Here is a 270,875-nt window from a genome sequence, read left to right as displayed (position 1 = left end):
CTGTCAGAGACAGAACAAAAAAAGATGTCGAATGGTCATTTAATTCCCCTAGTTGGCTACTTTGGTTACAACTGTCAAGTTCTGGAATGATTTCCCCCTTTCGGGAGAGATTTTGCTATGATACTTTTCTAAGAAATCTTGGTCCGATAAATGAATAAGGGCATAAGAACAAAGGAGAAAAAGGATGGGTGTCTCTCAAGGGGCCTAGATAAAAGAAAATATGCTCAGAGGCAGGAAACTATTGAAGCTTATTAGACACCCCCAGTATTTGAGCTGTTTTAGTGCTCCAAGACAGGGACTGCTTTATATCAGGGGTGTTAAGCGCTGAGAGTGTAGGTCTGATATCAATAAGGACAGGGAGAGATTAATTACCAATCTGAAAAGTGTTTTTTCTGAGCTGATTAAGAAGAAGGATTGGGAAGAGCCCTTGTAGTTCCCTGGACCATGTCACTGGCAATTCAGAGGGCTTTGGAAAGACTGACCAGAGGGCTGAGGATGCATGGAACATTTAAATTTGTAACAATCTCTCTCTTTTTTTTAATTCAATAATAGAAGAAAGGCTATTTGGTTTTGTTCAAGGGTCTTCATTTTCTGGAGTTGAACATTGAGAATTTTAGCAATCTTTCTTCTAGTTGACTCATGTAGGGCGTGAGTTGGCTTGCCATATTAAGTATATTTGGAGTGGGTTACTTCCCATTCCATTCTGCTCCTCTTTAACTAAAAGAGAAAACCTTAACCCTCTGATAAACATAGAGTTAAATGCTACCTAGGTGGATTCAACATCTAAAAGAAGATCAGAATTTTACTTAAAGACAATTTGGAGTTGATTGTAATAATCATTAACACATTCATCCAGCTTTGGTGTGCAAGCCTGAATTTTGTTCTAATCAACAGGCTTAGGAAAAGTTATTGTTTTTTTTTTTTTAATATGAAATTTATTGTCAAATTGGTTTCCATACAACACCCAGTGCTCATCCCAACAGGTGCCCTCCCCAACACCCACTACCCACCCTCCCCCACCTCCCACCCCCCATCAACCCTCAGTTTGTTCCCAGTTTTTAAAAGTCTCTTATGTTTGGATCCTTCCCTCTCCAACCTTTCTTTTTTTGTTGTTCCTTCCCCTCCCTCATGGTCTTCTGGTAAGTTTCTCAGGATCCACATGAGAGTGAAAACATATGGTGTCTGTCTTTCTCTGTAGGACTTATTTCACTTAGCATAACACTCTCCAGTTCCATCCACGTTGCTACAAAGGGCCATATTTCATTCTTTCTCATTGCCACGTAGTATTCCATTGTGTATATAAACCACAATTTCTTTATCCATTCATCGGTTGATGGACATTTAGGCTCTTTCCATAATTTGGCTATTGTTGAGAGTGCTGCTATAAACATTGAGGTACAAGTGCTCCTATGCATCAGCACTCCTGTATCCCTTGGGTAAATTCCTAGCAGTGCTATTGCTGGGTCATAGGGTAGATCTATTGTTAATTTTTTGAGGAACCTCCACACTGTTTCCCAGAACGGCTGCACCAGTTTGCATTCCCACCAACAGTGCAAGAGGGTTCCCGTTTGTCCACATCCTCTCCAGCATCTATAGTCTCCTGATTTGTTCATTTTAGCCACTCTGACAGGCGTGAGATGGTATCTGAGTGTGGTTTTGATTTGTATTTCCCTGATGAGGAGCGACATTGAGCATCTTTTCATGTGCCTGTTGGCCATCTGGATATCTTCTTTAGAGAAGTGTCTATTCATCTTTTCTGCCCATTTTTTCACTGGATTATTTGTTTTTCGGGTGGAGAGTTTGGTGAGCTCTTTATATATTTTGGATACTAGCCCTTTGTCCGATATCTCATTTGCAAATATCTTTTCCCATTCCGTTGGTTGCCTTTTAGTTTTGTTGGTTGTTTCCTTTGCTGTGCAGAAGCTTTTTATCTTCATAAGGTCCGAGTAGTTCATTTTTGCTTTTAATTCCCTTGCCTTTGGGGATGTGTCGAGTAAGAGATTGCTACGGCTGAGGTCAGAGAGGTCTTTTCCTGCTTTTTCCTGTAGGGTTTTGATGGTTTCCTGTGTCACATTCAGGTCCTTTATCCATTTTGAGTGTATTTTTGTGAATGGTGTGAGAAAGTGGTCTAGTTTCAATCTTCTGCATGTTGCTGTCCAGTTCTCCCAGCACCATTTGTTAAAGACACTGTCTTTTTTCCATTGGATGTTCTTTCCTGCTTTGCTAAAGATTAGTTGGCCATACGTTTGTGGGTCTAGTTCTGGGGTTTCTATTCTATTCCATTGGTCTATGCGTCTGTTTTTGCGCCAATACCATGCTGTCTTGATGATTACAGCTTTGTAGTAGAGGCTAAAGTCTGGGATTGTGATGCCTCCTGCTTTGGTCTTCTTCCGAATTACCTTGGCTACTCGGGGTGTTTTGTGGTTCCATATAAATTTTAGGATTGCTTGTTCTAGCTTCGAGAAGAATGCTGGTGCAATTTTGATTGGGATTGCATTGAATGTGTAGATAGCTTTGGGTAGTATTGACATTTTGACAATATTTATTCTTCCAATCCATGAGCATGGAATGTTTTTCCATTTCTTTGTGTCTTCTTCAATTTCCTTCATAAGCTTTCTATAGTTTTCAGCATACAGATCTTTTACATCTTTGGTTAGATTTATTCCTAGGTATTTTATGCTTCTTGGTGCAGTTGTGAATGGGATCAGTTTCTTTATTTGTCTTTCTGTTGCTTCATTATTAGTGTATAAGAATGCAACTGATTTCTATACATTGATTTTGTATCCTGCGACTTTGCTAAATTCATGTATCAGTTCTAGTAGCCTTTTGGTGGCATCTGTTGGGTTTTCCATGTATACTATCATGTCATCTGCCAAAAGTGAAAGCTTGACTTCACCTTTGCCAATTTTGATGCCTTTGATTTCCCTTTGTGGTCTGATTGCTGATGCTAGAACTCCCAACACTATGTTAAACAACAGCAGTGAGAGTGGACATCCCTGTCGTGTTCCTGATCTCAGGGGAAAAGCTCTCAGTTTTTCCCCATTGAGGATGATGTTAGCTGTGGGCTTTTCATAAATGGCTTTTATGATGTTTACATATGTTCCTTCTATCCCGACTTTCTTATGGGTTTTTATTAAGAAAGTTGCTGGATTTTGTCAAAGGCCTTTTCTGCATCGATTGACAGGATCATATGGTTCTTCTCTTTTCTTTTATTAATGTGATGTATCACGTTGATTGATTTGCGAATGTTGAACCAGCCCTGCATCCCAGGAATGAATCCCACTTGGTCATGGTGAATAATTCTTTTTATATGCTGTTGAATTCGATTTGCTAGTATCTTATTGAGAATTTTTGCATCCATATTCATCAGGGATATTGGCCTGTAGTTCTCTTATTTTACTGGGTCTCTGTTTGGTTTAGGAATGAAAGTAATACTGGCTTCATAGAATGAGTCTGGACGTTTTCCTTCCCTTTCTATTTTTGGAATAGCTTGAGAAAGATAGGTATTATCTCTGCTTTAAACGTCTGGTAGAATTCCCCAGGGAAGCCATCTGGTCCTGGAGTCTTATTTGTTGGGAGAGTTTTGATGACTGATTCAATTTCTTCGCTGTTATGGGTCTGTTCAAGCTTTCTATTTCCTCCTGATTGAGTTTTGGAAGCGTGTGGGTGTTTAGGAATTTCTTCCAGTTGTCCAGTTTGTTGGCATATAATATTTCATAATATTCCCTGATAATTGCTTGTATTTCTGAGGGTTTGGTTGTAATAATTCCATTTTCATTCATGATATTATCTATTTGGGTCATCTCCCTTTTCTTTTTGAGAAGCCTGGCTAGAGGTTTGTCAATTTTGTTTATTTTTTCAAAAAACCAACTCTTGGTTTCGTTGATCTGCTCTACAGTTTTTTTAGATTCTATATTGTTTATTTCTGCTCTGATCTTTATTATTTCTCTTCTTCTGCTGGGTTTAGGCTGCCTTTGCTGTTCTGCTTCTATTTCCTTTAGGTGTGCTGTTAGATTTTGTATTTGGGATTTTTCTTGTTTCTTGAGATAGGCCTGGATTGCAATGTATTTTCCTCTCAGGACTGCCTTCACTGCATCCCGAAGTGTTTGGATTGTTGTATTTTCATTTTCATTTGTTTCCATATATTTTCTAGTGTCTTCTCTAATTGTCTGGTGACCCATTTCTTCTTTAGTAGGGTGTTCTTTAACCTCCATGCTTTTGGAGGTTTTCCAGACTTTTTCCTTTGGTTGATTTCAAGCTTCATAGCATTGTGATCTGAAAGTATGCATGGTATGATTTCAATTCTTGTATACTTATGAAGGGCTGTTTTGTAACCCAGTATTTGATCTCTCTTGGATAATGTTCCATGTGCACTCAAGAAGAAAGTATATTCTGTTGCTTTGGGATGCAGAGTTCTAAATATATCTATCAAGTCCATCTGATCCAATGTCTCATTCAGGGCCCTTGTTTCTTTATTGGCCATGTGTCTAGATGATCTATCCATTTCTGTAAGTGGAGTGTTAAAGTCCCCTGCAATTACCACATTGTTATCCATAAGGTTGCTTTTGTTTGTGAGTAATTGTTTTATATATTTGGGGGCTCTTGTATTCAGCGCATAGACATTTATAATTGTTAGCTCTTCCTGATGGATACACCCTGTGATTATTATATAATGCCCTTCTTCATCTCTTGTTACAGCCTTTAATTTAAAGTCTAGTTTGTCTGATATAAGTATGGCTACTCCAGCTTTCTTTTGACTTCCAGTGGCATGATAAATAGTTCTCCATCCCCTCACTCTCAATCTAAAGGTATCCTCAGGTCTAAAATGAGTCTCTTGTAGACAGCAAATGGATGGGTCTCGTTTTTTTATCCATTCTGATACCCTATGTCTTTTGGTTGGTGCATTTAGTCCATTTACATTCAGTGTTATTATAGAAAGATATGGGTTTAGAGTCATTGTGATGTCCATAGGTTTCATGCTTGTAGCGATGTCTCTGGTACTTTGTCTCACAGGATCCCCCTTAGGATCTCTTGTAGGGCTGGTTTAGTGGTGACGAATTCCTTCAGTTTTTGTTTGTTTGGGAAGACCTTTATCTATCCTTTTATTCTAAATGACAGACTTGCTGGATAAAAGATTCTTGGCTGCATATTTTTTCTGTTCATCACATTGAAGATCTCTTGCCATTCCTTTCTGGCCTGCCAAGTTTCAGTAGAGAGATCGGTCACGAGTCTTATAGGTCTCCCTTTATATGTTAGAGCACGTTTATCTTTAGCTGCTTTCACAATTTTCTCTTTATCCTTGTATTTTGCCAGTTTCATTATGATATGTTGTGCAGAAGATCGATTCAAATTACATCTGAAGGGAGTTCTCTGTGCCTCTTGGATTTCAATGCCTTTTTCCTTCCCCATATCAGGGAAGTTCTCAGCTATTATTTCTTCAAGTACACCTTCAGCACCTTTCCCTCTCTCTTCCTCCTCTGGAATACCAATTATGAGTATATTATTTCTCTTTGGTGAATCACTTAGTTCTCTAATTTTCTGCTCATGCTCCTGGATTTTTTTTTATCTCTCTTTTTCTCAGCTTCTTCTTTTTCCATAACTTTATCTTCTAGTTCACCTATTCTCCCTCTGCCTCTTCAATCCGAGCCGTAGTTATCTCCATTTTATTTTGCAGTTCAATGATAGCATTTTTTAGCTCCCCCTGGGTGTTCCTTAGTCCCTTGATCTCTGTAGCAAGAGATTCTCTGCTGTCCTTTATACTGTTTTCAAGCCCAGCGATTAATTTTATGACTATTATTCTAAATTCACTTTCTGTTATATTGTTTAAATCCTTTTGATCAGTTCGTTAGCTGTTGTTAGTTCCTGGACGTTTTTCTGAGGGGAATTCTTCCGTTTCGTCTTTTTGGATAGTCCCTGGAGTGGTGGGAGACTGCGGGGCACTTCCCTGTGCTGTCTTGAATAACTGGTCTTGGTGGGTGGGGCCGCAGTCAGACCTGATGTCTGCCCCCAGCCCACCGCTGGGGCCACAGTCAAACTGGTGTGTGCCTTCTCTTCCCCTCTCCTAGGGGCGGGATTCACTGTGGGGTGGCGTGGCCCATCTGGGCTACTTGCACACTGCCAGGCTTGTGGTGCTGGGGATCTGGCATATTAGCTGGGGTGGATCGGCAAGGTGCACAGGGGCGGGAGGGGCAGGCTCAGCTCGCTTTTCCTTCAGAGATCCGCTTCGGGAGGGGCCCTGCGGCACCGGGAGTGAGTCAGACCTGCCAGAGGGATGGATCCGCAGAAGCACAGCATTGGATGTTTGTGCGCTGCATGCAAGTTCCCTGGCAGGAACTGGTTCCCTTTGGGATTTTGGCTGGGGAATGGGCGAGGGAGATGGCGCTGGTGAGCGCCTTTGTTCCCCACCAAACTGAGCTCTGTTGTCCAGGGGCTCAGCAACTCTCCCTCCCGTTGTCCTCTAGCCTTCCCGCTCTCCCAGCAGAGCTGTTAACTTATAACCTTCCAGATAAGTCCCGCTTGCTGTCGGAACACACTCCGTCTGGCCCCTCTGCTTTTGCAAGCCAGACTCAGGGGCTTTGCTTGGCCGGCGGGCCACCCCTCTGCCCCAGCTCCCTCCAGCCAGTCCGTGTAGCGCGCACCACCTCGCCGCCCTTCCTACCCTCTTCCGTGGGCCTCTCGTCTGCGCTTGGCTCTAGAGACTCTGTTCTGCTAGTCTTCTGGTGGTTTTATCTGTTGTCAGTTTTTAAGAGTCTCTTATGCTTTGGTTCTCTTCCACTCTAACCTTTTTTTCCCCTTCCCTTCCCCTATGGGTTTCTGTTAAGTTTCTCAGGATCCACATAAGAGTGAAACCATACGGTATCTGTCTTTCTCTGTATGGCTTATTTCACTTAGCATAACACTCTCCAGTTCCATCCATGTTGCTACAAAGGGCCATATTTCATTCTTTCTCATTGCCAATTGGCACAGTTCTAACATGAACATCCTAGTGCCAAAAAGAAGCCAAACAGAAGGCTAGTACAGTTCTGGAAGGACCAGTCTGATTCCCTGCAGGAATTAGGCCGAAGGCTAGTACAATTCCATCAGGAACAGTCTGATTCTGGAAAGGAGTCCATCTAACCTCCAAACAAGCACTGTCAGAGATAACAACAACAACAACAACAACAACAACACAACCAAGGCCTTAAGATATGTCCTGAATAAAGCCTGGAGAGCTCAGAACAAGGCCTGAAACTTGAAATCCTGGAGAAAATTTACTATCAAACTCCAGGGTCAGTGAGAAAACCCATTCAGTTCTGTGGGTTCTGTACCTATTAGCTTACAAACCCTGCAGTTATTGGAGGGTCCTCTCTGGATGTTGGTTCTGATCATTAAGTAATGTTAATCTTAAAAAAAAATCCTGCCAGTTATTGTACCAGAAAAAAAAATAGGTTTATTTGGTAATAAAACAGAATTGCAATGTGGGACAAAGAGTTACAGCATAAATGTAGATGAGTTCAGAGAACAAAGGAGAGAGGCATCCTGTTTTTATGGAGAAAAAGGTTAGTTGGGAAGGCTGTTATAAACTAAAAGTCCATACTGTAGTGGCTCTTCATTGGCTGAGTTGCGACAGTCCCTCATTGGCTAAGCAGTTGCCAGGAATGGAGAAAATCTTTCTTTCTTCTGACTGGGGTAGTAAGGTATAGGCTTATTCCCATTGGGAATGCAAGGTAAATCTCTTCCTGTTCGTTCTTCAAAGGGCTGCAAGCGCTCTGGAAAGCAGTGTGGAGATTCCTCAAAAAATTAAAAATAGATCTACCCTATGACCCAGCAATAGCACTGCTAGGAATTTACCCAAGGGATACAGGAGTGCTGATGCATAGGGGGCACTTGTACTCCAATGTTTATAGCAGCATTTTCAACAAGAGCCAAATTATGGAAAGAGCCTAAATGTCCATCAACTGATGAATGGATAAAGACATTGTGGTTTATATACACAATGGAATACTATGTGGCAATGAGAAATAATGAAATATGACCTTTTGTAGCAACGTGGATGGAACTGGAGAATGTTATGCTAAGTGAAATAAGTCATACAGAGAAAGACAGATACCATATGTTTTCACTCTTATGTGGATCTTGAGAAACTTACCAGAAGACCATGGGGGAGGGGAAGGAAAAAAAAAGGTTAGAGAGGGAGGGAGGCAAAACATAAGAGACTCTTAAAAACTGAGAACAAACTGAGAGTTGATGGGGGGTGGGAGTGAGGTGGGGTGATGGGTATTGAGGAGGGCACCTGTTGGAATGAGCACTGGGTGTTGTATGGAAACCAAGTTGACAATAAATTTCATATTTAAAAAAATGTCAATACTACCCAAAGCAATCTACATATTCAATGCAATCCCTATCAAAATTGCATACATCATTCTTAACTTGCCAAAAGTTTTTAATCATAAAAAGATGTTGGATTTTTTACTTGAATATTGTTTAGTCTTCCATCTTGAATTACTTTTAGTGCTTCTGAGTATTTCTCTTTAGTTTTTTTAGTGTTGCTCTCAGCACTACTGTATATACATGTGATTTATAATAATTTGCTGGCATCAACATTTTTCTACTCTCAGTTAAGTGTGGACATCTCACTTCAATTCAAGTCCCTTTGCCTTCAATTGTCTTGTGTGTCAAATGGTGCTCTAATTTTGTTACAGTCTTTAAAACATGATTTATAAAACCCATGAGGAAAAGGATAGTCCACTATATGTACTCATACTTCTGATATTTCCATTGTTTCCTTTCTTTGTGCTTCCTGAGGCTCCAATGTTTTTTCTTTTACCAGTCCCTTTCCAAATATTCTCTAAGGTGCCTCTCATTCTAATATTCTACAAATTCAAAATCTTTCAAAGAAACAACGAGTTAAAAGTTAGGCACTCAGAGAAGTAAACATTTTTAGAAGTCTGAGAGAGGAAACCAAGCTGGTCTGAAGCTGAGGTCCTGACTAGAAAGACCATACTAGGAAGCTGAAGAAAACAGAGTATCAATGAAGAAAGAGTAATGGAGCAAATTTTATACCCTCCACAATTATGTTTTGGACAAAACAATTTAGTTTTGTTTAAATTTATAAAGAACTTTACCATTCAAATGAACTATCCTAGAAAGTCTTTTATTCAAACATTATAGGACACCTACAACGTGCCAGGAGCTGTGCTGGGTGGTGGAGATGCAGAGATAAGAAATACATGGTCCTTGTCCTAATTCATGATTGGCTTAGACAGGAGTACCTAGAAGCAGAGCCTAAGATGGGGATTCTGGTAATTATGTACTGTTAAAAGAATGTTCAAAGAGGAAAAATAGTGAGGGGAGTGGGAGGAAAGGTCAGAAGATGAAGTGAGACAAGATGTGGGCTCAGCTATAGCCTACATTAGTCTGATTGAAAGGAGACCAGAAAGAGCTATGCAATATGAATGACATCACAGAGCCCATCTTAAGGCAAAGATCAAACTTTCAAACCTCTGTAATAGCACAATTCTAGGGAGAAGGGCAATTGTGGGCCATTAGCAGCCAGCATTCTAGCAACTAGAAGATTGGCAAATTGTCTGGGAAGAAAGATCTGAGTGGGTACCAACAGCATCCACTGCAATGGTCTGGGATAGCAAGTAGATGGTAATCAACTTATAGTGGAATTTGGTATCATGGTTCAGACAGGTACCAAAATAAGCATAAGAACAAAGAGGAGGAGTGGTGTCCAGCTGGCTCAGTCAGAAGAGCATGTGACTCTTGATCTCAGGGTCATGAGTTTGAGCTCCACATGGGGTGTAGAGATTATTTAAATAAATAAAACCTGGGGTGCCTGCAGGCTCAGTCGGTTAAGCATCTGACTTTGACTCAGGTCATGATCTCACTGTTCGTGGGTTCAAGCTCTACATCCAGCTCTGTGCTGACAGCTCACTGACTGGCACTTGCCTCTGATTCTGTGTCTCCCTCTTTCTCTGTCCCTCCCCTACTCATCCTCTGTCTCTGTCTCTCAAAAATAAATCAACATTATAAATTAAATAAATAAATAAATAATCTTAAGGAAAAAAAAGAACAAAGAGGAGGAAAGAATAAATTCTGTCTGGGGCAGCTGAAAAAGGCTTCCCACATAGTTTCTGGGAACCAGTGGAAAATGAAAATGTGGGACACTTTATTCAAAATTATTAATCACTTCAAAATGATGACATGGCACTAAACCAAGAACAGAGCCCTTCTAAATGTGCGGCTCTGTGCAACTGCATAGTTCACTCACCCATGACTCTGACTCTGATGAGGAAGAATCTGTTAACACTGAGGAATCAACAGGGTTGTGAAGAGTTATAAGCTCCAATCTGTATTTTTCAAAGCAGTTTCTAGAAGCAGGGCAGAGGATGATTAGGGAATCAGCTTTGTGATGAATTTATGATGTTTTCTAGGCCATTTAAATGCCTCATCACTCGTCTCAATGAAACAAAATGTTCACTCTTCATCATGTATGGTGATTTTGTTGCTGTTTAGTTAATACTAACATCTGTAATAGTCAATTTTATGTGAAGAAATAATTATATATCCTTAATGAATAATGTTCTAATGAATAATGTTCTTCTAATTATTTATGACCTGATAAATTCTGTACCTAGAGACAAATTTTCAGAAATAGGCAACTTTGTAAGAGCACAATACAGAGTTCCAACATTCACACTCAGAGGTCAAGATTGAAGATATATCTAAGGAAAATTGTGAGTGTATGTAACAATCTATTTTTGACTATAAGCCACATTCACATGTCAAGAGAACAAAATTTTCTTTTTGTATTTTTTCAGCTTTTATTTCATTCTAAGTAAAAGCCTACTTCAGATAAAAGCAAATCCATTTTAAAACGTTATTTCCTCTGGGTGCAGAACACTGTTGTTAATAAACACATTTAATTCTGAAAAAAAAGGGGGGCTGCAAGGAGTGTTACAATGTGAGAGCTCCCCCTTCTGGTCTCTGAACTCCATTCAAGTATTAATTAATTTTAATTAATTAAACATATAGTGTTACATCAGTATCAGGTGTACAATACAGTGATTCAACAGTTCCATACATCATTCTGTGCTCATCATGACAAGTGCATTCTTTAGTCCCCACCCCCTATTTAACTCATCCTCCCACCCCTCTCCCTTCTGGTAAACCACCAGTTTGCTCTCTAAAATGAAGAGTCTGTTTCTTGAGGCGCCTGTGTGGCTCAGTCAGTTAAGTGTCTGACTCTTGATTTCAGCTCAGGTCATGATCTCACGGTTCATGAGATCGAGTCCCACATCTGTGTCAGTACAGAGCCTGCTTGGGATTCTCTCTCCCCCTCTCTATCTGCCCCTCCCTCTCTCTGTCTCAAAATAATCAACATTTAAAAAAGAGTCTGTTTCTTGATTTCTCTCTCTCTCTTATTGTTCTCTTTGCTTATTTGTTTTGTTTCTTAAATTCCACATATGAGTGAAATCATATGGTATTTGTCTTTCTCTGACTTATTTCACTTAGCATTATACTCTCTAGCTCCATCCATGTCAATGCAAATGACAAGATTTCATTCTTTTTTTATGGTTGAGTAATGTTCCATCACACACACACACACACACACACACACACACACACACACACACCTCTTTTTATCCATTCTTCAGTTGGTGGACACAGGCTGCTTCCATATCTTGGCTATTATTGTAAATAGTGCTGCCATAAACACAGGGGTGCATGTATCCCTTTGGTTTAGTGTTTCTGTATTCTTTGGGTAAATACCCAGTAGTAAAATTGCTGGAATGTAGGGTAGTTCTATTTTTAATTTCTTGAGGAAACACCATACTGTTTTCCACAGTGGCTTCACCAGTTTACATTCCTACCAACAGTACATGAGTGTTCCCTTTTTTCCACATCCTCACCATCAAATGTTGTTTCTTGTATTGTTCATTTTAGCCATTCTTACAGGTGTGAGGTGATATCTCATGTAGTTTTTTTTTTTTTTTTTAATTTCCCTGATGGTAAGTGATGATGTTTCTGCTGGCCATTTGGATGTCATCTTTGGAGAAATGACTGTTCATGTCTTCTGCCCATTATTAATTGGATTATTTGTTTTTTGAGTGTTGAGTTTTATAAATTCTTTATATATTTTTGATACTAACTCTTTATTAAGTGTGTAATTTGCATATTTTCTTCCATTCTATAGGTTGCCTTTTGTTTTGTTGATTGTTTCCTTCTCCGTGCAGAAGCTTTTCATTTTGATGTAGTCCCAGTAGTTTATTTTTATTTTGTTTCCTTTGCCTCAGGAGACATATCTAGAAGGAAGTTGTTATGGCCATTATCAAAGAAATTACTTCCTATGTTGTCTTCTAGGATTTTTATGGGTTCAGGTCTCACACTGAGGTCTTTGATCCATGTTGAATTTATTTTTGTGTATGATATAAGAAAGTGGTCTAGTTTCATTCTTTTTTGCGTGTTGCTGTCCCATTTTCCCAACACCATTTATCGAAGAGACTCTTTTTTTTTGCATTGGATATTCTTTCTGCTTTGGCAAAGATTTAATTAATCATATAATTGTGGGCTTATTTCTGGATTTTCTATTCTGTTCCATTGATGTTATGTGTCTATTTGTGTGCCAATACTATACTGTTTTTTAGTACTACAGCCTTATAATATAACTTGAAGTCCAGATTTGATGTCTTCAGCTTTGTTTTTCTTTTTCAAGATTGCTTTGGCTATTCAGGATCTTTCATGGTTCCAAACAAATTTTAGGATTGTTTCTTCTAGTTCTGTGAAAATGATCTTGGTATTTTGATAGGAATTGCATTAAATGTGTATATCACTTTGGGTAGTTATAAACATTTTAGCAATATTTGGTCTTCCCAAATATGAACTTGGAATATCTTCCCATTTCGTTGTGTCACTTTCAGTTTCTTTCATCACTGTTTTATGGTTTTCAGAGTATAGGTCTTTCGCCTCTTTAGGTAGATTTATTCCTAGGTATCTTATTATTTTTGGTGAAATTGCAAATGGGATTGTTTTTGTTATTGCTTTTTCTGTTTCTTCATTATTAGTGTATATAAATGCAACAGATTTTTGTATGTTGATTTTGTATTTTGCAACTTTACTGAATTCACTTATTAGTTCTAGTAGATTTTTGGCGGAATCTTTTGGGTTTTCTATATAGAATATCATGTCATCTACAAACAGTGAAAGTTTGACTTCTTCCTTGCCAAATTTTATTTCTTTTGTTGTCTGCTGTGGCTGGGACTTCCAGTACTATGTTGAATAAGAGTGGTGACAGTGAACATCCTTCTCTTGTTCCTGACCTTAGGGGTAAATCTCTCAGTTTTTTTTCCATTGAGTGTGATGTTTGCTGTGAGTTTTTAATATTAGGGCTTTATTATGTTCCCTCTAATCTACTTTGTTGAGGGCTTTTATTATGAATGGATGTTGTACTTTGTCACATGATTTTTCTGTACCTATTGAAATGATATATTCTACCCTTTCTCTTATTGATATGATGTATCATGTTGATTAATTTGCAAATATTGAATCATCCTTGCATACCAGAAATAAATTCCTTTTGATTGTGGTGTGTGATTTTTGAAAATGTCTTGTTGGATTCAGTTTGCCAGTATTTTTTTTTTTTTTTGAGAATTTTTGCATCTGTGTTCCTCAGGGAAATTGGCCTGTAGCTCTCTTTTTTTCGTGGTGCCTTTATCTGGTTTTAATATCAGGATAGTGCTGTTTTCATAGAATGAATTTGGAAATTTTCCTTCCCTTTCTATTTTTTTGAATAGTTTGGCAAGATCATGTATTTAAATGTTTGGTAGAATTTACCTGTGAAGCCCTCTTGTCCTAGACTTTTGTTCACTGGGGTTTTCTGATTAGAGATTCAATCTCCTTGATGGTAATCTGTTGATTCAAATTTTCTATTTTTTCCTGCTCCAGTTTTGATAGGTTATATATTTGTAGGACTTTATCAATTTCCTCTATGTTGCCAAATTTTTGGCATTTAATTTTGGTATATAATTTTTCACAATATTCCCTTAAAATTGTTTGTATTTCTGTGGTGTTCATTATTTCTCCTCTTTCATTAAATGATTTTGTTTGAATTCTCTATCTCTCTTTGATAAGTCTGGCTAAAGGTTTATCAATTTTGTTGATCTTTTTGAAGGACCAGCTCCTGGTTTTGTTGATCTGTTCTACTCAGTTTTGTTTGTTTCTGCTCTAATCTTTATTATTTCCTTTCTGCAGCTGTTTTTGGGTTTTGTTTTTCCTGTTCTGGCTCCTTTAGGTGTAAGATTAAGTTGTTTATTTTAGATTTTTCTTGCTTCCTGAAGCAGACCTGTATTGCTATAATCTTTCCTCTTAGAACCACTTTTTCTGTATCCCAAAGGTTTTGGACCATTGTGTTTTCACTTTCCATGTTATTTTATATTTTCTTCCTTTATGTCTCCATGTTATTTTTTATTTTTTATTCAACCCATGCACTGTTTAGTAGCATGTTATTTAACCTCCATGTATTTGTTGTTCTTTCCAGGTATTTTCTTGTAGATGATTTCTAGTTTCATAGCATTATGGTCCAAAAGATGTATGATATAGCTTTGATTTTTTTTAAGAAATAACTTTGATCTTTTTAAATTTGTTGAGATTTGTTTTGTGACTTAACATGTGACCTATTCTGGAGAATGATCTATGTGCCCTTGAAAAGAATGTGTTTTCTGTTGTTTTATGGTGGAATCTTCTGAATATGTCTGTTAAATCCATCTTGTCCAGTGGAGTGCCTGGGTGACTCAGTTGGTTGAGCATCTGTCCAACTCTTTTTTTTTTTTAATTTTTTTTTTTTTTTTTTTTTTTTTTTTTTTGTCCAACTCTTGATTTTGGCTCAGGTCATGATCTCATGGTTCATGAGTTCGAGCCCTGCATGGGACTATGTGCTGACAGCACAGGGCCTACTTGGGATTCTCTGTCTTCCTCTCTCTGCCCCTCTCCTGCTCACAATCTCTCACTCTGTCAGAAGTAAATGAATAAACATATAAAAAAATCCATCTTGTCCAGTGTTTCATTCAAAGCCACTATTTCCTTGTTGATTTTCTCTTTGGATGATCTTTCCAGTGATGTAAGTGGGGTTTTAAAGTCCCCTAGTATTATTGTATTACTATCAACTAGTTCCTTTATGTTTGCTATGAACTTTTTGTGTATGTGGGTGCTTCCATGTTGGGTTCATAAATATTTATAATTGTTATATCTTATTGTGGGATTGTCCCTTTTTATTATTATATAGTGTTCTTCTTTGTCTCTTGTTACAGTCTTTGTTTTAAAGTCTACTATGCCTGATGTAAGTATTGCTACCTTGGCTTTCTTTTCACTTCCATTTGTGTGATAAATGTTTCTCCATCTCCTCACTTTCAATCTACAGGTGTCTTTGGGTTTGAAATGGATCTCTTGTAGGCAGCATATAGATAAGTCTTATTTTTTAATCCACACTGTCACTCTATGTCTTCTGATTAGAGCTTTTAGTCCTTTTAATTCAAAGTAATTATTGATAGATATATGTTTATTGCCTTTTTGTGGTTGTTTTTATAGTTTTTCTCTGAGCTTTTCTTCTCTCTCTCTTTTTTATGGTTTTCTGGTTTTCTTCAGTGATTATACTTGCATTCCTGTCTCTTTATTCTTTGCATATCTATGACTGGTTTTTGATTTGTGGTTACCATAGATTTGTATAACATCTTCTGCATATATGAGTCTATATTAACTTGATGATCACTTAAATTTGAGCCCATTCTTTACTCCTCTTCCCCAAGTCCCTTGGTTTTAGGTATATGGTATCATATATCACATCCTCTTATTTTGTTAATCCCTTGACTGATTTTTATGGCTATATTTATTTTTCATACTCTCATTTTCCCTTCCACTCAAAGAATCCCCTTTAATATTTTTTGTAGGATTGGTTTAATGATCACGAACTCCTTTAGTTTTTGTCTGAGAGACTCTTTATATCTCCTTCTATTCTGAATGATAAGCTTGCTGGATAGAATATTTTTGGCTGCAGATTTTTTCTATTCAGTACTTTGAGTATATCACTCCCTTCTGGCTTGGGAAGTTTCTGATGAAAAATCTCCTGAGAGCCTTATGGAATTTCCCTTGTATGTAACTATCTTTTCTTCTGTTGCTGCTCAAAAAAAATTTTTTAAATCACTACCTTTTGCCATTTTAGTTACTATATGTCATTGTGTGCACCTCCTTGGGTGGATTTTTATTGGGGAGAGATCTCTGTGACTCCTGGATCTGGATATCTGTTTCCTTTCCCAGATTAGGGAAGTTTTCAGCTATTACTTCTTCAAATAAATGTTCTGCCCTCTTTTCTCTCTCCCTCTTCTTCTTCTTCTAGAATGCCCATAACGTGAATGTTATTACACTTGATTGAGTCACTGAGTTCCCCCAGTTTATTCTGGTTTACATATTTTTTCCCCTCATTTGCTCAGCTTGATTAACTTCCATTACTCTGCCTTGCAGGTCATTAATTCACTCCTCTGCTTCCTCTAGCCTGGTATTTATTTAATTGAGCATATTTTTATTTCATTTATTGTGTTCTCTATCTCAAGTTGGTCCTTTAAAAAACTCTTTGTTAAAGGTCTCACTGATGTCCTCCACTCTTTTCTCAAGGCCAGTGAGTACCTTTATAATCATTACTTTAAATTCTTTATCTGGAATATTACTTATATCTGTATTACCTAGGTCTCTTGCTGTTGTTTTGTCCTGTTCTTTCATTTGTGATATATTCTTTTGTCTCCTCATCTTACCTAACTCTTTGTGTCTGTTTCTCTGTGTTAGGAAAGTCAGCTATGTCTTCTGCTTTTGAAGGTAATGGCTTTATGAAGAATAAATCCTGTAGTGCCCTTTAGTGTAGTGCCCCCTGTTCCCCAGGGCTTTGTGCTTCAGTGAGTGTCTCCTATGTGTTGTGTGTGCTCTGCTATTGAGTCCTAGCCTTCCTTTTCCTTAGTCCAATTGTCTGCAGAAGCTCCCTTTGCCTGTTGTGGGAAGTGCTTGGCCCTGGGCCTAATAGGGTACATTTTAACAAGGTGTACAATGGCCTGCTTGTAAATTGAGAACTGCCGCCACTGCCACTGCTGGAACCAAGGTCCCACAAAATGTTCACATTTGTTAATGAGGTGTTGGTGGGTTTTGTGCTGGTCTTCTGGGGGAGGGGTCCTGCATTGCCAGGACTAAGGCAAGTATGATTGGAAAGGGTGGATCTGTTGAAGCATGGGAGGTGGTGGGCTTGGAGCAAGTAAGTTAGGAAGTGATTGTCAGCACTAAGCTGGTTTCTGAAGGTGGCTGTGTGTTTATGCTGGGATGTGGAGAGGGAAATGGCACCTACCAGCTCCTTTGGTCCTGGTAGGGTCTCTCCACAATCCTTGCCTCTCTAGGCCATGCTCTGAAATGAGTAAATAAGTCTCAAGTTAGTCCCAGGCAGCTTTCAAACTGCTGGTTCTATGCTGTATCTGCAGGAGCTATTTGTCATACTGTCTCTTTAAGGGCAGGGACTCACTCAGCTTCCTAATTCACTCAGGGCTCTCTCAGAGCCCAGCTCATGGGTTTTTAAAATCCCATGCTTTAAGTTATGCTGGTTGTAAGAACTTACAACAGCCCCTCTCACTTTTAAAGCCAAATGTTAAGGGGATTAATCTTATCCATATGGACTCTCCAATTTGATAGCCTATATCTCACCCTTCTCTGTGACCTCAGCTCCCTCTAACTGTGGGTGGCCATGGTCCATTTTGCCCCCAAACTGTGTCTCCATTCTTCCTAACTTCTTCTATGTGGCCTCTTCTCCACCTTTAGTTGTAGAGTTTGTTCTGTCAATTTTTAGGTCATTTTTCTGGGTTATTTATATTGATTTGAGTGTTATCTAATTGTATTCAGGAGAGGAGGAAAGCTTAGGGTCCTCCTACTCCACCATCTTCCCAGCCTCTCTCCTCTTCCCTTGTGATTTGATGACTTTTTTAAGTGTAACACTTGGATCCTTTCTCTTTATTTATGGTTTTGTATCAATTATAGGTTTTTGGTTAGTGGTTACCATGAGGTTCAGCTTAGTTTTAGTTTATGATGGCTTAAGTCATACACATTCTAAAATCACTACAATTTAGCTCTCTCCCCGGTATCTCACCACTGCGTCAGTGCAGGCATCAGCAAATTAATGAGAGGAGAGAGGAGGCCTCTGCTCTTGGGCACCCTCAGGAACTTACTCCAGCTCCAGACACACCGTAAACACTTTCATCTAATGGAAGATAAGCTGTGAAATCGGATTTTTGAACCACAAGACACTTGTGTAAAAACTGCATTCCATGCCAGGCCTGAAATGTTCCAAAGCTCAGTTCGGTAATATATATTTGCATGGCTCAGAATTCCAAAGCTATCAGCATCCCAGGTGGTGCAATTAATAAAGAGCTAGCGTGGGGCCACTGGCACAAACAAGGCAGCTCTTTAGAACATGAACTTCCTATTTGTTCCATTCCTTGGGTAGATAACGCCTGGAGAGCCTTAATTACTCTGGAGTATTTTCTTTTAGAAATTATTTTGGCGAGGAGAGAAGGAAGATGGCAGCGTAGGAGGACGCTGGGCTCACCGCGCGTCCTGCTGATCACTGAGATTCCACCTACACCTGCCTAAATAACCCAGAAAACTGCCAGAGGATTAGCAGAACAGAGTCTCCAGAGCCAAACGCAGACGAGAGGCCCACGGAAGAGGGTAGGAAGGACGGTGAGGTGGTGCCAACTCCACGGACTGGCGGGAGGGAGCCAGGGCAGAGGGGCGGCTCGCCAGCCAAGCAGAGCCCCCGAGTCTGGCTGGCAAAAGCAGAGGGGCCTGACAGACTGTGTTCTGACAGCAAGCGTGACTTAGTGTCTGGGAGGTCATAAGTTAACAGCTCTGCTCGGAAAGGGGGAAGGCTGGAGGACAAAGGGAGGGAGAGCTGCTGAGCCCCCGGACGACAGAGCTCAGTTTGGTGGGGAACAAAGGCGCTCGCCAGCGCCATCTCCCCCGCCCATCCCCCAGCCAAAATCCCAAAGGGAACCAGTTCCTGGCAGGGAACTTGCTCGCTCTGCACAAACACCCAACTCTGTGCTTCTGCGGAGCCAAACCTCCGGCAGCGGATCTGACTCCCTCCTGCTGCCACAGGGCCCCTCCCGAAGTGGATCACCTAAGGAGAAGCGAGCTAAGCCTGACCCTCCTGCCCCCGTGCACCTTGCCCACCCACCCCAGCTAAAACGCCAGATCCCCAGCATCACAAGCCTGGCAGTGTGCAAGTAGCCCACACGGGCCACGCCACCCCACAGTGAATCCCGCTCCTAGGAGAGGGGATCAGAAAGCACACACCAGTCTGACTGTGGCCCCAGCGGTGGGCTGGGGGCAGACATCAGGTCTGACTGCGGCCCCGCCCACCAACTCCAGTTATACACCACAGCACAGGGGAAGTGCCCTGCAGGTCCTCACCACTCCAGGGACTATCCAAAATGACCAAGCGGAAGAATTCCCCTCAGAAGAATCTCCAGGAAATAACAACAGCTAATTAACTGATCAAAAAGGATTTAAATAATATAACAGAAAGTGAATTTAGAATAATAGTCATAAAATTAATCACTGGGCTTGAACAGTATAGAGGACAGCAGAAAATCTCTTGCTACAGATCAAGGGACTAAGGAACAGTCACGAGGAGCTGAAAAGCGCTTTAAACGAAATGCAAAACAAAATGGAAACGACGACAGCTCGGATTGAAGAGGCAGAGGAGAGAACAGGTGAACTAGAAGATAAACTTATGGAAAAAGAAGAAGCTGAGAGAAAGAGAGATAAAAAATCCAGGAGTATGAGGGGAAAATTAGAGAATTAAGTGATTCACTAAAAAGAAATAATATACGCATAATTGGTATCCCAGAGGAGGAAGAGAGAGGGAAAGGTGCTGAAGGGATACTTGAAGAAATTATAGCTGAGAACTTCCCTGAACTGGAGAAGGAAAAAGGCAGTGAAATCCAAGAGGCACAGAGAACTCCCTTCAGACGTAACTTGAATCGATCTTCTGCATGACATATCATAGTGAAACTGGCAAAATACAAGGATAAAGAGAAAATTCTGAAAGCAGCAAGGGGTAAACGTGCCCTCACATATAAAGGGAGACCTATAAGACTCGTGACTGATCTCTCTTTTGAAACTTGGCAGGCCAGAAAGAATTGGCACGAGATCTTCAGTGTGCTAAACAGAAAAAATATGCAGCCGAGAATCCTTTATCCAGCAAGTCTGTCATTTAGAATAGAAGGAGAGATAAAGGTCTTCCCAAACAAACAAAAACTGAAGGAATTTGTCACCACTGAACCAGCCCTACAAGAGATCCTAAGGGGGACCCTGTGAGACAAAGTACCAGAGACATCACTACAAGCATAAAACATACAGACATCACAATGACTCTAAACCCGTATCTTTCTATAATAACACTGAATGTAAATGGATTAAATGCGCCAACCAAAAGACATAGGGTACCAGAATGGATAAAAAAACAAGACCCATCCATTTGCTGTCTACAAGAGACTCATTTTAGACCTGAGGACACCTTTAGCTTGAGAGTGAGGGGATGGAGGACTATTTATCATGCTACTGGAAGCCAAAAGAAAGCTGGAGTAGCCATACTTATATCAGACAAACTAGACTTTAAATTAAAGGCTGTAACAAGAGATGAAGAAGGACATTATATAATAATTACAGGGTCTATCCATCAGGAAGAGCTAACAATTATAAATGTCTATGCGCCGAATACCGGAGCGCCCAAATATATAAAACAATTACTCATAAACACAAGCAACCTTATTGATAAGAATGTGGTAATTGCAGGGGACTTTAACACCCCACTTACAGAAATGGATAGATCATCTAGACACACGGTCAATAAAGAAACAAGGGCCCTGAATGAGACATTGGATCAGATGGACTTGACAGATATATTTAGAACTCTGCATCCCAAAGCAACAGAATATACTTTCTTCTCGAGTGCACATGGAACATTCTCCAAGATAGATCATATACTGGGTCACAAAACAGCCCTTCATAAGTTTACAAGAATTGAAATTATACCATGCATACTTTCAGACCACAATGCTATGAAGCTTGAAATCAACCACAGGAAAAAGTCTGGAAAACCTCCAAAAGCATGGAGGTTAAAGAACACCCTACTAACGAATGAGTGGGTCAACCAGGCAATCAGAGAAGAAATTAAAAAATATATGGAAACAAACGAAAATGAAAATACAACAATCCAAACGCTTTGGGACACAGCGAAGGCAGTCCTGAGAGGAAAATACATTGCAATCCAGGCCTATCTCAAGAAACAAGAAAAATCCCAAATACAAAATCTAACAGCACACCTAAAGGAAATAGAAGCAGAACAGCAAAGGCAGCCTAAACCCAGTAGAAGAAGAGAAATAATAAAGATCAGAGCAGAAATAAACAATATAGAGTCTAAAAAAACTGTAGAGCAGATCAACGAAACCAAGAGTTGGTTTTTTGAAAAAATAAACAAAATTGACAAACCTCTAGCCAGGCTTCTCAAAAAGAAAAGGGAGATGACCCAATTAGATAAAATCATGAATGAAAATGGAATTATTACAACCAATCCCTCAGAGATACAAACAATTATCAGGGAATACTAGGTAAAATTATATGCCAACAAATTGGACCACCTGGAAGAAATGGACAAATTCCTAAGCACCCACACTCTTCCAAAACTCAATCAGGAGGAAATAGAAAGCTTGAACAGACCCATAACAGCGAAGAAATTGAATCAGTCATCAAAACTCTCCCAACAAATAAGAGTCCAGGACCAGATGGCTTCCCAGGGGAGTTCTACCAGACGTTTAAAGCAGAGATAATACCTATCCTTCTCAAGCTATTCCAAGAAATAGAAGGGGAAGGAAAACTTCCAGACTCATTCTATGAAGCCAGTATTACTTTGATTCCTAAACCAGACAGAGACCCAGTAAAAAAAGAGAACTACATACAGGCCAATATCCCTGATGAATATGGATGCAAAAATTCTCAATAAGATACTAGCAAATCGAATTCAACGGCATAGAAAAAGAATTATTCACCATGACCAAGTGGGATTCATTCCTGGGATGCAGGGCTGGTTCAACATTCACAAATCAATCAATGTGATACATCACATTAATAAAAGAAAAGAGAAGAACCATATGATCCTGTCAATCGATGCAGAAAAGGCCTTTGACAAAATCCAGCACCCTTTCTTAATAAAAACCCTTGAGAAAGTCGGGATAGAAGGAACATACTTAAAGATCATAGGGGCGCCTGGGTGGCGCAGTCGGTTAAGCATCTGACTTCAGCCAGGTCACGATCTCGCGGTCTGTGAGTTCGAGCCCCGCATCGGGCTCTGGGCTAATGGCTCGGAGCCTGGAGCCTGTTTCTGATTCTGTGTCTCCCTCTCTCTCTGCTCCTCCCCCGTTCGTGCTCTGTCTCTCTCTGTCCCAAAAATAAATAAAAAACGTTGAAAAAAAAATTGTTTAAAGATCATAAAAGCCATTTATGAAAAGCCCACAGCTAACATCATCCTCAACGGGGAAAAACTGAGAGCTTTTTCCCTGAGATCAGGAACACAACAGGGATGCCCACTCTCACCACTGTTGTTTAACATAGTGCTGGAAGTTCTAGCATCAGCAATCAGACAACAAAAGGAAATCAAAGGCATCAAAATTGGCAAAGATGAAGTCAAGCTTTCGCTCTTTGCAGATGACATGATATTATACACGGAAAATCCGATCGACTCCACCAAAAGTCTGCTAGAACTGATACATGAATTCAGCAAAGTTGCAGGATACAAAATCAATGTACAGAAATCAGTTGCATTCTTATACACTAACAATGAAGCAACAGAAAGACAAGTAAAGAAACTGATCCCATTCACAATTGCACCAAGAAGCATAAAATACCTAGGAATAAATCTAACCAAAGATGTAAAGGATCTGTATGCTGAAAACTATAGAAAGCTTATGAAGGTAATTGAAGAAGACTTAAAGAAATGGAAAGACATTCCCTGCTCATGGATTGGAAGAATAAATATTGTCAAAATGTCAATACTACCCAAAGCTATCTACACATTCAATGCAATCCCAATCAAAATTGCACCAGCATTCTTCTCGAAGCTAGAACAAGCAATCCTAAAATTCATATGGAACCACAAAAGGCCCCGTATAGCCAAAGTAATTTTGAAGAAGACCAAAGCAGGAGGCATCACAATCCCAGACTTTAGCCTCTACTACAAAGCTGTCATCATCAAGACAGCATGGTATTGGTACAAAAACAGACACATAGACCAATGGAATAGAATAGAAACCCCAGAACTAGACCCACAAACGTATGGCCAACTCATCTTTGACAAAGCAGGAAAGAACATCCAATGGAAAAAAGACAGTCTCTTTAACAAATGGTGCTGGGAGAACTGGACAGCAACATGCAGAAGGTTGAAACTAGACCACTTTCTCACACCATTCACAAAAATACACTCAAAATGGATAAAGGACCTGAATGTGAGACAGGAAACCATCAAAACCTTAGAGGAGAAAGCAGGAAAAGACCTCTCTGACCTCAGCCGTAGCAATCTCTTACTCGACACATCCCCAAGGGCAAGGGAATTAAAAGCAAAAATGAACTACTCGGACCTTATGAAGAGAAAAAGCTTCTGCACAGCAAAGGAAACAACCAACAAAACTAAAAGGCAACCAACGGAATGGGAAAAGATCTTTGCAAATGACATATCGGACAAAGGGCTAGTATCCAAAATCTATAAAGAGCTCACCAAACTCCACACCCGAAAAGCAAATAACCCAGTGAAGAAATGGGCAGAAAACATGAATGGACACTTCTCTAAAGAAGACATCCGGATGGCCAACAGGCACATGAAAAGATGTTCAGCGTCGCTCCTTATCAGGGAAATACAAATCAAAAGCACACTCAGGTATCACCTCACGCCAGTCAGAGTGGCCAAAATGAACAAATCAGGAGACTATAGATGCTGGAGAGGATGTGGACAAACGGGAACCCTCTTGCACTGTTGGTGGGAATGCAAATTGGTGCAGCCGCTCTGGAAAGCAGTGTGGAGGTTCCTCAGAAAATTAAAAATAGACCTACCCTATGACCCAGCAATAGCACTGCTAGGAATTTATCCAAGGGACACAGGAGTACTGATGCATAGGGGCACTTGTACCCCAATGTTCATAGCAGCACTCTCAACAATAGCCAAATTATGGAAAGAGCCTAAATATCCATCAACTGATGAATGGATAAAGAAATTGTGGTTTATATACACTATAGAATACTACGTGGCAATGAGAAAAAATGAAATATGGCCTTTTGTTGCAACGTGGATGGAACCGGAGAGTGTGATGCTAAGTGAAATAAGCCATACAGAGAAAGACAGATACCATATGGTTTCACTCTTATGTGGATCCTGAGAAACTTGACAGGAACCCATGGGGGAGGGGAAGGAAAAAAAAGAGGTTAGAGTGGGAGAGAGCCAAAGCATAAGAGACTGTTGAGAACTGAGAGCAAACTGAGGGTTGATGGGGGGTGGGAGGGAGGAGAGGGTGGGTGATGGGTATTGAGGAGGGCACCTTTTGGGATGAGCACTGGGTGTTGTATGGAAACCAATTTGACAATAAATTTCATATATAAATAAAAAAAGAAGAACTGATACATGAATTCAGCAAAGTTGCAGGATACAAAATCAATGTACAGAAATCAGTTGCATTCTTATACACTAACAATGAAGCAACAGAAAGACAAATAAAGAAACTGATCCCATTCACAATTGCACCAAGAAGCATAAAATACCTAGGAATAAATCTAACCAAAGATGTAAAAGATCTGTATGCTGAAAACTATAGAAAACTTGTGAAGGTAATTGAAGAAGATTTAAAGAAATGGAAAGACATTCCCTGCTCATGGATTGGAAGAATAAATATTGTCAAAATGTCAATACTACCCAAAGCTATCTACACATTCAATGCAATCCCAATCAAAATTGCACCAGCATTCTTCTCGAAGCTAGAACAAGCAATCCTAAAATTCATATGGAACCACAAAAGGCCCCGAATAGCCAAAGTAATTTTGAAGAAGACCAAAGCAGGAGGCATCACAATCCCAGACTTTAGCCTCTACTACAAAGCTGTCATCATCAAGACAACATGGTTTTGGCACAAAAACAGACACATAGACCAATGGAATAGAACAGAAACCCCAGAACTAGACCCACAAACGTATGGCCAACTCATCTTTGACAAAGCAGGAAAGAACATCCAATGGAAAAAAGACAGTCTCTTTAACAAATGGTGCTGGGAGAACTGGACAGCAACATGCAGAAGGTTGAAACTAGACCACTTTCTCACACCATTCACAAAAATACACTCAAAATGGATAAAGGACCTGAATGTGAGACAGGAAACCATCAAAACCTTAGAGAAGAAAGCAGGAAAAGACCTCTCTGACCTCAGCCGTAGCAATCTCTTACTCGACACATCCCCAAAGGCAAGGGAATTAAGAGCAAAAGTGAATTACTGGGACCTTATGAAGATAAAAAGCTTCTGCACAGCAAAGGAAACAACCAACAAAACTAAAAGGCAACCAACGGAATGGGAAAAGATCTTTGCAAATGACATATCGGACAAAGGGCTAGTATCCAAAATCTATAAAGAGCTCACCAAACTCCACACCCGAAAAGCAAATAACCCAGTGAAGAAATGGGCAGAAAACATGAATGGACACTTCTCTAAAGAAGACATCCGGATGGCCAACAGGCACATGAAAAGATGTTCAGCGTCGCTCCTTATCAGGGAAATACAAATCAAAAGCACACTCAGATACCATCTCACGCCTGTCAGAGTGGCCAAAATGAACAAATCAGGAGACTATAGATGCTGGAGAGGATGTGGACAAACGGGAACCCTCTTGCACTGTTGGTGGGAATGCAAATTGGTGCAGCCGCTCTGGAAAGCAGTGTGGAGGTTCCTCAGAAAATTAAAAATAGACCTACCTTATGACCCAGCAATAGCACTGCTAGGAATTTATCCAAGGGATACAGGAGTACTGATGCATATGGGCACTTGTACCCCCAATGTTTATAGCAGCACTCTCAACAATAGCCAAATTATGGAAAGAGCCTAAATGTCCACCAACCAATGAATGGGTAAAGAAATTGTGGTTTATATACACAATGGAATACTACGTGGCAATGAGAAAAAATGAAATATGGCCTTTTGTAGCAACGTGGATGGAACTGGAGAGTGTGATGCTAAGTGAAATAAGCCATACAGAGAAAGACAGATACCATATGGTTTCACTCTTATGTGGATCCTGAGAAACTTGACAGGAACCCATGGGGGAGGGGAAGGAAAAAAATAAAAAAAGAGGTTAGAGTGGGAGAGAGCCAAAGCATAAGAGACTGTTAAAAACTGAGAACAAACTGAGAGTTGATGGGGGGGTGGGAGGGAGGGGAAGGTGGGTGATGGGTATTGAGGAGGGCACCTTTTGGGATGAACACTGGGTATTGTATGGAAACCAATTTGACAATAAATTTCATATATTAAAATAAAATAAAATAAAATAACATTTTTATTTTAATTCCAGTATAGTTAACATACAGTGCTGTGTTAGTTTCATATGTACAACATAGTGTTTCAACACTTGCATACATCATCCTGTGCCCATCATGACAAGTGGACTCCTTAATCTGCATCATCTATTTCATCCCCTCCCTACCATCTCTCCTCCAGTAACCATAAGTTTGTTCTCTATAATTAAGAGTATGTTTCTTGATTTCTCTCTTTCTCTCTCTCTTTTATTTTTTTCTCTTGTTTGTGTTGTTTTTTAAATTCCATATATGAGTGAAATCATGATATTTGTCTTTCTCTGGCTATTTCACTTAGCGTTATACTCTCTAGCCCCATCCATATCATTTGTGTGTTAGCACCCAAATGGCTGAATAATATTCCATCGTGTGTGTGCATGTGTGTATGCATCCATCAATGGACACTTGGGCTCTGTCTTGAAGTGGCCCTCCTGGTATTCATTTTGTTTGGAGATGTCTGTGCTTCCTGGACGTGGATGTCTGTTTCCTACCCCATGTTAGGGAAGTTTTTAGCTATTAGGTTTTTTAGGTATTTAGCTATTTAGGTATTTAGCTATTTTAGTTTTTAGGATGACCTTTTAAATTTCTTCTGTTACTTCCACATGTAGCAGTAAGAGTTTCTGTCCCTTCTCAAATCATAGCCAATACCTTAATTTCATTATTTTATGAGTAGCTTCCCATGCTACTTTCCATCGAGATGTTTTGAGCGATGGCATCAGATAGACGGTATCTTACTGTCTCAGTTGTTGCTACCCAGTCAAACGAAAGTCATTGTAAATTAGTATTATTTTCTCAAAAGGCCTTAGATGTTGATTAAATTTAGCATCAGTGGTAATCGGTCTGGGTTGCACACCCTCTGTTCCTGTGAGGGTCAGAATATGCTCTCATTTGACACATAAATCTAATAGGTGCTGGGTCTCTGTGTCTAAATCAGTTTATTGGAATTACTATTTTTTTGTCATTTCTTATCTAGTATAAGATTTCTCCTCCGTGACTCTGACTGGTTCCATATTATCATTCGTTTTGGTTTTGTCTATTTTCATGGGTTTAACTTTTAGTAAGTTAAAGTTACCAGGGCTGAAAAGTTTAAAGTAATTATTGTTCTCAGGCTGTGGATTGGTACTTTTAGGAACAAAAGGATCTGGACTTCTTTTTCCTCTGGGGTCACTTTTTGTACTACTTTTATATCACTTTCCCCCCCCCCCCATCTATTGGTATCTATGTTATTTAATGTTCCTAAGAAGAGCATTGGGATGTCTTCCTTCTTTGGTCTTTTAAATATAAGATATAACTCACTGGGTTGGGAAATGAGGCCAACATCTGGAGTTTCTTTCCAGATTAAATCTTAAATAAGACTCTAGGGGTCCTCAGAAGTTAATATATAATCCAATCTACCCCTAAACCACCCCCTTGAGTAATTTGTGTATGGTTAATAGGTGAGAGATGTTTGGTATTGCCCTTTTGTCTTTCACAACAGTGTTCAAAGTTTTATTTTACCTTTTAAAAATGTTTATTTATTTTTGAGAGAGAGAGAGAGAGAGAGGCAGAGAGAAGTGGACAGAAGATCCAAAGCAGGCTCTGTGCTGACAGCAGAGAGCCTGATGTGGGGCTTGAACTCATGAACCATGAGATCATGACCTGAGCTGAAGTTTGATGCTTAAGCGACTGAGCCCTGCAGGTACCCTCTAAGTTTTATTTTAAAGGTGTTTAATAAAGCATGCCAAAATGTTCATAATGGTAAAGCAGTATTACGATAATTATTGTGGTCAATGTTAGCACCCAAACTATAATAGCTCTATAAATTTTGTCTATTCACAGGCTGTTTCTAATTTCCATAGAATGCCATAGATGGTAAATAGCATATTTAATTTAAACTTTGCCAGTTCAGTAATGGGCTTTATCAGGTTTTGGTCAATTATGAATTGAACATAAGTTGTCAATCTGTATTTCAAATTTGCAATGGGTATGATATAACCCACAGCACTGACTGCTTCAAATATTATTACTTAAGGTTGTATACTAATTATGCCAATTATTTTGTTTTGGGGGAGAATTAACCCTCAGAAACTAAGTTCATCTTTGCCGGCAATTTATTTAACTGTGGGAATTTCACAAGCCAATAACATGCAGGATAATGTCTCTTAATAAGTCATTAAAGAAATAACACACTGCAGGGGTGCCTTGGTGGCCCAGTCTGTTAAACACCCAACTCCTGATTTTAGCTCAGGTCATAATCTTAGTTTGGGGGATTGAGCCCCACACTGGGCTCTGTGCTGACAGCACAGAGCCTGCTTGGGATTCTCTCTCTCTCTTTCTTTCATTCCCTTCCCTGCTCATTCTCTCTCTCTCTCTCTCAAAATAAATAAACATTAAAAAAAAAAAAGAAATAACATACTCCAAACCAATGATGGATTTGTCACACTATTGTTCCAGGTGAGGGGAGATGAAAGGAATAGAATCCAAGTTTAGTTGTGGTGTGTCTTTATAGAGTTGATAATCAGTAGAGACAGTTTAGCCAACCAAGAACTGATGTCCAGCTGCCAGTGCGAAAGTAAAATTCCCTGGTTACTACAGCATGTTGATAGGAAAAGATGCCAAGGTGTAGGTGGGCAAGATGATCTTCTTCACAGAGTTGCTGCATGGCTTTCACCATTGCTAGTTTTACCATGGCAGGAGTTAATTTCCCCAAGGTCTTCAGAAGGCTATTCAGATCAGTAAATTGTAGCCTTGCTCAGACTAAATACTCATGGATATCCCTCACAAACTCTTGGTATTTGTAGTTTAAATGTCCCCTTCTGAGAGTTGCTTCTTCATATATATTTTTAAATATAATTTGTTGTCAAATTGGCTTCCACACAACACCCAGTGCTCATTCCAACAAATGCCCTCCTCAATGACCATCACCCACTTTCCCTTCTCCCCCACCCCATCAACCCTTAGTTTGTTCTCTGTATTTAAGAGTCTCTTTGGTTTGCCTCCCTCTCTCTGTTACTCTTTTTCCCCTTCCCTTCCCCCCATGGTCTACTGTTAAGTTTCTCAAGATCCACATGTGAGTGAAAACATATGGTATCTGTCTTTCTCTGACTGATTTATTTCACTTAGCATAACACCCTCCAGTTCCATCCACATTGTTGCAAATGGCATGATTTCATTCTTTCTCATTGACAAGTAGTATTCCATTGTATATATAAAGCACATCTTCTTTACCCATTGATCAGTTGATGGACATTTAGGTGCTTGTTGAAAGCACTGCTATAAACATTGGGGTACATGTGTCCCTATGCATCAGCACTCCTGTATCCCTTGGGTAAATTCCTAGCAGTGCTATTGCTGGGTCATAGGACAATTCTATTTTTAATTTTTTGAGTAACTTCCACACTGTTTTCCAGAGTGGCTGCACCAGTTTGCATTCCCACCAACAGTGCAAAAGTGTTCCCATACCACCTCACACCGGTCAGAATGGCTAAAATGAACAGCCCAGGAAGCTTCTTCACATATTTTGACTGGTAATCCTTCTTCAGCAGGGCCCTTCAGCAGCTTAGCTACTAAGTTCATATCAGTGAGAAGAGATGAGATAATGATATACTGACACAACTCCTTTATTTTTATATTAAAACAACTTTATTTCTTTTTTAATTTAAATTTTAGTTAGCCAGCATATAATGCAATATTGGTTTCAGGAGTAGAATTCAGTGATTTATCACTTACATTCAATACCCAGTGCTCATCACAACAAGTGCCCCCTGTAATACCAATCACCCATCTAGCCCATCTCTCACTCACCTCCCTCTGTCAACCCTCAGTTTGTTCTCTGTTGTTAAGAATCTCTCATGGTTTTTTTCTCCTCTCTCCACTTTCTTCCCCCTTTCCATATGTTCATCTGTTTTGTTTCTTAAATTCCACATATAAGTGAAGTCATATTGTATTTTCTTTCTCTGACTTATTTTGCTTAGCATAATACATTCCAATTCTATCCATGTCATTGCAGATGGCAAGATTTCATTCTTTTTGATGGGTGAGTAATATTCCATTGTATGTATATGGATAGATATATATCTTCTTTATCCATTCATCAGGTAATGGACATTTGGGCTCTCTCCATAGTTTGGCTATATTTGAAAATGCTGCTATAAACATTGAGGTGCACGTACCCTTTTGAATGTGTATTTTTTTTATCCTTTAGGTAAATACCTTATAGTGTGATTGCCGGGTTCTATTTTTAGGTTTTTTTTTTAAGTTTACTTATTTATTTTGAGAGAGAGAGAGAGAGAGAACGAGAGAACAAGCTGGGGAAAGGCAGAGAGAAGGAGAGACGGAATCCCAAGCAGGCTCTGCCATTAGCACAGAGCCTGATGTGGGACTTGAACCCACACACTGTGAGATCATGACCTGAACCGAGATCAAGAGTCACATGTGTAATCAGCTGCGCCACTCAGGCGCCCCTCTATTTTTAGTTTTTTGAGTAACCTCCATAGTGTTTTCCAGAGTGGCTGCACCAGTTTGCTTTCCCACCAACAGTGCAAAGAAGTTTCCCCTTTCTCCCAACACCTGTTGTTTCTTGTGTTTAATTTCAGCCATTCAGACAGGTGTGAGGTGTTATCTCATCATGGTTTTGATTTATATTTCCCTGATGATACATGATGTTGAGCATCTTTTCCTGTGTCCATTTACCATCTAGATGTCTTCTTTGGAAGTGTCCATTCATGTCTTCTGCCCATTTCTTAACTGGGTTGTTTTTTGGGTTTTGAGTTTGATAAGTTCTTTATAGATTTTGGGTGCTAACCCTTAATTAGATATGTCATTTGCCAATATCTTCTCCCATTCTCTAGGCTGCCTTTTAGTTTGGTTGAATGTTACCATGCTGTGCAGAAGCTTTTTATCTTGAAGTATCAATAGTTCATGTTTGCTTTTGTTTCCCTTGCCGTTGATGATGAAAACAACTTCACTTCTAAAAGCAATTTTATTTTGTCTTGGTTATAAACAAGGGGATTTGAAATCATATTAAACCAATATACAACACATGTGCTTCTCACCCATTTCTGATACATTGGAGGTCCCAACGACCCCTTTCTTGGGTTTAATTTCCTAGAGTAGCTCACAGAACTCGGCAAAACATTTTACTTACCAAATTACAGATTTATTATAAAAGGATATAACTCACATACAGTGAGATGGAAGAGATGCCTAGGGCAAGGTATAGGGAAAGGGCATGAAGCCTTCATGTCCTCTCCAATCATGGCATTCTCCCCAAATCTCCATGTTTTTGCCTACCAGAATTCCGTGCTTTTGGATTTTTATGAAGGCTTCATTACATAGGTGTGATTAATTAAATCATTCAGGGGCGCCTGGGTGGCGCAGTCGGTTAAGCGTCCGACTTCAGCCAGGTCACGATCTCGCGGTCCGTGAGTTTGAGCCCCGTGTCAGGCTCTGGGCTGATGGCTCAGAGCCTGGAGCCTGCTTCCAATTCTGTGTCTCCCTCTCTCTCTGCCCCTCCCCCGTTCATGCTCTGTCTCTCTCTGTCCCAAAAATAAATAAACGTTGGAAAAAAAAAATTTAAAAAAAAAAAGTTTTTAAATCATTCATTGCCCATTGATGATTGAACCCAATCTCCAGCCCCTCTCTCCTCTCAGGAAATTGGGGAGGTGGGACTGAAACTTCCAAACCTCTAATCCCATCATTGGCTCTACTGGCAGCCAGTCACATTTTTAAAATAAATATCTATTCATTTTTGAGAGAGAGAGACTGAGTGGGGCAGGGGCAGAGATAGAGGGGTACAGAGGATCTGAAGTGGGCTCTGCATTGACAGCAGTGAGCCCAATATGGGGTTTGAACTCATGAACCATGAGATCATGACGGAGCTGATGTTAGACATTCAACTAACTGAGCCACTCAGGCACTGTGACCAGTTCCCATTTTTAGTTGCTTCCCCAAGGTCCCCTTGTAACATGAGACACTTATATTGTTCTTATAACTTAGGAATTCTAAGAATTTTAGGAGCTCTGTGCCAGAGAAGACAAAGACCAAATATATGTTTATTATAAATTATCATATCAAAAGCTTTAAAAGTTTTACAAAGAGTTGGTGGTTCTGCTAAGTGTGGAACCCCTATTAAGTGCCCTGAAGATACTAGAGTTGAGGAACATCAACCTACAGCAACTGTTGAAGGAAAACTCATTAACAGGCCTAGAAGAAAGATACTTTTGTGGCACTGTGTGGTTTTCATAAGTATTTGAATATCTTTTTGCAATATGCCCTTATTATTGTTGTTGTTGTTTTTTAATGAGTGGAAACTAAACAGAAAAACTTTTGCTGAGACAAGTGATAATAAAATTGAGCAAAATTGGAAATCTTTACAGTTGCTGAAATCAGCGAAATATTAGTTACCCTCAAGCTTTGCTTGGGAAAGGAAGTCCCAAATTAAAGATTATGTATGAAATGTTAATTCATTTGAGATTGTGTCTAAAAGATGAGGTGTGCTATAGATGGAGGACACGAAGATATCTTTACATTTTGTGTTAAGGAAGACCACCAAAAATTATTTTGTGGTTCCAAACACAGAGAGAAGTTCACAGGTTCACAGAACTGATGGGGGATGCCGTTTGCTACAGACACCTTAGCACAAGAGGGAGAAGCTTGTTGCTCAACTTGACATTCTTTGCAGGAAGTAGGTAAATCAGCCTCAAAGCCAGCAATCATACATAATCTTTGGCCCCATTCCCTGCATCAGTGCCCTTCCCACCATCTACTTAATTTTTTTCTGTGTATTAAATATCAACGCAAGTAAATTGACCTAAAATTTTTGTTTAGAGATGATTTTATATTGTCTATAGTTGACATGTAAACTACATTTTTAGTATTTTAACTGTCACATATATACTTAAAATAACATGCCATAATTAGGGATTTTGTCATATATTTTAGCCTTCTAATTCTATTCCTGGTACTATACTCAGTACCTTTTTTTCATGTTTTTGAGAAACATTCATATATGCTTAATTATAGAATATTCAAAACACAAAGAATATTACAGATAATAAATAACAACCACACATTTATCTATCTTTTCCACATTTAAAAATGTTAAAATATTAAATTATTAAATATTAAAATATCAAGAGTTGAATGTTAAATTTAACAAATGTCAGAAGTTCCCTCTCCACCTCAAAACTGAGGCAATCACTGTTCTATATCTATCCTTAACAGGTTAGTTTTGCCTGTTCATGTGAAACGAATCAAACATTTTGCAGTCTGGTGTCTGATTTCTATTACTTATGACAAAGTTGAGATTCATCCATGTTCTTACACCTATCTGTAGTCTCTTCTCTTTTATTGTTGACTGGTAAGCCCTTTTATGGCTACTAAGCCCATTTACCAGTTTGATTATCCATTTTCCTCTCGATGGAGTCTGGTTTTATAAACAACACTGTAACCCCTGCTACACCCCCAACACTGCTATCTGAGGTGGAGGTCTGCCGTTCTCCAGGCTCACATCCGTGAAGTGGGGGCTCTGTAGCCATCTGTTTCACCCCCTTTGTCATATGCACTTTGGTTTCTGGGCCCCAGGGGGGTCCCAGAGTTCCCTGGGTATCAACTGGGCCTCAAGGCATGGGGAAGGGTGGACTTCTGGGAAAGCCAAGCCCTGGACAAGGAAGCCAGATCTCTAAAGGTGGTGGTGGTGGGAGAGTAAGGGCAATTTTCCCCAAGAGTGTCTTTGGCCTCCTATCCCTGCCTCTGTTCTATGATTAACCAAAGACTTCCTCACTATGCCCCTCCTTCTGTCACTTGAAGGCCTGAGTCATTATTTTAATTCTCCCCGAGGACGCTAAGTATCCTTCAGTGCTCTACTGCTCAGCTCTTCACGCCTCCTTCAATACGCTGCTCAATGATGGCTTTTGGAATTATGCTCCTCTTAGGTGGTAAGTGGGGCCTCAGAGCTGGAAGAGGTCTGGGCGGGGGCGTCTCTGTCTGATAGGGCATTCTGGGGCTGGTGGTCAACTCATATAGCTCTGTGGAGGAGGTGAGGCAAGGGAGTGCCTTAGTGTCTAGATTCTGGTGTGGAAAGAGGAATGGCCTGGAATCAGGGGAGGGTCATAACCTGAGCAAAGATGAGATAAGATGGACTCATAGGCTAAGTTTGGGTGGAGAATAAGCTACTTCTCCACATTCCCCAAGGCTTCCCCCCACCTTCTGTCAGGCCCCTGGTGTGTGTGTGTGTGTGTGTGTGTGTGTGTGTGTGTGTGTGGTGGTATGGTTGACAGGAGTCAGCCTCAGAGCCCCAGCGGGGAAGGCCATAGAAGTCACTAGGGAGGGGAAACTTTGGATATCTCATCCTTGGTCCTTGGTTTTGATTTCAGGTAGGTTGTTCCACGACTGCCAAGAGAATAGTCCAGAAATTGAACCTGTAACAGGATCACATTTCTGTGTCATTTGAAATCATTTGTGTGTCAGTCAAAAATCAGATTCCACACAAAAATCCAGACTTTCAGCTTCTCTTGAGAAATGGGAAGGTCTGGAGCTCTGGATTCTAGACCCTGGTAATGCTTACCTCCTTTTAAAAGGGCCACATGCTCTAAGTGCCCATAATTCCCTGGTACTCACACCACCCACTTCACTCACTGATGTCACCCTCTTGGCCTCTGAGACATTTCAGTCTGAGACTTTTGGCATCATCCTACTTGTCTGGTCATAGGTTCTTTTTTCAGACTCAGAAATAGAATCATCCTTTGAGGAGATTTGGGATGTGAAGCTCCCTTGCATGTGGCCATGGTAGGATTATGGCACCTTCAACATCTGGCCTTTTCCCAGAACCCCAAGATTCAGTTGTTTGGACCTTGCCTGTCACATCCTGGCCTAATGCTTTATATTCTTAGAGCTTCCCTACTTTGGGGTTGGAGTTGACTCCTCAATCCAGAGACAGCTGGGAATTCTAGTAGAAATGGAGAAGAAACCTGCTGTCTAGGAGTGAGAGTTGTGGGAAAAGCCCTTGAAATGTAGGGGGCCTTCCACTGAGGTTTTTGAGCTTAGTCACCAGAGAGGAGAATGTGAAGGATCAGGAGAGTGGGTTGGAATCCTGGCTATACCAGGGACGTCCTGTGCAGTTCTGGGTCAGCCAACAAATAGTAATTAGTCACCTGTTAAGGGCCAGGCACTGCCTCAGGCACCAACACAAGATGGTTGCAGTCCTTGTTGTCTTAGAGCCTAGCACCAAGGAAGGGGGTCATGGGAAACACATAAGAATAAATAATTAATCAAAAAATTCTAAGTCTGTTTCCCCATCTGGACCTTAGGGTGGACCATGATGTAATTGTTAATGGTGTCCCTTTCATTCTCAGAAGGTCTCAGTTTAGGAAATGAATTGTATTATCATAAGGGACATTCTTGAGCTAACATACCATGAGGTGACAGGCTCAATTTCAGGTTGTACATGTCCTTTGAAATATCCTTGAGGGGCATTTCTCTGGATTGTTGCCCTTTGTATTGTGGTTTGATTATTGTTGAGGAAGGGAGAGACAGGAGCCACACAGATGGCAAATCAGGAAACAAAAAGAACACCCTTCTCCTGGGAAGATGAGCTGGACTGGGGTGGGCATCAAGATCCCAAAAGTCAGGTATCCAGAGGAGATGAGGCTTCTCTGACTGTTCCTCCCACCCTCACTTCCCTCTCCATATTCCTCAGTCATTGCTTCTTATTATGGGTTCAACTTGGATGTGGAGGAGCCCATGGTCTTTCAAGAGGATGGAGTTAGCTTTGGACAGAGTGTGGCCCAGTTTGGCAGATCGAGGTAAGCCCTGCCCACTCTCCCCACCCTCACCCCTTCAGCCTTCAGGCAAATGGATGAACATGGGTTAGGAGGTATCTGGAGGAAGGGCAGCATGGGCAAAGTCTGACACCACTGACACCACTACTACCAACTATTCACGGTTCCAGGAAGGGCCACAAACTCTGAACAAGACACTCTTTCAGGAGGGAGATCTTGAATCTCCTCCAGACAGGTCTCGCTTTGTGGCATGTGACCAGTGTAAGTGACCAGTACAGTTACCCTTGCACTTGTAATAATGTTTTGCAGTCTTCTTCTTGAAATTATTAAGAATTGATCTTAGCATTTGTGTGTGGTCATTAAGATTGATGGGGAGGGGCGCCTGGGTGGCGCAGTCGGTTAAGCACCCGACTCCAGCCAGGTCACGATCTCGCGGCCCGTGAGTTCGAGCCCCGCGTCAGGCTCTGGGCTGATGGCTCAGAGCCTGGAGCCTGTTTCCGATTCTGTGTCTCCCTCTCTCTCTGCCCCTCCCCCGTTCATGCTCTGTCTCTCTCTGTCCCAAAAATAAATAAACGTTGAAAAAAAAATTAAAAAAAAAAAGATTGATGGGGAAGTGGAGATGTGCTGGAGGCTTGGAGCTTTGGCTCACATGCAGTCTAGCCTTCTGTGGAGTGGTTCTTAGCTTCCTGCTTCCCCACACCTATCCAGTGACCCCTGCTGCCCTCAGCCCCTGGTATGAGTTAGGCAAGGTCAAGGTTGGCTGTGCACAGTTTGCTCAGTCTGTGGGGTTTGCACTGGCCCTGGGAAAATCCCTGTGCCTTGGGGAATTCAACACTAAATAGCAAACAGGTAAAGACAGGACAGGTAAAGAGGAGGACCATGGGGAGGAAAAAAAAAAAAAAGGGAAAAAAACTTTTTTTCTCCCAGAACAAAAGGCCCACATTTTTATTTCACACTGGGACTGTCAATTATGTACCTCACCCTGCTTCCAGAAACTCACATTCTCAGGTCCCAGCAGCAGGGACCCAAGTTGTTAAAGTCCCAATGTGATGCAAGTATAACGGAAATCTGGAGGCATAAGAAGGAAGAGATCAAACCCAGGAGGGAATTCTAGGAAGGCTTCACAGAGGAGGTCAAGTTGGCAATGAGCCTGAGAATACAAGAAGATTTAATTGGCCAAGAAGTAGCATATTGAGGTCACTGAGTTCTAAAAGCACATCCATCCCCCTTCCTCACCCAGCTGGCAGGCTGGGGCATGAAAGAAAATGCCAGATGTCAGAGTTATGGGTTTTTTTTTTTTTTTGGTTTGTTTGTTTATTTTGAAATATACAGGGCAAAAACTGAAGTGCCCAATCTTGGAAGGTCCAACTCAATAAATTTTTCATATGTGTATACCCAGGTAGCTGCTGCCTGGATCCAGATACAGAACATCCTCAGGTCCACTCCCCTGGATTCCCTTAGGCCTTTTCTGATCACTCAAAATCCAACAAATTCAAAGATAGCCACTGTCCCACTTCCATCACCATCAGTTACACACACACACACACACACACACACACACACACACACACACACATCCATAAACTATTGATTGACTGCTGTTCACCAGTATTTACAAAAAAGTAAATATATAGACTGGATGACATGCTGATTGCTACAAAGCTATTGTTTTTCCTGTTGTCTGTTGAAACACAACCCAAACACTGAAAAGACCAAGCCTATGAATCAGGAATAGATAGGGTAAAGGAAAACATGTAGATGAAAAGTTTGCTCATCCATTTATGCCAGCAGGTCCCAAACTGCTACATCTCTAACCATCTATTTAGGTTTTCATCAGCAAGTGTTAGACCCACAAAGATCTCAGCTTTCCATAAAGGACTAGCTTTCTAGAAGGAAGATTTAAATGTTAACCTAATGTGGTTTGCCTGGCTAATTAGTTAAAAACACACAAATATTTGTCTAGTTTTCTCATCTGAGTGGAGAGATTGTTGGCAGAGATAACATTTTTTTAAAATTAAAAAATTCTCTCCTCTCAAAAGGTTTTATAAATAAATTTTTGCACTTATATGACTGTAGATATTGATATGGAGTCTGATGCTTTTGCTTTAAGTTGTCCAACTCAAATTGCTTATGTTATATTTAAATTATCCAATTAATTACAGAATAATCTTTTTGTTTTGATACCTTATGGCTTAAAATTTTTCCATGTAGGGGTGCCTGGCTGACTCAGTCAGCTAAGCATCCGAGTTTGGCTAAGGAGATGATCTCACAGTTTGTGGCTTAGAGCCACACATTCAGCTTTGTGCTGACAGCACGGAACATGCTTGGGATTCTGTCTCCCCTCCCCTCTGCCCCTCCCCAGCTCATTCATGCTCTCTCTCTTTCAAAAATAAATAACCTTTAATTTTTTTCCAGGGTACCTGTTGGATTGAGCACTGGGTGTTGTATGGAAACCAATTTGACAATAAGTTATATTTAATATAAAAAAATTCTTTTTTTTCCATGTAACTTGAGGTGATCTATTTCTTGGGTGGCTCAGAATGATGGTACCCCAGAAACAAAATGCACTTACTCATGGCTGGAAAATGTTTTTCTTTTGAATATATTTATTTTTGGTTAATGTTAAAAAAACAGCACTCAAACCATTTGTATATATAAATACAAATTTATTTATGTATCCTCACACATACACAAACAAAAAGTCCAGCATAGTCCTTCAGCACATGTGGGTTAAACTGAAGCTCTCCTTTTTGAATAGCCTCATGAGTGGCAAATGCCAAGAGCTTCCCTCTCAAACTCTCACTTCCTTGTTACATGGTGATACTTCCTCACCTGAAGCGCCCTGTGTTCTTACCCCTCATACAACTATATGTCATGCTTGTGCCTCCAGACTCGTGGTGGGAGCCCCCCTGGAGGTGGTGGCGGTCAACCGGACAGGACGGTTGTATGACTGTGCAGCTGCCACTGGCCTATGTCAACCTATAGCACTGCACAGTGAGTGACTCCACCTGGGAATTGGGGCCCTCAATCCTCCTGTACAAGAATGTCTCTCCTTGGCCTCTAGTCCTGATTCTCCCCCCAAATGAGGGTGTGCCCATGAGTATGATCATGTGTATCTGCCCTCAGCACCACCAGAGGCCGTGAACATGTCCCTGGGCCTGTCCCTGGCAGCCTCCACCAATCGCTCCTGGCTGCTGGTGAGTTTCTCTGGGTCATAGAAGGGTCACAAGGGCAGGATCAGGGGCCAGAGGAGGCTTGGGCTGGGGGAGAAGAATATGGAGAATTCTGGGGCCCCTTTGCTCACACAGGTCTCTGCCTCTAGGCCTGCGGCCCAACCATGCACAGAGCCTGTGGGGAGAATATGTATGCAGAAGGCTTTTGCTTCCTGTTGGGCTCCCACCTGCAGACCATTCGGACAGTGCCTGCTGCCCTGCCAAGTAGGTCCCTTTAGAGACAGCATTTCTGTTTTATACACATACTGGCACAGAGGAGTGGGCAGAGCCTGAGACTATGGTCTTGGCTTCCTGTGCTCATGGCCTCTTCCCAGAGGCCTCAGTGAGCCCAAGAAGGTCTGGGAACATGGTCTGGCCTCATAAGAAGGGCAGCTTACAACAGGTTCTCTAAGCTGGTCGAGGGGAAAAGGTTCGGATGAGGTAGAAGGGAGCTTCAGAGTGCTGGCAACAGGAGGCATGAGGATCTCACAGTTGCCAACAGGTGCAGAGATGCTTCTTGGGCTTTCAGAGGAAAGGTGAAAGGTGGATGGTGAAAATGTGGTGAGGATGATAGATCCAGGGATCCAAGTATGAGGCCATTCCTGATCACTCACTGATGAGTTTCTAAAGGGAGCAAACATTAGGGCCATGGAAAATGTGATGCACATTTTGTTGCTGATGTCTTCCACAGAGAGTGGTGCCAGGGACACTGAACATCATCTCTCTGAGAGTCATTCTGAATAAGTCTGTCTTCTGTGTCCTTGGGCAAGTGACCTAATTCCCTGGTTTTCATTTCCTCTTTGGTCAACTGGGTCTTAATAATCGAGGTGGTTATGAGGATTAAAAGATTATATATATATATATATATATATATATATATATATATATATATACTTAGACCTCTGCCTGGCACATAATATGTGACTACTGTTATGACTGATATTCTAGCTAGCTAGAACCATGTGCTTAGACTAGGAGGAAGATACAGGTAAACTCTTTTCTCTGTGGCATCAGAAGAGATACTGGGCTCCAAGTGAGAGCCAGGGGCACTCGAGGTGCTGACTGAGAGCAATGCTTTGGACTAGAGAAGCCATGATACCAGGCATGGTGGGATTTTAGGCAAAGGTGAAATAGCAGCAGAAACACCTCTCAATCAAACTGTGAGTGCAGAGTCTACAGAGGGGACAGAGAGAGTGGAGGAGGGGTGTCCAGGAGTCTTGGGGATGCCATGAACTGCCTTGGATGTCTGTGCAGTCAAAATAGAGGATGTGGCATTTCAGCACTAGGACATAACTCCTTTATTCTAGATGTCTCCATGGCTCATGAGATGGGATGCTTGTTGAAAATGGAACTTAGGCACATAAGCCTGGTGTAAGCAAGGCAAGTTTGAGTAGAGGATGAAGGGACTGCATGCCAGACAGTGCTGGATGTGTGGTGTGCATTTTTATTGCATCCTCATAGTTTCTGGTTGGTAGACAGGATGATCCCTGTCTCACAAGCAAGAAAACTGAGTCTTAGAGAGCTGAGTTCCCACTGTTTGGAAGTAACAAAGCTCAGAGTTGAAACCAACCTTTCCTGATGTTAACCTGTCTTTTCTCAGGCAGTGCTCAGCTATAGCCTGGTGCCTGCTGTTGGGAGCCCAGTGGATATAACAAAAGGAACAAAGAACATAAGTGATATTGTGAGGGAACTTGCCACTGGGCTGGCCTGAGAGAGGATATGGTGGGTGGTTTTGTGGTCCAGCTAACAAGTGCACACAAGTGAAAGATGTGGAGACAGGGAACTTCAGCTACCCAGCTGTTGGGAGATAACAGGTGAGAAGAGAAGCACCTTAGGGCTTCTTGGCCAGCCATGTGGAGGGCTGAATTTTCTGGTCAAGGAAGCAGAGAGGAAAGTGATCTTCCATTTCTTTTCAGCATGGGTGAAGCACCAGCTGGTTGAATAGGCGAGATGGGGGAGGTGTGGGGAGTGAGGAGAAAGTATTTTTGTTTCAGTGGCAGGAGGCCAGCTGCCACAGTTCAGCATCATGCCTCATTGCTGTCTGTGGTGGCCTGATCTCTTACCACACTGAGAGCAACACAGGATGTGGGGTACTGGTGGAGGCACCAACTGTGTCCTTTACACAAGCCACACACTTTATGTGAGTTTGGGGTTGGTCTGAAATGTCTTATTTGTTCATGGGTATAAGGTGTGTCTTTACCCTGTGTGGACTCCATGAAGACAGGGATGGTATCTTTTCTAAAACTATGGACTTAGACCAGATTTCCTGAGAAATGAACTCTGTGTCTCATTTGGGAATATTCTCAGCAGCAATACTTCTGAGAGCATGAAGGAAGCAGGACTCATTAGAGAAAGAGGGTGGACTGTGATGGATCAGAACAGAGGCTTCAGCCAACTCAGAGAAGCTTGGAACATGACTGCATGCAGGTTGCCCCCAGGAGCAGGAGGTGTAACTGTGGGCAACTCCTGATGCTTAGTTATCAGCTGGGAGCCATCAACAGCCAACTACCTGCAGCTGATAATAAGCACCTCCATCCTGATAGGGGGTGTGTCTTGGTGGCACAACTTAGCATCCATGCAGGTGTGTTTTTGGGCCTGAAACAATGCCTGGCACATGGTGATGATGGTGATAGGAGCTAACCTTTATGGGGGGCCAGGCCCAATCTTAAGCATTTTATACACATATTACTTTTTATCCTAGTCCATGTGTTAGGCACTATTATTATCTCCATTTTACAGATGGGGAAAACTGAAGCCCAGTGAAGTTACATAACTTGCTTGAATTGACCACTAGTAGATGCAAGAGCTGGGATTTGAGCCCAGGCATGCTCAGAATACACACTCTGAATCACTTTCATAAATTGCTTTCCCCTGTGCTCTACAACATTCCTAGAGTGTGTATTCAATAAATATTTGTTGACTAAGCGAATGAGGAGCCCACCTTGTCTCTGTCCTTTCCTTCCTCCTCCATGTTCTAGGCCTTGTGGAAGGTGGGAAGCAATAGGGACCCTGATGAGGGGGAAGGGGCTTGGGCAACAGATTTTTCTTTTGTGGTTAGAATGCTTTTTAAAATAAAGTTTTAATTTTAATTACAGTATAGTTAGCATACAGTGTTATATTAGTTTCAGATGTACAAAATAGTGATTCAACAATTCCATGTATCACCTGGTGCTCATCATGACAAGTGTGCTCCTTAATCCCCATCACTTATTTCACCCATCCACCACTCACCTCCCTCCTGGTAACCAAGAGTTTGTCCTCTATAGTTAAAAGTCTGTTTCTTGTTTGCCTCTCTCTTTGTGTTTCTCTCTCTCTCTCTCTCTTTCTCTCTCTCTCTCTCTCTCTCTGTCTCTCTCTCTTTGTTTGGTTGGTTTCTTAAATTTTGGGCAGTGGAGGGTGCTGGAAACTTGGTGGGAATTGATTCCTAATCCAGGAATGACACTGTAAGTCTGTGGAGCAGGAAGGGTTTCTGGGTCCTGGGAGATGGCTGGGCCCCACACTAGCATCTCTGATTCCTTCCTCCTTCTCTACAGAGTGTCCAAGTCAAGAGATGGACATTGTCTTCCTGATTGATGGCTCTGGAAGTATTGACCAAAGGGACTTTAAGCAGATGAAGGACTTTGTCATAGCTGTGATGGGGCAGTTTGAGGGCACCAACACACTGGTGAAGTTTGGGTCCCTGAGACCTGGGGAGTGCTGGGGTGGTGGTGGCTGCCTTTGGGAAAGGCCAACCTAGGAGGAGGCCTGGCATTGCTGGGGGTGGGCTCAGTGGACCTATGCCATGATAAGGCTAAGGTCTCAGTGCAGGGCTGATTTGTGCCCTTACCTGAGGGAATTCCCCTGTGACATTTAATATGTCTTTATATGGCCCAGGAAATATGTTTTTTTTTACTGTTAAAAAGCATTGAAAGGATTGCAAAAATAGTTTTGCTATGAAATTAGACTGAAGATACCTTGGCCAAATACTTAATGATTTCTTTGTTGTGTTTTCCATGCAACTCATGATTTCTCTTATTTTATTTCTCACTAATTAGTGTACATGTGTGTATGAATTCTTGAGAAGTGAGGAAATATAGCCTACAAGTTTATTTCATATGTTATGAAAGTTTAAAAACGTCTTATTTTAACAAATATTGCAGTATTTCCAAAGTATGAAAGAAGCATTATTTGGTTTTGATTTCCTAATTTTCTTTTTGGGCCAATTTCCTCCTGGGTTTTAGCATCAAAAAACACATGGAAATTGTAAATCCAAAATTATTCCAAAATAAAAGTTAATTTAAAAATAACTCCTGAGACCCAGGGCCTTCCTCTTGGTCTTTGCAGTTCTCACTCATGCAGTACTCCAACCATCTGGAGATCCACTTCACCTTCACTAAATTCCAGAGAAGCTCAAGCCCTCAGAGCCTCGTGGATCCCATCAGACAACTGAAAGGCCTGACTTTTACAGCCACAGGCATCCTGAAAGTAGTGTAAGTTCTCCCTTCTGCCTCATTTGGACACACTGCCACACCACTTCCTCATGCTGGTCTGCACAGCTCTAGGAAGTTCTGGAGAAAGGGGCTCTAAAGGGGAGTGGAGGGGCTGTCCTCCCTGGAGTGTTTCCCCCGATATAGTGTGGGATTCTTCTGCAGTGTGTTTCCTCTCTGCCGGCCTTGGATTGGCTAGATTCTGACTCCACCTGGGGCAGCAGAGACATAAGCTTTGGTTCAGACAATCAGAGTTCTCATTCTGGCTCCCTGCTGATAACCTGGGCAACACTGGAAGTTACTGAATCTAAGTCTCAGTAAACTGTCAAATGAGGATAAACGTACATCTTGGTTGTAAGGACTACATGAGATCTGATGCATGAGGTGCTTCTGAACATGAAGTGCTGGACAAGTGGTTAGAGTTTTATCCAGAAAATGGTGCACCCCTTTTTGACATCCCTGGCAGAGAGTCAGGAATTGTTGCCAAGTGTGTTCTGCCTGTCTCCTCACTCACATCCCTCTACCCCCACATCCTCATTTATGTGAGTTCTCTGCATTAACTGGGTGCTTACCATGTGCCTGTCCAGCATTGGGTGCTAGGCAGACCATGAAGAAATGGCTTAGGTGGTGGGGCCAGAACAGAAGATGTGGTTCTTCTGGGAAAGAACTGGGTGAATGTCTGGGATCTTTGACTTGTGCACCCCAGGGTACCACTCTAGGGGTGGTGCTGGAGAAACACTGAACAAGGCATTCCCCTACCAACTTTGCTCCCCAAAGTGCAAGAGCTACCAAGGCTTTTTAAGCCCATAACTAGAATAGTGTCATTTCCATTTCATACTACTGATTAAAACAAGTCACAGGTCAGATTCAATATGGGAAGGGAATCAGATGTGGCACACTGGGGCCAACATTGAAGATGAGCTATGGCACAATTCTTATTCTCATATTCCACGAAGACAAGCAGAGGTTCAGGGAGGTAAAGCAATTGACCAAGTGTCTGAATCCAAAGCTCCTACTCTGAACCACACTGTCTCCTGGAAATGAGGTTCCATAATGGCAGGATTTTTAGAACAAGACATAGGAGTACATTTATTATTGTTCTTAATAATCATTGTATGGCTTTCAGAAAGGGCTGAGACTATTTATTTTCTTTAAGTTTTCATTTATTTTTGAGAGAGAGAAAGAGAGAGATTGGGGGAGGGGCAGAGAGAAGGAGACAGAGAATCCAAGCAGGCTCCAGGCTGTTAGTGCAGAGTTCCATGTGGGGCTCCAACTCATGAGATGTGAGATCATGACCTCAGCCAAAGTCTGACACCAAACAAACTGAGCCACCGAGGCACCCGTAGCTGAGGCATTTTCTTAACATTTTTCCTGGTAAAGTCAAAGGGTACCAGAACACCAAAGTCTCCCCAGATGACCTTCTAGAGCTGCAAATGATTTCTTTTCAAAATCAGTTTCATCTCAGGAGACCCAACTCCCTTTCTTCCTTGACAGGAAAGAACTGTTTCATAGTAGGAATGGTGCCCGTGAAAGTGCCAAGAAGATTCTCATTGTCATCACAGATGGGCAGAAATACAAAGACCCCCTGGAATACAGTGATGTCATGCCCCTGGCAGAGAAAGCTGGCATCATTCGCTATGCCATTGGGGTACGTCCTCTTTCTCGTGGCTCTCTCAGACTGAGACTGCATCTCACTCATGCAGAAAGGCTGGTGGGCTCCTCCTCAGCTGCCTCTCTGCCACAGGTGGGAGATGCTTTCCAGGAACCCACTGCCAGGGAGGAGCTGAACACCATTGGCTCAGTGCCCTCTCAGGATCACGTGTTCAAGGTGGACAACTTTGCAGCACTCAGCAGCATCCAGAAGCAGCTGCAGGAGAAGATCTTTGCAGTGGAGGGTAAATACAGGGCGAGCTTGGGTCTTGGAATCCAAAGGTTCCCAACCCGATTGTTCCCTACAGTTCTGAGGGTCCATCCCTATTCACATGTCACCCAAAATTGTGCCCCAGAACCTGAGACCCAGACTCATTCTTCTCCTTCTAAGTCCTTGTGGTCTCATGGTCCCCAGAGCCTAAGTGACCTGTTTTCCCACAGGAACCCAGTCGAGGACAAGTAGCTCCTTCCAGCATGAGATGTCACAAGAAGGCTTCAGTTCAGTGCTCACCATGGTAGGTGGAGCATATGCTTGATAAACAGGTCTCAGGCACCAATCCTGGGCCAGCCCTGTGCTGGGTCCTGGGACCCAGAAGTAAATAAGAAGGAGATCCTGTCCTCAAGGTCACTGTCCGTTTAGAGAGAGACATATAGGCAGTGTATGTAGGTGCTAGGAGCACGGCAGAGAACAGGATAGCCAAGGTTCCTGCTCTCACACAGAGCACATATACAGTGGGAGGAGACAATAAACACAAACAAAAGATCTTCAGATTATGCTCAGTGTTAGAAGAGAGCAAGAGAGATGATCAGAGGAGGCCTGAGGAATAACAACTGAGGGTGAATGATGAGAAAGGGATAGGTGTGGGAAAATCTGGGGAGAGATTGCTCCAGGGAGGGGAAAAGGCAAGTGCAAAGGTCCTGAAGCATGAACAAGGTTACTGCACTAGAGAGATAAAAGGGACAGCACAGCTGGAGCAGGTTGAGTGAGGGGCAGCATGGAAGGAGTGGGTGGAGAGATGGGAAAGACCAGATCATGCAGACCAAAGAAATGGCAAAATAGCATGACTTATGTGAAAGTAGATGTGTGTTAAAAATATCCAGAGGGATTTTCTTCAAAAGAGTTTTGGGGGTGAGTTGGAGGGACATAGAAATGAATCGAGGTTGGTAATGAATTGATCATTGAACCTGGGTACTTATGAGTTCATTGTGCATTTCTTTCTACTTTTGTATATGTTCTAAATTATCTATAGTCAAAAGTTTAGAAAGGCAATAAGCAAGTTATGCAGAGTAGGAAACACCTATCACTCCCCGAGGGAGCCAAGGAAGACCTCACAGAGAAGGTGGCTTTGAGGATGACTCTTCCCAAGAGAGCAGTTGCATCTCAGAAAGAGAGGAGAGGTGTCCAGGTCAAACACTTGGTGTGTTCAAAGCATAGAGCAACTCCACAGGTTTGTCTGGGGAGGACCTGAGATACCATCCTCAGGGTCTTGGTGACAGGGAGCCATCTTGGGTTGCCAGCTGGGTGATGGCTATATATTTGGTCTGAGGAAACCTAACACTGAGGAGGGTGGAGCAGAGAAGAACACAATAGGAGGCAGAAAGGGCAGTGGGTGAGAAGAGCTGGGACTTACTGGAGCAGCGGCACTGGGGATGGACTGAGAGAGACATTAGGAGTCAGGGATTGAAGCTGCTGGACAGGACTGGGGAAGGAAAAGAGAATTCCAAATAATGAGTGGAGTTGGTAGCAGGCATTGCTTTGGAATAGGCTGCCTTGTTTTGACTCAAAAGTGCTTAGCCCTGGAATCCTTTCCTCCCAGGATGGACCAGTTCTGGGGGCTGTGGGGAGCTTCAGCTGGTCTGGAGGTGCCTTCATATACCCCCAAAATATGAGCCCCACTTTCATCAGTGTGTCTCAAGAGAACGTGGACATGAGGGACTCTTACCTGGGTGAGAAAAAGCTGTGGTTGGGGGCACAGGCGGGAGGAGATGAGCTGCCTGGAAAGGGCAGGAGCTTAAGGGATGGGGAGGAAGATTTTGTGCTGAGGCCTGCCCCCCCCAGGTTACTCCACCGAGCTGGCCTTTTGGAAGGGGGTGAAGAGCCTGATCCTGGGGGCTCCCCGCCATCAGCATACTGGGAAGGTTGTCCTCTTCACCCGGGAGTCCGGACAATGGAAGCCAAAGGCTGAAGTTGCAGGGACCCAGGTTGGGTGTAGAGGAATCCAGAGTGGACCATGAGGGTGGCAGGGTGTCCAAGGATGGAGAGGGAGGAGATGAAGGGGTTTGGGGGACCACGGGGTAAGGTTCTGGTGGCAGGGGGCAGGCAGGCAGGGTGACTTCACGCTCTGCCCTCCAGATTGGCTCCTACTTTGGGGCCTCCCTCTGTACTGTGGATGTGGATAGAGATGGTAGCTCTGACCTTGTCCTCATTGGGGCTCCACACTACTACAAGCCGGCGTGGGGGGGCCAGGTGTCCGTGTGCCACTTGCCCCAGGGGGTGAGTGTCTGATGAGACCTGGGCTGGGTGGGGCCTGGGAGTGGGGTGGAGGGGTTGTCTGGGTTGGGGCATGACACTGGTTTTGTTCTGCAGAGGGCTAGGTGGCAGTGTGAGGTCATTCTCTGTGGGGAGCAGGGCCACCCCTGGGGCCGCTTTGGGGCAGCCTTGACAGTGCTGGGGGATGCGAATGGGGACAAACTGACAGACGTCGCCATCGGTGCCCCAGGAGAGCAAGAAAACCGGGGTGCTGTCTACCTATTTCATGGAACCTCAGAACTGGGCATCAGGCCCTCCTACAGCCAGGTGAGGCCCCTCTCTGAAGCCTCTTCCAGTTCCACCTCCTTTCCCATGTCTTAGATGTGCCTGATGGCCCTGTGCCTCTTGTCATGGACCTTAGTAGTAGCTATTCTCCTTTTAGGGGTTTATTGCCATGAATTTCACCAGGCCCAGCTAAGTGCAAATTATCTCTCTTTTGTCCTTTGGCTCCAAACAGACTCCAATCTGTTGTGGGCAGTTTAGTGGGTAAGAGATTGCAGGCCCTGGTCAAATGCCTGGCCAGTCATGTCAGCTGTGTTGCCTTAGGCAGTGACTGATTTAACCTCTGTGAGCCTCAGTTCCCCTCTATGAAACATTAAATGATAAACTCCATAGGCTTCTTGTAAAGATGACTCAATGGAGTACTAAGAACTCTGTTCATCAAATATTTATGAAGGAAGATACACGTGATGAGTAAATTAACCTATTATATTTCTATTGTTATGCTTTAATTTTGTCATTAGCCTGTACCCTCACATGAATTGGACCAAAGGAGCTTGCCTCTCTCTGTCTGAGATCCCTGGGGTCTCACTACACTTGCTTTCCATTCCTACCCCTTCATTTCTCCTTTTCAATTTTTCCATTCAGTTCTACTTTCATTCACTGTATTCTCCTTTCCAAATCTTTATTCTCAAACCTTTCAAATGACCTTCCCTTGACTTCCACTTCTCCTTTCCCTCTTTGGCCAGCGGATTGCAAGCTCCCAGCTCTCTCCCACACTCCAGTATTTCGGACAGTCGCTGAGTGGGGGTCAAGACCTCACCCAGGATGGACTAGTGGACCTGGCTGTGGGGGCCCAGGGACAGGTGCTGCTGCTCAGGTGATAACTCCCCACATCCCACCCTTTCCCTCTGTTCCAGTTCAAAAGCTTCCCCCTCCCTTGTTCTCCTCCCCAAGGTCAGAGTCAGGTCCTCAGCCCCTCTTTGCACCCTCAGGAGTCAGCCAGTGCTGAATGTGGGGGTGACTATGAGATTCATGCCCTCGGAGGTGGCAAAGGCTGTGTACCAGTGCTGGGAAGAGGTGCCCACCACTCTGGAAGCTGGAAATGCCACAGTCTGTCTCACTATCCACAAAATTTCACTGGACCAGTTAGGTGAGTTTCTTCCTAGTGAATCTAGTCCCTTACCCCATAAAGGTTCCCACCCTATCGTCAGGAGAGAATGGGCCCAGGAATCCAAATACCACCTCCACATCCACCCAGCTGCCAGTGTTGGAAACCTGGGTCCCTTTTCTCCCCCTCTCCCCACACCCAGGCCATAGGTTCTATCTCCAGGATACATCTGCCCATTTCTCCCCACTGGCCCCAGCCACCTCCTACCTTTCCTACCTATACTTTGAGCTGTTCCCATGTCTGTTTTTTGCAGCTCCCACCCTATCTCCATAGAGAAACTATAGGGATTGTTCCTAAAATGCAAATCTAGTTTCCTTACTTTCCTGCTTAACACCCTTCAACCACTTTCTTCTTGCATTTAGAGACCAAAATCCTTCCCTACAATGTCCTTGCTGACTTTGCTCCTCTCTGCCCTTCCAAACTCACCTCATCCCACTCTCCCTTTTTGTAAATGTGCCATCCTCTCTCTCCCTTCTGGTCTTAGCCACCGTTCTCATGGTCTGGGATTTTCTCTTCCCCATTCTTCACCAAGCCCTGCTCATCCTCCAGGTCAGAGATCAGACAAGGCCCACCCAGGGAGGCACCTCTGACGTCCAGCAAGCCCTCCTTGGTACAACTGAGGATCCCACTGTTGAGTTGATCATGGTGTGACATTAAGTCCTACATGCTCATCTCTTTTCCTAGACTGTGAGCTTGGGGCTATATTTCTCTATCTCCTTCTCTACCTATATCCCCAGCACCTGTTACATCTCATGACCCATAGAAAGTGCGCAGCAAATATTTATTGCACGAATAATAAAAAAAAAAAAAAAACATAGAACTTCAGAGGTTCTCTTTGACTTTTTGTCTTCTGTTTCCCATTCTGCTCCAGGTGATGTCCAAAGCTCTGTCAGGTATGATCTGGCATTAGACCCAAGCCGCCTGATTTCTCGTGCCATTTTTGATGAGACCAAGAACAGGACTTTGTCTCGAAGAAAAACCCTGGGGCTAGGGGATTACTGTGAAACCATTAAGCTGCTTTTACCAGTAAGTACTTTGGGTTCAGGGAAAGGTGGGGGGAGAAGGAGCCCAAGGATAATCTCTGGCATCTCTGCTGCCTGTCGGTTGAGGTGGAAAGGGTGGGGAGAGTGGGGCCTGAGAGAGGAAAGTTGAGGCCAGAGTACCTGGCTGAACAGCTTGCACAGAATTCTGACTGGACAGCAGGAAATGGATGCAGTTGAGAAGGGCCAGTGGTGGAAAGTAAGGAGAAGGATAGTGGGGCTTTGAAAGCCTATTCTCCCTCAGGACTGTGTGGAGGACGTGTTGAGTCCCATCATCCTACACTTCAACTTCTCCCTGGCTGGGGAGCCCATCCCCTCATCTCAGAACCTTCGCCCTGTGCTGGCTGTGGGCTCACAGGACCTCTTCACTGCTTCTGTGAGTCTTCTGACGAAATCCCAGGGATGTACTGATTTTCACTGTATCTCTGTGTGCTTCAAAACCTATTTTGGTTCCCAACCACATCAAGTCCAAATTGCCTCCACCCAGTTACCAAGGCCCCGCCTAGCTAAGACCCTTACACGTGTCCCAGCTGGTGCCCACTTTATCTCAATATAAACTCTCTGGTTCTCATTTTTCAAATCCTTCCCAACTTTTCTCATTCCTACTTCTGTTCCTTTTTCCATGTGGTATCTCCTACTTGGAAAACATTTCCTTCTCTCCACCCCAAAGATCTTCTCTAGTCCCCAAAGCTCCAGTCTTATCTTCCACTCTTTTGGAAACCACATTCAGCATCTATCACTTCCCTGGCTTCCTATTACTTCATGGTGATACCAACGTTACATGACTGGAATCATAGCAATCTGCATCTACTTTTGTGGGTCCTTTAGAATTGTGGGTTCCATAAGTACAAGAACCATGTCTAATTCACCTGTAGTTTCCAGTTTTTCTAACTCCCTACCCACCCCCTTATTGTTACTTAACAGTGTTGAATAATTGTTCCAATGTGAGTTGGATTTAACTCCTCAACTAAATTCTGTGCCCCTTGAAACCAAAGTTCTTATCATTCTTTTATATTCTAACTGCCCCTTCCCTACTGCCCCACTTCTTGTCAGTGTCTAGCACACTGTTGGGTGCAGAGTGGGTGTTCAGTAATACTCAATAATGAGTATTACTCATTATTAGGAGGAGTGCTCCTAATGAGGGGAATAAAGAAAGGTTGAGACATGGATGGGAAGAGATATTCTGTTTTGCTGCAGCTCCCCTTTGAGAAGAACTGTGGACAAGATCACCTCTGTGAAGGAGACCTGAGTGTCAGTCTCATCTCCTCAGGGTGAGCTCTATCTGCTTTCATTTCTAGACACTTAAGCTTTTGGGTCTCCCATCCTCATAGGATGAGATGTACTTTTGTTTCCCTTTGGCTCTCCTTCTAACAAAGAAATTTTGATCGGAGTGTTCTCAGCCAATAGTTCATGAGTTCCCACAGTCCCACCCCTACCCCCTATCCAATTCCAACTCATTTCCAATGGAGCCTCTTTTTCAGTTTTGTCCTTCCTCCTCCAGCCTGCAGACCCTGGTGGTAGGGAGCTCCTTGGAGCTTAATGTGACAGTGACTCTGTGGAATGAAGGTGAGGATTCCTATGGAACTGTGATCAACTTCTACTATCCAGCAGGGCTGTCCTATCGACGAGTGTTAGGAACCCAGGTAAATAGCTCCCTTGGGCTCCAGTTGCTGGGATCTCTTCCCTGCTCTGGGTTATAGTAGTTTTCTTTTAATTCTTCTCTGGTGAAATATAAACACACACACACACACACACACACACACACACAGAGTTCCAGAGTCAGAGAGGGATGGAGGGAGGGAGGAAGGGAGATAGAGTGAGAAGTGCATAAAGCTTATGTATAATGAATAATATTAATGAAATGTCTGTGTAATTAGCATCAGGTCAAGAAATAATACACTGCTGGCACCCCCAGATGTCCTCCCTGTGCCTTTCCTTATAACCTCACTCTCTCCCCGAAGGTAATCACTAAAGTATATTAAGAACTGATGATCACAGTAAGAATAGTGATTGCCGTTTCTTAGATAAAACCAGTGAGTTTTTGCCAATATTTGAAATTTATATGAATGGAAACATGTTATATGTTCTCTTGTATATTTATTCATTTCTTCAACATATGTTTGTGAAATTCATCCATGTTGTTCCTTGTGGCTGTAAAACACTTTTATTGCTATTTGGAATCCCTTTGTATGACTGTACCACAACTTATTTACCCATTTCACAATTGATGGTCATTTGAGTTGTTCTCTGATATTGGCCATGACTGTTCTTGAGCATGTACCTTGGTACACATATGCATAATATTTGGAAGATGTATGTCAGTTATGGAATTTCTGAATCATTGAGTATGCATATTTTCAATTATAATAAGTAAAGTCAAACCATTTCCACCTATTTGCACTTCCATCACCTGTGGCTTTCCATCCACTCCAACACTTGGCATTGTCAGACTTTAAAATTTTTGTCTACCTGTTGATACCTCCTTGAAGTTTTAATTTACATTTATTTAATGAAGTTGAGCAAATTGTAATCATTTCCTGGTCATTTTGATTTCTTCTTTTAGGAAGTGCTTGTCCAAGTCTTTTCCTTATTCTTCTACTGAGTTGTCCATAGTTTTCTAGTTGTTAAGAGCTCTTTAATATTCTTGTTACTAATACTTTTCCAGTTATATGTATTAAGTATATTTTACAGTCCTGTTCCCAGTCTTTTCAGTCTCTGTATAGTGTCTCTTGATGAGCCAAATGTCTTAATTTGATTGTGGTTGAATTTTATCAAATATTTTCCTTTGTCTTTTTTTTTTTTTTTTTTTAATGTGTGGATCTTGTCTGAAATGCTTCCCTACTCCAAGGTTATGAAGATAATCCCCTGTATTATCTTTTAAAAGCTTTATAATTGTGCCTTTTCACATTAGGAATTTTTATCTAGCTGGAATATTTTAATGTATGGAGTGAGGTAGGGATCCAATGTGTTTTGCTCTTTTGTTTGTTTTATTTTGTTTTGAATAGGCCGATTTTCCTAAGACCATTTTTTGAAAAGTCTGTCCTTTTCCCTACTGTTCTGCAATGCCCCACTGTTATATATCTAGCCCACATATGCACATGGGTAACATATTTGAATTTCTTTTCCTCCTCTGGAAGCAACCACACCAGCGCCCACTGCGACTGGAATGTGAGGCAGCGCCCACAGGGAATGAGAGCCTGAGGAGCAGCAACTGTAGCATCAACCATCCCATCTTCCACGAGGGCACTAAGGTGAATGCTTCCCCCCAAATCCTCATCACTCTGCTCCTTTGTCCTTACCCATTTTCTTCCCCACTCCCCCATGACTTTCCTTATCCCCATTCTTTCATTCTTTTCCTCTCAGGGCACCTTCCTAATCACATTTGATGTCTCCTACAAGGCCACCCTAGGAGACAAGTTGTTTCTGAGGGCCAATGTAAGCAGGTGAGTCCAGGTGTATCCCTCACTCTTCCATCTCATGCCCCAGTCAGAGATTTCTCTCTTGGATTCCTTCCCAACTGGGCTCCCCCCGCCTCTCTCTCCAGTGAGAATAATAAGCCTACATCCAGCAAGACCACCTTCCAGCTGGAGCTCCCTGTGAAATATGCTGTCTACATGGTGATCAGCAGGTATTTAATACCTGCCCTCCCTTGACCTCTGACCTTCCTCTAAGCCTAGTACCTCCCATGGTTGCCCAGCCTGCTCTTGAAAGGATGGGTATCTAAACTATCCCTTCTGATTCCTCACATGGAAATACTTGTGACCAGCCCTACATTTATCTATAATACCATCTACCATACAGTTCTTGCTTCTTCTCTGATGAATTGGCCTACTATTTGGATGCACATTTGCCACCATTGTGCACTCCTCTCTCTTTCTCTAAGATGGAAGCTTCCTTTAACATGAAGCCAATTCTGGTTTTGGTGCTAGATATGAATGTGCAGAGGTGAAACTAACTAGGTTAAGATTGAGGCTTTTTTAGCACTCTGAAGTGGGGAATATGGTTTGTCACCACACAGAGGAAATAAAAGGTCAGGTTTTCACCAAACCAGAAGGAGAGCAGAGGTGTGAGAAACTGCTGGGAAAGTCTCTAAGAGGCCAAGGCTGCAGCAGGCCACAGGAGAGGCAAGTGCAGGGCTGTTGCTCTCAGTTTTCAAGGTGGGTGGAGGAGCAGGGGCAGGTCAGGCTGGAAGCAGAGCAAAGAGCCCTGAATACCTCACCAAACTCCAGAGGTTTAGTGAGTTGGTCAGAAGCTTATAATATTGCCATGGGACAGAGTTTGCTACTGTTGTTGTTGCTGCTGCTGCTGCTGCTGCTGCTGACACATGAAATTTTAGGGGAACTGGGTTGGGGGTGCTGATCAAACAGTGTGTCATTGCCCTTCCAAACTCCGTGTCCTAATTTCCCCTTCTAACCAAGGGAGAACAGTGAAACTTATAATTTAAGAGCTTCCAGTTATATATACTTATGATATGACAAGCATTTTAAATGTACTTGACACGTATCTACATTCCTTTAATCCTTCGAATAACTCTATGACATAGTTATTGTTAACCACCCTTTTTTAGCAACAAAGAAATCAAGAGGTTAAATAACTTGCCCCTGTCAGTCAGCTGGGAAGTGATAGCACCACGAATCACTCAGATGGTCTGGCTCCAGAGCTTGTGCTCATGCCCATATACTATTGTGCCTCTCCAAGGATTGGGGAAACTGAGTGATTTACTCAAATTTGAAAAGAGAGTTAGAACTGAAGTTTTAAGGTGAAAAAACTGAAGCACAGAGAGAAACATTTGGGATCAGGAGCATAGAGGAGGGCAAACACACTGAGGGAAAAAATAAATTCTAACATTTATGTCATTGCTGCAAACTGCCTCACAACTCTATTACAGGCACTATTATTAGCATCCTCATTCTAAAGAGGAAGAAACTACAGGGCTCCAGAGAGGTTTAGTAGCTTGCCTTAAATTAGTTGGGTAGGAAGTGGTAGACTGAAATGTGAACCCAGATGGCTTGGCTCCAAAACCTGTGTTCTTAATCATCAAACTGACAGTCACATCTGTGGGAAAACTGGGGGGGGGGGGGCGTGGAGTTTCTGTATGGCTGGCCTGGCTTCTGTACACTAGCTGCTGGTGAAATGTGCAGGTCCCGTTGCTTGTTTGCTTGATTCCACTGAGACCTTAGATGATAGCTCTGGAAAGACAGGGATTATGGCTTGTTAACTGTTGTATCTCCAGAGTCAAGCACACAGCCAGTCACAGGGTAAATGTTTACTGAAGAAGGCCATGGATGCATGGATAGATGGATGGAAACCCACCTGCAGCCTGGGACATTTATGTCCGCTCCAGGGTCTTGTGTTCATGCACCATCCTTTTTCACATTTACTTAGCTGCCCCAGGATAGCCACATTTATTTTATTCTTTCCATCTGGAGGGGCTTGCACTGCATTTTTTCCTGAGTGATCCAACCAAGATTCCCTTGAGTCCCCTTAGGCTTTTTTGTTCTGGCAGTGGCCTCTGCAAGCATTACCTAAGGCCAACCACGTACCTACTAGAGGAGAAAGCCATGTGAATGCCTTCTTCTCGTGGGAAAGTGTTTAAATGTTATAATAAGTAATGTTTAAGTTGGGCCTTTAAGTGACATTTTCCAGAAGGGGAGTGGTAATTACATTCCAAGCAAAAGAAAGAACTTGAACAAAGTTATGGGAACTTGAAAGAGCCAGGGTATCAGAGGGCAACCTAGCAGTTCTGGGTGACTGGGGCAAAAGTCATGGGAGAAGGGCTGAAGCTGAGTCTGCAGAGGCATGTGGGGACTGTAATTATATCTCTGGGCATTCTTCTGGGCCCACAGAGCCTTTGGAAGACGACTGGGGCAAAAGTGAGGATGGCTCCGTAGCTGTTTCTCACCAACAAGCCCTCTCTCTCCAGGCAGGAAGAATCTACCAAGTACTTCAACTTTTCAACTTCTGGTGAGAAGAGCAAGAAAGAAGCTGAGCATCGTTATCGTGTGAGAAGCCAGGGAGCGTCCATATATCTTCCCTCCCATGGTGCTGCTAATGTTTGGAGCTTGTGGAAAAGAGACAGGCAGTGTACCTGAGGGCTAGATCCAGGAAAGGAGTAGGATTGGGGATGCTCTAGGACCACAATAACGTTGTGTCTCAATTTTCTGCAGGTGAATAACCTGAGTCAGCGAGATCTGGCCATCAGCATTCATTTCTGGGTTCCTATCCTGCTGAATGGTGTGGCTGTGTGGGATGTGGCTGTTGTGGCCCCTTCACAGGTGCCTGCTTGCCTTTCCTAATGCTCCGGAGTCTGACCCCACAGTGCCCCACACCGTCTTACTAGTGAAATGTTGGTCATTTTGTGGCTATTTTCTCTCTCTCACTAGAGTCTCCCCTGTGTGTCAGAGAGGGAACCTCCCCAGCATCCTGAATTCCTGACCCAGATTCCAGGGAGTGTTGTACTGGTGAGAAAGACCCTGGATTCGCATTGCAGGACCAGCTGCATATTGGGGTATATGGGAAATGCACTTGCTGGGTTGCAGATGTATACATATGTCCTATAATTGTTCATCTGTTCTCGACCCCAAGCCTGACAGAGTTTATTTTCTGCTGTCGTTCTTGCCTAAATTAAGACCCTCCTCAACTTCATTCCTCTCCTGTCCCTAGAACTGCTCCATTGCTGATTGCCTGAGGTTCCGCTGTGACCTGCCCTCCTTTGGCATCCAGGAGGAAGTTGAATTCATCCTGAAGGGCAACCTCAGCTTTGACTGGGTCAGCCAGGTGTGTAGGTCCAACAGGAGAGCCCCCCCTTCCCCCCAGGATTCAGGTGCCACCAGATGACGTCTGTGTCCATCCTCCAGCCAGGACATTTCTTGAACTCTGTGCCTTTCCCAGTGCTAGTTCCTCATCTGTGCCCCCTCTGTTTTGTAGACATTGCAGAAGAAGGTATTGATTGTAAGTGTGGCTGAAATCACGTTCAACAGGTCCATGTATTCCCAGCTTCCAGGACAAGAGGCATTCTTGAGTGCTCAGGTAGTGACTGTGTGGTAGGCAGTGGCCAGGCTGGTAAGAGGGCTCCTAATGCAAAATCTGTGGTGCCTTGTGGGAGACTCACAAGCCTGAGGGAGGAAGGATGAAGGTCTCTCAGCAGGAGGGTTGTCCCTACGCCCATGAGTTTTTCTGTATGTCACCCCTTGGAGTAAAGGAAGGAGGGGAGAGAGCTAAAGGTTGGGGAACCTGGGAAGAGTCTGGGACAGTAAGAGTTCTGATACTTTCTGATGAGGTCACCTCCACTCCAGATGGAGATGGTACTAGAGAAGTATGAGGTCTACAACTCCATCCCCCTTATTATGGGCAGCTCTTTGGGAGGACTGCTGCTGCTGGCTCTCATCACAGCCATCCTCTACAAGGTGAGTGTTTTCATCCTGCTTTTGATACCACCAGTTTTTGATCCCATTCTTTCTGCATTGTGGGGAAGAGCTCACCTTGGATATAGATACACATTCTTTATTTTTTGTTATTATCAAAATTTTTATTAATTTTTTAAATCTAATTCACATCCAGTGCAATATTGGTTTTAGGAGTAGAATTCGGTATTTCATAACTTACATACAACACCCACGGTTCATAACAACATGTGCCCTCCTTAATACCCATCACCCATCTAGCCCACTCCCACCCACCTCCCTCCATCAACCTGCAGTTTGTTCTATATCACTTAGAGTCTCTTGTGGTTTGTTTCCCTCTCTCTTCTTTCCCCTCTTGCCATATGTTAATCAGTTTTCTTTCTTAAAATCCCCATATGAGTGATTTCATATGGTATTTGTCTTTCTCTGATCGACTTATTTCACTTAGCATAATACATTCTAGCTCATCCACATCATTGCAAATACCAAGATTTCATTCTTTTTGATGGCTGAGTAATATTCCATCATATATATATACACACACACACACGTACACACACACACACACACACACACACACACACACACACACACACACTACATCATTATCCATTCATCAGTTCAATGGAAATTTGTTCTCTCTCCATAGTTTGTCTTTTGTTGATAATGCTGCTATAAACATGCAGTGCATGTACCCTTTCGAATCTGTCTTTTTTTTATCTTTGGGTGAATATATATTTTTTTATTTATATATGAAATTTATTGTCAAATTGGTTTCCATACAACACCCAGTGCTCATCCCAAAAGGTGCCCTCCTCAATACCCATCACCCACCCTCTTCTCCCACCCACCCCCCATCAACCCTTAGTTTGTTCTCAGTTCTCAACAGTCTCTTAGGCTTTGGCTCTCTCCCACTCTAACCTCTTTTTTTTTTTTCCTTCCCCTCCCCCATGGGTTCCTGTTAAGTTTCTCAGGATCCACATAAGAGTGAAACCATATGGTATCTGTCTTTCTCTGTATGGCTTATTTCACTTAGCATCACACTCTCCAGTTCCATCCACGTTGCTACAAAGGGCCATATTTCATTCTTTCTCATTGCCACGTAGTATTCCATTGTGTATATAAACCACAATTTCTTTATCCATTCATCAGTTGATGGACATTTAGGCTCTTTCCATAATTTGGCTATAGTTGAGAGTGCTGCTATGAACATTGGGGTACAAGTGCCCCTATGCATCAGTACTCCTGTGTCCCTTGGATAAATTCCTAGCAGTGCTATTGCTGGGTCATAGGGTAGGTCTATTTTTAATTTTCTGAGGAACCTCCACACTGCTTTCCAGAGCGGCTGCACCAATTTGCATTCCCACCAACAGTGCAAGAGGGTTCCCGTTTGTCCACATCCTCTCCAGCATCTATAGTCTCCTGATTTGTTCATTTTGGCCACTCTGACTAGCGTGAGGTGATATCTGAGTGTGGTTTTGATTTGTATTTCCCTGATAAGGAGCGACGCTGAACATCTTTTCATGTGCCTGTTGGCCATCCGGATGTCTTCTTTAGAGAAGTGTCTATTCATGTTTTCTGCCCATTTCTTCACTGGGTTATTTGCTTTTCGGGTGTGGAGTTTGGTGAGCTCTTTATAGATTTTGGATACTAGCCCTTTGTCCGATATGTCATTTGCAAAGATCTTTTCCCATTCCGTTGGTTGCCTTTTAGTTTTGTTGGTTGTTTCCTTTGCTGTGCAGAAGCTTTTTCTCTTCATAAGGTCCGAGTAGTTCATTTTTGCTTTTAATTCCCTTGCCCTTGGGGATGTGTCGAGTAAGAGATTGCTACGGCTGAGGTCAGAGAGGTCTTTTCCTGCTTTCTCCTCTAAGGTTTTGATGGTTTCCTGTCTCACATTCAGGTCCTTTATCCATTTTGAGTGTATTTTTGTGAATGGTGTGAGAAAGTGGTCTAGTTTCAACCTTCTGCATGTTGCTGTCCAGTTCTCCCAGCACCATTTGTTAAAGAGACTGTCTTTTTTCCATTGGATGTTCTTTCCTGCTTTGTCAAAGATGAGTTGGCCATACGTTTGTGGGTCTAGTTCTGGGGTTTCTATTCTATTCCATTGGTCTATGTGTCTGTTTTTGTACCAATACCATGCTGTCTTGATGATGACAGCTTTGTAGTAGAGGCTAAAGCCTGGGATTGTGATGCCTCCTGCTTTGGTCTTCTTCAAAATTACTTTGGCTATTCGGGGCCTTTTGTGGTTCCATATGAATTTTAGGATTGCTTGTTCTGGTTTCGAGAAGAATGCTGGTGCAATTTTGATTGGGATTGCATTGAATGTGTAGATACCTTTGGGTAGTATTGACATTTTGACAATATTTATTCTTCCAATCCATGAGCAGGGAATGTCTTTCCATTTCTTTAAATCTTCTTCAATTACCTTCATAAGCTTTCTATAGTTTTCAGTATACAGATCCTTGACATCTTTGGTTAGATTTATTCCTAGGTATTTTATGCTTCTTGGTGCAATTGTGAATGGGATCAGTTTCTTTATTTGTCTTTCTGTTGCTTCATTGTTAGTGTATAAGAATGCAACTGATTTCTGTACATTGATTTTGTATCCTGCAACTTTGCTGAATTCATGTATCAGTTCTAGCAGACTTTTGGTGGAGTCTATCGGATTTTCCATGTATAATATCATGTCATCTGCAAAAAGCGAAAGCTTGACTTCATCTTTGCCAATTTTGATGCCTTTGATTTCCTTTTGTTGTCTGATTGCTGATGCTAGAACTTCCAGCACTATGTTAAACAACAGCGGTGAGAGTGGGCATCCCTGTCGTGTTCCTGATCTCAGGGAAAAAGCTCTCAGTTTTTCCCCATTGAGGATGATGTTAGCTGTGGGCTTTTCATAAATGGCTTTTATGATCTTTAAGTATGTTCCTTCTATCCCGACTTTCTCAAGGGTTTTTATTAAGAAAGGGTGCTGGATTTTGTCAAAGGCCTTTTCTGCATCGATTGACAGGATCATATGGTTTTCTCTTTTTTTTTTGTTAATATGATGTATCACGTTGATTGATTTGCGAATGTTGAACCAGCCCTGCATCCCAGGAATGAATCCCACTTGATCATGGTGAATAATTCTTTTTCTATGCCGTTGAATTCGATTTGCTAGTATCTTATTGAGAATTTTTGCATCCTTATTCATCAGGGATATTGGCCTGTAGTTCTCTTATTTTACTGGGTCTCTGTCTGGTTTAGGAATCAAAGTAATACTGGCTTCATAGAATGAGTCTGGAAGTTTTCCTTCCCTTTCTATTTCTTGGAATAGCTTGAGAAGGATAGGTACTATCTCTGCTTTAAATGTCTGGTAGAACTCCCCTGGGAAGCCATCTGGTCCTGGACTCTTATTTGTTGGGAGATTTTTGATAACTGATTCAATTTCTTTGCTGGTTATGGGTCTGTTCAAGCTTTCTATTTCCTCCTGATTGATTTTTGGAAGAGTGTGGGTGTTCAGGAATTTGTCCATTTCTTCCAGGTTGTCCAATTTGTTGGCATATAATTTTTCCTAGTATTCCCTGATAATTGTTTGTATCTCTGAAGGATTGGTTGTAATAATTCCATTTTCATTCATGATTTTATCTATTTGGGTCATCTCCCTTTTCTTTTTGAGAAGCCTGGCTAGAGGTTTGTCAATTTTGTTTATTTTTTCAAAAAACCAACTCTTGGGGCGCCTGGGTGGCGCAGTCGGTTAAGCGTCCGACTTCAGCCAGGTCACGATCTCGCCGTCCGTGAGTTCGAGCCCCGCGTCGGGCTCTGGGCTGATGGCTCAGAGCCTGGAGCCTGTTTCCGATTCTGTGTCTCCCTCTCTCTCTGCCCCTCCCCCGTTCATGCTCTGTCTCTCTCTGTCGCAAAAATAAACGTTGAAAAAAAAAAATTAAAAAACAAAAAAAAAAAACAAACAAAAAAAAAACAAACCAACTCTTGGTTTCGTTGATCTGCTCTACAGTTTTTTTAGATTCTATATTGTTTATTTCTGCTCTGATCTTTATTATTTCTCTTCTTCTGCTGGGTTTAGGCTGCCTTTGCTGTTCTGCTTCTAGTTCCTTTAGGTGTGCTGTTGGATTTTGTATTTGGGATTTTTCTTGTTTCTTGAGATAGGCCTGGATTGCAATGTATTTTCCTCTCAGGACTGCCTTCGCTGCGTCCCAAAGCGTTTGGATTGTTGTATTTTCATTTTCGTTTGTTTCCATATATTTTTAAATTTCTTCTCTGATTGCCTGGTTGACCCACTCATTCGTTAGTAGGGTGTTCTTTAACCTCCATGCTTTTGGAGGTTTTCCAGACTTTTTTCTGTGGTTGATTTCAAGCTTCATAGCATTGTGGTCTGAAAGTATGCATGGTATGATTTCAATTCTTGTAAACTTATGAAGGGCTGTTTTGTGACCCAGTATATGATCTATCTTGGAGAATGTTCCATGTGCACTCGAGAAGAAAGTATATTCTGTTGCTTTGGGATGCAGAGTTCTAAATATATCTGTCAAGTCCATCTGATCCAATGTCTCATTCAGGGCCCTTGTTTCTTTATTGACCGTGTGTCTAGATGATCTATCCATTTCTGTAAGTGGGGTGTTAAAGTCCCCTGCAATTACCACATTCTTATCAATAAGGTTGCTTGTGTTTATGAGTAATTGTTTTATATATTTGGGCGCTCCGGTATTCGGCGCATAGACATTTATAATTGTTAGCTCTTCCTGATGGATAGACCCTGTCACTATTATATAATGTCCTTCTTCATCTCTTGTTACAGCCTTTAATTTAAAGTCTAGTTTGTCTGATATAAGTATGGCTACTCCAGCTTTCTTTTGGCTTCCAGTAGCATGATAAATAGTTCTCCATCCCCTCACTCTCAATCTAAAGGTGTCCTCAGGTCTAAAATGAGTCTCTTGTAGACAGCAAATAGATGGGTCTTGTGTTTTTATCCATTCTGATACCCTATGTCTTTTGGTTGGCGCATTTAATCCATTTACATTCAGTGTTATTATAGAAAGATATGGGTTTAGAGTCATTGTGATGTCTGTATGTTTTATGCTTGTAGTGATGTCTCTGGTACTTTGTCTCACAGGGTCCCCCTTAGGATCTCTTGGAGGGCTGGTTTAGTGGTGACAAATTCCTTCAGTTTTTGTTTGTTTGGGAAGACCTTTATCTCTCCTTCTATTCTAAATGACAGACTTGCTGGATAAAGGATTCTCGGCTGCATATTTTTTCTGTCTAGCACACTGAAAATCTCGTGCCAATTCTTTCTGGCCTGCCAAGTTTCAAAAGAGAGATCAGTCACGAGTCTTATAGGTCTCCCTTTATATGTGAGGGCACGTTTACCCCTTGCTGCTTTCAGAATTTTCTCTTTATCCTTGTATTTTGCGAGTTTCACTATGATATGTCGTGCAGAAGATCGATTCAAGTTACGTCTGAAGGGGGTTCTCTGTGCCTCTTGGATTTCAATGCCTTTTTCCTTCCCCAGTTCAGGGAAGTTCTCAGCTATTATTTCTTCAAGTACCCCTTCAGCACCTTTCCCTCTCTCTTCCTCCTCTGGGATACCAATTATGCGTGTATTATTTCTTTTTAGTGTATCACTTAGTTCTCTAATTTTCCCCTCATACTCCTGGATTTTTTTATCTTTTTCTCAGCTTCCTCTTTTTCCATAACTTTATCTTCTAGTTCGCCTATTCTCTCCTCTGCCTCTTCAATCCGAGCCATGGTGGTTTCCATTTTGTTATGCATTTCGTTTAAAGCGTTTTTCAGCTCCTCGTGACTGTTCCTTAGTCCCTTGATCTCTGTAGCAAGAGATTCTCTGCTGTCAGCTATACTGTTTTCAAGCCCAGCGATTAATTTTATGACTATTATTCTAAATTCACTTTCTGTTATATTATTTAAATCCTTTTTGATCAGCTCATTAGCTGTTGTTATTTCCTGGAGATTCTTCTGAGGGGAATTCTTCCGCTTGGTCATTTTGGATAGTCCCCAGCGTGGTGAGGACCTGCAGGGCACTTCCCCTGTGCTGTGGTGTATAACTGGAGTTGGTGGGCGGAGCCGCAGTCAGACCTGATGTCTGCCCCCAGCCCACCGCTGTGTCCACAATCAGACTGGTGTGTGCCTTCTCTTCCCCTCTCCTAGGGGCGGGATTCACTGTGGGGTGGGGTGGCCCGTGTGGGCTACTTGCACACTGCCAGGCTTGTGATGCTGGGGATCTGGTGTCTTAGCTGGGGTGGGTAGGCAAGGTGCACAGGGGCAGGAGGGGCAGGCTTAGCTTGCTTCTCCTTAGGTGATCCACTTCAGGAGGGGCCCTGTGGCAGCAGGAGGGAGTCAGATCCGCTGCCGGAGGTTTGGCTCCGCAGAAGCGCAGAGTTGGGTGTTTGCGCGGAGCGAGCAAGTTCCCTGGCAGGAACTGGTTCTCTTTGGGATTTTGGCTGGGGGATGGGCGGGGGAGATGGCGCTGGCGAGCGCCTTTGTTCCCCACCAAACTGAGCTCTGTCGTCAGGGGGCTCAGCAGCTCTCCTTCCCTTTGTCCTCCAGCCTTCCCGCTTTCTGAGCAGAGCTGTTAACTTATGACCTCCCAGATGCTAAGTCGCGCTTGCTGTCGGAACACAGTCCGTCAGGCCCCTCCACTTTTTGCAAGCCAGACTCGGGGGTTCTGCTTGGCCGGCGAGCCGCCCCTCTGCCCCGGCTCCCTCCCGCCAGTCCGTGGAGCGCGCACCGCCTCGCCGCCCTTCCTACCCTCTTCCGTGGGCCTCGCGTCTGCGCTTGGCTCTGGCGACTCCGTTCTGCTAATCCTCTGGCGGTTTTCTGGGTTATTTAGGCAGGTGTAGGTGGAATCTAAGTGATCAGCAGGACGCGCGGTGAGCCCAGCGTCCTCCTACGCCGCCATCTTCCCTCTCCTCTCCTTTGGGTGAATTTTTTTTTTTTTTTTAACGTTTATTTATTTTTGAGACAGAGAGAGACAGAGCATGAACAGGGGAGGGTCAGAGAGAGAGGGAGACACAGACTCGGAAGCAGGCTCCAGGCTCTGAGCCATCAGCCCAGAGCCCGACGCAGGGCTCGAACTCACGGACCGCGAGATCGTGACCTGAGCTGAAGTCGGACGCTTAACCGACTGAGCCACCCAGGCGCCCCCTTTGGGTGAATATTTAATAGGGCATTTGTGGATCTAGGGTAGTTCTATTTTTAGTTTTTTGAGGAACCTCCATATTGTTGTCCACTTTGCATTCCCTCCAACAGTGCAAGAGGTCCCCTTTCTCCCAATCCTTGCCAACACCTGTTGTTTCTTGTGTCGCTAATATTAGCCATTCTGACAGATGTGAGGTGGTATCTCATTGTGGTTTTGATTTGTATTTCTTTGATGATGAGTGATATTGAACATATTCATGTTAGCAATCTGGATGTGTTCTTTGGAGGTATTTATTCATGTCTTCTGCACATTTCTTAACAGGGTTGTGTGTTTTTTGGCTACTGAGTTTTATAAATTCTTTATCAGATATGTTGTTTGCAGATATCTTCTGCCAATCCACAGGGTGCCTTTTAGTTTCGTTCTTATTTCCTTCACTGTGCAGAAACTTTTTATCTTGATTAAGTCCCAGTAATTCAGGTTTGCTTTGTTTCCCTTGCCTTTAGCAACGTGTGTAGTAATAAGTTGCTACACCAAAGTGAAAGAGGTTGCTGCCTTTGTTCTCTTCTAGGATTTTGATGGTCTCCTGTTTCACATTTAGGTCTTTCATCCATTTTGAATTTGTTATTGTGTATGGCATAGGATAGAGGTGCAATTTCATTGTTTTGCATGTCACTCCCCAGTTTTCCAAACACCCGTTGTTGAAGACACTGTCTTTTTTCCATTGAATATTCTTTCTTGCTTTGTTGAAGATGAGTAAACCATATAGTTGTGGGTCCATTTCTTGGTTTTATATTTTGTTCCATTGACCTATGTGTCTATTTTTGTGCCCACACTGTCTTGATGACTACAGACTTGCAGTATAGCATGAAATCTGGAATCATGATGCCTCCAGTTTTGTTTTGCTTTATCAGGATTGCTTTGGCTATTTAGGGTCTTTGGTGGTTGCATACAAATTTTAAGATTGTTCTAGCTCTGCAAAAAATGCTGGTGGTATTTATTTATTTACTTACTTTTTTTAATTTAAATTTTAGTTAGTTAACATACAGTCAATATTAGTTTCAGGAGTGGAATCCAATGATTCATTACTTATATACAACACCCACTGCTCATCACAACAGGTGTCTTGGTGGTATTTTGATAAGGATTGCATTAAATGTGTAGATTGCTTAGGGTAGTACAGACATTTTCACAATGTTTTTTTCTTCTAATTCATGAGCATACGGGCTTTTCCTTTTGTTTGTGTCCTCTTCAATATCTTTCATATAGTTTCACTATAGTTCATATAGTCGATGATTTCAGGAGTAGATTCCTTAATGCCCCTTACCCATTTAGCCGATCCCCCCTCCCACAACCCCTCCAGTAACCCTCTGTTTGTTCTCCATATTTAAGAGTCTCTTATGTTTTGTCCCCCGCCCTGTTTTTATATTATTTTTGCTTCCTTTCCCTTATGTTCATCTCTTCTGTTTGACTCTTCTTTATTTATTTTTTTTTTAATTTTTTTTTCAACTTTTATTTATTTTTTTTGGGACAGAGAGAGACAGAGCATGAATGGGGGAGGGGCAGAGAGAGAGGGAGACACAGAATCGGAAACAGGCTCCAGGCTCTGAGCCATCAGCCCAGAGCCTGACGCGGGGCTCGAACTCACGGACCGCGAGATCGTGACCTGGCTGAAGTCGGACGCTTAACCGACTGCGCCACCCAGGCGCCCCTGTTTGACTCTTCTTTAAATGTCTGGTAGAAATCCCCTGGGAAACCATTGGCCCAGGACTCTTGTTTTTTGAGGAGATTTTTGATAACTGATATAACTGATTCAATTTCTTTGCTCGTTATGGATCTCTTTAAATTTTATGTATCTTTCTCTTTAAGTTTTTGTAGTTTGTGAGTTCCTAGGAATTTTCCCATTTCTTCCAGATGGTCCAGTTTGCTGGCATATAATTTTTAACAGTATTCTTTTATAATTGTTGTATTTCTGTGGTGTTGGTTGTGATCTCTCTTTTTCATTTGTGATTTTATCCATTTGAATCCTTTCTCTTTTTTTCTTAATAACTCTTTTTTACGGGGTTATCAATTTTATTAATCTTCCAGAGAACCAGCTCTTAGTTTCATTGATCTGTTCTACTGTTTTTGTTTGTTTCTATATCATTTACTTCTGCTCTAATCTTTATTATTTCAGTACTTCTACTGGCTTCTACTGTTGCTTTTCTGCCTCTTTTAGGTGTAAGGTTAGGTTGTGTATTTGGGACCTTTCTTGCTTCCTGAGACAGGCCTGAACTGCAATATATTTTCCTCTTAAGACTGCCTTTTCTGCATTGTGTTTTCATTTTCACTGGCTTCCATGTATTTTTAAATTTCTTCTTTAATTTCCTGGTTAACTCATTAATTCTTTAGTTAGGATGTTCTTTAACCTTCATGTATTTGAGGGTTTTCAAAATTTTTTGTGTGCTTGATTTCAAGTTTCATAGCATTGTGATCTGAAAATATACATAATATTATCTCAATTTTTTTGTACTTGTTTAGGGCTGATTTGTGACCCAGTATGTGATCTATTCTGGAGAATGTTCCATGTGCACTTGAGAATAATGTGTATTCTGCTGCTTTAGGATGAAATATCCTGAATATATCTATTAAGTTCATCCGGTCCAGTGTGTCATTCAAAGTCATTGTTTCCTTGGGGGTGTTAAAGTCCTCTACTCTTATTGTATTATTATCAATGAATTTCTTTATGTTTGTTATTAATTGAATTATGTATTTGGGTGCTTCCAATTTGGGGCCTAAGTATTTACTATTGTTAGATCTTCCTGATGGATAGATGCCTTAATTATGATCTAATGCCCTTCTTTATCTCTTGTTACACTCTTTGTTTTAAAGTCTGATGTGTCTGATAGAAATATAGGTACCCCAGCGTGGTTTTTTTTTTTACATCCATTAGCATGATAGATAGTTTTCCATCCTTTTATCTTCGATCTGCCAGTGCCTTTAGGTCTAAAATGAGTCTTTTGTAGGCAGGATATAGATATACCTTTTAAAAAAAAAAATTCTATTCTGACACTTTATGTGTTTTGATTGGAGCACTTAGTCTATTTACATTCAGAGTAATTATTGAAAGATATGAATTTGTGCCATTTTGTTGACTGTACAGTGGTGTTTCTGGTGATGTTCTCTGGTCCATTGTAGTCTGTTGTTTGGTCTTTCTGTTTTTCCTCTTCACTCAGAGTCTCCCTTAAAATTTTCTGCCAGGCTGGTTTAATGGTCATGAGCTCCTTTAGTTTTTGTTTGTTTGGAAAGTCCTTATTTCTCCTCCTATACTGAATGACAGCCTTGCTGGATGAGGATCCTCTTGGCTGCATATTTTTTGCATTCAGCATGTTGAATATTTCCTGGCACATTTCCTGCCACTCTTTTCTGGCCTGCCATGTTTCTGTGGACAGATGTGATGCGAACCTAATAGATTCCTGCCTTCCTTGTAGATTAAGGACTTTTCCCTCCTTTCTGCTTTCAGAATTCTTTCCTTATCTGTGTATTTTGTAAATTTGACTATGACATGCCTTGGTGATGACCTGCTTTTGTTGAATTTAATGGGAGTTCTCTGTGCTTCTTGGATTTTGATATCTGTGTCTTTCCCTAGATTAAGAGGTTTTTCAGCTATAATTTGTTCTGATAAACCTTCTGCCCTGTTTTCTTTCTCTTCATCTTCTGGGACTCCCAAGACATAGATGTTATTACATTTTAATAAGCGACCTAGTTCCCTAAGTCTGTCATTGTCATCCATGACCTTTCTTTCCTTCATCTTTTCATTTTCATTATTTTCCATAATTTTATCTTCTATATCACTGATTTCCTCCTCTACTTCACCCATCTTTGTTTTTATAGCTTCGATTTGGGATTGCATCTCAGTTTATACCATTTTAAACTTTGGCTCAAGTAGATTTTAGTTCTTTTATCTCTGCAGTAAGGGATTCTTTAGTGTCTCCTATGCTTTTTTCAGGCACAGCCAACACCCTTAATTGTTTTAAATTATAGTTCAGACATCTTACTTATATCTGTATTGACTAAATATCTCTGACTGTCATTTCTTCCTGTTCTTTCTTTTGGGGTGAATTCCTCCATCTTGTGATTTTGGAGAGAAAGAAAGAAAGAAAAATCAAAATACAACCAAATAAATTTTTAAAAAATTGGAGAAAGAAAAAGAAATTAAATAAATAAAATAAAATACATAAAGGAAGCTAGATCCTAGGTGTGTTTTGGTCTGCTTTTTACAAGAAGCTTGGTAGAAAAATGTAGAAGGAAAGAAAAGAAAAAGAAAAGAAAAATATATACATATAATTTAAAAATGATAGAAATTTTTAAAATGAAATAATAAAAATTGCTCTTTCTGTATCTAACAAAAATAAAGACAAAAATAAAAGAACAAAAAGAAAGGACAAAAGAGAGAAAGAAAGAAAGAAAGAAAGAAAGAAAGAAAGAAAGAAAGAAAGGCCCCCATGGGGCACTAGGCACTTTTTCCCTTAGAGCTGAAACTTTGCAGCCCTCAATGATCCATAGACTTAGTGTGTGAAGGGATTTGTGCTGGTCCTCTGGGAGTGGGGCCTGCCTCTCTGATTCTCTGGTACAATTGCTGTAACGGAGATATGCCTGCAGGGCACAGTGTCACCAGGCTTGGTGTAGTGGCTCCATTCTCCACTTGGTGGCTCACTGAGTGGTTCAATTTGATGGGTTCAGTCACTGAAGTGTTTCAATCTGATGGGTGTCACAAGAAAATGGTTTGGCCCTGTTCTCTCTTCTTTGGAGTGGGAAATGCATGCCACCCCTCCTCAGCAAGCCCTCACAGATGTGCAGTGACACTGCCTGTGTCCCTGGTTTCTATCACCCTGTCTGTGCCTGAGCCTTCACCTTGTCTGTGCCTGAGCTGTCTGCCTGCCAAACGGTGCAGCACTCTGTGATTTAACTCAGGCACAACTGTGTTTCAAAACCTTCCACTTCACAGACGCCCGCCCCCCCCCCCCCCAGCCCCGCAGTTCCTTGGATGACCTGATCCCATGGAGGGTCTCCTCTTGGATGCCCATGGAGGGATGGAGGGTCTTCATGTTTTGTGGCTGGTGCTGGCTTGTTGCAGAAGACAGCTGCCTGACCACACAGCAGATCAGAGTTTATGGTAAATCGCAACACACAACCAGTACCAGGGTTTGTAGACCTCCCCTGGCCTACGTGCACATTCTTGCTAGGTCGCTGTGTGTGAGAGATCCCTTCCCACGTATGACATCACCAGTCCTCATTAGTCCCTATAAATGTGCCTTCCTATCTGATTCTCAGGACGCTGTTAATTGCTCTCCCTGTCTTTTCCACTCTCCTCTTCTTCACTACATGTTTCCCTTCATAGCAAATTGTAACATAAAAGCAAAGACCTGGATTTGGTGTGGATACCAGCGCTGATTCCTTCCATGACTATAGGCAGTGCCTGGCCCATGCTGGGTCTTGATTTCTCATTCTGAAGGTGATTGCACCCCACTCACAGAATTTTGGTAAAGGCTAAATGACATAGCATGTCTAACGTTTCTAGTGCAGTGCTGGAACATAGTAGGGGCTCTTCCAATGGTGATCCCTCTCCCTCCCCAGTTGTCTCATTTCCTCTCTTCCACCGGATTTCCTAATTCCATTTTCCTTCCTCTCCACAGGTTGGCTTCTTCAAACGTCAGTATAAGGAAATGATAGAGGAAGCAAATGGACAGACTATCTCAGAAAATGGGACCTCAGACCATCAAGTTGCCCAATAATAAACTACCTCCTATTCTCCCTTGGACCTGTTCTCCTGTGAGAGGTTTCTTGGCCCTCTTACTCTAACCTAAGTTAGGCCAGCAGGGAGAGAAATGCTCCGTGTGAGGGACACCAGGATCAGGTTGCTTTCTCCCTTTGGGAGATGCATTGTGTTCACCCAAAGTGCTTGCCTGGGAAGAGCTATTTGTTTTGTCAAGGCTGCAACTGGAAACCCCAGAACAGGATCTTCACCATTGCCCCTGGGTGGGCTTGATTTTGATTTTTACCTAGAAATACATGAACAATAGCCTCAGGCTCCAGTGTCTCTTTCTTCACTAGCCACCAATGATCTTTCTAAAGTACAGTACCAAGCAATCCACAATCCTCATATATCTTTGGTGGATCCCTAATTTTCATAGAATGGCAATTGAACTCTCCAATTGATATTAGGAATCCAGCTCCATTTCCAGAAGGTGGGCTTTGATACACACGTCATGAGTTGCTCTGTGTCTCACTATTGTCCTAATTCCTAGTAAAATACTATCAATATCAGCTCTTTGTCTCAGGAATCTCAGTCCAGATTTTGAAACTGAATTGGGAATAAAATGTCTACACATTGGAATTTGTAAACATGGCTTCCAGCCTTTGTCAGCATTGCTAGCTGGGAGGGAGAAGTAGTACCCCAGCAGGGGTATTGCCCCAATGTCACTTTGGCTCAGCTAGCTCCAGCATCTCTCAAGTGATCAAGATGCCCAGGATACTTCCATTTTTTTGAGGTTCCAAATATATTGAATGAAGAAATGCTAAAGCATTATCCTAAAAATTGTGTATTTTAAATGTTTGCTTTAACAATTTAACACATTGCACAAAACAATGCATGTACATTTTTTGGTTACTATGTCAAAGGTCTAAAACTGTAGGAATGGGAGTCCTATATAGTGATGCCTATAGTGTCCACTAACCATGGTGGATGCTGGCCTGCTGTGAAGCCTGGGGCCAGGACAAGAAAGTTAAATACAATGGAGGTTATTAATGTCCCTATGTTAGGGTAACCTGACTTCTTAATCTACTCACTCTATTCTCCAGTCTGTCACCGATAGGAAGCTGATGGGGCTGTGGTGGGGGCAAGGAGAAGGGGCTCAGTTGGAAAGGTCATTAAAGTGGACTAATACACAGATATTTCTTACAAATCCTAGGATGTAATGAAGGGGTCATTATTTGCATATGGCTAGTGATTAGAAGGCACTTTGAAGCCCTATATCAGAGACCTGCCGCCCCAAATAAGCATTATTACTCTTATGCCACCCATCTTAGCATAAAGGCCAAACCAGTGCCCAGTATTGAGTTGTGAGTCAACACATAGCAGGCCTTTCCATGCCCTAGAGGGATCCCACTGCTGCTGCCACCTCCCACGAGTTTGGGCCATTTGGATGTTTGAATTAAAACTACAGAAGGGTGAGACAGTTGATGAGTGATTTTAGGGGAAGCTGGAAAATGACCCTTTACTGCCAACCAAAAATATCTCCTGCATTCACTATTATAGGGCCCAAAATCCCTTTGGAGTTTCCAGAAGGACCAAATACTATGCAATAACTATGAGTGGGCCTTAAGATTAGAGTATATGAAAATCAAGCTTGAGAATGTTGTTTCTCAAAATGTGTTCCATGAATCACAGTGGTGTCTGGTGGTCTCCTAAGTGCTAAGTTTTAGAAAAAAAAAAAAAAAAACAGCAAGGAACAGTTTTGAACCCATACATTTCACACATTTGAAACTGGTGACTTTCATAGAAATACTGCTATATCCTTAATAATTGTGTTTCTAAAGGTTGTCCATGGTCTCTAAGGACTGCAGTGGGCTCTTGCCTAAAATGAAGGCAACAGGTGTTATTTTCACCTGTTTGCATATTTGCATATTATTACTTATATTAATTTTATTTGCATTTTTCACAGGTGCTCTTGTGTTATGCTATATCTCCAAATCACAAAAATGGGTCAATGGCTCAAAATTTTTTCACTGAAACATAAAAGTCGTGATTTAAAAAAAAGTAAATTGCTTAGGATAATATCATCAAAATCAATATTGAATGAGATTCCAGTGCACATTTAGTATAGGGATATGAATGGTGGGATGAGTTATTCTGAGCCCAAAATTAAAATATATCTAGAAAATATTATACCATTGAAATTGGATTTTATTGGGTTACATATCTATTTTCTCCTAGGCCATTATCCATTATGAAACTTTGTCAAATGATGGCATGAAGTTATCAAAGCTTTTGTGTCATTTTCTCACATGATATAATGACCTCTCAGATAAGGCAACAAAGGTTTCTCAGAACAACTGAAGCATGTTTCTCAAAACATCCCAAAGCAACAATTTTATCATTAAATACAGAGAAGACAACAAAACTACAGTAGCATAAATTAAAGTTGCTCTTATATCAAAAGTATGTAATAGTCACACAATTTCCAAGAAGCCTATAAAAGCAGCAACGAGGTTAATATCTATACTGGAAAGTTGGTTTTGGCTGTAAGTAACAGGGAACATCAAAATACATAAGGGTATATAAAAAGCCTTCTCACAAGGGGTCCAGATATAGTCATTAATTCAGTCACTCAATAATGACATTAAGATGCGGCTATCTTGTGATGCTTTTGTCTTAGACCATCCCCCTCATCATTGCAAGATGGCTGCCATAGCTACAGGCATTTTGTCCTTGGATAATAGTGCCCAAAGGCAAGAAGAGCACTTTGGTGGAGAAGGTCATTGAAAGGAGGTGACCATTGGTTGACCCAGGTAATTCGAGTCTTCTAATCCCCTGCCCTGTCCTTGGAATATATACTCTGCCCACCATTCCCACTGTGGGAGCCACTTTCAAGGACACAGCCTTAGAAAGCAATATGTACTGAGTCTATCTGGGTGGTACATGTGCCTCAATCTAGTTAAGTCCTCTATATAAACTTAAGATTCTGGTGGGCATGTGCAAAGATCTACTATTCTTGCAGCTGCCCAAGACAAGCCTCATATTTCCCTTGCTTATTAACTCTGCTACCTACCAATCTGGAGTGGCCTGACTCTTTATTCAGGCTCTGTCTGCCTTCAATATTGGGACTGGTTTCAAATTTCATCCTGGGAATTCCTGAAGTGCAAACCAACAACTTTCTAGCTAGCCAGGAGACTGAAAAATGGGTCTTGGGAGTTGGCCATGGGATAGATATCACTGCATCCTGGGTTTTCCTCGGGCATGGGAGAGTTGGAGAGTTTACCCCACAGTAACAAAAATTGCTATCCCCCCTCTCCTCAAGGCCAGATGGGAAAGGTGTTTTGCAGTGATAAGATCATTTGGCTGCTGTCTTTGTTCTCTTAATTGGTCTGGAGGACATAATAGCACACACAGAAGCCCTTACTAAATTCATCCACCAAGACTTAAATTATAGCTGACAAAGCCTGTATTTACTGAATACTGAAATATCTCTAATGAGAAAAGATGTCTTCCAAAGTAGGATCACTTTGTATATTATTGCTATCTCATAAGGAGACAACCTGTGCTATAACCCAAAAAGAGTGTTGTGTGTTCATATCTGATGAGTCTGTTAATGTATCATCTTTATTAAATCCCATGAGGACACAAGTGAATGCCCTGAATGATCTGACCCCAAAACTAGGGGACTTAATAAATAAATGGTTTGGATTATGGGGCTCTTGGTGGAAAAAAAGGTTACTTATTTTAGGAATCATTATCTTCATCTGTGTTTTCTCTTGCACGTGCCTCTACTGCTACTGTGGTATCTGCCTGCAGTGCATGCAAATAGCTGCTAAAGGAGTCGCCGCTATCCTAGTGAAACTCATTGCTGACCAGTCAGGGCACATTGCAGCAGAGAGGTGTGTGTAACATTCTAATAGCCAGTCACAAGGGGTAGAATGTTGGAGGAGGTCACTGACAGGTTGTGGCCACCAATTGACTCTTGAGCTGGACCTGGGCAATGGGACGCTCCTTACTCTCTCCCCTGTACTTGGCATGTACACTACCCACAATTTCCACAGTAGAAGCCTCAAAAGAGCAATGTGTTGTTGAGACTATCTGGATGGTATAGATGACAGCATGGTTAATACTGTATATAACTTAAACATTTTTTTGGATATATGTATGTATGTATGTATATACATATGCATTCACACACAATTTGCAGCATTTAATCCTGCAAATGTGAGCTGATGCTAAACATACTGCTTTGTAACCTGTTATGTTTTACTTCACAAAAGAGAATGAATATATTTTCATGCATATATGTGAAGCTTTCCAATTGAAAAACAGACCTGGAGAATGGGTCAAAATACAAAGTCCAGTGAGATGTTGGTAACAAGGAAACTTTGTTCTTTTACAAAATTCCATCAGATGATTAAAAGTACAAGGGAGTCAAAGATACATCAGAAAATGCTGGCAGTAAGAAAGCAGAGGCCAGAATTTAATATCAGTCAAGAACAGAATTCAAGCCTAAAGCATACAGAATAAGGATGGCTCTATGAATGCCTTTGCTTCCAATGCATCACCACAAACTTGTTTCTTGTTCTTCTCTTCCTATCTCTTCCCTAAGAATTTCCACCTCATCTACACCTCTTATCATTTCTTCAGGCTCCAAATGCTTCACAGGCATGTCCTCTTTAAACCCATCGCCAGGGGCGCCTGGGTGGCTCAGTCGGTTGAGCATCCGGCTTCAGCTCAGGTCATGATCTCATAGTCCGTGAGTTTGAGCCCCGCGTTGGGCTCTCTGCTGATGGCTCAGAGCCTGGAGTCTGTTTCAGATTCTGTGTCTCCCTCTCTCTGCCCCTTCCCTGCTCGTGTTCTGTCTCTCTCTGTCTCTCAAAAATGAATAAACATTAAAAAAAATTGTTTAAACCCATGGCCAGGCCAACTTCTCTGACCTCAGCCATAGCAACTTCTTACTATACACGTCGTCGAAGGCAAGGGAAACAAAAGCAAAAATTATTGGGATTTCATCAAGATAAAATGCTTTTGCACAGTGAAGGAAACAATCAACAAACTATAGCAGCCTATGGAATGGGAGAAGATACTTTCAAACAACATATCTGAAAAGTGTTAGTATCCAAAATCCATAAAGAACTTCTTAAACTCAACACCTAAAAGCAAATAACCCAGTTAATAAATGGGCAGAAGACATGAATAGGAGACATCCAGATGGCTAACAGAAACATGAGAAGATGCTCAACATCATTCAACATCAGGGAAATACAAATCAAAACCATGATGAGACACCACCTCACACCTGTCAGAATGACTAAAATTAACAACTCAGGAACAAATAGATATTGGTGAAGATTTGGAGAAAGGGAACCCTCTTGTGCTGTTGGTGGGAATGCAAACTGATGCAGCCACTCTGGAAAACAGTATGGAGATTCCTCAACAAGCTAAAAATAGAACTACCCTGTGACCCAGCAATTGCACTACTAGAAAGTTACCTAAGGGCTGCAAAAATACAGATGAAGGGTTACATGCACCCTGATGTTTATAGCATCATTATCAACAATAGCCAAACTATAGAAAGAGCCCAAATGTCCATCGACTGATAAATAGTAAAGAAGGTGTATAATGGAATATTAGTCATCAAAAGGAATAAAATCTTGCCATTTGCAACAACATGGATGGAGCTAAAGTGTATTATGCTAAGCACAATAAATCAGTTAGAGAAAGAAAATACCATAATGATTTCACTCATATGTGGAATTTAAGAAACAAAACAGATGGACATAAGGGGAAAGAAAAAAGAGAGAGGGAAACAAATCATAAGAGACTCTAGCAGAGAACAAACTGAGGGTTGGTGGAGGGAGGTGACTTGGGTGGGGCTAAATGCATGATGCATATTAAGGAGGGCACTTGTCATGTTGAGTACTGGGTGTTATATGTAAGTAATGAATCACTAAATTCTACTCCTGCAAACAAAGACTATGTGTGAACTAAGCAAAATTTAAATAAAAATTTGAACAAATAATGCAAAATTGAAAAACCAAAACAAACAAACAAAAAACCCTAGTCAGGTGGGTCAGCCCTCCTCTAATGTTTCCTTAGGCTTCCTGGCTTGAACCTTCTTTGGAAATGTGAGGATTTCCTTCCACCTCCTGTGGTACATCTTCTGAAGAGTGATCTGTCACAGGCTTTGGCATGTTCTGTGGTTTTCCTTCCTTTTCTTCACAAGGCTTTGGCATGTTGAGTATCTTTCTGTTATTTTTTTTAAATAAATTAATCCTGCGGGGATCCAGGGGATTTTCCTCCCACTTCTCTCACACATTTTGTATTGTGCCCCAAAGACCAAGAGTCCTGAAAGGATCTGGGATACTTTCCTCCTTCTCTGGTAATGAGGAGCTGCTGCAGGGAAACAGGCCTTTGATTATAAGGGCTTCTGCACAGGTTGACTCCATTTCATTAATGACTGCTGGATGACTTCCATTCGGTTTTCTAACAGGCCTCAGACAGACCTCATGTCCTCTAGGATCTCATGCCTTGTTAATCAGATGAGTCCATAGAAAAGCCTGCTTTCCTCAGAGTGACCTTTATTTTGGAACTCAAATAAATATTTTGAAAAATAACTTTCATAAACTCACAAAACACTCAGAAAGTATAGAGTTCCCTGTATCTCACCATTTTGTGTGAGACTTATTAGCAGGTAGAATATTCATTAATACATGGCACTCTTGGGATTTTTTTTAATTCAAGTTAGTTAACATACACTGTAGTCTTGGCTTCAGGAGTAGAACCCAGTGATTCATCTCTTATATATGACACCTAGTGCTCATCCTAAAAAGTGTCCTCTTTAATGCCCATCACCCATTTAACCCACCCCCATCCACCCACAAGCCAGCAACCTTCAGTTTGTTCTCTGTATTTAACAGTCTCTTATGGTTTGCCTCCCTTTCTTTTTTTATCTTAATTTTCCTTCCCTTCCCCTATGCTCATCCATTGAATTTCTCAAATTCCAAGTATGACTGAAATCATATGATAGCTGTCTTTCTCTGACTGACTCATTTCACTTAGCCTAAGACCCTCCAGTTCCATCATGTTGTTGCAAATGTCAAGAATTATTTTTCATCATATATATACCACATCTTCTTCATCCATTCATCAGTTGATGGACATTTGGGCTCTTTCCATAATTTAACTATTGTTGATAGTGCTGCTATAAACATTGGGATACATCTGCCCCTTTGAATCAGCGTTGTTTAAAGTCCTTTAAGTTCCTAGTAATCTACATAATTTTACAGAGTGGTTACACAAGTTTGCTTTCCCACTACAGTGCAAAAAATGTTCCTCTTTCTCCACATCCTCGCCAACATCTATTGGTTCCTGAGTTGTTAATTTTAGCCATTCTGACAAGTGTGAGGTGGTATCTCATTGTGGTTTTGATTTGTATTTCCCTGGTGATGAGTGGTGTTGAGCATCTTTTCATGTGTCTGTTTCCCATCTGGAAGTCTTCTTTGGAAAAGTGTCTATTCATGTGCTCTGCCCATTTCTTCACTGGTTATTTGTTTTTTGGGGGGGATGTTGGGTTTAGTAATTTCTTTATAGATTTTTGATGTTAACCCTTTATCCAATATGTCATTTGCAAATATCTGCTCCCATTCCGTTGGTTACCTTTTAGTTTTGTTGATTGTTTCCTTTGCTGTGCGGAAGATTTTTATCTTTATAAGTTCCCAATAGTTCATTTTTGCTTTTATTTCCCTTGCCTCTGGAGACATGTCAAATATGAAGTTGCTGCAGCCTAGGTCAAAGAGGTTGTTGTCTGTTATCCCCTGTAGGATTTTGATGGTTTCCTGTCTCACATTTAGGTGTTTCATCATTTTGAATTTATTTTTGTGTATGGTATAAGAAAGTGGTCCAATTTAATTCTTCTGCATGTTGATTTCCAGTTCTCCCAGCACCATTTACTAAAGAGACTTTTTTCCATTGGATATTCTTTCATGCTTTATCGAAGATTAGTTGGCCATGTATTAGTGGGTCCACTTTTGGGTTCTTGATTCTGCTCCATTGATATGTGTGTCTGTTTTGGGGCCAATACCATACTGTCTTGATGATTATAACTTTGTAATACAGGTTAAAGTCTGGGATTGTGATGCCTCCAGCTTTTTTTTTTTTTTTTAACATTACTTTGGCTATTTATGCTTCCATATAAATTTTAAGATTGTTTGTTCTAACTCTGTGAAGAATGCTGGTGTTATTTTGATAGGGATTTATTGAATATGTATATTGCTTTGGGTAAGTATCAACATTTTAATAATATTTGTTTTTCCAATCCATGAGCATGGAACGTTTTTTTCCATTTCTTTGTGGCTTCTTCAATTTCTCTCATAAGCTTTCTAAAGTTTTCAGCATACAGATCTTTTACCTCTTTAGTTAGGTGTATTCCTAGGTATTATGGGTTTGGGAGCAATTGTGAATGGGATCGATTCCTTGATATCATTTTCTGTTGCTTAATTTTTGGTTTATAGAAATGCAACTGATTTTTCTACATTGATTTTGTATCCTAGGACTTTGCTGAATTCATGCATCAAATCTAGCAGTTTTTTGGTAGAGTCTTTCAAGTTTTCCAGGTATAATGTCACCTACACAGAGTGGAAGTTTTACTTCTTTGCTAATTTGGATGCCTTTTATTTCTTTTTGTTGTCTGCTGAGGCTAGGACTTCCAATACTATGTTGAACAACAGTGGAAAGAATGGACGTCCCTGTTGCATTTCTGATCTTAGGGGGAAAGATCTCAGTTTTACCCCATTGAGGATGATATTAGCTGTGGACCTTTCATATATTACTTTTATGATGTTAAGGTATGTTTCTTCCATCCCTACTTTCTTGAACATTTTTATCAAGAAAGGATACTGTAATTTGTCAAATGCTTTTTCTGCATCTATTGACAGAGTCATATGGTTCTTGTCCTTTCTTTTATAAATATGGTGTATCACACTGATTGATATGCTAATATTGAACCAGCCCTGCAGCCCAGGAATAAATCCCACTTGGTCATGGTGGATAATTCTTTTAATGTCCTCAATTTGCTAGTATCTTGTTGAGAATTTTTGCATCCAGTTTCTTCAGGGATATTGGCCTGTAATTCTCCTTTTTAGTGCAGTCTTTGTCTGGTTTTGGAATCAAGGTAATGCTGGCTTTGTAGAATGAGTTTGCAAGCTTTCTTTCCATTTCTTTCTTTTTTTTTTTTAAGAGTTTGAGAAGAATAGGTATTAACTCTTCTTTAAATGTCTGGCAGAAATCCCCTGGGAAGCCATTTGCCTAGAACTCTTGTTTGTTGGGAGATTCTTGATAACTGATTCAATTTCTTTGTTGGTTATAGATCTCTTTAAATTTTCCATCTCTTTATGTTTAAGTGTTTGTAGTCTGTGAGTTCCTAGGAATTTTTTCATTTCTCCCAGATGGCCCAATTTGTATTGTATTTCTGTGGTGTTGGTTGTGATCTCTCTTTTTCATTTGTGATTTTATCCATTTGAATCCTTTCTCTTTTTTTCTTAATAACTCTTTTTACGGGGTTATCAATTTTATTTATTCTTCCAGAGAACCAGCTCTTAGTTTCATTGATCTGTTCTACTGTTTTTGTTTGTTTCTATATCATTTATTTCTGCTCTAATCTTTATTATTTCCCTATTTCTACTGGCTTTAGGCTTTATTTGCTGCTGCTCTTCTACCTCCTTTAGGTGTAAGGTTAGGTTGTGTATTTGGGACCTTTATTGCTTCTTGAGACAGGCCTGAATTGCAATGTATTTTCTTCTTAGGACTGCCTTTGCTGTATCCCAAAGGGTTTGGACTGTCATGTTTTCATTTTCACTGGCTTCCATGTATTTTTAAATTTCTTCTTTAATTTCCTGGTTAACTCATTAATTCTTTAGTAGGATGTTCTTTAACCTCCATGTATTTGGGGGATTTCCAAATTTTTTGTGTGCTTGACTTCAAGTTTCATTGCGTTGTGATCTGAAAATGTGCATGGTATGATCTTGGTCTTTTTGTACCTGTTGAGGATTGTTTTGTGACCCAAAATGTGAGCTATCCAAAATGTGATCTGGTCCAATGTGTCATTCAGAATTGTTATTTCCTTATTGATTTTCTGCCTGGATTATCTATCCGTTGTTGTAAGTGGAGTATTAAAGTCTCCTACAATTACCATATTATTATCCAAAAATTTGCTTATGTATGTGATTAATTGATTTATATATTTGGGTGTTTCATGTGGAGGCATAAATATTTACAATTTTTAGCTCTTCTTGATGGATATATTTATTAATTATGATATAATGCCATGATACAATGCCCTTTTTCATCTCTTGGTACAGTCTTTGCTTTAAAATCTAGTTTGTCTGATATAAGCGTGGCTACTCCGGCTTTCTTTTGATGTCTGTTAGTGTGATAGATGGTTCTCTATCCCCTCACTGTCAATCTGCAGGTGTCCTCTGGTCTAAAGTGAGTCTTTTGTAGGCATCATATAGATAGATATGTTTTTTTTAAATCCATTGTGATACCCTATGTCTTTTGATTGGGGCATTTAGTCCATTTATATTCAGAATAATTACTGAAAGGTATGAATTTAGTGGCATTGTGTTATTTGTAGATTTCATGTTTGTTGTGATGTCTCTGGTGCTTTGTAGTTTTTGCTCCTTTCCACTCACAGAGTCCGCCTCAGGATCTCTTGTAGTGCTGGTTTACTGGTGATGAATTCCTTCAGTTTTTGTTTGTCTGGAAAACTCTTTATCTCTCCTTCTATTCTGAACGATAGCCTTGCTGGATAAAGGATTCTTGGCTGCAAATTTTTCCTATTCTTCACATTGAATATTTCCTACTACTCTCTTATGGCTTGCCAAGTTTCAGTGGACAGGTCTGCTACTAACCATATATGTCTACCCTTGTAGTTTAAGAATCATTTGGCCCTAGCTACTTTCAGAATTCTCTCTTTATCTTTGTGTTTTTCTAGTTTTGCTATGATATGTCATCGTGTTGACCTGTTTTTTGTTGCTTTTACAAGGAGTTCTCTGTGCCTCTTGGACTTGGATGCCTGTTTTCTTCCCCAGATTAGGGAAGTTCTCAGCTATAATTTGTTCAAATAAACCTGTCCCTTTCCATTGCTCTTCTTCTGGAACTCCTATGATATGGATATTGTTTCATTTCATGGAATGACTTAATTCTCTAGTTCTCCCCTCATGATCTAGTAATTTCTTGTCCTTTTTTTTCAGCTTCATTATTTTCCATTACTTTATATTCTATTTCAACTATTCTCTCCTCTGCTTGTTACACCCTTGCTATCACTGTATTTATTTTATTTTGCATCTCAATTATAGCATTTTAAAATTCATGGTGACTAATTCTTGTTTTTTTTTTTTTATCTCTGCAGCAAGAGATTCTTCTATGCTTTTTTCTAGTCCAGCTATTAGTCTTATGGCTGTCATTCTAAATTCTTGTTCGTATATATTGTTTATATCTCTTTGAGAAATTTTCTGGCTGTGATTTCTTCCTGAATTTTCTTTTGGGGAGAATTTCTCTGTTTTGTCATTTTGACTAAATTTCTGTCTTTTGCATGTTTTAAAAGCTTGTTATGTTTCCTGCAACTGAGAGTACTGCTATTTTAAAAGGGGGCCATACACTGTCCAGGGTCTGGCACTTCAGATAGCGTTTTTGGTGTATCTTGCATGCACTCTGTTGTTTCATTTTGGCTGCTCTATCCCACTGGTCAGTGGTCCCATAAAAAGAGAAAAATGAAAAGGGAGAAAAGAAGACCAAACAGAGAATCAAAAAACCATACGGCTGGTATAAGGAAGGTTCAGAAGATGGTGGCGTAGGAGGACACTGGGCTCACCTCATCCTGCTGATAACTTAGATTCCACCCACATCTGCCTAAATAACTCAAAAAACTGCCAGAAGACTAGCAGAATGGACTCTCTGGAGCCAAGGGTAGACAAGAGCCTCATGGAAGAGATGAGGGAGGGGGAGAGGCAGTGCGTGCTACGTGGACTGGCGTGAGGGAGCTAGGGTGGTGGCGGGGCAGCCCACCTGGGAAGGCAAAGCCCCTGAAGTCTGGCTTGCAAAAGGGGAGGGGCTGGCCTCTATGAGTTCTGACAGCCAGCGGGACTTAACATCTAGAATGTTAAAAGTCAGCTCTGTTCAGAGGGCGGGAAGGTGAGAGGACACCAGGAGGGAGAGTTGTAGAGCCCTGGAAGACAGCTCAGCTCTGTGGGGAACAAAGGTGCTGACAGGCACCATCTCCCTCTCCCATTCCCCAGCCAAAATCCCAAAGGGAACCAGTTCCCATCACTGAACTTGCTTGCACTGCACAAACACCCAAGAATGTGCTTCTGTGGATCCATCGCTCTGACAAGTCTGCCTCCCTCCCAGTGCTGTGGGACCCATCCTGCAGGGGACCACAGATGGCAAAGTGAGCTAAGCCTGCCCCTTCTGCCCCTGTGCACCTTGTGGATCCACCCAAGCTAATATGCCAGATCCCATCAAAGCAGCACCACAAGCCTGGCAGTGTGCAAGTAGCCCAGACAGGAGCCATGCCACTCCACAGTGAGTCTGGCCGCTGGGAGAGTAGAAGATAAGGTACACACCAGTCTGACTGTGGCCCCAGCGGTGGGCTGGGGACAGATGTCGAGTCTGACTGTGGCACCGCTTACCAACACAGGTTAACTCCACACAGCACAGGGAAATGCCCTGCAGTTCAATGCCACCCAAGGGACTATCCAAAATGACAAAACGGAAGAATTCTCCTCAAAAGAAACTCCAGGAAGTAGTGACAGCTAACGAATTGATCAAAAACGATTTAAGCAATGTAAGGAAACAAGAATTTAGAATAATAGTCATAAAATTAATCGCTGGGCTTGAAAAAATATATAGACTGCAGAGAATCTATTGCTACAGAGATCAAGGGACTAAGAAATAGTCATGAGAGCTTAAAAATGCTATAAATGAGGTGCAAAATAAAATGGAGGCGACCACAGTTCGGATTAAAGAGGCAGAGGAGAGAATAGGAGAATTAGAAGATAAAATTATGGAAAAAGAGGAAGCTGAGAAAAAGAGAGATAAAAAAAAATTCAGGACTATAAGGTCAAAATTAGAGAACTAAGTGATGCATTGAAATGGAACAATATCTGTATAATAAATCCCAAAAGAGGAAGAGAGAGAGAAAGGGGCTGAAGGTGTACTTGAACAAACATAGCTGGGAACTTCCCTGATCTGGGGAAGGAAAAAGACATTGAAATCCAAGAGGCACAGAGAACTCCCTTCAGACATAACTTGATCCATTTTCTGCATGATATATCAAAGTGAAACTGGCAAAATACAAGGATAAAGAGAAAATTCTGAAAGCAGCTAGTGCTAAATAGGCTATAACTGACAAAGGTAGACACATGAGAATAGTAGCAGACCTATCTGCTGAAACGTGGCAGGCCAGAAATGAATGGTAGGAAATCTTCAATGTGATGAACAGAAAAAATATGCAGCCAAGAATCCTTTATCCAGCAAGTCTGTCATTCAGGATAGAAGGAGAGATAGAGGTCTTCCCAAACAAAAACTGAAGGAATTCACCACTAAACCAGCCCTACAAGAAATCCTAAGGGAGATTCTGAGTGAAATGTTGCAAGGACCACAAAGTACCAGAGATATCACTACAAGCATGAAATCTACAGACATCACAATGACTCTAAACCCATATCTTTCAATAATAACACTGAATGTAAATGGACTAAATGCTCCAAACAAAAAACATAGCGTATCAGAATGGATAAAAAAAAACAAGACCCATCTATTTGCTGTATATAAGACACTCATTTTAGACCTGAGGACAACTTCAGATTGAAAGTGAGGGGATGGAGAACTTTCTATCATGCTACTGGAAGTCAAAAGAAAGCTAGAGTAGACATACTCATATCAGACAAACTAGAATTAAATTAAAGGCTTTAACAAGAGATGAAGAAATGCATTAGATAATAATTACAGGGTCTATCCATCAGGAAGAGCTAACAATTATAAATGTCTATGCGCCAAATACAGGAGCCCCTAAATATATAAAACAATCACAAACATAAGCAAACTTATTGATATGTGGTAATTGCAGGGGACTTTAATACTCCACTTACAACAATGGACAGATCATCTAGACACAGGTTCAATAAGGAAACAAGGGCCCTGAATGATACATTGGATCAGATGGACTTGACAGATATATTTAGAACTCTGCATCCCAAAGCAACAGAATATACTTTCTTCTCGAGTGCACATGGAACATTCTCCGAGAGAGATCACATACTGGGTCACAAAACAGCCCCTCATGAGTATACAAGAATTGAGATCATACCATGCACACTTTCAGACCACAATGCTATGAAACTTGAAATCAACCACAGGAAAAAGTCTGGAAAATCTCCAAACCATGGACGTTAAAGAACACCCTACTAAAGAAGAAATGGGTCAACCAGACAATTAGAGAAGACACTAAAAAATATATGGAAACAAATGAAAATGAAAACACGACATTCCAAACACTTTGGGATGCAGCGAAGGCAGTCCGGAGAGGAAAATGCATTGCAATCAAGGCCTATCTCCAGAAACAAGAAAAATCCCAAATACAAAATCTAACAGCACACATAAAGGAACTAGAAGCAGAACAGCAAAGACACCCCAAAACCAGCAGAAGAAGAGAAATAATAAAGATCAGAGCAGAAATAAACAATACAGAATCTAAAAAAACTATACAGCAGATCAATGAAACCAAGAGTTGGTTTTTGAAAAAATAAACAAAATTGATAAATCTCTAGCCAGGCTTCTCAAAAAGAAAAGGGAGATGTCCCAAATAGATAAAATAACGAATGGATATGGAATTATTACAACCAATCTCTCAGAGATACAAACAATTATCAGGGAATACTATGAAAAATTATATGCCAGTTTCACTCTTAAGTGGATCCTGAGAAACTTAACAGAAACCCATGGGGGAGGGGAAGGAAAAAGAAAAGAGGTTAGAGTGGAAGAGAGCCAAAAAATAAGAGACTCTTAAAAACTGAGAACAAACTGAGGGTTGATGGGGGGTGGGAGGGAGGGGAGGGTGGGTAATGGGTATTGAGGAGGGCACCTGTTGGGATGAGCACTGGGTGTTGTATGGAAACCAATTTGACAATAAACTTCATATGTTGAAAAAAAAAAAAGAAAAAGAAAAAAGAAAAAAATTAAGGAATGAAAAAAAAAAAAAGAAAAATTATATGCCAACAATTGGAAAACCTGGAAGAAATGGACAAATTCCTAAGCAAACACACACTTCCAAAACTCAAACAGGAAGAAATAGAAAACTTGAACAGACCCATAACCAGCGAAGAAATTGAATCAGTTATCAAAAATCTCCCAACAAATAAGAGTCCAGGACCAGATGGCTTCCCTGGGGAATTCTACCACACATTTAAAGCAGAGATAATACCTATCCTTCTCAAGCTGTTCCAAAAAAATAGAAAGGGAAGGAAAACTAGGAGACTCATTCTATGAACCAGCATTACTTTGATAAGATAAGAACAATATGATCCTGTCAATCGATGCAGAAAAAGCATTTGACAAAATTCAGCATCCTTTCTTAATAAAAACCCTTCAGAAAGTTGGGAAAGAAGGAACTTACGTAAACATCATAAAAGCCATTTATGAAAAGCCCACAGCTAACATCATCCTCAATGCAGAAAAACTGAGAGCTTTCCCCATGAGATCAGGAACATGACAGGGATGTCCACTCTCACCGCTGCTGTTTAACACAGTGTTGGGAGTGCTAGCATCAGCAATCAGACCACAAAAGGAAAACAAAGGCATCAAAATTGGCAAAGGTGAAGTCAAGCTTTCACTTTTGGCAGATGACATGATAGTATACATGGAAAACCCAACAGATGCCACCAAAAGGCTACTAGAACTGATACATGAATTTAGCAAAGTCGCAGGATACAAAATCAATGTATAGAAATCAGTTGCATTCTTATACACTAATAATGAAGCAACAGAAAGACAAATAAAGAAACTGATCCCATTCACAACTGCACCAAGAAGCATAAAATACCTAGGAATAAATCTAACCAAAGATGTAAAAGATCTGTATGCTGAAAACTATAGAAAGCTTATGAAGGAAATTGAAGAAGACACAAAGAAATGGAAAAACATTCCATGCTCATGGATTGGAAGAATAAATATTGTCAAAATGTCAATACTACCCAAAGCTATCTACACATTCAATGCAATCCCAATCAAAATTGCACCAGCATTCTTCTCGAAGCTAGAACAAGCAATCCTAAAATTTATATGGAACCACAAAACACCCCGAGTAGCCAAGGTAATTCGGAAGAAGACCAAAGCAGGAGGCATCACAATCCCAGACTTTAGCCTCTACTACAAAGCTGTAATCATCAAGACAGCATGGTATTGGCGCAAAAACAGACGCATAGACCAATGGAATAGAATAGAAACCCCAGAACTAGACCCACAAACGTATGGCCAACTAATCTTTAGCAAAGCAGGAAAGAACATCCAATGGAAAAAAGACAGTGTCTTTAACAAATGGTGCTGGGAGAACTGGACAGCAACATGCAGAAGATTGAAACTAGACCACTTTCTCACACCATTCACAAAAATACACTCAAAATGGATAAAGGACCTGAATGTGACACAGGAAACCATCAAAACCCTACAGGAAAAAGCAGGAAAAGACCTCTCTGACCTCAGCCGTAGCAATCTCTTACTCGACACATCCCCAAAGGCAAGGGAATTAAAAGCAAAAATGAACTACTCGGACCTTATGAAGATAAAAAGCTTCTGCACAGCAAAGGAAACAACCAACAAAACTAAAAGGCAACCAACGGAATGGGAAAAGATATTTGCAAATGAGATATCGGACAAAGGGCTAGTATCCAAAATATATAAAGAGCTCACCAAACTCTCCACCCGAAAAACAAATAATCCAGTGAAGAAATGGGCAGAAAAGATGAATAGACACTTCTCTAAAGAAGATATCCAGATGGCCAACAGGCACATGAAAAGATGCTCAATGTCGCTCCTCATCAGGGAAATACAAATCAAAACCACACTCAGATACCATCTCACGCCTGTCAGAGTGGCTAAAATGAACAAATCAGGAGACTATAGATGCTGGAGAGGATGTGGACAAACGGGAACCCTCTTGCACTGTTGGTGGGAATGCAAACTGGTGCAGCCGTTCTGGGAAACAGTGTGGAGGTTCCTCAAAAAATTAACAATAGATCTACCCTATGACCCAGCAATAGCACTGCTAGGAATTTACCCAAGGGATACAGGAGTGCTGATGCATAGGAGCACTTGTACCTCAATGTTTATAGCAGCACTCTCAACAATAGCCAAATTATGGAAAGAGCCTAAATGTCCATCAACCGATGAATGGATAAAGAAATTGTGGTTTATATACACAATGGAATACTACGTGGCAATGAAAAAGAATGAAATATGGCCCTTTGTAGCAACGTGGATGGAACTGGAGAGTGTTATGCTAAGTGAAATAAGTCCTACAGAGAAAGACAGACACCATATGTTTTCACTCTCATGTGGATCCTGAGAAACTTACCAGAAGACCATGAGGGAGGGGAAGGAACAACAAAAAAAGAAAGGTTGGAGAGGGAAGGATCCAAACATAAGAGACTTTTAAAAACTGGGAACAAACTGAGGGTTGATGGGGGGTGGGAGGTGGGGGAGGGTGGGTAGTGGGTGTTGGGGAGGGCACCTGTTGGGATGAGCACTGGGTGTTGTATGGAAACCAATTTGACAATAAATTTCATATTAAAAAAAAAAAAACAATAACTTTTCCTAAGCCTGTTGATTAGAACAAAATTCAGGCTTGCACACCAAAGCTGGATGAATGTGTTAATGATTATTACAATCAACTCCAAATTGTCTTTAAGTAAAATTCTGATCTTCTTTTAGATGTTGAATCCACCTAGGTAGCATTTAACTCTATGTTTATCAGAGGGTTAAGGTTTTCTCTTTTAGTTAAAGAGGAGCAGAATGGAATGGGAAGTAACCCACTCCAAATATACTTAATATGGCAAGCCAACTCACGCCCTACATGAGTCAACTAGAAGAAAGATTGCTAAAATTCTCAATGTTCAACTCCAGAAAATGAAGACCCTTGAACAAAACCAAATAGCCTTTCTTCTATTATTGAATTAAAAAAAAGAGAGAGATTGTTACAAATTTAAATGTTCCATGCATCCTCAGCCCTCTGGTCAGTCTTTCCAAAGCCCTCTGAATTGCCAGTGACATGGTCCAGGGAACTACAAGGGCTCTTCCCAATCCTTCTTCTTAATCAGCTCAGAAAAAACACTTTTCAGATTGGTAATTAATCTCTCCCTGTCCTTATTGATATCAGACCTACACTCTCAGCGCTTAACACCCCTGATATAAAGCAGTCCCTGTCTTGGAGCACTAAAACAGCTCAAATACTGGGGGTGTCTAATAAGCTTCAATAGTTTCCTGCCTCTGAGCATATTTTCTTTTATCTAGGCCCCTTGAGAGACACCCATCCTTTTTCTCCTTTGTTCTTATGCCCTTATTCATTTATCGGACCAAGATTTCTTAGAAAAGTATCATAGCAAAATCTCTCCCGAAAGGGGGAAATCATTCCAGAACTTGACAGTTGTAACCAAAGTAGCCAACTAGGGGAATTAAATGACCATTCGACATCTTTTTTTGTTCTGTCTCTGACAGCACTATTGCTGAGTCTGCGGACACTGATTATTTATTCTTATTAGATCTGATACCATCCTCTTTATGCAAGAAAATCCTCAACTTATATGGGCAGAATCTACACTGCATCTCCCATCAGGATTTAAATAGATCCTTTAAAGCCTCCTCCCATAATAATCAATACCTTATAAAGAAGTCCTTCAAGGCATCAAGCCCATTATAAAAGATTATAAAGCTCAGGGTCTAATTACCCCTTCCAATGGTCCCTGCAACACCTCTGTTTTACCTGTGAGAAAACCCAATGGCCACGGATGGAGGTTTCTCCAAGACCTCTGAGCAATAAATACAAATAACCACAGTTATCCCCCAGTACCCTAAAGTTCATAACCCCCATGTGCTAACATCCATTCCCACTGAGAGCAAACTCTTCACTATAATTGTTTTATGCAGTGCATTTTTAGTATTCCAGTTGATAAAGATAACCAATATATTTTTTGTCTTTTACAGGAAAAAACAGAAACACACCTGGACAATAATGCCCCGGGGATTCACAGAGAGTCCTTCCCACCTTTACAAATCTTAAAAGCTGATTTAGATGATATAAAGTCTTCTACAGGCTCTAATTTATTACGGTATACAGATGATTTGCTTCTCCCTTCCCCTTCCTCAAACCTCTTCACAGAAAATTTCTTGGCCTTAAAGGACACAAAGTCTCCAAAGAAAGATTACAGTTTACTCAGGCTCAGGTTAGATACTTAGGGAATTGGATCTCAAAACAAGGACTGCATTTGATCCAGAAGAAACTCCTCACAACTGCTTAATACCGGCAGGTTACCTTTTCAATCCCAGTGAAAATTTACAGATAACTCCTCTAACCAATACACGTTGTTCATAGTTTCCTGATGGTTCTTATTTAAAGGATAAAAATGGTAAATATTGTCCTGGGTATGCTATTGCAACTCTCTTTGAAGTCATTGCAGTCATTGCAGCACTTTTACCTTTGGCTATTACAGCTGAATTATACACCCTTACTCAAGCTTATACTTTAGCCAAGGATAAAACCACAAATATTTATACTGATAGTCAGTATGCCTCTGGAGTAGCTCATGATTTTCAAATATTATAGAAACAATGAGGTTTCCTTACCCCCAATGGGGATAAGATTTAAAATGGCTCCTATGTACAACATTTATTAGATGTCATACTTTTGCATGTGGCTCTAGCTGTTATTAAGGTTCTGGGGTATTCCAGACTCAACTCCATAGATGCCAACAGAAGCCACCTCACTGATATATGTACCAAAAATGCTGCTTATAATGAGACCAATAGCCAAATCTCTGTCATGTTCCAAAGGGATGTTCTCCCAAATGATAAGTTTTGGGAAAATTGACCAGAAAAAAATTGGGGAAACATGACCACAGAAAAGGAGAAGCAATATTGGAAATTTATTAATTATTGGTTTGATAAAAAGAGAGAGAGAGAGAGAACTCTGGTTTTGGCCAAATAACAATCTGGTTATTCCAGTAATTCTAAAATTCTCAATACTTGTAATTGTAACATGCATTAAGCCATTGGTGTACTGACAAAATGACAGCATTCGTGGACCCATATTGGTGGAGAACAGTTAATAAGACCATAAGAAGGGCCTACCTTACTTGTCCCACTTGTCCAAAGTATAATCCAGGAAAAGCTGTTCATATGGATGGATTTCATACAACTTCTCCATCTCGTAGCTTGTATGTTTTCTCACTGGACCAAATCTTTTCCTTCGTGGATAGGCTTGCATCTCTTCCGTGGCTAAAATTCTGTTAGAAAAGATTATCCCTACCTGGGGAACCCCTCTAAAACTTCATGGTGATCAGGGAACCCATTTTACCTGTCAGGGGGTTTGACAAGTTTGTGCTGTTTGGCCAGTTTTACAACACTTTCACTGTGCAGTGATAAAGGTATCTTCTGTTACATTGCTGAGGTGACTTTGAAAATCACCTAAGGGTAGGGGCTAGTTGCCAGTAGGTACAACAATGTGTTCGGAACCTTCAGGTCCACCCTGAAATAACAACATCCCGGGAAGGAAGAGGGGCTAGGGTTAAACCAATCACCAACAGCCAATGATTTGATCATGCCTATGTAACAATGCCTCCAGAAAAACCCAAAGGGATGGGTTTGGAGAGCTCCTGGTTGGTAAACACACAGAAATTTAGGGAGAGTGATGAAGTTGGAGGTGGCACAGAAGCTCTCACCTTTTCCCAAACCTTACCACATGTATTTCTCCTGTCTCACTATTCTTCTTTATATCTTTTATAATAAATTGGTTACCTGGAAAGTAAAATGTTTTTATGAGTTTTGTGATCTGCTCTAGCAAATTAACCCAATGGGGGCGGGTTGCTGAAACCTCCAGTCTATAGTCTGTTGGTCAGAAGCACAAATGACAAACCGGACCTACAGTTGGCATCTGAAATGGCAGTAGAGGGCAGTCTTGTAGGACTGAATCCTTAATCTGTGGAATCTCCAGGTAGATAGTGTCAAATTGAGTTGAATTGTAGGACACACAGTTGGTGTTGAAGAATTGCTCATTTGTGGGAAAACATCACACACAAACTTCATTGGGATTGGGATGCTCAGAACCATTATAGCTATACTTAAAAAAAAATTAAGCAACACATTTAATAATTTTTTCAAATCAGTGTGAAGGACGATGTGTTTCCCATCTTTCACCAGTATGACTTCTGCCTGCCTCAGTAATGGAAATCATGACCACAGGTCCACACAGCCTAATCTCCACATTTAGTGAGTGAGTGTGTGTGTGGGTGGGTGGGTGGGGGGGGGGGTTGGTCCCTACTTTTTATTTGATTAAACAAGAAAATCCTGATGAAAATTATAAGTCAACAGGATAGTAGCATGTGTTGACAGCTGTGTATATTTCTATATTTTCAGATAAAATGTAAACCCTAAGTTATGGAGAAGTCTCTCCTATCACTTTCAGAATTTTCTTAGGCTTTAAGTCAATGAGAATTCCAAAGAGAGAAGTTTGGGTGCTGAGATTCAAGGATAGTAGCAAATGGACTCCTAGCCCTGTCTTTGATTGCATTTGATCAAAGATTCTATGCTGTGCTGCACCATTTGGATGTGTGTTAAAATATGTCTAACAATGCATCACTTGTTTCTTTGTCTTTCTTTGATGAGTAAAGAACATCTTAAAGTCTGGGGGAAAGTTTGTAACACAATTTGGTCTTAAGAAATTCCCAAAGCCTGTCCTTAATATTTAAAATTGTGCTATTTTGGTCCTAGCGGGACAGGTTTAGTCTCTTTAATATGTGGAACAATATATTGCTAAGATGTGAAGCTTGAAAAAACTACTTGAAATTTTAAAACTGGACCTACAAGTTATCTTCTGACTCTGATAAAATGCTTTAAACCGCGTTAATTTTTAAATCCCATATGATTACAATGGAATACTACTCAGCAATAAAAAGGAAAGAAGTATTGATACCGACAACAATATGGACGAATCTCAAAATAAAATCTTGCCTTTTGCAACAACGTGGATGGAACTAGAGTGTATTGTGCTAAGCAAAGTAAGTCAGTCAGAGAAAGACAAATACCATGGGATTTCACTCATATGTGGAATTTAAGAAGCAAAACAGATCAACATAAGGGAAGGAAGAAAAAATAAGATGAAACAGAGAAGGAGGCAAACTGTAAGAGACTCTTAAATACAGGGAACAAACTCAGGGTTGCTGGAGAGAAGGCGGGGAGGGGGGTATCTGCTAAATGGGTGACAGCATTAAGGAGGGAAGTTGTTGGGATGAGCACTAGGTGTTATATGAGCGATGAATCACTGGGTTTTACTCCTAAAACCAATACTACACTGTACGTTAACTGACTTGAATATAAATAAATAAACAAATAAATAAAGGTAATTATCTTGAGTGAAAGAAGCCTAATGAAAAATAACAAATTCTATGTGATACGATGTATATAAAATCTTTTTAAAATGCAAACTAACATATAGTAACAGAAATAAGATCAGTGGTTGCCTGAGGATGGAAGAGAGAGGATTAAAAAGAGGCACAAGGTGGCAAAACTGGATACCCACATCTAAAAGCTTGAAGCTGGCCCCTTACCATTGCCTGAGTGGCCTTAAAAGGGGTGAACTTGATGGGGAGTGTGCTCTCAGAGCCAAAGATTGGCTGGAATAAATGAAGACCATGGTGCAAGGTCTTTTCCCCTTCTGACATACTATCATCCTTGGATTGTATTATATACTCAAATTTTGTCTGTCTATTGCTTTACAAACTAACCCTACTCAAGAATATTTCTTTAGCTAGCCTTAAGAAGAAAAAATATTTTATTTAATAAACAAACATGTGCCCAGATGCAATGCCGAGGAGACAATTATTGTATATCTTTATAATTAGCTCAAAATGGCTCAAACATGTACAAAAAATAACTCAACTGGCTCAAAGACCTAAGTGAGTTAGTTAACCTACAACACCCTTTGAAAATAGGAGAAGCTGGATTCCTGAAAAATTCATTACATTGGATTTGGCAATCATTTCATGGATATGACACCAAAAGAACAGACAACAACAACAACAACAAAAAATAGATAAATTGAACTTCATCAAAATTAATTCTGTGCATTGAAGGACACCATCAACAGAGTGAAAAGATGGAACAGGAGAAAATATTTGCAAATCATATATCTGATAAGAGGTTAATATCCAGAATATCTAAAGAACTCTTACAGCTCAACAGCAATAGCCACAGTTTTTTAATGGGCAAAAGACATTAAATAAATATACATATATAATATATTTATAATGTATATATTTAATATAATATATAATATAAATATATTTAAATATATTTAGTATTTATAATATATAAATATATATTATATATTTAATAAATTTAAATATGTTTAAATATATTAAATTTTATATTATATAATTTATATATAATATATATATATTCCAAAGATATACAGATGGCTATAATATGTATATTATATTATATTATATTATATTATATTATATTATATTATATATATTCCAAAGATATACAGATGGCTAACAAACACATGAAAAGATGTTCAACATCACTAATCATTAGGGAAATGCAAATCAAAGCCACAATGAAAAACCACCTCACAACCATTAGGATGAACATTGTCTTTTTTAAAATATAAAATAACAAGTTTGGGGAAGGATATGGAAAAGTTACAGCCCATGGGCACTATTAATGAAAATGTAAAGTGCTGTGGCTTCTATGGAAAGCGGTTTGGTGGTTCCTCAAATAATTAAAAATAGAATTGCCATATGACCTAGGAATTCTACTTCTGCTATGTACCCAGAAGGTACTGAAAGCAGAATCTTGAAGAGATATTTGTACACTCATGTTCATAGAGATATTATTCACAATAGCCAAAGGATAGAAGCAATCCAAGTGTCCATCAATGGATAAATAAAATGCTAATGAAATAGTGCTTATTCAGCCTGAAAAAGAAAGAAATTCTGACATATGCTATAATGTGGATGAAACTTGAGGACGCTATGCTAAGTGAAATAAGCCAGGTACAGAAAGACAAACACTCTTTGATTCCACTTAGGTGAGGTACCTAAAATAGTCAAATTTATAGCGACACAAAGTAAGATGGTGGTTACTAAGAGCTGGGAGTTGATGGGAATAGGGAGTCATTGTTTGATGGATATAGAGGTTCAGTTTTGCAAGACAAAAAGAGTTCTGCAGAAGGATGGGAGGAATGGTTGCACAAAAATGGGAATGTGCTTGATACTACTGAACTATACACGTAAACATGATTAAGATGACACATTTCATCTTATGTGTACTTTACCACAATTTAAAATAAAAATAAAAATTCATGGGACTGGGGGCGCCTGGGTGGCTCCATCGGTTGAGTGTCCGACTTCAGCTCAGGTCATGATCTCACGGTCTGTGAGTTCGAGCCCCGCGTCGGGCTCTGTGCTGACAGCTCAGAGCCTGGAGTCTGCTTCACTTTCTGTGTCTCCCTCTCTCTCTGCCCCTCCCCCATTCATGCTCTGTCTCTCTCTGTCTCAAAAGTAAATAAACATTAAAAAAAAATTCAAAGGACTGATTTCTCCCTAACATTACTTTAGTGTGAAAGGAGTCTCCTACTAACGTATATTTCCATACAGCACTGCAAAGATGAACACCAAGAGGCCATGATTTTGTCAGATTTAAAATTTTCTCTCTCTCCTTCAGCACTTAATCAAGGTTAAAAGGTATATTGTTACAAACTGCAGCATCCGCAACAAATAAAGTATATGTAGACCAACCTCTTTAGGGAAATGCTCCATCAGCAGCGATCCCACCCAGTTTTCTGCCACTCACAGGGTGAGCATTAATTGCAAACAAACAACCAAACCTCATTTTCTGTTACTTGGGGTTTCAGCAATAAACAAAAATCCATCAAGCACGTCTCCCTCATATATGCACTGCAAAGAGCCTAGGGCTGATTCAGACTTTCAACATCATTGATTTAATCCAAGTATAAAGTGGTGTGTTTATTCTGCCACACATGATTTAGTCATTGATATTCCACCATATACTTCTGAGACTATACAATGTCCAAGCTGTTCCTTGGTAAAGGGATTTTGGCCTTACCTTATTCTTCAGGCATAACATTTGCCAAAAGCTCAGGGTAGCCTATTCAATAGCCATCAGTCCTGCTATTTCTTCCTGGCTAGCACAATTACTTCTGTTATTAGGCTTCTAAAAGGCAGGTGACTACTCTCTCAGCACTCATGTAACCTAGGGATGGAACTTACTTGAATCAAGGTCCACAGGACCTAAGGGGGAATCTGAGGATCTACGGAAAAGATTTATTTCCCTAATAATAAAGATGAGAGGAGAAACTGCATGGGTTTTCAAACTTGGGAATCGCCAGGATGAACTCTGAAAATTGCCCCTGTGCACAGAGGGTCAGGAGAGACTGAAGAAAGAGGTAGGCTGCTCCAGACTGGTAGGTGGCAGGGTTAATAAGCAAGAGATTGTTTTGGCAGCCACAGGACAAGTATATCTCCACACCCACCTGCCATGATTTAAGAGTTTGTGTACAGAGGAGGGAGTTAAGATGGAGGAGTTGTACGGGGACTCTGAGTTTGTCTTGTCCCTGAAACATGGCTGGATCAGCATCAAACCATTTTGAACACTTAGGAAACTTATCCGAGGATTAACACAACAATCTTGCATAATTTGAGTCACAGAACTTGACAGGTATGTGGTGTGAAGGGTGAGTTGGGGGAGAGAAATGCCACAAAGATGCGGAGGGTAGGGAGCTGTTTTTTCAGAGAGAGGACGAGACAGAAAGAGAAAGAGGGGGAATGCAGTGTATCGGGATCGTGCAAGAAAATCACTCCACCCAATAGTACCTGGAGAGAAAGTGAGAAAGGAAGAGTGAAAGCACTTGCAGGGGACTGGACAAGAAGTATCCAGTGATGGGGATATAGGAGAGGGTTTCAATACCACCAGGTTTTGTTCTATTATCTATTATTGTTCTATAAGCAGTGGAGTGCAGAGTCTTCAGGTTCAGAGCTTAGTGCCTGCCAGTGGTCTGGTAAGGAAATAGGTTGAATCCCCAGGAGCAGGCAGTGTAGTCTGAGGGGTCCAAGTGCCACATGGGAAGTGATTAGAGTGCATTTGGTAGAGGCCATACATCCTCCCCTTGGGCAAAGATCCTGGCGGACTCCTGAGAACGACCACGTTTGCTGATATTGGGACAAAGACGTCAGAGTGTGGCAAAACTTGGTGCCAGCTGTGTGTTGCGATTTGCCATGAACTCTGAACCTCTGTCACTGCACGATCATGCAAATATTTTCTGGGACAAGCTGGCACCTGGCCATTGCTCCACAAGACCCTCCCCCAGAGAATCAGCACGGGTCTAAGATGCGGGTGGCTCTAAAGTGTGGGGTTTTGAAACACAGCCCCATCTGAGATAAAAGTCTGGAGGGAGGTGCCACTTGGCAGGGAGACAGCTTGGACATGGAGAAGGTAGATGTGGGGAGTGGGTGGCGGTCTGAGACAAGCGAGGGGTGCTTGATCACAGATCAGTGAGAGCACAAAGTTCCTGTACCAGAGACTAGGGGCCTGAGTGAATCAAATTTCACCCTGAGCGCATGTGGGCACATGTGCACCCACATGTGTACTAGCACACACAGATGCACCACAGTAGCTAAGCAGTGCCACCAAGTGGAAGATGGAGCTGTTACACCAAGTCCTTCCCAACTTCACCCTCTGAGCACATCCTCAGAAAACCAGCACAAATCCCTCCCACCTGCTTAGTCTAAGAACTATAGTGTGCTTCAAAGTTTCAGTCCTAGGGGAAATTGGATGTAACTTCATTCAGGTCTCATTCTGTTTTTTTTTTTTTTAATAAAATTTATTGTGAAATTGGTTTCCATACAATACCCAGTGCTCATCCCAACAAGTGACCTCCTCAATGCCCGTCACCCACTTTCCCTCTCCCCCACACCCCCATCAACCCTCAGTTTGTTTTCTGTATTTAAGAGTCTCTTATGGTTTGTAAATTCTGTTTGCTGGTTCATTTATTTGTTCATTTTCTTTATTTCTGTTTTTGCTTAAATTGTTTTCTTTTTTCTTTCTCTTCTTTCTTTCTTGGATATGGAAAGAGCAAATTCTTTTTTATTTTTATAAAATTTTTAAAATTTTTAAATTTTATTTTATTTCCTTTATTTTATTTTATTCTTTTCTTTTTTTTCTTTTCTTTTTCAATATATGAAATTTATTGTCAAATTGGTTTCCATACAACACCCAGTGCTCATCCCAACAGGTGCCCTCCTCAATACCCATCACGCACCCACCCCTCCCTCCTACCCCCATCAACCCTCAGTTTGTTCTCAGTTTTTAGGAGTCTCTTATGGTTTGGCTCCTTCCCTCTCTCTCTTTTTTCTTTTTCATTCACCTCTCCCATGGTCTTCGGTTAAGTTTCGCAGGATCCACATAAGAGTGAAGACATATGGTATCTGTCTTTCTCTGTATGACTTGTTTCACTTAGCATAACACTCTCCAGTTCCATCAACGTTGCTATAAAAGACCATATTTCATTCTTTCTCATGGCCACGTAGTATTCCATTGTGTATATAAACCACAATGTCTTTATCCATTCACCAGTTGATGGACATTTAGGCTCTTTCCATAATTTGGCTATTGTTGAAAGTACTGCTATAAACATTGGGGTACAAGTGTCCCCTATGCATCAGCACTCCTGTATCCCTTGGGTAAATTCCTAGCAGTGCAATTGCTGGGTCATAGGGTAGATCTATTTTTAATTTTTTGAGGAACCTCCACACTGTTTTCCAGAGTGGAAACAGTTCCCATTTGTCCACATCTTCGCCAGTATCTGTATTCTCCCGATTTGTTCATTTTAGCCACTTTGGCGTGAGATGGTATCTGAGTGTGGTTTTGATTTGTATTTCCCTGATGAGGAGTGACGTTGAGCACCTTTTCATGTGCCTTTTGGCCATCTGGATGTCTTCTTTAGAGAAGTGTCTATTCATGTTTTTTGCCCATTTCTTCACTGGATTCTTTGTTTTTTGGGTGGGGAGTTTGGTGAGCTCTTTATAGATTTTGTATACTAGCCCATTATCCGATATGTCGTTTGCAAATATCTTTTCCCATTCCGTTGGTTGCCTTTTAGTTTTGTTCATTGTTTCCTTTGCAGTGCAGAAGCTTTTTATCTTCATGAGGTCCCAATTTTCATTTTTGCTTTTAACTCCCTTGCCTTTGGGGATGTGTCAAGTAAGAAATTGCTGCAGCTGAGGTCAGAGAGGTTTTTTTCCTGCTTTCTCTTCTGGGTTTTGATGGTTTCCTATCTCACATTTTAGGTGCTTTGTCCATTTTGAGTTTATTTTTGTGAATGGTGTAAGAAAGTGGTCTAGTTTCATTTTTCTGCATGTTGGTCTCTAGTTCTCCCAGCAGCACCACTTGCTGAAGAGACTGTCTTTATTCCATTGACTCTACTTTCCTGCTTTGTCAAAGATTAGTTGGCCATACTTTTGTAGGTCCAATTCTGGAGTCTCTATTCGATTCCATTGGTCTATGTGTCTGTTGTGCCAATACCACGCTATCTTGATGATTACAGCTTTGTAGTAGAGGATAAAGTCTGGGATTCTGATGCCTCCCGCTTTAGTCTTTTTCTTCAAAATTACTTTGGCTACTCTGGGTGTTTTGTGGTTCCATACAAATTTTAGGATTGCTTATTCTAGCTTCGAGAAGAATGGTGGTGCAATTTTGATAGGGACTGCATTGAATGTGTAGATAGCTTTGGGTAGTATTGACATTTTAACAATATTTATTCTTCCAATCCATGAGCATGGAATGTTTTTCCATTTCTTTGTGTCTTCTTCAATTTCCTTCATAAGCTTTCTATAGTTTTCAGCATAAATATCTTTTACATCTTTGGTTAGGTTTATTCCTAGGTATTTTATGCTTCTTGGTGCAGTTGTGAATGGGATCAGTTTCTTTATTTGTCTTTCTGTTGCTTCATTATTAGTGTATAAGAATGCAACTGATTTCTGTACATTGATTTTGTATCCTGCGACTTTGCTCAATTCATGTATCAGTTCTAGCAGACTTTTAGTGGAGTCTATCGGATTTTCCATGTATAATATCATGTCATCTGCAAAAAGTGAAAGCTTGACTTCATCTTTGCCAATTTTGATGCCTTTGATTTCCCTTTGTTTTCTGATTGCTGATGCTAACACTCCTAACACTATGTTAAACAACAGCGGTGAGAGTGGACATCCCCGTCGTGTTCTTTTTTTTTTTTATTTTTTTTCTTTTTTTTATTTATATATGAAATTTATTGTCAAATTGGTTTCCATACAACACCCAGTGCTCATCCCAAAAGGTGCCCTCCTCAATACCCATCACCCACCCTCTCCTCCCTCCCACCCTCCATCAACCCTTAGTTTGTTCTCAGTTCTCAACAGTCTCTTATGCTTTGGCTCTCTCCCACTCTAACCTCTTTTTTTTTTTTCCTTCCCCTCCCCCATGGGTTCCTGTTAAGTTTCTCAGAATCCACATAAGAGTGAAACCATATGGTATCTGTCTTTCTCTGTATGGCTTATTTCACTTAGCATCACACTCTCCAGTTCCATCCACGTTGCTACAAAAGGCCATATTTCATTTTTTCTCATTGCCACGTAGTATTCCATTGTGTATATAAACCACAATTTCTTTATCCATTCATCAGTTGATGGACATTTAGGCTCTTTCCATCATTTGGCTATTGTTGAGAGTGCTGCTATGAACATTGGGGTACAAGTGCCCCTATGCATCAGTACTCCTGTGTCCCTTGGATAAATTCCTAGCAGTGCTATTGCTGGGTCATAGGGTAGGTCTATTTTTAATTTTCTGAGGAACCTCCACACTGCTTCCAGAGCGGCTGCACCAATTTGCATTCCCACCAACAGTGCAAGAGGGTTCCCGTTTCTCCACATCCTCTCCAGCATCTATAGTCTCCTGATTTGTTCATTTTGGCCACTCTGACTGGCGTGAGGTGATATCTGAGTGTGCTTTTGATTTGTATTTCCCTGATAAGGAGCGACGCTGAACATCTTTTCATGTGCCTGTTGGCCATCCGGATGTCTTCTTTAGAGAAGTGTCCATTCATGTTTTCTGCCCATTTCTTCACTGGGTTATTTGTTTTTCGGGTGTGGAGTTTGGTGAGCTCTTTATAGATTTTGGATACTAGCCCTTTGTCCGATATGTCATTTGCAAAGATCTTTTCCCATTCTGTTGGTTGCCTTTTAGTTTTGTTGGTTGTTTCCATTGCAGTGCAGAAGCTTTTTATCTTCATGAAGTCCCAATAGTTCATTTTTGCTTTGAATTCCCTTGCCTTTGGAGTTGTTTCAAGTAAGAAATTGCTGCAGCTGAGGCCAGAGAGGTTTTTTTCCTGCTTTCTCCTCTAGGGTTTTGATGGTTTCCTGTCTCACATCCAGGTCCTTCATCCATATTCAGTTTATTTTTGTGAATGGTTTAAGAAAGTGGTCTAGTTTCATGCTTCTGCAGGTTGCTGTCCAGTTCTCCCAGCACCATTTGTTAAAGAGACTGTCTTTTTTCCATTGGATATTCTTTCCTGCTTTGTCAAAGATTAGTTGGCCATACGTTTGTGGGTCTAGTTCTGGGGTTTCTATTCTATTCCATTGGTCTATGTGTCTGTTTTTGTGCCAATACCATGCTGTCTTGATGATGACAGCTTTGTAGTAGAGGCTAAAGTCTGGGATTGTGATGCCTCCTGCTTTGGTCTTCTTCTTCAAAATTACTTTGGCTATTCGGGGCCTTTGGTGGTTCCATTTGAATTTTAGGATGGCTTGTTCTAGTTTCGAGAAGAATGCTGGTGCAATTTTGATTGGGATTGCATTGAATGTGTAGATAGCTTTGGGTAGTATTGACATTTTGACAATATTTATTCTTCCAATCCATGAGCAGGGAATGTCTTTCCATTTCTTTAAATCTTCTTCAATTACCTTCATAAGCTTTCTATAGTTTTCAGCATACAGATCCTTGACATCTTTGGTTAGATTTATTCCTATATTTTATGCTTCTTGGTGCAATTGTGAATTCGATCAGTTTCTTTATTTGTCTTTCTGTTGCTTCATTGTTAGTGTATAAGAATGCAACTGATTTCTGTACATTGATTTTGTATCCTGCAACTTTGCTGAATTCATGTATCAGTTCTAGCAGACTTTTAGTGGAGTCTATCGGATTTTCCATGTATAATATCATGTCATCTGCAAAAAGCGAAAGCTTGACTTCATCTTTGCCAATTTTGATGCCTTTGATTTCCTTTTGTTGTCTGATTGCTGATGCTAGAACTTCCAGCACTATGTTAAACAACAGCGGTGAGAGTGGGCATCCCTGTCGTGTTCCTGATCTCAGGGAAAAAGCTCTCAGTTTTTCCCCATTGAGGATGATGTTAGCTGTGGGCTTTTCAAAGATGGCTTTTATGATGTTTACGTATGTTCCTTCTATCCCGACTTTCTCCCTATCCTTTCTCTTATGAAGAAAGGATGCTGAATTTTGTCAAATGCTTTTTCTGCATCGATTGACAGGATCATATGGTTCTTATCTTTTTTTTACTAATGTGATGTATCACCTTGATTGATTTGCGAATGTTGAACCAGCCCTGCAGCCCAGGAGTGAATCCCACTTGATCATGGTGAATAATTCTTTTTATATGCTGTTGAATTCGATTTGCTAGTATCTTGTTGGGAATTACATCCATATTCATCAGGGATATTGGCCTGTAGTTCTCTTTTTTTTTCTGGGTCTCTGTCTGGTTTAGGAATCAAAGTAATGCTGGCTTCATAGAATGAGTCTGGAAGTTTTCCTTCCCTTTCTATTTTTTGGAACAGCTTGAGAAGGATAGGTATTATCTCTGCTTTAAACGTCTGGTAGAATTCCCCAGGGAATTCTGGACTCTTATTTGTTGGGAGATTTTTGATAACTGATTCAATGTCTTCGCTGGTTATGGGTCTGTTCAAGTTTTCTATTTCTTTCTGTTTGAGTTTTGAAAGTGTGTGGGTGCTTAGGAATTTGTCCATTTCTTCCAGGTTGTCCAATTGTTTGCATATAATTTTTCATAGTATTCCCTGATAATTGCTTGTATTTCTGAGAGATTGGTTGTAATAATTCCATTTTCATTTGTGATTTTATCTATTTGGGACATCTCCCTTTTCTTTTTGAGAAGCCTGGCTACAGATTTATCAATTTTGTTTATTTTTTTCAAAAACCAACTCTTGGTTTCATTGATCTGCTCTACAGTTTTTTTAGAGTCTATATTGTTTATTTCTGCTCTGATCTTTATTATTTCTCTTCTTCTGCTGGGTTTGGGGTGTCTTTGCTGTTCTGCTTCTAGTTCCTTTAGGTGTGCTGTTTATTTTGTATTTGGGATTTTTCCTGTCTCTGGAGATAAGCCTTGATTGCGATGCATTTTCCTCTCTGGACTGCCTTTGCTGCATCCCAAAGCATTTGGATTGTTGTGTTTTCATTTTCATTTGTTTGCATATATTTTTAAATTTCGTCTCTAATTGTCTGGTTGACCCATTCCTTCTTTAGTAGGGTGTTCTTTAACCTCCATGTTTTGGAGATTTTCCAGACTTTTTCCTGTGGTTGATTTCAAGTTTCATAGCATTGTGGTCTTAAAGTGTGCATGGTATGATCTCAATTCTTGTATACTTATGAAGGGCTGTTTTGTGACCCAGTATGTGATCTCTCTTGGAGAATGTTCCATGTGCACTCAAGAAGAATGTTCCATGTGCATTCTATGCGATGCAGAGTTCTAAATATATCTGTCAAGTCCATCTGATCCAATGTATCATTCAGGGCCCTTGTTTCCTTATTGATCCTGTGTCTAGATGATCTATCCATTGTTGTAAGTGGAGTATTAAAGTCCCCTGCAATTACCGCATTCTTATCAAAAAGGTTGCTTATGTTTGTGATTAATTGTTTTATATATTTGGGGGCTTCTGTATTCAATGCATAGATATTTATAATTGATAGCTCTTCCTGATGGATAGACCCTGTAATTATTATATAATGCCCTTCTTCATCTCTTGTTACAGACTTTAATTTAAGTCTAGTTTGTCTGATATAAGTATGCCTACTCCAGCTTTCTTTTGACTTCCAGTAGCATGATAGAAAGTTCTCCATCCCCTCACTTTCAATCTGAAGGTGTCCTCAGGTCTAAAATGAGTGTCTTGGGGCGCCTGGGTGGGGCAGTCGGTTAAGCGTCGGACTTCAGCCAGGTCACGATCTCGCGGTCCGTGAGTTCGAGCCCCGCATCAGGCTCTGGGCTGATGGCTCAGAGCCTGGAGCCTGTTTCTGATTCTGTGTCTCCCTCTCTCTCTGCTCCTCCCCCGTTCATGCTCTGTCTCTCTCTGTCCCAAAAATAAATAAACGTTGAAAAAAAAAAATTTAAAATGAGTGTCTTGTATACAGCTAATAGATGGGTCTTGTTTTTTATCCATTCTGATACCCTATGTCTTTTGGTTGGCGCATTTAATCCATTTACATTCAGTGTTATTATTGAAAGATATGGGTTTAGAGTCATTGTGATGTCTGTAGATTCCATACTTGTAGTGATGTCTCTGGTACTTTGCGGTCCTTGCAACATTTAATTCACAGAATCTCCCTTAGGATCTCTTGTAGAGCTGGTTTAGTAGTGAAGAATTCCTTCAGTTTTTGTTTGTTTGGGAAGACCTTTATCTCTCCTTCTATTCTGAATGACAGACTTGCTGGATAAAGGATTCTTGGCTGCACATTTTTTTCTGTTCATCACATTGAAGATTTCCTGCCATTCCTTTCTGGCCTGCCACGTTTCAGTAGATAGGTCTGTCACTAGTCTTATCAGTCTCCCTTTATATTTTAGGGCGTGTATATCCCTAGCTGCTTTCAGAATTCTGTCTTTATTCTTGTATTTTGCCAGTTTCACTATGATATGTCGTGCAGATCGATTCAAGTTACATCTGAAATGAGTTCTCTGTGCCTCTTGGATTTCAATGCCTTTCTCCTTCCCCAGATCAGGAAACTTCTCAGCTATGATTTGTTCAAGTACACCTTCAGCCCTTTTCTCTCTCTCTTTCTCTTCTGGAATTCCTATTATATGAATATTGTTCCGTTTCTAATTTTCCCCTCATAGTCCTGGATTTTTTTTTATCTCTCTTTTTCTCAGCTTCCTCTTTTTCCATAATTTTATCTTCTAATTCACTTATTCTCTCCTCTGCCTCTTCAATCCAAGCTGTGGTCGCCTCTATTTTATTTTGCACCTCATTTATAACATTTTTTAGCTCCTCACGACTATTTCTTAGTCCCTTGATCTCTGTAGCAATAGATTCTCTGCTGTCCTCTACGCTTTTTTCAAGCCCAGTGATTAATTTTATGACTATTATTCTAAATTCTTGTTCCATTATATTGGTTAAATCGTTTTTGATCAATTCGTTAGCTGTCACTACTTCATGGAGTTTCTTTTAAGGAGAGTTCTTCCGTTTCATCATTTTGGATAGTCCCTGCGGTGGCTCCAAACTGCAGGGCTCTTCCCCTGTGCTGTCTTGAGTAGCTTGTGTTGGTCAGCGGGGCTGCAGTCTGACCCAATGTCTGTCTCTAGCCCACCACTGGGACCACAGTCAGACTGGTTGTACCTTATCTTCCCCTCTCCCAGGGGCCAGACTCATTGTGGAGTGGTGTGGCCCCTGTCTGGACTACTTGCACACTGCCAGGCATGTAGGGCTGCTTCATTGGGATCTGGTGTATTAGCTGCGGTGGATCCGCAAGATGTACAGGGGCGGGAGGTGAAGTCTTAGCTCGATTTGCCTTCAATGGGCCCCTGCGGGAGGGGCCCCGCAGCACAGGAGGGAGGCAGACCCGTCAGAGAGATGGGTCCACAGAAGCACAGCATTGGGTGTTTGGGTGGTGCCAGCAAGTTCAGTGATGGGAACTAGTTCCCTTTGTGGTTTTGGCTGGGGGATGGGAGAGGGATATGGTGCTTGCCGGCGCCTTTATTCCCGCTGAGCTGAGCTCTGTCTTCTGGGGCTCAGCAACTCTCCCTCCCGGTGTCCTCTTGCCCTCCCTGCTCTCTAAGAGCAGAATTGTTGACTTTTAACATTCCAGATGTTAAGTCCTGCTGGCTGTCAGAACTCACGCAGTCCAACCCCTCTGCTTTTGCAAAGGGCTTTGCCTTGCCAGGCGGGCTGCCCCTTCACCACCCGGCTCCCTCCTGCCAGTCCATGTAGCACGCACTGCCTCTCTGCCCTTCCTACCCTGTTGTGGGCCTGTTGTCTATGCTTGTCTCCTGAGAGTACGTTCTGCTAGTCTTCTGGTGGTTTTCTGGGTTATTTAGGCAGATGTTGGTGGAATCTAAGTGATCAGCAGGATGAGGTGAGCCCAGAGTCCTCCTATGCAACCATCTTCACTCCAAAATGAAGACATCAGGGTTTAAATCCCAGCCAAGCAACAGGGAGGCGCGGGAGTTGGCAGAACAGGACAAACTGCCTCATTTTCTCCATTGCACTGTGAAGACAACCTGAACAGAGTGGTTTGGGACACCCACTCTGTGGAAGAGAGACTGGGATGTTGCCATTTTTCTCACCATCACCAACAAGGTGGGGACTCAGGGAACAGACAGCAAGCCCACATTGGAGGTGGGACCTAACTACACCAAACCACTCCCCTTCATGTTTGATAACTGCATATCTACTGGAACAGGACTGATGCTGTAGAACCAGACAGCACTTCCTCCAGACCAGCACTGCCACTGGTCCCAAGGCACCCAGTGGTTGTGCAGTTTCTGATTTAATTTTGGACAATTTTGGACAAATATATATATATATATATATATATATATATATATATATATATATATATTTGTATATACATATATACATATATATATTTGTATATACATATATATTTGTATATACATATATACATATATATATATATATATTTGTATATATTTATTTTTTCCTTCCCCCCCTTCCTTTTCTCCTTCTTATTTCTTCCTTCCTCTAGTCTAGTTATTCTCATTGTTGGTTTGTTTAAGCAGACATATTCAATCTATTCTCTTTATACCTGTTCTATATCTCCTTCTTTATTTTTCCCTCTCTCTCTGTGGATTAAGCCATAGAGTTTCTCTGCCTGGTCAATTTTCTTTTCTTTTCTTTCTCCCTGCCCCTGTCACATCTCTCTTTGTATGGGATAAGGCTTCCTCAATCAACAATGCCACCAGCCCATTATATTGATGTAGCTGGTGTTTTTTTTTCTGTTTTTGTTTGTTTTCTTTTCTAGTGCTACTTCAGTGAACAAATCAAAGCATCCCTGGTGTGTGCACACCTGGTGCTCACTATGAGTAAGGTGACAAAACAACTAGAGTCACAACAACAGAGAGCAAGTAACACTCTCCAAAAAAACACCTCTGAATATAGTAGTGCTCACAGGCACAGGGCACATAAAATGCTTTAAAACATATAAGGGATAGAAAACTAGCCAAGATGATTAATTCTCCTCAAAAGAAATTCCAGGAAGTAATGACAGCTAAAGAATTGATCAAAACAGATATAAACAGTATAACTGAACAAGAATGTATATTGATAGTCATAAAATTAATCACTGGGCTTTAAAAAAGCATAGAAGACAGCAGAGAACCTATTGCAGCAGATAAAGGAACTAAAAAATAGTCATGATGAATTAAAAATGCTGTAATTGAGGTGCAAAATAAACTGGACTCAGTGACAGTGAGGATTGAAGAGGCAGAGGGGAGATCAGCAAAATAGAGGATAAAATTACTGAAAAAGATGAAGCTGAGAAAAAGAGAGATAAAAAAATTCTGGACCATGAAGGAAGAATTGGAGAACTAAGTGCTTCAATGAAATGGAATAATATCCATATCATAGGAGTTCCAGAAGAAGGGAGAGAGAAAGGGGTGGAAGGTGTACTTGAACAAATCATAGTTGAGAACTTCCCCAATCTAGGGATGGAAACAGACATTGAAATCTATGAGGCACAGAGAACTCCCTTCAGCCATAACTTGAATCGATCTGCACAACATACTATAGTGAAACTAGTAAAATAGAAAGAAAAGACAATTCTGAAAGCAGCTAGAACAAATGGGCCTTAACCTACAAGGGTAGACACATAAGGGGAGTAGCAGACCGATCTACTAAAACTTGGCAAGCCAGAAAGGAGTGGCAGGAAATCTTCAATGTGATGAACAGAAAAAATATGCAGCCGAGAATCCTTTATCCAGCAAGTCTGTCATTCAGAATAGAAGGAGAGATAAAGGTCTTCCCAAACAAAAACTGAAGGAATTCATCATCTCTAAACCAGCCCTACAAGAGATCCTAAGGGGACTCTGTGAGTGTAATGTTGCAAAGACCACAAAGGACCAGAGAAATCACTACAAACATGAAACCTACAGATAACACAATGACATTGAATCCGTAACTTTCAGTAATAACACTGAATGTAAATGGACCAAATGCTCCAATCAAAAGACATAGGGTATCAGAATGGATAAAAAACAAGATCTATCTATTTGCTGTGTACAAAAGACACATTTAAACTTGAGGACGCCTTCAGATTGAAAGTGAGGGGATGGGAAAGCATCTATCATGCTATTGGAAGTCAAAAGAAAGCTGGAGTAGCCATACTTATATCATACAAACTAGATTTTAAACTAAAGGCTGTAACAAGAGATGAAGAAGGGCATTGTATCATAATTATGGGTCTGTCCATCAAGAAGAGATAACAATTATAAATATTTATGCACTGAATATGGAAGCATCCAAATATATAAAACATTCACAAATGTAAGCAATCTTATTGGTAAGAATGTGGTAATTTCAGGGGACTTTAATTCTCCACTTACAACAATGGACAGATCATCTAGACAGAAAATCAGTAAAGAAACAATGGCCCTGAATGATACACTGGACCAGATGGACTTGACAGATATATTCAGAACTTTTCATCCAAAAGCAACAGAATACACATTCTTCTTGAGTGCACATGGAACATTCTCCAAGATAGATCACATGCTGGGTCACAAAACAGCCCTCAATAAATATAAAAGAATTGACATCATATCATGCCCCTTTTCAGATCATAATGCTATGAAACTTGAAATCAACCACAGGAAACAGTTTGGAAAACCTCCAAATGCAGGGAGTTAAAGAACATCCTACTAAAGAATGAATAGGTGACCAGGAAATTAAAGAAGAAATTTAAAAATATATGGAAAGAAATGAAAATGAAAACAAGACAGTCAAAGCCCTGTGGGATGCAGCAAAGGCTGTCCTAAGGGGAAAATACATTGCAATCCAGGCCTATCTCAAGAAACAAGAAAAAACCCAAATACAAAATGGAACATCAAACCTAAAGGAATTAGAAGCAGAACAACAAAGAAACCCCAAGGCCAGCAGTAGAAGAGAAATAATAAAGATCAGAGCATAAACAATCTAGAATCCAAAAACACATTAGAATAGGTCAATGAAACTAAGAGCTGGTTTTTTGAAAAAATAAACAAAATTCATAAACCCCTAACCAGATTTCTCAAAAGGAAAAGAGAGAGGACCTAAATAGATACAATCACGAATGAAAATGGATTTATGACAACAAATCCTCAGAAATACAAGCAATTATTACAGAATACTAAGAAAAATTATATGCCAACAAATAAGACAACCTGGAAGAAATGGACAAATTCCTAGACACCCACACCCTACCAAAACTCAAACGGGAAGAAATAGAAAATTTGAACAGACCCATAACCAGTGAAGAAATTGAATCAGTTATCAAAAATGCCCCAACAAACAAGAGTCCTGGGCCAGATGGTTCCCAGGGGAATTCTACCACACATTTAAAGCAGAGATAATATCTATCCTTCTAAAGCTGTTCCAAAATAGAAACAGAAGGAAAAATTCAGGACTCATTCTATGAAGCCAGCATTACTTTGATTCCCAAACCAGACAGAGACCCCACAAAAAAAGGAGAATTACAGGCCAATATCCCTGATGAATATGGATGCAAAAATTCTCAACAAGGTCCTAGCAAATTGAATTCAGCAGCATATAAAAAGAATTATTCACCATGATCATTCCTGGGCTTCAGGGCCCAGGGATCATTCCTGGGATTCATTCCTGGGCTTCAGGGCAGGTTCAATATTTGCAAATCAATGTGATACATCACGTTAATAAAAGAAAGGATAAGAACCATGTGATCCTGTCAATAGATGCAGAAAAAGGATTGGACAGAATACAGCATCGTTTCTTAATAAAAATTCTCAGGAATGTTGGGATAGAAGGAACATACTTAAACATCATAAAAGCCATTTATGAAAATCCCACAGCTAATATTATCCTCAATGGGGAAAAACTGAGATCTTTCCCCTGAGACCAGGAACACGACACGGATGTCCACTCTCACAACTGTTGTTTAACATAGTGTTGGAAGTCCTAAAATCACCAATCAGATGACAAAATGAAATAAAAAACATCAAAATTGGCAAAGAAGTTGAGCTTCCACTTTTCGCAGATGACTTGATATTCCACATGGAAAACCAGAAAGACTCCACCAAAACACTGCTAGAACTGATAGATCAATTCAGCAAAGTCACAGGGTACAAAATCAATGTACAGAAATCTGTTGCATTTCTATACACCAATAATGAAGAAAAAGAAAGAGAAATCAAGTCTTCGATCCCACTTACAGTTGCACCAAGAGCCATAAAATACCTAGGAATAAATGTAACCAAAGATGTAAAAGATCTGTATGCTGAAAACTATAGAAAGCTTATGAAGGAAATTGAAGAAGATACAAAGAAATGGAAAAACCTTCCATGCTCATGGATTGGAAGAATATTGTTAAAATGTCAATACTACCCAAAGCTATCTACACATTTGATGTAATCCCAATCAAAATTGCACCAGCATTCTTCTTAAAGCTAGAACAAGCAATCCTAAAATTTGTATGGAACCACAAAAGACCCCAAATAGCCAAAGTAATTTTGAAGAAGAAGACCAAGGTGGGAGGCATCAGAATCTCAGACTTTAGCCTCTACTACAAAGCTGTAATCATCAAGACAGCATGGTATTGGCACAAAAACAGACACATAGACCAATGGAATCAAATAGAGACTCTAGAATTGGACCCACAAAAGTATGGCCAACTAATCTTTGACAAAGCAGGAAAGGATAGTCAATGGAATAAAAACAGTCTCTTCAGCAAGTGGTGCTGCTGGGAGAACTGGACAGCAACATGCAGAAGAATGAACCTGCACCACTTCCTTACACCATACACAAAAATAAACTCAAAATGGATGAAAGACCTAAATGTGAGACATGAAACTATCAAAACCCTAGAGGAGAAAGCAGACAACAACTTCTTTGACCTCACCTGAAGCAATTTCTTGCTCAACACATTTCCAAAGGCAAGGGAGTTAAAAGCAAAAATGAACCATTGGGACCTCATGAAGATAAAAAGTTTCTGCACTGCAAAGGAATAATCAACAAAACTAAAAGGCAAACAATGGAATGGGAAAAGATATTTGCAAATGACATATCAGATAAAGGGTTAGTATCCAAAATCTATAAAGAACTTACCAAACTCCACACCTGAAAAACAAATAATCCAGTGAAGAAATGGGCAGAAAACATGAATAGACAATTTTCCATAGAAGACATCCAGGGGACCAACAGACACATGAAACAATGCTCAACATCACTAATCATCAGAGAGATGCAAATCACAACCACACTGAGATACCACTTCACACCAGTCAGAGTGGCTAAAATTAACAACTCAGGAAACAACAGATGTTGGTGAGGATGTGGAGAAAAGGGAACCCTCTTGCACTGTTGGTGGAAATGCACACTGGTGCAGCTGCTCTGGAAAACAGTATGGAGGTTCCTCAAAAAACAAAACAAAACAAAACAACGACCAAGCAATAGCACTAGTAGGAATTTTCAAAGGATACAGAAGTGCTGATCCACAGGGGCACATGTACCCCAATGTTTATAGCAGCGCTTTCAACAATAGCCAAATTATGGAAAGAGCCTAAATATCCATCAACTGATGAATGTATAAAGAAGATGTGGTTATGTATAGACAATGGAATAGTACTTGGCAATGAGAAAGAAAGAAATCATACCATTTGCAGCAACATGGATGGAACTGGAAGGTATTATGCTAAGTGAAATAAGTCAGTCAAAGGAAGACATATCATAGATTTCAGTCATATGTGGATCTTAACAGAGACCATGGGGGAAGGGAAGGGGGAAAATAGTTAAAAACAGAGAGGGAGGCTCTCTCTCTGCCCCTCCCCCGTTCATGCTCTGTCTCTCTCTGTCCCAAAAATAAATAAACAAAACAAAACAAAACAAAACAAAACAGAGAGGGAGGAAGGCAAACCATAACAGACTCTTAAATACAGAGAACAATCTGTGGGTTGATGTGGTGGTGGGGGAGAGGAGAAAATGGGTGATAACATTGAGGACTTAGGGCACTTGTCGGGATGAGCACTGGGTGTTGTATGTAAGCAATGAACCACAGGGATCTACTTGTGTAAGTACAACTTACACACTGTATGTTAGCTAATTTGACAATAAATTATATTAAAAAATAAAATAAAATCTGTCTTAAATGAAGAAAAAATAAAAATATTATCAAAGAAAAAAGTTTCCCCAAAACAAAATAATTGACATAGTTGGTACCCACACCAAAATAGTAATAATTAAACTTGGTCAGTGCTGTGGGTTATATCATACTCCATGCCAAATTTGAAATTCAAGTTGGTAACTTATGTTAAGTTCATAATTGACCAAAACCTGATAAAGCCAATTATTGGACAGGCAAACTTTACATTTAATATTCTATTTACCATTTATGGCATTATACCAAAATTATAAACAGACTGTGAATAGACAAAATTTATAGAGCCATGATAGATTGGATGCTAACACTGACCACAATAATTATCTTAATACTGCTTTACCATAATATGAACATTTTGGAATGCTCTATTAAACGTCTTTAAAACAAAACTTTGAACACTGTTGTGAAAGGCAGAAGGGCAATCCCTCATTCATTAACCATATCCAAATTACTCAAGGGGTGGTTTAGTGGTAGATTGGATTATATAATAACTTCTGAGGGCACTTGGAATCTTACTGAAGATATAATCCAGAAAAAAGAAACTCCAGATGTTGGCCTCATTTCCCAAGCCAGTGAGTTATAGCATATATTTGAAAGACCGAATAAGGAGGTCTTCCCAATGTTCTTCTTAGGAGCATTAAGTAACATAGATGTCAATAGGTAGAAAAAGAACAGTACAAAAGTAGTACAAAAAGTAATCTCCAGAATAAAAACACCCCTGACCTTTTTGTTCCTAAAAGCCCTGAAAATAATAATTGTTTTAACCTTTTTGATCCTGGTAACTTTAACTTACTAGTAGTTAAGCCCATGAAAATAGACAAAACCACAACAAATGATAATATGAAACTAGTCAGAGTCACTGAAGGAAAGCTTATACTAGATAACTGAAAAAAAAAAGATAGAATTGAGTCCCAACAACTGATTTAGACACAGAAACCCAGCAGCTATTAGAATTATGCTGCAAATGAGAGCAGAGTCTGATCCTTATAGGAACAGAGGATGTGCAACCCAGACCTCTTACCACCAATACTGAATTTAGTCAACATCTTAGAGTATTTGGAGAAAATAATATTAATTTACAAAGATCTTTGATTGGATAGCATAGGCCTAGACAGTAAGATGGCCTATATCTAATGCCATCCCTGAAAAACATCTCAGTGGAAAATATCAGGGAAGCTACTCATACAATAATTAAATTAAGACTGTTGGCTATGTTTGAGAAGGGACAGACACTCTCATGCTACATGTGGAAGCAACAGAAGAAATTTAAAATGTCATCCTAAAAACTGCTCTCATTGGAGAGAACAGTACTATTTACAGTATTTTCAGGCACCAGAAACACAGAAGAGCTGATTGATTTTATAAGAAGAGCAGAGCAACTTAGTCAAGAAAAAGCTATTGATAGCTTTGAGAAAGTGGGAGAAAATGGCAGAATAGGAGAATCCTGAGCTCACCTTCTTCCATGGACATTCTGAGGCAACATGTAATGCAACTCACCCTGACAGCAACCTGAAGACTGTCAGAAGAGACCTTCTGCATCTAAAAACATAAAGAGAAGGTCACATCAAGAAGGGTAGGAGGGGCAGAGACATGGTCAGGCACCAAACCCCCATCACAATGACCCATAAGTCATAAGGATATCACAGGCACAGAGGACTGAGAGGATCAAGCTCCACACCAGACACCCATGGCTCTGGGGACCTGCACGGGGAAGAAGAGGCCCCATGATGTCTGGCTTTGAAAATGAGCAGGAATTCCCTCTGGGAGCTTTGAAAATCAGCAAGGCTTAATTAACTCTGGGATACCTGAGGGCTATAGGAAATGAAGTCTTTGCTATCAAGGGGCCAGCACACTGTATCACTTTGTCAGAGCCCCAAACAGAAGCATCCATATGAAAGCACCTGGTAATAAATGAAGGAGATTTATTGACTAATTTTAGGGTGTGTGCTGTAGGGGCAAGTTTCTGCAGGAGGTTTCTCCTAAAACAGAAGTGCTGATAAGCACCATTTTTCTTGCCTTTTTTCAGCCTATCTGGCCAGAGGCGTTCAGAAGCCAGTTCTCATGCCATCCATGTTCTCATTCTAGCACTGCTTGCCTCACCCTGACATTCCCCTTTGGACCTACCCCACTCAACCCATCTGCCCTAACAGGCACTTTTCCAAAGATTCTCCTACTGCACCACACCCGACAGGCAGCATTGGTCAGGACCAGTCTCCCTCTAAAGTGACTGCTAGGGCACAGCAGGTAGTCCTGGTTGGGACCAGAAACCCTTCCAGAGTGGCTCCTGCCCCAAGCTAGCCCCAGCCACCAGCACACATGAAGTAGCTACTCAGCCAGCAGCACAGGATGCAATCCCTAACTACAAGTTCACACACAGTAGTCATGGCCAGTCATTGCTGACAACTGGGCTGAGGGTCTGCCTCACTGACCAGCATGTCTGCAGTAGTGACAGATCAGTCACAACAGGAGGACACAAGCAACCCACATAAAGCACACTTCTGGAGCACCTGGTTCTGGTAACCAGGAGATTGTGCTACTGGATACCACAGGATGTCTTGTACATAAGGCCACCAATTTTAAGACTAGGAGACATAGCTGATGGACCTAGTACACAGAAACAAACACAGAGGATTAGACAAAAGGAGGAGACAGAGAAATATGTTCCAAATGAAAAAACAAGACAAAGCTCCCAAGAAATAGTAAAAGGAAACACTGATAAGCAATTTGCCTAATAAAGAGTTCAAAGTAATTAAATAGTCGCCAAACTTGGGAGAAGAGTAGATCAATTCAGAGAGAACTTCATCAAAGAAACAGAAAACATAAAAAGAACCAGTCAGAGATAAAAAATACATTAACTGAAATGAAAAATACACTAGAGGGAATCACTACAGATTAGAGGATGCAGAAGAATGGATCAGCAATCTGGAAGAAAGGGTAGTGGAAAGCATCCAAGCTGAACAGCAAAAAGAAGAATTTGTTAAGTGAGGATAAGTTAAAGGATCTCTACAATAACACCAAGCATAGTAACATTATCATTATATGGGTTGTTGGAGGAGAGGAAAAAGAGAAAGGAGCAGAAAAATTATTTAAGAAGAAATAAGTAAAAACTTCCTTAATCTGGGAGAGGAAATGGATATTCAGGTCCAGGAAGCATGGACAACTCCAACCAAATGAATGCCAGGAGGACCAAGTGTCCATCAATGGATGAATGGATAAAGAGGATGTATGTGTATGGGGTGTGTGTGTGTGTGTGTGTGTGTGTGTGTGTGTGTGTGATGGAATATTATTCAGCCATAAAAAAGAATGAAATCTTGCCATTTTCTATGACATGGATGGAGCTAAAGAGCATAATGTTAAGCAAAGTAAGCCAGTAAGAGAAAGACAAATACCATATTATTTCACTCATATGTGGAATTTAAGAAACAAAACATACAAGCAAAGGGGAAAAATGAGAAACAGACAAATAGAAAAACAGACTCTTAATTATAAACAGCAAACTGATGGTTAGCAGAGGGGTGAAAGGTGAGGGGTGATGGGGATTAAGCAGTTCACTTGTCACAATGAGCACACAGTGATGTATGGAATTGTTGAGTCACTATATTGTACACTTGAAACTAACATAGCACTGTATGTTAACTATACTAGAAATAAAATAAAATTTTAAAATTAAAAACGTTAAAGAGGGTGACTAGGTGGCTCAGCTGGTTAAGCATCTGACTCAATTTTGGCTCAGGTCATGATCTCACAATTTGTTAGATCAAGCCCTGTGTCAGGCACTTGGGGCCTACTGGGAATTCTCCTTCTTCTTTCTCTGCCCCCTATCTCTCTCTCTCTCCCTAAAAACAAATAAATAAAACTTTTTTTTAAAAAAGCAAAAGATCTGTATGTCGAAAACTATAGACAGCTTATGAAGGAAATTGAAGAAGATATAAAGGAATGGAAAAACATTCCGTGCTCATGGATTGGAAGAATAAATATTGTTAAAATGTCAATACTACCCAAAGCTATCTACACATTCAATGCAATCCCAATCAAAATTGCACCAGCATTCTTCTCAAAGCTAGAAAAAGCAACCCTAAAATTTGTATGGAACCACAAAAGGCCCTGAATAGCCAAAGTAATTTTGAATAAGAAGACCAAAGCAGGAGGCAACAGAATCCCAGACTTTAGCCTCTACTACAAAGCTGTAATCATCAAGACAGCATGGTACTGGCACAAAAATAGACACATAGACCAATGGAATAGAATAGAAACCCCAGAACTAGACCCACAAAAGTATGGCCAACTAATCTTTGACAAAGCAGGAAAGAATATCCAATGGAAAAAAGACAGTTTCTTTAACAAATGGTGCTGGGAGAACTGGACAGCAACATGCAGAAGGATGAAACTAGACCACTTTCTTACTCCATCCACAAAAATAAACTCAAAATGGATAAAGGACCTAAATGTGAGACAGGAAACCGTCAAAACCCTAGAGGAGAAAGCAGGGAAAAACCTCTCTGACCTCAGCTGCAGCAATTTCTTACTTGACACATCCCCAAAGGCAAGGGAATTAAAAGCAGAAATGAACTATTGGGACCTCGTGAAGATAAAAAGCTTCTGCACAGGAAAGGAAACAATGAACAAAACTAAAAGGCAACCAACGGAATGGGAAAAGATATTTGCAAATGACATATCAGACAAAGGGCTAGTATCCAAAATCTATGAAGAGCTCACCAAACTCCCCACCTGAAAAACAAATAATCCAGTGAAGAAATGAGCAGAAAACATGAATAGACGATTCTCTAAAGAAGATATCCAGATGGCCAACAGGCACATGAAAAGATGCTCAACGTCGCTCCTCATGAGGGAAATACAAATCAAAACCACACTGAGATATCACCTCATGCCAGTCAGAGTGGCTGAAATGAACAAAACAGGAGACTATAGATGCTGGAGAGGATGTGGACAAATGGGAACCCTCTTGCACTGTTGGTGGGAATGCAAATTGGTGCAGCCACTCTGGAAAGCAGTGTGGAGGTTCCTCAAAAAATTAAAAATAGATCTACCCTATGACCCAGCAATAGCACTGCTAGGAATTTACCCAAGGGATACAGGAGTGCTGATGCATAGGGGCACTTGTACCTCAATGTTTATAGCAGTACTTTCAACAATAGCCAAATTATGGAAAGAGCTTAAATGTCCACAAACTGATTAATGGATAAAGAAATTGTGGTTTATATACATAATGGAATACTACGTGGCAATGAGAAAGAATGAAATATGGCCTTTTGTAGCAACATGGATGGAACCGGAGAGTGTTATGCTAAGTGAAATAAGTCATACAGAGAAGTACAGATTCCATATGTTTTCACTCCTATGTGGATCCTGAGAAACTTCACAGAAGACCATGAGGGAGGGTAAGAAAAAAATGGTTACAGAGGGAGGGAGCCAAAATATAAGAGACTCCTAAAAACTGAGAACAAACTGAGGGTTGATGGGGGGTGGGAGGGAGGGGTGGGTGGGTGATGGGTATTGAGGGCACCTGTTGAGATGAGCACTGGGTGTTGTATGGAAACCAACTTGACAACAAATTTCATAATAAAAAAAAGAAAAAAGAAAAAAAAAGACACATAATAATTAAAATGGCAAAAAATAAAGAGAGAACCTTGAAAGCAGCAAGAGAAAACCAAACAAGAATATTTTATCCAGCAATGTTAACATTCAGAATTGAAGAAGAAATAGTTTCCCAGGCAAAATTTAATGGCCCTACCTATGGCATATCATTTTAAGTATACATGTGACAGTTATTTAAAATAGTGGAAATGTCAAATACATGTTATCATTATAAAATCATTTCTAAACAAAAGTTTTTAGCTCAATTTACTTGAGCTGATATTTAATGAATAGAAAAAATTAATTAGAAGCTGGGAAGGGCACTGATGCAGGGAACGGGGCCAAAGATTATGATTGCTGGCTTTGAGGCTGACTTACCTACTTTCTGCAAAGAATGTCAAGGACAAGTTGAACAATACCCTTCTTCCTCTTGTATTAAGGGGTCCGTAGCAAACAGCACCCTCCATCAGTTCTGTGAATCTGTGAACTTCTCTCTGTGTTTAGAACCACAAAATGATTTTTGATTATTTTCCTTAACACAAAATGTAAAGATATCTTCGTTTCCTCCATCTACAGTACACCTCATCTTTTAGACACAATCTTGAATGAATTAACATTTCATACATAATTTTTAATTTGGGACTTCCCTTCCCAAGCAAAGCTTGAGGGTAACTAATATTTCGCTGATTTCAGCAACTGTAAAGATTTCCAACTGCCTCAATTGTATTATCATTTGTCTCAGCAAAATTTTTGCTTGTTTTGCACTCATTAAAAAAAAAAACAATAAGGGCATATTGCAAAAAGATATTAAAATATTTATAAAAACCACACAGTGTCATAAAAGTATCTTTCTCCTAGGCCTGGTGATGAATGTTCCAAGGTTCTGATTCCTCCAACTTGCTGCAGGTGATATTCCTCAACTCTAGGTATCTTCAGGGCACTTAATGGGGGTTCTATACTTGGCAGAACCACCAACTCTCTGTAATTTTTTTAAAGTTTTTAATATGGTAATTTATAATAAATACATATTTGGTCTTTGTCTTTTTTCTGGCACAGAGCTCCTAAAATTCTTGGAATTCCCAAGTGATAAGAACAATATAGGTGTCTCATGTTACAAGGTGAGGTTTGGAAAGCACCTAAAAGTGGGAACTGGTTGCCAGTAGAGCCAAACATGGAATTAGAAGGTTAGAAGTTTCAGTCTCAACCCCCCCTCCCCAATTTCCTGGGAGGAGAGAGGGGTTCTAGATTGAGTTCAACCACCAAAGAGCAATGACTTTATAAATCATGCCTATGTAATGAAGCTTTCATAAAAATCCAAAAGCAGAGTTCTGGTAGCTTCTAGGTAGGTGAACAAGTAAAGATTTGGGCAGATTGCCATGATTGCCATGAAGCCTTCATGCCCTTTCCCCATACCTTGTCCTATGCATCTCTTGCATTTGGCTATTCCTGAGTTACAACCTTTTTAATGAATCAGTAGTTTGGTAAGTAAAGGGTTTTACTGAGTTTTGTAGTTGCTCTAGGAAATTACTCAAATCCAAGGATTTGTTGTTGTTGTTGTTGTTGCAGACCTTCAAGCTATAGCCAGTGGGTCAGAAGCACAGGTTTTATGTATTGGTTTAATATGATTTTAGATCCACTAGCAAGACAAAATAAAACTTGCCTTCATAAGTAAAGCTGTTTTGATATAAAAATAAAAGAAAATAAAAAAGTTGTTTCAGGATGTCATTATCTCATCTTTTCTCACTAATAAAAACTCAGTAGCTCAGCTGCTGAGGGCCCTGCTGGAGGCTTATCAGTAAAAATATGTGAAGAAGCAACCCTGAAAAGGGGACATTAATACTACAAATACCAAGAGTTTGTGAGGACTATCCAAGAGTGTTTAGTATGGTCAAGGCTACAATTGGCTGATCTAAATAGCCTTCTGAAGACCTTGGGGGAAGTTAGCTCCTGCCATGGTAAAACCAGCAGTGATGAAAGCCATGCAGCAACCTAATGTAGAAGATCATCTTGCCCACTTACACCTTGCCATTGTTCTCTATCACATGCTGTAGCACAGGGGAATTTTACCTTTGCACTGGTAGCTGGACATCAGTTCTTGGTTGGCTAAACTATCTCTGCTGAGTATCATTTTGCCCTGTATTTTAACCTTATAAATCTATTCCTGGACTTTGATACTTTGGACCTTTTTTCATGTTTTTGAGAAACATTTGTGTATGCTTAATTATAGAATATTCAAAACACAAAGGAAATTACAAAGAATAAATACCCTTATCTACCCTTATCCCATTTAACAAATGTTAAAATATTAAAGTATTAGATATCAAAATATCAGGAGTTGAATGTTAAGTTTAACAAATTTAGAAGTTCCCTTTCCACCTCATCTGAGGTAAACATTGTTCCATATTCTATCCTCATAGATTAGTTTTGCCTGTTCATACAAAATGAATCAAACATTTTGCAGTCTGGTGTTTGACTTCTTTTCCTAATGACAAAGTTGAGATTCATCCATATTGTTACATCAATCTGTAGTCTGTTCTCTTATTATGGACTAGTAAACCCCTTGTATGACTACTAAGCCTATTTGCCAGTTTGATTATACATTTTCCTCTTGATGGAATCTGGTTTTTAATTTACATTAATTTTTTAAATTTAAATTCAAGTTAGTTAACATATAGTTTATTATTGGTTTCAGTACAATTTAGGGATTCATCACTTACATATAACATACAATAGTGCTCATCCCAACAAGTGCCCTCCTTAATGCCCATCACCCATTTAGCTCACCCCCACCTACCTCCCCTCTAGCAACCCTCAGTTTCTATTCTGTATTTAAGAGCCTGACACAGGGCTTAAACTCATGGACCATGAGATCATGACCTGAGTTGTAGTCAGTCACGTAACCGACTGACCCACCCAGATGCACCGAGTCTGGTTTTTTAAACAACAGCCTCCTAACTCATGCTCAATCCCCAACACTGCTATCTGAGGGGGAGGTCTGTCTTTCTCCAGACTCACATCCATGTGGTGGGGCATCTGCAGCCATCTGTTTTACCCCTTAAAGTCATATGCACTTTGGTTTCTGGGCCCCAGGGGGGTCCCAGGATTCCCTGGGTATCAACTGGATCTCAAGGGATGGGGGAGGGTGGACTTCTGGGAAAGCCAGGCCCTGGACAAGGAAGCCAGATCTCTAGAGGTGGTGGCAGTGGGAGAGTATGGGCGATTTTCTCCAAGGGTGTCTTTGGCCTCCTGTCCCTGCCTCTGTTCTATGATTAACCAAAGACTTCCTCACTGTGCCCCTCCTTCTGTTACTTGAAGGCCTGAGTCATTATTTTAATTCTCCCCGGGACACTGAGCATCCTTCAGTGCTCTATTGCTCAGCTCTTCACTTCTCCTTCGATACCCTGCTCAATGATGGCTTTTGGAATTATGCTCCTCTTAGGTGGTAAGTGGGGCCTCAGAGCTGGAAGAGGTCTGGGCGGGGGCGTCTCTGTCTGATAGGGCATTCTGGGGCTGGTGGTCAACTCATATAGCTCTGTGGAGGAGGTGAGGCAAGGGAGTGCCTTAGTGTCTAGATTCTGGTGTGGAAAGAGGAATGGCCTGGAATCAGGGGAGGGTCATAACCTGAGCAAAGATGAGATAAGATGGACTCATAGGCTAAGTTTGGGTGGAGAATAAGCTACTTCTCCACATTCCCCAAGGCTTCCCCCCACCTTCTGTCAGGCCCCTGGTGTGTGTGTGTGTGTGTGTGTGTGTGTGTGGTGGTATGGTTGACAGGAGTCAGCCTCAGAGCCCCAGCGGGGAAGGCCATAGAAGTCACTAGGGAGGGGAAACTTTTGATATCTCATCCTTGGTCCTTGGTTTTGATTTCAGGTAGGTTGTTCCACGACTGCCAAGAGAATAGTCCAGAAATTGAACCTGTAACAGGATCACATTTCTGTGTCATTTGAAATCATTTGTGTGTCAGTCAAAAATCAGATTCCACACAAAAATCCAGACTTTCAGCTTCTCTTGAGAAATGGGAAGGTCTGGAGCTCTGGATTCTAGACCCTGGTAATGCTTACCTCCTTTTAAAAGGGCCACATGCTCTAAGTGCCCATAATTCCCTGGTACTCACACCACCCACTTCACTCACTGATGTCACCCTCTTGGCCTCTGAGACATTTCAGTCTGAGACTTTTGGCATCATCCTACTTGTCTGGTCATAGGTTCTTTTTTCAGACTCAGAAATAGAATCATCCTTTGAGGAGATTTGGGATGTGAAGCTCCCTTGCATGTGGCCATGGTAGGATTATGGCACCTTCAACATCTGGCCTTTTCCCAGAACCCCAAGATTCAGTTGTTTGGACCTTGCCTGTCACATCCTGGCCTAATGCTTTATATTCTTAGAGCTTCCCTACTTTGGGGTTGGAGTTGACTCCTCAATCCAGAGACAGCTGGGAATTCTAGTAGAAATGGAGAAGAAACCTGCTGTCTAGGAGTGAGAGTTGTGGGAAAAGCCCTTGAAATGTAGGGGGCCTTCCACTGAGGTTTTTGAGCTTAGTCACCAGAGAGGAGAATGTGAAGGATCAGGAGAGTGGGTTGGAATCCTGGCTATACCAGGGACGTCCTGTGCAGTTCTGGGTCAGCCAACAAATAGTAATTAGTCACCTGTTAAGGGCCAGGCACTGCCTCAGGCACCAACACAAGATGGTTGCAGTCCTTGTTGTCTTAGAGCCTAGCACCAAGGAAGGGGGTCATGGGAAACACATAAGAATAAATAATTAATCAAAAAATTCTAAGTCTGTTTCCCCATCTGGACCTTAGGGTGGACCATGATGTAATTGTTAATGGTGTCCCTTTCATTCTCAGAAGGTCTCAGTTTAGGAAATGAATTGTATTATCATAAGGGACATTCTTGAGCTAACATACCATGAGGTGACAGGCTCAATTTCAGGTTGTACATGTCCTTTGAAATATCCTTGAGGGGCATTTCTCTGGATTGTTGCCCTTTGTATTGTGGTTTGATTATTGTTGAGGAAGGGAGAGACAGGAGCCACACAGATGGCAAATCAGGAAACAAAAAGAACACCCTTCTCCTGGGAAGATGAGCTGGACTGGGGTGGGCATCAAGATCCCAAAAGTCAGGTATCCAGAGGAGATGAGGCTTCTCTGACTGTTCCTCCCACCCTCACTTCCCTCTCCATATTCCTCAGTCATTGCTTCTTATTATGGGTTCAACTTGGATGTGGAGGAGCCCATGGTCTTTCAAGAGGATGGAGTTAGCTTTGGACAGAGTGTGGCCCAGTTTGGCAGATCGAGGTAAGCCCTGCCCACTCTCCCCACCCTCACCCCTTCAGCCTTCAGGCAAATGGATGAACATGGGTTAGGAGGTATCTGGAGGAAGGGCAGCATGGGCAAAGTCTGACACCACTGACACCACTACTACCAACTATTCACGGTTCCAGGAAGGGCCACAAACTCTGAACAAGACACTCTTTCAGGAGGGAGATCTTGAATCTCCTCCAGACAGGTCTCGCTTTGTGGCATGTGACCAGTGTAAGTGACCAGTACAGTTACCCTTGCACTTGTAATAATGTTTTGCAGTCTTCTTCTTGAAATTATTAAGAATTGATCTTAGCATTTGTGTGTGGTCATTAAGATTGATGGGGAGGGGCGCCTGGGTGGCGCAGTCGGTTAAGCACCCGACTCCAGCCAGGTCACGATCTCGCGGCCCGTGAGTTCGAGCCCCGCGTCAGGCTCTGGGCTGATGGCTCAGAGCCTGGAGCCTGTTTCCGATTCTGTGTCTCCCTCTCTCTCTGCCCCTCCCCCGTTCATGCTCTGTCTCTCTCTGTCCCAAAAATAAATAAACGTTGAAAAAAAAATTAAAAAAAAAAAGATTGATGGGGAAGTGGAGATGTGCTGGAGGCTTGGAGCTTTGGCTCACATGCAGTCTAGCCTTCTGTGGAGTGGTTCTTAGCTTCCTGCTTCCCCACACCTATCCAGTGACCCCTGCTGCCCTCAGCCCCTGGTATGAGTTAGGCAAGGTCAAGGTTGGCTGTGCACAGTTTGCTCAGTCTGTGGGGTTTGCACTGGCCCTGGGAAAATCCCTGTGCCTTGGGGAATTCAACACTAAATAGCAAACAGGTAAAGACAGGACAGGTAAAGAGGAGGACCATGGGGAGGAAAAAAAAAAAAAAGGGAAAAAAACTTTTTTTCTCCCAGAACAAAAGGCCCACATTTTTATTTCACACTGGGACTGTCAATTATGTACCTCACCCTGCTTCCAGAAACTCACATTCTCAGGTCCCAGCAGCAGGGACCCAAGTTGTTAAAGTCCCAATGTGATGCAAGTATAACGGAAATCTGGAGGCATAAGAAGGAAGAGATCAAACCCAGGAGGGAATTCTAGGAAGGCTTCACAGAGGAGGTCAAGTTGGCAATGAGCCTGAGAATACAAGAAGATTTAATTGGCCAAGAAGTAGCATATTGAGGTCACTGAGTTCTAAAAGCACATCCATCCCCCTTCCTCACCCAGCTGGCAGGCTGGGGCATGAAAGAAAATGCCAGATGTCAGAGTTATGGGTTTTTTTTTTTTTTGGTTTGTTTGTTTATTTTGAAATATACAGGGCAAAAACTGAAGTGCCCAATCTTGGAAGGTCCAACTCAATAAATTTTTCATATGTGTATACCCAGGTAGCTGCTGCCTGGATCCAGATACAGAACATCCTCAGGTCCACTCCCCTGGATTCCCTTAGGCCTTTTCTGATCACTCAAAATCCAACAAATTCAAAGATAGCCACTGTCCCACTTCCATCACCATCAGTTACACACACACACACACACACACACACACACACACACACATCCATAAACTATTGATTGACTGCTGTTCACCAGTATTTACAAAAAAGTAAATATATAGACTGGATGACATGCTGATTGCTACAAAGCTATTGTTTTTCCTGTTGTCTGTTGAAACACAACCCAAACACTGAAAAGACCAAGCCTATGAATCAGGAATAGATAGGGTAAAGGAAAACATGTAGATGAAAAGTTTGCTCATCCATTTATGCCAGCAGGTCCCAAACTGCTACATCTCTAACCATCTATTTAGGTTTTCATCAGCAAGTGTTAGACCCACAAAGATCTCAGCTTTCCATAAAGGACTAGCTTTCTAGAAGGAAGATTTAAATGTTAACCTAATGTGGTTTGCCTGGCTAATTAGTTAAAAACACACAAATATTTGTCTAGTTTTCTCATCTGAGTGGAGAGATTGTTGGCAGAGATAACATTTTTTTAAAATTAAAAAATTCTCTCCTCTCAAAAGGTTTTATAAATAAATTTTTGCACTTATATGACTGTAGATATTGATATGGAGTCTGATGCTTTTGCTTTAAGTTGTCCAACTCAAATTGCTTATGTTATATTTAAATTATCCAATTAATTACAGAATAATCTTTTTGTTTTGATACCTTATGGCTTAAAATTTTTCCATGTAGGGGTGCCTGGCTGACTCAGTCAGCTAAGCATCCGAGTTTGGCTAAGGAGATGATCTCACAGTTTGTGGCTTAGAGCCACACATTCAGCTTTGTGCTGACAGCACGGAACATGCTTGGGATTCTGTCTCCCCTCCCCTCTGCCCCTCCCCAGCTCATTCATGCTCTCTCTCTTTCAAAAATAAATAACCTTTAATTTTTTTCCAGGGTACCTGTTGGATTGAGCACTGGGTGTTGTATGGAAACCAATTTGACAATAAGTTATATTTAATATAAAAAAATTCTTTTTTTTCCATGTAACTTGAGGTGATCTATTTCTTGGGTGGCTCAGAATGATGGTACCCCAGAAACAAAATGCACTTACTCATGGCTGGAAAATGTTTTTCTTTTGAATATATTTATTTTTGGTTAATGTTAAAAAAACAGCACTCAAACCATTTGTATATATAAATACAAATTTATTTATGTATCCTCACACATACACAAACAAAAAGTCCAGCATAGTCCTTCAGCACATGTGGGTTAAACTGAAGCTCTCCTTTTTGAATAGCCTCATGAGTGGCAAATGCCAAGAGCTTCCCTCTCAAACTCTCACTTCCTTGTTACATGGTGATACTTCCTCACCTGAAGCGCCCTGTGTTCTTACCCCTCATACAACTATATGTCATGCTTGTGCCTCCAGACTCGTGGTGGGAGCCCCCCTGGAGGTGGTGGCGGTCAACCGGACAGGACGGTTGTATGACTGTGCAGCTGCCACTGGCCTATGTCAACCTATAGCACTGCACAGTGAGTGACTCCACCTGGGAATTGGGGCCCTCAATCCTCCTGTACAAGAATGTCTCTCCTTGGCCTCTAGTCCTGATTCTCCCCCCAAATGAGGGTGTGCCCATGAGTATGATCATGTGTATCTGCCCTCAGCACCACCAGAGGCCGTGAACATGTCCCTGGGCCTGTCCCTGGCAGCCTCCACCAATCGCTCCTGGCTGCTGGTGAGTTTCTCTGGGTCATAGAAGGGTCACAAGGGCAGGATCAGGGGCCAGAGGAGGCTTGGGCTGGGGGAGAAGAATATGGAGAATTCTGGGGCCCCTTTGCTCACACAGGTCTCTGCCTCTAGGCCTGCGGCCCAACCATGCACAGAGCCTGTGGGGAGAATATGTATGCAGAAGGCTTTTGCTTCCTGTTGGGCTCCCACCTGCAGACCATTCGGACAGTGCCTGCTGCCCTGCCAAGTAGGTCCCTTTAGAGACAGCATTTCTGTTTTATACACATACTGGCACAGAGGAGTGGGCAGAGCCTGAGACTATGGTCTTGGCTTCCTGTGCTCATGGCCTCTTCCCAGAGGCCTCAGTGAGCCCAAGAAGGTCTGGGAACATGGTCTGGCCTCATAAGAAGGGCAGCTTACAACAGGTTCTCTAAGCTGGTCGAGGGGAAAAGGTTCGGATGAGGTAGAAGGGAGCTTCAGAGTGCTGGCAACAGGAGGCATGAGGATCTCACAGTTGCCAACAGGTGCAGAGATGCTTCTTGGGCTTTCAGAGGAAAGGTGAAAGGTGGATGGTGAAAATGTGGTGAGGATGATAGATCCAGGGATCCAAGTATGAGGCCATTCCTGATCACTCACTGATGAGTTTCTAAAGGGAGCAAACATTAGGGCCATGGAAAATGTGATGCACATTTTGTTGCTGATGTCTTCCACAGAGAGTGGTGCCAGGGACACTGAACATCATCTCTCTGAGAGTCATTCTGAATAAGTCTGTCTTCTGTGTCCTTGGGCAAGTGACCTAATTCCCTGGTTTTCATTTCCTCTTTGGTCAACTGGGTCTTAATAATCGAGGTGGTTATGAGGATTAAAAGATTATATATATATATATATATATATATATATATATATATATATATATACTTAGACCTCTGCCTGGCACATAATATGTGACTACTGTTATGACTGATATTCTAGCTAGCTAGAACCATGTGCTTAGACTAGGAGGAAGATACAGGTAAACTCTTTTCTCTGTGGCATCAGAAGAGATACTGGGCTCCAAGTGAGAGCCAGGGGCACTCGAGGTGCTGACTGAGAGCAATGCTTTGGACTAGAGAAGCCATGATACCAGGCATGGTGGGATTTTAGGCAAAGGTGAAATAGCAGCAGAAACACCTCTCAATCAAACTGTGAGTGCAGAGTCTACAGAGGGGACAGAGAGAGTGGAGGAGGGGTGTCCAGGAGTCTTGGGGATGCCATGAACTGCCTTGGATGTCTGTGCAGTCAAAATAGAGGATGTGGCATTTCAGCACTAGGACATAACTCCTTTATTCTAGATGTCTCCATGGCTCATGAGATGGGATGCTTGTTGAAAATGGAACTTAGGCACATAAGCCTGGTGTAAGCAAGGCAAGTTTGAGTAGAGGATGAAGGGACTGCATGCCAGACAGTGCTGGATGTGTGGTGTGCATTTTTATTGCATCCTCATAGTTTCTGGTTGGTAGACAGGATGATCCCTGTCTCACAAGCAAGAAAACTGAGTCTTAGAGAGCTGAGTTCCCACTGTTTGGAAGTAACAAAGCTCAGAGTTGAAACCAACCTTTCCTGATGTTAACCTGTCTTTTCTCAGGCAGTGCTCAGCTATAGCCTGGTGCCTGCTGTTGGGAGCCCAGTGGATATAACAAAAGGAACAAAGAACATAAGTGATATTGTGAGGGAACTTGCCACTGGGCTGGCCTGAGAGAGGATATGGTGGGTGGTTTTGTGGTCCAGCTAACAAGTGCACACAAGTGAAAGATGTGGAGACAGGGAACTTCAGCTACCCAGCTGTTGGGAGATAACAGGTGAGAAGAGAAGCACCTTAGGGCTTCTTGGCCAGCCATGTGGAGGGCTGAATTTTCTGGTCAAGGAAGCAGAGAGGAAAGTGATCTTCCATTTCTTTTCAGCATGGGTGAAGCACCAGCTGGTTGAATAGGCGAGATGGGGGAGGTGTGGGGAGTGAGGAGAAAGTATTTTTGTTTCAGTGGCAGGAGGCCAGCTGCCACAGTTCAGCATCATGCCTCATTGCTGTCTGTGGTGGCCTGATCTCTTACCACACTGAGAGCAACACAGGATGTGGGGTACTGGTGGAGGCACCAACTGTGTCCTTTACACAAGCCACACACTTTATGTGAGTTTGGGGTTGGTCTGAAATGTCTTATTTGTTCATGGGTATAAGGTGTGTCTTTACCCTGTGTGGACTCCATGAAGACAGGGATGGTATCTTTTCTAAAACTATGGACTTAGACCAGATTTCCTGAGAAATGAACTCTGTGTCTCATTTGGGAATATTCTCAGCAGCAATACTTCTGAGAGCATGAAGGAAGCAGGACTCATTAGAGAAAGAGGGTGGACTGTGATGGATCAGAACAGAGGCTTCAGCCAACTCAGAGAAGCTTGGAACATGACTGCATGCAGGTTGCCCCCAGGAGCAGGAGGTGTAACTGTGGGCAACTCCTGATGCTTAGTTATCAGCTGGGAGCCATCAACAGCCAACTACCTGCAGCTGATAATAAGCACCTCCATCCTGATAGGGGGTGTGTCTTGGTGGCACAACTTAGCATCCATGCAGGTGTGTTTTTGGGCCTGAAACAATGCCTGGCACATGGTGATGATGGTGATAGGAGCTAACCTTTATGGGGGGCCAGGCCCAATCTTAAGCATTTTATACACATATTACTTTTTATCCTAGTCCATGTGTTAGGCACTATTATTATCTCCATTTTACAGATGGGGAAAACTGAAGCCCAGTGAAGTTACATAACTTGCTTGAATTGACCACTAGTAGATGCAAGAGCTGGGATTTGAGCCCAGGCATGCTCAGAATACACACTCTGAATCACTTTCATAAATTGCTTTCCCCTGTGCTCTACAACATTCCTAGAGTGTGTATTCAATAAATATTTGTTGACTAAGCGAATGAGGAGCCCACCTTGTCTCTGTCCTTTCCTTCCTCCTCCATGTTCTAGGCCTTGTGGAAGGTGGGAAGCAATAGGGACCCTGATGAGGGGGAAGGGGCTTGGGCAACAGATTTTTCTTTTGTGGTTAGAATGCTTTTTAAAATAAAGTTTTAATTTTAATTACAGTATAGTTAGCATACAGTGTTATATTAGTTTCAGATGTACAAAATAGTGATTCAACAATTCCATGTATCACCTGGTGCTCATCATGACAAGTGTGCTCCTTAATCCCCATCACTTATTTCACCCATCCACCACTCACCTCCCTCCTGGTAACCAAGAGTTTGTCCTCTATAGTTAAAAGTCTGTTTCTTGTTTGCCTCTCTCTTTGTGTTTCTCTCTCTCTCTCTCTCTTTCTCTCTCTCTCTCTCTCTCTCTCTCTGTCTCTCTCTCTTTGTTTGGTTGGTTTCTTAAATTTTGGGCAGTGGAGGGTGCTGGAAACTTGGTGGGAATTGATTCCTAATCCAGGAATGACACTGTAAGTCTGTGGAGCAGGAAGGGTTTCTGGGTCCTGGGAGATGGCTGGGCCCCACACTAGCATCTCTGATTCCTTCCTCCTTCTCTACAGAGTGTCCAAGTCAAGAGATGGACATTGTCTTCCTGATTGATGGCTCTGGAAGTATTGACCAAAGGGACTTTAAGCAGATGAAGGACTTTGTCATAGCTGTGATGGGGCAGTTTGAGGGCACCAACACACTGGTGAAGTTTGGGTCCCTGAGACCTGGGGAGTGCTGGGGTGGTGGTGGCTGCCTTTGGGAAAGGCCAACCTAGGAGGAGGCCTGGCATTGCTGGGGGTGGGCTCAGTGGACCTATGCCATGATAAGGCTAAGGTCTCAGTGCAGGGCTGATTTGTGCCCTTACCTGAGGGAATTCCCCTGTGACATTTAATATGTCTTTATATGGCCCAGGAAATATGTTTTTTTTTACTGTTAAAAAGCATTGAAAGGATTGCAAAAATAGTTTTGCTATGAAATTAGACTGAAGATACCTTGGCCAAATACTTAATGATTTCTTTGTTGTGTTTTCCATGCAACTCATGATTTCTCTTATTTTATTTCTCACTAATTAGTGTACATGTGTGTATGAATTCTTGAGAAGTGAGGAAATATAGCCTACAAGTTTATTTCATATGTTATGAAAGTTTAAAAACGTCTTATTTTAACAAATATTGCAGTATTTCCAAAGTATGAAAGAAGCATTATTTGGTTTTGATTTCCTAATTTTCTTTTTGGGCCAATTTCCTCCTGGGTTTTAGCATCAAAAAACACATGGAAATTGTAAATCCAAAATTATTCCAAAATAAAAGTTAATTTAAAAATAACTCCTGAGACCCAGGGCCTTCCTCTTGGTCTTTGCAGTTCTCACTCATGCAGTACTCCAACCATCTGGAGATCCACTTCACCTTCACTAAATTCCAGAGAAGCTCAAGCCCTCAGAGCCTCGTGGATCCCATCAGACAACTGAAAGGCCTGACTTTTACAGCCACAGGCATCCTGAAAGTAGTGTAAGTTCTCCCTTCTGCCTCATTTGGACACACTGCCACACCACTTCCTCATGCTGGTCTGCACAGCTCTAGGAAGTTCTGGAGAAAGGGGCTCTAAAGGGGAGTGGAGGGGCTGTCCTCCCTGGAGTGTTTCCCCCGATATAGTGTGGGATTCTTCTGCAGTGTGTTTCCTCTCTGCCGGCCTTGGATTGGCTAGATTCTGACTCCACCTGGGGCAGCAGAGACATAAGCTTTGGTTCAGACAATCAGAGTTCTCATTCTGGCTCCCTGCTGATAACCTGGGCAACACTGGAAGTTACTGAATCTAAGTCTCAGTAAACTGTCAAATGAGGATAAACGTACATCTTGGTTGTAAGGACTACATGAGATCTGATGCATGAGGTGCTTCTGAACATGAAGTGCTGGACAAGTGGTTAGAGTTTTATCCAGAAAATGGTGCACCCCTTTTTGACATCCCTGGCAGAGAGTCAGGAATTGTTGCCAAGTGTGTTCTGCCTGTCTCCTCACTCACATCCCTCTACCCCCACATCCTCATTTATGTGAGTTCTCTGCATTAACTGGGTGCTTACCATGTGCCTGTCCAGCATTGGGTGCTAGGCAGACCATGAAGAAATGGCTTAGGTGGTGGGGCCAGAACAGAAGATGTGGTTCTTCTGGGAAAGAACTGGGTGAATGTCTGGGATCTTTGACTTGTGCACCCCAGGGTACCACTCTAGGGGTGGTGCTGGAGAAACACTGAACAAGGCATTCCCCTACCAACTTTGCTCCCCAAAGTGCAAGAGCTACCAAGGCTTTTTAAGCCCATAACTAGAATAGTGTCATTTCCATTTCATACTACTGATTAAAACAAGTCACAGGTCAGATTCAATATGGGAAGGGAATCAGATGTGGCACACTGGGGCCAACATTGAAGATGAGCTATGGCACAATTCTTATTCTCATATTCCACGAAGACAAGCAGAGGTTCAGGGAGGTAAAGCAATTGACCAAGTGTCTGAATCCAAAGCTCCTACTCTGAACCACACTGTCTCCTGGAAATGAGGTTCCATAATGGCAGGATTTTTAGAACAAGACATAGGAGTACATTTATTATTGTTCTTAATAATCATTGTATGGCTTTCAGAAAGGGCTGAGACTATTTATTTTCTTTAAGTTTTCATTTATTTTTGAGAGAGAGAAAGAGAGAGATTGGGGGAGGGGCAGAGAGAAGGAGACAGAGAATCCAAGCAGGCTCCAGGCTGTTAGTGCAGAGTTCCATGTGGGGCTCCAACTCATGAGATGTGAGATCATGACCTCAGCCAAAGTCTGACACCAAACAAACTGAGCCACCGAGGCACCCGTAGCTGAGGCATTTTCTTAACATTTTTCCTGGTAAAGTCAAAGGGTACCAGAACACCAAAGTCTCCCCAGATGACCTTCTAGAGCTGCAAATGATTTCTTTTCAAAATCAGTTTCATCTCAGGAGACCCAACTCCCTTTCTTCCTTGACAGGAAAGAACTGTTTCATAGTAGGAATGGTGCCCGTGAAAGTGCCAAGAAGATTCTCATTGTCATCACAGATGGGCAGAAATACAAAGACCCCCTGGAATACAGTGATGTCATGCCCCTGGCAGAGAAAGCTGGCATCATTCGCTATGCCATTGGGGTACGTCCTCTTTCTCGTGGCTCTCTCAGACTGAGACTGCATCTCACTCATGCAGAAAGGCTGGTGGGCTCCTCCTCAGCTGCCTCTCTGCCACAGGTGGGAGATGCTTTCCAGGAACCCACTGCCAGGGAGGAGCTGAACACCATTGGCTCAGTGCCCTCTCAGGATCACGTGTTCAAGGTGGACAACTTTGCAGCACTCAGCAGCATCCAGAAGCAGCTGCAGGAGAAGATCTTTGCAGTGGAGGGTAAATACAGGGCGAGCTTGGGTCTTGGAATCCAAAGGTTCCCAACCCGATTGTTCCCTACAGTTCTGAGGGTCCATCCCTATTCACATGTCACCCAAAATTGTGCCCCAGAACCTGAGACCCAGACTCATTCTTCTCCTTCTAAGTCCTTGTGGTCTCATGGTCCCCAGAGCCTAAGTGACCTGTTTTCCCACAGGAACCCAGTCGAGGACAAGTAGCTCCTTCCAGCATGAGATGTCACAAGAAGGCTTCAGTTCAGTGCTCACCATGGTAGGTGGAGCATATGCTTGATAAACAGGTCTCAGGCACCAATCCTGGGCCAGCCCTGTGCTGGGTCCTGGGACCCAGAAGTAAATAAGAAGGAGATCCTGTCCTCAAGGTCACTGTCCGTTTAGAGAGAGACATATAGGCAGTGTATGTAGGTGCTAGGAGCACGGCAGAGAACAGGATAGCCAAGGTTCCTGCTCTCACACAGAGCACATATACAGTGGGAGGAGACAATAAACACAAACAAAAGATCTTCAGATTATGCTCAGTGTTAGAAGAGAGCAAGAGAGATGATCAGAGGAGGCCTGAGGAATAACAACTGAGGGTGAATGATGAGAAAGGGATAGGTGTGGGAAAATCTGGGGAGAGATTGCTCCAGGGAGGGGAAAAGGCAAGTGCAAAGGTCCTGAAGCATGAACAAGGTTACTGCACTAGAGAGATAAAAGGGACAGCACAGCTGGAGCAGGTTGAGTGAGGGGCAGCATGGAAGGAGTGGGTGGAGAGATGGGAAAGACCAGATCATGCAGACCAAAGAAATGGCAAAATAGCATGACTTATGTGAAAGTAGATGTGTGTTAAAAATATCCAGAGGGATTTTCTTCAAAAGAGTTTTGGGGGTGAGTTGGAGGGACATAGAAATGAATCGAGGTTGGTAATGAATTGATCATTGAACCTGGGTACTTATGAGTTCATTGTGCATTTCTTTCTACTTTTGTATATGTTCTAAATTATCTATAGTCAAAAGTTTAGAAAGGCAATAAGCAAGTTATGCAGAGTAGGAAACACCTATCACTCCCCGAGGGAGCCAAGGAAGACCTCACAGAGAAGGTGGCTTTGAGGATGACTCTTCCCAAGAGAGCAGTTGCATCTCAGAAAGAGAGGAGAGGTGTCCAGGTCAAACACTTGGTGTGTTCAAAGCATAGAGCAACTCCACAGGTTTGTCTGGGGAGGACCTGAGATACCATCCTCAGGGTCTTGGTGACAGGGAGCCATCTTGGGTTGCCAGCTGGGTGATGGCTATATATTTGGTCTGAGGAAACCTAACACTGAGGAGGGTGGAGCAGAGAAGAACACAATAGGAGGCAGAAAGGGCAGTGGGTGAGAAGAGCTGGGACTTACTGGAGCAGCGGCACTGGGGATGGACTGAGAGAGACATTAGGAGTCAGGGATTGAAGCTGCTGGACAGGACTGGGGAAGGAAAAGAGAATTCCAAATAATGAGTGGAGTTGGTAGCAGGCATTGCTTTGGAATAGGCTGCCTTGTTTTGACTCAAAAGTGCTTAGCCCTGGAATCCTTTCCTCCCAGGATGGACCAGTTCTGGGGGCTGTGGGGAGCTTCAGCTGGTCTGGAGGTGCCTTCATATACCCCCAAAATATGAGCCCCACTTTCATCAGTGTGTCTCAAGAGAACGTGGACATGAGGGACTCTTACCTGGGTGAGAAAAAGCTGTGGTTGGGGGCACAGGCGGGAGGAGATGAGCTGCCTGGAAAGGGCAGGAGCTTAAGGGATGGGGAGGAAGATTTTGTGCTGAGGCCTGCCCCCCCCAGGTTACTCCACCGAGCTGGCCTTTTGGAAGGGGGTGAAGAGCCTGATCCTGGGGGCTCCCCGCCATCAGCATACTGGGAAGGTTGTCCTCTTCACCCGGGAGTCCGGACAATGGAAGCCAAAGGCTGAAGTTGCAGGGACCCAGGTTGGGTGTAGAGGAATCCAGAGTGGACCATGAGGGTGGCAGGGTGTCCAAGGATGGAGAGGGAGGAGATGAAGGGGTTTGGGGGACCACGGGGTAAGGTTCTGGTGGCAGGGGGCAGGCAGGCAGGGTGACTTCACGCTCTGCCCTCCAGATTGGCTCCTACTTTGGGGCCTCCCTCTGTACTGTGGATGTGGATAGAGATGGTAGCTCTGACCTTGTCCTCATTGGGGCTCCACACTACTACAAGCCGGCGTGGGGGGGCCAGGTGTCCGTGTGCCACTTGCCCCAGGGGGTGAGTGTCTGATGAGACCTGGGCTGGGTGGGGCCTGGGAGTGGGGTGGAGGGGTTGTCTGGGTTGGGGCATGACACTGGTTTTGTTCTGCAGAGGGCTAGGTGGCAGTGTGAGGTCATTCTCTGTGGGGAGCAGGGCCACCCCTGGGGCCGCTTTGGGGCAGCCTTGACAGTGCTGGGGGATGCGAATGGGGACAAACTGACAGACGTCGCCATCGGTGCCCCAGGAGAGCAAGAAAACCGGGGTGCTGTCTACCTATTTCATGGAACCTCAGAACTGGGCATCAGGCCCTCCTACAGCCAGGTGAGGCCCCTCTCTGAAGCCTCTTCCAGTTCCACCTCCTTTCCCATGTCTTAGATGTGCCTGATGGCCCTGTGCCTCTTGTCATGGACCTTAGTAGTAGCTATTCTCCTTTTAGGGGTTTATTGCCATGAATTTCACCAGGCCCAGCTAAGTGCAAATTATCTCTCTTTTGTCCTTTGGCTCCAAACAGACTCCAATCTGTTGTGGGCAGTTTAGTGGGTAAGAGATTGCAGGCCCTGGTCAAATGCCTGGCCAGTCATGTCAGCTGTGTTGCCTTAGGCAGTGACTGATTTAACCTCTGTGAGCCTCAGTTCCCCTCTATGAAACATTAAATGATAAACTCCATAGGCTTCTTGTAAAGATGACTCAGTGGAGTACTAAGAACTCTGTTCATCAAATATTTATGAAGGAAGATACACGTGATGAGTAAATTAACCTATTATATTTCTATTGTTATGCTTTAATTTTGTCATTAGCCTGTACCCTCACATGAATTGGACCAAAGGAGCTTGCCTCTCTCTGTCTGAGATCCCTGGGGTCTCACTACACTTGCTTTCCATTCCTACCCCTTCATTTCTCCTTTTCAATTTTTCCATTCAGTTCTACTTTCATTCACTGTATTCTCCTTTCCAAATCTTTATTCTCAAACCTTTCAAATGACCTTCCCTTGACTTCCACTTCTCCTTTCCCTCTTTGGCCAGCGGATTGCAAGCTCCCAGCTCTCTCCCACACTCCAGTATTTCGGACAGTCGCTGAGTGGGGGTCAAGACCTCACCCAGGATGGACTAGTGGACCTGGCTGTGGGGGCCCAGGGACAGGTGCTGCTGCTCAGGTGATAACTCCCCACATCCCACCCTTTCCCTCTGTTCCAGTTCAAAAGCTTCCCCCTCCCTTGTTCTCCTCCCCAAGGTCAGAGTCAGGTCCTCAGCCCCTCTTTGCACCCTCAGGAGTCAGCCAGTGCTGAATGTGGGGGTGACTATGAGATTCATGCCCTCGGAGGTGGCAAAGGCTGTGTACCAGTGCTGGGAAGAGGTGCCCACCACTCTGGAAGCTGGAAATGCCACAGTCTGTCTCACTATCCACAAAATTTCACTGGACCAGTTAGGTGAGTTTCTTCCTAGTGAATCTAGTCCCTTACCCCATAAAGGTTCCCACCCTATCGTCAGGAGAGAATGGGCCCAGGAATCCAAATACCACCTCCACATCCACCCAGCTGCCAGTGTTGGAAACCTGGGTCCCTTTTCTCCCCCTCTCCCCACACCCAGGCCATAGGTTCTATCTCCAGGATACATCTGCCCATTTCTCCCCACTGGCCCCAGCCACCTCCTACCTTTCCTACCTATACTTTGAGCTGTTCCCATGTCTGTTTTTTGCAGCTCCCACCCTATCTCCATAGAGAAACTATAGGGATTGTTCCTAAAATGCAAATCTAGTTTCCTTACTTTCCTGCTTAACACCCTTCAACCACTTTCTTCTTGCATTTAGAGACCAAAATCCTTCCCTACAATGTCCTTGCTGACTTTGCTCCTCTCTGCCCTTCCAAACTCACCTCATCCCACTCTCCCTTTTTGTAAATGTGCCATCCTCTCTCTCCCTTCTGGTCTTAGCCACCGTTCTCATGGTCTGGGATTTTCTCTTCCCCATTCTTCACCAAGCCCTGCTCATCCTCCAGGTCAGAGATCAGACAAGGCCCACCCAGGGAGGCACCTCTGACGTCCAGCAAGCCCTCCTTGGTACAACTGAGGATCCCACTGTTGAGTTGATCATGGTGTGACATTAAGTCCTACATGCTCATCTCTTTTCCTAGACTGTGAGCTTGGGGCTATATTTCTCTATCTCCTTCTCTACCTATATCCCCAGCACCTGTTACATCTCATGACCCATAGAAAGTGCGCAGCAAATATTTATTGCACGAATAATAAAAAAAAAAAAAAAACATAGAACTTCAGAGGTTCTCTTTGACTTTTTGTCTTCTGTTTCCCATTCTGCTCCAGGTGATGTCCAAAGCTCTGTCAGGTATGATCTGGCATTAGACCCAAGCCGCCTGATTTCTCGTGCCATTTTTGATGAGACCAAGAACAGGACTTTGTCTCGAAGAAAAACCCTGGGGCTAGGGGATTACTGTGAAACCATTAAGCTGCTTTTACCAGCTTTTACTTTGGGTTCAGGGAAAGGTGGGGGGAGAAGGAGCCCAAGGATAATCTCTGGCATCTCTGCTGCCTGTCGGTTGAGGTGGAAAGGGTGGGGAGAGTGGGGCCTGAGAGAGGAAAGTTGAGGCCAGAGTACCTGGCTGAACAGCTTGCACAGAATTCTGACTGGACAGCAGGAAATGGATGCAGTTGAGAAGGGCCAGTGGTGGAAAGTAAGGAGAAGGATAGTGGGGCTTTGAAAGCCTATTCTCCCTCAGGACTGTGTGGAGGACGTGTTGAGTCCCATCATCCTACACTTCAACTTCTCCCTGGCTGGGGAGCCCATCCCCTCATCTCAGAACCTTCGCCCTGTGCTGGCTGTGGGCTCACAGGACCTCTTCACTGCTTCTGTGAGTCTTCTGACGAAATCCCAGGGATGTACTGATTTTCACTGTATCTCTGTGTGCTTCAAAACCTATTTTGGTTCCCAACCACATCAAGTCCAAATTGCCTCCACCCAGTTACCAAGGCCCCGCCTAGCTAAGACCCTTACACGTGTCCCAGCTGGTGCCCACTTTATCTCAATATAAACTCTCTGGTTCTCATTTTTCAAATCCTTCCCAACTTTTCTCATTCCTACTTCTGTTCCTTTTTCCATGTGGTATCTCCTACTTGGAAAACATTTCCTTCTCTCCACCCCAAAGATCTTCTCTAGTCCCCAAAGCTCCAGTCTTATCTTCCACTCTTTTGGAAACCACATTCAGCATCTATCACTTCCCTGGCTTCCTATTACTTCATGGTGATACCAACGTTACATGACTGGAATCATAGCAATCTGCATCTACTTTTGTGGGTCCTTTAGAATTGTGGGTTCCATAAGTACAAGAACCATGTCTAATTCACCTGTAGTTTCCAGTTTTTCTAACTCCCTACCCACCCCCTTATTGTTACTTAACAGTGTTGAATAATTGTTCCAATGTGAGTTGGATTTAACTCCTCAACTAAATTCTGTGCCCCTTGAAACCAAAGTTCTTATCATTCTTTTATATTCTAACTGCCCCTTCCCTACTGCCCCACTTCTTGTCAGTGTCTAGCACACTGTTGGGTGCAGAGTGGGTGTTCAGTAATACTCAATAATGAGTATTACTCATTATTAGGAGGAGTGCTCCTAATGAGGGGAATAAAGAAAGGTTGAGACATGGATGGGAAGAGATATTCTGTTTTGCTGCAGCTCCCCTTTGAGAAGAACTGTGGACAAGATCACCTCTGTGAAGGAGACCTGAGTGTCAGTCTCATCTCCTCAGGGTGAGCTCTATCTGCTTTCATTTCTAGACACTTAAGCTTTTGGGTCTCCCATCCTCATAGGATGAGATGTACTTTTGTTTCCCTTTGGCTCTCCTTCTAACAAAGAAATTTTGATCGGAGTGTTCTCAGCCAATAGTTCATGAGTTCCCACAGTCCCACCCCTACCCCCTATCCAATTCCAACTCATTTCCAATGGAGCCTCTTTTTCAGTTTTGTCCTTCCTCCTCCAGCCTGCAGACCCTGGTGGTAGGGAGCTCCTTGGAGCTTAATGTGACAGTGACTCTGTGGAATGAAGGTGAGGATTCCTATGGAACTGTGATCAACTTCTACTATCCAGCAGGGCTGTCCTATCGACGAGTGTTAGGAACCCAGGTAAATAGCTCCCTTGGGCTCCAGTTGCTGGGATCTCTTCCCTGCTCTGGGTTATAGTAGTTTTCTTTTAATTCTTCTCTGGTGAAATATAAACACACACACACACACACACACACACACACACAGAGTTCCAGAGTCAGAGAGGGATGGAGGGAGGGAGGAAGGGAGATAGAGTGAGAAGTGCATAAAGCTTATGTATAATGAATAATATTAATGAAATGTCTGTGTAATTAGCATCAGGTCAAGAAATAATACACTGCTGGCACCCCCAGATGTCCTCCCTGTGCCTTTCCTTATAACCTCACTCTCTCCCCGAAGGTAATCACTAAAGTATATTAAGAACTGATGATCACAGTAAGAATAGTGATTGCCGTTTCTTAGATAAAACCAGTGAGTTTTTGCCAATATTTGAAATTTATATGAATGGAAACATGTTATATGTTCTCTTGTATATTTATTCATTTCTTCAACATATGTTTGTGAAATTCATCCATGTTGTTCCTTGTGGCTGTAAAACACTTTTATTGCTATTTGGAATCCCTTTGTATGACTGTACCACAACTTATTTACCCATTTCACAATTGATGGTCATTTGAGTTGTTCTCTGATATTGGCCATGACTGTTCTTGAGCATGTACCTTGGTACACATATGCATAATATTTGGAAGATGTATGTCAGTTATGGAATTTCTGAATCATTGAGTATGCATATTTTCAATTATAATAAGTAAAGTCAAACCATTTCCACCTATTTGCACTTCCATCACCTGTGGCTTTCCATCCACTCCAACACTTGGCATTGTCAGACTTTAAAATTTTTGTCTACCTGTTGATACCTCCTTGAAGTTTTAATTTACATTTATTTAATGAAGTTGAGCAAATTGTAATCATTTCCTGGTCATTTTGATTTCTTCTTTTAGGAAGTGCTTGTCCAAGTCTTTTCCTTATTCTTCTACTGAGTTGTCCATAGTTTTCTAGTTGTTAAGAGCTCTTTAATATTCTTGTTACTAATACTTTTCCAGTTATATGTATTAAGTATATTTTACAGTCCTGTTCCCAGTCTTTTCAGTCTCTGTATAGTGTCTCTTGATGAGCCAAATGTCTTAATTTGATTGTGGTTGAATTTTATCAAATATTTTCCTTTGTCTTTTTTTTTTTTTTTTTTTAATGTGTGGATCTTGTCTGAAATGCTTCCCTACTCCAAGGTTATGAAGATAATCCCCTGTATTATCTTTTAAAAGCTTTATAATTGTGCCTTTTCACATTAGGAATTTTTATCTAGCTGGAATATTTTAATGTATGGAGTGAGGTAGGGATCCAATGTGTTTTGCTCTTTTGTTTGTTTTATTTTGTTTTGAATAGGCCGATTTTCCTAAGACCATTTTTTGAAAAGTCTGTCCTTTTCCCTACTGTTCTGCAATGCCCCACTGTTATATATCTAGCCCACATATGCACATGGGTAACATATTTGAATTTCTTTTCCTCCTCTGGAAGCAACCACACCAGCGCCCACTGCGACTGGAATGTGAGGCAGCGCCCACAGGGAATGAGAGCCTGAGGAGCAGCAACTGTAGCATCAACCATCCCATCTTCCACGAGGGCACTAAGGTGAATGCTTCCCCCCAAATCCTCATCACTCTGCTCCTTTGTCCTTACCCATTTTCTTCCCCACTCCCCCATGACTTTCCTTATCCCCATTCTTTCATTCTTTTCCTCTCAGGGCACCTTCCTAATCACATTTGATGTCTCCTACAAGGCCACCCTAGGAGACAAGTTGTTTCTGAGGGCCAATGTAAGCAGGTGAGTCCAGGTGTATCCCTCACTCTTCCATCTCATGCCCCAGTCAGAGATTTCTCTCTTGGATTCCTTCCCAACTGGGCTCCCCCCGCCTCTCTCTCCAGTGAGAATAATAAGCCTACATCCAGCAAGACCACCTTCCAGCTGGAGCTCCCTGTGAAATATGCTGTCTACATGGTGATCAGCAGGTATTTAATACCTGCCCTCCCTTGACCTCTGACCTTCCTCTAAGCCTAGTACCTCCCATGGTTGCCCAGCCTGCTCTTGAAAGGATGGGTATCTAAACTATCCCTTCTGATTCCTCACATGGAAATACTTGTGACCAGCCCTACATTTATCTATAATACCATCTACCATACAGTTCTTGCTTCTTCTCTGATGAATTGGCCTACTATTTGGATGCACATTTGCCACCATTGTGCACTCCTCTCTCTTTCTCTAAGATGGAAGCTTCCTTTAACATGAAGCCAATTCTGGTTTTGGTGCTAGATATGAATGTGCAGAGGTGAAACTAACTAGGTTAAGATTGAGGCTTTTTTAGCACTCTGAAGTGGGGAATATGGTTTGTCACCACACAGAGGAAATAAAAGGTCAGGTTTTCACCAAACCAGAAGGAGAGCAGAGGTGTGAGAAACTGCTGGGAAAGTCTCTAAGAGGCCAAGGCTGCAGCAGGCCACAGGAGAGGCAAGTGCAGGGCTGTTGCTCTCAGTTTTCAAGGTGGGTGGAGGAGCAGGGGCAGGTCAGGCTGGAAGCAGAGCAAAGAGCCCTGAATACCTCACCAAACTCCAGAGGTTTAGTGAGTTGGTCAGAAGCTTATAATATTGCCATGGGACAGAGTTTGCTACTGTTGTTGCTGCTGCTGCTGCTGCTGCTGCTGCTGCTGCTGACACATGAAATTTTAGGGGAACTGGGTTGGGGGTGCTGATCAAACAGTGTGTCATTGCCCTTCCAAACTCCGTGTCCTAATTTCCCCTTCTAACCAAGGGAGAACAGTGAAACTTATAATTTAAGAGCTTCCAGTTATATATACTTATGATATGACAAGCATTTTAAATGTACTTGACACGTATCTACATTCCTTTAATCCTTCGAATAACTCTATGACATAGTTATTGTTAACCACCCTTTTTTAGCAACAAAGAAATCAAGAGGTTAAATAACTTGCCCCTGTCAGTCAGCTGGGAAGTGATAGCACCACGAATCACTCAGATGGTCTGGCTCCAGAGCTTGTGCTCATGCCCATATACTATTGTGCCTCTCCAAGGATTGGGGAAACTGAGTGATTTACTCAAATTTGAAAAGAGAGTTAGAACTGAAGTTTTAAGGTGAAAAAACTGAAGCACAGAGAGAAACATTTGGGATCAGGAGCATAGAGGAGGGCAAACACACTGAGGGAAAAAATAAATTCTAACATTTATGTCATTGCTGCAAACTGCCTCACAACTCTATTACAGGCACTATTATTAGCATCCTCATTCTAAAGAGGAAGAAACTACAGGGCTCCAGAGAGGTTTAGTAGCTTGCCTTAAATTAGTTGGGTAGGAAGTGGTAGACTGAAATGTGAACCCAGATGGCTTGGCTCCAAAACCTGTGTTCTTAATCATCAAACTGACAGTCACATCTGTGGGAAAACTGGGGGGGGGGGGGCGTGGAGTTTCTGTATGGCTGGCCTGGCTTCTGTACACTAGCTGCTGGTGAAATGTGCAGGTCCCGTTGCTTGTTTGCTTGATTCCACTGAGACCTTAGATGATAGCTCTGGAAAGACAGGGATTATGGCTTGTTAACTGTTGTATCTCCAGAGTCAAGCACACAGCCAGTCACAGGGTAAATGTTTACTGAAGAAGGCCATGGATGCATGGATAGATGGATGGAAACCCACCTGCAGCCTGGGACATTTATGTCCGCTCCAGGGTCTTGTGTTCATGCACCATCCTTTTTCACATTTACTTAGCTGCCCCAGGATAGCCACATTTATTTTATTCTTTCCATCTGGAGGGGCTTGCACTGCATTTTTTCCTGAGTGATCCAACCAAGATTCCCTTGAGTCCCCTTAGGCTTTTTTGTTCTGGCAGTGGCCTCTGCAAGCATTACCTAAGGCCAACCACGTACCTACTAGAGGAGAAAGCCATGTGAATGCCTTCTTCTCGTGGGAAAGTGTTTAAATGTTATAATAAGTAATGTTTAAGTTGGGCCTTTAAGTGACATTTTCCAGAAGGGGAGTGGTAATTACATTCCAAGCAAAAGAAAGAACTTGAACAAAGTTATGGGAACTTGAAAGAGCCAGGGTATCAGAGGGCAACCTAGCAGTTCTGGGTGACTGGGGCAAAAGTCATGGGAGAAGGGCTGAAGCTGAGTCTGCAGAGGCATGTGGGGACTGTAATTATATCTCTGGGCATTCTTCTGGGCCCACAGAGCCTTTGGAAGACGACTGGGGCAAAAGTGAGGATGGCTCCGTAGCTGTTTCTCACCAACAAGCCCTCTCTCTCCAGGCAGGAAGAATCTACCAAGTACTTCAACTTTTCAACTTCTGGTGAGAAGAGCAAGAAAGAAGCTGAGCATCGTTATCGTGTGAGAAGCCAGGGAGCGTCCATATATCTTCCCTCCCATGGTGCTGCTAATGTTTGGAGCTTGTGGAAAAGAGACAGGCAGTGTACCTGAGGGCTAGATCCAGGAAAGGAGTAGGATTGGGGATGCTCTAGGACCACAATAACGTTGTGTCTCAATTTTCTGCAGGTGAATAACCTGAGTCAGCGAGATCTGGCCATCAGCATTCATTTCTGGGTTCCTATCCTGCTGAATGGTGTGGCTGTGTGGGATGTGGCTGTTGTGGCCCCTTCACAGGTGCCTGCTTGCCTTTCCTAATGCTCCGGAGTCTGACCCCACAGTGCCCCACACCGTCTTACTAGTGAAATGTTGGTCATTTTGTGGCTATTTTCTCTCTCTCACTAGAGTCTCCCCTGTGTGTCAGAGAGGGAACCTCCCCAGCATCCTGAATTCCTGACCCAGATTCCAGGGAGTGTTGTACTGGTGAGAAAGACCCTGGATTCGCATTGCAGGACCAGCTGCATATTGGGGTATATGGGAAATGCACTTGCTGGGTTGCAGATGTATACATATGTCCTATAATTGTTCATCTGTTCTCGACCCCAAGCCTGACAGAGTTTATTTTCTGCTGTCGTTCTTGCCTAAATTAAGACCCTCCTCAACTTCATTCCTCTCCTGTCCCTAGAACTGCTCCATTGCTGATTGCCTGAGGTTCCGCTGTGACCTGCCCTCCTTTGGCATCCAGGAGGAAGTTGAATTCATCCTGAAGGGCAACCTCAGCTTTGACTGGGTCAGCCAGGTGTGTAGGTCCAACAGGAGAGCCCCCCCTTCCCCCCAGGATTCAGGTGCCACCAGATGACGTCTGTGTCCATCCTCCAGCCAGGACATTTCTTGAACTCTGTGCCTTTCCCAGTGCTAGTTCCTCATCTGTGCCCCCTCTGTTTTGTAGACATTGCAGAAGAAGGTATTGATTGTAAGTGTGGCTGAAATCACGTTCAACAGGTCCATGTATTCCCAGCTTCCAGGACAAGAGGCATTCTTGAGTGCTCAGGTAGTGACTGTGTGGTAGGCAGTGGCCAGGCTGGTAAGAGGGCTCCTAATGCAAAATCTGTGGTGCCTTGTGGGAGACTCACAAGCCTGAGGGAGGAAGGATGAAGGTCTCTCAGCAGGAGGGTTGTCCCTACGCCCATGAGTTTTTCTGTATGTCACCCCTTGGAGTAAAGGAAGGAGGGGAGAGAGCTAAAGGTTGGGGAACCTGGGAAGAGTCTGGGACAGTAAGAGTTCTGATACTTTCTGATGAGGTCACCTCCACTCCAGATGGAGATGGTACTAGAGAAGTATGAGGTCTACAACTCCATCCCCCTTATTATGGGCAGCTCTTTGGGAGGACTGCTGCTGCTGGCTCTCATCACAGCCATCCTCTACAAGGTGAGTGTTTTCATCCTGCTTTTGATACCACCAGTTTTTGATCCCATTCTTTCTGCATTGTGGGGAAGAGCTCACCTTGGATATAGATACACATTCTTTATTTTTTGTTATTATCAAAATTTTTATTAATTTTTTAAATCTAATTCACATCCAGTGCAATATTGGTTTTAGGAGTAGAATTCGGTATTTCATAACTTACATACAACACCCACGGTTCATAACAACATGTGCCCTCCTTAATACCCATCACCCATCTAGCCCACTCCCACCCACCTCCCTCCATCAACCTGCAGTTTGTTCTATATCACTTAGAGTCTCTTGTGGTTTGTTTCCCTCTCTCTTCTTTCCCCTCTTGCCATATGTTAATCAGTTTTCTTTCTTAAAATCCCCATATGAGTGATTTCATATGGTATTTGTCTTTCTCTGATCGACTTATTTCACTTAGCATAATACATTCTAGCTCATCCACATCATTGCAAATACCAAGATTTCATTCTTTTTGATGGCTGAGTAATATTCCATCATATATATATACACACACACACACGTACACACACACACACACACACACACACACACACACACACACACACACTACATCATTATCCATTCATCAGTTCAATGGAAATTTGTTCTCTCTCCATAGTTTGTCTTTTGTTGATAATGCTGCTATAAACATGCAGTGCATGTACCCTTTCGAATCTGTCTTTTTTTTATCTTTGGGTGAATATATATTTTTTTATTTATATATGAAATTTATTGTCAAATTGGTTTCCATACAACACCCAGTGCTCATCCCAAAAGGTGCCCTCCTCAATACCCATCACCCACCCTCTTCTCCCACCCACCCCCCATCAACCCTTAGTTTGTTCTCAGTTCTCAACAGTCTCTTAGGCTTTGGCTCTCTCCCACTCTAACCTCTTTTTTTTTTTTCCTTCCCCTCCCCCATGGGTTCCTGTTAAGTTTCTCAGGATCCACATAAGAGTGAAACCATATGGTATCTGTCTTTCTCTGTATGGCTTATTTCACTTAGCATCACACTCTCCAGTTCCATCCACGTTGCTACAAAGGGCCATATTTCATTCTTTCTCATTGCCACGTAGTATTCCATTGTGTATATAAACCACAATTTCTTTATCCATTCATCAGTTGATGGACATTTAGGCTCTTTCCATAATTTGGCTATAGTTGAGAGTGCTGCTATGAACATTGGGGTACAAGTGCCCCTATGCATCAGTACTCCTGTGTCCCTTGGATAAATTCCTAGCAGTGCTATTGCTGGGTCATAGGGTAGGTCTATTTTTAATTTTCTGAGGAACCTCCACACTGCTTTCCAGAGCGGCTGCACCAATTTGCATTCCCACCAACAGTGCAAGAGGGTTCCCGTTTGTCCACATCCTCTCCAGCATCTATAGTCTCCTGATTTGTTCATTTTGGCCACTCTGACTAGCGTGAGGTGATATCTGAGTGTGGTTTTGATTTGTATTTCCCTGATAAGGAGCGACGCTGAACATCTTTTCATGTGCCTGTTGGCCATCCGGATGTCTTCTTTAGAGAAGTGTCTATTCATGTTTTCTGCCCATTTCTTCACTGGGTTATTTGCTTTTCGGGTGTGGAGTTTGGTGAGCTCTTTATAGATTTTGGATACTAGCCCTTTGTCCGATATGTCATTTGCAAAGATCTTTTCCCATTCCGTTGGTTGCCTTTTAGTTTTGTTGGTTGTTTCCTTTGCTGTGCAGAAGCTTTTTCTCTTCATAAGGTCCGAGTAGTTCATTTTTGCTTTTAATTCCCTTGCCCTTGGGGATGTGTCGAGTAAGAGATTGCTACGGCTGAGGTCAGAGAGGTCTTTTCCTGCTTTCTCCTCTAAGGTTTTGATGGTTTCCTGTCTCACATTCAGGTCCTTTATCCATTTTGAGTGTATTTTTGTGAATGGTGTGAGAAAGTGGTCTAGTTTCAACCTTCTGCATGTTGCTGTCCAGTTCTCCCAGCACCATTTGTTAAAGAGACTGTCTTTTTTCCATTGGATGTTCTTTCCTGCTTTGTCAAAGATGAGTTGGCCATACGTTTGTGGGTCTAGTTCTGGGGTTTCTATTCTATTCCATTGGTCTATGTGTCTGTTTTTGTACCAATACCATGCTGTCTTGATGATGACAGCTTTGTAGTAGAGGCTAAAGCCTGGGATTGTGATGCCTCCTGCTTTGGTCTTCTTCAAAATTACTTTGGCTATTCGGGGCCTTTTGTGGTTCCATATGAATTTTAGGATTGCTTGTTCTGGTTTCGAGAAGAATGCTGGTGCAATTTTGATTGGGATTGCATTGAATGTGTAGATACCTTTGGGTAGTATTGACATTTTGACAATATTTATTCTTCCAATCCATGAGCAGGGAATGTCTTTCCATTTCTTTAAATCTTCTTCAATTACCTTCATAAGCTTTCTATAGTTTTCAGTATACAGATCCTTGACATCTTTGGTTAGATTTATTCCTAGGTATTTTATGCTTCTTGGTGCAATTGTGAATGGGATCAGTTTCTTTATTTGTCTTTCTGTTGCTTCATTGTTAGTGTATAAGAATGCAACTGATTTCTGTACATTGATTTTGTATCCTGCAACTTTGCTGAATTCATGTATCAGTTCTAGCAGACTTTTGGTGGAGTCTATCGGATTTTCCATGTATAATATCATGTCATCTGCAAAAAGCGAAAGCTTGACTTCATCTTTGCCAATTTTGATGCCTTTGATTTCCTTTTGTTGTCTGATTGCTGATGCTAGAACTTCCAGCACTATGTTAAACAACAGCGGTGAGAGTGGGCATCCCTGTCGTGTTCCTGATCTCAGGGAAAAAGCTCTCAGTTTTTCCCCATTGAGGATGATGTTAGCTGTGGGCTTTTCATAAATGGCTTTTATGATCTTTAAGTATGTTCCTTCTATCCCGACTTTCTCAAGGGTTTTTATTAAGAAAGGGTGCTGGATTTTGTCAAAGGCCTTTTCTGCATCGATTGACAGGATCATATGGTTTTCTCTTTTTTTTTTGTTAATATGATGTATCACGTTGATTGATTTGCGAATGTTGAACCAGCCCTGCATCCCAGGAATGAATCCCACTTGATCATGGTGAATAATTCTTTTTCTATGCCGTTGAATTCGATTTGCTAGTATCTTATTGAGAATTTTTGCATCCTTATTCATCAGGGATATTGGCCTGTAGTTCTCTTATTTTACTGGGTCTCTGTCTGGTTTAGGAATCAAAGTAATACTGGCTTCATAGAATGAGTCTGGAAGTTTTCCTTCCCTTTCTATTTCTTGGAATAGCTTGAGAAGGATAGGTACTATCTCTGCTTTAAATGTCTGGTAGAACTCCCCTGGGAAGCCATCTGGTCCTGGACTCTTATTTGTTGGGAGATTTTTGATAACTGATTCAATTTCTTTGCTGGTTATGGGTCTGTTCAAGCTTTCTATTTCCTCCTGATTGATTTTTGGAAGAGTGTGGGTGTTCAGGAATTTGTCCATTTCTTCCAGGTTGTCCAATTTGTTGGCATATAATTTTTCCTAGTATTCCCTGATAATTGTTTGTATCTCTGAAGGATTGGTTGTAATAATTCCATTTTCATTCATGATTTTATCTATTTGGGTCATCTCCCTTTTCTTTTTGAGAAGCCTGGCTAGAGGTTTGTCAATTTTGTTTATTTTTTCAAAAAACCAACTCTTGGGGCGCCTGGGTGGCGCAGTCGGTTAAGCGTCCGACTTCAGCCAGGTCACGATCTCGCCGTCCGTGAGTTCGAGCCCCGCGTCGGGCTCTGGGCTGATGGCTCAGAGCCTGGAGCCTGTTTCCGATTCTGTGTCTCCCTCTCTCTCTGCCCCTCCCCCGTTCATGCTCTGTCTCTCTCTGTCGCAAAAATAAACGTTGAAAAAAAAAAATTAAAAAACAAAAAAAAAAAACAAACAAAAAAAAAACAAACCAACTCTTGGTTTCGTTGATCTGCTCTACAGTTTTTTTAGATTCTATATTGTTTATTTCTGCTCTGATCTTTATTATTTCTCTTCTTCTGCTGGGTTTAGGCTGCCTTTGCTGTTCTGCTTCTAGTTCCTTTAGGTGTGCTGTTGGATTTTGTATTTGGGATTTTTCTTGTTTCTTGAGATAGGCCTGGATTGCAATGTATTTTCCTCTCAGGACTGCCTTCGCTGCGTCCCAAAGCGTTTGGATTGTTGTATTTTCATTTTCGTTTGTTTCCATATATTTTTAAATTTCTTCTCTGATTGCCTGGTTGACCCACTCATTCGTTAGTAGGGTGTTCTTTAACCTCCATGCTTTTGGAGGTTTTCCAGACTTTTTTCTGTGGTTGATTTCAAGCTTCATAGCATTGTGGTCTGAAAGTATGCATGGTATGATTTCAATTCTTGTAAACTTATGAAGGGCTGTTTTGTGACCCAGTATATGATCTATCTTGGAGAATGTTCCATGTGCACTCGAGAAGAAAGTATATTCTGTTGCTTTGGGATGCAGAGTTCTAAATATATCTGTCAAGTCCATCTGATCCAATGTCTCATTCAGGGCCCTTGTTTCTTTATTGACCGTGTGTCTAGATGATCTATCCATTTCTGTAAGTGGGGTGTTAAAGTCCCCTGCAATTACCACATTCTTATCAATAAGGTTGCTTGTGTTTATGAGTAATTGTTTTATATATTTGGGCGCTCCGGTATTCGGCGCATAGACATTTATAATTGTTAGCTCTTCCTGATGGATAGACCCTGTCACTATTATATAATGTCCTTCTTCATCTCTTGTTACAGCCTTTAATTTAAAGTCTAGTTTGTCTGATATAAGTATGGCTACTCCAGCTTTCTTTTGGCTTCCAGTAGCATGATAAATAGTTCTCCATCCCCTCACTCTCAATCTAAAGGTGTCCTCAGGTCTAAAATGAGTCTCTTGTAGACAGCAAATAGATGGGTCTTGTGTTTTTATCCATTCTGATACCCTATGTCTTTTGGTTGGCGCATTTAATCCATTTACATTCAGTGTTATTATAGAAAGATATGGGTTTAGAGTCATTGTGATGTCTGTATGTTTTATGCTTGTAGTGATGTCTCTGGTACTTTGTCTCACAGGGTCCCCCTTAGGATCTCTTGGAGGGCTGGTTTAGTGGTGACAAATTCCTTCAGTTTTTGTTTGTTTGGGAAGACCTTTATCTCTCCTTCTATTCTAAATGACAGACTTGCTGGATAAAGGATTCTCGGCTGCATATTTTTTCTGTCTAGCACACTGAAAATCTCGTGCCAATTCTTTCTGGCCTGCCAAGTTTCAAAAGAGAGATCAGTCACGAGTCTTATAGGTCTCCCTTTATATGTGAGGGCACGTTTACCCCTTGCTGCTTTCAGAATTTTCTCTTTATCCTTGTATTTTGCGAGTTTCACTATGATATGTCGTGCAGAAGATCGATTCAAGTTACGTCTGAAGGGGGTTCTCTGTGCCTCTTGGATTTCAATGCCTTTTTCCTTCCCCAGTTCAGGGAAGTTCTCAGCTATTATTTCTTCAAGTACCCCTTCAGCACCTTTCCCTCTCTCTTCCTCCTCTGGGATACCAATTATGCGTGTATTATTTCTTTTTAGTGTATCACTTAGTTCTCTAATTTTCCCCTCATACTCCTGGATTTTTTTATCTTTTTCTCAGCTTCCTCTTTTTCCATAACTTTATCTTCTAGTTCGCCTATTCTCTCCTCTGCCTCTTCAATCCGAGCCATGGTGGTTTCCATTTTGTTATGCATTTCGTTTAAAGCGTTTTTCAGCTCCTCGTGACTGTTCCTTAGTCCCTTGATCTCTGTAGCAAGAGATTCTCTGCTGTCAGCTATACTGTTTTCAAGCCCAGCGATTAATTTTATGACTATTATTCTAAATTCACTTTCTGTTATATTATTTAAATCCTTTTTGATCAGCTCATTAGCTGTTGTTATTTCCTGGAGATTCTTCTGAGGGGAATTCTTCCGCTTGGTCATTTTGGATAGTCCCCAGCGTGGTGAGGACCTGCAGGGCACTTCCCCTGTGCTGTGGTGTATAACTGGAGTTGGTGGGCGGAGCCGCAGTCAGACCTGATGTCTGCCCCCAGCCCACCGCTGTGTCCACAATCAGACTGGTGTGTGCCTTCTCTTCCCCTCTCCTAGGGGCGGGATTCACTGTGGGGTGGGGTGGCCCGTGTGGGCTACTTGCACACTGCCAGGCTTGTGATGCTGGGGATCTGGTGTCTTAGCTGGGGTGGGTAGGCAAGGTGCACAGGGGCAGGAGGGGCAGGCTTAGCTTGCTTCTCCTTAGGTGATCCACTTCAGGAGGGGCCCTGTGGCAGCAGGAGGGAGTCAGATCCGCTGCCGGAGGTTTGGCTCCGCAGAAGCGCAGAGTTGGGTGTTTGCGCGGAGCGAGCAAGTTCCCTGGCAGGAACTGGTTCTCTTTGGGATTTTGGCTGGGGGATGGGCGGGGGAGATGGCGCTGGCGAGCGCCTTTGTTCCCCACCAAACTGAGCTCTGTCGTCAGGGGGCTCAGCAGCTCTCCTTCCCTTTGTCCTCCAGCCTTCCCGCTTTCTGAGCAGAGCTGTTAACTTATGACCTCCCAGATGCTAAGTCGCGCTTGCTGTCGGAACACAGTCCGTCAGGCCCCTCCACTTTTTGCAAGCCAGACTCGGGGGTTCTGCTTGGCCGGCGAGCCGCCCCTCTGCCCCGGCTCCCTCCCGCCAGTCCGTGGAGCGCGCACCGCCTCGCCGCCCTTCCTACCCTCTTCCGTGGGCCTCGCGTCTGCGCTTGGCTCTGGCGACTCCGTTCTGCTAATCCTCTGGCGGTTTTCTGGGTTATTTAGGCAGGTGTAGGTGGAATCTAAGTGATCAGCAGGACCCGCGGTGAGCCCAGCGTCCTCCTACGCCGCCATCTTCCCTCTCCTCTCCTTTGGGTGAATTTTTTTTTTTTTTTAACGTTTATTTATTTTTGAGACAGAGAGAGACAGAGCATGAACAGGGGAGGGTCAGAGAGAGAGGGAGACACAGACTCGGAAGCAGGCTCCAGGCTCTGAGCCATCAGCCCAGAGCCCGACGCAGGGCTCGAACTCACGGACCGCGAGATCGTGACCTGAGCTGAAGTCGGACGCTTAACCGACTGAGCCACCCAGGCGCCCCCTTTGGGTGAATATTTAATAGGGCATTTGTGGATCTAGGGTAGTTCTATTTTTAGTTTTTTGAGGAACCTCCATATTGTTGTCCACTTTGCATTCCCTCCAACAGTGCAAGAGGTCCCCTTTCTCCCAATCCTTGCCAACACCTGTTGTTTCTTGTGTCGCTAATATTAGCCATTCTGACAGATGTGAGGTGGTATCTCATTGTGGTTTTGATTTGTATTTCTTTGATGATGAGTGATATTGAACATATTCATGTTAGCAATCTGGATGTGTTCTTTGGAGGTATTTATTCATGTCTTCTGCACATTTCTTAACAGGGTTGTGTGTTTTTTGGCTACTGAGTTTTATAAATTCTTTATCAGATATGTTGTTTGCAGATATCTTCTGCCAATCCACAGGGTGCCTTTTAGTTTCGTTCTTATTTCCTTCACTGTGCAGAAACTTTTTATCTTGATTAAGTCCCAGTAATTCAGGTTTGCTTTGTTTCCCTTGCCTTTAGCAACGTGTGTAGTAATAAGTTGCTACACCAAAGTGAAAGAGGTTGCTGCCTTTGTTCTCTTCTAGGATTTTGATGGTCTCCTGTTTCACATTTAGGTCTTTCATCCATTTTGAATTTGTTATTGTGTATGGCATAGGATAGAGGTGCAATTTCATTGTTTTGCATGTCACTCCCCAGTTTTCCAAACACCCGTTGTTGAAGACACTGTCTTTTTTCCATTGAATATTCTTTCTTGCTTTGTTGAAGATGAGTAAACCATATAGTTGTGGGTCCATTTCTTGGTTTTATATTTTGTTCCATTGACCTATGTGTCTATTTTTGTGCCCACACTGTCTTGATGACTACAGACTTGCAGTATAGCATGAAATCTGGAATCATGATGCCTCCAGTTTTGTTTTGCTTTATCAGGATTGCTTTGGCTATTTAGGGTCTTTGGTGGTTGCATACAAATTTTAAGATTGTTCTAGCTCTGCAAAAAATGCTGGTGGTATTTATTTATTTACTTACTTTTTTTAATTTAAATTTTAGTTAGTTAACATACAGTCAATATTAGTTTCAGGAGTGGAATCCAATGATTCATTACTTATATACAACACCCACTGCTCATCACAACAGGTGTCTTGGTGGTATTTTGATAAGGATTGCATTAAATGTGTAGATTGCTTAGGGTAGTACAGACATTTTCACAATGTTTTTTTCTTCTAATTCATGAGCATACGGGCTTTTCCTTTTGTTTGTGTCCTCTTCAATATCTTTCATATAGTTTCACTATAGTTCATATAGTCGATGATTTCAGGAGTAGATTCCTTAATGCCCCTTACCCATTTAGCCGATCCCCCCTCCCACAACCCCTCCAGTAACCCTCTGTTTGTTCTCCATATTTAAGAGTCTCTTATGTTTTGTCCCCCGCCCTGTTTTTATATTATTTTTGCTTCCTTTCCCTTATGTTCATCTCTTCTGTTTGACTCTTCTTTATTTATTTTTTTTTTAATTTTTTTTTCAACTTTTATTTATTTTTTTTGGGACAGAGAGAGACAGAGCATGAATGGGGGAGGGGCAGAGAGAGAGGGAGACACAGAATCGGAAACAGGCTCCAGGCTCTGAGCCATCAGCCCAGAGCCTGACGCGGGGCTCGAACTCACGGACCGCGAGATCGTGACCTGGCTGAAGTCGGACGCTTAACCGACTGCGCCACCCAGGCGCCCCTGTTTGACTCTTCTTTAAATGTCTGGTAGAAATCCCCTGGGAAACCATTGGCCCAGGACTCTTGTTTTTTGAGGAGATTTTTGATAACTGATATAACTGATTCAATTTCTTTGCTCGTTATGGATCTCTTTAAATTTTATGTATCTTTCTCTTTAAGTTTTTGTAGTTTGTGAGTTCCTAGGAATTTTCCCATTTCTTCCAGATGGTCCAGTTTGCTGGCATATAATTTTTAACAGTATTCTTTTATAATTGTTGTATTTCTGTGGTGTTGGTTGTGATCTCTCTTTTTCATTTGTGATTTTATCCATTTGAATCCTTTCTCTTTTTTTCTTAATAACTCTTTTTTACGGGGTTATCAATTTTATTAATCTTCCAGAGAACCAGCTCTTAGTTTCATTGATCTGTTCTACTGTTTTTGTTTGTTTCTATATCATTTACTTCTGCTCTAATCTTTATTATTTCAGTACTTCTACTGGCTTCTACTGTTGCTTTTCTGCCTCTTTTAGGTGTAAGGTTAGGTTGTGTATTTGGGACCTTTCTTGCTTCCTGAGACAGGCCTGAACTGCAATATATTTTCCTCTTAAGACTGCCTTTTCTGCATTGTGTTTTCATTTTCACTGGCTTCCATGTATTTTTAAATTTCTTCTTTAATTTCCTGGTTAACTCATTAATTCTTTAGTTAGGATGTTCTTTAACCTTCATGTATTTGAGGGTTTTCAAAATTTTTTGTGTGCTTGATTTCAAGTTTCATAGCATTGTGATCTGAAAATATACATAATATTATCTCAATTTTTTTGTACTTGTTTAGGGCTGATTTGTGACCCAGTATGTGATCTATTCTGGAGAATGTTCCATGTGCACTTGAGAATAATGTGTATTCTGCTGCTTTAGGATGAAATATCCTGAATATATCTATTAAGTTCATCCGGTCCAGTGTGTCATTCAAAGTCATTGTTTCCTTGGGGGTGTTAAAGTCCTCTACTCTTATTGTATTATTATCAATGAATTTCTTTATGTTTGTTATTAATTGAATTATGTATTTGGGTGCTTCCAATTTGGGGCCTAAGTATTTACTATTGTTAGATCTTCCTGATGGATAGATGCCTTAATTATGATCTAATGCCCTTCTTTATCTCTTGTTACACTCTTTGTTTTAAAGTCTGATGTGTCTGATAGAAATATAGGTACCCCAGCGTGGTTTTTTTTTTTACATCCATTAGCATGATAGATAGTTTTCCATCCTTTTATCTTCGATCTGCCAGTGCCTTTAGGTCTAAAATGAGTCTTTTGTAGGCAGGATATAGATATACCTTTTAAAAAAAAAAATTCTATTCTGACACTTTATGTGTTTTGATTGGAGCACTTAGTCTATTTACATTCAGAGTAATTATTGAAAGATATGAATTTGTGCCATTTTGTTGACTGTACAGTGGTGTTTCTGGTGATGTTCTCTGGTCCATTGTAGTCTGTTGTTTGGTCTTTCTGTTTTTCCTCTTCACTCAGAGTCTCCCTTAAAATTTTCTGCCAGGCTGGTTTAATGGTCATGAGCTCCTTTAGTTTTTGTTTGTTTGGAAAGTCCTTATTTCTCCTCCTATACTGAATGACAGCCTTGCTGGATGAGGATCCTCTTGGCTGCATATTTTTTGCATTCAGCATGTTGAATATTTCCTGGCACATTTCCTGCCACTCTTTTCTGGCCTGCCATGTTTCTGTGGACAGATGTGATGCGAACCTAATAGATTCCTGCCTTCCTTGTAGATTAAGGACTTTTCCCTCCTTTCTGCTTTCAGAATTCTTTCCTTATCTGTGTATTTTGTAAATTTGACTATGACATGCCTTGGTGATGACCTGCTTTTGTTGAATTTAATGGGAGTTCTCTGTGCTTCTTGGATTTTGATATCTGTGTCTTTCCCTAGATTAAGAGGTTTTTCAGCTATAATTTGTTCTGATAAACCTTCTGCCCTGTTTTCTTTCTCTTCATCTTCTGGGACTCCCAAGACATAGATGTTATTACATTTTAATAAGCGACCTAGTTCCCTAAGTCTGTCATTGTCATCCATGACCTTTCTTTCCTTCATCTTTTCATTTTCATTATTTTCCATAATTTTATCTTCTATATCACTGATTTCCTCCTCTACTTCACCCATCTTTGTTTTTATAGCTTCGATTTGGGATTGCATCTCAGTTTATACCATTTTAAACTTTGGCTCAAGTAGATTTTAGTTCTTTTATCTCTGCAGTAAGGGATTCTTTAGTGTCTCCTATGCTTTTTTCAGGCACAGCCAACACCCTTAATTGTTTTAAATTATAGTTCAGACATCTTACTTATATCTGTATTGACTAAATATCTCTGACTGTCATTTCTTCCTGTTCTTTCTTTTGGGGTGAATTCCTCCATCTTGTGATTTTGGAGAGAAAGAAAGAAAGAAAAATCAAAATACAACCAAATAAATTTTTAAAAAATTGGAGAAAGAAAAAGAAATTAAATAAATAAAATAAAATACATAAAGGAAGCTAGATCCTAGGTGTGTTTTGGTCTGCTTTTTACAAGAAGCTTGGTAGAAAAATGTAGAAGGAAAGAAAAGAAAAAGAAAAGAAAAATATATACATATAATTTAAAAATGATAGAAATTTTTAAAATGAAATAATAAAAATTGCTCTTTCTGTATCTAACAAAAATAAAGACAAAAATAAAAGAACAAAAAGAAAGGACAAAAGAGAGAAAGAAAGAAAGAAAGAAAGAAAGAAAGAAAGAAAGAAAGGCCCCCATGGGGCACTAGGCACTTTTTCCCTTAGAGCTGAAACTTTGCAGCCCTCAATGATCCATAGACTTAGTGTGTGAAGGGATTTGTGCTGGTCCTCTGGGAGTGGGGCCTGCCTCTCTGATTCTCTGGTACAATTGCTGTAACGGAGATATGCCTGCAGGGCACAGTGTCACCAGGCTTGGTGTAGTGGCTCCATTCTCCACTTGGTGGCTCACTGAGTGGTTCAATTTGATGGGTTCAGTCACTGAAGTGTTTCAATCTGATGGGTGTCACAAGAAAATGGTTTGGCCCTGTTCTCTCTTCTTTGGAGTGGGAAATGCATGCCACCCCTCCTCAGCAAGCCCTCACAGATGTGCAGTGACACTGCCTGTGTCCCTGGTTTCTATCACCCTGTCTGTGCCTGAGCCTTCACCTTGTCTGTGCCTGAGCTGTCTGCCTGCCAAACGGTGCAGCACTCTGTGATTTAACTCAGGCACAACTGTGTTTCAAAACCTTCCACTTCACAGACGCCCGCCCCCCCCCCCCCCAGCCCCGCAGTTCCTTGGATGACCTGATCCCATGGAGGGTCTCCTCTTGGATGCCCATGGAGGGATGGAGGGTCTTCATGTTTTGTGGCTGGTGCTGGCTTGTTGCAGAAGACAGCTGCCTGACCACACAGCAGATCAGAGTTTATGGTAAATCGCAACACACAACCAGTACCAGGGTTTGTAGACCTCCCCTGGCCTACGTGCACATTCTTGCTAGGTCGCTGTGTGTGAGAGATCCCTTCCCACGTATGACATCACCAGTCCTCATTAGTCCCTATAAATGTGCCTTCCTATCTGATTCTCAGGACGCTGTTAATTGCTCTCCCTGTCTTTTCCACTCTCCTCTTCTTCACTACATGTTTCCCTTCATAGCAAATTGTAACATAAAAGCAAAGACCTGGATTTGGTGTGGATACCAGCGCTGATTCCTTCCATGACTATAGGCAGTGCCTGGCCCATGCTGGGTCTTGATTTCTCATTCTGAAGGTGATTGCACCCCACTCACAGAATTTTGGTAAAGGCTAAATGACATAGCATGTCTAACGTTTCTAGTGCAGTGCTGGAACATAGTAGGGGCTCTTCCAATGGTGATCCCTCTCCCTCCCCAGTTGTCTCATTTCCTCTCTTCCACCGGATTTCCTAATTCCATTTTCCTTCCTCTCCACAGGTTGGCTTCTTCAAACGTCAGTATAAGGAAATGATAGAGGAAGCAAATGGACAGACTATCTCAGAAAATGGGACCTCAGACCATCAAGTTGCCCAATAATAAACTACCTCCTATTCTCCCTTGGACCTGTTCTCCTGTGAGAGGTTTCTTGGCCCTCTTACTCTAACCTAAGTTAGGCCAGCAGGGAGAGAAATGCTCCGTGTGAGGGACACCAGGATCAGGTTGCTTTCTCCCTTTGGGAGATGCATTGTGTTCACCCAAAGTGCTTGCCTGGGAAGAGCTATTTGTTTTGTCAAGGCTGCAACTGGAAACCCCAGAACAGGATCTTCACCATTGCCCCTGGGTGGGCTTGATTTTGATTTTTACCTAGAAATACATGAACAATAGCCTCAGGCTCCAGTGTCTCTTTCTTCACTAGCCACCAATGATCTTTCTAAAGTACAGTACCAAGCAATCCACAATCCTCATATATCTTTGGTGGATCCCTAATTTTCATAGAATGGCAATTGAACTCTCCAATTGATATTAGGAATCCAGCTCCATTTCCAGAAGGTGGGCTTTGATACACACGTCATGAGTTGCTCTGTGTCTCACTATTGTCCTAATTCCTAGTAAAATACTATCAATATCAGCTCTTTGTCTCAGGAATCTCAGTCCAGATTTTGAAACTGAATTGGGAATAAAATGTCTACACATTGGAATTTGTAAACATGGCTTCCAGCCTTTGTCAGCATTGCTAGCTGGGAGGGAGAAGTAGTACCCCAGCAGGGGTATTGCCCCAATGTCACTTTGGCTCAGCTAGCTCCAGCATCTCTCAAGTGATCAAGATGCCCAGGATACTTCCATTTTTTTGAGGTTCCAAATATATTGAATGAAGAAATGCTAAAGCATTATCCTAAAAATTGTGTATTTTAAATGTTTGCTTTAACAATTTAACACATTGCACAAAACAATGCATGTACATTTTTTGGTTACTATGTCAAAGGTCTAAAACTGTAGGAATGGGAGTCCTATATAGTGATGCCTATAGTGTCCACTAACCATGGTGGATGCTGGCCTGCTGTGAAGCCTGGGGCCAGGACAAGAAAGTTAAATACAATGGAGGTTATTAATGTCCCTATGTTAGGGTAACCTGACTTCTTAATCTACTCACTCTATTCTCCAGTCTGTCACCGATAGGAAGCTGATGGGGCTGTGGTGGGGGCAAGGAGAAGGGGCTCAGTTGGAAAGGTCATTAAAGTGGACTAATACACAGATATTTCTTACAAATCCTAGGATGTAATGAAGGGGTCATTATTTGCATATGGCTAGTGATTAGAAGGCACTTTGAAGCCCTATATCAGAGACCTGCCGCCCCAAATAAGCATTATTACTCTTATGCCACCCATCTTAGCATAAAGGCCAAACCAGTGCCCAGTATTGAGTTGTGAGTCAACACATAGCAGGCCTTTCCATGCCCTAGAGGGATCCCACTGCTGCTGCCACCTCCCACGAGTTTGGGCCATTTGGATGTTTGAATTAAAACTACAGAAGGGTGAGACAGTTGATGAGTGATTTTAGGGGAAGCTGGAAAATGACCCTTTACTGCCAACCAAAAATATCTCCTGCATTCACTATTATAGGGCCCAAAATCCCTTTGGAGTTTCCAGAAGGACCAAATACTATGCAATAACTATGAGTGGGCCTTAAGATTAGAGTATATGAAAATCAAGCTTGAGAATGTTGTTTCTCAAAATGTGTTCCATGAATCACAGTGGTGTCTGGTGGTCTCCTAAGTGCTAAGTTTTAGAAAAAAAAAAAAAAAAACAGCAAGGAACAGTTTTGAACCCATACATTTCACACATTTGAAACTGGTGACTTTCATAGAAATACTGCTATATCCTTAATAATTGTGTTTCTAAAGGTTGTCCATGGTCTCTAAGGACTGCAGTGGGCTCTTGCCTAAAATGAAGGCAACAGGTGTTATTTTCACCTGTTTGCATATTTGCATATTATTACTTATATTAATTTTATTTGCATTTTTCACAGGTGCTCTTGTGTTATGCTATATCTCCAAATCACAAAAATGGGTCAATGGCTCAAAATTTTTTCACTGAAACATAAAAGTCGTGATTTAAAAAAAAGTAAATTGCTTAGGATAATATCATCAAAATCAATATTGAATGAGATTCCAGTGCACATTTAGTATAGGGATATGAATGGTGGGATGAGTTATTCTGAGCCCAAAATTAAAATATATCTAGAAAATATTATACCATTGAAATTGGATTTTATTGGGTTACATATCTATTTTCTCCTAGGCCATTATCCATTATGAAACTTTGTCAAATGATGGCATGAAGTTATCAAAGCTTTTGTGTCATTTTCTCACATGATATAATGACCTCTCAGATAAGGCAACAAAGGTTTCTCAGAACAACTGAAGCATGTTTCTCAAAACATCCCAAAGCAACAATTTTATCATTAAATACAGAGAAGACAACAAAACTACAGTAGCATAAATTAAAGTTGCTCTTATATCAAAAGTATGTAATAGTCACACAATTTCCAAGAAGCCTATAAAAGCAGCAACGAGGTTAATATCTATACTGGAAAGTTGGTTTTGGCTGTAAGTAACAGGGAACATCAAAATACATAAGGGTATATAAAAAGCCTTCTCACAAGGGGTCCAGATATAGTCATTAATTCAGTCACTCAATAATGACATTAAGATGCGGCTATCTTGTGATGCTTTTGTCTTAGACCATCCCCCTCATCATTGCAAGATGGCTGCCATAGCTACAGGCATTTTGTCCTTGGATAATAGTGCCCAAAGGCAAGAAGAGCACTTTGGTGGAGAAGGTCATTGAAAGGAGGTGACCATTGGTTGACCCAGGTAATTCGAGTCTTCTAATCCCCTGCCCTGTCCTTGGAATATATACTCTGCCCACCATTCCCACTGTGGGAGCCACTTTCAAGGACACAGCCTTAGAAAGCAATATGTACTGAGTCTATCTGGGTGGTACATGTGCCTCAATCTAGTTAAGTCCTCTATATAAACTTAAGATTCTGGTGGGCATGTGCAAAGATCTACTATTCTTGCAGCTGCCCAAGACAAGCCTCATATTTCCCTTGCTTATTAACTCTGCTACCTACCAATCTGGAGTGGCCTGACTCTTTATTCAGGCTCTGTCTGCCTTCAATATTGGGACTGGTTTCAAATTTCATCCTGGGAATTCCTGAAGTGCAAACCAACAACTTTCTAGCTAGCCAGGAGACTGAAAAATGGGTCTTGGGAGTTGGCCATGGGATAGATATCACTGCATCCTGGGTTTTCCTCGGGCATGGGAGAGTTGGAGAGTTTACCCCACAGTAACAAAAATTGCTATCCCCCCTCTCCTCAAGGCCAGATGGGAAAGGTGTTTTGCAGTGATAAGATCATTTGGCTGCTGTCTTTGTTCTCTTAATTGGTCTGGAGGACATAATAGCACACACAGAAGCCCTTACTAAATTCATCCACCAAGACTTAAATTATAGCTGACAAAGCCTGTATTTACTGAATACTGAAATATCTCTAATGAGAAAAGATGTCTTCCAAAGTAGGATCACTTTGTATATTATTGCTATCTCATAAGGAGACAACCTGTGCTATAACCCAAAAAGAGTGTTGTGTGTTCATATCTGATGAGTCTGTTAATGTATCATCTTTATTAAATCCCATGAGGACACAAGTGAATGCCCTGAATGATCTGACCCCAAAACTAGGGGACTTAATAAATAAATGGTTTGGATTATGGGGCTCTTGGTGGAAAAAAAGGTTACTTATTTTAGGAATCATTATCTTCATCTGTGTTTTCTCTTGCACGTGCCTCTACTGCTACTGTGGTATCTGCCTGCAGTGCATGCAAATAGCTGCTAAAGGAGTCGCCGCTATCCTAGTGAAACTCATTGCTGACCAGTCAGGGCACATTGCAGCAGAGAGGTGTGTGTAACATTCTAATAGCCAGTCACAAGGGGTAGAATGTTGGAGGAGGTCACTGACAGGTTGTGGCCACCAATTGACTCTTGAGCTGGACCTGGGCAATGGGACGCTCCTTACTCTCTCCCCTGTACTTGGCATGTACACTACCCACAATTTCCACAGTAGAAGCCTCAAAAGAGCAATGTGTTGTTGAGACTATCTGGATGGTATAGATGACAGCATGGTTAATACTGTATATAACTTAAACATTTTTTTGGATATATGTATGTATGTATGTATATACATATGCATTCACACACAATTTGCAGCATTTAATCCTGCAAATGTGAGCTGATGCTAAACATACTGCTTTGTAACCTGTTATGTTTTACTTCACAAAAGAGAATGAATATATTTTCATGCATATATGTGAAGCTTTCCAATTGAAAAACAGACCTGGAGAATGGGTCAAAATACAAAGTCCAGTGAGATGTTGGTAACAAGGAAACTTTGTTCTTTTACAAAATTCCATCAGATGATTAAAAGTACAAGGGAGTCAAAGATACATCAGAAAATGCTGGCAGTAAGAAAGCAGAGGCCAGAATTTAATATCAGTCAAGAACAGAATTCAAGCCTAAAGCATACAGAATAAGGATGGCTCTATGAATGCCTTTGCTTCCAATGCATCACCACAAACTTGTTTCTTGTTCTTCTCTTCCTATCTCTTCCCTAAGAATTTCCACCTCATCTACACCTCTTATCATTTCTTCAGGCTCCAAATGCTTCACAGGCATGTCCTCTTTAAACCCATCGCCAGGGGCGCCTGGGTGGCTCAGTCGGTTGAGCATCCGGCTTCAGCTCAGGTCATGATCTCATAGTCCGTGAGTTTGAGCCCCGCGTTGGGCTCTCTGCTGATGGCTCAGAGCCTGGAGTCTGTTTCAGATTCTGTGTCTCCCTCTCTCTGCCCCTTCCCTGCTCGTGTTCTGTCTCTCTCTGTCTCTCAAAAATGAATAAACATTAAAAAAAATTGTTTAAACCCATGGCCAGGCCAACTTCTCTGACCTCAGCCATAGCAACTTCTTACTATACACGTCGTCGAAGGCAAGGGAAACAAAAGCAAAAATTATTGGGATTTCATCAAGATAAAATGCTTTTGCACAGTGAAGGAAACAATCAACAAACTATAGCAGCCTATGGAATGGGAGAAGATACTTTCAAACAACATATCTGAAAAGTGTTAGTATCCAAAATCCATAAAGAACTTCTTAAACTCAACACCTAAAAGCAAATAACCCAGTTAATAAATGGGCAGAAGACATGAATAGGAGACATCCAGATGGCTAACAGAAACATGAGAAGATGCTCAACATCATTCAACATCAGGGAAATACAAATCAAAACCATGATGAGACACCACCTCACACCTGTCAGAATGACTAAAATTAACAACTCAGGAACAAATAGATATTGGTGAAGATTTGGAGAAAGGGAACCCTCTTGTGCTGTTGGTGGGAATGCAAACTGATGCAGCCACTCTGGAAAACAGTATGGAGATTCCTCAACAAGCTAAAAATAGAACTACCCTGTGACCCAGCAATTGCACTACTAGAAAGTTACCTAAGGGCTGCAAAAATACAGATGAAGGGTTACATGCACCCTGATGTTTATAGCATCATTATCAACAATAGCCAAACTATAGAAAGAGCCCAAATGTCCATCGACTGATAAATAGTAAAGAAGGTGTATAATGGAATATTAGTCATCAAAAGGAATAAAATCTTGCCATTTGCAACAACATGGATGGAGCTAAAGTGTATTATGCTAAGCACAATAAATCAGTTAGAGAAAGAAAATACCATAATGATTTCACTCATATGTGGAATTTAAGAAACAAAACAGATGGACATAAGGGGAAAGAAAAAAGAGAGAGGGAAACAAATCATAAGAGACTCTAGCAGAGAACAAACTGAGGGTTGGTGGAGGGAGGTGACTTGGGTGGGGCTAAATGCATGATGCATATTAAGGAGGGCACTTGTCATGTTGAGTACTGGGTGTTATATGTAAGTAATGAATCACTAAATTCTACTCCTGCAAACAAAGACTATGTGTGAACTAAGCAAAATTTAAATAAAAATTTGAACAAATAATGCAAAATTGAAAAACCAAAACAAACAAACAAAAAACCCTAGTCAGGTGGGTCAGCCCTCCTCTAATGTTTCCTTAGGCTTCCTGGCTTGAACCTTCTTTGGAAATGTGAGGATTTCCTTCCACCTCCTGTGGTACATCTTCTGAAGAGTGATCTGTCACAGGCTTTGGCATGTTCTGTGGTTTTCCTTCCTTTTCTTCACAAGGCTTTGGCATGTTGAGTATCTTTCTGTTATTTTTTTTAAATAAATTAATCCTGCGGGGATCCAGGGGATTTTCCTCCCACTTCTCTCACACATTTTGTATTGTGCCCCAAAGACCAAGAGTCCTGAAAGGATCTGGGATACTTTCCTCCTTCTCTGGTAATGAGGAGCTGCTGCAGGGAAACAGGCCTTTGATTATAAGGGCTTCTGCACAGGTTGACTCCATTTCATTAATGACTGCTGGATGACTTCCATTCGGTTTTCTAACAGGCCTCAGACAGACCTCATGTCCTCTAGGATCTCATGCCTTGTTAATCAGATGAGTCCATAGAAAAGCCTGCTTTCCTCAGAGTGACCTTTATTTTGGAACTCAAATAAATATTTTGAAAAATAACTTTCATAAACTCACAAAACACTCAGAAAGTATAGAGTTCCCTGTATCTCACCATTTTGTGTGAGACTTATTAGCAGGTAGAATATTCATTAATACATGGCACTCTTGGGATTTTTTTTAATTCAAGTTAGTTAACATACACTGTAGTCTTGGCTTCAGGAGTAGAACCCAGTGATTCATCTCTTATATATGACACCTAGTGCTCATCCTAAAAAGTGTCCTCTTTAATGCCCATCACCCATTTAACCCACCCCCATCCACCCACAAGCCAGCAACCTTCAGTTTGTTCTCTGTATTTAACAGTCTCTTATGGTTTGCCTCCCTTTCTTTTTTTATCTTAATTTTCCTTCCCTTCCCCTATGCTCATCCATTGAATTTCTCAAATTCCAAGTATGACTGAAATCATATGATAGCTGTCTTTCTCTGACTGACTCATTTCACTTAGCCTAAGACCCTCCAGTTCCATCATGTTGTTGCAAATGTCAAGAATTATTTTTCATCATATATATACCACATCTTCTTCATCCATTCATCAGTTGATGGACATTTGGGCTCTTTCCATAATTTAACTATTGTTGATAGTGCTGCTATAAACATTGGGATACATCTGCCCCTTTGAATCAGCGTTGTTTAAAGTCCTTTAAGTTCCTAGTAATCTACATAATTTTACAGAGTGGTTACACAAGTTTGCTTTCCCACTACAGTGCAAAAAATGTTCCTCTTTCTCCACATCCTCGCCAACATCTATTGGTTCCTGAGTTGTTAATTTTAGCCATTCTGACAAGTGTGAGGTGGTATCTCATTGTGGTTTTGATTTGTATTTCCCTGGTGATGAGTGGTGTTGAGCATCTTTTCATGTGTCTGTTTCCCATCTGGAAGTCTTCTTTGGAAAAGTGTCTATTCATGTGCTCTGCCCATTTCTTCACTGGTTATTTGTTTTTTGGGGGGGATGTTGGGTTTAGTAATTTCTTTATAGATTTTTGATGTTAACCCTTTATCCAATATGTCATTTGCAAATATCTGCTCCCATTCCGTTGGTTACCTTTTAGTTTTGTTGATTGTTTCCTTTGCTGTGCGGAAGATTTTTATCTTTATAAGTTCCCAATAGTTCATTTTTGCTTTTATTTCCCTTGCCTCTGGAGACATGTCAAATATGAAGTTGCTGCAGCCTAGGTCAAAGAGGTTGTTGTCTGTTATCCCCTGTAGGATTTTGATGGTTTCCTGTCTCACATTTAGGTGTTTCATCATTTTGAATTTATTTTTGTGTATGGTATAAGAAAGTGGTCCAATTTAATTCTTCTGCATGTTGATTTCCAGTTCTCCCAGCACCATTTACTAAAGAGACTTTTTTCCATTGGATATTCTTTCATGCTTTATCGAAGATTAGTTGGCCATGTATTAGTGGGTCCACTTTTGGGTTCTTGATTCTGCTCCATTGATATGTGTGTCTGTTTTGGGGCCAATACCATACTGTCTTGATGATTATAACTTTGTAATACAGGTTAAAGTCTGGGATTGTGATGCCTCCAGCTTTTTTTTTTTTTTTTAACATTACTTTGGCTATTTATGCTTCCATATAAATTTTAAGATTGTTTGTTCTAACTCTGTGAAGAATGCTGGTGTTATTTTGATAGGGATTTATTGAATATGTATATTGCTTTGGGTAAGTATCAACATTTTAATAATATTTGTTTTTCCAATCCATGAGCATGGAACGTTTTTTTCCATTTCTTTGTGGCTTCTTCAATTTCTCTCATAAGCTTTCTAAAGTTTTCAGCATACAGATCTTTTACCTCTTTAGTTAGGTGTATTCCTAGGTATTATGGGTTTGGGAGCAATTGTGAATGGGATCGATTCCTTGATATCATTTTCTGTTGCTTAATTTTTGGTTTATAGAAATGCAACTGATTTTTCTACATTGATTTTGTATCCTAGGACTTTGCTGAATTCATGCATCAAATCTAGCAGTTTTTTGGTAGAGTCTTTCAAGTTTTCCAGGTATAATGTCACCTACACAGAGTGGAAGTTTTACTTCTTTGCTAATTTGGATGCCTTTTATTTCTTTTTGTTGTCTGCTGAGGCTAGGACTTCCAATACTATGTTGAACAACAGTGGAAAGAATGGACGTCCCTGTTGCATTTCTGATCTTAGGGGGAAAGATCTCAGTTTTACCCCATTGAGGATGATATTAGCTGTGGACCTTTCATATATTACTTTTATGATGTTAAGGTATGTTTCTTCCATCCCTACTTTCTTGAACATTTTTATCAAGAAAGGATACTGTAATTTGTCAAATGCTTTTTCTGCATCTATTGACAGAGTCATATGGTTCTTGTCCTTTCTTTTATAAATATGGTGTATCACACTGATTGATATGCTAATATTGAACCAGCCCTGCAGCCCAGGAATAAATCCCACTTGGTCATGGTGGATAATTCTTTTAATGTCCTCAATTTGCTAGTATCTTGTTGAGAATTTTTGCATCCAGTTTCTTCAGGGATATTGGCCTGTAATTCTCCTTTTTAGTGCAGTCTTTGTCTGGTTTTGGAATCAAGGTAATGCTGGCTTTGTAGAATGAGTTTGCAAGCTTTCTTTCCATTTCTTTCTTTTTTTTTTTTAAGAGTTTGAGAAGAATAGGTATTAACTCTTCTTTAAATGTCTGGCAGAAATCCCCTGGGAAGCCATTTGCCTAGAACTCTTGTTTGTTGGGAGATTCTTGATAACTGATTCAATTTCTTTGTTGGTTATAGATCTCTTTAAATTTTCCATCTCTTTATGTTTAAGTGTTTGTAGTCTGTGAGTTCCTAGGAATTTTTTCATTTCTCCCAGATGGCCCAATTTGTATTGTATTTCTGTGGTGTTGGTTGTGATCTCTCTTTTTCATTTGTGATTTTATCCATTTGAATCCTTTCTCTTTTTTTCTTAATAACTCTTTTTACGGGGTTATCAATTTTATTTATTCTTCCAGAGAACCAGCTCTTAGTTTCATTGATCTGTTCTACTGTTTTTGTTTGTTTCTATATCATTTATTTCTGCTCTAATCTTTATTATTTCCCTATTTCTACTGGCTTTAGGCTTTATTTGCTGCTGCTCTTCTACCTCCTTTAGGTGTAAGGTTAGGTTGTGTATTTGGGACCTTTATTGCTTCTTGAGACAGGCCTGAATTGCAATGTATTTTCTTCTTAGGACTGCCTTTGCTGTATCCCAAAGGGTTTGGACTGTCATGTTTTCATTTTCACTGGCTTCCATGTATTTTTAAATTTCTTCTTTAATTTCCTGGTTAACTCATTAATTCTTTAGTAGGATGTTCTTTAACCTCCATGTATTTGGGGGATTTCCAAATTTTTTGTGTGCTTGACTTCAAGTTTCATTGCGTTGTGATCTGAAAATGTGCATGGTATGATCTTGGTCTTTTTGTACCTGTTGAGGATTGTTTTGTGACCCAAAATGTGAGCTATCCAAAATGTGATCTGGTCCAATGTGTCATTCAGAATTGTTATTTCCTTATTGATTTTCTGCCTGGATTATCTATCCGTTGTTGTAAGTGGAGTATTAAAGTCTCCTACAATTACCATATTATTATCCAAAAATTTGCTTATGTATGTGATTAATTGATTTATATATTTGGGTGTTTCATGTGGAGGCATAAATATTTACAATTTTTAGCTCTTCTTGATGGATATATTTATTAATTATGATATAATGCCATGATACAATGCCCTTTTTCATCTCTTGGTACAGTCTTTGCTTTAAAATCTAGTTTGTCTGATATAAGCGTGGCTACTCCGGCTTTCTTTTGATGTCTGTTAGTGTGATAGATGGTTCTCTATCCCCTCACTGTCAATCTGCAGGTGTCCTCTGGTCTAAAGTGAGTCTTTTGTAGGCATCATATAGATAGATATGTTTTTTTTAAATCCATTGTGATACCCTATGTCTTTTGATTGGGGCATTTAGTCCATTTATATTCAGAATAATTACTGAAAGGTATGAATTTAGTGGCATTGTGTTATTTGTAGATTTCATGTTTGTTGTGATGTCTCTGGTGCTTTGTAGTTTTTGCTCCTTTCCACTCACAGAGTCCGCCTCAGGATCTCTTGTAGTGCTGGTTTACTGGTGATGAATTCCTTCAGTTTTTGTTTGTCTGGAAAACTCTTTATCTCTCCTTCTATTCTGAACGATAGCCTTGCTGGATAAAGGATTCTTGGCTGCAAATTTTTCCTATTCTTCACATTGAATATTTCCTACTACTCTCTTATGGCTTGCCAAGTTTCAGTGGACAGGTCTGCTACTAACCATATATGTCTACCCTTGTAGTTTAAGAATCATTTGGCCCTAGCTACTTTCAGAATTCTCTCTTTATCTTTGTGTTTTTCTAGTTTTGCTATGATATGTCATCGTGTTGACCTGTTTTTTGTTGCTTTTACAAGGAGTTCTCTGTGCCTCTTGGACTTGGATGCCTGTTTTCTTCCCCAGATTAGGGAAGTTCTCAGCTATAATTTGTTCAAATAAACCTGTCCCTTTCCATTGCTCTTCTTCTGGAACTCCTATGATATGGATATTGTTTCATTTCATGGAATGACTTAATTCTCTAGTTCTCCCCTCATGATCTAGTAATTTCTTGTCCTTTTTTTTCAGCTTCATTATTTTCCATTACTTTATATTCTATTTCAACTATTCTCTCCTCTGCTTGTTACACCCTTGCTATCACTGTATTTATTTTATTTTGCATCTCAATTATAGCATTTTAAAATTCATGGTGACTAATTCTTGTTTTTTTTTTTTTATCTCTGCAGCAAGAGATTCTTCTATGCTTTTTTCTAGTCCAGCTATTAGTCTTATGGCTGTCATTCTAAATTCTTGTTCGTATATATTGTTTATATCTCTTTGAGAAATTTTCTGGCTGTGATTTCTTCCTGAATTTTCTTTTGGGGAGAATTTCTCTGTTTTGTCATTTTGACTAAATTTCTGTCTTTTGCATGTTTTAAAAGCTTGTTATGTTTCCTGCAACTGAGAGTACTGCTATTTTAAAAGGGGGCCATACACTGTCCAGGGTCTGGCACTTCAGATAGCGTTTTTGGTGTATCTTGCATGCACTCTGTTGTTTCATTTTGGCTGCTCTATCCCACTGGTCAGTGGTCCCATAAAAAGAGAAAAATGAAAAGGGAGAAAAGAAGACCAAACAGAGAATCAAAAAACCATACGGCTGGTATAAGGAAGGTTCAGAAGATGGTGGCGTAGGAGGACACTGGGCTCACCTCATCCTGCTGATAACTTAGATTCCACCCACATCTGCCTAAATAACTCAAAAAACTGCCAGAAGACTAGCAGAATGGACTCTCTGGAGCCAAGGGTAGACAAGAGCCTCATGGAAGAGATGAGGGAGGGGGAGAGGCAGTGCGTGCTACGTGGACTGGCGTGAGGGAGCTAGGGTGGTGGCGGGGCAGCCCACCTGGGAAGGCAAAGCCCCTGAAGTCTGGCTTGCAAAAGGGGAGGGGCTGGCCTCTATGAGTTCTGACAGCCAGCGGGACTTAACATCTAGAATGTTAAAAGTCAGCTCTGTTCAGAGGGCGGGAAGGTGAGAGGACACCAGGAGGGAGAGTTGTAGAGCCCTGGAAGACAGCTCAGCTCTGTGGGGAACAAAGGTGCTGACAGGCACCATCTCCCTCTCCCATTCCCCAGCCAAAATCCCAAAGGGAACCAGTTCCCATCACTGAACTTGCTTGCACTGCACAAACACCCAAGAATGTGCTTCTGTGGATCCATCGCTCTGACAAGTCTGCCTCCCTCCCAGTGCTGTGGGACCCATCCTGCAGGGGACCACAGATGGCAAAGTGAGCTAAGCCTGCCCCTTCTGCCCCTGTGCACCTTGTGGATCCACCCAAGCTAATATGCCAGATCCCATCAAAGCAGCACCACAAGCCTGGCAGTGTGCAAGTAGCCCAGACAGGAGCCATGCCACTCCACAGTGAGTCTGGCCGCTGGGAGAGTAGAAGATAAGGTACACACCAGTCTGACTGTGGCCCCAGCGGTGGGCTGGGGACAGATGTCGAGTCTGACTGTGGCACCGCTTACCAACACAGGTTAACTCCACACAGCACAGGGAAATGCCCTGCAGTTCAATGCCACCCAAGGGACTATCCAAAATGACAAAACGGAAGAATTCTCCTCAAAAGAAACTCCAGGAAGTAGTGACAGCTAACGAATTGATCAAAAACGATTTAAGCAATGTAAGGAAACAAGAATTTAGAATAATAGTCATAAAATTAATCGCTGGGCTTGAAAAAATATATAGACTGCAGAGAATCTATTGCTACAGAGATCAAGGGACTAAGAAATAGTCATGAGAGCTTAAAAATGCTATAAATGAGGTGCAAAATAAAATGGAGGCGACCACAGTTCGGATTAAAGAGGCAGAGGAGAGAATAGGAGAATTAGAAGATAAAATTATGGAAAAAGAGGAAGCTGAGAAAAAGAGAGATAAAAAAAAATTCAGGACTATAAGGTCAAAATTAGAGAACTAAGTGATGCATTGAAATGGAACAATATCTGTATAATAAATCCCAAAAGAGGAAGAGAGAGAGAAAGGGGCTGAAGGTGTACTTGAACAAACATAGCTGGGAACTTCCCTGATCTGGGGAAGGAAAAAGACATTGAAATCCAAGAGGCACAGAGAACTCCCTTCAGACATAACTTGATCCATTTTCTGCATGATATATCAAAGTGAAACTGGCAAAATACAAGGATAAAGAGAAAATTCTGAAAGCAGCTAGTGCTAAATAGGCTATAACTGACAAAGGTAGACACATGAGAATAGTAGCAGACCTATCTGCTGAAACGTGGCAGGCCAGAAATGAATGGTAGGAAATCTTCAATGTGATGAACAGAAAAAATATGCAGCCAAGAATCCTTTATCCAGCAAGTCTGTCATTCAGGATAGAAGGAGAGATAGAGGTCTTCCCAAACAAAAACTGAAGGAATTCACCACTAAACCAGCCCTACAAGAAATCCTAAGGGAGATTCTGAGTGAAATGTTGCAAGGACCACAAAGTACCAGAGATATCACTACAAGCATGAAATCTACAGACATCACAATGACTCTAAACCCATATCTTTCAATAATAACACTGAATGTAAATGGACTAAATGCTCCAAACAAAAAACATAGCGTATCAGAATGGATAAAAAAAAACAAGACCCATCTATTTGCTGTATATAAGACACTCATTTTAGACCTGAGGACAACTTCAGATTGAAAGTGAGGGGATGGAGAACTTTCTATCATGCTACTGGAAGTCAAAAGAAAGCTAGAGTAGACATACTCATATCAGACAAACTAGAATTAAATTAAAGGCTTTAACAAGAGATGAAGAAATGCATTAGATAATAATTACAGGGTCTATCCATCAGGAAGAGCTAACAATTATAAATGTCTATGCGCCAAATACAGGAGCCCCTAAATATATAAAACAATCACAAACATAAGCAAACTTATTGATATGTGGTAATTGCAGGGGACTTTAATACTCCACTTACAACAATGGACAGATCATCTAGACACAGGTTCAATAAGGAAACAAGGGCCCTGAATGATACATTGGATCAGATGGACTTGACAGATATATTTAGAACTCTGCATCCCAAAGCAACAGAATATACTTTCTTCTCGAGTGCACATGGAACATTCTCCGAGAGAGATCACATACTGGGTCACAAAACAGCCCCTCATGAGTATACAAGAATTGAGATCATACCATGCACACTTTCAGACCACAATGCTATGAAACTTGAAATCAACCACAGGAAAAAGTCTGGAAAATCTCCAAACCATGGACGTTAAAGAACACCCTACTAAAGAAGAAATGGGTCAACCAGACAATTAGAGAAGACACTAAAAAATATATGGAAACAAATGAAAATGAAAACACGACATTCCAAACACTTTGGGATGCAGCGAAGGCAGTCCGGAGAGGAAAATGCATTGCAATCAAGGCCTATCTCCAGAAACAAGAAAAATCCCAAATACAAAATCTAACAGCACACATAAAGGAACTAGAAGCAGAACAGCAAAGACACCCCAAAACCAGCAGAAGAAGAGAAATAATAAAGATCAGAGCAGAAATAAACAATACAGAATCTAAAAAAACTATACAGCAGATCAATGAAACCAAGAGTTGGTTTTTGAAAAAATAAACAAAATTGATAAATCTCTAGCCAGGCTTCTCAAAAAGAAAAGGGAGATGTCCCAAATAGATAAAATAACGAATGGATATGGAATTATTACAACCAATCTCTCAGAGATACAAACAATTATCAGGGAATACTATGAAAAATTATATGCCAGTTTCACTCTTAAGTGGATCCTGAGAAACTTAACAGAAACCCATGGGGGAGGGGAAGGAAAAAGAAAAGAGGTTAGAGTGGAAGAGAGCCAAAAAATAAGAGACTCTTAAAAACTGAGAACAAACTGAGGGTTGATGGGGGGTGGGAGGGAGGGGAGGGTGGGTAATGGGTATTGAGGAGGGCACCTGTTGGGATGAGCACTGGGTGTTGTATGGAAACCAATTTGACAATAAACTTCATATGTTGAAAAAAAAAAAAGAAAAAGAAAAAAGAAAAAAATTAAGGAATGAAAAAAAAAAAAAGAAAAATTATATGCCAACAATTGGAAAACCTGGAAGAAATGGACAAATTCCTAAGCAAACACACACTTCCAAAACTCAAACAGGAAGAAATAGAAAACTTGAACAGACCCATAACCAGCGAAGAAATTGAATCAGTTATCAAAAATCTCCCAACAAATAAGAGTCCAGGACCAGATGGCTTCCCTGGGGAATTCTACCACACATTTAAAGCAGAGATAATACCTATCCTTCTCAAGCTGTTCCAAAAAAATAGAAAGGGAAGGAAAACTAGGAGACTCATTCTATGAACCAGCATTACTTTGATAAGATAAGAACAATATGATCCTGTCAATCGATGCAGAAAAAGCATTTGACAAAATTCAGCATCCTTTCTTAATAAAAACCCTTCAGAAAGTTGGGAAAGAAGGAACTTACGTAAACATCATAAAAGCCATTTATGAAAAGCCCACAGCTAACATCATCCTCAATGCAGAAAAACTGAGAGCTTTCCCCATGAGATCAGGAACATGACAGGGATGTCCACTCTCACCGCTGCTGTTTAACACAGTGTTGGGAGTGCTAGCATCAGCAATCAGACCACAAAAGGAAAACAAAGGCATCAAAATTGGCAAAGGTGAAGTCAAGCTTTCACTTTTGGCAGATGACATGATAGTATACATGGAAAACCCAACAGATGCCACCAAAAGGCTACTAGAACTGATACATGAATTTAGCAAAGTCGCAGGATACAAAATCAATGTATAGAAATCAGTTGCATTCTTATACACTAATAATGAAGCAACAGAAAGACAAATAAAGAAACTGATCCCATTCACAACTGCACCAAGAAGCATAAAATACCTAGGAATAAATCTAACCAAAGATGTAAAAGATCTGTATGCTGAAAACTATAGAAAGCTTATGAAGGAAATTGAAGAAGACACAAAGAAATGGAAAAACATTCCATGCTCATGGATTGGAAGAATAAATATTGTCAAAATGTCAATACTACCCAAAGCTATCTACACATTCAATGCAATCCCAATCAAAATTGCACCAGCATTCTTCTCGAAGCTAGAACAAGCAATCCTAAAATTTATATGGAACCACAAAACACCCCGAGTAGCCAAGGTAATTCGGAAGAAGACCAAAGCAGGAGGCATCACAATCCCAGACTTTAGCCTCTACTACAAAGCTGTAATCATCAAGACAGCATGGTATTGGCGCAAAAACAGACGCATAGACCAATGGAATAGAATAGAAACCCCAGAACTAGACCCACAAACGTATGGCCAACTAATCTTTAGCAAAGCAGGAAAGAACATCCAATGGAAAAAAGACAGTGTCTTTAACAAATGGTGCTGGGAGAACTGGACAGCAACATGCAGAAGATTGAAACTAGACCACTTTCTCACACCATTCACAAAAATACACTCAAAATGGATAAAGGACCTGAATGTGACACAGGAAACCATCAAAACCCTACAGGAAAAAGCAGGAAAAGACCTCTCTGACCTCAGCCGTAGCAATCTCTTACTCGACACATCCCCAAAGGCAAGGGAATTAAAAGCAAAAATGAACTACTCGGACCTTATGAAGATAAAAAGCTTCTGCACAGCAAAGGAAACAACCAACAAAACTAAAAGGCAACCAACGGAATGGGAAAAGATATTTGCAAATGAGATATCGGACAAAGGGCTAGTATCCAAAATATATAAAGAGCTCACCAAACTCTCCACCCGAAAAACAAATAATCCAGTGAAGAAATGGGCAGAAAAGATGAATAGACACTTCTCTAAAGAAGATATCCAGATGGCCAACAGGCACATGAAAAGATGCTCAATGTCGCTCCTCATCAGGGAAATACAAATCAAAACCACACTCAGATACCATCTCACGCCTGTCAGAGTGGCTAAAATGAACAAATCAGGAGACTATAGATGCTGGAGAGGATGTGGACAAACGGGAACCCTCTTGCACTGTTGGTGGGAATGCAAACTGGTGCAGCCGTTCTGGGAAACAGTGTGGAGGTTCCTCAAAAAATTAACAATAGATCTACCCTATGACCCAGCAATAGCACTGCTAGGAATTTACCCAAGGGATACAGGAGTGCTGATGCATAGGAGCACTTGTACCTCAATGTTTATAGCAGCACTCTCAACAATAGCCAAATTATGGAAAGAGCCTAAATGTCCATCAACCGATGAATGGATAAAGAAATTGTGGTTTATATACACAATGGAATACTACGTGGCAATGAAAAAGAATGAAATATGGCCCTTTGTAGCAACGTGGATGGAACTGGAGAGTGTTATGCTAAGTGAAATAAGTCCTACAGAGAAAGACAGACACCATATGTTTTCACTCTCATGTGGATCCTGAGAAACTTACCAGAAGACCATGAGGGAGGGGAAGGAACAACAAAAAAAGAAAGGTTGGAGAGGGAAGGATCCAAACATAAGAGACTTTTAAAAACTGGGAACAAACTGAGGGTTGATGGGGGGTGGGAGGTGGGGGAGGGTGGGTAGTGGGTGTTGGGGAGGGCACCTGTTGGGATGAGCACTGGGTGTTGTATGGAAACCAATTTGACAATAAATTTCATATTAAAAAAAAAAAAACAATAACTTTTCCTAAGCCTGTTGATTAGAACAAAATTCAGGCTTGCACACCAAAGCTGGATGAATGTGTTAATGATTATTACAATCAACTCCAAATTGTCTTTAAGTAAAATTCTGATCTTCTTTTAGATGTTGAATCCACCTAGGTAGCATTTAACTCTATGTTTATCAGAGGGTTAAGGTTTTCTCTTTTAGTTAAAGAGGAGCAGAATGGAATGGGAAGTAACCCACTCCAAATATACTTAATATGGCAAGCCAACTCACGCCCTACATGAGTCAACTAGAAGAAAGATTGCTAAAATTCTCAATGTTCAACTCCAGAAAATGAAGACCCTTGAACAAAACCAAATAGCCTTTCTTCTATTATTGAATTAAAAAAAAGAGAGAGATTGTTACAAATTTAAATGTTCCATGCATCCTCAGCCCTCTGGTCAGTCTTTCCAAAGCCCTCTGAATTGCCAGTGACATGGTCCAGGGAACTACAAGGGCTCTTCCCAATCCTTCTTCTTAATCAGCTCAGAAAAAACACTTTTCAGATTGGTAATTAATCTCTCCCTGTCCTTATTGATATCAGACCTACACTCTCAGCGCTTAACACCCCTGATATAAAGCAGTCCCTGTCTTGGAGCACTAAAACAGCTCAAATACTGGGGGTGTCTAATAAGCTTCAATAGTTTCCTGCCTCTGAGCATATTTTCTTTTATCTAGGCCCCTTGAGAGACACCCATCCTTTTTCTCCTTTGTTCTTATGCCCTTATTCATTTATCGGACCAAGATTTCTTAGAAAAGTATCATAGCAAAATCTCTCCCGAAAGGGGGAAATCATTCCAGAACTTGACAGTTGTAACCAAAGTAGCCAACTAGGGGAATTAAATGACCATTCGACATCTTTTTTTGTTCTGTCTCTGACAGCACTATTGCTGAGTCTGCGGACACTGATTATTTATTCTTATTAGATCTGATACCATCCTCTTTATGCAAGAAAATCCTCAACTTATATGGGCAGAATCTACACTGCATCTCCCATCAGGATTTAAATAGATCCTTTAAAGCCTCCTCCCATAATAATCAATACCTTATAAAGAAGTCCTTCAAGGCATCAAGCCCATTATAAAAGATTATAAAGCTCAGGGTCTAATTACCCCTTCCAATGGTCCCTGCAACACCTCTGTTTTACCTGTGAGAAAACCCAATGGCCACGGATGGAGGTTTCTCCAAGACCTCTGAGCAATAAATACAAATAACCACAGTTATCCCCCAGTACCCTAAAGTTCATAACCCCCATGTGCTAACATCCATTCCCACTGAGAGCAAACTCTTCACTATAATTGTTTTATGCAGTGCATTTTTAGTATTCCAGTTGATAAAGATAACCAATATATTTTTTGTCTTTTACAGGAAAAAACAGAAACACACCTGGACAATAATGCCCCGGGGATTCACAGAGAGTCCTTCCCACCTTTACAAATCTTAAAAGCTGATTTAGATGATATAAAGTCTTCTACAGGCTCTAATTTATTACGGTATACAGATGATTTGCTTCTCCCTTCCCCTTCCTCAAACCTCTTCACAGAAAATTTCTTGGCCTTAAAGGACACAAAGTCTCCAAAGAAAGATTACAGTTTACTCAGGCTCAGGTTAGATACTTAGGGAATTGGATCTCAAAACAAGGACTGCATTTGATCCAGAAGAAACTCCTCACAACTGCTTAATACCGGCAGGTTACCTTTTCAATCCCAGTGAAAATTTACAGATAACTCCTCTAACCAATACACGTTGTTCATAGTTTCCTGATGGTTCTTATTTAAAGGATAAAAATGGTAAATATTGTCCTGGGTATGCTATTGCAACTCTCTTTGAAGTCATTGCAGTCATTGCAGCACTTTTACCTTTGGCTATTACAGCTGAATTATACACCCTTACTCAAGCTTATACTTTAGCCAAGGATAAAACCACAAATATTTATACTGATAGTCAGTATGCCTCTGGAGTAGCTCATGATTTTCAAATATTATAGAAACAATGAGGTTTCCTTACCCCCAATGGGGATAAGATTTAAAATGGCTCCTATGTACAACATTTATTAGATGTCATACTTTTGCATGTGGCTCTAGCTGTTATTAAGGTTCTGGGGTATTCCAGACTCAACTCCATAGATGCCAACAGAAGCCACCTCACTGATATATGTACCAAAAATGCTGCTTATAATGAGACCAATAGCCAAATCTCTGTCATGTTCCAAAGGGATGTTCTCCCAAATGATAAGTTTTGGGAAAATTGACCAGAAAAAAATTGGGGAAACATGACCACAGAAAAGGAGAAGCAATATTGGAAATTTATTAATTATTGGTTTGATAAAAAGAGAGAGAGAGAGAGAACTCTGGTTTTGGCCAAATAACAATCTGGTTATTCCAGTAATTCTAAAATTCTCAATACTTGTAATTGTAACATGCATTAAGCCATTGGTGTACTGACAAAATGACAGCATTCGTGGACCCATATTGGTGGAGAACAGTTAATAAGACCATAAGAAGGGCCTACCTTACTTGTCCCACTTGTCCAAAGTATAATCCAGGAAAAGCTGTTCATATGGATGGATTTCATACAACTTCTCCATCTCGTAGCTTGTATGTTTTCTCACTGGACCAAATCTTTTCCTTCGTGGATAGGCTTGCATCTCTTCCGTGGCTAAAATTCTGTTAGAAAAGATTATCCCTACCTGGGGAACCCCTCTAAAACTTCATGGTGATCAGGGAACCCATTTTACCTGTCAGGGGGTTTGACAAGTTTGTGCTGTTTGGCCAGTTTTACAACACTTTCACTGTGCAGTGATAAAGGTATCTTCTGTTACATTGCTGAGGTGACTTTGAAAATCACCTAAGGGTAGGGGCTAGTTGCCAGTAGGTACAACAATGTGTTCGGAACCTTCAGGTCCACCCTGAAATAACAACATCCCGGGAAGGAAGAGGGGCTAGGGTTAAACCAATCACCAACAGCCAATGATTTGATCATGCCTATGTAACAATGCCTCCAGAAAAACCCAAAGGGATGGGTTTGGAGAGCTCCTGGTTGGTAAACACACAGAAATTTAGGGAGAGTGATGAAGTTGGAGGTGGCACAGAAGCTCTCACCTTTTCCCAAACCTTACCACATGTATTTCTCCTGTCTCACTATTCTTCTTTATATCTTTTATAATAAATTGGTTACCTGGAAAGTAAAATGTTTTTATGAGTTTTGTGATCTGCTCTAGCAAATTAACCCAATGGGGGCGGGTTGCTGAAACCTCCAGTCTATAGTCTGTTGGTCAGAAGCACAAATGACAAACCGGACCTACAGTTGGCATCTGAAATGGCAGTAGAGGGCAGTCTTGTAGGACTGAATCCTTAATCTGTGGAATCTCCAGGTAGATAGTGTCAAATTGAGTTGAATTGTAGGACACACAGTTGGTGTTGAAGAATTGCTCATTTGTGGGAAAACATCACACACAAACTTCATTGGGATTGGGATGCTCAGAACCATTATAGCTATACTTAAAAAAAAATTAAGCAACACATTTAATAATTTTTTCAAATCAGTGTGAAGGACGATGTGTTTCCCATCTTTCACCAGTATGACTTCTGCCTGCCTCAGTAATGGAAATCATGACCACAGGTCCACACAGCCTAATCTCCACATTTAGTGAGTGAGTGTGTGTGTGGGTGGGTGGGTGGGGGGGGGGGTTGGTCCCTACTTTTTATTTGATTAAACAAGAAAATCCTGATGAAAATTATAAGTCAACAGGATAGTAGCATGTGTTGACAGCTGTGTATATTTCTATATTTTCAGATAAAATGTAAACCCTAAGTTATGGAGAAGTCTCTCCTATCACTTTCAGAATTTTCTTAGGCTTTAAGTCAATGAGAATTCCAAAGAGAGAAGTTTGGGTGCTGAGATTCAAGGATAGTAGCAAATGGACTCCTAGCCCTGTCTTTGATTGCATTTGATCAAAGATTCTATGCTGTGCTGCACCATTTGGATGTGTGTTAAAATATGTCTAACAATGCATCACTTGTTTCTTTGTCTTTCTTTGATGAGTAAAGAACATCTTAAAGTCTGGGGGAAAGTTTGTAACACAATTTGGTCTTAAGAAATTCCCAAAGCCTGTCCTTAATATTTAAAATTGTGCTATTTTGGTCCTAGCGGGACAGGTTTAGTCTCTTTAATATGTGGAACAATATATTGCTAAGATGTGAAGCTTGAAAAAACTACTTGAAATTTTAAAACTGGACCTACAAGTTATCTTCTGACTCTGATAAAATGCTTTAAACCGCGTTAATTTTTAAATCCCATATGATTACAATGGAATACTACTCAGCAATAAAAAGGAAAGAAGTATTGATACCGACAACAATATGGACGAATCTCAAAATAAAATCTTGCCTTTTGCAACAACGTGGATGGAACTAGAGTGTATTGTGCTAAGCAAAGTAAGTCAGTCAGAGAAAGACAAATACCATGGGATTTCACTCATATGTGGAATTTAAGAAGCAAAACAGATCAACATAAGGGAAGGAAGAAAAAATAAGATGAAACAGAGAAGGAGGCAAACTGTAAGAGACTCTTAAATACAGGGAACAAACTCAGGGTTGCTGGAGAGAAGGCGGGGAGGGGGGTATCTGCTAAATGGGTGACAGCATTAAGGAGGGAAGTTGTTGGGATGAGCACTAGGTGTTATATGAGCGATGAATCACTGGGTTTTACTCCTAAAACCAATACTACACTGTACGTTAACTGACTTGAATATAAATAAATAAACAAATAAATAAAGGTAATTATCTTGAGTGAAAGAAGCCTAATGAAAAATAACAAATTCTATGTGATACGATGTATATAAAATCTTTTTAAAATGCAAACTAACATATAGTAACAGAAATAAGATCAGTGGTTGCCTGAGGATGGAAGAGAGAGGATTAAAAAGAGGCACAAGGTGGCAAAACTGGATACCCACATCTAAAAGCTTGAAGCTGGCCCCTTACCATTGCCTGAGTGGCCTTAAAAGGGGTGAACTTGATGGGGAGTGTGCTCTCAGAGCCAAAGATTGGCTGGAATAAATGAAGACCATGGTGCAAGGTCTTTTCCCCTTCTGACATACTATCATCCTTGGATTGTATTATATACTCAAATTTTGTCTGTCTATTGCTTTACAAACTAACCCTACTCAAGAATATTTCTTTAGCTAGCCTTAAGAAGAAAAAATATTTTATTTAATAAACAAACATGTGCCCAGATGCAATGCCGAGGAGACAATTATTGTATATCTTTATAATTAGCTCAAAATGGCTCAAACATGTACAAAAAATAACTCAACTGGCTCAAAGACCTAAGTGAGTTAGTTAACCTACAACACCCTTTGAAAATAGGAGAAGCTGGATTCCTGAAAAATTCATTACATTGGATTTGGCAATCATTTCATGGATATGACACCAAAAGAACAGACAACAACAACAACAACAAAAAATAGATAAATTGAACTTCATCAAAATTAATTCTGTGCATTGAAGGACACCATCAACAGAGTGAAAAGATGGAACAGGAGAAAATATTTGCAAATCATATATCTGATAAGAGGTTAATATCCAGAATATCTAAAGAACTCTTACAGCTCAACAGCAATAGCCACAGTTTTTTAATGGGCAAAAGACATTAAATAAATATACATATATAATATATTTATAATGTATATATTTAATATAATATATAATATAAATATATTTAAATATATTTAGTATTTATAATATATAAATATATATTATATATTTAATAAATTTAAATATGTTTAAATATATTAAATTTTATATTATATAATTTATATATAATATATATATATTCCAAAGATATACAGATGGCTATAATATGTATATTATATTATATTATATTATATTATATTATATTATATTATATATATTCCAAAGATATACAGATGGCTAACAAACACATGAAAAGATGTTCAACATCACTAATCATTAGGGAAATGCAAATCAAAGCCACAATGAAAAACCACCTCACAACCATTAGGATGAACATTGTCTTTTTTAAAATATAAAATAACAAGTTTGGGGAAGGATATGGAAAAGTTACAGCCCATGGGCACTATTAATGAAAATGTAAAGTGCTGTGGCTTCTATGGAAAGCGGTTTGGTGGTTCCTCAAATAATTAAAAATAGAATTGCCATATGACCTAGGAATTCTACTTCTGCTATGTACCCAGAAGGTACTGAAAGCAGAATCTTGAAGAGATATTTGTACACTCATGTTCATAGAGATATTATTCACAATAGCCAAAGGATAGAAGCAATCCAAGTGTCCATCAATGGATAAATAAAATGCTAATGAAATAGTGCTTATTCAGCCTGAAAAAGAAAGAAATTCTGACATATGCTATAATGTGGATGAAACTTGAGGACGCTATGCTAAGTGAAATAAGCCAGGTACAGAAAGACAAACACTCTTTGATTCCACTTAGGTGAGGTACCTAAAATAGTCAAATTTATAGCGACACAAAGTAAGATGGTGGTTACTAAGAGCTGGGAGTTGATGGGAATAGGGAGTCATTGTTTGATGGATATAGAGGTTCAGTTTTGCAAGACAAAAAGAGTTCTGCAGAAGGATGGGAGGAATGGTTGCACAAAAATGGGAATGTGCTTGATACTACTGAACTATACACGTAAACATGATTAAGATGACACATTTCATCTTATGTGTACTTTACCACAATTTAAAATAAAAATAAAAATTCATGGGACTGGGGGCGCCTGGGTGGCTCCATCGGTTGAGTGTCCGACTTCAGCTCAGGTCATGATCTCACGGTCTGTGAGTTCGAGCCCCGCGTCGGGCTCTGTGCTGACAGCTCAGAGCCTGGAGTCTGCTTCACTTTCTGTGTCTCCCTCTCTCTCTGCCCCTCCCCCATTCATGCTCTGTCTCTCTCTGTCTCAAAAGTAAATAAACATTAAAAAAAAATTCAAAGGACTGATTTCTCCCTAACATTACTTTAGTGTGAAAGGAGTCTCCTACTAACGTATATTTCCATACAGCACTGCAAAGATGAACACCAAGAGGCCATGATTTTGTCAGATTTAAAATTTTCTCTCTCTCCTTCAGCACTTAATCAAGGTTAAAAGGTATATTGTTACAAACTGCAGCATCCGCAACAAATAAAGTATATGTAGACCAACCTCTTTAGGGAAATGCTCCATCAGCAGCGATCCCACCCAGTTTTCTGCCACTCACAGGGTGAGCATTAATTGCAAACAAACAACCAAACCTCATTTTCTGTTACTTGGGGTTTCAGCAATAAACAAAAATCCATCAAGCACGTCTCCCTCATATATGCACTGCAAAGAGCCTAGGGCTGATTCAGACTTTCAACATCATTGATTTAATCCAAGTATAAAGTGGTGTGTTTATTCTGCCACACATGATTTAGTCATTGATATTCCACCATATACTTCTGAGACTATACAATGTCCAAGCTGTTCCTTGGTAAAGGGATTTTGGCCTTACCTTATTCTTCAGGCATAACATTTGCCAAAAGCTCAGGGTAGCCTATTCAATAGCCATCAGTCCTGCTATTTCTTCCTGGCTAGCACAATTACTTCTGTTATTAGGCTTCTAAAAGGCAGGTGACTACTCTCTCAGCACTCATGTAACCTAGGGATGGAACTTACTTGAATCAAGGTCCACAGGACCTAAGGGGGAATCTGAGGATCTACGGAAAAGATTTATTTCCCTAATAATAAAGATGAGAGGAGAAACTGCATGGGTTTTCAAACTTGGGAATCGCCAGGATGAACTCTGAAAATTGCCCCTGTGCACAGAGGGTCAGGAGAGACTGAAGAAAGAGGTAGGCTGCTCCAGACTGGTAGGTGGCAGGGTTAATAAGCAAGAGATTGTTTTGGCAGCCACAGGACAAGTATATCTCCACACCCACCTGCCATGATTTAAGAGTTTGTGTACAGAGGAGGGAGTTAAGATGGAGGAGTTGTACGGGGACTCTGAGTTTGTCTTGTCCCTGAAACATGGCTGGATCAGCATCAAACCATTTTGAACACTTAGGAAACTTATCCGAGGATTAACACAACAATCTTGCATAATTTGAGTCACAGAACTTGACAGGTATGTGGTGTGAAGGGTGAGTTGGGGGAGAGAAATGCCACAAAGATGCGGAGGGTAGGGAGCTGTTTTTTCAGAGAGAGGACGAGACAGAAAGAGAAAGAGGGGGAATGCAGTGTATCGGGATCGTGCAAGAAAATCACTCCACCCAATAGTACCTGGAGAGAAAGTGAGAAAGGAAGAGTGAAAGCACTTGCAGGGGACTGGACAAGAAGTATCCAGTGATGGGGATATAGGAGAGGGTTTCAATACCACCAGGTTTTGTTCTATTATCTATTATTGTTCTATAAGCAGTGGAGTGCAGAGTCTTCAGGTTCAGAGCTTAGTGCCTGCCAGTGGTCTGGTAAGGAAATAGGTTGAATCCCCAGGAGCAGGCAGTGTAGTCTGAGGGGTCCAAGTGCCACATGGGAAGTGATTAGAGTGCATTTGGTAGAGGCCATACATCCTCCCCTTGGGCAAAGATCCTGGCGGACTCCTGAGAACGACCACGTTTGCTGATATTGGGACAAAGACGTCAGAGTGTGGCAAAACTTGGTGCCAGCTGTGTGTTGCGATTTGCCATGAACTCTGAACCTCTGTCACTGCACGATCATGCAAATATTTTCTGGGACAAGCTGGCACCTGGCCATTGCTCCACAAGACCCTCCCCCAGAGAATCAGCACGGGTCTAAGATGCGGGTGGCTCTAAAGTGTGGGGTTTTGAAACACAGCCCCATCTGAGATAAAAGTCTGGAGGGAGGTGCCACTTGGCAGGGAGACAGCTTGGACATGGAGAAGGTAGATGTGGGGAGTGGGTGGCGGTCTGAGACAAGCGAGGGGTGCTTGATCACAGATCAGTGAGAGCACAAAGTTCCTGTACCAGAGACTAGGGGCCTGAGTGAATCAAATTTCACCCTGAGCGCATGTGGGCACATGTGCACCCACATGTGTACTAGCACACACAGATGCACCACAGTAGCTAAGCAGTGCCACCAAGTGGAAGATGGAGCTGTTACACCAAGTCCTTCCCAACTTCACCCTCTGAGCACATCCTCAGAAAACCAGCACAAATCCCTCCCACCTGCTTAGTCTAAGAACTATAGTGTGCTTCAAAGTTTCAGTCCTAGGGGAAATTGGATGTAACTTCATTCAGGTCTCATTCTGTTTTTTTTTTTTTTAATAAAATTTATTGTGAAATTGGTTTCCATACAATACCCAGTGCTCATCCCAACAAGTGACCTCCTCAATGCCCGTCACCCACTTTCCCTCTCCCCCACACCCCCATCAACCCTCAGTTTGTTTTCTGTATTTAAGAGTCTCTTATGGTTTGTAAATTCTGTTTGCTGGTTCATTTATTTGTTCATTTTCTTTATTTCTGTTTTTGCTTAAATTGTTTTCTTTTTTCTTTCTCTTCTTTCTTTCTTGGATATGGAAAGAGCAAATTCTTTTTTATTTTTATAAAATTTTTAAAATTTTTAAATTTTATTTTATTTCCTTTATTTTATTTTATTCTTTTCTTTTTTTTCTTTTCTTTTTCAATATATGAAATTTATTGTCAAATTGGTTTCCATACAACACCCAGTGCTCATCCCAACAGGTGCCCTCCTCAATACCCATCACGCACCCACCCCTCCCTCCTACCCCCATCAACCCTCAGTTTGTTCTCAGTTTTTAGGAGTCTCTTATGGTTTGGCTCCTTCCCTCTCTCTCTTTTTTCTTTTTCATTCACCTCTCCCATGGTCTTCGGTTAAGTTTCGCAGGATCCACATAAGAGTGAAGACATATGGTATCTGTCTTTCTCTGTATGACTTGTTTCACTTAGCATAACACTCTCCAGTTCCATCAACGTTGCTATAAAAGACCATATTTCATTCTTTCTCATGGCCACGTAGTATTCCATTGTGTATATAAACCACAATGTCTTTATCCATTCACCAGTTGATGGACATTTAGGCTCTTTCCATAATTTGGCTATTGTTGAAAGTACTGCTATAAACATTGGGGTACAAGTGTCCCCTATGCATCAGCACTCCTGTATCCCTTGGGTAAATTCCTAGCAGTGCAATTGCTGGGTCATAGGGTAGATCTATTTTTAATTTTTTGAGGAACCTCCACACTGTTTTCCAGAGTGGAAACAGTTCCCATTTGTCCACATCTTCGCCAGTATCTGTATTCTCCCGATTTGTTCATTTTAGCCACTTTGGCGTGAGATGGTATCTGAGTGTGGTTTTGATTTGTATTTCCCTGATGAGGAGTGACGTTGAGCACCTTTTCATGTGCCTTTTGGCCATCTGGATGTCTTCTTTAGAGAAGTGTCTATTCATGTTTTTTGCCCATTTCTTCACTGGATTCTTTGTTTTTTGGGTGGGGAGTTTGGTGAGCTCTTTATAGATTTTGTATACTAGCCCATTATCCGATATGTCGTTTGCAAATATCTTTTCCCATTCCGTTGGTTGCCTTTTAGTTTTGTTCATTGTTTCCTTTGCAGTGCAGAAGCTTTTTATCTTCATGAGGTCCCAATTTTCATTTTTGCTTTTAACTCCCTTGCCTTTGGGGATGTGTCAAGTAAGAAATTGCTGCAGCTGAGGTCAGAGAGGTTTTTTTCCTGCTTTCTCTTCTGGGTTTTGATGGTTTCCTATCTCACATTTTAGGTGCTTTGTCCATTTTGAGTTTATTTTTGTGAATGGTGTAAGAAAGTGGTCTAGTTTCATTTTTCTGCATGTTGGTCTCTAGTTCTCCCAGCAGCACCACTTGCTGAAGAGACTGTCTTTATTCCATTGACTCTACTTTCCTGCTTTGTCAAAGATTAGTTGGCCATACTTTTGTAGGTCCAATTCTGGAGTCTCTATTCGATTCCATTGGTCTATGTGTCTGTTGTGCCAATACCACGCTATCTTGATGATTACAGCTTTGTAGTAGAGGATAAAGTCTGGGATTCTGATGCCTCCCGCTTTAGTCTTTTTCTTCAAAATTACTTTGGCTACTCTGGGTGTTTTGTGGTTCCATACAAATTTTAGGATTGCTTATTCTAGCTTCGAGAAGAATGGTGGTGCAATTTTGATAGGGACTGCATTGAATGTGTAGATAGCTTTGGGTAGTATTGACATTTTAACAATATTTATTCTTCCAATCCATGAGCATGGAATGTTTTTCCATTTCTTTGTGTCTTCTTCAATTTCCTTCATAAGCTTTCTATAGTTTTCAGCATAAATATCTTTTACATCTTTGGTTAGGTTTATTCCTAGGTATTTTATGCTTCTTGGTGCAGTTGTGAATGGGATCAGTTTCTTTATTTGTCTTTCTGTTGCTTCATTATTAGTGTATAAGAATGCAACTGATTTCTGTACATTGATTTTGTATCCTGCGACTTTGCTCAATTCATGTATCAGTTCTAGCAGACTTTTAGTGGAGTCTATCGGATTTTCCATGTATAATATCATGTCATCTGCAAAAAGTGAAAGCTTGACTTCATCTTTGCCAATTTTGATGCCTTTGATTTCCCTTTGTTTTCTGATTGCTGATGCTAACACTCCTAACACTATGTTAAACAACAGCGGTGAGAGTGGACATCCCCGTCGTGTTCTTTTTTTTTTTTATTTTTTTTCTTTTTTTTATTTATATATGAAATTTATTGTCAAATTGGTTTCCATACAACACCCAGTGCTCATCCCAAAAGGTGCCCTCCTCAATACCCATCACCCACCCTCTCCTCCCTCCCACCCTCCATCAACCCTTAGTTTGTTCTCAGTTCTCAACAGTCTCTTATGCTTTGGCTCTCTCCCACTCTAACCTCTTTTTTTTTTTTCCTTCCCCTCCCCCATGGGTTCCTGTTAAGTTTCTCAGAATCCACATAAGAGTGAAACCATATGGTATCTGTCTTTCTCTGTATGGCTTATTTCACTTAGCATCACACTCTCCAGTTCCATCCACGTTGCTACAAAAGGCCATATTTCATTTTTTCTCATTGCCACGTAGTATTCCATTGTGTATATAAACCACAATTTCTTTATCCATTCATCAGTTGATGGACATTTAGGCTCTTTCCATCATTTGGCTATTGTTGAGAGTGCTGCTATGAACATTGGGGTACAAGTGCCCCTATGCATCAGTACTCCTGTGTCCCTTGGATAAATTCCTAGCAGTGCTATTGCTGGGTCATAGGGTAGGTCTATTTTTAATTTTCTGAGGAACCTCCACACTGCTTCCAGAGCGGCTGCACCAATTTGCATTCCCACCAACAGTGCAAGAGGGTTCCCGTTTCTCCACATCCTCTCCAGCATCTATAGTCTCCTGATTTGTTCATTTTGGCCACTCTGACTGGCGTGAGGTGATATCTGAGTGTGCTTTTGATTTGTATTTCCCTGATAAGGAGCGACGCTGAACATCTTTTCATGTGCCTGTTGGCCATCCGGATGTCTTCTTTAGAGAAGTGTCCATTCATGTTTTCTGCCCATTTCTTCACTGGGTTATTTGTTTTTCGGGTGTGGAGTTTGGTGAGCTCTTTATAGATTTTGGATACTAGCCCTTTGTCCGATATGTCATTTGCAAAGATCTTTTCCCATTCTGTTGGTTGCCTTTTAGTTTTGTTGGTTGTTTCCATTGCAGTGCAGAAGCTTTTTATCTTCATGAAGTCCCAATAGTTCATTTTTGCTTTGAATTCCCTTGCCTTTGGAGTTGTTTCAAGTAAGAAATTGCTGCAGCTGAGGCCAGAGAGGTTTTTTTCCTGCTTTCTCCTCTAGGGTTTTGATGGTTTCCTGTCTCACATCCAGGTCCTTCATCCATATTCAGTTTATTTTTGTGAATGGTTTAAGAAAGTGGTCTAGTTTCATGCTTCTGCAGGTTGCTGTCCAGTTCTCCCAGCACCATTTGTTAAAGAGACTGTCTTTTTTCCATTGGATATTCTTTCCTGCTTTGTCAAAGATTAGTTGGCCATACGTTTGTGGGTCTAGTTCTGGGGTTTCTATTCTATTCCATTGGTCTATGTGTCTGTTTTTGTGCCAATACCATGCTGTCTTGATGATGACAGCTTTGTAGTAGAGGCTAAAGTCTGGGATTGTGATGCCTCCTGCTTTGGTCTTCTTCTTCAAAATTACTTTGGCTATTCGGGGCCTTTGGTGGTTCCATTTGAATTTTAGGATGGCTTGTTCTAGTTTCGAGAAGAATGCTGGTGCAATTTTGATTGGGATTGCATTGAATGTGTAGATAGCTTTGGGTAGTATTGACATTTTGACAATATTTATTCTTCCAATCCATGAGCAGGGAATGTCTTTCCATTTCTTTAAATCTTCTTCAATTACCTTCATAAGCTTTCTATAGTTTTCAGCATACAGATCCTTGACATCTTTGGTTAGATTTATTCCTATATTTTATGCTTCTTGGTGCAATTGTGAATTCGATCAGTTTCTTTATTTGTCTTTCTGTTGCTTCATTGTTAGTGTATAAGAATGCAACTGATTTCTGTACATTGATTTTGTATCCTGCAACTTTGCTGAATTCATGTATCAGTTCTAGCAGACTTTTAGTGGAGTCTATCGGATTTTCCATGTATAATATCATGTCATCTGCAAAAAGCGAAAGCTTGACTTCATCTTTGCCAATTTTGATGCCTTTGATTTCCTTTTGTTGTCTGATTGCTGATGCTAGAACTTCCAGCACTATGTTAAACAACAGCGGTGAGAGTGGGCATCCCTGTCGTGTTCCTGATCTCAGGGAAAAAGCTCTCAGTTTTTCCCCATTGAGGATGATGTTAGCTGTGGGCTTTTCAAAGATGGCTTTTATGATGTTTACGTATGTTCCTTCTATCCCGACTTTCTCCCTATCCTTTCTCTTATGAAGAAAGGATGCTGAATTTTGTCAAATGCTTTTTCTGCATCGATTGACAGGATCATATGGTTCTTATCTTTTTTTTACTAATGTGATGTATCACCTTGATTGATTTGCGAATGTTGAACCAGCCCTGCAGCCCAGGAGTGAATCCCACTTGATCATGGTGAATAATTCTTTTTATATGCTGTTGAATTCGATTTGCTAGTATCTTGTTGGGAATTACATCCATATTCATCAGGGATATTGGCCTGTAGTTCTCTTTTTTTTTCTGGGTCTCTGTCTGGTTTAGGAATCAAAGTAATGCTGGCTTCATAGAATGAGTCTGGAAGTTTTCCTTCCCTTTCTATTTTTTGGAACAGCTTGAGAAGGATAGGTATTATCTCTGCTTTAAACGTCTGGTAGAATTCCCCAGGGAATTCTGGACTCTTATTTGTTGGGAGATTTTTGATAACTGATTCAATGTCTTCGCTGGTTATGGGTCTGTTCAAGTTTTCTATTTCTTTCTGTTTGAGTTTTGAAAGTGTGTGGGTGCTTAGGAATTTGTCCATTTCTTCCAGGTTGTCCAATTGTTTGCATATAATTTTTCATAGTATTCCCTGATAATTGCTTGTATTTCTGAGAGATTGGTTGTAATAATTCCATTTTCATTTGTGATTTTATCTATTTGGGACATCTCCCTTTTCTTTTTGAGAAGCCTGGCTACAGATTTATCAATTTTGTTTATTTTTTTCAAAAACCAACTCTTGGTTTCATTGATCTGCTCTACAGTTTTTTTAGAGTCTATATTGTTTATTTCTGCTCTGATCTTTATTATTTCTCTTCTTCTGCTGGGTTTGGGGTGTCTTTGCTGTTCTGCTTCTAGTTCCTTTAGGTGTGCTGTTTATTTTGTATTTGGGATTTTTCCTGTCTCTGGAGATAAGCCTTGATTGCGATGCATTTTCCTCTCTGGACTGCCTTTGCTGCATCCCAAAGCATTTGGATTGTTGTGTTTTCATTTTCATTTGTTTGCATATATTTTTAAATTTCGTCTCTAATTGTCTGGTTGACCCATTCCTTCTTTAGTAGGGTGTTCTTTAACCTCCATGTTTTGGAGATTTTCCAGACTTTTTCCTGTGGTTGATTTCAAGTTTCATAGCATTGTGGTCTTAAAGTGTGCATGGTATGATCTCAATTCTTGTATACTTATGAAGGGCTGTTTTGTGACCCAGTATGTGATCTCTCTTGGAGAATGTTCCATGTGCACTCAAGAAGAATGTTCCATGTGCATTCTATGCGATGCAGAGTTCTAAATATATCTGTCAAGTCCATCTGATCCAATGTATCATTCAGGGCCCTTGTTTCCTTATTGATCCTGTGTCTAGATGATCTATCCATTGTTGTAAGTGGAGTATTAAAGTCCCCTGCAATTACCGCATTCTTATCAAAAAGGTTGCTTATGTTTGTGATTAATTGTTTTATATATTTGGGGGCTTCTGTATTCAATGCATAGATATTTATAATTGATAGCTCTTCCTGATGGATAGACCCTGTAATTATTATATAATGCCCTTCTTCATCTCTTGTTACAGACTTTAATTTAAGTCTAGTTTGTCTGATATAAGTATGCCTACTCCAGCTTTCTTTTGACTTCCAGTAGCATGATAGAAAGTTCTCCATCCCCTCACTTTCAATCTGAAGGTGTCCTCAGGTCTAAAATGAGTGTCTTGGGGCGCCTGGGTGGGGCAGTCGGTTAAGCGTCGGACTTCAGCCAGGTCACGATCTCGCGGTCCGTGAGTTCGAGCCCCGCATCAGGCTCTGGGCTGATGGCTCAGAGCCTGGAGCCTGTTTCTGATTCTGTGTCTCCCTCTCTCTCTGCTCCTCCCCCGTTCATGCTCTGTCTCTCTCTGTCCCAAAAATAAATAAACGTTGAAAAAAAAAAATTTAAAATGAGTGTCTTGTATACAGCTAATAGATGGGTCTTGTTTTTTATCCATTCTGATACCCTATGTCTTTTGGTTGGCGCATTTAATCCATTTACATTCAGTGTTATTATTGAAAGATATGGGTTTAGAGTCATTGTGATGTCTGTAGATTCCATACTTGTAGTGATGTCTCTGGTACTTTGCGGTCCTTGCAACATTTAATTCACAGAATCTCCCTTAGGATCTCTTGTAGAGCTGGTTTAGTAGTGAAGAATTCCTTCAGTTTTTGTTTGTTTGGGAAGACCTTTATCTCTCCTTCTATTCTGAATGACAGACTTGCTGGATAAAGGATTCTTGGCTGCACATTTTTTTCTGTTCATCACATTGAAGATTTCCTGCCATTCCTTTCTGGCCTGCCACGTTTCAGTAGATAGGTCTGTCACTAGTCTTATCAGTCTCCCTTTATATTTTAGGGCGTGTATATCCCTAGCTGCTTTCAGAATTCTGTCTTTATTCTTGTATTTTGCCAGTTTCACTATGATATGTCGTGCAGATCGATTCAAGTTACATCTGAAATGAGTTCTCTGTGCCTCTTGGATTTCAATGCCTTTCTCCTTCCCCAGATCAGGAAACTTCTCAGCTATGATTTGTTCAAGTACACCTTCAGCCCTTTTCTCTCTCTCTTTCTCTTCTGGAATTCCTATTATATGAATATTGTTCCGTTTCTAATTTTCCCCTCATAGTCCTGGATTTTTTTTTATCTCTCTTTTTCTCAGCTTCCTCTTTTTCCATAATTTTATCTTCTAATTCACTTATTCTCTCCTCTGCCTCTTCAATCCAAGCTGTGGTCGCCTCTATTTTATTTTGCACCTCATTTATAACATTTTTTAGCTCCTCACGACTATTTCTTAGTCCCTTGATCTCTGTAGCAATAGATTCTCTGCTGTCCTCTACGCTTTTTTCAAGCCCAGTGATTAATTTTATGACTATTATTCTAAATTCTTGTTCCATTATATTGGTTAAATCGTTTTTGATCAATTCGTTAGCTGTCACTACTTCATGGAGTTTCTTTTAAGGAGAGTTCTTCCGTTTCATCATTTTGGATAGTCCCTGCGGTGGCTCCAAACTGCAGGGCTCTTCCCCTGTGCTGTCTTGAGTAGCTTGTGTTGGTCAGCGGGGCTGCAGTCTGACCCAATGTCTGTCTCTAGCCCACCACTGGGACCACAGTCAGACTGGTTGTACCTTATCTTCCCCTCTCCCAGGGGCCAGACTCATTGTGGAGTGGTGTGGCCCCTGTCTGGACTACTTGCACACTGCCAGGCATGTAGGGCTGCTTCATTGGGATCTGGTGTATTAGCTGCGGTGGATCCGCAAGATGTACAGGGGCGGGAGGTGAAGTCTTAGCTCGATTTGCCTTCAATGGGCCCCTGCGGGAGGGGCCCCGCAGCACAGGAGGGAGGCAGACCCGTCAGAGAGATGGGTCCACAGAAGCACAGCATTGGGTGTTTGGGTGGTGCCAGCAAGTTCAGTGATGGGAACTAGTTCCCTTTGTGGTTTTGGCTGGGGGATGGGAGAGGGATATGGTGCTTGCCGGCGCCTTTATTCCCGCTGAGCTGAGCTCTGTCTTCTGGGGCTCAGCAACTCTCCCTCCCGGTGTCCTCTTGCCCTCCCTGCTCTCTAAGAGCAGAATTGTTGACTTTTAACATTCCAGATGTTAAGTCCTGCTGGCTGTCAGAACTCACGCAGTCCAACCCCTCTGCTTTTGCAAAGGGCTTTGCCTTGCCAGGCGGGCTGCCCCTTCACCACCCGGCTCCCTCCTGCCAGTCCATGTAGCACGCACTGCCTCTCTGCCCTTCCTACCCTGTTGTGGGCCTGTTGTCTATGCTTGTCTCCTGAGAGTACGTTCTGCTAGTCTTCTGGTGGTTTTCTGGGTTATTTAGGCAGATGTTGGTGGAATCTAAGTGATCAGCAGGATGAGGTGAGCCCAGAGTCCTCCTATGCAACCATCTTCACTCCAAAATGAAGACATCAGGGTTTAAATCCCAGCCAAGCAACAGGGAGGCGCGGGAGTTGGCAGAACAGGACAAACTGCCTCATTTTCTCCATTGCACTGTGAAGACAACCTGAACAGAGTGGTTTGGGACACCCACTCTGTGGAAGAGAGACTGGGATGTTGCCATTTTTCTCACCATCACCAACAAGGTGGGGACTCAGGGAACAGACAGCAAGCCCACATTGGAGGTGGGACCTAACTACACCAAACCACTCCCCTTCATGTTTGATAACTGCATATCTACTGGAACAGGACTGATGCTGTAGAACCAGACAGCACTTCCTCCAGACCAGCACTGCCACTGGTCCCAAGGCACCCAGTGGTTGTGCAGTTTCTGATTTAATTTTGGACAATTTTGGACAAATATATATATATATATATATATATATATATATATATATATATATATATATTGTATATACATATATACATATATATATTTGTATATACATATATATTTGTATATACATATATACATATATATATATATATATTTGTATATATTTATTTTTTCCTTCCCCCCCTTCCTTTTCTCCTTCTTATTTCTTCCTTCCTCTAGTCTAGTTATTCTCATTGTTGGTTTGTTTAAGCAGACATATTCAATCTATTCTCTTTATACCTGTTCTATATCTCCTTCTTTATTTTTCCCTCTCTCTCTGTGGATTAAGCCATAGAGTTTCTCTGCCTGGTCAATTTTCTTTTCTTTTCTTTCTCCCTGCCCCTGTCACATCTCTCTTTGTATGGGATAAGGCTTCCTCAATCAACAATGCCACCAGCCCATTATATTGATGTAGCTGGTGTTTTTTTTTCTGTTTTTGTTTGTTTTCTTTTCTAGTGCTACTTCAGTGAACAAATCAAAGCATCCCTGGTGTGTGCACACCTGGTGCTCACTATGAGTAAGGTGACAAAACAACTAGAGTCACAACAACAGAGAGCAAGTAACACTCTCCAAAAAAACACCTCTGAATATAGTAGTGCTCACAGGCACAGGGCACATAAAATGCTTTAAAACATATAAGGGATAGAAAACTAGCCAAGATGATTAATTCTCCTCAAAAGAAATTCCAGGAAGTAATGACAGCTAAAGAATTGATCAAAACAGATATAAACAGTATAACTGAACAAGAATGTATATTGATAGTCATAAAATTAATCACTGGGCTTTAAAAAAGCATAGAAGACAGCAGAGAACCTATTGCAGCAGATAAAGGAACTAAAAAATAGTCATGATGAATTAAAAATGCTGTAATTGAGGTGCAAAATAAACTGGACTCAGTGACAGTGAGGATTGAAGAGGCAGAGGGGAGATCAGCAAAATAGAGGATAAAATTACTGAAAAAGATGAAGCTGAGAAAAAGAGAGATAAAAAAATTCTGGACCATGAAGGAAGAATTGGAGAACTAAGTGCTTCAATGAAATGGAATAATATCCATATCATAGGAGTTCCAGAAGAAGGGAGAGAGAAAGGGGTGGAAGGTGTACTTGAACAAATCATAGTTGAGAACTTCCCCAATCTAGGGATGGAAACAGACATTGAAATCTATGAGGCACAGAGAACTCCCTTCAGCCATAACTTGAATCGATCTGCACAACATACTATAGTGAAACTAGTAAAATAGAAAGAAAAGACAATTCTGAAAGCAGCTAGAACAAATGGGCCTTAACCTACAAGGGTAGACACATAAGGGGAGTAGCAGACCGATCTACTAAAACTTGGCAAGCCAGAAAGGAGTGGCAGGAAATCTTCAATGTGATGAACAGAAAAAATATGCAGCCGAGAATCCTTTATCCAGCAAGTCTGTCATTCAGAATAGAAGGAGAGATAAAGGTCTTCCCAAACAAAAACTGAAGGAATTCATCATCTCTAAACCAGCCCTACAAGAGATCCTAAGGGGACTCTGTGAGTGTAATGTTGCAAAGACCACAAAGGACCAGAGAAATCACTACAAACATGAAACCTACAGATAACACAATGACATTGAATCCGTAACTTTCAGTAATAACACTGAATGTAAATGGACCAAATGCTCCAATCAAAAGACATAGGGTATCAGAATGGATAAAAAACAAGATCTATCTATTTGCTGTGTACAAAAGACACATTTAAACTTGAGGACGCCTTCAGATTGAAAGTGAGGGGATGGGAAAGCATCTATCATGCTATTGGAAGTCAAAAGAAAGCTGGAGTAGCCATACTTATATCATACAAACTAGATTTTAAACTAAAGGCTGTAACAAGAGATGAAGAAGGGCATTGTATCATAATTATGGGTCTGTCCATCAAGAAGAGATAACAATTATAAATATTTATGCACTGAATATGGAAGCATCCAAATATATAAAACATTCACAAATGTAAGCAATCTTATTGGTAAGAATGTGGTAATTTCAGGGGACTTTAATTCTCCACTTACAACAATGGACAGATCATCTAGACAGAAAATCAGTAAAGAAACAATGGCCCTGAATGATACACTGGACCAGATGGACTTGACAGATATATTCAGAACTTTTCATCCAAAAGCAACAGAATACACATTCTTCTTGAGTGCACATGGAACATTCTCCAAGATAGATCACATGCTGGGTCACAAAACAGCCCTCAATAAATATAAAAGAATTGACATCATATCATGCCCCTTTTCAGATCATAATGCTATGAAACTTGAAATCAACCACAGGAAACAGTTTGGAAAACCTCCAAATGCAGGGAGTTAAAGAACATCCTACTAAAGAATGAATAGGTGACCAGGAAATTAAAGAAGAAATTTAAAAATATATGGAAAGAAATGAAAATGAAAACAAGACAGTCAAAGCCCTGTGGGATGCAGCAAAGGCTGTCCTAAGGGGAAAATACATTGCAATCCAGGCCTATCTCAAGAAACAAGAAAAAACCCAAATACAAAATGGAACATCAAACCTAAAGGAATTAGAAGCAGAACAACAAAGAAACCCCAAGGCCAGCAGTAGAAGAGAAATAATAAAGATCAGAGCATAAACAATCTAGAATCCAAAAACACATTAGAATAGGTCAATGAAACTAAGAGCTGGTTTTTTGAAAAAATAAACAAAATTCATAAACCCCTAACCAGATTTCTCAAAAGGAAAAGAGAGAGGACCTAAATAGATACAATCACGAATGAAAATGGATTTATGACAACAAATCCTCAGAAATACAAGCAATTATTACAGAATACTAAGAAAAATTATATGCCAACAAATAAGACAACCTGGAAGAAATGGACAAATTCCTAGACACCCACACCCTACCAAAACTCAAACGGGAAGAAATAGAAAATTTGAACAGACCCATAACCAGTGAAGAAATTGAATCAGTTATCAAAAATGCCCCAACAAACAAGAGTCCTGGGCCAGATGGTTCCCAGGGGAATTCTACCACACATTTAAAGCAGAGATAATATCTATCCTTCTAAAGCTGTTCCAAAATAGAAACAGAAGGAAAAATTCAGGACTCATTCTATGAAGCCAGCATTACTTTGATTCCCAAACCAGACAGAGACCCCACAAAAAAAGGAGAATTACAGGCCAATATCCCTGATGAATATGGATGCAAAAATTCTCAACAAGGTCCTAGCAAATTGAATTCAGCAGCATATAAAAAGAATTATTCACCATGATCATTCCTGGGCTTCAGGGCCCAGGGATCATTCCTGGGATTCATTCCTGGGCTTCAGGGCAGGTTCAATATTTGCAAATCAATGTGATACATCACGTTAATAAAAGAAAGGATAAGAACCATGTGATCCTGTCAATAGATGCAGAAAAAGGATTGGACAGAATACAGCATCGTTTCTTAATAAAAATTCTCAGGAATGTTGGGATAGAAGGAACATACTTAAACATCATAAAAGCCATTTATGAAAATCCCACAGCTAATATTATCCTCAATGGGGAAAAACTGAGATCTTTCCCCTGAGACCAGGAACACGACACGGATGTCCACTCTCACAACTGTTGTTTAACATAGTGTTGGAAGTCCTAAAATCACCAATCAGATGACAAAATGAAATAAAAAACATCAAAATTGGCAAAGAAGTTGAGCTTCCACTTTTCGCAGATGACTTGATATTCCACATGGAAAACCAGAAAGACTCCACCAAAACACTGCTAGAACTGATAGATCAATTCAGCAAAGTCACAGGGTACAAAATCAATGTACAGAAATCTGTTGCATTTCTATACACCAATAATGAAGAAAAAGAAAGAGAAATCAAGTCTTCGATCCCACTTACAGTTGCACCAAGAGCCATAAAATACCTAGGAATAAATGTAACCAAAGATGTAAAAGATCTGTATGCTGAAAACTATAGAAAGCTTATGAAGGAAATTGAAGAAGATACAAAGAAATGGAAAAACCTTCCATGCTCATGGATTGGAAGAATATTGTTAAAATGTCAATACTACCCAAAGCTATCTACACATTTGATGTAATCCCAATCAAAATTGCACCAGCATTCTTCTTAAAGCTAGAACAAGCAATCCTAAAATTTGTATGGAACCACAAAAGACCCCAAATAGCCAAAGTAATTTTGAAGAAGAAGACCAAGGTGGGAGGCATCAGAATCTCAGACTTTAGCCTCTACTACAAAGCTGTAATCATCAAGACAGCATGGTATTGGCACAAAAACAGACACATAGACCAATGGAATCAAATAGAGACTCTAGAATTGGACCCACAAAAGTATGGCCAACTAATCTTTGACAAAGCAGGAAAGGATAGTCAATGGAATAAAAACAGTCTCTTCAGCAAGTGGTGCTGCTGGGAGAACTGGACAGCAACATGCAGAAGAATGAACCTGCACCACTTCCTTACACCATACACAAAAATAAACTCAAAATGGATGAAAGACCTAAATGTGAGACATGAAACTATCAAAACCCTAGAGGAGAAAGCAGACAACAACTTCTTTGACCTCACCTGAAGCAATTTCTTGCTCAACACATTTCCAAAGGCAAGGGAGTTAAAAGCAAAAATGAACCATTGGGACCTCATGAAGATAAAAAGTTTCTGCACTGCAAAGGAATAATCAACAAAACTAAAAGGCAAACAATGGAATGGGAAAAGATATTTGCAAATGACATATCAGATAAAGGGTTAGTATCCAAAATCTATAAAGAACTTACCAAACTCCACACCTGAAAAACAAATAATCCAGTGAAGAAATGGGCAGAAAACATGAATAGACAATTTTCCATAGAAGACATCCAGGGGACCAACAGACACATGAAACAATGCTCAACATCACTAATCATCAGAGAGATGCAAATCACAACCACACTGAGATACCACTTCACACCAGTCAGAGTGGCTAAAATTAACAACTCAGGAAACAACAGATGTTGGTGAGGATGTGGAGAAAAGGGAACCCTCTTGCACTGTTGGTGGAAATGCACACTGGTGCAGCTGCTCTGGAAAACAGTATGGAGGTTCCTCAAAAAACAAAACAAAACAAAACAACGACCAAGCAATAGCACTAGTAGGAATTTTCAAAGGATACAGAAGTGCTGATCCACAGGGGCACATGTACCCCAATGTTTATAGCAGCGCTTTCAACAATAGCCAAATTATGGAAAGAGCCTAAATATCCATCAACTGATGAATGTATAAAGAAGATGTGGTTATGTATAGACAATGGAATAGTACTTGGCAATGAGAAAGAAAGAAATCATACCATTTGCAGCAACATGGATGGAACTGGAAGGTATTATGCTAAGTGAAATAAGTCAGTCAAAGGAAGACATATCATAGATTTCAGTCATATGTGGATCTTAACAGAGACCATGGGGGAAGGGAAGGGGGAAAATAGTTAAAAACAGAGAGGGAGGCTCTCTCTCTGCCCCTCCCCCGTTCATGCTCTGTCTCTCTCTGTCCCAAAAATAAATAAACAAAACAAAACAAAACAAAACAAAACAGAGAGGGAGGAAGGCAAACCATAACAGACTCTTAAATACAGAGAACAATCTGTGGGTTGATGTGGTGGTGGGGGAGAGGAGAAAATGGGTGATAACATTGAGGACTTAGGGCACTTGTCGGGATGAGCACTGGGTGTTGTATGTAAGCAATGAACCACAGGGATCTACTTGTGTAAGTACAACTTACACACTGTATGTTAGCTAATTTGACAATAAATTATATTAAAAAATAAAATAAAATCTGTCTTAAATGAAGAAAAAATAAAAATATTATCAAAGAAAAAAGTTTCCCCAAAACAAAATAATTGACATAGTTGGTACCCACACCAAAATAGTAATAATTAAACTTGGTCAGTGCTGTGGGTTATATCATACTCCATGCCAAATTTGAAATTCAAGTTGGTAACTTATGTTAAGTTCATAATTGACCAAAACCTGATAAAGCCAATTATTGGACAGGCAAACTTTACATTTAATATTCTATTTACCATTTATGGCATTATACCAAAATTATAAACAGACTGTGAATAGACAAAATTTATAGAGCCATGATAGATTGGATGCTAACACTGACCACAATAATTATCTTAATACTGCTTTACCATAATATGAACATTTTGGAATGCTCTATTAAACGTCTTTAAAACAAAACTTTGAACACTGTTGTGAAAGGCAGAAGGGCAATCCCTCATTCATTAACCATATCCAAATTACTCAAGGGGTGGTTTAGTGGTAGATTGGATTATATAATAACTTCTGAGGGCACTTGGAATCTTACTGAAGATATAATCCAGAAAAAAGAAACTCCAGATGTTGGCCTCATTTCCCAAGCCAGTGAGTTATAGCATATATTTGAAAGACCGAATAAGGAGGTCTTCCCAATGTTCTTCTTAGGAGCATTAAGTAACATAGATGTCAATAGGTAGAAAAAGAACAGTACAAAAGTAGTACAAAAAGTAATCTCCAGAATAAAAACACCCCTGACCTTTTTGTTCCTAAAAGCCCTGAAAATAATAATTGTTTTAACCTTTTTGATCCTGGTAACTTTAACTTACTAGTAGTTAAGCCCATGAAAATAGACAAAACCACAACAAATGATAATATGAAACTAGTCAGAGTCACTGAAGGAAAGCTTATACTAGATAACTGAAAAAAAAAAGATAGAATTGAGTCCCAACAACTGATTTAGACACAGAAACCCAGCAGCTATTAGAATTATGCTGCAAATGAGAGCAGAGTCTGATCCTTATAGGAACAGAGGATGTGCAACCCAGACCTCTTACCACCAATACTGAATTTAGTCAACATCTTAGAGTATTTGGAGAAAATAATATTAATTTACAAAGATCTTTGATTGGATAGCATAGGCCTAGACAGTAAGATGGCCTATATCTAATGCCATCCCTGAAAAACATCTCAGTGGAAAATATCAGGGAAGCTACTCATACAATAATTAAATTAAGACTGTTGGCTATGTTTGAGAAGGGACAGACACTCTCATGCTACATGTGGAAGCAACAGAAGAAATTTAAAATGTCATCCTAAAAACTGCTCTCATTGGAGAGAACAGTACTATTTACAGTATTTTCAGGCACCAGAAACACAGAAGAGCTGATTGATTTTATAAGAAGAGCAGAGCAACTTAGTCAAGAAAAAGCTATTGATAGCTTTGAGAAAGTGGGAGAAAATGGCAGAATAGGAGAATCCTGAGCTCACCTTCTTCCATGGACATTCTGAGGCAACATGTAATGCAACTCACCCTGACAGCAACCTGAAGACTGTCAGAAGAGACCTTCTGCATCTAAAAACATAAAGAGAAGGTCACATCAAGAAGGGTAGGAGGGGCAGAGACATGGTCAGGCACCAAACCCCCATCACAATGACCCATAAGTCATAAGGATATCACAGGCACAGAGGACTGAGAGGATCAAGCTCCACACCAGACACCCATGGCTCTGGGGACCTGCACGGGGAAGAAGAGGCCCCATGATGTCTGGCTTTGAAAATGAGCAGGAATTCCCTCTGGGAGCTTTGAAAATCAGCAAGGCTTAATTAACTCTGGGATACCTGAGGGCTATAGGAAATGAAGTCTTTGCTATCAAGGGGCCAGCACACTGTATCACTTTGTCAGAGCCCCAAACAGAAGCATCCATATGAAAGCACCTGGTAATAAATGAAGGAGATTTATTGACTAATTTTAGGGTGTGTGCTGTAGGGGCAAGTTTCTGCAGGAGGTTTCTCCTAAAACAGAAGTGCTGATAAGCACCATTTTTCTTGCCTTTTTTCAGCCTATCTGGCCAGAGGCGTTCAGAAGCCAGTTCTCATGCCATCCATGTTCTCATTCTAGCACTGCTTGCCTCACCCTGACATTCCCCTTTGGACCTACCCCACTCAACCCATCTGCCCTAACAGGCACTTTTCCAAAGATTCTCCTACTGCACCACACCCGACAGGCAGCATTGGTCAGGACCAGTCTCCCTCTAAAGTGACTGCTAGGGCACAGCAGGTAGTCCTGGTTGGGACCAGAAACCCTTCCAGAGTGGCTCCTGCCCCAAGCTAGCCCCAGCCACCAGCACACATGAAGTAGCTACTCAGCCAGCAGCACAGGATGCAATCCCTAACTACAAGTTCACACACAGTAGTCATGGCCAGTCATTGCTGACAACTGGGCTGAGGGTCTGCCTCACTGACCAGCATGTCTGCAGTAGTGACAGATCAGTCACAACAGGAGGACACAAGCAACCCACATAAAGCACACTTCTGGAGCACCTGGTTCTGGTAACCAGGAGATTGTGCTACTGGATACCACAGGATGTCTTGTACATAAGGCCACCAATTTTAAGACTAGGAGACATAGCTGATGGACCTAGTACACAGAAACAAACACAGAGGATTAGACAAAAGGAGGAGACAGAGAAATATGTTCCAAATGAAAAAACAAGACAAAGCTCCCAAGAAATAGTAAAAGGAAACACTGATAAGCAATTTGCCTAATAAAGAGTTCAAAGTAATTAAATAGTCGCCAAACTTGGGAGAAGAGTAGATCAATTCAGAGAGAACTTCATCAAAGAAACAGAAAACATAAAAAGAACCAGTCAGAGATAAAAAATACATTAACTGAAATGAAAAATACACTAGAGGGAATCACTACAGATTAGAGGATGCAGAAGAATGGATCAGCAATCTGGAAGAAAGGGTAGTGGAAAGCATCCAAGCTGAACAGCAAAAAGAAGAATTTGTTAAGTGAGGATAAGTTAAAGGATCTCTACAATAACACCAAGCATAGTAACATTATCATTATATGGGTTGTTGGAGGAGAGGAAAAAGAGAAAGGAGCAGAAAAATTATTTAAGAAGAAATAAGTAAAAACTTCCTTAATCTGGGAGAGGAAATGGATATTCAGGTCCAGGAAGCATGGACAACTCCAACCAAATGAATGCCAGGAGGACCAAGTGTCCATCAATGGATGAATGGATAAAGAGGATGTATGTGTATGGGGTGTGTGTGTGTGTGTGTGTGTGTGTGTGTGTGTGATGGAATATTATTCAGCCATAAAAAAGAATGAAATCTTGCCATTTTCTATGACATGGATGGAGCTAAAGAGCATAATGTTAAGCAAAGTAAGCCAGTAAGAGAAAGACAAATACCATATTATTTCACTCATATGTGGAATTTAAGAAACAAAACATACAAGCAAAGGGGAAAAATGAGAAACAGACAAATAGAAAAACAGACTCTTAATTATAAACAGCAAACTGATGGTTAGCAGAGGGGTGAAAGGTGAGGGGTGATGGGGATTAAGCAGTTCACTTGTCACAATGAGCACACAGTGATGTATGGAATTGTTGAGTCACTATATTGTACACTTGAAACTAACATAGCACTGTATGTTAACTATACTAGAAATAAAATAAAATTTTAAAATTAAAAACGTTAAAGAGGGTGACTAGGTGGCTCAGCTGGTTAAGCATCTGACTCAATTTTGGCTCAGGTCATGATCTCACAATTTGTTAGATCAAGCCCTGTGTCAGGCACTTGGGGCCTACTGGGAATTCTCCTTCTTCTTTCTCTGCCCCCTATCTCTCTCTCTCTCCCTAAAAACAAATAAATAAAACTTTTTTTTAAAAAAGCAAAAGATCTGTATGTCGAAAACTATAGACAGCTTATGAAGGAAATTGAAGAAGATATAAAGGAATGGAAAAACATTCCGTGCTCATGGATTGGAAGAATAAATATTGTTAAAATGTCAATACTACCCAAAGCTATCTACACATTCAATGCAATCCCAATCAAAATTGCACCAGCATTCTTCTCAAAGCTAGAAAAAGCAACCCTAAAATTTGTATGGAACCACAAAAGGCCCTGAATAGCCAAAGTAATTTTGAATAAGAAGACCAAAGCAGGAGGCAACAGAATCCCAGACTTTAGCCTCTACTACAAAGCTGTAATCATCAAGACAGCATGGTACTGGCACAAAAATAGACACATAGACCAATGGAATAGAATAGAAACCCCAGAACTAGACCCACAAAAGTATGGCCAACTAATCTTTGACAAAGCAGGAAAGAATATCCAATGGAAAAAAGACAGTTTCTTTAACAAATGGTGCTGGGAGAACTGGACAGCAACATGCAGAAGGATGAAACTAGACCACTTTCTTACTCCATCCACAAAAATAAACTCAAAATGGATAAAGGACCTAAATGTGAGACAGGAAACCGTCAAAACCCTAGAGGAGAAAGCAGGGAAAAACCTCTCTGACCTCAGCTGCAGCAATTTCTTACTTGACACATCCCCAAAGGCAAGGGAATTAAAAGCAGAAATGAACTATTGGGACCTCGTGAAGATAAAAAGCTTCTGCACAGGAAAGGAAACAATGAACAAAACTAAAAGGCAACCAACGGAATGGGAAAAGATATTTGCAAATGACATATCAGACAAAGGGCTAGTATCCAAAATCTATGAAGAGCTCACCAAACTCCCCACCTGAAAAACAAATAATCCAGTGAAGAAATGAGCAGAAAACATGAATAGACGATTCTCTAAAGAAGATATCCAGATGGCCAACAGGCACATGAAAAGATGCTCAACGTCGCTCCTCATGAGGGAAATACAAATCAAAACCACACTGAGATATCACCTCATGCCAGTCAGAGTGGCTGAAATGAACAAAACAGGAGACTATAGATGCTGGAGAGGATGTGGACAAATGGGAACCCTCTTGCACTGTTGGTGGGAATGCAAATTGGTGCAGCCACTCTGGAAAGCAGTGTGGAGGTTCCTCAAAAAATTAAAAATAGATCTACCCTATGACCCAGCAATAGCACTGCTAGGAATTTACCCAAGGGATACAGGAGTGCTGATGCATAGGGGCACTTGTACCTCAATGTTTATAGCAGTACTTTCAACAATAGCCAAATTATGGAAAGAGCTTAAATGTCCACAAACTGATTAATGGATAAAGAAATTGTGGTTTATATACATAATGGAATACTACGTGGCAATGAGAAAGAATGAAATATGGCCTTTTGTAGCAACATGGATGGAACCGGAGAGTGTTATGCTAAGTGAAATAAGTCATACAGAGAAGTACAGATTCCATATGTTTTCACTCCTATGTGGATCCTGAGAAACTTCACAGAAGACCATGAGGGAGGGTAAGAAAAAAATGGTTACAGAGGGAGGGAGCCAAAATATAAGAGACTCCTAAAAACTGAGAACAAACTGAGGGTTGATGGGGGGTGGGAGGGAGGGGTGGGTGGGTGATGGGTATTGAGGGCACCTGTTGAGATGAGCACTGGGTGTTGTATGGAAACCAACTTGACAACAAATTTCATAATAAAAAAAAGAAAAAAGAAAAAAAAAGACACATAATAATTAAAATGGCAAAAAATAAAGAGAGAACCTTGAAAGCAGCAAGAGAAAACCAAACAAGAATATTTTATCCAGCAATGTTAACATTCAGAATTGAAGAAGAAATAGTTTCCCAGGCAAAATTTAATGGCCCTACCTATGGCATATCATTTTAAGTATACATGTGACAGTTATTTAAAATAGTGGAAATGTCAAATACATGTTATCATTATAAAATCATTTCTAAACAAAAGTTTTTAGCTCAATTTACTTGAGCTGATATTTAATGAATAGAAAAAATTAATTAGAAGCTGGGAAGGGCACTGATGCAGGGAACGGGGCCAAAGATTATGATTGCTGGCTTTGAGGCTGACTTACCTACTTTCTGCAAAGAATGTCAAGGACAAGTTGAACAATACCCTTCTTCCTCTTGTATTAAGGGGTCCGTAGCAAACAGCACCCTCCATCAGTTCTGTGAATCTGTGAACTTCTCTCTGTGTTTAGAACCACAAAATGATTTTTGATTATTTTCCTTAACACAAAATGTAAAGATATCTTCGTTTCCTCCATCTACAGTACACCTCATCTTTTAGACACAATCTTGAATGAATTAACATTTCATACATAATTTTTAATTTGGGACTTCCCTTCCCAAGCAAAGCTTGAGGGTAACTAATATTTCGCTGATTTCAGCAACTGTAAAGATTTCCAACTGCCTCAATTGTATTATCATTTGTCTCAGCAAAATTTTTGCTTGTTTTGCACTCATTAAAAAAAAAAACAATAAGGGCATATTGCAAAAAGATATTAAAATATTTATAAAAACCACACAGTGTCATAAAAGTATCTTTCTCCTAGGCCTGGTGATGAATGTTCCAAGGTTCTGATTCCTCCAACTTGCTGCAGGTGATATTCCTCAACTCTAGGTATCTTCAGGGCACTTAATGGGGGTTCTATACTTGGCAGAACCACCAACTCTCTGTAATTTTTTTAAAGTTTTTAATATGGTAATTTATAATAAATACATATTTGGTCTTTGTCTTTTTTCTGGCACAGAGCTCCTAAAATTCTTGGAATTCCCAAGTGATAAGAACAATATAGGTGTCTCATGTTACAAGGTGAGGTTTGGAAAGCACCTAAAAGTGGGAACTGGTTGCCAGTAGAGCCAAACATGGAATTAGAAGGTTAGAAGTTTCAGTCTCAACCCCCCCTCCCCAATTTCCTGGGAGGAGAGAGGGGTTCTAGATTGAGTTCAACCACCAAAGAGCAATGACTTTATAAATCATGCCTATGTAATGAAGCTTTCATAAAAATCCAAAAGCAGAGTTCTGGTAGCTTCTAGGTAGGTGAACAAGTAAAGATTTGGGCAGATTGCCATGATTGCCATGAAGCCTTCATGCCCTTTCCCCATACCTTGTCCTATGCATCTCTTGCATTTGGCTATTCCTGAGTTACAACCTTTTTAATGAATCAGTAGTTTGGTAAGTAAAGGGTTTTACTGAGTTTTGTAGTTGCTCTAGGAAATTACTCAAATCCAAGGATTTGTTGTTGTTGTTGTTGTTGCAGACCTTCAAGCTATAGCCAGTGGGTCAGAAGCACAGGTTTTATGTATTGGTTTAATATGATTTTAGATCCACTAGCAAGACAAAATAAAACTTGCCTTCATAAGTAAAGCTGTTTTGATATAAAAATAAAAGAAAATAAAAAAGTTGTTTCAGGATGTCATTATCTCATCTTTTCTCACTAATAAAAACTCAGTAGCTCAGCTGCTGAGGGCCCTGCTGGAGGCTTATCAGTAAAAATATGTGAAGAAGCAACCCTGAAAAGGGGACATTAATACTACAAATACCAAGAGTTTGTGAGGACTATCCAAGAGTGTTTAGTATGGTCAAGGCTACAATTGGCTGATCTAAATAGCCTTCTGAAGACCTTGGGGGAAGTTAGCTCCTGCCATGGTAAAACCAGCAGTGATGAAAGCCATGCAGCAACCTAATGTAGAAGATCATCTTGCCCACTTACACCTTGCCATTGTTCTCTATCACATGCTGTAGCACAGGGGAATTTTACCTTTGCACTGGTAGCTGGACATCAGTTCTTGGTTGGCTAAACTATCTCTGCTGAGTATCATTTTGCCCTGTATTTTAACCTTATAAATCTATTCCTGGACTTTGATACTTTGGACCTTTTTTCATGTTTTTGAGAAACATTTGTGTATGCTTAATTATAGAATATTCAAAACACAAAGGAAATTACAAAGAATAAATACCCTTATCTACCCTTATCCCATTTAACAAATGTTAAAATATTAAAGTATTAGATATCAAAATATCAGGAGTTGAATGTTAAGTTTAACAAATTTAGAAGTTCCCTTTCCACCTCATCTGAGGTAAACATTGTTCCATATTCTATCCTCATAGATTAGTTTTGCCTGTTCATACAAAATGAATCAAACATTTTGCAGTCTGGTGTTTGACTTCTTTTCCTAATGACAAAGTTGAGATTCATCCATATTGTTACATCAATCTGTAGTCTGTTCTCTTATTATGGACTAGTAAACCCCTTGTATGACTACTAAGCCTATTTGCCAGTTTGATTATACATTTTCCTCTTGATGGAATCTGGTTTTTAATTTACATTAATTTTTTAAATTTAAATTCAAGTTAGTTAACATATAGTTTATTATTGGTTTCAGTACAATTTAGGGATTCATCACTTACATATAACATACAATAGTGCTCATCCCAACAAGTGCCCTCCTTAATGCCCATCACCCATTTAGCTCACCCCCACCTACCTCCCCTCTAGCAACCCTCAGTTTCTATTCTGTATTTAAGAGCCTGACACAGGGCTTAAACTCATGGACCATGAGATCATGACCTGAGTTGTAGTCAGTCACGTAACCGACTGACCCACCCAGATGCACCGAGTCTGGTTTTTTAAACAACAGCCTCCTAACTCATGCTCAATCCCCAACACTGCTATCTGAGGGGGAGGTCTGTCTTTCTCCAGACTCACATCCATGTGGTGGGGCATCTGCAGCCATCTGTTTTACCCCTTAAAGTCATATGCACTTTGGTTTCTGGGCCCCAGGGGGGTCCCAGGATTCCCTGGGTATCAACTGGATCTCAAGGGATGGGGGAGGGTGGACTTCTGGGAAAGCCAGGCCCTGGACAAGGAAGCCAGATCTCTAGAGGTGGTGGCAGTGGGAGAGTATGGGCGATTTTCTCCAAGGGTGTCTTTGGCCTCCTGTCCCTGCCTCTGTTCTATGATTAACCAAAGACTTCCTCACTGTGCCCCTCCTTCTGTTACTTGAAGGCCTGAGTCATTATTTTAATTCTCCCCGGGACACTGAGCATCCTTCAGTGCTCTATTGCTCAGCTCTTCACTTCTCCTTCGATACCCTGCTCAATGATGGCTTTTGGAATTATGCTCCTCTTAGGTGGTAAGTGGGGCCTCAGAGCTGGAAGAGGTCTGGGCGGGGGCGTCTCTGTCTGATAGGGCATTCTGGGGCTGGTGGTCAACTCATATAGCTCTGTGGAGGAGGTGAGGCAAGGGAGTGCCTTAGTGTCTAGATTCTGGTGTGGAAAGAGGAATGGCCTGGAATCAGGGGAGGGTCATAACCTGAGCAAAGATGAGATAAGATGGACTCATAGGCTAAGTTTGGGTGGAGAATAAGCTACTTCTCCACATTCCCCAAGGCTTCCCCCCACCTTCTGTCAGGCCCCTGGTGTGTGTGTGTGTGTGTGTGTGTGTGTGTGTGGTGGTATGGTTGACAGGAGTCAGCCTCAGAGCCCCAGCGGGGAAGGCCATAGAAGTCACTAGGGAGGGGAAACTTTTGATATCTCATCCTTGGTCCTTGGTTTTGATTTCAGGTAGGTTGTTCCACGACTGCCAAGAGAATAGTCCAGAAATTGAACCTGTAACAGGATCACATTTCTGTGTCATTTGAAATCATTTGTGTGTCAGTCAAAAATCAGATTCCACACAAAAATCCAGACTTTCAGCTTCTCTTGAGAAATGGGAAGGTCTGGAGCTCTGGATTCTAGACCCTGGTAATGCTTACCTCCTTTTAAAAGGGCCACATGCTCTAAGTGCCCATAATTCCCTGGTACTCACACCACCCACTTCACTCACTGATGTCACCCTCTTGGCCTCTGAGACATTTCAGTCTGAGACTTTTGGCATCATCCTACTTGTCTGGTCATAGGTTCTTTTTTCAGACTCAGAAATAGAATCATCCTTTGAGGAGATTTGGGATGTGAAGCTCCCTTGCATGTGGCCATGGTAGGATTATGGCACCTTCAACATCTGGCCTTTTTCCAGAACCCCAAGATTCAGTTGTTTGGACCTTGCCTGTCACATCCTGGCCTAATGCTTTATATTCTTAGAGCTTCCCTACTTTGGGGTTGGAGTTGACTCCTCAATCCAGAGACAGCTGGGAATTCTAGTAGAAATGGAGAAGAAACCTGCTGTCTAGGAGTGAGAGTTGTGGGAAAAGCCCTTGAAATGTAGGGGGCCTTCCACTGAGGTTTTTGAGCTTAGTCACCAGAGAGGAGAATGTGAAGGATCAGGAGAGTGGGTTGGAATCCTGGCTATACCAGGGACGTCCTGTGCAGTTCTGGGTCAGCCAACAAATAGTAATTAGTCACCTGTTAAGGGCCAGGCACTGCCTCAGGCACCAACACAAGATGGTTGCAGTCCTTGTTGTCTTAGAGCCTAGCACCAAGGAAGGGGGTCATGGGAAACACATAAGAATAAATAATTAATCAAAAAATTCTAAGTCTGTTTCCCCATCTGGACCTTAGGGTGGACCATGATGTAATTGTTAATGGTGTCCCTTTCATTCTCAGAAGGTCTCAGTTTAGGAAATGAATTGTATTATCATAAGGGACATTCTTGAGCTAACATACCATGAGGTGACAGGCTCAATTTCAGGTTGTACATGTCCTTTGAAATATCCTTGAGGGGCATTTCTCTGGATTGTTGCCCTTTGTATTGTGGTTTGATTATTGTTGAGGAAGGGAGAGACAGGAGCCACACAGATGGCAAATCAGGAAACAAAAAGAACACCCTTCTCCTGGGAAGATGAGCTGGACTGGGGTGGGCATCAAGATCCCAAAAGTCAGGTATCCAGAGGAGATGAGGCTTCTCTGACTGTTCCTCCCACCCTCACTTCCCTCTCCATATTCCTCAGTCATTGCTTCTTATTATGGGTTCAACTTGGATGTGGAGGAGCCCATGGTCTTTCAAGAGGATGGAGTTAGCTTTGGACAGAGTGTGGCCCAGTTTGGCAGATCGAGGTAAGCCCTGCCCACTCTCCCCACCCTCACCCCTTCAGCCTTCAGGCAAATGGATGAACATGGGTTAGGAGGTATCTGGAGGAAGGGCAGCATGGGCAAAGTCTGACACCACTACTACCAACTATTCACGGTTCCAGGAAGGGCCACAAACTCTGAACAAGACACTCTTTCAGGAGGGAGATCTTGAATCTCCTCCAGACAGGTCTCGCTTTGTGGCATGTGACCAGTGTAAGTGACCAGTACAGTTACCCTTGCACTTGTAATAATGTTTTGCAGTCTTCTTCTTGAAATTATTAAGAATTGATCTTAGCATTTGTGTGTGGTCATTAAGATTGATGGGGAGGGGCGCCTGGGTGGCGCAGTCGGTTAAGCACCCGACTCCAGCCAGGTCACGATCTCGCGGCCCGTGAGTTCGAGCCCCGCGTCAGGCTCTGGGCTGATGGCTCAGAGCCTGGAGCCTGTTTCCGATTCTGTGTCTCCCTCTCTCTCTGCCCCTCCCCCGTTCATGCTCTGTCTCTCTCTGTCCCAAAAATAAATAAACGTTGAAAAAAAAATTAAAAAAAAAAAGATTGATGGGGAAGTGGAGATGTGCTGGAGGCTTGGAGCTTTGGCTCACATGCAGTCTAGCCTTCTGTGGAGTGGTTCTTAGCTTCCTGCTTCCCCACACCTATCCAGTGACCCCTGCTGCCCTCAGCCCCTGGTATGAGTTAGGCAAGGTCAAGGTTGGCTGTGCACAGTTTGCTCAGTCTGTGGGGTTTGCACTGGCCCTGGGAAAATCCCTGTGCCTTGGGGAATTCAACACTAAATAGCAAACAGGTAAAGACAGGACAGGTAAAGAGGAGGACCATGGGGAGGAAAAAAAAAAAAAAGGGAAAAAAACTTTTTTTCTCCCAGAACAAAAGGCCCACATTTTTATTTCACACTGGGACTGTCAATTATGTACCTCACCCTGCTTCCAGAAACTCACATTCTCAGGTCCCAGCAGCAGGGACCCAAGTTGTTAAAGTCCCAATGTGATGCAAGTATAACGGAAATCTGGAGGCATAAGAAGGAAGAGATCAAACCCAGGAGGGAATTCTAGGAAGGCTTCACAGAGGAGGTCAAGTTGGCAATGAGCCTGAGAATACAAGAAGATTTAATTGGCCAAGAAGTAGCATATTGAGGTCACTGAGTTCTAAAAGCACATCCATCCCCCTTCCTCACCCAGCTGGCAGGCTGGGGCATGAAAGAAAATGCCAGATGTCAGAGTTATGGGTTTTTTTTTTTTTTGGTTTGTTTGTTTATTTTGAAATATACAGGGCAAAAACTGAAGTGCCCAATCTTGGAAGGTCCAACTCAATAAATTTTTCATATGTGTATACCCAGGTAGCTGCTGCCTGGATCCAGATACAGAACATCCTCAGGTCCACTCCCCTGGATTCCCTTAGGCCTTTTCTGATCACTCAAAATCCAACAAATTCAAAGATAGCCACTGTCCCACTTCCATCACCATCAGTTACACACACACACACACACACACACACACACACACACACATCCATAAACTATTGATTGACTGCTGTTCACCAGTATTTACAAAAAAGTAAATATATAGACTGGATGACATGCTGATTGCTACAAAGCTATTGTTTTTCCTGTTGTCTGTTGAAACACAACCCAAACACTGAAAAGACCAAGCCTATGAATCAGGAATAGATAGGGTAAAGGAAAACATGTAGATGAAAAGTTTGCTCATCCATTTATGCCAGCAGGTCCCAAACTGCTACATCTCTAACCATCTATTTAGGTTTTCATCAGCAAGTGTTAGACCCACAAAGATCTCAGCTTTCCATAAAGGACTAGCTTTCTAGAAGGAAGATTTAAATGTTAACCTAATGTGGTTTGCCTGGCTAATTAGTTAAAAACACACAAATATTTGTCTAGTTTTCTCATCTGAGTGGAGAGATTGTTGGCAGAGATAACATTTTTTTAAAATTAAAAAATTCTCTCCTCTCAAAAGGTTTTATAAATAAATTTTTGCACTTATATGACTGTAGATATTGATATGGAGTCTGATGCTTTTGCTTTAAGTTGTCCAACTCAAATTGCTTATGTTATATTTAAATTATCCAATTAATTACAGAATAATCTTTTTGTTTTGATACCTTATGGCTTAAAATTTTTCCATGTAGGGGTGCCTGGCTGACTCAGTCAGCTAAGCATCCGAGTTTGGCTAAGGAGATGATCTCACAGTTTGTGGCTTAGAGCCACACATTCAGCTTTGTGCTGACAGCACGGAACATGCTTGGGATTCTGTCTCCCCTCCCCTCTGCCCCTCCCCAGCTCATTCATGCTCTCTCTCTTTCAAAAATAAATAACCTTTAATTTTTTTCCAGGGTACCTGTTGGATTGAGCACTGGGTGTTGTATGGAAACCAATTTGACAATAAGTTATATTTAATATAAAAAAATTCTTTTTTTTCCATGTAACTTGAGGTGATCTATTTCTTGGGTGGCTCAGAATGATGGTACCCCAGAAACAAAATGCACTTACTCATGGCTGGAAAATGTTTTTCTTTTGAATATATTTATTTTTGGTTAATGTTAAAAAAAACAGCACTCAAACCATTTGTATATATAAATACAAATTTATTTATGTATCCTCACACATACACAAACAAAAAGTCCAGCATAGTCCTTCAGCACATGTGGGTTAAACTGAAGCTCTCCTTTTTGAATAGCCTCATGAGTGGCAAATGCCAAGAGCTTCCCTCTCAAACTCTCACTTCCTTGTTACATGGTGATACTTCCTCACCTGAAGCGCCCTGTGTTCTTACCCCTCATACAACTATATGTCATGCTTGTGCCTCCAGACTCGTGGTGGGAGCCCCCCTGGAGGTGGTGGCGGTCAACCGGACAGGACGGTTGTATGACTGTGCAGCTGCCACTGGCCTATGTCAACCTATAGCACTGCACAGTGAGTGACTCCACCTGGGAATTGGGGCCCTCAATCCTCCTGTACAAGAATGTCTCTCCTTGGCCTCTAGTCCTGATTCTCCCCCCAAATGAGGGTGTGCCCATGAGTATGATCATGTGTATCTGCCCTCAGCACCACCAGAGGCCGTGAACATGTCCCTGGGCCTGTCCCTGGCAGCCTCCACCAATCGCTCCTGGCTGCTGGTGAGTTTCTCTGGGTCATAGAAGGGTCACAAGGGCAGGATCAGGGGCCAGAGGAGGCTTGGGCTGGGGGAGAAGAATATGGAGAATTCTGGGGCCCCTTTGCTCACACAGGTCTCTGCCTCTAGGCCTGCGGCCCAACCATGCACAGAGCCTGTGGGGAGAATATGTATGCAGAAGGCTTTTGCTTCCTGTTGGGCTCCCACCTGCAGACCATTCGGACAGTGCCTGCTGCCCTGCCAAGTAGGTCCCTTTAGAGACAGCATTTCTGTTTTATACACATACTGGCACAGAGGAGTGGGCAGAGCCTGAGACTATGGTCTTGGCTTCCTGTGCTCATGGCCTCTTCCCAGAGGCCTCAGTGAGCCCAAGAAGGTCTGGGAACATGGTCTGGCCTCATAAGAAGGGCAGCTTACAACAGGTTCTCTAAGCTGGTCGAGGGGAAAAGGTTCGGATGAGGTAGAAGGGAGCTTCAGAGTGCTGGCAACAGGAGGCATGAGGATCTCACAGTTGCCAACAGGTGCAGAGATGCTTCTTGGGCTTTCAGAGGAAAGGTGAAAGGTGGATGGTGAAAATGTGGTGAGGATGATAGATCCAGCGATCCAAGTACGAGGCCATTCCTGATAACTCACTGATGAATTTCTAAGGGGAGCAAACGTTAGGGCCATGGAAAATGTGATGCACAATTTTGTTGCTGATGTCTTCCACAGAGAGTGGTGCCAGGGACACTGAACATCATCTCTCTGAGAGTCATTCTGAATAAGTCTGTCTTCTGTGTCCTTGGGCAAGTGACCTAATTCCCTGGTTTTCATTTCCTCATTGGTTAACTGGGTCTTAATAATTGAGGTGGTTATGAGGATTAAAATATTTAATATAAATATAAAGTGCTTAGACTGCTGCTTGGCACATAATATGTAATTACCATTATGACTGAAATTCTAGCTAGGACCATGTGTTTGGACTAGGAGGAAGATACAGATAAACTGTCTTCTCTGTGGTATCAGAAGAGATACTGGGCTCCAAGTAAGAGCCAGGGGCACTTAAAGTGCTGACTGAGAGCAATGCTTTGGACCAGAGAAGTCATGATGCCAGGGAAAAATAAAATAGCAGCATAAACAACTCTCAACCAAACTGTGAGAGCAGAATCTACAGTGGGGACAGAGAGAGTGGAGGAAGGGTGTTCAGGACTTTGGGGGGTGCCGTGACCTGCCTTGGATGTCTGTGCAGCCAGGGTAGGGGATGTGGCATTTCAGCACTAGGAAGTAGATTCTTAATCTCTATCGTCTATTTAACCCATCCCTCCACCTACGTCTCTTCTGAAAAGGATCAGTTTGTTGTCTATAGTTGAGAGTCTGTTTCCCTGTTTCTCTCTTTCTCTCTGTCTCTATCTCTCTTTCTTTGTGTTTTTGTTTTCTTTCTTAATATTTGGGCAATGGATTTGGGCCTTTTCTGTGGAGGGTGTTGGAAAATTGGTAGTAATTGGTTCATAGACCAAGAATGACCCGGTAAGTCTGTTGAGCAGGAAGGGTTTCTGGGCCCTGGGAGACAGCTGGGCCCCACACTAGCATCTCTGATTCCTTCCTCCTTCTCTACAGAGTGTCCAAGTCAAGAGATGGACATTGTCTTCCTGATTGATGGCTCTGGAAGTATTGACCAAAGGGACTTTAAGCAGATGAAGGACTTTGTCATAGCTGTGATGGGACGGTTTGAAGGCACCAACACACTGGTGAAGATTGAGTCCCCAAGACCTGGGGAGTGCTGGGCGGGTGGTGGTGGCTGCCTTTGGGAAAGGCCAACCTAGGGGGAGACCTGGCATTGTTGGGGGTGGGCTCAGTGGACCTGTGCCATGATAAGGCTAAGGTCTCAGTGCAGGGCTGATTTGTGCCCTTACCTGAGGAAATTCCCCTGTGGCATTTAATATGTCTTTATATGGCCCAGGAAATATAAGGTTTTTTTACTGTTAAAAAGCATTGATGGGGCGCCTGGGTGGCGCAGTCGGTTGAGCGTCCGACTTCAGCCACGTCACGATCTCGCGGTCCGTGAGTTCGAGCCCCGCATCGGGCTCTGGGCTGATGGCTCAGAGCCTGGAGCCTGTTTCACACTCTGTGTCTCCCTCTCTCTCTGCCCCTCCCCCGTTCATGCTCTGTCTCTCTCTGTCCCAAAAATAAATAAACGTTGAAAAAAAAAATTAAAAAAAAAAAAAGCATTGAAAGGATTGCAAAAATAGCTTTGCTATGAAATTAGACTGAAGATACCTTGGCCAAATACTTAATGATTTCTTTGTTGTGTTTTCCATGCAACTCATGATTTCTCTTATTTTATTTCTCACTAATTAGTGTACATGTGTGTATGAATTCTTGAGAAGTGAGGAAATATAGCCTACAAGTGGATTTTATACGTTATGAAAGTTTTTAAAAATCCTATTTTAACAAATATTGCAGTATTGCCAAAGTATGAAAGAAACATTGTTTTTGATTTCTAGTTTTCTTTTTGGGCCAATTTCCCCCTGAGTTTTAGCCTCAAAAAACATGGAAATTGTTTATAAATCCAAAGTTAATCCAAAATTAAAGTTTATTAAAAAATAACTCTTGAGCACCAGGGCATTTTTCTTGGCCTTTGCAGTTCTCACTGATGCAGTACTCCAATGATTTGGAAATCCACTTCACCTTCACCAAATTCCAGAGCAGCTCAAGTCCTCAGAGCCTGGTGGATCCAATTCTCCAATTGAATGGCCTGACGTTTACAGCCACAGGCATCCTGAAAGTGGTGTAAGTTCCCCCTTCTACCTCATGTGGACACATTGCCACACCGCTTCCTCATGCTGGTCTGAACAGCCCTTCTCCAGGACTATGGGAAGCTCTGGGGAAAGGGTCTATAAAGGGAAGTAAGGAGGCTGTAGGGGGAATGTTCCTCCTTGGATCTGTTCCCAGATATAGGATGGGACTCTTCTGCAGTGTTTCCTCTTTGCCTGACCTTGGATTGGCAGGACCCAGATTCCACCTGGAGCAGCCAGATTCCACCTGGAGCAGCTTTGGTTCAGATAATCTGAGTTCTCATTCTGGCTCCCTGCTGGTGACCTGTAAAAACCTGGGAGTTACTGACTTTAAGTCTCAAATAACTGCCAAATGAGGACAACTTACAACTTGGTTGTAAAGATTACATGAGATAATATGCACTTCATGCATGGCATAGTCTGAGGGTACCAGGATTCCCTAGTCTCCCCAGATGACCTTCTAGAGCTGCAAATGATTTCTTTTCAAAATCAGTTTCATCTCAGGAGACCCAACTCCCTTTCTTCCTTGACAGGAAAGAACTGTTTCATAGTAGGAATGGTGCCCGTGAAAGTGCCAAGAAGATTCTCATTGTCATCACAGATGGGCAGAAATACAAAGACCCCCTGGAATACAGTGATGTCATGCCCCTGGCAGAGAAAGCTGGCATCATTCGCTATGCCATTGGGGTACGTCCTCTTTCTCGTGGCTCTCTCAGACTGAGACTGCATCTCACTCATGCAGAAAGGCTGGTGGGCTCCTCCTCAGCTGCCTCTCTGCCACAGGTGGGAGATGCTTTCCAGGAACCCACTGCCAGGGAGGAGCTGAACACCATTGGCTCAGTGCCCTCTCAGGATCACGTGTTCAAGGTGGACAACTTTGCAGCACTCAGCAGCATCCAGAAGCAGCTGCAGGAGAAGATCTTTGCAGTGGAGGGTAAATACAGGGCGAGCTTGGGTCTTGGAATCCAAAGGTTCCCAACCCGATTGTTCCCTACAGTTCTGAGGGTCCATCCCTATTCACATGTCACCCAAAATTGTGCCCCAGAACCTGAGACCCAGACTCATTCTTCTCCTTCTAAGTCCTTGTGGTCTCATGGTCCCCAGAGCCTAAGTGACCTGTTTTCCCACAGGAACCCAGTCGAGGACAAGTAGCTCCTTCCAGCATGAGATGTCACAAGAAGGCTTCAGTTCAGTGCTCACCATGGTAGGTGGAGCATATGCTTGATAAACAGGTCTCAGGCACCAATCCTGGGCCAGCCCTGTGCTGGGTCCTGGGACCCAGAAGTAAATAAGAAGGAGATCCTGTCCTCAAGGTCACTGTCCGTTTAGAGAGAGACATATAGGCAGTGTATGTAGGTGCTAGGAGCACGGCAGAGAACAGGATAGCCAAGGTTCCTGCTCTCACACAGAGCACATATACAGTGGGAGGAGACAATAAACACAAACAAAAGATCTTCAGATTATGCTCAGTGTTAGAAGAGAGCAAGAGAGATGATCAGAGGAGGCCTGAGGAATAACAACTGAGGGTGAATGATGAGAAAGGGATAGGTGTGGGAAAATCTGGGGAGAGATTGCTCCAGGGAGGGGAAAAGGCAAGTGCAAAGGTCCTGAAGCATGAACAAGGTTACTGCACTAGAGAGATAAAAGGGACAGCACAGCTGGAGCAGGTTGAGTGAGGGGCAGCATGGAAGGAGTGGGTGGAGAGATGGGAAAGACCAGATCATGCAGACCAAAGAAATGGCAAAATAGCATGACTTATGTGAAAGTAGATGTGTGTTAAAAATATCCAGAGGGATTTTCTTCAAAAGAGTTTTGGGGGTGAGTTGGAGGGACATAGAAATGAATCGAGGTTGGTAATGAATTGATCATTGAACCTGGGTACTTATGAGTTCATTGTGCATTTCTTTCTACTTTTGTATATGTTCTAAATTATCTATAGTCAAAAGTTTAGAAAGGCAATAAGCAAGTTATGCAGAGTAGGAAACACCTATCACTCCCCGAGGGAGCCAAGGAAGACCTCACAGAGAAGGTGGCTTTGAGGATGACTCTTCCCAAGAGAGCAGTTGCATCTCAGAAAGAGAGGAGAGGTGTCCAGGTCAAACACTTGGTGTGTTCAAAGCATAGAGCAACTCCACAGGTTTGTCTGGGGAGGACCTGAGATACCATCCTCAGGGTCTTGGTGACAGGGAGCCATCTTGGGTTGCCAGCTGGGTGATGGCTATATATTTGGTCTGAGGAAACCTAACACTGAGGAGGGTGGAGCAGAGAAGAACACAATAGGAGGCAGAAAGGGCAGTGGGTGAGAAGAGCTGGGACTTACTGGAGCAGCGGCACTGGGGATGGACTGAGAGAGACATTAGGAGTCAGGGATTGAAGCTGCTGGACAGGACTGGGGAAGGAAAAGAGAATTCCAAATAATGAGTGGAGTTGGTAGCAGGCATTGCTTTGGAATAGGCTGCCTTGTTTTGACTCAAAAGTGCTTAGCCCTGGAATCCTTTCCTCCCAGGATGGACCAGTTCTGGGGGCTGTGGGGAGCTTCAGCTGGTCTGGAGGTGCCTTCATATACCCCCAAAATATGAGCCCCACTTTCATCAGTGTGTCTCAAGAGAACGTGGACATGAGGGACTCTTACCTGGGTGAGAAAAAGCTGTGGTTGGGGGCACAGGCGGGAGGAGATGAGCTGCCTGGAAAGGGCAGGAGCTTAAGGGATGGGGAGGAAGATTTTGTGCTGAGGCCTGCCCCCCCCAGGTTACTCCACCGAGCTGGCCTTTTGGAAGGGGGTGAAGAGCCTGATCCTGGGGGCTCCCCGCCATCAGCATACTGGGAAGGTTGTCCTCTTCACCCGGGAGTCCGGACAATGGAAGCCAAAGGCTGAAGTTGCAGGGACCCAGGTTGGGTGTAGAGGAATCCAGAGTGGACCATGAGGGTGGCAGGGTGTCCAAGGATGGAGAGGGAGGAGATGAAGGGGTTTGGGGGACCACGGGGTAAGGTTCTGGTGGCAGGGGGCAGGCAGGCAGGGTGACTTCACGCTCTGCCCTCCAGATTGGCTCCTACTTTGGGGCCTCCCTCTGTACTGTGGATGTGGATAGAGATGGTAGCTCTGACCTTGTCCTCATTGGGGCTCCACACTACTACAAGCCGGCGTGGGGGGGCCAGGTGTCCGTGTGCCACTTGCCCCAGGGGGTGAGTGTCTGATGAGACCTGGGCTGGGTGGGGCCTGGGAGTGGGGTGGAGGGGTTGTCTGGGTTGGGGCATGACACTGGTTTTGTTCTGCAGAGGGCTAGGTGGCAGTGTGAGGTCATTCTCTGTGGGGAGCAGGGCCACCCCTGGGGCCGCTTTGGGGCAGCCTTGACAGTGCTGGGGGATGCGAATGGGGACAAACTGACAGACGTCGCCATCGGTGCCCCAGGAGAGCAAGAAAACCGGGGTGCTGTCTACCTATTTCATGGAACCTCAGAACTGGGCATCAGGCCCTCCTACAGCCAGGTGAGGCCCCTCTCTGAAGCCTCTTCCAGTTCCACCTCCTTTCCCATGTCTTAGATGTGCCTGATGGCCCTGTGCCTCTTGTCATGGACCTTAGTAGTAGCTATTCTCCTTTTAGGGGTTTATTGCCATGAATTTCACCAGGCCCAGCTAAGTGCAAATTATCTCTCTTTTGTCCTTTGGCTCCAAACAGACTCCAATCTGTTGTGGGCAGTTTAGTGGGTAAGAGATTGCAGGCCCTGGTCAAATGCCTGGCCAGTCATGTCAGCTGTGTTGCCTTAGGCAGTGACTGATTTAACCTCTGTGAGCCTCAGTTCCCCTCTATGAAACATTAAATGATAAACTCCATAGGCTTCTTGTAAAGATGACTCAATGGAGTACTAAGAACTCTGTTCATCAAATATTTATGAAGGAAGATACACGTGATGAGTAAATTAACCTATTATATTTCTATTGTTATGCTTTAATTTTGTCATTAGCCTGTACCCTCACATGAATTGGACCAAAGGAGCTTGCCTCTCTCTGTCTGAGATCCCTGGGGTCTCACTACACTTGCTTTCCATTCCTACCCCTTCATTTCTCCTTTTCAATTTTTCCATTCAGTTCTACTTTCATTCACTGTATTCTCCTTTCCAAATCTTTATTCTCAAACCTTTCAAATGACCTTCCCTTGACTTCCACTTCTCCTTTCCCTCTTTGGCCAGCGGATTGCAAGCTCCCAGCTCTCTCCCACACTCCAGTATTTCGGACAGTCGCTGAGTGGGGGTCAAGACCTCACCCAGGATGGACTAGTGGACCTGGCTGTGGGGGCCCAGGGACAGGTGCTGCTGCTCAGGTGATAACTCCCCACATCCCACCCTTTCCCTCTGTTCCAGTTCAAAAGCTTCCCCCTCCCTTGTTCTCCTCCCCAAGGTCAGAGTCAGGTCCTCAGCCCCTCTTTGCACCCTCAGGAGTCAGCCAGTGCTGAATGTGGGGGTGACTATGAGATTCATGCCCTCGGAGGTGGCAAAGGCTGTGTACCAGTGCTGGGAAGAGGTGCCCACCACTCTGGAAGCTGGAAATGCCACAGTCTGTCTCACTATCCACAAAATTTCACTGGACCAGTTAGGTGAGTTTCTTCCTAGTGAATCTAGTCCCTTACCCCATAAAGGTTCCCACCCTATCGTCAGGAGAGAATGGGCCCAGGAATCCAAATACCACCTCCACATCCACCCAGCTGCCAGTGTTGGAAACCTGGGTCCCTTTTCTCCCCCTCTCCCCACACCCAGGCCATAGGTTCTATCTCCAGGATACATCTGCCCATTTCTCCCCACTGGCCCCAGCCACCTCCTACCTTTCCTACCTATACTTTGAGCTGTTCCCATGTCTGTTTTTTGCAGCTCCCACCCTATCTCCATAGAGAAACTATAGGGATTGTTCCTAAAATGCAAATCTAGTTTCCTTACTTTCCTGCTTAACACCCTTCAACCACTTTCTTCTTGCATTTAGAGACCAAAATCCTTCCCTACAATGTCCTTGCTGACTTTGCTCCTCTCTGCCCTTCCAAACTCACCTCATCCCACTCTCCCTTTTTGTAAATGTGCCATCCTCTCTCTCCCTTCTGGTCTTAGCCACCGTTCTCATGGTCTGGGATTTTCTCTTCCCCATTCTTCACCAAGCCCTGCTCATCCTCCAGGTCAGAGATCAGACAAGGCCCACCCAGGGAGGCACCTCTGACGTCCAGCAAGCCCTCCTTGGTACAACTGAGGATCCCACTGTTGAGTTGATCATGGTGTGACATTAAGTCCTACATGCTCATCTCTTTTCCTAGACTGTGAGCTTGGGGCTATATTTCTCTATCTCCTTCTCTACCTATATCCCCAGCACCTGTTACATCTCATGACCCATAGAAAGTGCGCAGCAAATATTTATTGCACGAATAATAAAAAAAAAAAAAAAACATAGAACTTCAGAGGTTCTCTTTGACTTTTTGTCTTCTGTTTCCCATTCTGCTCCAGGTGATGTCCAAAGCTCTGTCAGGTATGATCTGGCATTAGACCCAAGCCGCCTGATTTCTCGTGCCATTTTTGATGAGACCAAGAACAGGACTTTGTCTCGAAGAAAAACCCTGGGGCTAGGGGATTACTGTGAAACCATTAAGCTGCTTTTACCAGTAAGTACTTTGGGTTCAGGGAAAGGTGGGGGGAGAAGGAGCCCAAGGATAATCTCTGGCATCTCTGCTGCCTGTCGGTTGAGGTGGAAAGGGTGGGGAGAGTGGGGCCTGAGAGAGGAAAGTTGAGGCCAGAGTACCTGGCTGAACAGCTTGCACAGAATTCTGACTGGACAGCAGGAAATGGATGCAGTTGAGAAGGGCCAGTGGTGGAAAGTAAGGAGAAGGATAGTGGGGCTTTGAAAGCCTATTCTCCCTCAGGACTGTGTGGAGGACGTGTTGAGTCCCATCATCCTACACTTCAACTTCTCCCTGGCTGGGGAGCCCATCCCCTCATCTCAGAACCTTCGCCCTGTGCTGGCTGTGGGCTCACAGGACCTCTTCACTGCTTCTGTGAGTCTTCTGACGAAATCCCAGGGATGTACTGATTTTCACTGTATCTCTGTGTGCTTCAAAACCTATTTTGGTTCCCAACCACATCAAGTCCAAATTGCCTCCACCCAGTTACCAAGGCCCCGCCTAGCTAAGACCCTTACACGTGTCCCAGCTGGTGCCCACTTTATCTCAATATAAACTCTCTGGTTCTCATTTTTCAAATCCTTCCCAACTTTTCTCATTCCTACTTCTGTTCCTTTTTCCATGTGGTATCTCCTACTTGGAAAACATTTCCTTCTCTCCACCCCAAAGATCTTCTCTAGTCCCCAAAGCTCCAGTCTTATCTTCCACTCTTTTGGAAACCACATTCAGCATCTATCACTTCCCTGGCTTCCTATTACTTCATGGTGATACCAACGTTACATGACTGGAATCATAGCAATCTGCATCTACTTTTGTGGGTCCTTTAGAATTGTGGGTTCCATAAGTACAAGAACCATGTCTAATTCACCTGTAGTTTCCAGTTTTTCTAACTCCCTACCCACCCCCTTATTGTTACTTAACAGTGTTGAATAATTGTTCCAATGTGAGTTGGATTTAACTCCTCAACTAAATTCTGTGCCCCTTGAAACCAAAGTTCTTATCATTCTTTTATATTCTAACTGCCCCTTCCCTACTGCCCCACTTCTTGTCAGTGTCTAGCACACTGTTGGGTGCAGAGTGGGTGTTCAGTAATACTCAATAATGAGTATTACTCATTATTAGGAGGAGTGCTCCTAATGAGGGGAATAAAGAAAGGTTGAGACATGGATGGGAAGAGATATTCTGTTTTGCTGCAGCTCCCCTTTGAGAAGAACTGTGGACAAGATCACCTCTGTGAAGGAGACCTGAGTGTCAGTCTCATCTCCTCAGGGTGAGCTCTATCTGCTTTCATTTCTAGACACTTAAGCTTTTGGGTCTCCCATCCTCATAGGATGAGATGTACTTTTGTTTCCCTTTGGCTCTCCTTCTAACAAAGAAATTTTGATCGGAGTGTTCTCAGCCAATAGTTCATGAGTTCCCACAGTCCCACCCCTACCCCCTATCCAATTCCAACTCATTTCCAATGGAGCCTCTTTTTCAGTTTTGTCCTTCCTCCTCCAGCCTGCAGACCCTGGTGGTAGGGAGCTCCTTGGAGCTTAATGTGACAGTGACTCTGTGGAATGAAGGTGAGGATTCCTATGGAACTGTGATCAACTTCTACTATCCAGCAGGGCTGTCCTATCGACGAGTGTTAGGAACCCAGGTAAATAGCTCCCTTGGGCTCCAGTTGCTGGGATCTCTTCCCTGCTCTGGGTTATAGTAGTTTTCTTTTAATTCTTCTCTGGTGAAATATAAACACACACACACACACACACACACACACACACAGAGTTCCAGAGTCAGAGAGGGATGGAGGGAGGGAGGAAGGGAGATAGAGTGAGAAGTGCATAAAGCTTATGTATAATGAATAATATTAATGAAATGTCTGTGTAATTAGCATCAGGTCAAGAAATAATACACTGCTGGCACCCCCAGATGTCCTCCCTGTGCCTTTCCTTATAACCTCACTCTCTCCCCGAAGGTAATCACTAAAGTATATTAAGAACTGATGATCACAGTAAGAATAGTGATTGCCGTTTCTTAGATAAAACCAGTGAGTTTTTGCCAATATTTGAAATTTATATGAATGGAAACATGTTATATGTTCTCTTGTATATTTATTCATTTCTTCAACATATGTTTGTGAAATTCATCCATGTTGTTCCTTGTGGCTGTAAAACACTTTTATTGCTATTTGGAATCCCTTTGTATGACTGTACCACAACTTATTTACCCATTTCACAATTGATGGTCATTTGAGTTGTTCTCTGATATTGGCCATGACTGTTCTTGAGCATGTACCTTGGTACACATATGCATAATATTTGGAAGATGTATGTCAGTTATGGAATTTCTGAATCATTGAGTATGCATATTTTCAATTATAATAAGTAAAGTCAAACCATTTCCACCTATTTGCACTTCCATCACCTGTGGCTTTCCATCCACTCCAACACTTGGCATTGTCAGACTTTAAAATTTTTGTCTACCTGTTGATACCTCCTTGAAGTTTTAATTTACATTTATTTAATGAAGTTGAGCAAATTGTAATCATTTCCTGGTCATTTTGATTTCTTCTTTTAGGAAGTGCTTGTCCAAGTCTTTTCCTTATTCTTCTACTGAGTTGTCCATAGTTTTCTAGTTGTTAAGAGCTCTTTAATATTCTTGTTACTAATACTTTTCCAGTTATATGTATTAAGTATATTTTACAGTCCTGTTCCCAGTCTTTTCAGTCTCTGTATAGTGTCTCTTGATGAGCCAAATGTCTTAATTTGATTGTGGTTGAATTTTATCAAATATTTTCCTTTGTCTTTTTTTTTTTTTTTTTTTAATGTGTGGATCTTGTCTGAAATGCTTCCCTACTCCAAGGTTATGAAGATAATCCCCTGTATTATCTTTTAAAAGCTTTATAATTGTGCCTTTTCACATTAGGAATTTTTATCTAGCTGGAATATTTTAATGTATGGAGTGAGGTAGGGATCCAATGTGTTTTGCTCTTTTGTTTGTTTTATTTTGTTTTGAATAGGCCGATTTTCCTAAGACCATTTTTTGAAAAGTCTGTCCTTTTCCCTACTGTTCTGCAATGCCCCACTGTTATATATCTAGCCCACATATGCACATGGGTAACATATTTGAATTTCTTTTCCTCCTCTGGAAGCAACCACACCAGCGCCCACTGCGACTGGAATGTGAGGCAGCGCCCACAGGGAATGAGAGCCTGAGGAGCAGCAACTGTAGCATCAACCATCCCATCTTCCACGAGGGCACTAAGGTGAATGCTTCCCCCCAAATCCTCATCACTCTGCTCCTTTGTCCTTACCCATTTTCTTCCCCACTCCCCCATGACTTTCCTTATCCCCATTCTTTCATTCTTTTCCTCTCAGGGCACCTTCCTAATCACATTTGATGTCTCCTACAAGGCCACCCTAGGAGACAAGTTGTTTCTGAGGGCCAATGTAAGCAGGTGAGTCCAGGTGTATCCCTCACTCTTCCATCTCATGCCCCAGTCAGAGATTTCTCTCTTGGATTCCTTCCCAACTGGGCTCCCCCCGCCTCTCTCTCCAGTGAGAATAATAAGCCTACATCCAGCAAGACCACCTTCCAGCTGGAGCTCCCTGTGAAATATGCTGTCTACATGGTGATCAGCAGGTATTTAATACCTGCCCTCCCTTGACCTCTGACCTTCCTCTAAGCCTAGTACCTCCCATGGTTGCCCAGCCTGCTCTTGAAAGGATGGGTATCTAAACTATCCCTTCTGATTCCTCACATGGAAATACTTGTGACCAGCCCTACATTTATCTATAATACCATCTACCATACAGTTCTTGCTTCTTCTCTGATGAATTGGCCTACTATTTGGATGCACATTTGCCACCATTGTGCACTCCTCTCTCTTTCTCTAAGATGGAAGCTTCCTTTAACATGAAGCCAATTCTGGTTTTGGTGCTAGATATGAATGTGCAGAGGTGAAACTAACTAGGTTAAGATTGAGGCTTTTTTAGCACTCTGAAGTGGGGAATATGGTTTGTCACCACACAGAGGAAATAAAAGGTCAGGTTTTCACCAAACCAGAAGGAGAGCAGAGGTGTGAGAAACTGCTGGGAAAGTCTCTAAGAGGCCAAGGCTGCAGCAGGCCACAGGAGAGGCAAGTGCAGGGCTGTTGCTCTCAGTTTTCAAGGTGGGTGGAGGAGCAGGGGCAGGTCAGGCTGGAAGCAGAGCAAAGAGCCCTGAATACCTCACCAAACTCCAGAGGTTTAGTGAGTTGGTCAGAAGCTTATAATATTGCCATGGGACAGAGTTTGCTACTGTTGTTGCTGCTGCTGCTGCTGCTGCTGCTGCTGCTGCTGACACATGAAATTTTAGGGGAACTGGGTTGGGGGTGCTGATCAAACAGTGTGTCATTGCCCTTCCAAACTCCGTGTCCTAATTTCCCCTTCTAACCAAGGGAGAACAGTGAAACTTATAATTTAAGAGCTTCCAGTTATATATACTTATGATATGACAAGCATTTTAAATGTACTTGACACGTATCTACATTCCTTTAATCCTTCGAATAACTCTATGACATAGTTATTGTTAACCACCCTTTTTTAGCAACAAAGAAATCAAGAGGTTAAATAACTTGCCCCTGTCAGTCAGCTGGGAAGTGATAGCACCACGAATCACTCAGATGGTCTGGCTCCAGAGCTTGTGCTCATGCCCATATACTATTGTGCCTCTCCAAGGATTGGGGAAACTGAGTGATTTACTCAAATTTGAAAAGAGAGTTAGAACTGAAGTTTTAAGGTGAAAAAACTGAAGCACAGAGAGAAACATTTGGGATCAGGAGCATAGAGGAGGGCAAACACACTGAGGGAAAAAATAAATTCTAACATTTATGTCATTGCTGCAAACTGCCTCACAACTCTATTACAGGCACTATTATTAGCATCCTCATTCTAAAGAGGAAGAAACTACAGGGCTCCAGAGAGGTTTAGTAGCTTGCCTTAAATTAGTTGGGTAGGAAGTGGTAGACTGAAATGTGAACCCAGATGGCTTGGCTCCAAAACCTGTGTTCTTAATCATCAAACTGACAGTCACATCTGTGGGAAAACTGGGGGGGGGGGGGCGTGGAGTTTCTGTATGGCTGGCCTGGCTTCTGTACACTAGCTGCTGGTGAAATGTGCAGGTCCCGTTGCTTGTTTGCTTGATTCCACTGAGACCTTAGATGATAGCTCTGGAAAGACAGGGATTATGGCTTGTTAACTGTTGTATCTCCAGAGTCAAGCACACAGCCAGTCACAGGGTAAATGTTTACTGAAGAAGGCCATGGATGCATGGATAGATGGATGGAAACCCACCTGCAGCCTGGGACATTTATGTCCGCTCCAGGGTCTTGTGTTCATGCACCATCCTTTTTCACATTTACTTAGCTGCCCCAGGATAGCCACATTTATTTTATTCTTTCCATCTGGAGGGGCTTGCACTGCATTTTTTCCTGAGTGATCCAACCAAGATTCCCTTGAGTCCCCTTAGGCTTTTTTGTTCTGGCAGTGGCCTCTGCAAGCATTACCTAAGGCCAACCACGTACCTACTAGAGGAGAAAGCCATGTGAATGCCTTCTTCTCGTGGGAAAGTGTTTAAATGTTATAATAAGTAATGTTTAAGTTGGGCCTTTAAGTGACATTTTCCAGAAGGGGAGTGGTAATTACATTCCAAGCAAAAGAAAGAACTTGAACAAAGTTATGGGAACTTGAAAGAGCCAGGGTATCAGAGGGCAACCTAGCAGTTCTGGGTGACTGGGGCAAAAGTCATGGGAGAAGGGCTGAAGCTGAGTCTGCAGAGGCATGTGGGGACTGTAATTATATCTCTGGGCATTCTTCTGGGCCCACAGAGCCTTTGGAAGACGACTGGGGCAAAAGTGAGGATGGCTCCGTAGCTGTTTCTCACCAACAAGCCCTCTCTCTCCAGGCAGGAAGAATCTACCAAGTACTTCAACTTTTCAACTTCTGGTGAGAAGAGCAAGAAAGAAGCTGAGCATCGTTATCGTGTGAGAAGCCAGGGAGCGTCCATATATCTTCCCTCCCATGGTGCTGCTAATGTTTGGAGCTTGTGGAAAAGAGACAGGCAGTGTACCTGAGGGCTAGATCCAGGAAAGGAGTAGGATTGGGGATGCTCTAGGACCACAATAACGTTGTGTCTCAATTTTCTGCAGGTGAATAACCTGAGTCAGCGAGATCTGGCCATCAGCATTCATTTCTGGGTTCCTATCCTGCTGAATGGTGTGGCTGTGTGGGATGTGGCTGTTGTGGCCCCTTCACAGGTGCCTGCTTGCCTTTCCTAATGCTCCGGAGTCTGACCCCACAGTGCCCCACACCGTCTTACTAGTGAAATGTTGGTCATTTTGTGGCTATTTTCTCTCTCTCACTAGAGTCTCCCCTGTGTGTCAGAGAGGGAACCTCCCCAGCATCCTGAATTCCTGACCCAGATTCCAGGGAGTGTTGTACTGGTGAGAAAGACCCTGGATTCGCATTGCAGGACCAGCTGCATATTGGGGTATATGGGAAATGCACTTGCTGGGTTGCAGATGTATACATATGTCCTATAATTGTTCATCTGTTCTCGACCCCAAGCCTGACAGAGTTTATTTTCTGCTGTCGTTCTTGCCTAAATTAAGACCCTCCTCAACTTCATTCCTCTCCTGTCCCTAGAACTGCTCCATTGCTGATTGCCTGAGGTTCCGCTGTGACCTGCCCTCCTTTGGCATCCAGGAGGAAGTTGAATTCATCCTGAAGGGCAACCTCAGCTTTGACTGGGTCAGCCAGGTGTGTAGGTCCAACAGGAGAGCCCCCCCTTCCCCCCAGGATTCAGGTGCCACCAGATGACGTCTGTGTCCATCCTCCAGCCAGGACATTTCTTGAACTCTGTGCCTTTCCCAGTGCTAGTTCCTCATCTGTGCCCCCTCTGTTTTGTAGACATTGCAGAAGAAGGTATTGATTGTAAGTGTGGCTGAAATCACGTTCAACAGGTCCATGTATTCCCAGCTTCCAGGACAAGAGGCATTCTTGAGTGCTCAGGTAGTGACTGTGTGGTAGGCAGTGGCCAGGCTGGTAAGAGGGCTCCTAATGCAAAATCTGTGGTGCCTTGTGGGAGACTCACAAGCCTGAGGGAGGAAGGATGAAGGTCTCTCAGCAGGAGGGTTGTCCCTACGCCCATGAGTTTTTCTGTATGTCACCCCTTGGAGTAAAGGAAGGAGGGGAGAGAGCTAAAGGTTGGGAAACCTGGAAAGAGTCTGGGACAGCAAAAAGTCTGATGCTTTCTAATTCCCAAATTAGATGGAGATCATGCTAGATAAGCATGAGGTGTATGATCCCATTCCCCTCGTTGTGGGCAGCTCTTTGGGAGGACTGCTGCTGCTGGCTCTCATCACAGCCATCCTCTACAAGGTGAGTGTTTTAATCCCACTCTCAACACCAGCAGCATACAACCCAAGCCCTCTCAGAGACAGGATGGTATAGTGGAAAGAACTCAGACAATGGAGTCAGGCCAGCCTGTGTGTGCATTTTGGCTCTGCCTTGCTCACTCTTTAATGTCAAGCAATTTGCTCTACTTCTCTGAACTTGTTTTCTCATTTTTGAAATGATAATCATGCCTATATCTACAAAGTAGCTGAAGTGAGACAGAAACGAGGACAGGGTATGTGTGTAGGCCTGCCTATGAATCTATGCTGTTTTACTATAGCTTATATGCATAACCATTGTGCTTGGCACACAGTAGATAATACACAATAGCTGTTGTTCACATAAGTGTTCTGGCACAGAAATGCAAGCCAACTTCTCTTCTCTTTCAGCCTCTTCCTACTCCCAACTTTCTTCCTTGCCCTCTTACCCAGCTTTTCTGATTTACTTCCCCTCACAGCTTGGCTTCTTCAAACGTCAGTACAAAGAAATGCTGGATAACAAACCTGAAGACACTGCCACATTCAGTGGGGAAGATGTCCACTGTGAGGCCTCAAATTTGCCTTTGTCCTAATAATTCACTTTTCTGTTTGTATCTACCCCTATTGGCTGGGCTTGACTTTGCCTACAAATCTATTTCCATGGGAATAACTTCTGTATAGATATGGACTGGACTGAGCAACTTACCAGGTGCTAAGCCACTTTCTCAAGGTATTTGAAAGGTTTTTATATTTTAACATATTTGTCAGAGTTCTTCAGTGATGACTCACTTTTTACAAAAGCAAGCATTATGCCAGCATAAATTTTCATATATAAGAATTGCCATATTAAATAAAGATGTTTATAAAACATTCTTCTTTAATCAAAGAGCTTTAATTTAGGGACCAGAGTACTATTCTAGGAAGAGTTGAGGGACCCTGCTTGTGGGCCTAGAAAACATTCACTCACTTTTTCAGGTGATTGAGGCCTGAGATAATCTTTTTTTTAATGGCACTATATATGTAGCATCAGGGGAGTAGTCAAAGGAAGAACTCAATGTGTCTGTTTCTCATGGGTTTCAGCACAGGCTTCAGGCTCTTTGGTAATGTGAAGTGAGCAGACTGTCCTAAGAGGTGAGTGAAATGCCCTGAACTTGTTTGAACCGATCTCTCCCTTGAATGAGATCCCCAGAGGCTAGGAGAGCCAGGCTTCCAGAAAGGAGCATATGATTTCCCAAACTAATACAGAAGACTCATTAAGGGTGGTCATAGAGAATAGCTAAAATATTCCAAATCCAAAACTAGGTCATGAAGACTCACAGATAGGGCTGTAGTTCCTCTGTTTGAAATCAGGGTTGTTTCCAAAAACCAGAATTCACAAAAGCTGTGAATAAATGTCAAGAGACAAGTGGTACTTCAGAGTCTGCAGCCCTGAGTTTCCAGGGACCTCTGAGGAGGGCCCTTATTTAAGTCATTTAATATCTGAGAATCTCATTTCCTCGTCTGGAGAAGGGGAACCAAAATTATATCTTGTTCCCAGAGTTACTGTGAGGTTAGTGTTATGTGAAAGACCTTTACAGGCTATAGCCCTAATTATCAATAGGTGAGAGAAAGGGAGGATGGAGATCTCCTACCTAGTCATCAAGGATGTTCCCTGGAGCACCTCCCAAATCATGGCCTTGGGAAGAGCATGTAGACCACAGACTGCATTGTGCGCATGCACCCAGTGGAACTCCTTGGAGGCCCCTCCAGCCCCTATCCTGGTCCCCAAAGAGTCTGCGGACACACAGTTTTCACACCTTTATTGGGGCTGGGGGCATCCACTGGGGCCTCAGGGCCATTCACTGTTCATAGCCGGTGGGCAGAGGGTTGACACGGGGGTTGTGGAAAAGAGTATGGTTGCCGTCTCCCCAGGAGTAGGGCTGTGAATAGAGGGAGAGCAGATTGTCAGCGAGGTCCCGGCCAGGGGGTCCCCCAGCACCCCTTGCCCGTCTGAACCATGCTCCCGCTCTGGGGGCCAAAGCTTCAAGCCAGCATACCTTGGTGCGGATACGGAGGTGGTGGTATGGGATGAACTTGGGGCGTTCACGATGGCCCGCGTGGAGCCAGGAGTTAAGGGTGCAGAGGGCCACACTCGGGAGCGCCAGCACGAAGGTCAGGAGGCGCCAAGTGCTGGCTACAGCAGGGTGGGGGGAAGGCAGAGATGAGAGAGAGGTGGGGAAGGGAGGGCGTCTGAAGGTTAGAGTTAAAGGGTGGGTGGGGGGGAGGCGGAGTGGGGGTCGGTCCTCAGAACCGCGGAAGGCCAGACAGGTGGGAGAGGGGTACAGGTATGTAAGCCACAGGGTCAGGCAGCAGCCCCACTCACCTCCTGCCCCTCCATGGTCTCCCTTTGCTGTGCTTGCCAAGCCCCGACTCAGGGACCTCAGAGGCAGAGCCATTGTGGTGAGAGAAGCTGGAAACAGTGAACTGCCCTTTCACTCTCCTTCACCACGCCTAAATTCCACTCCCTTCTTTTTGGGCCAATCACCTGTTGAGTCTGTAACATGGGTGGCTATTTTTAGGGGGTTTCTATATTTAAAATGAGGCCTTTACTGGCCTGAGGTCCTTCTCTCTAGACATCTGCCATTTGGTGCTTCTTATTTTGATAAGGGGACATTTAAAAACAATATGCCGTTCTTTTTACAGTTGCAGGGAACTATTTCCTTCAATATTCTATTCCCAGTGGGTGTCACACAGCAGGTTTTTAGTATTGTAGATTGAATAAAGTGACCTTTTGAATCTCAGTTTTTTAATCTGTAAAATGTATAAGAATTCATACCTTAAATGAAGTTTATGAAGTTTAATCAAAGTAACATAGGAATATGCCAGCATAGAGTCGAGCACATAACAGTAGCTCAGTATATGCATTAGTCACAATATTTTACAAAGAATAGAACTCACTCTAACTGGTTTTTAAAAGATAAGCAATTGAGAATCTTAGGTAGCTCACAGTACCTCTGGTATGGCCAGAAAGGCCAACAATCTGTGCAGCCAAAAATAAACCATTCTGGGAGTACTGATGCATAGGGGCACTTGTACCCCAATGTTCATAGCAGCACTCTCAACAATAGCCAAATTATGGAAAGAGCCTAAATGTCCATCAACTGATGAATGGATAAAGAAATTGTGGTTTATATACACAATGGAGTACTACGTGGCAATGAGAAAAAATGAAATATGGCCTTTTGTAGCAACGTGGATGGAACTGGAGAGTGTGATGCTAAGTGAAATAAGCCATACAGAGAAAGACAGATACCATATGGTTTCACTCTTATGTGGATCCTGAGAAACTTAAGAGAAACCCATGGGGGAGGGGAACAAAAAAAAAAAAAAAAGAGGTTAGAGTGGGAGAGAGCCAAAGCATAAGAGACTGTTGAGAACTGAGAACAAACTAAGGGTTGATGGGGGGTGGGAGGGAGGAGAGGGTGGGTGATGGGTACTGAGGAGGGCACCTTTTGGGATGAGCACTGGGTGTTGTATGGAAACCAATTTGACAATAAATTTCATATATAAAAAAAATAAAAATAAAAAAAAATAAACCATTCTGTGGGCCAGCTGCAGTGAGACACCACCATAATTTGCACTGCTATACTCCAGATGCCAAAAACTTCACCCATGCTTCCCTGGAAAAACAGATTCTTCCACCCTCACACCCTCTGGAAAGTGGATTTTTCATGAATTTTGCATCCTTGGGTTGGTGTCTTCTCAATCAGAGAAATCATGTGGACCCCAGTTGACAATAGGTCATTGCCTGTACCCTAGCTTCAAGAAAGGCTTGGAAATTGAGTTTGCATTCTGCCTTAAGGAGACAGGAATTATATCTTGAAGAAAATCCCCAAATACAGGAAGAGTATTCAAAAGATACTGGGTGCAGTGCCCGGGTGGCTCAGTCGGTTAAGCGTCCGACTTCAGCGTAGGTCATGATCTTGCAGTTTGTGAGTTTGAGCCCTCACTGGGTTCTGTGTTGACAGCTCAGAGCCTGGAGCCTGCTTCAGATTCTTTGTTTCACGCTCTCTGCCCTTCCCCCACTTGTGCTCTGTCTCTCTGTGTCTCTCAAAAATAAATAAAAACATTTAAAAAATTAAGAAAAAGGTAGCCACAGACTTGACAAGTATCTACTGCTAAGTATGTTATTTCAAGCTGAAAAATCTGACTACATGGAGGAAAAAGAAAGCCTGAGTAGACCTGTGTAAGCCCTGTATCAAAGCAGGTCATTAGAAATATACAAGACAGCAGAGTTGATTTCTGCCTGGTCACTGTTCTGTCCTCAGCACTAGCACAGAACCTGGCATGAAGTAGTTGTTCTAAAAATATGTATTTATTGAATGCTCGAATGATGTTACATTGGTTAACCCTATATAAATGCCTTTGCCAAAGTACAATCCTACAGGATATCTCCAGCTTGGATCAGGACTGATGTGATGGACCTAATATGAATGTAATATATAAAAGAAAACATGATTTTTTTGTATCTAATCTGAATTACAAAAGAAAAATGAGGAAGGTACATTTTTAAGAAGGGGATCCATACTTGTTCCTCCTGTTGGTTTGAAACTGAACACTAGCTTCTACTTAACTTTCTGAGGCTTTTTTTTTCTAAGTAACCTTGTTGAACATTCAAATGGTATATAGTGTTTCTAAATTGTTCCTGAGCCCTCACTGAGCTATAATGGAATTCTTCCTATGACTGCTTTTTCCCACTTGGACTTTGGAATTGCTACTGAGAAGATGGGCCTTATTCCAGTTCAGGTTGTTTGGCATTTCCCTCCACATACAGTCTCCTCAGCTTATGATTATGGCTTCTAGAGAAAGCATATGACCAGGGGTACTTTTACTTGAAAACATTCTACGTCCTTCTCCCTCCACTCAGAGCTTTGTTGGTCACTGCCTAACAATTGCCTGAGTGTTCCCATCCCTTTGTCTCAGCTTGGAAATTTCCAGGAAGAGTTTTCTTGCTGGTACTTGGTGAATGCCCCTAGAGATGCTACCATCCTCTGCTACTGTCACGCTCATGTGATGCACCTATCCAGTACTCAGTTTTCTATTTAGGTAGTCTGTGCTTTCCTAGATTGATCGGTGTAGAGGCAATGTAGAGCAGGTCCTTCAGTCTTTGTACCCACCATTTTTTCATAAGGTCTCTCTCACACAGTCAATTAATTGGGCTGCTTCCAAAGCTTCTAGTTTCTAGAGGCTTAGATTTTTCTTTGCTTTAGGTGGAGGGGAGAACTTTCCAGTTGTTAAGTAAACCCCAGTGGGCAGCATCCCCAGCCCTTTCCAGACATTCTTCAGCTATTGGTGGTGAAGAGTGTGGAGAGACGATTCCATGCCAGTTTCTCTTGTACCTCTTTCCTAGGATGCTACATATCATCACCATATTCTCCAAAGCAAAGATCAACATCTGATCTACTAAATACAAATTTTGGGTGGGAGGCCGACCAACCTGGCAGAGAAGTAGGGGGATCTGTACTTCCCACATCTCTCAAACAAAGAAGGGCTGAAGTCAAAGGACTTTGAACCCCAAGAGACTATGAGGAAAGAGACTGAGTCTAACAAGAAGACACCAGGACAACCTGATGGGCTATAGGTGGGTGATTGCAAACTGGGGAAGATAAAATGGGCTGCATAGGCACGGAGGGGAGAGATCCCCTTCTGCAGAGAGACAAAGGGAAGAGAAAAAGCGGCTGGGGAAGAATAAGACTGTATCTGGACAAGAGAAAAACCTTGGACCAGGATGGAGAGGGATCCCATCTCTAACTGCAGGGCTTTCTTTAGACTGGGGCTGGCTGCCCTGTTCATGCACCTTGGGAGAAGGGGAGCCACCCCCAGTTTCACTGGTAGGTCAGGGCACAGTCTGCAGGAGAAAGTGGTCCTCCCTGAAGTGCTGCAGCACAGGACAAAACCAGCCTGGACCACATATCGGTCAGTATAGAGAGGCACTTCCCCAGTGCCAGGGTGCATGGAGTGGGAGTTTAAATCCCAGCCAAGCACCAGGCCATGGGAGTCGGCAGAGCAAGACAGACCATCTCATCTGCACCTGTGGCACAGTGAGGACAGCTCAAATGGAGTGATTTGGGACACTGGGTCCGTGGAAAAGACAATGGGGGGGTTGCCATTTTTCTCCCCACCACCACCATCAAGGCAGGCCTCAGGGATTGGTCCTTGGGGCTCACAGTGGAGGCAGGACCTCCTTACACCAAACCATGCCCCTCCTGGCTGGGTAACTGCATGTCTACTGGAGCTGGATAGATGCTGAGGAACCAGACAGCTCCCTCCTCCAGACCAGTGCTGCTGCATTGCCTGGGTTAATTCTACGAAATTCTTGTTATTTAGATATATTCTTCCTTCCTTTTCTCCTTATCTCTTCTCTCCTCTAGGCTAGTTACTCTGGTTTTTTGTTTGTTTAAACAGACATATTTAATCCATTCTCTTGATACATGTTCTACACCTCCTTCTTTACATTCCTTTCTCTTTCTCTGGAATAATCAAGCCATGTAGTTTCTCTATGGGGATAATTTTATCTTCATTTCTTTTTCTTCTCATGTCCTTCTTTATTTTCCTTTCTCTCTCTCTGGATTAAGCCATTTAGTCTATCTGCCTGGTCAATGTTTATTTTTTCTTTTTCCCTGCCCCTGTCATTTCTCTCTTTGTATGTGCTTTTCCATCAGCACTGCCTCCACCATGTTCTTTACTTGAAGCTGGTGTTTCTGGTTTTTCGACTTTTGGATTTTTGTTTTGTTTGTTTGTTTGTTTGTTTGTTTGTTTTATTTGTATTTTTGTGTGTTCTTTTCCTGTTTGTTTGTTTTCCTTTCCAGGGCTTTTTCAAAGAACAAATCAAAGCATACATGGTGGAGGGTCCAAAACATCACTGGGAGTAGGGAAATAAAATAACCAAAGTCACAACAGCAGAGAGCAAGTAAAACTCTCCAAAAAACACCTTCTGAAGGGTCAGGCCCTGGACAGCATATGAACCCTCTTTAACATAGCTGTGCTCGCAGATGCAAAGCACATAACAAGCTTTTAAAACTCATAAGGGACAGAAAAGCGAAAGAGATGAAACAGAAGAATTCTTCACAAAAGAAATTCCAGGAAGAAGTGACAGCTAATGAATTTATCAAAACAGATATAAGCAATATAACTGAACAAGAATTTAGAATAACAGTCAAGATTAATCACTAGGTTTGAAAAAGGCATAGAAGACAGCAGAGAATCTATTGCTACAGAGATCAAGAAACTAAAAAATAGTCATGATGAATTTAAAAATGCTATAAATGAGGTGCAAAATAAAATGGAGGCGGCCACAGCACAGATTGAAGAGGCAGAGGAGAGAATAGGTGAATTAGAAGATAAAATTATGGAAAAAGAGGAAGCTGAGAAAAAAAGAAAAAAAACATCTAGGATTATGAGGGGCAAATTAGAGAACTAAGTGATGAAATCAAATGGAACAATATCTGTATCATAGGAATTCCAGAAGAAGAAGAGAGAGAGTAAGGGGCTGAAAGTTTACCTGAACAAATCATAGCTGAGAACTTCTTCAATCTGGGGAAGGAAAAAGGCATTGAAATCCAACAGGCACAGAGAACTCCCTTCAGATGTAACTTGAATTGATCTTCTGCACGACATATCATAGTGAAACTGTAAAAATACAAGGATAAAGACAGAATTCTGAAAGCAGATAGATACAAGTGGGCCTTAACATACAAGAGTAGACACATAAGGGTAGTAGCAGACCTATCTACTGAAACTTAGCAGGCCAGAAAGGACTGGCAGGAAATCTTCAATGTAATAAACAGAAAAAAAATGCAGCCGAGAATCCTTTATCCAGCAAGCCTGTCATTCAGAATAGAAGGAAAGATAAAGGTCTTCCCAAACAAACAAAAACTGAAGGAATTCATCACCACTAAACCAGCCCTACAAGAGATCCTAAGGGGGACTCTGTGAGTGAAATATTGCAAGGACCACAAAGGACCAGAGACATCACTACAAGCATGAAACCTACACAATGACTCTAAACCCATATGTTTCAATAATAACACTGAATGTAAATGGACTAAATGCTCCAACCAAAAGACATAGGGTATCATAATGGATAAAAAAACAAGACCCATCTATTTGCTGTATACAAGAGACCCATTTTAGACCTGAGGACACCTTCAGGTTGAAAGTGAGGGGATGGAGAACTATCTCTCATGCTACTAGAAGTCAAAAGAAAGCTGGAGTAGCCATACTTATATCAGACAAACTAGAATTAAATTAGAGGCTGTAACAAGAGATGAAGAAGGGCATTATATGATAATTACAGGGTCTATCCATCAGGAAGAGCTAACAATTATAAATATCTATGCGCCAAATAGGAAGCACCCAGATATATAAAACAATTCATCACAAACATAAGCAATCTTATTGGTAAGAATGTGGTAGTTTCAGGGGACTTTAATACTCCACTTACAACAATGGACAGATAATCTAGACAGAAAATCAGTAAAGAAACAATGGCCATGAATGACACACTGGACCAGATGGACTTGACAGATATATTCAGAACTTTTCATCCAAAAGCAGCAGAATACACATTCTTCTCGAGTGTATATGGAACATTCTCCAAGATAGATCACATTCTGGGTCACAAAACAGCTCTCAATAAATATAAAAGAACTGAGATCATACCATGCACACTTTCAGATCATAGTCCTATGAAAGTTGAAATCAACCACAGGAAAAAGATTGGAAAATCTCCAAAAGCATGGAGGTTACAGAACATTCTACTAAAGATTGAATGGGTCAACCAGGTAATTAGAGAAAAAATTTAAAAATATATTGAAACAAATGAAAACGAAAACACAATTCAAACCCTTTGGGATGCAGCAAAGGCAGTCCTGAGAGCAAAATACATTGCAATCCAGGCCTATCTCAAGAAGCAAGAAAAATCCCAAATACAAACTCTAGCAGCAAACTTAAAGGAAATAGAAGCAGAAGAGCAAAGACACCCCAAACCCAGCATAAGAAGGGAAATAATAAAGATCAGAGCATAAATAAACAGTAAGGAATCAAAAAACAAAACAAAACAAAACAAAACAGATCGATGAAACTGAGTTGGTTTTTTGAAAAAATAAACAAAATTGATAAACTCCTAGCCAGACTTCTCAAAAGGAAAAGAGAGAGGACCCAAATAGACAAAATCACAATTGAAATGGATTTATTATGACCAATCCCTGAGAAATACAAGCAGGGAATACTATGAAAAGTTATATGCCAACAAACTAGACAACCTGGAAGAAATGGACAAATTCCTAAACACCCAAACACCAACAAAACTCAAATGGGAAGAAATAGAAATTTGAACAGACCCATAACTAGTGAAGAAATTGAATCCATTATCAAAAATCTCCCAACAGATAAGAGTCCTGGCCCAGATGGCTTCCCTGGGGAATTCTGTCAGACATTTAAGCAGAGTTAATACCTATCCTTCTCAAGCTGTTCCAAAAAATAAAAATGGAAGGAAAATTTCTGGACGCATTCTATGAAGCCAGCATTACTTTGATTCCTAAACCAGACAGAGACCCAGCAAAAAAAGAGAACTACAGGCCAATATTCCTGATTAATATGGATGCAAAAATTCTCAACAAGATACTAGCAAATCTAATTCAACAGCATATAAAAAGAATTATTCACCATGATCAAGTGTGATTCATTCCTGGGCTGCAGGGCTGATTCAATATTCACAAATCAATTAATGTGATACATCACACTAATAAAAAAAAGGATAAAAACCATATGATTCTGTCAATAGATGGAGAAAAAGCATTTGACAAAATACAGCATCCCTCTTAATAAAAACGCTAAAGAAAGTTGGGATAGAAGGAACATGCTTAAACATCATAAAAGCCATATATAAAAAAGCCTACAGCTGATATCATCTTCAATGGGGAAAAACTGAGAGCTTTCCCCTGAGATCAGGAACACGACAGGGATGTCCACTCTCACCGCTGTTGTTTAACATAGTGTTGGAAGTCCTAGCATCAGAAATCAGACAACAATGAAGTAAAAGGCATCAAAATTGGCAAAGAAGAAGTCAAACTTTCACTTTTCTCAGACGACATGATACTCTACATAGAAAACCCAACAGAGTCCACCCAACGTCTGCTAGAACTGATACGTGAATTCAGCAAAGTTGCAGGTTACAAAGTCAACGTACAGAAATCAGTTGCATTTTTATAGAACAATAATGAAGTAAGAGAAAGAGAAATAAAGAAACTGACCCATTTACAATCGCACCAAGAAGCATAAAATACCTGGGAATAAACCTAACCAAAGATGTAAAAGATCTGTATGCTGAAAACTATAGAAAGCTTATGAAGGAAATTGAGGAAGATACAAAGAAATGGAAAAACATTCATGCTCATGGATTGGAAGAATAAATATTGTTAAAATGTCAATACTACCCAAAGCAATCTACACATTCAATGCAACCCAAATCAAAATTGCACCAGCATTCTTCTCGAATCTAGAACAAGCAATCCTAAAATTTGTATGGAATCACAAAAGACCCCAAATAGCCAAAGTAATATTGAGAAAGAAGACCAAAGCGGGAGGCATCACAATCCCAGACTTTAACCTCTACTACAAAGCTGTAATCATCAAGACAGCATGGTATTGGCACAAAAACAGACACATAGACCAATGGAATTGAATAGAGACTCCAGAATTGGACCCACAAAAGTATGGCCAACTCATCTTTGACAAAGCAGGAAAGAGTATCCACTGGAAAAAAGACAGTCTCTTTAGCAAATGGTGCTGGGAGAACTGGACAGCAACATGCAGAAGAATGAAACTAGACCACCTTCTTACACCATTCACAAAAATAAACTCAAAATGGATAAAGGACCTGAATGTGAGAGAGGAAACCATCAAAACCCTAGAGGATAAAGCAGGAGAAAACCTGTCTGACCTCAGCCTCAGCAATTTCTTACTTGACACATCTCCAAAGGCAAGGGAATTAAAAGCAAAAATGAACTATTGGGATCTCATGAAGATAAAAAGCTTCTGCACAGCAAAGGAAACAACAAAACTAAAAGGCAACCAATGGAATGGGAAAAGATATTTGCAAACGACATATCAGATAAAGGGTTAGTATCCAAAATCTATAAAGAACTCACCAAACTCCACATCTGAAAAACAAATAATCCAGTGAAGAAATGGGCAGAAAACATGAATAGACAATTCTCTAAAGAAGACATCCAGATGGCCAACAGGCACATGAAAAGGTGCTCAATGTCACTCCTCATCAAGGGAAATACAAAACAAAACCACACTGAGATATCACCTCATGCCAGTCAGAGTGGCTAAAATGAACAAATCGGGAGACTACAGATGATGGCGAGGATGTGGACAAACGGCAACCTCCTTGCACTGTTGGTGGGAATGTAAACTGGTGCAGCCGCTTTGGAAAACAGTGTGGAGGTTCCTCAAAAAATTAAAAATAGATCTACCCTATGACCCAGCAATAGCACTGCTAGGAATTTACCCAAGGGATACAGGAGTGCTGGTGCATAGGGGCACTTGTACTCCAATGTTTATAGCAGCACTTTCAACAATAGCCAAATGATGGAAAGAGCCTAAATGTCCATCAACCAATGAATGGATAAAGAAGTTGTGGTTTATATATACAATGGAATACTACTTGTCAATGAGAAAGAATGAAATATGGCCTTTTGTAGCAATGTGGTTGGAACTGGAGAGTGTTATGCTAAGTGAAATAAATCATACAGAGAAAGACAGATACCATACGTTTTCACTCTTATGTGGATCCTGAGAAACTTAACAGGAGACCATGGGTGAGGGGAAGGGGAAAAAAAAGTTATAGAGAGAGAAGGAGGCAAACCATAAGAGACTTTTAAAAACTGAGAACAAACTGAGGGTTGATGGGGGGTGGGAGGGTGGGGTGGGTGGGTAGTGGGTGTTGGGGAGGGCACCTGTTGGGATGAGCACTGGGTGTTGTATGGAAACCAATTTGACAATAAATTTCATATTTAAAAAAAACATGATGAGTACCACTACATATCCATAAGAATGGCTAAAATTAACAGACTGACAATACCAAGTGTCCCCAGGATGTGAAACAAATGCAACCCTCATACATGGCTCTTGAAATGTGAAATGGTCCTGCCACTTTGGAAAGCAGTTTGACAGTTTGTTAACAGTAAATTAAATGCACATTTACTGTATGACCTAACAATTCTACTCTTATGTATTTACCCAAGAAAAATGAAAATATGTCCACACAAAGCTTTTTTTTTTACAAATCTGCACAGCAGCTTTATTCATAATAAGCAAAAACTGGAAACAGTCCAAATGCTCATCAAAGGTGAAGGAATAAACAAATTGTGGGATCTCCACATAATGGCATTCTTCTCAGCAACAGAAAGGAACAACTATTTTTACATGCAACAAATAGATGAATCTCAAGATTATGTTAGACCAAAGAAGCCAGAAACAAGAGTATACACTATATGATTCCATTTATATGAAATTCTACAATTAAGGCATAACTATAGGAGCAGAAAGCAGGCCAACAGTTGTCTGGAACTAAGGGAGAAGCTGACTAGAAAGGGGCATGAAGAAAGGGTGATGGAAATGTTCTACATCTTAATTGTGATGGTGGTTATGCTAGTGTCTACATTTAGCAAAAATCAGACTACAAATGTACTGACAGCTTTATTGAAGTTATGGATAATAAAATACACCCTTAAAAATATCTAAAGTTTTTTTCTGAGTGTAGAGGGTAGACAGGAGTATCAATAATGATTGGTCAATTTTTAAATGATTTTATTACATTATAAATAACAGTTTAAATAGCTAGCACTTATAGAGTACTTACTATTTGCCAAGTGCTGTTCTAAGAGTTTCACATATTAGATTAAGCCACCCAGCAGCTCTCTATCATAGGGACTATTACCCCATTTTACAGATGAAGAAATCAAGCCACTGAAATGTCTTAATCTTGCCAAAGGCCATCCATTTGTTAAGTGACAGAACCAGGACCCAAATGATCTGGTTTGAGAGAGCTTTCCCTAATTTCTATGCTACATGCCTCTCACTAGGACAATTCTGAAAAAGGAGTCCCCTTTCCTCCATATTCCAACCTTCTCTAAGAAAAATATGTTCATGTTTGCAAGTTTCTTCAGGCTTTGCCCATATTCTTGCAGATTTAAGTACTCTATAATCACAGTTTAGTACTGAGCAAGAGGAAGCTACTCCAAGAAAAATATGAATCTAATTCTTTTTTCCAAAAAGAAGATTCTTTTTCTTATGAATGTTTTTGGTTCATTTTTTTCATAATGATATTTTAATGCTAACTTTTTAAGATAAATTCTTTTGTTTAAAATACCTTGTTTTATTCATTTCCTTTATTGTTGGAATATATCATTATTATAGATAATGCTATAATAAGTATTTTAATGCCATGCACAGAGCTTATTTTTTCCCTGTTGAATCTCTAGTGAGTTATCCCTAGGAGTGCGGCTGCTGCCGCATATCAGAAAGGGCCTTGGGCCACCACAAAGCACAAGCTCTTCTAACTTTTTTTTTTTAAGATTATTTTAAGCAATCTCTACACCCAAAGTGGGGCTTGACCTCACAACCCCAAAATCAAGAGCTGCATGCTCCACTGACTGAGCCAGCGAGGCACACCAAGAAGCTCTTCTGACTTTATGGTTGTGGTTAAATTTGCTAATGCCTGAGATTGGGCCAGCCACAATAATCCCAGCCTATTCGTGGTCTTGAAAGTCCTAGAAAGGCTACAGAAGTTCTGGTGACTCTCTTCTGGGAGTCAGCTACAATATGTCGGTGCAATCAGCCTTTATGACAGTTAAAAGAGCCACAGCCTGCCAAAAACTTTGATCTAGGTGACCACTACAGTCCCTCATTCTTTCTGTGACTGTCACAACTGTCCCCTCCTACATTCCCTGTCATTAATCTAGCCTGGGCTTTCTTTACCTCATCTGGAGATTATTGTATGTTTCCTAGTTGGCCTTTTTGGAATGTTTCACCTTACTTCCAATTATCTTACACAAACTTGTCAGACATGTTTCTCATTATATGGTAGTGCTTCCTGACTATTTTCACAGCATGGGACACATAGAAAATGTTAAAAACAATTTGTGCAGCATACTCGGATAAAGGGTTGAGGCTGCTTCCAGCTGGAAGTACCTGGCCCAGTGCTTCTGGTCATCCCAGACCCCACTCACCTGCCCTCAGGGTTAAAGCAGTGGCTCTCAACCCTGGCTGCACATTAAAATTACCCAGTTTCTAAAAATTATCTTGCCCACACTGCACCCAGGAGTAATAACCCAGATAGAATATAGCCAGAGTTGAGAAGCTTTGAACTAAAGGGATATCTCAGTTAATTCTCAGTAACCTCTACACCTTGTTCGTCTTTCACCATAGAACTTGCTTCTTAGGAATGGGTCCAGGGTATTAATAAACTAAGGTCTAGGTCCTGAACTTAGGTGTGTGGAGCTCTCAATAGCTGGACTCCACCATGCCACATGATAATAAAACTTAACCTTACCAAACTGTCTAAGGCTAAATGAGTGTCCTAGGCTGGGAATACACAGACTTTTAGTAACAGTGGTGTAAAGTTCTGAGAAAGCTGGACCCGAGGGCCTGAGTATTTGCACCTGTGTGGTGGGGCGCTTAAAGGCAGAAATCAGTGGTGGCCTTGGAAATAGTAGGAGGCCTGGATTCTAGGGCCAGGAGGGGCTGTGGCACAGCAAGTGCTGAGGTAATGATTGGGAAATGAATTAGTTAATGGAATAAGCAGGCTCTAGGAAGAGAATGGAGACCACAATGCTGAAATGGGCAGTGGAGATGCTCCTCTCACCCCTTCCAACTCTGATAATACCAAAGTACTTGCGGGGGTTCATGGAGCGACCCATCAAAGGGGTTCGATGGATGCATGCGTTCAGAAATTCCTCCTGCTCCAGGTAAGAGGCAGCAGGCTCAGTCTACTGCCCTTCGTTAGCCCTTACCCAGTGAGATCCCGTACCCACAGGTTTCCTGCATGACACCTGGGAGTGCCGCCAAGCGGGGCCGGTCACCTCCACTCTCCGGACCCCAGACCCCAGTCCAGATGCGTTGCAGTGGGACGAAGTTCTGCGAGGGCTCACCCTGGAGGGAACGCGGCGACATCGAGGTAGCGTCCTCGGAGCCGGGAACCCCGCTCCGGGAAAGAGAGGCCACCGAGGCTCCACGGACAGCAGTCTCTGCGGGGCCTGTCAGGAAATGTAGTCGCCCGCAAGGGGTCTCGGAAGCGGTAAAGCATTGATCCTTGCCCCGAAACCACTTATGTGAGAGTCTCCCCAGTCGCCGAGACGGGGATGCCAAAGGCCCCGGGCATTGTTACCCAGCCTCGGCCAGGGGCGCTCCGTTTCCAGCCCGTCCTGCTCGCTTCTCACTTCCAAAAAACTGCCCCCACATATCCCCTGGTGTTCCCAAGAAGGGGGCGAAATAGGGCAGAGAGCACACCCAGAGAACCGCGTAGGAACTGCCATTCCAGTGCCCAACTAGAATGTGAGAGGAAATGGCTCGGGGCGAACTGTACTCAATCGAGAAGCTTCAGACCCGCGCACCGCGCCAGGCCGAGTTGCCCTCCTCGGGAATCACCTAGGCCCCGCAGCTTTAAGTAGCGCGCTCGCGCCGGCCATGCCCCGAGGCGTGCTCCTCCCCTCAGTCCCCACGACTCGCGCCTCACCTGGGAATTGAGACTGAGAGAAGGATGTGGAGGGGGCTGGACGACCGCGCCCTCCAGGGACAGAAGGCAGTGGTGAGGACCAGGCTGGAAAGCGTTGGAGAAAGTTTAGGATGGCGAAGTTTAAAATAGACGCTGGGGGGCGCCTGGGTGGCGCAGTCGGTTAAGTGTCCGACTTCAACCAGGTCACGATCTCGCGGGCCGTGAGTTCGAGCCCCGCGTCGGGCTCTGGGCTGATGGCTCAGAGCCTGGAGCCTGTTTCCGATTCTGTGTCTCCCTCTCTCTCTGCCCCTCGCCCGTTCATGCTCTGTCTCTCTCTGTCCCAAAAATGAATAAACGTTGAAAAAAAAAATTAAAATAGACGCTGGGTTGCCGGTCTGGGATTAGGGTCAGAAGAGTAAGGTGCTGGCTTCTGGCACAGAATTTAAGGAGGTGCCCAAGAATATAGTAGTCAAGGTAAACATTTTAATGCAATGTCTCAAGAAAATCATAATTAATGCAAAAAAAAATCCATCATGAACAAAATACTAAAATTTTAAATAAAGACAAAATTCAACCCTATGCTTTCACAACCTTGCTTCACTTATCTTGTCCTAATCGTAGCCCTGGTCCAATGAAACCTTATTTACAAAAACAGGTGGTTGCACAGCCTGTAGTTTGCTGGTTAAAAAAGAAAAATCAAGTATTAATCTTCATTGCCAAGTATCTTCGTTCCCCCTTATATTTTGCAGTGCCCCACTCATCTTATCCTGATGCCACCTGTGCCAAGTTCCCTCAGATTTGGGAGGCACATATCTGCCCTCGTACTGGGAAATGGACTACTTCCCGAAAGGACCTTGAGTATGTTTTGAGTTCTGCCACTAGCTGCCTGAGTGACCTTGGGCCAGTCACGTGCCTCCCCTCCCTCACAGTTGCTACTTGTAGAATTAGGGAGAGTCCAACTGCATGATGGAAAAGAGTCCTGATAGTGCTCAAAAGCAGTGATTCTCACAAGATGGAACAGAAGAAAGTTCACTAGAAACTCACATACCTGTATATGACTACAAAATGGTCCTAGAATCATTGTTCCTAATAGCCAAGAACTGAAAACAATGGATGTTCATCAGCAGTTAAATGAATATATAAATTAATGGTATTTCAAACAATGGAATACTATATAACACAAAAATGGATGACTACAACCATGTGTAACTACCTTGCAAACACTGTAGCACAAAAGAAACAAGACAGAATATATACAATCCAATTCCATTTCCATAAGATTCAAAATCAGGCAAAATCACATTATATTGTTTAGAAATTCATATATAGATAAGAAATTATCATCACAAATGTCTGGATACTGCTTATAGCCCCAGAAGAGAGGAAGAAGGTGTGAAGGGGTGCTTTGGGGTACAACATTTCTGGCCTTGGGTAATGGTTATGCAGATACTACCTTTTAATTATTCTTTAAAGTGCACTTATAGAGGGGGCACCTGGCTGACTCTGTCTGAAGAACATGGGACTCTAGATCTCAGGGTTGAGAGTTTGAGATCCATGTTGGGTGTAGAGATTACATAAATAAATATGAGCACATAGGTTTTATGTACTTTTCTGTACATAGAATATTTTTGAAATACTTGAACAGATAGGAAAGTATCTAAAACAGTGCCTGGTACATGGTAGGTGCTTGATAAATATTTTCAAAATTGGTGAAATAAAGTAGCGCTGTAACAGACCCTTGGTCACACAGTAAGTGCCAGAATTAGGATGGCCCTGAGATTGTTGCTTGAAGGTCTGGGTCAGAAGCTTAGTGACAATGAAAATCTCAGAGTAGTGGGATTTTATTGCACTAAACATGAAGGCAAGTAAGTGTTCTCAAATCATTACTAGAGATGTGTAAGAGCTGATGTCCAAGTAAGGTCCTGCCAGGTCTCAGGGATCCTTGAAGTGGGGAAGAGGAGAGTTACTAAACCTGTTATCCCCCAACCACATAATCCTGAAATTCAAATCAAACTACTGTACATGGTTACAGAAACGACCACATTATCTAAATCTAACATCTGGGGTCTTGATGTAATTTCTTGCTGCACCTCACCTTGTCCACACTTTGTATTATAATGACCACTCTCCCTGCCTAGTCCTCATGGGTTGATAACCTATTTTAATGGACATGGGAAATTAGTTAAAGTCCAGGGAAGGGCTGGAACTGATGGTCTTACTAGTTTCATAGTCCTCCTGTTTAGAACTGTCTCCTGACTGCCTCTCAGTTGCACCAAGTCCTGGGGATGCTCAAGAATCACATCCCTCTTTGAAGAAGTTTACACTGTATTAATTTTTTCAAAATGCAAACTCCTTTAAAGCTTGCCCAGTAAGTTAATTAATTAGACAACAATATATTATCAGCTATTTGCTCTTATCAGAAGGTTCACATTTCTAAATTGCTGCTATCAGATAATAGAGAAACTAAGGGGTATCAGCTACATTATTTTCTTGTTGAGAAAGAGGAGAACAGCAGGCTTGGAGGGAGATATTGGGAGCTGGGAGGGTGTGTATAGACCTTGGAGTGAGAGTAGGAGTGGAGGGAGGAATCTTTTAACAGACACCTATCCTGCAGCCTTGGCACCTCTATTGCACAGTGTATTTCCCTCTATGAGAGTCGATGTCCACCAAAGTTCCTATTGGCAGCTTCATAACTATGTAGAAGGCATAAGCATTGTTAATTTTTGTGCCAACAAAGCTAGGATAGCCTGGGTAAAGGTATTCTTTGACAGATTCAAGAAAACCTCCATAGGTAAATATATTCTGAGGGTTATTTACTTGTCAGGAAATCTTGGTGAGATGAGATGGTGAAGGGGTTTTGGATGGAGCTTCAGAAAAGGCCTAGAAGTGGGAAATGGCATCATCAAGTTGAGTGGGTTAGCCAAGGCTGTTGGTCCCCTGCTGGAAACCTCTCATTCTTACCAGCTTCTGTACACACCTGATTTCTAACTACCAGCACCCATGTTCTTTGACTGAGGACCCTCTGTGGACTCCAGAGTCAGCTGTGCCTGCTGCTTGGCAGGTCAGAAGTGTGTAATGAGAAAACAGCTATTTTGAGTTACTGCCTAGGCATTTTACTGTATGACAAGCCTGCTCAAACTCAGAGTTTGGACATTTAGATAAAGAGCTGAGCTTAGGATTCCTGCCCCAAGTTCATATTTTGTTTTCCCTAGGGCATATTTTAAAATAACTACTTGGTAGCACCTGGGTGGCTAAGTCAGGTTAAGCATCAGATTTCAGCCCAGGTCACAAACTCATGGTTCATGAGTTCCAGCCCTGAGTCAGGCTCTGTGCTGACAGATCAGAGCCTGGAGCCTACTTTGGATTCTGTGTCTCCCTCTCTCTCTCTCTCTCTCTGTTTTCCCCCCACTTGCACTCTGTCTTTCTCAAAAATAAAGATTAAAAAAATTTTTTAAATAACTACTTGGATTTGAGCCCTCAAGAAGTTAGTGACCTCTGCCCTAACCACCTTAGGTGCTTTCTTAGGTAGGTGCTTGCTACTCTGCTCTCTATCTCCTGTGGTCATGATCTGGGACAGAGGGCTGCCCTTCCCTGAGCTAATTGCCTCTCCATGTCTGGGATTTGTGAGTAATAAATCCTGTGACTTTACTTTCTTTTTGTGAGTATACTGAAACTGTGCCTTCAATCAAAATGACTCCAGGAGTTTTCACTTCCCCAAAGTGGGAGCTTGGGTGCTAAGGGGGTTAGCTACTGACCCAGTGTGGGTGGCTTGTGCCCCTTCATCCAGTGGATCATAAACTGCATATTCTTTTTTTTTTAATTTTTAAACTGTTTATTTATTCTTGAGGGAGACAGAGACAGAGCATGAGTGGGGAGGGGCAGAGAGAGAGAGCGGGAGACACAGAATCCAAAGCAGGCTCCAGGCTCCTAGCTTGTCAGCCCAGAGCCTGATGCAGGGCTCAAACCCACAAACTGCAAGATCATGACTTGAGCTGAAGTCGGATGCTTAACTGACTGAGCCACCCAGGTGTCCCCTGCATATTCTTTTTTTTTTTTTTAATTTTTAATGTTTATTTATTTTTGAGAGAGAGAGAAAGACAGAGAGAGTGGGGAAGGCAGAGAGAGAGGGGGACACAGAATCCGAAGCAGGCCCCAGGCTCTGTGCTGGGGCTCTGCTCTGTCAGCACAGAGCCTGATGCGGGGCTTGAACTCACGAACCCCAAGATCATGACCTGAGCTGAAGTCTGACGCAGGTGTCCCCCACCTGAATATTCTTAATTTAATATAACAGTTATAGGCCTCCCAACACAAGAGTATACAATATATTATATAGATACTTGATCTCTACATGTAAGAGAATAAATTTGGAGCCCTACCTCACAACCACACACAAAAATTAACTCACAGTGGATTATAGACTTAGATGTAAAAGCTAAAAGTATAAAACTTTTAGAATTCTCATGACTTTGGATTAGGCAACATTTTCTTATATATGATACCAAAGCACAATCAGCAAAAGACAAAATATAAACTGTATATCATCAAAATTAACACCTTTTGTGTTTCAAGGGACATCACTGAGAAAGTGAAAAGGCAACCCACAAAATGGAAGAAATGTTTTGCCATATATCTGATAAGGGGCTTGTACCTAGAATATATAAATAACTATGGCAACTCAATAATAAAAAGACAAATAAACCAATTTAGAAATGGGCAAATGACCTGAATAGATAGTTCTTCAAAGATGATGCACAATAAGCCAATAAGCACATGGAAAGAAGCTAAACATCAGCAGCCATGAGGGGAATGCAAATGAAAACCACAATGAAGTACCACTTTATACCCATTAGGATGACCATAATAAAAAAGACAAATAGGGTACCTGGGTGGCTCAGTCAGTTAAACATGACATCTCAGGTCATGATCTCACAGTTTGTGAGTTTGAGTCCCACATCCAGTGAGCTCAAGCCCCACTTCGGGTGAACACAAGTCCTGCTTCCAGTAAGCCCAGCTTCTCTCCCTCTCTCTCTCTCTCTCTCTCTCTCTCTCTCTCTCTCCTCTCTCTTTTTCTTTCTCTCTCTCCCCCTCTCTCTCTGCCCCTCATTCACTAGTGCCCTCTTTCTCTCTCTAAAATAAATAATAAATAAAAGACAAATAATTAACAAATGTTTACAAGGATGTGGAAAGATTGTAACAACCATACAATGCTGGTGGTAATGTAAAATGACACATCTGCCTTAGAAAACAGCTTGGCAGTTCTTCAAATGGTTGAACACAAAGTGATATGTTCCAGCAATTCCATTCCTAAATATACACTCCCCCCAAATAAAAATATATTCCCTCAAAATCTTGCATATGGATGTTCATAGAAACATTAGTTATAATAGTCCCAAAGTGGAAACAACCCAAATTTCTAGCTCTGATGAATGGATAAAGAAAATGTGCTATTTCCTTAAAATGGAATATTATTCCCAATAAAAAATAATAAAGTACTGATACATGCTACAACATGGATGAGCCTTGAAAACATTATGGTAAGTGAAAGAAGCCAATCATAAAGACCCATATGTTGTATGATTCCACTTATATGAAATGTCTAGAATAGGTCATATATAGAGATAGGAAGTATATTAGTGAGTTGCCTAGGGCTGGGATGCTAAGGAGGTATTATGGACTGAAAGTTCATTTCCCCCTGAAGTTCATACATTGAAACTCTAAATTTTTTTTCAACGTTTATTTATTTTTGGGACAGAGAGACAAAGCATGAACGGGGGAGGGGCAGAGAGAGAGGGAGACACAGAATCGGAAACAGGCTCCAGGCTCTGAGCCATCAGCCCAGAGCCTGACGCGGGGCTCGAACTCACGGACCGCGAGATCGTGACCTGGCTGAAGTCGGACACTTAACCGACTGCACCACCCAGGCGCCCCCATACATTGAAACTCTAATGTGACTATATTTGGAGATGAGGCTGGCAAGGGTGTGATAAAGGCTAAATAATATAATAAGGGTGGAACCTTAATCTGACAGGTCTGGTGCCCTTATAAAAAGATAAAGATACCAGAGTGCTCTCCGCCCCCCCCCCATATGAGAACACAGCAAGAAGGCAACTGTCTGCAAGCCAGGAAGAGAGCTCTCACCAGGAACCCAACTGACCAGCATCTTGATCTTGGAATTCTCAGCCTCCAGAACTATGATAAAGTAAATTTCTGTTGTTTAGGGCACCCAGTCTATGGTATTTGTTATGGTAGCCTGAGCAGACAAATACAGGGGATTGTGAGATTATAACTAATGTGTATGGGATTTCTTTTGGGATAATACAATTTTTCTAGCTTGATTGTGATAATGATTGTACAATTCTGTGAATATACAAAAGCCATTGAATTGTACACTTAAAAATGGTGAAGTATATGGTATGTGAATTATATCTCAATAAAGCTGTTTTTCAAAAAGACTCTATAGCTTTTCTCCTTCTCTTCTCCCCTACACTCAGATCACTTACTCTTGGGGAGGCCAGCAGCTTATTGTCATTAGCCCTGTGGAGAATCCTACATAGTGAGGAACTATGAGGACTTCAAACAATAGCCCGTGAGGAATTGAGGCTTTCTGACAATAGCCATGTTGATAGTGGATCTTGTAGTCCCAGTCATGACTTCAGATGGCTGCAGCTCATCTGGATGGTAACTTGACACTACTCTCATGAGAGACCCTGAACGAGAATTGTCATAGACTCTGGGACTAAAGTTCTTTCTTGTTTAGCAAGAAAGCAGGATGCAGGATTAAAATATGAGAGATGGCTAATGTCCAGGAAAAGACAAGAGCCCTGATTAAGGGTCCTTGCTCCATTTTTATTAAGATCAGAAAGCTTACAAACATGGTGATGGACGTGCACAAAGGGACAATGAAACTGTGAACATTAACTCATGGGTGTGAGAGAGAGGGGGTTTTGAATATATGTGGAGTTAGGGGTTTGGGCCAATACAAAACAAAATCCTGGCACCTGGCAGCCAGGCAGAAAGTTGTTTACAGCAGATGTGAGGCACCACCTCTGTTTACCTAAACTGGTCTAGGGGACAAGAAAGACAGAGCATGTAACCTCAGGGTCAACAAGGCATCTTTCTTTTGTTAATTAGCTCCTCTCTGGGCAACTTCACCCTGCAGAGGTCTATAGCCCTATTTACCTGTTTACCTAATTTGGTCATTCCTTCCTGTGAAAGCAGCTTTCTGCTATAGTACTAAATTGGGGGGAATATCTGCCCTCAAAACCTAATCTTATTTACCTCATATACCTTTGTATTGGGGCCTTTCCCCCCACCTGTATTCTGGGGTCCTTTGACCCCCCTACTCAATCCTGGGAACCTTTGCCTTCCCTACTCTATCCCTGTTTAAACTTGGGTGTGAGCATCCTATGGCTTTGTAATTCTTTATGCCTTGTTAACCCATCAGTGCAGGCTCAGGGAATTCCTAAGCTTATTCCCCACACAGAATCACCAGCTAAACTGCTCCTGAATTTCTGGCTCTTAGAAACTGTGTGAGACAATAAATATTGTCATTTTAAGCTGTTAAATTTGGGGATAATTTGTTATGCAGCAATAGATGACCAATATAGTAGCTGTAGTAACAGCAGTCACAAATGTGTGAAACTTCCCAAGACTCTGAGGTTCCTTCCATCTCTAAAATCCTGTGATTCTGTGATACCTGCTTCCCCAGGGAGGAGAATCTTTAGCCAGTTCAGGGAGTAGCCTGGCTAAGTTTCTTTGCTTTTAGTAAGAGTTAAATCAGTGGGGTTACTATGGTTACTTCAGGCCAAACCACACTTACTGAGTGTGTAGAGGGGGAAGTATAACTTCTGTTTGGTTTTGGGAAATGTTGACAACAACTCTCTGTCTCTTATCACTGCCTACACAATCTCCCCCTTTATGAAAAGAAAGGATGTCAGACTTGCTGGAAGGGCAGTGTTTCTATCCCACTCCATATTCTGCCTCTTCACCCTCCAGGTAGAGAGGATCGAGTGTACAGCTGAGGGGTATAACAGGGAAGGCAGGAGAATCAAGGATTCCAGCATGGCAGGAACTCAGGGATTTGAAAGAATAGTAGTTTCCTAGGACTACATGTATTACCATCTACTAGGTAATTACCAATATACGGGGTCTTAAAACAATAGAAATTTATTCTCTTGTAGTTCTGAAGGTTGGAGTTCTGAAATCAAGGTGTTGGCAGGGCTGTACTACTTCTGAAGGCTGTAGATGAGAATCATTCCTTGTCTTTTCCAGGTTCTGTTGGCTGTAATATTCCTTGGCTTCCTTGGTATGTGGCCATATCACTCCCATCTCTGACTCTGTCTTCACATCTCCTCCTCTGTGTGTGTTGTCTCTTCTTTCTTTTATAAGGACAATTACCATTAAATGTGGGACCTCCTGGGTAATCCAGGATGATTTCATCTCAAGACTCTTAATTAAATTACATATGCAAGGACCCCCTTTTCCAAATGAAGCAACATTCACAAGTTCCAGGAATTAAAACGTGAGCATATATTTGGGGGGGGGGGGGGGGTCACCATTCAATCCACTGCTAGAAGCAAATGGACCTGTTTCAAATCCCAGCTCTAACACTTTGTAGTTGAGTGACCCTGAGCAAGTCACTCTCCCTTTCTGAGACTTGGTTTTCTAACCTGTGAAAGGGGGACAATTGTACCTATGGTGTGAGGAGGATGTAAGGAAAGCTTAACATAAGGGAAGTACTCAACAGGGTGGCCACTGGGAGGCAGTTGAAATAGTTCCCTCTCCTGAATTCTTCTAGAGCCTTGGCATTCTGTCCTACTCCTTTGTCTCTCATTCATTGTCCTTATTATTTCATGCCAAAGTCTTATCTTTCCAGTGAGTTTTCACCTCTAGAAGGCAGGGTCAGTTTGTATTTCATCTGTTACCTCTTTATATTCCCTAGAATTATAATAATGGTGAGAGATATCATCACTGAGATCCTGTATGTGCTGGATACTTTATATAAATTATCTCATTTTCACAGTAAGTATTACATAAACCATTGTACATTATTTAAATTTCACTGAAGTTTAAATAAGTTAGCATACCCTATGTGTGACAGTGTCAGGGCAAAACTAAAGTAGTTTTGAGCAGTACATTAATTGATTACAAAACTGTTGACTAGGCTAGACTTATGAGGATGGCTCTGTTAATACTACCATATTGACTCACTGAAGGAGTTTCTGCTACAATCATGAAGTGAGGAATCAGGTGGCTGCATTTCAAGTATTAAGTTTAAAATCCACACAACGGTAACTAAGGTCACTTGTGTACAATTGTGCAGATTGTACCCTACCAAAAGATTCCTGGATGGAGGGTAAATGGAAATTGAAGTCAAGCCCATGTTCTACTCACCAGGCCATGTATCCTGATGTGGAACTGCCTCCTACTAGGGGGAAGGTGCTAGATTTTCTTTGCACAAATGCATTTTTGACTCCCTAAACAACATGCACTCAGTGTGTGTCTTCCGAGGGAGGCACCTTTTTCTTCATATGGTGTTATATAAGCTAGAGGAGACTTGGATTATAATCTAAGCTATAGCTATAGCTGCTATTGCAGCTATAGCTGAAAACCAGGGATTAAGAGGCTGCTTCAGGGGTACCTGGGTGGCTAAGTTGGTTAAGTGACTGACTTGATTTCAGCTCAGGTCATGATCTCACAGTTGTGAGATCAAGCCCCCAGGACAAGCTTTGTGCTGACAGGGGGAACCTTCTTGGGATCCTCCCTCTCCCCTACTCCCTCCTTCTCCCCCACTCATAATCTCTATCTCTTTCTCAAAATAAACAAATAAACATTTTTTAAAAAGGTTGCTTCATTACCTCCAACCTGCCTCTGAAAACCCAAAGGCAGGAGATTGGATACTGCAATATTGCTACAGAAGACTCCCATGCTTACTCTCCTCTACCTTACTAGTCATCAGAAAATAGCCAATAGTAGTAAGAAAATGGCCCCTGTTTCATTTCCCCCTTCTAAATCTCATGCAAGGACATCTAGATGGAAGAACCTAATGTGCAAAGGGATGCAGGAAATGTAGTATTTAGTTTTCCAACATTTACAGTCCAAAGAGGGTCATTAGAAGGTAAGAATAGAATCTGGGTGTCAAATGTCACCCAAAGTAGTGGGAAAGACAAGATTTTTTTTCCATTTTTTTTTTCATTTACATCCAAGTTAGTTAGCATATAGTGCAACAATGATTTCAGGGGTAGATTCCTTAAAGCCCCTTACGAATTTAGCCCACCCCCCCATAATTCCTCCAGTAACACTCTTTGTTCTCTGAAGAGTCTCTTCTGTTTTGTCCCCCTCCCTGTTTTTATATTATTTTTACTTCCCTTCCCTTGTGTTCTTTTTTATGTCTTAAAGTCTTCATACAAGTGAAGCCATATGATATTTGTCTTTCTCTGACTAATTTCGCTTAGCATAATACCCTCTAGTTCCATCCATGTAGTTGCAAATGGCAAGATTTCATTCTTTTTAATTGCCGAGTAATACCAAATTGTATATACATATACCACATCTTCTTTATCCATTCATCCATTGATGGACATTTGGACTCTTTCCATACTTTGGCTATTGTTGATAGTGCTGCTATAAACATTGGGGTGCATGTGCCCCCTTCAAAACAGCATACCTATCCTGTGGAAAAATACCCAGAAGTGGAATTCCTGGGTCATAGGGTAGTTCTATTTTTAATTTTTTGAGAAACCTCCTTACTGTTTTCCAGAGTGGCTGCACCAGTTTGCATTCCACCAGAAATACAAAAGAGATCCTCTTTCTCCACATCTTTGCCAACATCTCTTGTTGCCTGAGTTGTTAATGTTAGCCATTTTGACAGGTGTGAGGTGGTATCTCATTGTGGTTTTGGTTTGTATTTCCCTGATGATGAGTGATGTTGAGCATTTTTTCATGTGTCAGTTGGCCATCTGGGATGTCTTCTTTGGAAAAGTGTCTTCATGTCTTTTGCCCATTTCTTCACTGGATTATTTGTTTTTTGGGCGTTGAGTTTGACGAGTTCTTTATAGATTTTGGACAGTAACCCTTTATCTGATATGTCGTTTGCAAGTATTTTCCCCCATTCTGTCGGTTGCCTTTAGTTTTGCTGATTGTTTCCTTCGCTGTGCAGAAACCTTTTATTTTGATTATGTCCCAGTAGATCATTTTTGCTTTTGTTTCCCTTGCCTCTGGAGACGTGTTGAGTGAGAAGTTGCTGTGGCCAGGGTCAAAGAGGTTTTGCCTGCTTTCTCCTCGAGGATTTTGATGGCTTCCTGTCTTACATTTAGGTCTTTCATCCATTTTAAGTTTATTTTTGTGTATGGTGTAAGAAAGTGGTCTGGATTCATTCTTCTGCATGTCGCTGTCCAGTTTTCCCAGCACCACTTGCTGAAGAGACTTTCTTTATTCCACTGAATATTCTTTCCTGCTTTGTCAAAGATTAGTTGGCCATACGTTTGTGAGTCCATTTCTGGGTTCTCCATTCTGTTCCATTGATTTGAGTGTCTATTCTTATGCCAGTACCATACTGTCTTGATGATTACAACTTTGTAATACAGCTTGAAGTTCAGGATTGTGATGCCTCCTGCTTTGGCTTTCTTTTTCAAGATTGCTTTGGCTATTCAGGGTCTTTTCTTATTCCATACAAATTTTAGGGTTGTTTGTTATAGCTCTGTGAAGAATGCTGGTGTTATTTTTATAAGGATTGCATTGAATATGTAGATTTCTTTGGGTAGTATTGACATTTTAACAATATTTGTTCTTCCTATCCAGGAGCATGGAATCTTTTTCCATTTTTTTGTGTCTTCTTCAATTTCTTTAATAAGCTTTCTATAGTTTTCAAAGTATAGATTTTTCACCTCTTTGGTTAGATTTATTCCTAGGTATTTTATGGTTTTTTGTGCAGTTGTAAATGGGATCGATTCCTTGATTTCTCTTTCTGTCGCTTCATTGTTGGTGTATAGGAATGCAACCGATTTCTGTGCATTGATTTTATATCCTGCAACCTTGCTGAATTCATGGATCAGTTCTAGCAGTTTTTTGGTGGAATTTTAGGGTTTTCCATATAGAATATCATGTCATCTGTGAAGAGTGAAAGTTTGACCTTCTCCTGGCTGATTTGGATGCCTTTTATTTCTTTGTGTTGTCTAATTGCTGAGGCTAAGACTTCCAATATTATGTTGGATCACAGTGGCGAGAGTGGACATCCCTGTCTTGTTCCTGACCTTAGGGGGAAAGCTCTCAGTTTTTCCCCATTGAGGATGATATTAGCTTTGGGTCATTCATATATGGCCTTTATGATCCCCAGGTATGATCCTTCTATCCCTACTTTCTTGAGGGTTATTATCAAGAAAGGATGCTGTATTTTGTTAAATGCTTTCTCTGCATCTATTCAGAGGATCATGTGGTTCTTGTCCTTTCTTTTATTGATGTGATGAATCACTTTAATTGTTTTGCGGATAATGGACCAGCCCTGAATCCCAGATATAAATCCCACTTGGTTGTGGTGAATAATTTTTTTAATGTATTGTTGAATCAGGTTGGCTAATATCTTGTTGAGGATTTTTGCATCCATGTTCATCAGGTAAAATGGTCTATAGTTCTCCTTTTTAGTGGGGTCTTTGGTTTTGGAATCAAGGTAATGCTGGCTTCATAAAAAGAGTTTGGAAGTGTTCCTTGTATTTCTATTTTTTGGAACAGCTTCAAGAGAATAGGTGTTAACTCTTCCTTAAATGTTTGGTATAATTCCCCTGGAAAACCATATGGCCCTGGACTCTTGTTTTCTGGGAGATTTTTGATTACTAATTCGATTTCTTTACTGGCTATGGGTCTGTTCAAATTTTCTATTTCTTCCTGTTTCAGTTTTGGTAGTGTATATGTTTCTAGGAATTTGTCCATTTTTTCCAGATTGCCCATTTTATTTGCATATAATTGCTCATAATATTCTCTTATTACTGTATTTCTGCTGTATTGGTTGTGATCTCTCCTCTTTCATTCTTGATTTTATTTATTTGGGTCCTTTCCTTTTTCTTTTTGATCAAACTGGCTAGTGGTTTATCAATTTTGTTAATTCTTTCAAAGAAACAGCTTCTGGTTTCACTGATCTGTTCTACTGTTTTTTGTTTGTTGGTTGGTTGATTGGTTGGTTTTGATAGCATTGATTTCTGTTCTAATCTTTATTACTTTCTGTATTCTGCTGGTTTGGGGTTATATTTGCTGTTCTTTTTCCAGCTCCTTAAGGCGTAAGGTTAGGTTGTGTATCTGAGATCTTTCTTCCATCTTTAGGAAGGCCTAGATTGCTGTATACTTTCTTCTTATGACCACCTATGCTGCGTCCTGGAGGTTTTGGGTTATGGTGTTATCATTTTCATTGGCCTTCATGTACTTTTTAATTTCCACTTTAACTTCTTGGTTAGCCCATTCGTTCTTTAATAGGATGTACTTTAGTCTCCAAGTATTTGTTACCTTTCCAAATTTTTTCTTGTGGTTGATTCCGAGTTTCATAGTGTTGTGGTCTGAAAATATGCACGGTATAATCTCGATCTTTTTGTACTTATTTAGGGCTGATTTGTGTCCCAGTATGTGGTCTATTCTGGAGAATGTTCCATGTGCACTGGAGAAGAATGTATATTCTGCTGCTTTAGGATGAAATGTTCTGAATATATCTGTTAAGTCCATCTGGTCCAGTGTGTCATTCAAAGCCATTGTTTCCTCATTGATTTTCAGATTAGATGATCTGTCCATTGCTGTGAGTGAGGTGTTGAAGTGCCCTACTATTATGGTATTATTATCAATGAGTTTCTTTATGTTTGTAATTCATTGATTTATATATTTGGGTACACCACATTTGGCGCATAAATGTTTACAATTGTTAGGTCTTCTTGGTGGATAGAATCCTTAATTATAATATAATGCCCTTTTCCACCTCTTGTTACAGTCTTTATTTTAAAGTCTAGATTGTCTGATATAAGTATGGCTACTCCGGCTTTCTTTTGTTGACCATTAGCATGATAGATGGTTCTCTATCCCCTTATTTTCAATCTGAGGATGTCTTTAGGTCTAAAGTGGGTGTCTTGTAAACAGCATATAGATGGATCTTGTTTTCTTATCCATTCTGTTACCCTATGTCTTTTGATTGGAGCATTGAGTCCACTGACATTTAGAGTGAGTACTGAAAGATATGAATTTATTGCCATTATGTTACTTGTAGAGTTGGAGTTTCTGGTGGTGTTCTCTGGTCCTTTATAGTCTTTGTTGCTTTTGGTATTGTATGTATGTTTGTATGTATGTATTTATGTACATATTTTTTCATCTTTTCTTCCCTCAGAGAGTCCCCCTTAAAATTTCTTGCAGGGCTGGTTTAGTGGTCATGAACTCCTTTAATTTTTGTTTGTCTGGGAAACTTTTAATCTCTCCTTATATTTTGAATGACAGCCTTGCTGGATAAAGAATTCTTGGCTGCATATTTTTCTGATTCAGCACATTGAGTATATCTTGCCATTCCTTTCTGGCCTGCCAAGTTTCGGTGGATAGGTCTGCTGCAAACCTGATCTGTCTTCCCTTGTAGGTTACAGACTTTTTTCCCTTGCTGCTTTTTGATTCTTTCCTTGCCTGAGTATTTTGTGAATTTGACTATCCTATGCCTTGTTGATGGTTGGTTTTTGTTGAATCTAATGGGAGTCCTCTGTGCTTCCCGGATTTTGATGTCTGTGTCTTCCCCCAGGTTAGGAAACTTTTCCGCTATGATTTGCTCACATAAGTCTTCTACCTCTGTTTCTCTCTCTTCTTCTTCTGGGACCCTATGATTCTGATATTGTTCCTTTTTAATGAGTCACTGATGTCTCTAATTCTTAAATCGTGCTCTTTTGCCTTAGTTTCCCTCTTTTTTTTTTTTTTTTTTTTTGGCTTCATTATTTTCCATAAGTGTGTCCTCTATATCACTGATTGTCTGCTCTGCCTTATCCATCCTTGCTGCTGTGGCATCCACTCAAGATTGCAGCTCAGTTATAGCATTTTTTATTTCATTCTGACCAGCTTTTACTTCTTTTATCTCCACAGAAGGGGATTCTAATCTATTTTCAACTCCAGCTAGTATTCTTATTATCGTGATTCTAAATTCTGTTCAGACATCTTGCTTGTATCTGTGTTAGTTACGTCCCTGGCTGTTGTTTCTTCCTTCTCTTTCTTTTGGGGTGAATTCCTTTGTTTCATCATTTCAAATGGAGAAAAGGAATTAATGAGATAAAAAAATTTTTAATTAAAATTAAAAAAAATTAACATTAAAAAATTAAAAACAACAAACACACAAAAAATCAAATAAATGATGCTATATCCTAGGTGTGTTTTGGGCTGGGTGTTGAAATGGGCTTCATAGATTAGAGAAAAAATGGGAAAGAAAAGAAAGTAAATGATTTAAAAATTTGAAAAAATGAATACACTGAAATAGAATAAAATGAAATGATGGAAGTAAAATAGAATTTGAAAAAATTTACACAAAAGAAAAATACATAGTAGAAAAAAGTTAAAGAAAAATATTTTCAATAAAAATTGAAAATAAAAATAAACTGTTTCTCTTTCTGTATTCAAGAAAAAGAAAAGAAATGAAAAAGAGGAAAAGAAGATAATTGAATAGATGGACCAGCAAACAGACTGAAATACGATTGAAATTACTTCATTTTCCCAAGATGTCAAACTATGAAGTGCTTTATAGTCTGTAAACCAAGCAGGCGGAGAGACTTGTGTTCCTGAAGAGCAAGTTTGGCCCATTTGGGCTGGGCTTAGTGTAATGGCTTTGTTCTCCACTAGATGGTGTTGCTTAGCTTACTGTGGTGGATTGTTGTGGCACTTGTAGGTGTGTATGCTCATGCTGGGAGTGGTGAAAATGGCGTCACCCAGCTACCCAGTCTCTAGTGTTGGAACTCTTCTCCCCGATCAGCAGTCACGCACCCATCCTTTGTCTCTGGCTTCCATCAGCTCCCTGCTTTTACACTGTCCGTGACCAAGCCCCAGGCAGCACCTCCCTCCTGAGTTTTACCTCAGATGCGGCTGTGTTTCCTGACCCCTTAGTTCTGAAGGACTTCAGCTTTGACCTGTTCTGACCCTCTGCAGGGGGGTCTCAGTGCACAATGGCTGGGTGCCGGCCACACTCAGGAACATTCATGGGACTGTGCTGCTGCTGATGCCCAGAGACTGTGACTGGATTTCAGTCACAGAAAAAGTTAATGTGACTATGTGGCAGCAGTGTTTCAGGGATTATGGCAAATCACAACATGCATCTGGAACCAGGCTTCACTCCCAATGACCTTGTTCCAGGAGCAGCAAATGTGGTTGTTCTCCCAGGTCCACTGGGGCCTTTATCTTTGGGGGATCCACACAGCCTCTACCAGATGTCCTCCTAGCAGGGGAACCACCTCTCCCCATGTGGCCCAAAGACCCCAGACTTCACTCTGCTCCTGGGGATTCACTCTTCCCACCAGAGCACTGCCGGTTATCAAGCTGTGGAGTTTCAGACTCTGTAATCCCCCTATTTATAGAGTCTTAATGGAATTTAAACCCCCTCTTTTCTCCTTTCTCTCTTTTTAGTTCAGTCCCTGTGGCTGTTTCCACTTTTCCACTTTATTTCCAGCTGCTTTTGGGGGTAGGTGCTTTTCTTATATTCTTCCCCCACCCCATCTCTGTCCTCTCTCCACAAGCAAAAACACCTCCCTGCCTTCCACAGCTTCTCTCTCCCACAGTTCACCTTTCCGTGCCACATACCTGCTGAGTTCTGTGGTTCAGGTTGTGCAGATTGTTGTGTTAGTTCTCAAATCAGTTTTCTAGGTTTGCATGATGGGTTAGTGTTGATCTGGCTTTATTTCATGGATGTGAGACACAATGCTGCTCTGCCATCTTGGCTCCTCCTAGGAAAGCCAAGTTTAATGCAACTAAGAACACCTGCTTATAAGCATGCACCCTACATATAATAGAATCATTAACTCATTTCAGGATATCTCTTGAAAGGGCCTTGAAGACCATTTAATCCTGTTGCTCATTTTGCAGATGAAGAAACTGAGGCCCAGATAGAGGAAGTGATGGGGGGTTGTTAAAAAAAAAAGTGGCATAAAATGGTTGGCATGGATTGACTGAGAGAAGAATTTTCAGGAAACTTCTAGGTGTCCAAAGAGTTTCTGACTTTACAAAGATTGCATGTGTTGATTCTAATTCAGATCCAATGGGATGCTGGTCATTAATAGATGCAAGCATTTTGAACTGGGAGAAGATAAGAATAAAAAGGTCCATGTGATCCAATTCTAAGCTTTAGGATTTTTTTGTTGTTGTTCTAATTTTAAGGGGGAAAATGTTGAAGCAATAAAAAAATTACATATAGGAGAATAAGTACAATGATATTTTTACTTCCAAAAAAGAAAAATCTGCACAGGGTGCTGACAAAGCTCAAAATCTCCAGGTTGCAAACACTTTCACATCTGCTTATATGTAAGAATATAGTGACTTGTGCCTAATTACTTAGAAAATGTGATCAACTGCTGAACAGAGCAGCAGTGTCATGCACAACGAAGGTGATGGAAGTAGTTCTCTGTACTTTGCCCTTGTGTCTCTATGACTTGTTCTACACCTCCATGTCCTCACCCTTGCCAAGGTCTTCCTTCCAAACCAGGAAGGAAGGTTTTTAGCCTAGAAAATTGCTATCATCAAAATTAGGGTGGGATCTAGGGAGAATGTTACATTTGACAGACAGAAACATTTTACAAGGCATGTGTGTGGTCAATGAACTCCTAGTTCAACTAGGAGTATGGAAAACGACCTTGAAGATAGGCCCAATTATTTCTACCTCCTAATACTCATGCCTTCCTATAATCCCCTCTCCTTGAATGTGGACTGGATTTAGTAGACTTCCTTTTAGCAAATAGAATGTGGCAGAAATGATGAGATGTCACTTCCAAGATTAGGTTACAAAGAGATTGGCTTCTGCTTGGGTGTCCTCTCTATCTTGGTTGCTTGGTCTCTGGAAGCCAGCTGCCATGTTGTAAGCTACCCTAAAGATTGACCCACATGTCAAAGAACTTATGTCTCTGGCTAATAGCTGTGAGAACCTGAGGCCTGTTGAGAACTTCAATAGTTATGAGAATGATCTTAGGAGTGGATACTCCTCCTGTCAAGGCTTGATATGGCTGCAGTCCTGGCTGACACCTTGATGCCAACGGCACCCAGTGAATCTGAGACAAAATTCTTGACCCACAGAAATGGAGATGATAAAGATTTGTTGTTTTAACTCTCTTAGGGAAATGATACAGGAGTCATTTACTGACAACTGTTGAGTGTTTTCTGATGGCCAGTAAGATAGAGACATGGGGATTTCCTATGGCAATGTTGTAGTGATAGATAATCAAAAAAGGAAGAAAATAATCTATTCATTTCTTATATGTAAATGAACCATGGTTTTCCTTCAATGTTAAGGCCTCACCAAGCTGAAGTTGGCAAGCTATCTGGAGTTGGACTAAACTGAGATTCTCAAAAGCATGTGGGCTCCTCTTGTGAAGCTAGCCTTTCCTATGCATCTCCTACCCTTTCCCTTTGATACCCAGTCCCAGTCCCTATTTCCCACCGCCATCTTTCTGACATCACCAAGACCCTTAACTCTAGCCCCTTGTTCTGCCCAATAAGCATCAATAAAAAACTATGTGCAGAAGAGTGGGTTCTGGGTTTCCAAACTCCAGCCCTCAGATTTCCAGTGGGGGAATCCACTCTAGACTCTTGCAACTATTACACTGGCTCTGGGGCTCTCATTTCCAAGTATGCCCACATAGCTCAAGATGAAGTGAGTGGAAAGAGGGAATACAGAGTAATCCCACGTTAATATACTGCAACAAAAACTCAGGCGTGTTTTGGGAAACTGAATTGTTTGCAGAAAGGGTTTGCCCTTATCAGATCGAAATCTGTATGCAGTGTCATTATTTGAAATACTGATTTCCTTGTTTTCTTAAATGGAAAACAAAAAAACAGAAAACAGAAAAAACAAAGCCCTAGGGCCTTTCTGGTGAAGCCCATCTCCTCTGGGAAGCCTACCTGTCTTCTGGAGTTACTCCATCCTCTGTGTTCTTAAGGCCTGAATCAAGAAGACTGTGAGTTCTTTGAGGGAAGAGATGATAACTTATTCCTCAGACTGAAAAAGCCTTGAGAACTGAGACCACATCTACTTTGTTCACTGATGTATTCTCAGAACACAGCACAGAATCTAGCACTTGGCAAGCATTCAGTAAAGGATTATGAATGAATGAATGAATGAATGAAGTTACTTAGTATAGTGTAAAATTTTTGATGATTCTAGGCCACCATTAAGGACATCAGTTTTCTTTCAACCTTTACTACAGTGGTATTTTTTCTGGTGTAGGTCTAAGCACTCAAACTAAGTACTTCGATTATTTTCCTAAAATTCTTTTTGAAACAAAAAACTTACAGAAAAGTTGCAAATGTAGTACAAGGAACTTTTCCCCCTGAACCATTTGAGAATAAATTGATGCCTTGATGTATTATCATCTCTGAACACTTCAGCATGTATTTCTTATAAACAAGGCCATTCTCCTATATAACCACAATACAATAATCAAAATCAGGAAATTGCTATCAGGACCTCAGACACTGCTTGAGTTTTATCAGTTAACCCAAAATGTCCTTTACATCAAAAAGATCGATTTCAAAAGCATATATTGCATTTACTTGTCATGTCTCCTTAGTTTCCATTATTCTACAATAGCACTTCAGCCTTCTCTTGATGTTGATCATGTCAAAATTTTTTGTTATTGGAATGGCATTGCTCCAAGATCCTTCAGAACTAGGGAATATATTAACATATACGTGTGTATATACATGCATATACATTTATATCTATATTTATTTCTGTATCTATACGTTTGCTGAAAATCAAAGCCACTGATGCCTCCAGGTCCAACCTAGAACCAGAAGGGCTGCCTGAGTTTTCTCCCTTTCCCTATTTGTGTCTTCCTTTTCTGACACTAATATATGTAATTATTTGATCAATACCCAATTTAACCAGACTTCTGTCTCCCCTACCATTTATTTCTCTTCCATGATGCCCTCCTAACCCTGTCAGGCTCTGACACCCCATGCTAGGCCACTGTCTCTTGTGGACACTCTCTTTACCCTGCCAGGGCTTACACACAGTACTGGCCCACTGTGTCTCACCCCACCCTAAGTAGGTGACTGTCTTTCTCTGCCCTTTAAAGGATTTAAAGCCCAATTTTTCAGGAAGGGCAGGGAAGGGAAGGGGAAGGCAGAAGGAGGAAGAGCAGATCTCTTTTGAAGAATTTTTCTTTTTCTTTTCTTTCCTCTTTTTCTTTTTGTGTGTCCTTTCATCTGCCTAATTCTAACATTCTTTTCTTTTTCTAATTTGCTATTTCTAGTAAGTCACTGGGCTAGAAACCAGATTCACTAATTCATTCACTCACTCTTTCTTTGTACAATTTTTTTATACTGCATAAACTGAGAGGCCCTAGGTTCTGAGTGTGGTCTTTCCTGGGGGTTGACTGCTTGAGCTTGGAGACATGGACTTGGAGACATTTGAACTTCCAGAGGCCCCCTTTGCTTCACTCCTGGACTTCAGCTGGATTCTGCATAGGGGAGGTTGGCAGACCTGGGAGAGGTCACACATGGATGTGCTCTGTATCACTTAGGGAACACCTAGGATCTTAGAGTCTGTGGTTGGCTCAGAGAGCTGACACTGGTGGAGAGAGGTAGAAGAGTTGTTTGAGTGGGACCCCTGAGGTCCAGAAGAGGAGAAATGTGGGATACTCTGGTGGCAGATGTCCTGAGACACAGATGATAGAATTCAAATCCTGGCTTCTTCCAGTTGATCCTGGGGATAAACTGTGAGCCCTCTGGGTCCCTCTGGGTCAGAGCTTTGCTCAGAGATGGTAACAGGAGTAAGGGTTACTTCTCTTGCATAGCTCATGAAACTTCTCCATCCCCAAGTCCTTCACAGTCATGGCCCCAGATGGAGGCTCGGTCTCTCCCCTCCTCCCTTCCAACTCAGCACAACTGCAGCACAAGGGCTCAAGTATATCTGAGTTCAGAGGAGGTGAGACACAGCATGTCCATGACCTGTAACAGTTTTTGGGGGAAGGTAGGCTCTAAGGGCATGTCCCAGGAATCAGATTCTTAAGCCATGAGCTTTTAGCCCTTAACCAGGAACTACTCAGACATTCCCAGAGATCTTCACACCACTGAGATAAAATCAGACAGGAGTAAGGTGGAGATGGGAGTGTCCTAGAGAGGGAGCTGTCATATTCCTGTACTTCTTTGTCCCTTCTCCCTCTCCCACCCTCCATGAATAACTGGGATCAGGGAATCCCTGAGCCTCTCCCTTTGCAGGTCTTGGATCTGGCTAGCTACTCCCTCCAACTTTCTTTCAAATGATCCCCTAGTCTCTGCCCCTGCCCAAGGGTTCACCCACCCCCATGCCCTGAAGTTAACATCCCTAGCCACTTCAATCCTGCAGCTGGACTGGGGTATTTTCTGATCCTCCTTCCCCTCCACTCCTCTCCTCCAAACAGCAAATTGGAAATCTAGATTGTGGTGTGAAATCTCCTGATTTCAATGTTGGTTCAATTGTGTAAACACACACACACAGTGCTTATGCCAGAGATAGTAAACTTCACTGTGTGTTTTGAACTTCACTGTGTGTGTGTTCACACAACTGAGCTATGATAGTTTTATTCTTCTTGTTGTAAAAACCATTAAAAATAAAAACTAGAAAACTAAATTTTAAAAATTCCTGGGTAGAGATAAGTTGGTTGGGGTAGTAAGGGGACCCTGGGCCTGTCTCATGCTTCCAACACAGCTAGACCAACATCAAATCATTTCGAACACCTAGGAAATCAATGTGAGCATTAAGGTAACAATCTGCATATTTTGAGGGAGAGAATATAGCAGGTACATGGTGTGGAGAGGTGAACTGGGGGAGAAGAGAGCCATGGTGCCACATAGGGGAGGGAGCCCTTTTCATGGAGAGGACAAAGATAGAAGGGGAGAGAGACCAGCACATCTGGTTCCTGCAAAAAAAGCACTCCCTCTGAAAGTAGCTAGAGACATAGAGAAAGAGTAAAAACAGGTGCAGGGACTGCACAAAAAAACTGGTCCCCTAAACAATTGATGGGCACAAAGGAGAGTTTCAACACTGCCAGGTTTTTTTTTTTTTAAGTTTATTTATTTTGGAGAGAGAGAGAGAGCAAGCACACAAGTCGGGGAGAGGCAGAGAAAGAGAGGGAGAGAGAAAGGGAGAGAGAGAAAGAGAATCCCAAGCAGGCTCCATGCTGTCAGCATGGACCCCAACATAGGGCTCCAACTCACAAGCCAAGAGATCATAACCTAAGCCAAATTTGACTACTTATCTGACTGAGCCACCTAGGTGCCCCAACTGCCAGTTTTTTATAAGCAGTGAAGTTCTGAGTCTGAAGTTTATGAGCTCAGTGCCTGGAGGTGCTCCAGTGAGGAAGCAGGACAAAACCCTTGGAGCTGGCAGCAGGGTCTGAGGATCCCCTGGGTTGCATGGGGAGAAGCAGTTTCCCTGCTTGGAGCGGGATAAGGCCTCTCCGCAGGCAAGAAAGAAAAACAAAAAACAAAAAACAAAATAACAAAATAACAAAAAACAAAAAACAAACAAAAACCACCATAGGTGTCACAAAACTACCCCGTTCACAGGTATAGGAACTCCTGCTGAGAGCAGCAAAACCTAGTGCCAGCTGTGTGTTGCTGTTTACCATAGACTCCAAGCCACTGCCACTATGCAGTCACTCGACCATTTTCTGGAACAAGCCAGTACTGGCCACAGCATGGCAAGACCCTCCCCCAAAGGATCAGCACAGGTCCCAGCCATGTGGTGTTCTGAGAAAAAACATAGGAGGGTAGTGCCGCCCGCAGACAGACAGCTCAGAAACAGACAGGGTGAAGGCGAGGAGCTTACAGAACCAGGGGCACAAAAGGGGTGATTGAACTTTCCATTCTGGAGATTAGAGAGCATGGTGAAGCCACTTTCACAGCCCACCAGCACTGATCAACCTCAGTGAGCTAAACAGTGCCACCAAGTGGAGAATGGAGCCATTATACCAAGCCCTGCCCTCTGTGCCTTCCAGGCACATCTCCACTAGGGCAATCACCCTGAGAATCAGAACAGCAGGATCCTCCCCCAGAAGACCAGCACAAATCCCTTCTATGCACTAAGTCTACTGATCATAGAGCTCTGCAAGGTTTCAGCTCCACAGGAAACTAGATCTAGCTTCATTTAGGTTGTTTGTTTGTTTGTGTTGCTTCTATTTTTTTTTCCCCTTGGATACAGAAAGCCAATTTTTATTTTATTTTTTGTTTTATTATTTTTTAATTTTTATGTTTTTTCTTCTCTTTTTTCTTTTTCCTGTAAAGTTTCTCCTAACAAGCAGACAAAAAGACACCTAGAATCTAGCTTCATTTATTTGATTTAAAATTTTTAAATTTTATTATTATTATTTCCCCCCAAATGACAAGATGGAGGAATTCACCCCAAAAGAAAGACCAGGAAAACATGATGGCCAGGGATTTAATCAATACAGATATAAGTAAGATGTCTGAATTAGAATTTAAAAAAACAATTATAAGTACTCTATCTAGCTGGGCTTGAAAAAGCATAGAAGACGTTAGAGAATCCATATTGCTGAGATAAAAAATAAAAGCTAAAATCTAGTCAGGCCAAAATTAAAAATGCTATAACCAAGATGCAATCTCGAATGGATGCCATGAATGCAATGATGAATGAAGCAGAGCAGCAAATCAGAAATATAGAAGATAAAATTATGGAAAATAATGAAGCTGATAAAAAGAGGGATACAACACTTAGAGAACTCAGTGATTTATTAAAGAGGAAAAACATCTGAGTCATAGGAGTTCCAGAAGATGAAGAGAGAGAAAAACAGACAGAAGGTTTATGTGAGCAAATTATAGCTGAAAACTTTCCTAATCTGGGGATGGACACAGACATCAAAATCCAAAAAGCACAGAGAACGCCCATTAAATTAAACAAAATTAACCATCACCAAGGCATATCAGTCAAATTCACAAAATACACAGACAATGAAAGAATCCTGGAAGCAGCAAGGGGGAAAAAGTCCTTACACTACAGGGAACACTTTGAAAAATTAAATATTACCTAAAGGAGAGAAGAAGATACTTATGAGCAGCACATAACAATTTTAGAGAAGATGGAGGCCATGGATACTTGCCTTAATCTGAGAAATTAACCTGCAGTTCTCTGAAGGGATTTTGCAAATCAGTCTTGTCCCATGCCCAACTCTACCACATACCTAATATTCATATAAAGTTATAGATTTTATAGATTACAAAATGGCTCTGAGGAAGGTGAATCCCAACACAGGTAAGCAGTATAAACAGGACCCGATCATAACAACTATTTACTGAGTGCCAACCATGTGCACACTGGGTTCAGGCCTCCAATTCAGACCCTAGCTTGTGCTCTTTGAAGTGCCACTGATGGGAAACATGGCAAGAATCCTTCCCTTCATCACTACCCCAGGCCAGGAGCATTTGTTGCTCCGGTTTGAGAAGTGAAGTAGTATTAATCAGATGTCACCTCATTGAAGCCTCTCAGACTTGGTTCAGGTTAGGCTCTTTCTCCACCACCAGGATTTTGCACTCTGTGCTGTTACTGGTCCTGAGTCCATCTCCTTCATGACACCAAGCTACCCCAGGACAGAGGCTGTCTTGCTCATTTCTGTAATTTTAGGGAGGAGCTAGCACATCAGCTGGCATAATACTTATTGAATGACACCACCAGAGAAAGGGCTCTAGACTTTTAAGGAGATA

At 41.5% G+C, this 270,875-nt stretch overlaps 4 protein-coding genes, 2 long non-coding RNA genes and 1 pseudogene across 19 annotated transcripts; 3 read left to right on the top strand and 4 right to left on the bottom strand.

Moving 5' to 3' along the window:
- Window positions 1-34,422: 34,422 nt before the first annotated feature.
- On the top strand, window positions 34,423-71,561 carry LOC147573002 (integrin alpha-D-like). Of its 6 annotated transcripts, XM_086692302.1 has the most exons (30): window positions 34,423-34,578; window positions 36,339-36,444; window positions 39,311-39,414; window positions 39,547-39,617; window positions 39,743-39,857; window positions 43,166-43,296; window positions 43,956-44,101; window positions 45,593-45,746; window positions 45,843-45,993; window positions 46,190-46,263; window positions 47,566-47,695; window positions 47,808-47,950; window positions 48,102-48,242; window positions 48,336-48,545; window positions 49,247-49,377; window positions 49,493-49,650; window positions 50,540-50,694; window positions 50,953-51,084; window positions 51,906-51,979; window positions 52,210-52,351; window positions 53,846-53,959; window positions 54,072-54,151; window positions 54,253-54,336; window positions 56,632-56,710; window positions 56,876-56,983; window positions 57,092-57,169; window positions 57,372-57,485; window positions 57,636-57,737; window positions 58,004-58,114; window positions 70,931-71,561. In XM_086692302.1, the coding sequence occupies exons 1-30, from the start codon at window positions 34,545-34,547 to the stop codon at window positions 71,027-71,029; spliced, it is 3,471 nt and encodes a 1,156-aa protein (XP_086548428.1). In that variant the 5' UTR covers window positions 34,423-34,544; the 3' UTR covers window positions 71,030-71,561. The 6 variants fall into 6 exon arrangements, 5 of the variants coding, with proteins under 5 accessions (XP_086548428.1, XP_086548431.1, XP_086548430.1 ...); XM_086692305.1 differs by lacking the exon at window positions 48,336-48,545; XM_086692304.1 differs by lacking the exon at window positions 54,253-54,336.
- Window positions 71,562-90,348: 18,787 nt separating this feature from the next.
- LOC147573001 (uncharacterized) lies at window positions 90,349-112,550 on the bottom strand. 2 transcript variants are annotated; one of them, XR_015245526.1, is made up of 3 exons: window positions 111,903-112,550; window positions 91,393-92,058; window positions 90,349-90,454 (listed from the first exon to the last, which is right to left on the bottom strand). It is a non-coding gene; the product is annotated as an uncharacterized LOC147573001 (long non-coding RNA). The 2 variants fall into 2 exon arrangements; XR_015245525.1 differs by having other exon boundaries at window positions 90,349-92,058.
- A 9,387-nt stretch (window positions 112,551-121,937) lies between these two features.
- Window positions 121,938-158,963, top strand: LOC147573000 (integrin alpha-D-like). 2 transcript variants are annotated; one of them, XM_086692301.1, is made up of 30 exons: window positions 121,938-121,990; window positions 123,741-123,846; window positions 126,706-126,809; window positions 126,942-127,012; window positions 127,138-127,252; window positions 130,567-130,697; window positions 131,357-131,502; window positions 132,994-133,147; window positions 133,244-133,394; window positions 133,591-133,664; window positions 134,967-135,096; window positions 135,209-135,351; window positions 135,503-135,643; window positions 135,737-135,946; window positions 136,648-136,778; window positions 136,894-137,051; window positions 137,941-138,095; window positions 138,354-138,485; window positions 139,307-139,380; window positions 139,611-139,752; window positions 141,247-141,360; window positions 141,473-141,552; window positions 141,654-141,737; window positions 144,039-144,117; window positions 144,283-144,390; window positions 144,499-144,576; window positions 144,779-144,892; window positions 145,043-145,144; window positions 145,411-145,521; window positions 158,333-158,963. In XM_086692301.1, the coding sequence occupies exons 1-30, from the start codon at window positions 121,957-121,959 to the stop codon at window positions 158,429-158,431; spliced, it is 3,471 nt and encodes a 1,156-aa protein (XP_086548427.1). In that variant the 5' UTR covers window positions 121,938-121,956; the 3' UTR covers window positions 158,432-158,963. The 2 variants fall into 2 exon arrangements, with proteins under 2 accessions (XP_086548427.1, XP_086548426.1); XM_086692300.1 differs by having other exon boundaries at window positions 132,994-133,394.
- Window positions 158,964-162,887: 3,924 nt separating this feature from the next.
- On the bottom strand, window positions 162,888-164,771 carry LOC112856143 (transcription elongation factor A protein-like 8; annotated as a pseudogene).
- A 12,979-nt stretch (window positions 164,772-177,750) lies between these two features.
- Window positions 177,751-199,953, bottom strand: LOC147572999 (uncharacterized). 2 transcript variants are annotated; one of them, XR_015245524.1, is made up of 3 exons: window positions 199,306-199,953; window positions 178,795-179,460; window positions 177,751-177,856 (listed from the first exon to the last, which is right to left on the bottom strand). It is a non-coding gene; the product is annotated as an uncharacterized LOC147572999 (long non-coding RNA). The 2 variants fall into 2 exon arrangements; XR_015245523.1 differs by having other exon boundaries at window positions 177,751-179,460.
- Window positions 199,954-209,234: 9,281 nt separating this feature from the next.
- On the top strand, window positions 209,235-231,093 carry LOC112856854 (integrin alpha-D). Of its 6 annotated transcripts, XM_086692291.1 has the most exons (30): window positions 209,235-209,389; window positions 211,142-211,247; window positions 214,099-214,202; window positions 214,335-214,405; window positions 214,531-214,645; window positions 215,998-216,128; window positions 217,025-217,170; window positions 217,709-217,862; window positions 217,959-218,109; window positions 218,306-218,379; window positions 219,682-219,811; window positions 219,924-220,066; window positions 220,218-220,358; window positions 220,452-220,661; window positions 221,363-221,493; window positions 221,609-221,766; window positions 222,656-222,810; window positions 223,069-223,200; window positions 224,022-224,095; window positions 224,326-224,467; window positions 225,962-226,075; window positions 226,188-226,267; window positions 226,369-226,452; window positions 228,754-228,832; window positions 228,998-229,105; window positions 229,214-229,291; window positions 229,494-229,607; window positions 229,758-229,859; window positions 230,118-230,228; window positions 230,701-231,093. In XM_086692291.1, exons 1-30 carry the CDS (start codon window positions 209,356-209,358, stop codon window positions 230,812-230,814), a joined length of 3,486 nt encoding a protein of 1,161 aa, XP_086548417.1. In that variant the 5' UTR covers window positions 209,235-209,355; the 3' UTR covers window positions 230,815-231,093. The 6 variants fall into 6 exon arrangements, 5 of the variants coding, with proteins under 5 accessions (XP_086548417.1, XP_086548419.1, XP_086548418.1 ...); XM_086692293.1 differs by lacking the exon at window positions 220,452-220,661; XM_086692292.1 differs by lacking the exon at window positions 226,369-226,452.
- Window positions 231,094-232,005: 912 nt separating this feature from the next.
- Window positions 232,006-232,729, bottom strand: COX6A2 (cytochrome c oxidase subunit 6A2). The gene is made up of 3 exons (XM_025920561.2): window positions 232,584-232,729; window positions 232,258-232,394; window positions 232,006-232,140 (listed from the first exon to the last, which is right to left on the bottom strand). Exons 1-3 carry the CDS (start codon window positions 232,654-232,656, stop codon window positions 232,060-232,062), a joined length of 291 nt encoding a protein of 96 aa, XP_025776346.1. The 5' UTR covers window positions 232,657-232,729; the 3' UTR covers window positions 232,006-232,059.
- Between the last annotated feature and the right edge of the window lie 38,146 nt (window positions 232,730-270,875).

Source organism: Puma concolor, chromosome E3 (assembly GCF_028749965.1).
Source record: "Puma concolor isolate L17-30 chromosome E3, mPumCon1.1.hap2, whole genome shotgun sequence".
Classification (NCBI taxonomy): domain Eukaryota; kingdom Metazoa; phylum Chordata; class Mammalia; order Carnivora; family Felidae; genus Puma; species Puma concolor.
The sequence above is the reverse complement of the archived record's forward strand: the minus strand, read 5'-3'. Positions and strand labels throughout refer to the sequence as shown.

Excerpts from the sequence above, each read along its gene's own strand:
- LOC147573002 (XM_086692306.1), top strand. The coding sequence starts at position 34,545 with ATGATGGCTTTTGGAATTATGCTCCTCTTAGGTG. Across the intron at positions 51,085-51,905 it reads AGGACCTCTTCACTGCTTCT|CTCCCCTTTGAGAAGAACTG; the intron begins GTGAGTCTTCTG and ends GTTTTGCTGCAG. Across the intron at positions 54,152-54,252 it reads CTGAGGGCCAATGTAAGCAG|TGAGAATAATAAGCCTACAT; the intron begins GTGAGTCCAGGT and ends CTCTCTCTCCAG.
- LOC147573000 (XM_086692300.1), top strand. The coding sequence starts at position 121,957 with ATGATGGCTTTTGGAATTATGCTCCTCTTAGGTG. Across the intron at positions 141,553-141,653 it reads CTGAGGGCCAATGTAAGCAG|TGAGAATAATAAGCCTACAT; the intron begins GTGAGTCCAGGT and ends CTCTCTCTCCAG. Across the intron at positions 145,522-158,332 it reads TCACAGCCATCCTCTACAAG|GTTGGCTTCTTCAAACGTCA; the intron begins GTGAGTGTTTTC and ends TCCTCTCCACAG.
- LOC112856854 (XM_086692290.1), top strand. The coding sequence starts at position 209,356 with ATGATGGCTTTTGGAATTATGCTCCTCTTAGGTG. Across the intron at positions 219,812-219,923 it reads CATGAGGGACTCTTACCTGG|GTTACTCCACCGAGCTGGCC; the intron begins GTGAGAAAAAGC and ends TGCCCCCCCCAG. Across the intron at positions 229,106-229,213 it reads CTGTTGTGGCCCCTTCACAG|AGTCTCCCCTGTGTGTCAGA; the intron begins GTGCCTGCTTGC and ends CTCTCTCACTAG.
- COX6A2 (XM_025920561.2), bottom strand. The coding sequence starts at position 232,656 with ATGGCTCTGCCTCTGAGGTCCCTGAGTCGGGGCTTGGCAAGCACAGCA. Across the intron at positions 232,395-232,583 it reads AGACCATGGAGGGGCAGGAG|CCAGCACTTGGCGCCTCCTG; the intron begins GTGAGTGGGGCT and ends ACCCTGCTGTAG. Across the intron at positions 232,141-232,257 it reads ACCTCCGTATCCGCACCAAG|CCCTACTCCTGGGGAGACGG; the intron begins GTATGCTGGCTT and ends CTCTATTCACAG.